This window comes from Phacochoerus africanus, chromosome 10, assembly GCF_016906955.1.
Source record: "Phacochoerus africanus isolate WHEZ1 chromosome 10, ROS_Pafr_v1, whole genome shotgun sequence".
NCBI classification, from domain to species: domain Eukaryota; kingdom Metazoa; phylum Chordata; class Mammalia; order Artiodactyla; family Suidae; genus Phacochoerus; species Phacochoerus africanus.
In genome coordinates, this window is record NC_062553.1 from 104,849,846 (window position 1) to 105,074,552 (window position 224,707).

General features: G+C 38.9%; 2 protein-coding genes across 2 annotated transcripts; one reads left to right on the forward strand and one right to left on the reverse strand.

Annotated features, from left to right (window-relative positions):
* The first annotated feature begins 4,721 nt into the window (after positions 1-4,721).
* Positions 4,722-126,073, forward strand: SEC24D (SEC24 homolog D, COPII coat complex component). Its single transcript, XM_047799694.1, has 23 exons — positions 4,722-4,959; positions 7,123-7,281; positions 18,607-18,736; positions 24,344-24,492; positions 25,967-26,242; positions 26,521-26,651; positions 43,822-43,933; positions 52,490-52,617; positions 75,923-76,061; positions 80,110-80,225; positions 88,230-88,354; positions 95,102-95,293; positions 96,120-96,213; positions 104,162-104,278; positions 105,084-105,254; positions 106,253-106,349; positions 106,470-106,615; positions 107,878-108,016; positions 108,966-109,084; positions 114,834-115,013; positions 117,426-117,617; positions 120,030-120,119; positions 125,240-126,073. Exons 2-23 carry the CDS (start codon positions 7,164-7,166, stop codon positions 125,378-125,380), a joined length of 3,102 nt encoding a protein of 1,033 aa, XP_047655650.1. The 5' UTR covers positions 4,722-4,959; positions 7,123-7,163; the 3' UTR covers positions 125,381-126,073.
* Positions 126,074-140,658: 14,585 nt separating this feature from the next.
* On the reverse strand, positions 140,659-174,631 carry METTL14 (methyltransferase 14, N6-adenosine-methyltransferase subunit). The gene is made up of 11 exons (XM_047798749.1): positions 174,406-174,631; positions 170,345-170,433; positions 169,347-169,434; positions 168,185-168,265; positions 167,704-167,791; positions 162,146-162,236; positions 160,253-160,394; positions 155,489-155,581; positions 152,800-152,916; positions 150,448-150,658; positions 140,659-142,112 (listed from the first exon to the last, which is right to left on the reverse strand). The coding sequence occupies exons 1-11, from the start codon at positions 174,469-174,471 to the stop codon at positions 141,808-141,810; spliced, it is 1,371 nt and encodes a 456-aa protein (XP_047654705.1). The 5' UTR covers positions 174,472-174,631; the 3' UTR covers positions 140,659-141,807.
* Positions 174,632-224,707: the final 50,076 nt, after the last annotated feature.

Here is a 224,707-nt window from a genome sequence, read left to right on the forward strand (position 1 = left end):
TCCAGGGAGAAGGAGGAAGGGAAACCTCCCTCCCAGGTCCAAAAAGGCACCTTAGCTATTGGCCAATAAACAATATATATTTTGATTAACAATAGAAACATCAGCTCCCTTCACATGAAAACGCCACCCTTATCCAGCAGGGCATGGTTTTATTGCTAGACACCATTAAAACAATAGAATCAGTGAATTGCCCACACATTTTCTCATATGTGGTTAATACAGTCTTATTCATAGTCCCCTTGTTGTTCTAGTATATATGCTGATCTATTTGTTTATGGTAGGTTTACTTCGACTAGTACAATTTACAAGTCTTAATTTTTTGAATATACTAATTAAAAAAATATGATCATTAAAAGAGGCCCCTCTTCTACCCAAAATCGGTGGCTCAAACTAGAGTTTATTTTTCTCTCGTATAACAGCTCAGAAGTTCATGGAGATATCCAGGACAAGAGCTCCTTTCATTTCATCTCTTGTCATCAACCCTAGAGTACTGCCCTCCTCTAGATGGTTAATTTGACTTGATCACTACCATGTCTACATCTCAGCTGGAAGAAGGAGAGAGAATCAGGATGAAGATTCTCAAGATGAGCCAGAGAAGCTGCACACATAATTTTGACTCTGGTCAGTGAGTCACAAAATGACAACCAGTTGTAAGGAAGGTTGGGCCTGCAGTCTCTGGCCAGGCAATCACACACCAGCAGAAACACAGAAGAATGGATAGCATGCTGGAAAAATTAGAAGAGTGTGTCACAAATATCGTATTCCAAAATCTAAATTTCTGATATTTTTATTTATAATTAACAATGAGGAACTGCATTATTTTTCTAGGTAATCAAGTAAGTGGATTTGAGGAGGGGATCAAAGAAAATCATTTCTTTTTTTAATGAGCATATATTCAAGCTCTAATTAGGTTCTTAGTACCATTTCTACTTCTTCCCAACTAGTTTAGCAAATTGTCAGGTGCTTTCTATTTCTTGATTCACTCTTAATAGCAAAAAATTGGGTTTCAGTCACCTCTTTCATTCACCTATTCTCCTGCTTTCTTTACTTAGATCAAGAAAATCAGTGCAATTAAAAACAGTTATATCTCCTTCGCTTCATCAGTTAGAAAATCTTTCAAATCACCAGGAGTGTGGTATGGGTAAGGGATGAACTATGAATATAGAAGTATGGCCATGAAGCTGTCACAATTATACTTTCTTCCTACTTGTATAACAGGTTGTAAAGCCACATTTAGTGTTCCTCCTGGTACCTTTACCACCACCAAGAAAACTTACAGGAAACCAAATGATTGAAAGATACATCTCTGGTGCCTAAAATTTCATTGAGACTTCATAAAATAAATGTTTTCTGAACACCAAATTCTTTATGAAGAGATGCTATCTCCCACACAAGTCAAAAATTATTGGAAAGCAAGTTAGGTCATGTCCATGCCTCAGTTCAAATCCTGAAATGGCCCCCTTTTTAAAAATTGGAATAAAAACAAAGCCCTTTTAAAAGGGCCTGAAGGACCCTTTACCAGCTGCCTTGTTCTTTACCTCTTGGTCTTCCTCTCCTACAGTTTTCCCCTCATTCCCTCTGCTCCAGCTTGGAGGGGCCTCCTCCCCCCCTGGAGTGTGCCAGGTACCCTCCTTCTTACCACGGGGACTTTGGGCTGCTGTCCCTTCTGCCTGGAATTCTCTGCCCCCAGGTGATCTGCATGGCTGCTTCCATGACCTCCTTCGAGGCTTTGTTCAGATCACACCTGGAAAGCAAACACCGATGTGGAATTCGACGTACAAGAGAGTTATGGGGGGAAACATATGTGAAGAATAGAAGAGAGGGAACAGGAGCTGGAGAGGAAGGCTTCAGGTGCTCCACAGATCAACACCTGCAGAGGTGGAGGAAATGGGAGGATTGGGTAGGTTACACCTCAGATTGCAGGGCAGCTTTGAGGAAGTCTTGGCCAGGGCATTGGGACCCCGAGAAGAAAGATCTCTTCCTAGGGGCATCCCATGTTGGGCAGAAATTCTGGGACTTTTGCCCTCTGCTATACTCAGCCGTTGGCTTGGAACTGCTGAAGGCTGTCAGCCCCTTACATTCCTTGGAGCAGTTTATCTTGAAGGGAGATCTGAAAGCCTACCTCAAGGGCTCCACGAGACCTAACTACCCCATGTAATACTATAATCGCTTAATTACCCCATTTAATACTACCAATGACAATTCAGCATTCCTAGTCCTCCTTATCCTGCTCTATCTTAGTTGATTCCATAGCACTTCGTTTATTTTACATCCTTCAATGTCCTCTAATGCGTTTTGGCCACAGAGTAGGCAGAGTGACATTGGCACTGCCAAACCAGTTGACTCAAGTTTGAATCTGACACTATCATTCACTACTAACTATGTGAGTTTTCTTTACGTAACAAGTATTAAGTACATAGGTTTTTTAATTTGCCCATCCCTAAACTATTCATGAACTTTTAACAACCAGAGCAGTATTGCATCTGACTTTGTATCCACAGCATTTAGAACAGTACCCAGCTTCTAGTGGGTATTTAAATACTTGGGAAGAAAGTCCTTCTCTTTCTATGTAGTCTTTTGCGGACCTGACTCTCTTCTTTCTTTTCCCATTAAAGTTAGAATTAAAAAAACCACACAGAACATGGAACCCCAGCACATGGACATTCCTTGTGACTTCATCTTCCAGTTAGAATATGGTTACCAGGGTGACCAAGGTAATTACATATGGAACATTAGAGGCTACCTCAGATGGAAATAGTTCAGGTCAGACCCAGGAAGCCTGGGAATCCAGGCTGACCCTCTAGTGAAGGTCAGTGACCCAACCACAGGAATAAGGTAAGAAGTTAGTCATTTAAGGGAGCCAAGAGAAGGGGAGCAGGACTGAAATCAGAAGTCCATATCATTAAGAAAAAGAGATTTGTGATTAGTAATTCCAATCACTGGTGGAATTGTGTGGTTAATTAATGTTCTAGTTATTTGAAAGCTTGACCATAAAGCAGTAACAGAATAAAAAGGCAGAACCCATTAATAGTCAATAACAAATCAGAGTAATATCAAAAAGAAAAAAAAATTTGAGGTGAAAAGAACTTTGAAATTAGAATCAGAAAAGACATGACCTCCAGCTGACTCTAAGACTAATCAGTCATTTTTATTTCCTGAACTCAGTTTATTAATCTATAGTATAATATATATTATAATATAGTATAATATGTATTAATATATAATATAATTCTAGGGGCTGAATTCAGTCCTCATGGAATATTGAGTTGAATATCCATCTCTCTAAAATCCCTTCCAGCTTTAAACATTTAGGAACTCAAAAGTGTCTTAGAAGTGGAACCAAAATGTGTTTGTCCTCATGCCCCTGAGCAAGGGGAGAGAACAAATGTACAAATTCAAACTTAGTGGTTTTACAGGGGCCACAAACCAACCAAGTCTCATGGTTTTCCTATTTCCAAATGACTGTACTCTCCCCTGCCTTGTGACACACTTGGGATAAGAAAACTTTTGTTAGTCCTCTTACAAGTTGTACTGCTTCAACTTGGCCAAAATATTTCCATCATATTGAGAATAGAGAAACAAATTTAGGACAAAATTTTCATTGTGGTTTTTCAAACTTGATCGTTGTTGAAGCTGGATGTAGGCAGGGCACCACACTTTAACATCTTACAAAAGAAAAATGGGGAAAGGGACCATTAGTCTTCACAACACTGGAGCAAAATAAAATGTCTGCTAAACTCCCAGGGCATTTCAGCAGAAACATTATCCCCTGTTAAGTTTTCACCTAGGCATTTCATCAGTAAAGGAATTTGTCAAATGGTTTTACTTCCTTGTAGCCCAGAAGAAAGTATATTTTGAAAACAAAACACTAGTCTGACTTTGCTTTTCTAAGTGAGCAAAGCGGTAGCTGTACTAAACCTCGGACTGGCTGAAGGCCTTTAATTCAGCAATGGGTGGGGTGGGTTGTGAGAAACTAGCCAGGTGATCCTGATGTTTAAGCCTAGATAGAAAAGTCAAGTTTCAGGTCTCACGTGGGTTGCCTTTCTTTCTCAGCTGTTTCTCACAGTACAGTGAGCTAAACGTTGGGTGCTTATACATGTAATGATCCCTATTTTGGAGTGGGATCAGCCATCCTACTTCATATACAGCAAATATATAGGCATTCATGGAAGGAATACACAGAAGTCTAGCAATCCCAGCTACAATGAAGACATCTCTTCCTATACTTTTCAGTCGGGACATCTTTTCCGCCCTTTTTGCGCCACGTTGATGGCTGCCTTAGGCGTTCCTTCCTCTGTAGTGCATCAAACAAGTACGTCATCAAGTTGTCTTTGTACACATGCCAGATTCTCCTTTAGCCTGTAATCTCTTTGAAATTCGGAAGCGTGCACCTTCCCGAATCCGCAGTGCAGGACCGGAAATATCCTAGTTACTCAAGGAATATGTAATGAATGAATAGCTGAACCTGCAACCTGTTGAATGAATATATCCTCAGTACGAACTCCCTCCTTCCTACTGGGCCCGACGATGAAAATATTGCTCTGATTCAGCAACAGCGTTAAAATCTTTGACCTGTTGCAGGGGAAACAAACAAAACAGACAGGAAAGGGCGAATAGAGAGAAAAGGAAGGACGGGCGGCCAATAAGCGTAGGGCGCTTGGCTGCTGGCTCCGCCGAAGGCCCCGCCCCGCTGTGTCAGCGTCTGTGCGCCTGCGCTGGCGGGAGCGCGGCCGCTGGTCCCAGTCCCCGCGCCAGGGGCGCGCTGCCGGGAGAGTGTTTGACGTGGCAGTTCCCAGCCCAGCTGCAACTCGGTGAGCTAGACCAGCCTGTGGGGACACCGGCCCTGGGCAAGGCGCGGCGGGAGCAGTGGCCGCAGCGGGAGCTGGGTTACCAGGGGCAACGGCACTGGGAGCAGAGCGCAGGCTCTCGGAAGTCCGGCGGCGTGCGGGAGCCGAGCAGGTAATATCTCCAGCCTAGCTGCGCTCAAACGGGACCCCCCTTCCCAGGCACAGCTGGAGTGGGGTGCTCTGCCGGGCCTGGGTAGGGAGTGGCCAGAGGCTGGATGCTCACCTGTGGCAGGGCAGCAGAGGAGACCTACTGTGCTCCTTTAGCCCGTTCGTGCAGTTTAATAGTGGGGGTAAGGTGGGGGGTGGGCGTGGGCATTTTTTACCCGCGCCCGCCCCCATCTTTGCGTTTGGGGATGCTGGAACTCCCCGGTTAGGGTCCCCATAGCCACAGTAGTCCAGTGTCACTGCCACCGGTTTTCTTGTCTCCGGATCAACTTAATTTCGTCCTCCTTGGAGGAGAGGAGTATTGGAAATACTGGTGGCAATAATGGCAGTTGTATCTCAAGCTTCAGGACGGCCTGATAGTGAAACTGATTTATCCAAATGCAGACTTGGTCCAGGGTGAGAGGTGCACCTTGGCTAATTGACAGTGGACTGGGGGTTGTCCTGAGATTGAAGCTCCCCAGCTTTTGATCCTAGGCCTGCCTGCTCGTGCCAAGTGGCTTTCTGCCATGTTGCTGCTTGAAGCTGAGTCAGGTTTCTGTAACTTGGTGCTGGATGTGAGGAAGTTTGACGTGGCAAACTGGGTGGTTTCGTGAGGAAGCAGATTCCTGCCGGGACCAGTTAAGAGGGACCCGACTGCTTCCTGCTCTGTGGAATGAACATCCCTGCCTTTCCTTTCTGTCACTCAGCAACAGGCTGCTACGTAGGTGTGTGTTCCTGCTGACTTCCTAAATGTGCTTGGTTGGATGAGCTTGACCAAAGCTCAGGCTGCCACGTCTCTCTCCACTATGTGGGAGGAGGGAAAATGTGTTGTCAGTAAGAAAGTGGACCAGTAGGCCTATCTTCCCTCTCTTTCGATCTCCCCTTCCAAGGAGAAGAAAGTGATCTTATAATATTTTTACTTTGTTGCTTTTATTTGGAAGCTCATAGTTTAATATGAAAATGAAACCAAATGAAGATTGCAATTTCCTGAATATAGATCTGTATCAAATCTTAGCAGGTCTCACTGAACTTTTACCTTAAAAAGTAGCATCATAAAGAAACAAAAGGAGGAGTATTCCTATGCAGGTTGAGGAAACTGGAGAGAAATTGTAGAATCGTTGTTTTATATCTGAAAAGGCTTTTTAGAGGCTTCATTTTATAAGAGGGAACTGAGGCCCAGAGAGGTTCTTCACCTTATTCTGTGTCACACAGCTAAATATTGTTAGATTTGTAGTGAAAAACCCATTTGTCTAGGTAGGATTCAGATCTCTTTATGTTAGAAAAAAAATTTTAAGAATAATTCTATGAAATGTCTTTTTTATGAAACGTGGGAAAAAGGAAAATTTAAAACAAGTTGATATTTAGGTTCTGAGAAGGATCAAGAGGATCTCTGGTGTTAGCGAATTTTGTGTGTGTGTGTTAAAACACATGAAATTGCACTTTTCCCCCTTAGTTCCTTAAATATATGTGCATATGTTCTTAGTGCTATGATATTTAAATCAGAAAGTCTGTCATCTTTGATGAGAAACCACTGACAACCCTCAAATAGTTGTAGGCTGCCACCTGGCTTTGTCAATATATGACTCATAAAATCAGTCCGTTATCAACTTCTGCTGTGTTTGTCGGACTTGTGCTTTCTCTTTATCCTAACTGCTTGTTTAAAATTACTAATTAAGATAGCACTAAAATGACACAAGTCAAAACATCTGATTGCAGACTACTGGCAGTTCTGCTGGTCAGTGAATTGAATGAGACATGATTTATTGTCAGTGACATTCTCTGTGCTGACAAAGAGTCATGGAAGCCAAAGGCACCAAAATAGTAGATACACTTATGAGAGACTCTCTGTGAAACAGTTTAGTCTTACAATGAAAAAATGATTGGCAGTGGTTATTCAGGATTTCATATAACCTAGGACTATGGAAGTGAGTTACAGAGTTTCACAGAGCTGTAGTTAGAGCCTTTTTAGGGGATAATGATAAGATACATTATATGATATGAAGCCAGTCTCACGCACCTATAATTGTACCTTTCCTCAAACCATCAAAAACATTTATTAGCAGTGCTAGTATTTTTAATAACATTGAGGGACTCACACCTCCTTGTTGATATTTGTTTTCTTCTGTTGCAGGGTTCTTTTTTAGAAGTATTCCTTGGAATGATAATTTCATTATGAGTCAACAAGGTTACGTGGCTACACCTTCCTATTCTCAGTCCCAGCCTGGAATAGGCCTTTCTCCACCACATTATGGCCACTATGGGGACCCATCTCACGCAGGTTCTCCACCAGGTAAAGTGCACTGTTTTGACCTGTATGTGATTATTGAATCTCAAGGTCAGAGACATAAACATAAATGTTCTGAAAGAGCCACTTTGGGAGAGTCGAATGGTCATTATAAATGATGCAGTGGCTTGAGACTAGGATTATTTGGAAAAGACTACCTCATCAGTTTGGTTAGTGCATGGGATATGAGTTTATTTTTTAAATATAGATTAAAAGAAAGGCACTTTCTGAGTGTTTTAACTATTAACCTGCTCTTGCTATTAATCAGCAGTGTGAAGTTGTGAACACTCAATAAAAATATAAATTATGTGTACGTATATACATTGCATACTAAATATGTATATATACATACACTAAAGTGGTTTCGGCAATCATATAAAGTCAAGTTTGATATTGGAAAAATGCCATTAGATTTGTACACCAAAGACTACTCAGTGATAATAATAACAAGAAAAACATGGCCTTTCCTTAAAATCATTATTGAATAATATTCATTGTTTTAAAGTATGGTACCTAGCAGGGAATTTTGGCTTTGGGGGCAGAGGTAGGAAAAAAAAATGAGTAATGAAGTGGGACCACTATTGCTCTGATGGCAGTTGACAAGGTCACCCCTCATTATTAAGGAGGTGCTCTGGGGGATCAAGTTTCAGGGTCAGAGGTGAGGCTAGTAATAGCTTGCTTCAATTCTGATGATCCCAAATTCCAGAGAAGTGTTTGTGTGAGACAATTCTTGAGACCTCAGAGGGAATGCTGAGGAATTCAGTGCAAATCCTTGGTGGAATGGGCTGTGCCTCAGTCAGTCTCCTCGGGGTTCCCTGGGGCCAACTCAGGTATGTAGGGTTTAAGTGTGCTGGGTCGCATGTATGGAGTGCAGGGTCAGCGAGGGGTGACGAGGGCCCTCGAGCAAGGTATGGTGGTAGCAGCCGCACACGGTTTGCTGCAGAGGAGGCTGCGAGACTGTGAATTTCCTGTGGGAAGTCACTCATATGACTTCATCTGTCCATAATTTAACAAAGCCTCAGGATGAGGCATCCTTCTCTTGTCCAGGACCAATCCTCCCCCTAACATTTATAGATAACAATGCTGTAGGAACCATGTAACCCATCTTGCTCCAGTTTCTTTGTGTCTGGTGGTTCATTTCCCATCTGTATCTGTTTGTTTGTTTGTTTTTAGCTTTTTAGGGCCACAGATGCAGCATATGGAAGTTCCCAGGCTAGGGGTCGAATCAGAGGTGCAGCTGCCAGCCTGTGCCACAGCAACACCAAGTGTCTGTGACCTACACCGCAGCTCAAGGCAATGCTGGATCCTTGACCCACCACCGAGTCCAGGGATTAAATTTACTTCCTCATGGATACTAGTTGGGTTCTTTTCCGCTGAGCCACAATGGGAACTCCTTGCATTTTTATATAAGGATAATTATAAATGACTTTTTTTTGAGTGCTTGCCATGTATCAAATACTGCTCCGAAAAGAGTTACATGTGTTATCTTTAATCCTTATGCAGTGCTATGCAGTAGATTATTAGCCCTAGTATGCAGCTAAGAAAACTGAATTTCTGGTATACCATGAATTATCCAAGGTCACAGAGCTGGTGGGGTAGCCAGGAGTCATACCTCTGTCCCTCAAGAAAACAAACAACAAACTCCATTACACGCCTAATTAATTATAACAGTGTTATTTGTCTTTCCTTCTTCCCTTCCTAGCCATCTTCTTAAACAAGTACTCACCTCTCTCACCCACTCTCCATCCTTCCTTCTCAGTCCCTCCATGGCTTAGCGCAGTCTCCACTCCACAGCTTGGGCCCCACCCACCCCTCCTCTTCTCCCACTGGGGTCACTGGTGGTCTTCTATTACCAAACACAGGAGACACTGTCCTGTCCTCTTTGGAATTTGACAGCTTACTGCTCTTGTTTGTACAAAACTGTCTTGTCCTTTGGTCTCAATGACACTATCCTTTTGTTATTTTTCTTCATGGTTTTCTAGACATCTCCATCTGAGGAGTACCCCCCCACAAATGACTTTTAATTGGTGCTATTTCTCCTTTTTTTCTGTCTTCACCCCTCTTTTCTTCTCACTCTATAGATTTTCCCCTTAACTGTATCATTCTATATGAAATGCTAGTCTCTCAGATCTATTTCATTGGCCCAGACAGCTCTAAACTCCAGATCTGTATTTTCAATTGCTTACCTGTTTACTAGGTACATTAAACTCATCATGTCCAAAATAATTGTTTTTTTTTTTATTCTGGCATTCCATATCTTACCCAGCAGATATCATTCATTCAGCTACCCAAATAAGAAATTTCACTGTTTAAAAAATATCTCTGAGTTCCCATTGTGGCTCAGTGGTAACAAACCCAACTAGTATCCATGAGGATGTGGGTTCAATCCCTGGCCATGCTCAGTGGGTTAAGGATCCGGTGTTGCCGTGAGCCGCTGTGTAGGTCGCAGACATGGCTTGGATCTGGCATTGCTATGGTGTGGTCTAGACCCTGCAGCTGTAGCTCCAGTTCAGCCCCTAGCCTGGGAACCTCCACATGCTATGGGCGCAGCCCTAGAAAGATAGAAACAAACAAACAAACAAACAAACAAAAAACCTCTTCCTTTTACCTTCTCCAATCCAGATTCTTTTGGGGATGATCGTAAATGTCTTTCCTGTCTGCTGCTTCCTTTCTATCCTGTTGTCACTCTCCTTGTTCAGCCGTCCACCTCTCACCTGGATCTCTTAACCATTATCCCTCTCTCCAGTACCGCCTTTCTCCAAACCATCCAGTCCTTGCAAATCTAAATCTAATCTGATTTGCATAATCACAGCCTGCAAATCTAAATCTAATCTGATTTGCTTTTGCTTCAAATCTTTCTGGCACCACCGGAAAGCCAGTCTGTGCCTCCGAAGTGGTCCTCCCAGCAGGGCATCTCCTCGCGCCCCTTGTTCAGCCCCAGTTCCTGTGTGGTGCTTGTGGGCATTTCTTACCACCCTTCTTCCTCTAGCTTATTTATAAATCCTCTTCTTCTCTGTACTCTAACACCTGTGCACCTCTCTACCATTTACCACACTGTAGGTAATAGATGTGCTTGAGCAGAGAAGGCCCTTGTTCGATGTCCTGTGGATGACTAGAGATGCCGCATTTATCAGCATATCCCTCAGGTGTTTACCAGTAGTAAAACAAACAGACGGACAAAACTATCTTTGTTGGACTAAATCCTTCATGCTTTAATTTAAATCGCTTTCTCTTTATTCAGTTCTCGGATGGACACCAGGCTATCACAGGCTGTACGTATATCTTTCTGTAAATTGTGGCATTTTTGTTGAATTATTTAAGGCCATCACTAAATTACCCTGGCCTCCATGTCCTCTGTGCTGAATGACCTTAGATCTCTTAGTCTTCAGTCATCATGTGCCTCCTTTTCTAGTCTGTTGGTAATCCTCTTGTTGGTTTTTTTTTTTTTTTTCTGGTGACAAACACAGGCCACTTAGTTGTGGTTCCTTGAAGTAGCCACACTGCCATAGGTCTGGCCAGGGCCAAGTCTCCATTTGAATTTCTTATACACTGTATTGTTATTTGTTCCTGTTGTATAATGCCAGGGCTATGCAGTAACAAACTGAACAGATTAATGGAGTGAGCAAAATACTTGTGGTGACCCACCAATGAATAAGATGAACCTAATGTCTGTCCTTATGGTCCATACTAGTCTAGTGGGAGATGCATTAAGGAAATTGACAATGGGAGGGAAGCACAATCTTAAGGAGGCAGAGGATGGTTAGGGAAGCTCACAGAGGGGTACCTAACCCCTGGAATCTTGGTGAAGGGAATCTCTCTCCCTGGAAGGAAGGATCTGAAAGATGAGTGAGAGTTGGTGAGGTAGGGAGGCAGCCTGCTTGGGTTGGGGAGGGGGCACTTTTGAGGATACGCAAGACGTTCAGCATGGCTGCTGTCAGGTGTGAGCAGTGAGAAGTGCCTGGACTGGAAAGTGGGGCCATCGTAAGCCTTTATTTAGGCTTTGTTTCTTTTTTTTTTTCTATTTATTTATTTATTTTTATTTATTTATTTATTTATTTATTTTCCCACTGTACAGCAAGGGGGTCAGGTTATCCTTACATGTATACATTACAATTACATTTTTCCCCCAGCCTTTCTTCTGTTGCAACATGAGTATCTAGACAAAGTTCTCAATGCTATTCAGCAGGATCTCCTTGTAAATCTAGTCTAAGTTGTGTCTGATAAGCCCAAGCTCCCGATCCCTCCCACTCCCTCCCCCTCCCCCTCCCATCAGGCAGCCACAAGTCTCTTCTCCAAGTCCATGATTTTCTTTTCTAAGGAGATGTTCATTTGTGCTGGATATTAGATTCCAGTTATGAGTGATATCATATGGTATTTGTCTTTGTCTTTCTGGCTCATTTCACTCAGGATGAGATTCTCTAGCTCCATCCATGTTGCTGCAAATGGCATTATGTCATTCTTTTTTATGGCTGAGTAGTATTCCATTGTGTATATATACCACGTGGTCCAAATCCAATCATCTGTCAATGGACATTTGGGTTGTTTCCATGTCTTGGCTATTGTGAATAGTGCTGCAATGAACATGCGGGTGCATGTGTCTCTTTGAAGTAGAGTTTTGTCCGGATAGATGCCCAAGAGTGGGATTGTGGGGTCATATGGAAGTTCTATGTATAGATTTCTAAGGTATCTCCAAACTGTTCTCCATAGTGGCTGTACCAGTTGACATTCCCACCAACAGTGCAGGAGGGTTCCCTTTTCTCCACAGCCCCTCCAGCACTTGTTATTTGTGGATTTATTAATGATGGCCATTCTGACTGGTGTGAGGTGATATCTCATGGTAGTTTTGATTTGCATTTCTCTTATAACCAGCGATGTTGAGCATTTTTTCATGTGTTTGTTGGCCATCTGTATATCTTCTTTGGAGAAATGTCTATTCAGGTCTTTTGCCCATTTTTCCATTGATTGATTGGCTTTTTTGCTGTTGGGTTGTATAAGTTGTTTATATATTCTAGAGATTAAGCCCTTGTCAGTTGCATCATTTGAAACTATTTTCTCCCAATCTGTAAGTTGTCTTTTTGTTTTCTTTTGGGTTTCCTTTGCTGTGCAAAAGCTTTTCAGTTTGATGAGGTCCCATGGGTTTATTTTTGCTCTAATTTCGATTGCTTTGGGAGACTGACCTGAGAAAATATTCATGATGTTGATGTCAGAGAGTGTTCTGCCTATGTTTTCTTCTAGGAGTTTGATGGTGTCCTGTCGTATATTTAAGTCTTTCAGCCATTTGGAGTGTATTTTTGTGCATGGTGTGAGGGTGTGTTCTAGTTTCATTGCTTTGCATGCAGCCGTCCAGGTTTCCCAGCAATGCTTGCTGAATAGACTTTCTTTTTCCCATTTGATGTTCTTGCCTCCCTTGTCAAAGATTAATTGACCATAGGTGTCAGGGTTTATTTCCGGATTCTCTATTCTGTTCCATTGGTCTGTCTGTCTGTTTTGATACCAGTACCACACTGTTTTGATGACTGTGGCTTTGTAGTATTTCTTGAAGTCTGGGAGAGTGATGCCTCCTGCTTGGTTTTTGTTTCTCAGGATTGCTTTGGCGATTCTGGGTCTTCTGTGGTTCCATATAAATGTTTGGATTGTTTGTTTTAGTTCTGTGAAAAATGTCATGGGTAATTGGATAGGGATTGCATTGAATCTGTAGATTGCTCTGGGTAGTACAGCCATTTTTACAATATTGATTTTCCCAATCCAGGAACATGGAATATCTTTCCATTTCTTTACATCTTCTTTGATTTCTTTGATTAAAGTTTTATAGTTCTCGGCATATAGGTCCTTTACCTCCTTGGTCAGGTGTATTCCGAGGTATTTGATTTTGTGAGGTGCAATTTTAAAAGGTATCATATTTTTGTATTCCTTTTCTAATATTTCATTGCTGGTATACAGAAATGCAACTGACTTCTGAATGTTAATCTTATATCCTGCTACTTTGCTGAATTTATTAATCAGTTCAAGTAGTTTTGGGGTTGAGTCCTTAGTGTTTTCTATGTATAGTATCATGTCATCTGCATACAGTGACAGTTTGATCTCTTCTCTTCTTATATGGATGCCTTTTATTTCTTTTGTTTGTCTAATTGCTGTGGCTAGGACTTCCAAAACGATGTTGAAGAGCAGTGGTAAGAGTGGGCATCCCTGTCTTGTTCCAGATTTGAGTGAGAAGGCTTTCAGTTTTTCCCCATTGAGGATTATATTTGCTGTGGGTTTATCATAAATGGCTTTGATTATATTCAGGAATGTTCCCTCTATACCCACTTTGGCAAGGGTCTTGATCATGAATGGATGTTGGACTTTGTCAAATGCTTTTTCTGCGTCTATTGAGATGATCTAGGCTTTGTTTCTAAGGGCAGTAGGGTGCCCCTGAAGTACCATAAAAGCTGGGAAGGGTCATGAGCCCATGTCTATTTTTCAGGTATATTCCACATTAGAAAGTATGTGGGGAGGAGTTCCCTGGTGGTCTAGAGGTTAAGGATCTGGCATTGTCATCACAGTGGCTTGGGTCACTGCTGTAGCTCAGGTTTGATCCCTGGCCTAGGAACTCCCACATGCTGCAGGCATGGCCAAAACAATAAACTAAAATATGGAGAAAGAATCAGAGTGAGCACACTGCTTTCTGGAGCAGGGTTTCTTGTCCTCAGCACTGTTGACATTTGGAGCCAGCTAATTCTTTTATTTATTTATTTATTTATTTTGCCATTTCTAGGGCCGCTCTTGCGGCATATGGAGGTTCCCAGGCTGGGGGTCTAATCAGAGCTGTAGCCGCCAGCCTACGCCAGAGCCACAGCGATGCAGGATCCAAACCTTGGCTGCAATCTACACTACAGCTCATGGCAACGCCAGATCCCTAACCCACTGAGCAAGGCCAGGGATTGAACCCGCAACCTCATGGTTCCTAGTCGGATTCGTTAACCACTGAGCCATGACAGGAACTCCAGAGCCAGCTAATTGTTTATTGTGGGAGGCTGAGCTGTGACTTGTAGGGCATTTAGCAGCATCCTTGGCTTCTACCAATTACATACCAGTGCTCCCTCCTGCCCCCAAGCCATGGGAAGCACAAGTCCTGGACATTGCCAGATGTCCCTTAGGGGCAACATCACTCTGGGTTGAGGACCACTGGTCTGGAAGCTGAGAGGCAGAAACTGTTGATGTCCTGGAACTGGGGGCAGGGGCTTTGGGGCAGTGAGGCTTCAAATAAATAGTGAACTTATGCAGGTACAGTCCCAGGCACAGTGCCTCAGGAACAGTAACCCTCGAGGCTCTGCCCATGTAATGGGAGTTTGTTTATATTAGATAAACTGTTTTTTTTTTTTTTTTTTCACATGTGGTTTTAAATTTTGGTTTTAATTTGTCAGATTCAGGGCTGAATCTAACGTATGCTTTTCTGAGATGTTTGCCCAGGGTTCTTTTGCAGATAACAGAAACACAGGGCTGTCCCCTCAGAGCTGGTGCCTTTCTACCCCAGAACTATCATCTCTGCCTTCTGGTCAGCACCTTCCAAAGATGTGTGGCTTTGCTAAATTTAGAGCACATGGCAGCCCAGCTTGTCAGGAAGTCTAGGAAATGGAGATTGCATCTTTCCAGCTCAGGACCATACAGAGAGGCAAGCCAGAAAGCACTTGGAATTGGTCTTGAGCAAGTAGTCTATAAAATCTGCCACTGTATTAAAACTAGTCTTTGATTTTTGATATTTTTGTTTTGGCATAAGCACAGTTAGGTCTTTCTCATGGTGTGATTTTCCTTTCCTATTAAAATTCCCATACTGCTCTGTCAAGAACCTGATTGCTCTTTATCTCTGATCACTTTTGAAAATGCCAGTTATGTGCCCAGGTGAAGACTATGACCTTGCAGATAGCACTGATAGTAATGTCCCTTTGCCCTGAGGGTAGAATCCAAATGGCACCCACCCAGGACTTTGCTGTCTGACCCCAACCAACCTGGACACCCTCTGCTCTGGCCATTGTCCCCACCATCTGTTGACACCAAACCATTTGCACCATGTTCTCTCAGGTCTTTGCTTGGGCTTTGCCTTCTGCCTGGAATCCCCTGTCCTGTCTCTGTACTAAGACAACTCCTTCCTATCCTTCAAGATTCAGCTCCAGCAGACCTTCCTCTTTGACCTTTTTTTGAGTCCCTTATTATAACACTCGGTTACAGGGCACTGCAACTCTTTATATGGTTGTCTCTTCCGTAAAATCTCTTAGTGCCTCAAAGGCACATTGAAAGTATAATGAATAAGAATGAGTTTGAATCATTGCTATAGAGCTGATTTCCAAAAATGGAAGGGAAAGAACATTTTAGTAAGACTGGTGTATGACAGTTCTGCTTGAATATATAAGAACTGGTTGTTTTGTTTTTAGAAACAGGTTTATTTAATAGGTGCATTTCGCAAACACATGAAAATACCAGGACACGAGTACCCCAAGGACTGTTTTTGATTCTCTAGACATATATGTGAGGGTTGCTGATGAAATTGCTGTTTGCCTACATAAGAAATGAGAATATCTTTGGTTTCTTGTAGTGTATGGAATTATTTACTACTTTAGCACCAATGTGTCGGTTTTCTACTTTTGTCCAAAATAATGTTTTAAAAATGAAAATACAAACGTGCTTGTAATTATGGTGTATAGATCTTGTTAGAATATAAATCCTTGAAAGAAGGATTTGGCAAGGCATATGGCCAGGGAAAGCAAACAGATTTCTTAAGAGATTACCTTCATATATCAGGGATTGTTCTGAATGCTTTTATACCCATTGCCTCATTTAATTCTCCAAATAGTCCTCAGAGACAGGGATGACATTGCCATGGTACAGACTTAAAAGTCTAGGTTTTGAAAGATAACAGTATCTGTCAGGATCACAGGTACTAAACAGTAGGGGGGAGTTCCTGCCGTGCAGTGGTTAACGAATCCGACTAGGAACCATGAGGTTGCGGGTTCGGTCCCTGCCCTTGCTCAGTGGGTTAACGATCTGGCATTGCCGTGAGCTGTGGTGTAGGTTGCAGACGTGGCTTGGATCCCACGTTGCTGTGGCTCTGACGTAGGCCGGTGGCTATAGCTCCCATTCGACCCCTAGCCTGGGAACCTCCATATGCCGCGGGAGCGGCCCAAGAAATAGCAAAAAGCCAAAAAAAAAAAACCAAAAAACAAAAAACCCGAAAAACAGTAGGGGGGAATTTAAACTCCAGTCTGTGTGACTATGAGTCTCATGTTTTTCATGTTTCATCTGTCAGTGGACATTTAGGTTGTTTCTGTGTCTTGGTTATTGTCAATATTGCTGCTCAGAACATAGGCTTTATGTATCTTTTTAAATTACAATTCTGTCCATATGTATGCCCAGGAGTGGGATTTCTGGGTCACATGACAGCTCTATTTTTAGTTTTCTGTGGAACCTCCATACTGTTTTCCATATATGCTGCAGCATCTTACATTCCTACCAATAGTGTAGGAGGATTTGAGGAACCTTGTTTTAAGAATAGAAACCTTGGAGTTCCCGTCATGGCTCGGTGGTTGACAAACCCAACTAGTATCCATGAGGATGATGGTTTGATCCCTGGCCTCGCTCAGTGGGTTAAGGATCCAGCGTTGCTGTGAGCTGTTGTGTAGGCAAGAAGCTACAGTTCTGATTCGACCCCTAGCCTGGGAACCTCCATATGCCACGGGTGCAGCCCTAAAAAGACAAAAAAGACCAAAACAAAAAAAGAGAGTAGAAATCTCTGTAAAAGTTTCAATCATTTTATTCATGAATATTGCCACTTCACTGGTTGTATTTCATTCTAGATTACCCAAGCATCTGAAAGCGTGCTCTCCAAAGTATTATGATGGCAACATAAGGAAACTCTTGCTGGGCAATTGCAAGGTCATCCAGTCAGTTCCCTTGCTGGCTGAGGAAATAAACTTTCTAGAGGAAGATAACAGAAGAAAGGCGATACTGAAATGCCATCATGAGGTCAAATGGAAGAGTGCAGTAAGGCAGCCAGGAGGTCACTGATGATGGTGCCAGAGAGGAGGATAGGGTCTAAAGTGTAGCCGAGTGGCCTGGAGCAAAACCAAGCAGGATGGCAGTGGAGAGCACATAGAAGAAATGTACTTTCTCTCTCTCCCTCTTTTTTTTTTCTTTTTTTCTTTTTAGGGCTGCACCTGCAGCATATGGAAGTTCCCTGGCTAGGGGTCAAATCGGAGCTATAGCTGCTGGCCTCCACCACAGCTACCGCAATGCTAGATCTGAGCTGCATCTGTGGTGCTGCAGCTTGTGGCATCCTTAACCACTGAGTGAGGCCAGGGATCGAACCTGCATTCTGCTGGATACTAGTAGGGTTCTTAACCCACAGAGCCACAAATGGAAACTCCTAAAAGGCTGAAAAGGGTGTCACAAGTAATCTCGTCTAAGCCTTTCCTTTTGCAGAGGGAGAAACTGAGGTCCACAAAGATAAACTTCTTGCTTGGTGCAATACATTGAGCTGCTCTGACCCAAGCTCAGTGATTTTTCTCCTATATCACAATTTCTCTAGACAAAGAGATAAAAAATGTCTGAGAACAGCTGTAAAGAGAAACCTTTAACGATCTCTGTTGCAGAAGAGCTTCTTATAAGTGAAAACGCACTCACTGCCAGGAGCATCTCTTAATCACATGTGATCCTGTATTTTGTATGAGTGATCCTGTCAACTTGAGCCGTCCCTCAACTCTTTATCACCCCTCTTTGGATCTGGAAAAATTACTAACCCCGAAGGCTGTGCCCCGGATGTGTTGGGCAGATACTACTCCCCATTTGCTTTCCTCGTGCTGTAACTCAAAGACATTTTCAGAGATCTTTTTTTTTCCCCCTCATAGTTAGAGTTAAGATGCTTTATGATGCTTCATACTATTTCTTCCCAGATTTATGCTCTGATATCCAACTGGCATTTTTCAGTGTGTAGTCTAGCATTCTTCATGTGATAGTGTGTTCCATCAAGGTGCCTCTAACCAAACGCCAAGATGTATTTCTTCTGCTGTGGTTTCTGTTTAGTGTTAAAACGATTTCTTTCTTTTCTGCTCTCCTACCTCTGTGATGGTCAAATGATGATGCCAGAGCCTGGCATTGGCTCTGCTGTAACCATTCTGTGACGCTGTTACCATTCTTGCTTTTACCATTCTATGACGGTTACTGCAGGTGTGAAGGAGAACTTGTTCTAGCCCGTGTTTCCCTCTCCTCCCTCTCCTCCTTTGCATTTTTAATCTAATGGCTTTGTGTCCTCTCTCTCTCTGCACTTTCATACTCTTCTAAACCCATGCCCTTGTCTTGCAGGTATGATGAAGTCAGCAGGGCCTTTGGGGGCTGCTGCCCCTGGGGGGATGTTGCCGCAGGGCCATCCACCTCCTGCACCCCATCAATTTGGCCAGAATGGAGCTCATGCCCAAGGTCATCCTCCTCAAAGGTGAGCTAAATATAGATTCCAGTCTTCATTTGTTTATTCTACTAAAGTTTTCTCACAAGTCTCTTCTAAACGTGCACATTTGTTAATTGAAACTTTCACCTCTTGACATGGTCTATGTCCTCAAAAGTACCTACTGGAAAACAAAATATTTAGAAGAGTTAGCAGGGAAAAAAATAATACTAGTACATGTTTTGAAAATTACTTGTGCTGTTGCCACACATTTTAGCTTTGGGTTATATTCATCTTTTTTTTTTTTTTTGCTTTTTCTAGGGCTGCACTCATGGCATATGGAAGTTCCCAGGCTGGGGGTCTAATTGGAGCTACAGCTGCCAGCCTATGCCACAGCTGCAGCAACGTGGGATCCAAGCCGCGTCTGCGACCTACACCACAGCTCACGGCAACGCCAGATCCTTAACCCACTGAGCAAAGCCAGGGATTGAACCCACATCCTCATGGATACTAGTCAGATTCATTTCTGCTAAGCCACAGTGGGAACTCCCAATTCATCTTATTTTAGAGTTTTGTATTAATCTCTAATTCCTTCAGATGTCTGGTTTGTATTCCCCAATGAAATTTTAAATCACGTATTCTTGAATCCTTTACAGAACTGAGCTCAGTGCCAGTAGGTGCTGAATAAATATTTTAAAAATTAAATCAGATGGTGGCTAGTGGTAAAGACTGTGGATTTGATGTGGAAGAGACACAGATGCCAGTGAGGGCCTCTTGAAAGGCAGGGCGATGATAAAAACAACACAGGAAATACATCTTCTGTTTGTGTTTATGAATTAAGGAGGGGAAAGAGGTGGAGGCAGGCCTGGAGAAGCCAAGGCATGGGATATGGGAGACGCCAGGAGCCCTGCAGCCCCTCGGGACTGTCTCCTGCATAGGGAGCTGGCACCACACCTTCCCTGCTGGAAATCCCACTGGTGCTTGTCCTGTGAGGTATTGCTGGGAGAATCCCCCTGCCAAGCTGCAGTCGGTGTTTACGTTGGAATTTCCCCAGGGATTGCCCAGACGCTTCGTTTCCCAGGTCCCTTTCCCAGGTGGTCCAGCTGCAAGGTTGGAGTGGGGAGGACTAGCTCCTCTGGGGGACTCTGGTGAGGTGATGGTGAGTCCATTTAGTTACCCTCTCAAGGAGCTTGTAGTCCCTGCTAATGAGAAGACTCCCTCTGGAAGGTTTTAAATCATCAAGTTCATTCACTTCCTTTGTGAGGTTGACATTTCCTGGCTCTTCTTTGTCGTGGTAACATTTGTCATTGAAATGGTAGCTCTGAGAGGCAGAGTGAAGGTTAATGCAGGGAACAGTGGATGGGTGAGACTAAGTAATTTGGTTTACAGGGGACTGTGGTTTGAACAAGGAGCCGAAGTCCAAGGGCCTGCCTTGGGCCCTACCCCTCCTGCCCCTGGGGGGAGAGCGGGAAGACCGAACCAAGATGCTGCCTCTGGTTCAAGCAGCTCACTGGCAGTGTGATGCTGGTGATGTTCCTGGGCCTCTAGACCTCATTTTCCTCGCCTGTAAAATGAGGAAGTAGAATTCTCAGTCCCGAGTAGAGGCAAGAAGATCTGGAGAAGGACATCTTGGAAGTTGGTCTGGGAAAGATCTTAGAGAAGTCAAATAGACCATATATATATATATATATATATATATATATATGTATATATATATTTTATTTTAAGAAATACGAAAATCAGGAGTTCCTGTCGTGGCTCAGTGGTTAACGAATGCAACTAGGAATCATGAGGTTGCGGGTTCGATCCCTGGCCTTGCTCAGTGGCCTAAGGATCCAGCATTGCTGTGAGCTGTGATGTAGGTTGCAGATGCGGCTCGTATCCTGAGTTGCTGTGGCTCTGGCGTAGGCCAGCGGCTACAGCTCCGATTCGACCCCTAACCTGGAAACATCCATATGCCGTGGAAACGGCTCAAGAAATGGCAAAAAGACAAAAAAAAAAACCCCAAAAAACAAAAAACAAAAATTGAACACCTGTTTTGAAGTTAAAGGATTGGGTCACCGGTATTGGATCGATCTTTTTGGTTATTTCCATTTGTTTCCCTTGAATTAGGTTGCTTAGGGTTAAGTAAATCAAGGACTTTGCTGACAGACAGAGCTTAGTTGTGTGGTTGTGCGCTCAGGACAGCATCTGGCACAGTGACAAGTAGAGGCCCAGGGTCAGGTGATGTTTGATACTCTAGAGTCAGGCAGTTGTGGCTGGACTTATTCCTTTGTCTCTATGTGCCTTAGTTTCCGCATCACATTTGTCATGATAATCATGTCGTTGTGAAGATTTTGGTCCTTAACACGTGCAGAGAGCCTTCAATGCACAGGCCCATGAAAGACTCAGTGCATGTTATCAACACCATTTCCAGTGGATACGAAAAGTCTGCCTGTGGCTTGCCCTTCCTACTAGCTCATTTGGCTACTCGTGGCCACTTAATTTAGGAATCTGCTCTTATTGTGATTCTCAAGGAAGCACTAACAGATTTTGCCCCATATCTTCCTTCTCCATTATCCTCTTGCCTCAATTTCAGCTGTGAATTAAAGGTTGGAAATTTGGTTTAAAAATGGAAAGGTCTAGTCTTCAGGCTAAGCCTCCATGGTGAGCATGCTACCTAACCTCACAGGACATATTTCTGTGTATATAGTTTAGTGCAAGGGCAAAGGGCTCAGTGACTCTGCAGGTGAATCACACAGGTCTGGTGACAGGTTGTCAGAGATGACAGATCGAGTCTGACCTTTCTGTGATGATTGCAGCACGTCATTGGAGTTGTTTGTGCTTAGAGGATCCATCATAGAAATCTTTTCTTTTTCACTATATCTAAACTGTCGAATAAAAACATGATTAATTCAGAGGCATTTTGTTGATTTAAACTTTAAAATGTATGCTTTTTATTTTTAAAAGTTCTTCTTTCAAAGGTAATGTTTCATAAAACTTAAAAACCATACCTAGTCATTTGTCTTTTTGATCTTGGCTGAGGCGGAATAAATGTCTTAAGCTCGTAAGTGGTATCAAAGTTATCTACAGTGTTACTACTGGGTAGAATTCATCTCCTAAATAAAACCTATAACCTAGAGTTCAATTTTATAATTACAGGGTGAAAAGTCCATTAGCCAGGTGTTCTGTTTTGACTAAGAAATGGCAAATTGAGGGGGAGGGAAGGTGGGAAGGAGACTCGTCTTCCCAAATTGAAACTGTTATAAGGGCGAATCTTTTGACTAAGAAATTGGTTGCAATGATAAAGGAGAAACAAGAAAAATAAGAGAAATACCTAGTTGTTTCCTCTTTCATTCGTGTGTGTGTATATGTGTAAGGCAGTGACATGATCTGGCAGAGCTTTTGCTTTTTCTTTTCTGTGGGCTGAGTGTTAAAAATCTAGATTTTGTATCAATCAAATCTTGAAAAATTTGGCACCTTTATCTCCACATTCTAACAAGCTTCAGCATGGAAACTCACTTCTTGAACAAATGTGTAAACTTGAAAATGAAAGGTGTTTGAGGTTGAGTAGACCGTGGACAACCGAGTCAACGCTCCAGAGGTTTAGGGTTAAACTGAGGCTACCTTTTCGTGTTTTATTAATTCTCTGCTTATAATTCTTTATGGTTCTTTTTGATGGTGAATCTGTTCTCTTCTGACATTCAATGAGACAATAATTAAAATATGTACTTTTTGAATGTTTCTCAGCCTGGAGACCTGAATGAAGTAATCAATGAGAAATATTAAATCTGTAGGATTTTTAATTCTAACCACATAATATTTACGTCAGGGAAAGGGCTCGTTCCATTCCATATGCTCATCTTTATGAACTGAAAGCTGAGAGCTACAGGGAATTAAGTGGCTTGTTCATCGCATCCCAGTCTCCAGGCGAGGGGTCAGCCACCTGAATTCCTTACATGCTGACACCCTCATGCTGTGTGGCCTTGGATAAACTAATTTAGTAAAGTAATGGAATTGAAAAATATTAAGCCACTTTGTTTAATGTTTTGTTAATCTCTTTTTTTTATATGTATGTTAAGATTTTTTGTTTAAAAGTTATTTAATAGGAGTTCCCATTATGGCTCAGTGGTAACGAACCCAACTAGTATCCATGAGGATGCAGATTCGATCCCTGGCCTCACTCAGTGGGTTAAAGATCCAGTGTTAAGCTGTGGTGAGCTGTGGTGTAGGTGAGCTGACATAGCTCGGTTCCTGCATTGCTATGGCTGTGGCATAAGTGGGCAGCTGCAGCTCCAATATGACCCCTAGCCTGGGAACTTTCATGTGCTGCAGGTGTGGCCCTAAAAAGCAAAAATAAATAAATAAATAAAATTATTTAATAAAAATTACCCTATTAATACTGTTATTTTTATTTTTAAGTTGATAGTACTGCTTTTAAAATCCAAATCTGTTTAAAACTTAGGTTGATCAGAAAAAAAAAAATTGTGAATTTCTAATGTCTAACTCCCAGGATATACATTAAGCAATGAATGGTAAGTTGGCTTTTATAGTTCAAAAAGTTGTAATGGTTGTACATTCTCTCACTCTACGTTTTGTTAAGTTAAAAAAATACTTGGGTGGAGTTCCCGTCGTGGCGCAGTGGTTAACGAATCCGACTAGGAACCATGAGGTTGTGGGTTCAATCCTGCCCTTGCTCAGTGGGTTAACGATCTGGCGTTGCCGTGAGCTGTGGTGTAGGTTGCAGACGTGGCTCGGATCCCGTGTTGCTGTGGCTCTGGCGTAGGCCAGTGGCTACAACTCCGATTCAACCCCTAGCCTGGGAACCTCCATATGCCACGGGAGCGGCCCATGAAATAGCAACAACAACAACAAAAAAGACAAAAGACAACAACAACAACAACAACAACAAAATACTTGGGTGATTTTCATAACTTCTGTTTGAAACATATTTCATCCTACCTGTACTATCTTCATAAAAATTGATTAATAGAATTTTGTATTTTAAAAATATTGGTTACGTTCGTGAAATACCTCTAAACATATTTTGGGGAATTTTTTTCTCAAATGATTGAGTAACGATAGCCACAGCCTCTTCCTATTAACTAGTGGTTAGCCCAAACCCTGTAACCATACCTACCATTGCATCCACTAAAATATTCCTGTAGAGTATGTATATTCTGCCTGAGTGCAATTGTTTCACACACACACACACACACACACACACACACACACACACACACATATTAAGAAATTAACAAGTGTTGTTTCTTGGGGGAAAAAAAAGACTTCTTTTTATGAAATGATGAATTTACAAAACATCTTTAAGACAGTTCTTGAAATCACTTCAAAGAGATCAGAAAGATACAGCCACAAAGCATTTTTGTTTTGATTTCTGTTCTATTGATCATTAGCCCTAGGATAGGTAAGTCTGTGATGGACTCAGCTCCCCAAACTGATTTCCAAAGGTTGTTTTGTGTTTACATTAGATTTTTTTCAGGGGAGGGGATTAGATATCTTGACATGTTTAGCATGTGAGCATAGGTATTTAGCATATAATATCAGACATTTTCCTGGTGCCCTCTAGAAGGGCTGATTTAATTTTAGAAGTGACTGTCATTTGTTGTCTGTCATTTGCAGATGAGACTGTATGATATTAACATCCCTTTTCTCTCTCAGGTTTCCTGCCCCCCCACCTGTCAACAGTGCAGCCCCCTCCTATGCACCATACTCGCCCTCGACACAGTCGCCTTATCCAAGTCCGGTGTCCACGTCATCCGTCGCCCAGCTGGGCAGTCAGCTCAATGCTATGCACATCAATAGCTATGGTAACAGTTTCATTATTTGTGCTCATTGACTGCCATGTCTCATGAGTATTTTTAATAAGAAAGGTTTTCTGCACTTGCAAAATAGACATTCCTCTGGCAGACCATGTTGAAGTAGGTTTTTGGACATTTTTATATAAATCATTGTATTATGTATGACAATTTAAAAAAAAATCATGCTGCCATGTATGTAAAGATAATTGAAGGACCCTCAGATTACCTTATGCTCAATACTAGAACAATAAAAAAATGCTGATAAATAAATATTAGAATAGTGAAATAATTTTAGGAAATATGAAGGTAGTTTTAACCCTGGTTTATTATGAAGTCCCACATCAAAACATATAATAATTAATCATTGTTTCACAGTACATTTTAATTCTGCATTTAGATCATGGGAAGGATGGAAGTTGTATTGTGAGGCGGAAAAGGGGATAATAGGAGAGAAAACAGTTACAGTGCTGAGATTTACATTAATAGAAACGCTGTATATTTTAGGAGCCATAGAAATTTTTACTGTAATAGCAGCATAGTTAGCCATTTATCTTACTGAAGGATGTTTCCATGGCTTAAGATTAGTTTCTTAAAAATATCAGTAAAAAAAACCCTCAGAATATTTCTTTTATTGATTTCAAAATGGATAAGTCTCCAAAGCAGCAACTCAGTTCCACATAACCAGAGAAAGGCAAAAATAGTCTGGTTTTATAATGATTTACAGTATGATTGCATAGAATTTTAGTACTCTTGTTTTTTTTTTCTTTTTTCCTTTTTTTCTTTTTTTAATCTTTTTAGGCCCGTACACGTGGCATATGGAGGTTCCCAAGCTAGGGATTAAATCAGAGCTGCAGCTGCTGGCCTACACCACAGCCACATCAGTGCCAGATCTGAGTCATGTCTGTGACCTACACTGCAGCACATGGCAATGCTGGGTCCTTAACCCACTGAGCGAGGCCAGGGATCAAACCTGAGTCCGCATGAATGCTAGTGGGGTTTGTTACTGCTGAGCCACAATGGGAATGCCTCTTTGGTTATTTCTACATACTTCCAAAAGCCATTTGATCAAATCAATCACAGGATGCCAATAATTTATTGAATGTATATGTGACCTGAATGAATAATGCTTGTTGTGCAAAAAGTTTTTTCCTTCTGTACAGATTTTGTATATTTTGTACCAGATACAGTTCCTTAATGCCATGTTATCATGAATAGTGAATTCAACTGAGTTAAAATTTATCCTACTAATTTTCTCACTATAATTATAAATGTTGCTTTTACTCTTTTTTAAATTCTCCACTTGTATAAAATATTCCAAACATTAGTGTCACTTTCTGAGTGATGATTTCATCTTGTGGGGAAGAAAAAGTGATTTGTCAAGGCCTTGCTTTACTCAGGAAACAAGTATCCCTGTTGTCTATGTGGTAGAAGGTAAAGATTTGAGAATACGGTGTTTACATGGTCTGGTTTTTTTCTTGCCTAGGTTCGGGCATGGCTCCCCCCAGCCAGGGACCCCCTGGGCCTCCATCAGCACCATCGTTCCAGGGTCCTCCACGACCCCCACAGCCATCCATCTTGCAGCCTGGATCGCAGGTTCTCCCACCACCCCCCACGGCACTAAATGGCCCCGGGGCGTCACCCTTGCCTCCATCCACACACAGACAAGATGGGCTCCCTGGGCCAGCTCCTCCGAACGCACAGTACCAGCCCCCACCCCTTCCAGGACAGACTCTGGGCCCTGGATATCCTCCACAGCAGGGTAAGCTGGGCAGGGCTCAGAGAAAGGCCCAGGGCTACCTGGGGTACCCTGAACTGGGAATCAGATTCGTTCCTATGTTACTAAGCATCTATCATTGACTATTTCTTAATAGTGTGGCAAATGCAAAGCAAAGGGGAATCCTACGATTTCGCATTTAACTCCTTGCCTTATTTAAGATGAAAAATGCAACATGCTTGACTGAACAGCCTAATATTGTCAGTGAGCCCTCCATCTGCGATTGGGGGTTGTAGTCATTTCTCCTTTTAATTTTTTCCAAGCCGGCAACTTTGGTCCCCAGATGGCAGGTGGGCAGCTCTCCTATCCAGGAGGCTTTCCTGGAGGTCCTGCACAGATGGCTGGTCCACCACAGCCTCAGAAGAAGCTGGATCCCGACTCGATCCCCAGCCCAGTAAGTGCACTTCTCCTTTTCACAGTCTCCCTTACAAAGACCATTCTTCACCCATTGTTGTCAGAAACTCTTCAGTTTGGTAGCATTTATCCAGTCCCTTATTGTCACGCACAATACTCATCCCATAGATAAGGCTTGCTTCTTCCTTCTGTGTATGTATGGGGGTGGGGAAGGTGGGCTATGGAATACCAGAGGTCTCCACAAGAGCAACAGCCTTTGTAGTTTTTTTTTTTTTTTTTTTTGGTATCGTATAAACTTGACAGTATCTATTGATGTTTATATTCACATATATTGACAGTATTTATTGATATTTAAGGAGTGTTTAGTAGTAAGAGTATATCCTACATAAAAATGCTATTTCAAAAAACTAAAGGGGAATTCTGTGGTAGTCTAGTGGTTGATTTGGTGCTTTCACCTCTGCAGCCCAGGTGTAATCCCTGGTCTGGGAACTGAGATACCAAATCAAGCTGCTGCATGCCGTGGCCAAAAACCAAAAACAAATAAAAACTAAAGGACCCTTCTCAGGATACCCAAAGTATTTTACATATTTAAAAAATTGTTTTAAATAAAATTAGTACTGTTACTTAATTCTCCTCAACCTAGGTGTCCTTCCGTCCTTCCTTCCTTCCTTTGCTTTTTAGGGTTGCACCTGCGGCATATGGAGGTTCCAAGGTGAGGGGTCAAATCGAAGCTGTAGCTGCCATCCTACAGCCACAGCAGTGCAGGTTCTGAGCCATGTCTGCGACCTACACCACAGCTCACGGCAACACCAGTTCCTTAACCCACTGAGCAAGGCCAGGGATTGAACCTGCGTCCTCATGGATGCTTGTCAGATTTGTTAACCTCTGAGCCACAATGGGAACTCCCCAAGTGATTTTCTTTGGTGGATTACTCTTTAGTAACTGGTATTAGTCAGTTTTTATTAGGTTAGTCTGCATAACGTATAATTCCAACTCTGCTTACAACCACAGAGATTTATTTATCACTTAGGTTACATGTAGGCTGTAGTAGCTGCTGTTTGGTTTTGGGTAGTGCTCCATATGCCCTTATCACTCCAGAATCCAAGGTAAAGGGCACCCCTCCCCCTTATTGGGAACATGTATTGCCTTGAAAAAAGAAGAAAAAGAGAAAATTTTTGCCAAAAGGTGCAATAGCTCTTAAAGCTTCCAGTCAGATGTGGCACATGTCACAACCCTGCACATGCCCTTGGCCAAGGCAAGTTATATAACAGAGTCCAATGTCAGGCTTTGGGGCAGGCATGTAAACTCTTCTCTCAGGAGAAACTGCAGGTCTTAGGGCATTGACCAGGGATGCAGAGTGCTTTGGGATAAGAATGAAATTGTCTACAGCTAACTTAACATCTTTGAAGTGGTTCTATAAACATGAGTAGAAAAAGTTAGGAGGAGACTAAGGAGCATTAAGAGCTATTATAGAATATACATAGTATTTTATATATTTACGTATTACCTAACTTTTGCATATAACAAACCACCCCCAAACTTAGTAGCTTATAACCACTAGTTATTCATGCTCATGAGTCAGTGGCTCCTCTGGGAAGTTCTGTTAACCTGGCCCAGACTTGACTGATTTTGGCTGGGCTGCTTTGTGTGTCTGGGGTCAGCTAGAGACTTGGCTGGAGCCTGATGGTCTAGGATGGTGTATGAGTTTTCTGTACTCATTGCTATAACCACGTACCACAAACTGGGTGGTTTAAAGCAACAGAAGTTCATTCTTTTATAGCTCTGGATGGCAGAAGTCTAAGATCAAAGTGTTGGCAGGGCTGCCCTGCCTCCAGGGGCTCTGTGAGAGAATCCACTCCTTGTCTCTTCCAGCATCTGGCAGCTCCAGGCATTCCTTGGCTTGTGGCCACATCATTCCAATCTCTGCCTCTGTTGTCATATCACTTCCTCCTCTTCTCTGTGTCTCTTGTTTTGAGTGTTGATTTCAAAACTCCCTGTGCCTCTCTCATAAGATTTCATGTGATTGCATTTAGGGCCCATCCAGATAATCTAGGATAAGCTCCACTTCTCAAGTCCCTTAATTTAATAACTTCTTTTGCCACATGCGGTGTTAGTCATAGGTTTCAGGGATTAGGACGTGGACATATCTCTTGAGAGGCTATATATTCAGCCACTATAGATGGTGTCATTCATGCCTCTGAAATTTGATAATCATCTGTTATCTGGGGTTGAATGAGTCCTGCCACCAAGGAGTGTAGCCTGGACTGGGCAGTGCCAGAGATCCAAGAAGGAAAGTAGGAAGTTGCCAGGCCTTTCAAAGCCCCAGGTTGAAACTGGCAAATTTCCACATCTGCAACACTCTCAGCCAAAGCAGGTCACACAACCACCCAGAGTCAAGGGGTAGAAAAATAGACCCTGCCTCTTGATGGAGGGGCTGCAAAGTCCTTAAAAAGGGCACAGGTACAGGGAAGGGTGGAGGATTTTTGCCTATTTTTATAATTACCACTTATTCTGTATTTTTTTAAATGTGAAGATTTGTGATAAAGTGTGTGCTGCTATGTTAGAAATTAAATTTTCATAACTCTTAGTGTCCTTATCGATGGTCCTATTACCAGCCATTACTTTTCTAGTTTAATATTATTTGGTTATTCCAGTTGAAAAAGTATCATATATTTACATAATTTACATTGTTTCTCTGCTTGTCTATAACATCCACAGACTCTTTGGATCATTCTCCTTCATTCTATGAAGTTTTTACCTCTTGGTTCATTGTTAATCTCTCTAGTACTATTTCTGTCATAATTATTGGCAATTTTACTATCCATCTGTAGAACCTTCCATTCCCCTGACCTCTCCGTTCTGGATCTTCTTTTACTCCAGTATTCTTTCTTTGAGCCCACTCCAGTTTTCCAGAGTCCTACCCTAAATCCTGTCTTACCAATTACTTTTCACCTTCAAAGCCTCAGTTGAAAGCATCCCATCCTCCAGCTACTGCCTCCCATCTTTTCAGCTCATTCCCTTTAGAATTTAAATCCAATAATAATTCACCCACCAGGATTTGTAGCCTACCACTTTTTCAGGATTCACATCACTTTGATCTTCTCACTTCTCTTATGCAGCTTAGATTATGCAATCCATGATTATAAATCCATCTCTTGCATCTTCTGTCCTCAACTCCTTTGCCTCCTCTCCCTCCACTGAATTCACCTAGAAAATCCCCACCTGTTGAACCACCTCTCCACCTCCATGCTTGTACCCCAGATGCTGCAGGAAACTTGAGAAAGATGCACACCATGCTTACCAGTCTCACCTTCAATTTATAACCACTAAACTAAAGCAAACCTTTAGTTGTGTGTTTCTAAAACCTGGCTGCACAAAGGAATACCTGATGGAGCATTTAAAATTACTGGTGCCTTGCTCCCAGCTCCCCAAGTTATGATTTAATTTGACTGGGCATTGGAATTTTTCAGAGTTCCTCTGTTATTTCTAATGTGTAGCAAGTTTGCAGACCAGCACCCAACTCAACTGACCCTCCCATTTTCCTGGATGGCTGTCTTTTCTTCTCTCTTGGAACTCCTAACACTACCTTTCTCTTTTATGACTCTATGATAACCTTGCTTCTTATTTCCCTGGGAAAGTAGATGTAATCCAACAAGAACTTCTTCATGCTTCGTTTCCACATCTCCCTGCTTCTGGGCCCATCTATGTCCTTTCCTCCTGTTACTGTGGATAAACTTGTCCAGACTCCTAACCAAGTCCTACTTCTAACCTCTACTTGTGCCATGGATCCCATCCTTTGTGGCCTCTCAAGAACAGCCCCTCAGAAAATACCCCTTGTGTTAGTCAGAGTTCTCCAGAAAACCAGAACCAATAGGATATATGTCTGTATGTGGAAGGAAATTTATTTTAAAGACTTGGATTTCCCAATTGTTGGAGACTCACAAGGCCAGAAGTGGCCAGGCTGGTCAGCATCCTGGAGACACAGGGAAGAGCTGATGTCAAAGCCCGAGTTTGAAGGCAGCTGGAAGCAGAATTCCCTCTTCTCAGGGGACCTCGGTCCGTTTCTCAAGGCCTTCAGCAGGTTGGATGAGGCCCATCTGCACTGTGGAGGGTACTCTGCTTTCCTCAAAGTCTGCTGACTAGATGTTGATCATGTTTTAACAAATGCCTTCACAGCCAGATCTAGACTCGGATTCGTAATTGGGTACCATGGATTAGCTGAGATGACACATCATCTTAACCGCTACATCCCCACTCTCCTGCATCATCTTTATCTTTCTGAAGATAAAGTTCAGTTTTTCTCTGTCTTGAGCATTTTCATCAGAATACAAGTATTGTGCAGTACTTCTCATCATTAATAAAAGAAGCCTCCTTTGTCCCTTCCCCGTACCTATCCAGTTTCCTGCCCATTTTGTGGCTCTCTTTGTACAGCAAGAAATCTCCAGAAGAGCTGCCTTTACCCACTGCCTTTGGTTTAGCTCCTCCTATTCCCTCCTGAACCTGTTCTAGTTTCGATCTCATCCTTACAACCCCACCAGTACTGTGCTTGTCCAGGTCCCCAGTGACCTCCCATTTCCAAATCTTGTGGTCAGCTCTCAGTTCTCCTCAGTCTTGATCTGTTAGCAGCAGATTTGATACGTCTGTTCATTCCATCCTCCTTGAAAATACCTTTTCAGTGGAGTTACTGTGTCCCCAAAATAGGAACAGCTCCTGGTACGTAGTGTGCACTCATGTATTTGTTGAATGAATGAATGTTAAGAACAAAAGTAATAAGCAGTATACTGTGTCATTCATCCAAGACCCTTAAACTGCACACAAGAATCAGTCCACTGTTACTTTATCTTAAGAGTAATAGCAACACAACTCACTTGTTTACCTCTCTCCTTACTTCACCAGTGGCTCTTTCTTGTCTCCTTTGATGGTGTTTCCTCACTTCTCTGACCCCTTAGTGTTAAGCGTCCCAAAGTCTTTGCACCTGTCCCCTTCTCCACCGACATTTACTCTCTAGTCAACTCTGTTCAAAGTGTTCTCCCATCAGTGTTGGCTGTAGCAATGAAAATGCCCATCAGAGAGAAATGGATAAAGAAGATGTGGTACTGTATATACAGTGGAATACTACTCAGCCATAAAAAGAATGAAATAATGCCATTTGTAGAAACGTGGATGGACCTAGAGATTATCATACTGAGTAAAGTAAGTCATAAAGAGAAAGACTAATACCAGATGATATCACTTATGTGCGGAATCTAAAACAATGAACTTATCTACAAAATAGAAATAGACTCACAGACGTAGAAAACAAATTTATGATTACCAAAGGGAAAAATCAGTGGTTACAAAGAGAAAAGGAGTTTGGGATTCACAGATACAAACTACTATATATAAAACAGAGAAACAACAAGGTCCTACTATAGAAGCATGAGGAACTATATTCAGTATTTTGTAATAAACTATAGTGGGAAAGAATATAAAAAAGAGTATATGTATATATGTATATATTTATATATAAAACGGAATCACTTTACACCAGAAACTAATACAACATTGCAAATCAATTATACTTCAATAAAAGATTAAAATGAAACAGAAAAATGCTGGCTGTGAGCTTAATAGAAATGCATATTCTCATTCCCGTCAGACCTGAATCAGAATCTCTAGGAGTGGGATACTGGAATCCATGGATCAGCAAGCTCTTCAGATGATTCTTAGGCACACTAAAGTTTGAGAAGTACGACTCTAGGTGACGCATTCTCATGGCTTTTTGAGAGTGCAGATATTCCTAGTCAAGACCTTTTCCCTGGAGCCAGATTCTCACCCCATTCTTAAAGTTCATCTGGCCAAACAGCCTGGAGTCATCTTTGGTTCGCTCTTTCTCTCACATCCCATGTTTTCCCTTTATCCACCTCTCTTATTCTACCTTTTGTGCTCATCCTGGTCCAAGCCTCTACAATCTGTCCACTTGGATTATCATAAAAGCCTCCTAACTGGTCTCCCTGCTCTTCTAGTCTGCACAGCAGCCAGGTGATCCATTCAGATTCTAAGTCAGGTCGTGTCATGGCTCATAACAAACCCTCCCACACTCCTCTAGTTACACACCAAAGTCCTGGAGTTCCCTGGTGGCTCAGCAGGTTAAGGCTCCAGCATAGTCACCGCTATGGAGTTGGTCCAGTCCCTGGTCTGGGAACCAGCGCATGCTGCAGGCATGGCCAAAAAACAGAAACCAAAACATCCAAAGACCAAAGTTCTTACAGTGGCTTGCAAGATCGTCTTATTTGCCATCACTGACACCTCCCATACCTCCTCCCCCGACACACACATGCATCTGCTCCTCTGTCCTGGTCTCTTGTCACCCTTCTTCATCAATTTGCGTCAGTTACACCAGCTTCCTTTATATTCCTCAGGCACACCAAGCGTTCTCCTGCCTCAAGACTTTTGCACTTGCTGTTTCCTCTGCCTAGATTTTCTTCTCCTATGTATATGGAGGGCATGGTTCATCCTGCATTTCCTTCACATCCTCATTGCTTATCCAATCTCACTGCACCCCATCCATACCGTTCATGTCGATAATACTTATTACTTGACGTAGGATATATCTAATTTTTGCATTTATTGCCTGCCTTCCATGCTGGAATGTCAGTTCCAGGAAGTCAAAGATGTGGTTTTGTTCACTACTGTGTCCCTGACGCATAGATCAGGGCCTGGTACATAGTATGCACTGACGTATTTGTTGAATGAATGAATGAATGTTAACAAAAAAATCAATACGCAGTATATGGTGTGATTTCTTCAAGACCCCTAAAATACACTCATACAAATCAGTCCAATATTATTTTTATCTTAAAAGTAATAATAGCAGTGCCAGATGGAGCCCGTTTATGTTCCTATTACCAAAATAGGATGCGTTTACTGACTAAATTAGTTCTTCCTTCTGGAAAGAAAGATGTAAAATCATGTTGACTGAACTCTTGTTGGCATGCCAGTCCTGAGCTAAATGCCCACTGCAGCCCTTTTGGATGGTGGTCCTGTACACATTTTGAAAGTGAGGACACTGGTATCACCATCAGACTCTTCCTCACTCTCTGTATCAGCAGGAGGGTTATTCAAAAGCTGAGCTCTGGAGTTCCCATCACGGCTCAGTGGTAACGAACCCGACTAGCATCCATGAGGTTGCAGGTTCGATCCCTGGCCTCACTCAGCGGTTTAAGGATCTGGCGTTGCCGTGAGCTGTGGTGTAGGTCGAAGACATGGCTCGGATCCAGAGTTGCTGTGGCTGTGGTGTAGGCCACCGGCTGCAGCTCTGATTGGACCCCTAGCCTGGGAACCTCCATGTGCCGCAGGTGCGGCCCTTAAAGGACAAAAGACAAAAAAGAAAAGAAAAGAAAAAAAGCTGATCTCTTCCTAATCCCCTCTTCCTCTCACCACACCAAAGTACAAATAATTCTGCTTGCAGCCTGCCTTAGCTGTGCACACGCATCTTATTATCTTGTTTCCCCCTTATCCTTCTTGTTCTCTTATCTCTGGGGAATCACTTTCTTTTCCTCTCTTTCCTGATTCTATTTTATGAAACCAGAAAATTCTATTCATGCCGGAGAAGTACAAAAGTAATTCTAGTGGCACATCTTCTGAAGGAAAAAGAAATCTATACTGGAGTTCCCTGGTGGCCTAGTGGTTAAGGATTTGGTGTTGTCACTGCTGTGACCTGAGTTTGATCCCTGGCCCGGGAACTTCTGTAGGCCATGGGCGCAGTCCCCCCGCCCCCCAAAAAAGAAAGAAGAAAAAAAGAAATCTATACATTTTGCAGTAGCTTTGGCATTATCAAGAGTCACTGTCATCAAGTCGACATGTGCACTGGATTTATACTATATATCTTATCTCAGACACCACCTCTTACTTGATATTTAAAGATAAATTATTAATTGTGCGACTCTGAGGGAGAATATATTGAAACACTGCCCCCCAAGGTTTAAATTCTTTGTTATACTAAATACAAATTATTAAGCTGTTAAAAATTTCCCAGTGACAGCTATCAAGATTACACATTGTTTACTTCTGTTGTGTATATTTGAAATAAAAGTATTATTTTAAATCTTTTTTTAAAAAAGAGTTACTCTCATCAAATTGAAACCCTTTAAGAACTGAGACAGTCAAAATCTCTATTGAAATTTCTGTGAATTATTTTATATCTGTTTTCTGAAAACAGGTATTTGATGTTAAAAAAAAAAGCTATATTTTTAGAAATTGCCAGAACTGTTATATTTCTTACTCTCTTTGTAGTATTCTAGCTGATACGGGGGTTAATTTAGAAATGTAATTACCACTGAAGATGTTGTATCTCTGAAGGCAAAGCTTTGTAAGTTGCAACTGACTAATTTAAACTTTCTGGAAGTAGAGTCTATTTGAAAACTGAGAACTATCTATGTTTAATATATAGATTATTCTGACTTTACTTTCATATTTGACACTTCATTTGTTGAAATGATGACAATAAATGTTAATAAATAGAAAAACAACTCCAGTTTTGAATGAACCAGATTAGCCTTGTGGTTGAAATGCAGAATGTAGTTACAGCGTTTGGATTTTTTTGTTTGCTTCTTGTCTCTGCCCTTGGAAGCTTATAGTCTCATTTGTATCTTACAGTAGCTGTGTTTAGTGCATGTTCTATATCCTTAATTTAATAAGAATTCAAATCCTAGGAAATTAGAAAGAAATGCGTAGATTTAAAAGCAGGCTAAGTCTGTCTCTGATATGCTGTAAAACCAATATCATGCTAGCTAGGGCCTGGATTGGATGAAATGGGAGGGGAAAATGGAGCAGATAACATTTTGGGGGAAGACAGTTTTCATATTATTAGTAGTTTATTTTTTAAAAAATTGAAATATAGTTGATTTACAATATTGTGTTTCAGATATACAGTAAAGTGATTTAGTTGTACATATATATTTTTTCAGATTCTTTTCCTACATAGGTTATTACAAGATATTGAATATAGTTCACTGTGCTATACAGTAGGTCTTTGTTGTTTGTTTATTTTATATGTAGTGGTTTGTATCTGCCAATCCCAAATTCCTTTTCCCTTTGTAACCATTGGTTTTTCCCTCTGGTAACCGTAAGTTTGTTTTCCGTATCTATAAGTCTGTGGTTTTTTTTTTGTAAATAATTTGTATTTTTTTATTTCATATGTAATTAATATCATGTTTGTATTTATCTGTCTTACTTCACTCAGTATGATATCTGTAGGTTCATCCATGTTGCTGCAAATAGCAATATTTTATTCTTTTTATGACTAATACTCTGTTGTCTGTATATGTGTATCACATCTTTGTCCATTAATCTCTCAGTGGACGCTTAGGTTGCATTCACGTCTTGACTGTTGTAAATACTGCTGCTGTGAACATTGGAGTGGATTTATCTTTTCAAATGAGTTTTCACCTTTTCTAGATATATGCCCAGGAGTGGGATCACTGAATCATTTGGTAATTCTATTTTTAGTTTTTTAAGGAACCGTGATACTGTTCTCCATAGTGGCTGCACCAATTTATGTTTCTGCCAACAGTGTAGGAGGGTTTCTTTTTCTCCACACCCTCTCCAGCATTTATTGTTGATAGACTTTTTGATAATGGCCATTCTGACTGGTATGAGCTGATACCTCATTCTAATATTGATTTGAATTTCTCTAATAAAGAGCAATATTGAGCTTCTTTGCATGTGCCTATTGGCCATCTGTATGTCTTCTTTGGAGAAATATCTATTTAAATCATCTTCCAGTTTTTTGATTGGGTTGTCTTTTTCAATATTGAGTTCTATGTATATTTTGGAAGTTAATCCCTTGGAATTTCCCTTGGAAATTATCAGTCACATTGTTTAGAAATATTTTTTCCCATTCTGTATGTTATCTTTTAATTTTGTTTATGGTTTCCTTTGTTGTGCAGAACCTTTTAAGTTTGATTAGGTCCTGTTTATTTTTGCTTTTATTTCTTTTGCCTTGGGGGAGTAATCTAAGAAAATATTGCTATGAATTACATCTGAGAATGTTTTACCTATGTTCTCTTCTGAGTTTTATAGTGTTGTGTCTTATATTTCCATCTTTAAACCATTTTGAATTTGTTTTTGTGTATGGTGTAAGGGAATGTTCTAACTTCATTGTTTTACGTGCAGCTGTCCAGTTTTCTCAACACCATGTGCTAAAGAGACTGTCTATTCTCCATTGTATGTTCTTGCCTCTTTTGTTGAAGATTAATTGACCATAGGTGTGTGGGTTTATTTCTGGATCTTTCTGTTCTGTTTGCTTGATCCCTATGTATGTTTTTGTGCCAAAAAATGGTTTTATGGTTCCATATAAATTTTAGGGTTATTTGTTCTAGTTCTGTGAAAAATTTCCTGGGTAATCTGAGATCACATTAAATCTGTAGATTGCTTTGAGTGATATGGCCATTTTAACAGTATTAATTCTTCCAGTCCAAGAGCAGAGGATAACTTTCCATTTTACTTTATCTTTCTGATATTTCATTGTCAGTATAAAGAAATACAACACATTTCTGCATATTAATCTTACATCCTGCTACCTTCCTGAGTTCATTTTTTTAGTTCTACTAGTTTTGGTATGGAGTGTTTATGGTTTTCTATGTAGAGTATCATGTTATTTGCATGTAATGATAGTTTACCTCTTCCCTGACAACATGGATACATTTTATTTCATTTTCTTCTCTAATTGCTGTGGCTAGGGATTCTATTCCAATTGACTAGAAGTGGTGAGAATGATCATCCTTGTCTTGTTCTAGAATTTAGTGGGAAAGCTTTCAGATTTCTCACCTTGGAATATTATAATGGGTGTGGTTTTGTCATAAATGACATTTATTATGTTAAGATATGTCCCCTCTATACCCTGCTTTTGTGAGAATATGTTGTTGTTGTTGCCTTTTTTTAGGGCCGCACATGCAGCATATGGAAGTTCCCAAGCCAAGAGTTGAATTGAAGCTATAACTGCTGGTCTATGCCACAGCCACAGCAATGAGGAATCTGAACCACATCTGCAACTTATACCACAGCTCATGGCAATCCCAGATTCCCCAACCCACTGAGCAAGGCCATGGATTGAAACTGTATCCTCACGTATACTAGTTGGATTCATTTCTGCTGTGCCAAGTGGGAACTCCTGGTGAGAGTTTTTGTTGTAAATTTATGCTGCATTTTATCAAATGCTTTTTCTGCATCTCTTGAGATGATCATGTGGTTTTTGTCTTTTCTTTTGTGGATATGGTGTGTCACATCGATTGATTGGTGTATGTTGAATCATCCTTGCTATCTGGAATGAATCCAACTTGATCATGGTGTGTAATCCTTTTTATGTGTTGTTAGATTCAGTTTGATAATTTTTTTTGAGGATTTTTGCATCTATATTCATCAAAGATATTGACCTTTTTCTTTTTTTGTGGTATCCTTGTCTGGTTTTGGTGTCAGAGTGATGGTGGCTTCATGGAATGACTTTGCGACTTATTCTTTCCTCTTCGGTCTTTTGGAGGAGTTTGAGAAGAACAGGTATAAGTTCTTGGTGTGTGTGGTAGAATTCCCTAGTGAAGCCATCCAGTCCTAGAGTTTTGTTTACAGGGAATTTTTAAAAAATTATACATTCTGTTTCACTTCTGGTGATTGGTCTGTTCAAATTATCAATTTTTTCTTGACTCAGGTTGGCAGGTAGTAAGTATTTAGAAACTTTGTTTCTTCTGGGTTGTCCAATTTGTTGACATATAACTTTTCATAGTATTTTCTTGTGATTTTTGTATTTCTGCAGTGTTGGTTGTTACTTCTCCTTTTTTCTTTCTTTCTTTCTTTTTTAAATTTGGGTGTTCTCCTTGGTGAGCTTGGCTAGAACTTTGTCAATTTTATTTATCCTTTCAAAAAATCATGTCTTGGTTTTATTTAATTTTTTTCTATTTTTGTTAGGTCTGTATTTTATATATTTCCTCTCTGATCTTTATTATTTCCTTCCTTATGCTAACTTTGAGTTTTGTTTGCTATTTTTCTAATTCTTTTAGATGGTAGTAGGTTTTAATTTGAGATTTTTTTCCGTATTGCTACGAACTTTCCTCTTAGAACTACTTTTGCTGCATCTCATAGTTTTGTAAGGTTATGTTTTCAATGTTTTTTATCTCTAGGTGTTTTCTGATTTCCTCTTTGATTTTGTCATTGACCTGTTGGTTAGTAGCATATTGTTTATTCCCTGTGTAATCTTTTTTTTTTTCCTTCTCATTTTTCTTTCTGTGGTTGATTTCTAGTTTCATACCATGGTGGTCAGAAAAGATTCTTGAAATAATTTCTATCCTCTTAAATTTGCTGAGGCTTATTTTGTGTCCTAATATGTAGTCTATCCTAGAGAATGTTCCATGCAAACTTGAAAAGAACATATATTGTTTTTTGATTTTCTTTCCTTTTTTTTTTTTGCCATCCTATAGCTATCAGTTAAGTTCAGCTATTCTTTTGTGTCATTTAGGACCTCTGTTGCCCTTTGGATTTTCTTTCTGGAAGATCTGTCAATGTTAGTGAGGTATTAAGTTCTCCTACTATTACTATATTCATGTTAATGTTTCTCTTATGTCTATTAGTGTTTATGTATTTAGATGCTCCTTTATTGGGTGCATATATGTTAACTGGTATAATAATCCCTCTTCTCTTATTGATCATCTTATCATTATATCATGTCCTGCTTTGTATTTTTATGTGGCCTTTGTTTTAAAGTCTATTTTGTCAAATATAAGCATTGGTACCACTCCTTTCTTGTCATTTCTGTTTGCATGAAATATCTCTTTTATTTTATTTTTTTCCCGCTGTACAACATGGGGATCAAGTTACTCTTACATATATACATTTTTTTCCCACCCTTTGTTCTGTTGCAATATGAGTATCTAGACATAGTTCTCAATGCCACTCAGCAGAATCTCCTTGTAAATCTATTCTAAGTTGCATCTGATAACCCCAAGCTCCCGATCCCTCCCACTCCCTCCCTCTCCCGTTGGGCAGCCACAAGTCTCTTCTCCAAGTCCATGATTTTCTTTTCTGAGGAGATGTTCATTTGTGCTGTATATTAGATTCTGGTTATAAGTGATATCATATGGTATTTGTCTTTGTCTTTCTGACATTTCACTCAGTATGAGAGTCTCTAGTTCCATCCATGTTGCTGCAAATGGCATTATGTCATTCTTTTTTATGAAATATCTTTTTACATCCTCTCACTTTTGATCTTTGTGTGTCTTTTGCCCTAAAGTGGGTATCTTGTAGCCAGCATATTGCTTATAGGTTCTTATTTTTGTATTCATTCTACCACTTTTTTCTTTTGATCAGAGTATTTAATCCATTGACATTTAAAATAATTATCAATAATTATATATTTATTGCCATTTTAAACCTTGTTTTCCACTTGATTTTGTAGTTCTTTGTTCCTTTCTTCTTTTTGGTTTTCCTTTTGTGTTTTGATGGCTTTCCTTTGTATTTTTTTGGAGTTCCTTCTTTTTTGTTTCTTCTGAATCCATTGTATGTGTTTGATTTGTGCTTAGCCTGGTTTTTAAGTATGTTAACCTATAACTATATCTACTTCCTTTAGATTGATAGTCATATACCTTCACACACATTCTAAAAATCTACATTTTTTTTTACTCCCCTCTCACACATTCTATGATTTGGTGTCCTATTTTACATCTTCAGATTTTTTTTTTTTTTGCTGTTTCATGATAGTTATAATTGTGTTTACAATTTTTTAAATTTTTTTAAAAATTCATATACTAGTTTAAGAGATCTTCAGTCCTTTTATATATCTGCCTTTCTTATTGTGTTTCTTCCTTTCCTATAGGTACTTGATTGTTTTCTATTTAGAGAAGACCTTTCAATATTTATTTTAGATTAGGTTTGATATTGCTGTATTCTTTTAGTTTTTGCTTGTCTGATAAGTTCATAGTTTCTCCTATTCTAAAGGATAATCTCACTGGGTTGAGTATCCTAGGTTGCAGATTTTTTCCTTTCAGGACTTTGAATATATCATGCCATTCCCTTCTGGCCTGCAAAGTTTCTGCAGAGAAATTTAACTGATAGCTTTATGGGTATTCCCTTGTAGCTGAGTCTTTTCTTTTTTTTTTTTTTTTTGTTCAATCTCTTATTGCCTTTAGAATCCTTTCTTTATTGTTGATTTTTACCATTTTAATTATGTTATATCTTGGTATGGGTGTGTTGGATGCACCTTGTTTGGGACCCTCTGTGATTCCTATATCTGAATATCTGTTTTCTTCTTTAGTTTTGGGAAGGTTTCAGTTATAAATTCTTCAAACACTTTTTTGATCCTCTTTTCTCTCTCTGAAACCCCTTTTGTGTGTATGTTGGTATGCTTTATATTATTCCATAGATATTGTTCATTCCTTTCATATTTTTCATTTGTCTGTCTGTCTGCTGTTCTGATTGGGTGATTTCTATGATTTTGTTTTTCAGAGTACTTACTCATTCTCTTGAATTATTTAGTCTGATATTCGTCACCTTTAGCTTGGTTTTTTATCTCAGCAATTGTCTAATTTTGATTAGTTCTTCTTTATAGTGTCTAGTTCCTTTTTACAGTGATCTACATTTCTATCAATGATTTTTCTTAATTCCTTTAGTATTTTTATTGCCTCCTTTTTGGACTTGGTGTCTGGTAAACTGGAGAGCTCTGTTTCATTGTTAATTCTTTCAGGGGACTTCTCTTGTTTTAACTAGGAGAAGTTCCTTTGCTTTTCTGCTTTTCTTAAATTTCTCTGACTCTATGAATTCAGGAGAAATAATTATCTACTGTGGTCTTAAAGGATTTTTTTTATGTGGGAGCATCCCTGTGTAGACTGTGTGAGTCTGATATTTTTGGTGTAAGGGCTAGTTTTGGTGTGGATGCCTGCCGTGTCTTTCCTCAGAGTGCGCTGGCCATTATCTTCTTGATAGGGGTATGTGTTCAGTATTGTGGTGACCAGAGCCTGCACTGGATGTTAGGTAAGACCTCCTCTTTTTTCTGTGGCTGTCACATCCCTGTCGGGGACAAGGTACTACTCCTTGGTTATTGGAGTAGAACCCCCCAGATCTGGTTCTAAACTTCAATGTGAAGTAGGCAGGACTGGAGCACTCTCACTGGGAAAGGAACCATTGCATATTCCTCCTCAGGGGCTTTCTTTTCGGGAGGTGTGATTCTGTGACACTATGAAGTTCACTGATGCTGATTCCACCCCCCTGGAAGTGTCCCCACTGTGGGACATTTGGGTGGGATATCAGCCCCACCTCTGGTGTGTGCATGCTCCCAAAGCCCACTGCCACCAGAGCCGTGCCCTGCCATGAGCATGCTAACATTAGGATTCATATGGTGGACCCCTGCCCCATCCTTCAAGCACTGACATTAAAGCTCCTGTGGTGGACTTGTGCTCTGTCCTGTGCACACTAACAATGGCAACCCACATCATACTCCTGTCCCCTTGGCTGTCCCACACAGCCAAATTGAGTCCCCTCCCTAGGTCTGTCTCCTGAAGCCAGAGTTTCAGCACCTAGCCACTGTGCACACTAGCAGGCATGCATCTCAGGCTGGGAAGTGGAGCAGTGTGGCAGCCCTCAGATATGGTGCTTCTCTCCCCTGCCTGCCAGCAAGCCAGCACCTCTCTGTCTGTCCTGGTAGACTTCTCAGCAGGCAAAGGAGGTTCCTAGGGCAAGGGAACCTTTGCTCTTTCATAGCTTTCTCCCAGGTGCACAAGTCCTGTCCCGATTCCTCCTTCCCTTTTTCTTCCTTTCATACTACCTGGATATGTGGGAATCTTTCTTGCAGCTTTGGTTAAGAGATCTTCTGCCAGCTTTCAGTTGTTTTTCTGTGAGAGTTGTTCCACATGTAGATTTATTATTATTATTATTATTATTGGTCTGTGCCCACAGCATGCAGAAGTTCCCAGGCCAGGAATCAAACCCACATCACAGCAGCGGCTATGCTGGATCCTTAACCTGCTGTGCCACCAGGGAACTCCATGTAAATGTATCTTTGATGTGTTTGGGGGAAGAGGTGAGCTCCACGTCCTTCTACTCTGCCATCTTGATCTCCCCTCACATGAATAGTTTCTTTAGGATAATAAAAAACTGCATATTCTTGGAGTTCCCACTGTGGCACGGTGGCATATGGGTCCCATGTTGTCTCTGTGATGGCGTGGGTTTGATCTTCAGCCCAGTGCAGTGAGTTAAGGCTCCAGTGTTGCTGCAGCTGTGGCATAGGTCACAGCTGCAGCTTGAATTTGATCCCTAGCCTAGGAATTTCCATATGCCGCAGATATGGAACCAACCAAACAAAAGAGAAGAGGAAAAAGAAAACCCCCCACCCCCACATATTCTCTAAAGCTGTGTATTCCCATCTGGGCACTCATCTCATTTCTCTCCCCTTTTCTATTTACTTACCTCACTTTTTTTTTTTTTTTTACTCCCTTGCGTCTTTTTGCTTTTATCCTATGAGAAAAGAAGTGAGGGCAGGGAGAAGATGAAGAGAAAGAGGAAGATCCTTTTATTATTAGAATTCCTTCTTAAATCCATGCAACTAGATTTTGCTCATTATTTTCATCCATAGATAGTTAAAACAGAAAGACAGTATTTTGTCTCCATATTCTTTGTGTTTTAGTAGAGAAATATGTTTCCAAATTAAAGGACAAAACTTAGGGACTTTTGTTTCTTCTGATTTCTATACAGCAGGCACAACCCGTATGGCAACACCTGATATTGTTTGCTTCTTATGTCTCAAGGAGCAGGGGTGCAGTGGGGGAAACTTGAAAGGCAAATTGAAGATCAAGATGGATTTGAAGAGAAAAGTTAAGGCTTCTTTAGGTTACATATTATAAATAATTTTTTCTGAATTTATATTTAGTTTTTTAGAGTTTTCAATGTATTTTGTAATAAATATTTTTAAAAGTCATTTTCTTTTCCAAGAAACAAATTGAATGAAAATGAAGTTCTCTGAAATATCAGGGTCAAAGCTCAGCGGATTACAGACTAGAATATGGAAGCTACTGGTTAAAATTGTGAAAGTAAACAAGAGTGAAACCAAAGAGACGGTCAGTTCTCAGTGAGAATTTGATCTGAAATGAGCTGAAAGGATTTAGAAAATGTCTGTGTGTGTGTGTGTGTAATGAGAGGGGAATATTGGGAGGTCTTAACTGACTTTAACTTGCTCTTGATCTCTTATTTATCAGATCCAGGTGATCGAGAATGACAGAGCCACCAGAGGGGGACAAGTTTATGCCACCAACACTAGAGGCCAGATTCCTCCCCTGGTCACTACAGATTGTGTGATACAAGACCAAGGTATTTATTTTTAGTTATGTTTTTGATTGAGGTCCTAGTATTTTTCACCATTTTTTAAAGCAAATGCATTGACACTCTTCAATAATGCTGTCACTGATGGGCATCCCCTTAATTGCTGGTGACAGGAACTAATTTTGCTGTCAATCAATCAAGTATGAAGAAGGTACTGCCCACTGAGTTCTATTTTCTGCGTGCAAAAGTCTGGACAGTTTCTGGTGAGATATAGTGCAGTGTATCAGTTTAAGAAAATTTTAAGTTTTTAATTTATGGGGTTAAATTTGTTGATGCTCTCCGATTGTTTAACTTTTTTGCTTCAGTGGCATTCTGGCAGGATGGCATGAGCAGAGCAGTAGAATGAATCCACGCGTCAGCAGACCTGGTTATAGCCCCAGCGGCATTTTTTCAGTAGGTCCTTTAACATTTTGGGTTCTTGCTTCCCACTTTTAAACTGGGATAAGGAGAGCCTGAGCTCTGTCTCTACTGACTCTGTCCCATGTCTGTTACCATTTTCATGTTATCTAGCAAGGCTCATGCAGATTTGATCTTTCTGGCAAACCTGTTGTTTATGGCGAGGTAAAATACAGCCTGATAAGGCACAGTGTCTCAGATTCTGAATATACCATTTTAATGGGTCATATACTCAGTCCTGGAAATACACCATTGGTATACCGGCAAGCATGTTGTCTCACCTCAGTCTTGTCAAGTCTGCCGGTTTCCAGGCAGGGCTCCCTCTCTTTAGTCCATCCTCTGTGCTGCCTTCAGCTCTGGCTTTAGGGAGCAGGCAGTGCAGCGCAGCAGAAACAGCTCTGACTGGGAGCCTCACACATCTGCCCAGGAATCCAGGCTCCCCTCCTTACTGTCCTGGGCTTTGCTCATTTCATTTCCCTGAACCTTGGTGTCTCCCTCTGTAAGATGTGAGGACTAAGACCTGCCCTGCAGGGCCAATGTAAGGATCAGAGGTGACCGTGTGTGTGTGCATGTGCTTATATGTCTGTCGGGGGCTTGACATGTAAGAAGGGGTTGACCTAAATCACAGATGATGCTATGAGTATAGATATTAAGACACAGTTCAGGAGTTCCCGTCGTGGCGCAGTGGTTAACGAATCTGACTAGGAACCATGAGGTTGCGGGTTTGGTCCCTGCCCTTGCTCAGTGGGTTAACGATCCGGCGTTGCCGTGAGCTGTGGTGTAGGTTGCAGACGCGGCTCGGATCCCGCGTTGCTGTGGCTCTGGTGTAGGCCAGAGGCTACAGCTCGGATTCGACCCCTAGCCTGGGAACCTCCATATGCCGTGGGAGCGGCCCAAAGAAATAGCAAAAAGACAAAAAAAAAAAAAAAAAAAAGACACAGTTCAGGTTACTTCATTTCCTATTCTAGAAATAATTTGTTCCTGACTATTTAGACAATCATCCAGACTTGTTAGATGAACTCACATTCATCTGGTATGTAAGAGCTTGAGCTATATGAAATGGCAGATTTTCTTCTGTTATTATCGACCTACAAAAGTGGCCATTTCATTTCAACCTAGTAGTGTCACCTTCATGTTTTTAATATTTATTTGCTTAAAATTTTAGTTGCAGGATCTTTATAGACCTAAAGGATATTCCTGACCAGCTTCACCTTTCCCCTGTTTCCTGCTCTGCTTCTGCCTCAGCCATAGCAAGTCCGTCCCCTTCCCCTCATGTCCCTGAGTCTCACTTGGTGCTATTTTCTCTGTAACAGACTGGGATCTTTTTTTGTTCACCATGGTACCCCTGGAAATGCACCTGATATCTAGAATATAATGATTGCCCAATAAACATTTATCGAACAAATCTACTTGGTATATATATAATGCCTGCCTTTTTAATTGGGAAGTTCTTTCCTCTTCCATACTCAATTTAATTTTCTCTTTGAAATCTTCTCTAATTTCTTCCCCTTCAGTGCTTCATTTACACTTCTATCATAGCCCTTGTTCCATTAATTTTTACTATGGTTTGAGTCTGTCTTTCCCACAAGACTCACATAAGAGAAGGATTATACTTGTTCATTCATTCATTCGCTTACTCAGCAAATATTTATTCAGTACCTATTAGCAGTGTGGTTAATATTTATTAAGTGCTTGCTAACCGTCTAGTCTTCTGAACACTTTATGTGGGTTTATTCATTTAGTCCCTCCTGTAACTTAATGAGCTAGGCATTAAGATCATCCTTATTTTACAGAGTGTGAGAATGAGGCACAGAATGCCAAGGTAACATATCCAAGATACGTAGCTAAAGGGAAGCAAAACTAGAATTTGAACCCTAGCATTCTGATGCGAGAGTCTGTGCTTCTCACCACTCACTTGCTGCCTCTACTCACAAAGAGAAGATAGGGTTCTGTTCTCGGATAAATGCATATCTGGCAGGAAAAAGAGGTAACTAAATATTAATATTAGAACATTACAATATATAGTTTATGATATATAATAGAAGTTATACTAGAAGGATAAAAGGCACATTGCCAGAGTTCTCGTTGTGGCTCAGCGATAACGAACTTGGCTAGTATCCATGAGGATGTGGGTTCGATCCCTGGCCTCACTCGGCGGGTTAAGGATCTGATATTGTCCTGAGCTGCAGTGTAGGTCACAGACATGGCTTGGATCTGGCATTGCTGTGGTTGTGGCACAGGCTGGCAGCTACAGTTACGATTCTATTCCACTCCTAGCCTGGGAACTTCCATATGCCTCAGCTGCAGCCCTAAAAAGACCAAAAAAAAAAAAAAAAAGATTTCCATGGAACCTAAACGTGAGGTAACTAACCCAGCCTGTCTTGCTAGATGTGGGGACAGCTAAGCTGAGTCATGAGTGAGCAGGTATAAACTAGAGCAAAAATGGGGGTGCTTGGAGAGGAAAATGTTGCCAGGCAATGAAGGTGTATAATAAAGTTTGCCATGTCAGTCATTTTCGAGTATACAATCCAGTGGAATTGATTACATTCCCAGTGTTCTATGACCCTCTTGATTATCCATTTCCAGAACTTTCTCATCACCCTACACCGAAACTCTGTCCCCATTGAACAGTGGCTCCTCACCCTGCACTCCAGCAGCCCCTGGTATTTCCTGTTTTACTTTCTGTCTCTATGAATTTATCTACTGTGGATGTCTCATATGAGTGGATTCATGCAATATTTGTCCTTTCGTGTCTGGCTTATTTCATTTAGCATAGTATTTTCCAAGTTCATCCATCTTGTAGTATGTGTCAGAATTGCATTGCTTTTTAGGGCTGAATGATGCTCAGTTTTACGTATATGCCACATTTTGTTTATCCACTCACCTGCTGGAGGACATCTGGGTCTCTTACATCTTTTGACTTTATGAATGACCACAGCTGTGAACACTGGTGTGCAAGTATCTGTTTGAGTCCCTGCTTTCACTTCTTCTGGGTGTGCACCTAGGAGCGGAACTGCTGGGCTGTATGGTACATGTAGGGAAAGAGCATGAGGGAGGAGTGGGAAGAGGAGGAAGGTCTAGGAGGTGGCAGGGTCCAGATCATCATCATCTCTGTGTATCCTGCAGCCCAGCCCCTGGCAGGAAAAGAGAGCTGCTCGTGTGGAGAGAGCCGTGCAGTTGGCGTTGTTACACCCCTTTGCTGTGAAGCCCCATCATCTGGCTCTACTTACTTGCCAATGCTTTCTAGGTTTTTTAGGATGTGGTCCAAGGATGTCAGACATGTAAAGAAATTCACAGACATAAACAGAGTATAGGAGTTCCCATTGTGGCTCAGGTAAAGAACCTGACTAGTATCTATGAGGATGCAAGTTTGATCCTTGGCCTTGCTCAGTGGGTTAAGGATCTGGCATTGCCATAAGCTGAGGTGAAGGTTGCAGATGTGGCTTGAATCTGGCATTGCTATTACTGTGGCATAGGCCAGCAACTGCAGCTCCAATTCGACCCCTAGCCTGGGAACTTCCATATGCTATGGGTGCAGCCCTAAGAACTAAAAAAAAACAAAAAACAAAAAACAGCAGAATATAGAGCCAGAAGGAAGCTTGGACTTCTTTTGCTCTGCTCTCTCACTTTCCAGATGTGAGGGCAGAGAGGCCCAAGGAGATTAAGTGACTTGGCCAAGGCCACACAGCTGGTTAATGGCAGAACCAATAAAGGAAAGTTTTACTTCAAGAATATCACTCTCCACAATCACTCATGATGGAGCATAATATGTGAGAAAAAAGAATGTATACATGTATGCGTAACTGGGTCACCATGCTGTAAAGTAGAAAATTGGCAAGAACACTGTAAACCAGCTATAAGGGAAAAAAAATAAAAATAATTATAAAAAAAGAAAGAAAGGAAGAAAAAGCATTCCTAGCTCCTGGCAGTTAGGAGATTAAAGGCAATAAGTGATATTAAAAAAAAAAAAAAAAAGAGTATCACTCTCTTGCCTTCGGCTGCGGGATCTAATTTAAGACTCAACTTGCCTGTTGGTTCTATGCTTCTGTTCATCCTACAAGACCTTCTTCAAGCAACGCATTCTTTTTGTGGTCACCTCCTTTCCATGTGACACTCATTGCCTCCCTTCAGCCACTTTTTAGTGGATCTGTCCTCCTGTGATACTCACCAGCCATGTTGCCATTATCTGTTTTATTATCATTCTCTCCCACCAGACCTTGGAGTCAGAGGCTTCATTCTCTTCCATCTCTAAGCCCCTAGCATGAGGCTTAGCTTCATAAATATTTGTTGAATAAGTAATTTATTGAGTGTTTTTCAGTCAGATTATCCCATAAAATTCTTTATTAAGCATATCAAGGAGTTTTGAATCACAAGTACCAAAATTACTGTATTATCTAAATCATACCTCTCATGCCCCACTCTTATATACCTGCTTAAAAACAAATTCTCCATTGCTTTTTAAAAATTTTATTTTTTCTGTGTGTTATCTGCTTGAAACAAGTTTGTTTAGTCATTCATTTGAGTTCTTCATGAGCTCATTTATATGCATATTTCAGTGTAAAAAATAAGTTCTTTAAAGATAGCAAGTGCTCAATTTCAATATGTTACTGGAAATGTTGACTAGTGAAAATTGAGTTCAATGAAAAATTAAGATACACTTTAAAATATTCAGAAATTCTTATTTCCAAGTCTTTATAACATTGCTTGATAACGATAATGAGGAAGATTTTGTCTGTTATATGAAATAGATGTTAATAAGGGCTCAAGCATATTTACATTTATTACCTAATATTTCTTTTTCTTCTATTTCTGTTGCCCAAGCTCTTGTTTGACCCTGTGTTAGTATTCACCTGACCTTGTACAGCAATGGAACCATCTACCTGTGTCTGATTTCTTTTACTGTTCCAAGAGGTTATCTAGTACATTCTGAACAGATTAATTTTCTTCAGCTATTTACTTGATCATATTGCTAAAAAAAAAAAAAAAAAGTGCCATTATTGCCCATGGGTGAACAGGATTAGTCTTAATACCTCATCTAAAATTCAAGGCCTTCATGACCTGGCCCCATCTTATCTGGGATATTGTAGAGAATTGTGGTAGCTTCTAATACCACCTTTGTCATTGACAAACCCTTTGACTTGGAGAGAACACTTAGCCTGCCAGTGTCTCAGTTTTGTCCTTTGTAAAGTGGGGTCCCAGGGTCTCAGTCTCATAGATGATTATGAGATTAGAATGAATTTACATATAACGATCTGAGAGCAATGCCTAACCCACTGGCAGTTACTGTTATTATGAACCCTGTTGTCAGTACCCCATTCTCCCTTTGCTCAGACCCTCTGCGGAAGAGCCCCAGAGTGGGTTCAGCCTATAGTCATGTTAGTTTGTCATACAGAATAATTTGTTTTTTTTCTATTTAAATTAGTTATATAAAAATCAGAATATTTTATGTAAAAACCCAGATTCCTGACTGATCCGTAAAATTGTAAAACCTGGTAATGATAGATTGAGGATGAAAAGAAACTCATTTCTTCGGTCCCGCCTTCCCCTCATTCTGGGCCCACCTGTGCAGAGAATCATGGCCAGAGAAAGGCTCACAGCCACACCGCAGGGTCAGTTTAAACCAGGACCATGACCTTCCCAGCGCACCATACTTCCCAATTCCGTTCACTTTTCCACTCTCCTTATAACAGTTTCCCTTCTGAAACCTGTAACCTCCTATCCTTTCTTTCTGCGAAGGCTGCACAATCAGAGGAGAACTTCCACAGATTCTCACCATCACATCAACCCCTTTTGTAATGGCTGCTCGTGCTCTGCCTTCCTGCTTTTGGCCATAAATGTGCTCCCCTTGGAAGCCAGCTGCTCCTGCTGCATGCAGCTCAAGTACACTGCTATCCTAAGACTCCTCTCTTTCTCTTATATCATCCATACTTCTCTTGACACAATTATTCCCATCTTTTAAAAAACCTTCTCCTGTCTTAAAAAATGGAGATGTTTTCTTGATCCACTTCCTTTACCAGCTACATCTCTTTTCTAACACCCTTTCACAACAAAACTCGAAAGGGTTATTGCCAATTCCTTGCCTGAGTTCTCTCTTAAATGCAGTCTAAGCAGACTCCCCCCACCACCTCCACCCCTGCCCTCCCCCCCCCGCCCATTCCACCCAAATTCTCCCTTCTGGGTCCTGCACCCTCCATGGTGATAAATCCATTGGCCATGTCAATCTGGCAGCACCACCTGTCACAGATGGTCCTGCCTTTTTCTTGATGTACTTTCTTTACTTCGCTCCAGTACACCAGACTCTCGTTTTTTTCCTTCTCAGTCCTTTAGCTGGTTTTTCCTCTTCCTCTGACCACCTCATGTTCAAAGACCTAGGGCTCAGTTCTCAATCATCTTTGCTTCTTGGCCACCATGATTCCCTGGTTGGTTTTAGTCTAGTTTCCTGGCTTCAGATATCATCTATGTGCTAAGAACTCCAAATACGTATCTCCAGTTCCACTTTCAGCCCAGTGCCAAGACTCATGTCTATAATTGTTTACAGAGCTTCACTGTTGGATTGCTGAACTTCCCAAAAGGACATGTCCAAAGCCAGATTCTGGATCTCCACCCAAACACCCATTAAAAATCCCTTCCCTTCCTGCAGCCTTTCTCTTTTCATTTGGTAGCAACTTCATGCTTCTGATTCCTCAGGCCAGAAACCTTAGAGTCATCCCTGACCCTGTTCTTCTTGCATACCTTCCGTCTTCACACCTCATCCATCATGCCCATCAACAAGTAAGCCACTCTACCTTCAAACTATGTCCAGAATCTGGCCACTTGTCGACACCTCTGTTGTTATCAGGCTGGTCCCTGCCACCACCATTTCTCACCTGGTTCCCGCACAGCCTCCAAACTGGCCTTCTGGTTCTTACCCCCTATAACAGTCCATCCTTGAAACCATAGGTAGAGTCAGCCTGTCAGATTACAACACTTTTCTGCTCAAGGCTTGTCAGTGTCTCCCCATTTCACTGGGAATAAAAGCCAGAGGGTTTCAAATGGTCTCAAGCATCTAGCTGATCTGGACTGTTAGGGCTCTGAACTACTTACCAGCTGGCAGGCCCCGCGTGCCCCCTCATCCACACAGGCCTCCTCCTCATGTTTCTCTGCCAGGCCAGGTACACCCTGCTCCCATCCCCAGCCCCCAAGATACCTGCCAGGTAAAGACCTTATCACCTTGGAGTCTTTGCTCAAATGTTGCCTTTTGAATAAGACCGACTCACTATAGCACCCATTAACCAGAGGTGCTTTAGTCATGGCATATAACATCTTCTAAGATCCAATATAATTTACTCACTTATTAGGTTTAATATTTACCGTCTGTGTCCTCTGCAAGAACATAAGCTCTCCAAGAAAGCACCTAGGACAGTGTCTAAAACTTAGTAGACATTCAATAAATATTTGATAGTTATTTTCTTTTGCCAAAATATATTTTAGGTAGTTATTCTAGTGATTTAAACACGTTCTTCATTCCATGGATGTGGTTTTAATACTTGTGTATGCCTTGAAAAAAGTAATTGGTCGGGAAACCTAATGTATTTTTTTTTTAAAAAATAGATTAGGGTGTTTTAAAAAATATTTCTATTACAATTTTCATTTCTAAATTGAATTTCAAGTTTGGGGAAAAAACATAGTCGAATGGAATCATATTTGAAAAAGTGTAACTTGCTGATATGAAATGGTATACAAATGCTTTTACCTTTCCCAGAGCAGATGTATTGATAGAAGAGGATGAAGAAGAAATTTTATTCTTATGTTTTTTTGCCTTTGCTTTTATTTCTCTCATTGAACATAAATACCTCTTGAGTCTATGAGTAGCTGTATTAATACACTGCTTATGGAAAATAATGATAATAATTTTTAAAATCTCCTGTATATTTTTGTAGTAGATTTCAGAGTGTTTTATTTTACAGGAAACTATAGCATGCTTAGAATATAGATTGTAAAATTATACGAGACTAGCTTTTTTAAAATTTATTTTTTTAATTTTTAGATATTTTGAATTTTTACACATAAGGCAATGCAGTATCTAGAAGTACCTCTATAAATATTTAAATATTATATAGTGGATCTTTTTGTAAGAAGATTTTCAGTGTATATCTTTGCACCCTGCAGGAAACGCCAGTCCTCGATACATCCGTTGCACAACGTACTGTTTTCCATGCACTTCAGATATGGCCAAGCAGGCCCAGATTCCATTAGCTGCCATCATCAAACCCTTTGCCACGATTCCTTCAAATGAGGTAAGAATGATGAAAAAATTGCAATGCAGTATGATATCAATCCTCAAATCCTTCTTTCATCATTTCCCTGTGCATTATTTTATATTGTAAACAGAAAGTGGAGTATATCTAATACGAAAAATATGTAGTTATCCAATTCATTTAAGTAAACTATGTATTTTGGCATCCTGTATGCCAAACACTGATGGGCTGGGTCACTTTTTGGCCTGTTGTAATAATGCACATATGCAGGAAATAGGGAATGTCACATAATAGCAAATACCCAAGACCTCTTGTGAGGCCCTGATGGCCTAGTTCAGGGCCCCAGCATCAAGGTGCTCTGGTAAAGGAGGATAGTAGAGCCTACAGCCCTTGGTCTTAACTACATCTGCTTTAATAATCACTAGGCCAGGATGCTCATAAACTCCTCTTTAAAGTCAGCATGAAGTAGATAACTCTGTATCTTTCAAATGGGAAAGATGTACCTAATTTAGAGTTAAGTGGGGAAAAAAGATAAGTAGTGTTTATTTAAGATTCCTGATATTAGGATGCTGTTAGTGGTTACTGTGATCAGGATACCCACTCTCTGCAGATGCCATTCCTCCTTTTGATGCCCGCGACTGGTGGATACCCACGTGCACACAGAGGCAGGCACAAGGTGCCACAGCAGAGCTGGTCAGAGGGGAGGTGAAGAAAAGCCTTACTTTTGGCTGGAGCTTTGTAACTGCCTAGCAGTGGTCCAGTGAGTTAGGCTGACCCTAGATTCCTTTGGCTCACAGAAGCTGAAGCCCAAATTCTCTGCCTACTTTAAACCTGACCTTGGCTCAGAGGAGCCTGAGAGGTCACTGATCTGATGTGCACCTAGTAGCCCCTGAACAAGAGGCAAGCATATTTAAGAAAGAAAATATTTGTACCCTTCCTTGGGTCCACCACACCTGCTGGGGTCGGGAGTAGAGTGGCCTGTGATGGAGAGGGGGCCTGCTTTACATCCTCCCAGGGAGAGAGGAAAGAGGAGACAGACGGTGTCCCTGTGGGCAGCGGCTTTCATTCCCTTTGAAATGTTCATTCACTTTTTATGAGTGGTAGCAGAATGCTGCCATGCCTTCTCTTTTGGAGGACAGGAAACTGGTCATAGAAGAGGCACTGGGCTATTCCTAGAAGCCAGTCTTACATGTAGTTTGGTCTCATATTTGTATACTCAGGGGAGTTCATGTTGTGGCTCAGTGGGTTAAGAACCTGACTGGTATCCATGAGGATGCAGGTTTGATCCTTGGCCTTGCTCAGTGGGTTAAGGATCCGGCATTGCATGAGCTGTGGTGTAGGTCACAGAGATGGTTCGGATCCTGTGTTGCTGTGGCTGTGGTGTAGGCCGGCAGCTGTAACTCCAATTCGACCCCTAGCCTGGGGACTTCCATATGCTGTGGGTTCTCCCCTAAAAAGGCAAAAAAGAAGAAACCCCAAAAACAAACAAAAAAACCACAGTCAGTACTTACTTTTCTATTTTAAGCGTGGTAGGATGTTCCCAGAAATTTAATATACTGCTCATAAACTTCTCTTTAAAATGTCTATACTTATAAGTAGACCCAAATGTAATGACAAAGAGAGCCATGCTGTATATGATGTATGTGTGTTAAACAGTTAACTACAAGTCTATTCTCCAAGTCCATGATTTTCTTTTCTGTGGAAAGGTTCATTTGTGCTGTATATTAGATACCAGATATGAGTGATATCATATAGTATTTGTCTTTCTCTTTCTGATTAACAATGAGATCCTGCTCTGTAGCACTGAGAACTGTGTCTAAAAAGAAAAAAAAAAAGAAAAAAAGGTTAACTAGCTGTTTTAACTAGCTACTTTTCAAAATTTTATTATGAAACTTTTCAAACATACAGAAAATCTGAAAGAATTTTCTATATACATGACACCTAGATTCTGCCACTAACATTTAACTGTACTTGTTTTATCATGTGTTGATCCGTCTAGCCATCAATCCATCTTCTTTATGCATTTCAAAGTAATTGCAGGTATCAGTACACTTCCCCCTGAATGCTCCATCATGCATATTAGCCAGAGTTCAGTATTTGATTATAGATTATTTTTCTGTCTGAGGCAAAATTCATTTACATATCTATATTAAACATTTTTCTGAATTTTGACAAGTGCATACACCTGTGTAACCCAACCCCCATCAAGATATGCAACATCACAGCCAACCTAGGAAGTCATCTCACGCTCCTTCCCCAGTCAACCTCCTACCTCTTTGCACAACCTACCTCTTCTGACAACCATTGTTGTGATTTTTTTTCACCATTGGTTTGTTTTGCCTATTTTAGGTCTTCATAAAAATAAACTTCTAAAGTGAGAATTCTTTTGTGTAGGTTTCTCTCACTCAGCATAATGTTTCAGAGAGTCATTGCATTGCTGCACATGTCACAGTGGTTTGTTCCCTTTGCATTATGTGGATATGCTAGTTGTTGATCTGCCCTTTTACTGATAGACCTCTGGGCTGTTTCTACATTTTGGCTTTTGGTGAAGAAAGCATCTTCTTCTTTCTCTAAATACTATAAATACTCTAGTACAAGTCTTTCTAGGGACATGTATTCATTTCTCTTAGATTAATACCTGTGAGTGGATTGCTGGCTAATAGGGTACAGGCTTATTTAGTGTTATAAGAAACTTCCAGACCATTTTCCGAAGTGGTTGTATGGTTTTACAGTCATTCAGCATCGTGTCAGAGTTCCAGCTGTTTTACATCCTCTCTAACCTTTGGTATTGTCGTCTTTTTAATTTTAGCAGTTCTGATGGCTGTGTAGTAGTATTCACGAGATATCTTTTTTATTTCAATTATTGACCCTTGGAACAAAATTTAAATTAAATAGTGGATAATGTCACACCCATATACAGACTACCATCATTGACAAATATTAATATTTTGTCATATTGGCTTAAGATCATTTTCTGAGAATTAAAACTTTATAGCTGCATAGGAAGTCTCCTCTAATCAAGCCATTCTTCTCTCTCCTGGCCCCCAACTCCAGGCACAAATACTAATCAATTTGATGTGCATCCTCCTATATGTGATTTTACATATTGACTTCACATGCATGTATCCATAACAATATGTAGCATTATTTTTTGCTTTTTAATGAATCAATTACTTTTTTTTGTCTTTTTGCCATTTCTTGGGCCACTCCCGTGGCATATGGAGGTTCCTGGGCTAGGGGTCGAATTGGAGCTGTAGCTGCCAGCCTACACCACAGCTCACAGCAATGCTGGATCCTTAACCCATTGAGCAAGGCCAGGGATCAAACCCGCAACCTCATGGTTCCTAGTCAGATTCGTTAACCACTGAGCCACAACGGGAGCTCTGAATCAATTACTTTTAAATAAGTAAAATATAAACTTTCAAATGATGAAAAGGATACACAATGAAAAATATCCCTTCCTACCCCTCCATCCTTACTTATAGTTTTTACCTGTTCTTTGTGATGCCTTCTGGAAATAAATATGTATATACCAGCAAATAAATATCCATCCGTAAAAAAAAAATCTAAATGATAGGATAACATACACATTATTCGGCACTTTGTTTTTTTCAGTTAATATGTCTGGCACTCCATTCATGTTGCTACCTAAGCGCTGCCTCATTCTTTGTAACAGCTGTGTAGCATGGTATATTAATAAGACAAACGTTGTTGTTAACTGTCTGTGACAATTTTAAGTTGCACACAGATTTTGGAAATGTGAAAATTTAAAAACATGAATCTGAAATTGAAGGGAAGTAATAGTAACATAAATGTGCCTGGAAGAAGGCCTTCCCCCAGGGGCATGGTATTGCTGCAGCTCTACCTCATTCTACCTCACTGGTTCCCATGCTGTGTGAATCTTTCTACAGTAATCTTTTCATAACCAGAAGATGGCGGTTCCACCTTTAAAGAAATCTAGGCAGTAACTTTCTTGTGTATCAGTATATGGGGTGTATGTTCCTGGGCAGGGTTATCTTGAGTCCATCTTGTTCATGGCAATGAATTTGCAATTGTCAGCTACATGCTAGCAAAAACCTTTCCCTCCTGCCCCTCCCCATGAGATGCGAGATCTGGGTCAAGCATGCATGGAACAGAACAAAACTCAACAGTTCTTCAGATCCCAAACCAGAGTGTATAATCATCTTGTTATCACCATTTCGTATTAACAATGAAATTATTTAGTAATGTGCAAATCCTGATACTTAGTTTTTTGGTTGAAAGAAGGTGTCAAATGTTAGTCCAGGCCTCCCCAAATGTGTATACACATTTCATACACAACACTGAATGTGTATGCTTTCTATCTTCCAAGGTTGTTTGATCTAACTAAATACTACCTCCTCACCAGCACAAGGTTTTCCTTCAAGTGAAACTTATGCTACATTTTAGGTTTTATGCTTTCCAAAGTAATAAGCAGATGAGTTTAGAGTGATGGCTTATTTTTAGAATCTGTTTTAGGGTGAAGCTCTACTCGAGAAAATAACATGCTCTAGTCTTTCAGTGTTGCTTATAGACTCTGCATGCTGACCAGCTAAATCTATTTTCTCTATTTAGGCTCTCCTTACCCAAGCCCTTCCTTTCTTCTTAGACCTTCAAGAATAGGATTATTCAATTATTTTTACATATTTATATTTTAAAATATATATAATTGAGGTATAATTGATGAATGAAATTGCAAGATATTTAATGGATACATTGTATTTAAGGATTACTGTCACTTATATAGCAGTGTCTCCTGGGTTGAATGAAGACATTCTCTATTTTAAAAAATACTTTACTTTTCCTTATTGAAATAGACATAGAGATGAAAAAAATGTAAAGGGATACTAAAACATCAGGAAGAAGTTCCTAAAAGTTGTGCCCTCAAAAAAGTTGCCTTCTGGGAGTTCCCATGCCTGCTCAGTGGTAACAAACCTGACTAGTATCCATGAGGACACAGGTTCAATCCCTGGCCTCACTCAGTGGATTAAGGATCTGGCATTGCCGTGAGCTGTGGTGTAGGTCACAGATGTGGCTCGGATCTGGCCTTGCTGTGGCTGTGGTGTAGGCCAGCAGCTGTAGCTCTGATTCGACCCCTAGCCTGGGAACTTACATATGCCACAGATGTGGCCTTAAAAAGCAAAAAAATAAAAATAAAAACAAACAGACAAACAAAAAGTTGCCTTCCTCTTTGGTCATTTAACTGAGCCTGACCTGGAGAGTCACCAGCATTAGGGAACCATCACTGCCCACCTCACCGGCTGGATGGGCAGACTCTTCTATTGTGGTTTCCTTGACACCCTCTTGATATTATTTCCTACCTCACAGACATGGAGCATTTCAATTCCCTTTGTTGTCTTCCTGACTTATAATCTTGGGGTTCATTAAGGCTTGGACTTAAGGTCTCATCTTTTTCTTCCATCTCCTGTCCCCTCAAGACTAAGTGTCATCCGTAACAGCTACTAGAGTTACCGTCAGTAATTCTCATCAAGAATAATAATAGTCAACACTTAGAGAACACTCAGTGAGCGCATTCCCAAGTTTTTAAATGTATATTCATTTATTTAATCCTCACACCAACCTCTTTATTATTCTGTTTTAGATATAAGGAAACTGAGGCAGAATTAGCTAACTGGTGAAGGCCAAAGGCTACTAAGTAGCAGAGCTAGGATTCCGAGCCAGGCAGTCAGAACTGGAGTCCTTCACCATAAATCACTATCCTGGTGCTCCCTCATTCATTCAGCCCAAGTTCACCTATTCAAATTCTTTTCTGAACCTTCTCCTTGGGTACCTCATAGAAACCTCACACTTAACGTATTCAAAACTGAATTTCTGATCTCTGCTCCCAAAACCTGTTCATCCTTCATATGCATGAATGGCACTGTCAGGTTCATCTGCTCTGCACTCTCTCTCTCTGCCCTTGCTTACACACAACAAGGATTTGGAGTGCCGGCTGAGAAGTAGCACTGGGATAGAGCCAGTGGGCTTTGTCACACAAGGATGGAGGCAGGGAATCTCTCCAGGCAGGAGCAATCAGTTCAGGATGGGAGCAGTTCTGGGTCGAAGGGAATTTCCCCTCAAACTGATGCCTTAGTATAACAGCTCTTTTAATGAGCCATTCTGGTCTCTTGCCCCAGTGAAAAATGCTCCTGCCAGTTGCACTGGAGAGTCAGGTGGCAATTTACAGCAAGTTTTATTTATGCCCTCAGAGAGAGCAGGCCACCCGGGGTAGGGACTGGAGCTGGCTGCACCTGGGTCCTTCCTTATATTCCTATATCTCGGACCTGTTTGGGGACCCCTATTCTCTAATTTCCTATCCCAACCCCCCCTGCATGCGTGAGTGCGGTAAGGTGGCATGTTTGGATCCTCTGATTGGTTTCAGGCAAGGATGCCTTATTTGCATGGGAAAAGTTTCCAGGGAGATGCTCCAAAGAGCATTCCTCTGGTATCTGCGTTTGTCTTCATTGTTTGATCTCAAGCCTCCTGTTTTTGGTAAAGATAAATGGCCTGTTTTGAATCACCCCAGGTCAGAGTACTTATCCTATCCTACCTAATAGCACTATCATTTATTTAACTGCTCAAGCCAGAAGCCCCAAGCTAAGCAATTATAACTAATCATAAGAAATAAGGGACACACTGATTTTTTGATATTTGTAACCTATAATCAAGGAAATAAGTTTTAAAGAATGTTCCTTGAAGGTAAATGGATTACACAAGTACTGTTATTCTCCCCATGAATAGCGTTTTAATTTATTTTCCTCTACAATAAATGACATGCTTATTTTTAGATATAGTAAAACTTTAGCATTTTATTCCTTAACATTGCCACCATTACTGCGATCTTAAAAACCATATCCTTCAAGATATCCTGATTTGGCATATATCGAAAGGATTTATTTAGTACAGTTTTTTTTTTTTTAAGTCGTTCTATTGTTTGACAGAACCTTTAAAGCATGTCATTGTGTTAGCAACGGACTATAAAAATAAACCTAACCCAAGCAGTTATGATCCCAGAATGTTCCCTGTGAGCATTTGCTTTGGAGATGTATGTGCTTTCCAAGGGCATATCGATGTCGTCTTTGTTTAATAGTTCATGTTCCTTACCATAAATTTTAACTTTTTTGGTATGTACTTTAGGTAAAACCCATTGCCATATTTAATATAATTAACTATGAGATATTTATTCTGCAAAAGTAATCGGTTGGTTATCTTGTCAGCTCTTCTGCTTAGTAACCTGTGATTTTATTTTTGATGCTGTATTTTCAGACTGAGGTAGGTATATTATAAATTTCCAGGGCAAAGGATTACTGATTATCCTTAATTTTGCGTTTCCTTTAAAATAGCAAATCTTTACATTTCGGACAAGCATGTACATCATCCAATCATCCATGAAATTAAGTTAACTTTACCTCTAAACCAGATGGCAGAAGCTTTTACTCCATTTGTGAATAGATTCAAGAATATTTGGGGGGTTTTTTAGATATTAAAGGATGTAATAGTCAAAATAATTTCCTTTCTTAGTGAATTTGTTTAGTCAGATAAACTTTGATCCAAGACTTTAAACTTCACCTGCTTTATAATCCCCTACTAGGTCTGTAGAAACTGAGCTGGACTTTAGGGACACGCCAAAACCAAGAGCAGTTATTCTTGTCTGGAACTTGTAGAAAATCTGCTAGTGCACAGGTGATTTTTGTACAACGTGAAAAAGGCTCTGATGGGAATAACGTCATTCTTTGGAGTTTAGGTTCAGGCAGATTTTGCCTTATTTATGAGTTAATGAATGGAGAAGTTTCTGTTGTTATTAAATATTGTTTAAATTATTTTTTCTTGATGATTGTTCATGATAGATTTGGTGGATATGGAGAAGATGCCACTGGAAAGAAAAAGGGATGGGATGTCAGTGAACTGACAGATGGGGTTAACAAAAAAGGAAAAGACTGGCAGAATAACCCAACACCAACACATTACGTCCACATCCATCACTTGCAGCAGGGATTGCTTGGTCATGCATTTGACTCAAGCCAGTCAGTCGATTGGCGTGAGTTGGGAATGTTTCCGCTGCTGTTTAATCCATCAAAGGAAGAAAATTCTGCCTCACTGTAGTATTTTGTCTGTGTGTCAACTTTTTTTTAAAGAAGATAGTAGCTTGTGAAATAGGTGTTATCCAAGTTTTATAGACGTAGAAGTTCTAAAGTCATACTAGCTAATAAGCAATGCTGCTGGAACTCGAGATTCCAGAGTCTAAATTCTTTCAGCAACATTTGGCTGTAAACGAGCTTGTTGAGGTTTTATTTGGTTAAATACATAAAATAGCATTCCTTTTTTCCTGTTGGCAATAGTGTTAGGAATGGTGCTTTTACTTCTGCAAACTTTTGAGTTATCTTAACATGTCCACCTTAGACCTCTTTTAAGTCTTTTGACTTAGTACTTGAAGGCAAAGACCATCCAAAATCTGCCAGTGGGCTGAGCGTATAGTAGAGATCTTGGTTGAATAAATGCACTTTCCTGAGGGATTTATAGACAGAAGACAAAGACAAAACTATGGAACAGTGGTTGATTTCTAGGTATTTTAGGCTTCTAACAAACTCTGTGGATAAAGAAAAAAAAATTTGAGAGATAGTACCTATACTCTATCATGTGTTAATTAATGAATAAACATATCAGTCTATTCTGTCACATTAATGAGAGGTTGTATTCTGTTATAAAGAGCAGAACAACAAAACAATTAGGAAGAATTTTTGATCACATAAAGATCTTTTAGAAACCAGTAAAAATTGACTACTTTCTCCAAAGCACAATAGATGGTAGCCAATAGATGGAACACTGGGTCAGGAGCCAAGAAATGACTTTAGGTCTCCACTGTGTTTTGCATTGTGACCTTGGACTTCCATTCCCAAGAGTGAGAATTCTGGCTCTGATGTTCTATAAATCTAGAAGCCTACCAATATCTACTTTACTTTTCCACTCTTTATTGGGCTTTCAGCATGGATTACCATGTATTTGTCACTTATCTTCTACGTTATTAGAAATTCAGTGAACTGAGAGTTCCCTTGTGGGACAGTGGGTTGAGAATCTGGTGTTGTCACTGCAACAGCTTGGGTCACTCCTGTGGTATGAGTTTGATTCCTGGCCAGGAACTTCCATAGGCCACAGCACAGCCAAAAAAATAAAAGAAAAAAAAAATTCATGTGAACATATTGCCCAACCCAACCCAAAGTGGTTTCATTTATATTATGCTTTTAGTATAAGAATATGTAGTATATCATTCACTTAAAAAGCAAGTGAAGATTGTGAGATGATGCATTTTTAAGTATAGCCCTAATTTAGCTAGCTTTAGTAATAAATATGCTCTGAAATGAAAGCGATTACTGCATAATATTATGTCTTTTAAAGAACTTAAAGAATACACAAATTATTTTAAATGAAAGCTTCAAAAGCCTGGATCTATTTTTTAATATATGCATTATAATCCTAAATTGTTTGCTTTAATGCAATATTTTTAATGTATTAACATAAAAACTTGGAAAAGTAAAATGCATGTACTCACGAAGAAATAGAATTATGAACATCACATTTAAAATACTTCATGTATGAAGTTACTTTAGAAACTAAATCTTATCCCTTAAGGATTTTGGCCACTGTTTATGTAGTGCTGTGAAAAAAGAACCATGAAAACGTTTGGCAGCTGAGGAACAGAATGTTTTCCCCTTTTAGAATGGTGTTAGAGCAGACTACAGGGAGAGTCACATTTGTCAGGGCAAAGGTTGCTGGAATTCTATTTTAAGTTACAGTTTAAAAGTCAAATGCACCATGCTTATTTTTCGATCACAAAATTATTCATGGAAATCTTTCTTTTTATATTAAATGAGGATAACTTCAGGAGAAACAAGAATGAGAAAGAAAACATTCTTTCTTGGTTTTAATCTTCATTGAATCAAAGTGTGGGTTTTATGCCCCTCAGTGCCTGGCACGTCCACATAACACAGGTGCCGGAAGACCAGGCTCCCTGGACAGAGAACGCTGGGCATCTGTGAGGGGCCGCCTTGGGAGAGGAAGTATTTTAGAGCCTCTGCCTATCATTTTCATCAATTCTAAGGCTCATATTGTAACATCTCCAAAATAGGGCTATATCTTACTAGCAGTGATTTCTTGGCATTGAATTGGAAACTTTGCTGGGATTTTAGAATCAGTAAAATATGCAGTCTATACTCTGCCTCATGATTCCTAATGTCAGATTTTGTGGGTATTTAGATAATACAGGGACTTAAAAGTTATGCAGTCATGTGTCCCCTCATTGATCAAGTATGAGGGTCAAAATAGTAAAGATTTTTCTTTGAAAGTTTCCTAAGCAACAAGTTCTCACTGAATGAAAAGCTAAGAGAATGTAATAAAGTCCTGTTTTTAAGGAAGGAAGAGAAAGCTCTATGCAGACCTGTAATTTGGAATTTTTTCATGGAATGTTTGAAAATGGCACTCGAGTTTGTCTGGTATATGCGTGTTTTGGGGAGCAATTCTTTGTCAGGAGGTGGACATCCTTAGGGGTAAGGTGGGACGGCAGGAACGAGCGTCCAGTGAGGTTGGGAGCACAAACGGACTCTACCGCTTCTAGCGACGGGACCTTGCTTAACATTTTTGAATCTCCTTTCTCTCATGAAATTATAACACCACTTCACTCTGTTGGGGAGATGGCTCGGATGGTCAGTGTTGGAAAGTGAGACACATGAACACGGGGAGATCTCGACAGGGCTCTTCTGCAGAAGGGCGGGGGTACTTAAAAAGCACACGCAGAGAAGAAAAGACCCTTCCTATTTATCCCTAACGTGAGTGATGTACATGTCCCCTTCCCATTGGTCAGGTCGGGGCATATGTTCTTCTCGGTTGGCTAATTTGAAACAAATTGTTACTGGGAGAAGAGGGGGAGGGGGTCGCAGGAAGGCGTTTCAGCTGAAACCAGAGTAAAATGGAGTAACTAAGATTTCCTTTGATAGAAAAGACATTATGTTACTTTCCACAACCCTTAGTTGTTTAAAAATAAAATAAGCCGGGCTAAGAAATGATGTCTGTATCATTAACGTTATGTTTATTTGCTGTACAACATTAAATTCCTCTATGGAAAAATTTAATCCAACAGTCATTGATTTGGGGTGTCTCCAATATACGAAAAAGAGAAGGATGAAAATGACAGTAGCTTAAATTTACCTGAAGTATATACAGCTAAGAGGGATATTACTATCTAGCTACATATCCTACATAAGAAGGAGCCAACTGGGAGTTCCCACTGTGGCACAACAGTAATGAATCTGACTAGTATCCACGAGGATGTGGGTTCAGTCCCTTGCCTCACTCAGTGGGTTAAGGATCCTGCGGTGGGTGAGCTGTGGTGTCGTTCGTAGACGCAGCTTGGATCCCATGTGGCTCTGGCTGTGGCTGTGGCTGTGGCTGGCAGCTGTAGCTCTGATTCGACCCCTAGCCTGAGAACTTCCATATGCCAAGGGTGCGACCCTAAAAAGTAGAGAGAGGAAAAAAAAGGAAGAAGGAGGAAACTGAGTGGAGGCCACAATTTATATTCATGTGAAAGGGAAAGAGTTAGCTGCTCATTTACATTTTTAAAAAAGAAATGTTGTATGATCCTTGTCATTTGATATTATATCACTACTTTCTGTTGTTTTTTTTTTTAAATGATAAACACCTACCATTATGTAAACATTTTTATAGCTTTTGTGTTTTCATAAGATGCCTCATCGGCATTTCCTAGAATAATTTTCCCTCATCCCCTACATGTTGTTCTGGCCTTTTTGCCTAGTTAATTCCCATACACCTTTTAGATTTCAGTTCGGAGTCACCTCCTCAGAAGAGCTTTCTAGAATACTCCACATTATACTCCCTGGAGTTCTCCTTATACCATGGCTCATAGTTTGCAATTTTGTATTTGTGTATTGGATTGCTGTCTTTCTCCCCCTAGGTTCCATGAGGGCAGCAACTACCTGTAATTTTTCCTCACTACTTCATTCCCAAGACCTAAAACAGTTTTTGGAACATTTCTGGGCTAAATAAATGTTTATTATGATATTTTCATTCTACATTATGATTTATATATGAAGTAAATTAGAATTTGGAAGCCAAGTAATTTGATAAGATTTTCACATAGGAATCTATGCTCAAACACTTACCAAGCATGTACTTTATGTAGAAATGGCTGCATTTGACACCGAGCAATGTTCCAAGGTGATTTTAAAAGGAGCTGATAGTCGAGGAGCTAAACTAGAGTTAGGACTGCATTTTGGAGTCATCTCCACCCAGGCATCTGATATTTACTTGAATTTCTGTGTTTCTGTATCAAAGAAAATGCTTTGTTTCACATAGGTATGTTCTTGAAATAGCCATTTTGGGGTTCACTGCAAATGACCCTTGCTTTTAGTGTTGCTGGCAGACAGAAACAGTTGTGCTGACAAAAATAACAGTTGCTTAAAGAATTTCCTGGACAGTAAAATTGTTCATAAGTTTAGCTTAGGTTTCACTTTATTCTCCTCTCCAGTTTTTTTTTTTCTTTCAATATCATCTCACTATAAAGTGAAGATATAGAGTGTATGCGTTTGTATTTATGAGAGGGGAGAGGATATATGAGACTTTTTTTTTTTTTTTAAAGGATTTGAAATTCCTGCTGTGATGCAGTGGGTTAAGAATCCAACTGCAGTGGCTCCAGTCACTGTGGGGGTAAGGGTTCGATCCCTGGCCTGGCACAGTGGGTTAAAGATTCCGGTGTTACCGCAGCTGTGGCTTGGATTCAGTCCTTGGCTGGGTAACTTATTTATGCCATGGGTGTGACCATTTAAAAAAAAAAAAAGAATTAAAAATTTTTATATGTTGTTGTTTGGGAAAATAAGAGCATCTTTGACTTGCTTGAATAATATTTCTGCAAAATACAGGTAAAATAGAAGAGCCATAATGATCACTCTTCCTGACCCAGAACTGAAGGACTGAGGCACGTTGACATGTATCATAGCCTTGAACATGGGAATGACATTTAAGTTTCTTTTTGTTTTCTACATTCCGTGCTCTCTTGTCCTCCACAGTTTAAAAAGTTTTGAAAAACTCTTTTCTCTAAATACTTCACACATGCAATCTTGTCTACGTTTCTCCTTTCCTATAGAAAAAGGATAGAAAATTCATTAGCTCATAGTTAGCAATTTTTGCTATTTATTTGATAAATTAAGTCATCTTCCTTCTCCTTCCAGTTCATTATTAATACATGTAATAAATATAAAAATACATTTATTTCTCCAGATGCTTTCAAATTGGTCACATATTTTTTAAAGATTTTCTTCTCAGTTTTTTATTTTATTTTATTATTATTATCTTTTTTGCTTTTTAGGGCCACACCCGCAGCATATGGAGGTTCCCAGGCCAGGGGTCAAATCGGAGTTATAGCTGCTGGCCTATACCACAGCCACAGCAACTCGGGATCCAAGCCACATCTGTGACCCACATCACAGCTCTCAGCAATGCCAGATCCTAACCCACTGAGCAAGGGCAGGGATCGAACCCGCAACCTCATGGTTCCTAGTCGGATTCGTTTCCACTGTGCCACAACAGGAACTCCCTTCTCAGCTTTTTTTTTTTATTTTCAGGTCTTACCTCCAAATGGCTTTTGGCAACTTGCCTCAGTTAAATTAACACACTAAAGGTGACTTGCTACATGACTTGGAAATGACCTGGCTAGCGCTTGGGGCTACCCACCAGGAATGGTGACGTTGACATTGACATTGTATTTTTTCCCCACCCTGAAAGCAGTTCATGTAAGAAGACGTGCTTGGGTAAATGTAGAGTTTCTGTAGGTGTCAACTCTGAAGAGGGAAATAGTAATTTGGCTTTTCCATTATCCTTCTTTATAGAATCAGTTTTATAATTGGATAATCACACCTAGGTTTTAGGAAATTTTCAATTGCTTGGTACAACATAATCTGGGCAACATAACATTGTTATGCGGTATGATAAGCAATGTCCATTTTCCTGAAGAATCATTACTGTATGCTGCTTTATTTCAGCAAGGATGTAATTCAACACATATTTATTGTTTACTCAGTATGTGCTGTACTCTTCTTGGTCCTGAGATATGTCAGTGAACAAAACAGACAAGATCTCTGTTCTCACAGAGCTCACATTTTAACAGAAAGAGGCAAGACAATGAACCTGATGATAAGAAAATTATTGAATGAATGGAGGAAGGAACAAGCAGAGCTGTTGGAAGGCTGAGGGCTGCTTGGAGGAGGGGATAGAGTGTAGGTTTCAGATTGCAGAGGGTAGACAGGTAGGCCTGACCGAGAAGCTTCGATACTTGGCTCATACAGAGAAGGAAATATTTTGAAGGTATTTTCATGGCCATAAAGAAGTGAGATAGGAGTTCTCTGGGACCTGGTGGGTCAAGGGTCCGGCTTTGTCACTGCTGTGGCACAGGTTCAGTCTCTGGCCTGGGAATTTCTGCCCTAGTGGGTGGGGGAAGTGACATAAATGAAGGAAAGACTTGGGCTAACGTGTAATTCTGTTGGAGAGACAAAGGAAGTTTGCCTCTAGGCTTATTATTTTTAACACTTTCATCTTTAAAGTAGACTATTTTACAGCTTTCCTTCGAGGAACAGAAAACTGCCAGTTATTTTGTTATGGAAGAAACAAACTTGATTCATAGGGTTTTTTAAGTCCAAAATATATTTTGATCGTCCATGGAACATTGTGTGTTCTGATAGCAATGAACTGTGGCTTCTGTAAGTGGCCTATAATTAGACAGCAAAATATAATTCTTCCTTAGGGAATGACAGATAAACTATAATAGGTCAAGGTTTAAAAGAAATGTGGGAAAATGCCTCTCAGCTATAGAGTTCTTTGCTGTCATAGCTCCTCGAGGGGAGGATGTCTTACTCAAGTTTCCAACATCTGTTCCAGCAGAAAAATGATGCTGATCTTTGCAAACATACTCATAACTTGAAAGACTTCATCAGCCTAACCCAATCCAAACAGACCATTTTTTGCTTAAGAATCATTACTCACAGTTTATAATTTAGTCATGAACTATGACTTCCATTCAGGAAAACTGATGCTATGGTGCCCTCTTAGCTGCACTGACATCTTATTTTCTCTTTTGAGACTCTGGGTGCCCTGTCCCCAGGAGCAGCCCTTTCACAGACTTCAGCATATGGTCTGATTTGACCTTCCCACTAAAAAGCCCTCCTGGCATTAGAGGGCCTGGGGAGAAGGTCACAGCTGTGTTTGCTTTAAGATGCTCTTGCCCATCGCAAGAGAAGCGTCTCCCAGTGTAGTTATTTGTGCATATATATTGGAATGAACTTAATGTAACCTGAGGTTTACCTAGGCTGTTAGGAGTAAAAAAAAATTTCTTTTCTTTTTGGCTGCACCCATGGCATGTGGAAATTCCCAGGCCAGGGACTGAACCCGAGCCGCAGTTGCAACCTGTGCCACAGCTGCAGCAAGGCCAGATCTTTAAAAATCTGCTGTGCCACAAAGGAACTTCCAAGGAGTAAATTTCCTATTTAGGAATGTACCTTAAAAATTAGAACTAATATTCAAACATTTTGTGAGTTTATTTTTAAAAGACTAAAAATTGAATAAAGTACAGGAGATGGTGAAACAAGCAGAAATTCTAAAAATCCCTCATCAGTCCCTCATGGTAATTGTAAAACACGTACCTATCACAATAGGATAGAATTTACTAATTGATACACAGGTTTTCAAAACCTATACCAACCATTCTTCCAAAGACATCGTTTTAGTTTTGTGAATGATGAAACCTCTTAACTGTCTTCTGTCAGAGTTGTTACCATCCAGTAACAACTAATTTGAGGTGTGTGTGTGTGAGAGAGAGAGGGGGGAGAGACAGACAGACAGATACTTGGCCAGTCAGGACCTACTACCTGACTTTGAAAACTTCTTAAAATCATTTCATCCTTCCTCTTTATCTTCCTTCTTCTCAGCTGGACTGGGCTCCTTGCCTACTGGCCACCAACATACCCTGAGCTCCAGCTTTTCTTCCCAAGTTGTGCTGTTCTCATCAGTGTTCTCAGTCAGTGGAAATGTAACTCCTTGTAAACTACCCACCTCTCTCTTGAAAGAAACCCTTATTGACCATTCTCTGCCTGCCCCCCAACAAGTGATTTCTTCTTTTCTTTGGTACCTTCACTCAGTACCTAGTATGACTTTCCCTGGGCTTAATGATAGTATATTTGTGGGTACCTAGTAGATATTTTGTTTGTACATTCAAAAACTATTGACTGCACACTCTCTCAGGTATTGTGCTAACAGGAGATATGATTAAAAACAAAAACAACCTTAGACTAGTGGGTCTGAGAACTTAGTAGTGATACTGGAAAGGAAAGCTCTTTGAGCTGCACAGCCTAAGCCAGTCCTGAGGGGCCAGTTCGAGACTTGGTCCCAGTTTAGACAAGGTCTCTGAGAACAAGTCAGGAGGAGAGAGGGATATGTCTTGTATTGTAACAGGAAGGAGAAAGGAAGACATTAGGTAGGTGCTGGTGAATTTTTAGGGGAAAGTCTAGGGGGTTCCTCTCTGAGGTTTTCCTGTATATCTTTGTGAGCAAGGAGGCAGAGGTATTTATTGAGGGAGGTGGGGGGGGGAGCTTATTTGAAGGATGAAATGGAGTTGCAAAGATATAAAACAGCTCCTATAGAGAAAGAGAGACACACTTCATGGGTACCAGCAATCATCAAGGGCTCAGTTCAGGTCACAGACCGTGGGTGATTGGCACCTTTCACTGAAGCAGTGCTTCTGTGGAAGCAATCTAAGAGTGGTTTCCAAAAGTATAGCACAGAGAATGAATGGAAATTCAGGCTACAGCTCTGCAGTTGATTGGACAAGTCACTTCCTCTCACTGACTTCCATGCCCTTCTAAACATCATGGTTGATAATCCCACTCACAGGGTTGTTAGCATCTCATCATCACGTTGAGGTTTTATATACATAAAGGCATTTAAACGACAAACCATGCAGATAGTAGTTACGATTTTATAAGTTTGAATCAGTAACATATGCCAGGATTTTTCCAACCTCCTCCTCTCCAAACCAAAACAAACTAATTTCCAAGTTAAAGATACCTTTGAATCCAATATAAGCTCTAGATATAACAAAAATAAATAGACTCAATAGCCATGTTGAAGAGAAGAAAATGAAAATAATCTCTGAAGTACCACAAATAAACTAGCAAGAAGGTAACTTTCTGGAAATATGAAAACACAAAGTTTTAGGTTAAGGGCCAACTAAAAACATTCTTAAATTAGGGTATGGCGCTAAAAAGCAAATTTCTGATGCATACAGAAGTTCCCAGGCTAGGGGTCGAATTGGAGCTACAGCTGCTAGCCTGCGTCACAGCCACAATAACATTGGATCTGAGCCATGTCTGCGACCTACACCGCAGCTCACGGCAACATCGGGTCCCCAACCCACTGAGCAAGGCCGGGGATTGAACCCGTGTCCTCATGGATACTAGTTGGGTTTGTTACCACTGAGCTGCAAGGGGAACTCCCAATATGATACATTTTGAGTGTTTTGTTATCAGGCTCAGCCTCTTTTTAGAAAATGTATAACATCATTTTTTAAAGGCATTCAAAAATTATTCTTTCATGCCTTACTTGGTATTTTTAAAAGGTCAGCAAAATGGTACTGCTGTTGAGAAAACGTGTACAGTAAGTAGCCTATTGCTCTGTACCTTGCTGTCCGTGGAGGCTGACTGAATGTCCTGTACGGTGAAGTCAAAAATAGAAAACACACACAAGCTGCTTCTCATTTCTCTTTCCTATGGAAATATCTTTAATAAGTTCAGTGGATACAGACTCTCTTTTCATTTTAGCTGCTGGCATAATCCTCTGGGAATCTGCCTCTGCTCGTCTTCCAGCAAGCCTAATAGTCTGAATGTTTAACATATTTAAAGTGTAATTGTTCATCACAGGTTCTGGATTATCTTTTCACATACCGTCTTTATGCTTCTACTTATGTCCCCCAATTAATCCAAATTACCAACTGACCTCTCTTGAGGTAGACCCAAAAAGAAAGCAACACTCCAGCCTCAAAGAAGTAGTGATGTGTCAAAGTCACATTTGACCACATAAAGCCATTGCTGCTGGAGATACGTATTTACACTGATTTACTGGGGACTACCTGATGTTGAATATGATCCTTTATCAAGCTGGAGGACCATGTCTCATGGTGGCAGGTCGTCTTGCTATAAACCTTCTGATCTGATTTAGGAACCGCTGTAGGCAAAAATGTCTCTCCCATTACCAGTCACTATTTAGCTATTTCCTTCAAGCACTTAGTAAAATATTGGTCATATGGGGACAACTGTACAGTCCCCAGACACTGATCATTTTCCTGGAGACTTTTCTTGCAGGAAATAAAAAGAGAGAAAAAGAGAAGAGACTATACATTGAAAATGAGACATATGTATTTTTTCAAAATCAGTACACAGTATTAGAAGATGAGGGAAAGGCAGTTAGAGAGTGAGCTTGCCTTTGTGCGTGTGTTAGAATTTAGGTGAACTCTGGTCCAGAAAAGCAAGGAGGTGGGCAGTGAGGCAATGGAAGAAGAAAAGTGGAGACGGAGACGCTTTTCACTCAGGAATATCTTCGAGATAGGCAGGAATAACCTTCCCAAGTCAGAGTGGTCCTGAAATCTCCGATTTGGCCACTCTGTCTTGTCTCTCCCCTCCTCTGCACCTTCGGAGTTCGATGTTTCAGCAAAAAGTTAGGAGTTTGCTTTAGAAATCACTTCTCCATCGCATTCCCCTGCTGAGTGTCTTCACGCAAGGCTCCCTGGCTTTTTGCTTCGTTATGTTTCATCTCCATTGAGAATGTGGAGAGCAGGGTGGGTGCTCAGCTGCTCACCCCCACCCCCATCAGCTTCCTTTTTGTGCTTGGGGGCTGCCTATCCCAACAATGCCACCATTTCCCTGCAAAAAGTCAAGGAAATGTTGGGAGAGAATTAGAAATTTTACAGTGTTTTCTTGGCTGTTATCTTCTGTAAATTTTCCACCTTCTGTAATTTCTATGTAACTTATGCCTAAAATGCCTAAAACATGATTTCATGTTTAATCACATTTTGTTTCACCCAGAATATTTTTGAACCATAACCAAAGGATTTTTTTCAAGAAAAGTATAGGTTTCTTAATTTTGTGATGGTAATAACAGACATAAATTCAGTTAAATGTTATTATAGTTACACAAAATGTATGAAGCATAATTATCTTGAGTATTTTATTAACTACTGATATGGTTTTAATTTTTAGTTGTACAGTGCCACCTACTGGATCTGTGCTGTAAGAACACCTCCATATTTTCTTAGCTTTCAAGATTTAGTATAATCAGCTTGTAATATTAAACTGCCCTCACTTTTGCTAGAACAGAGACTATATTGCAAGACTTGCACATTCAGACTTTTATTAAGGATATGTCAAAATAGAAACACATAGGCTATAAACTTTGTCAAAATTCTCCATGTCGGATCTGTCTAGGATGTGCTTCATTTTCTCTGATCATCTATTTTTGTTTTTGATTACAATTTGTAATAGTTTAATGTTGCTTTTATTAATGGTCATTTCCTAAATATTCTTTCTGCTCCACTTTGCTCTTTTAATTGCACATGTGCATGCTTGTTTCATGTCTTTCTACCCCACTGGACTGTATGCCCCACCAAGGCACACAACATACCCAGCACCGACTGTACAAATGTTAAAGAGAATGGCAGGAATACTTGGAAAACTGATACTATATAAACATAGGAAAACTTTAAAAATTGTATTAGTAGTGCCAAGGAAGTTACTAATTGATGTGTTTTGTTGTTTACTTCTTCCATATGGAATAATTACCAGAAGTTTTAACACTCAACCTGGTTTTTCAATGAATTATATTCTTGTTCGTGGTCCAAAATCAACCATGGGGTTAATATATGCACAGAAAAGAGATACATTTTATTCAATAGAAGCATCTTAATTAAAATTAGTACCAGCGAAGTATTTGACTTAACCCTGGGAGTCCAAAAATACAAACAAAATTTTCAGATATTATTTTCCTCCCTTTTCTTTCCCCAGCATCCTCATCACGTTCATGTTATACAAACTCATGTCGCACAGGATCAGAACCAAGAATAGCCAGGTGAGGGTTTTAGAGCTAGTCTCTCCATCCTTTTCCTTTTTCCATTTGAGAGAAGAACAGAAAGGAAGACAGGCAGGAATATACTAGAGGCCAAATGATTAAAACACACTTATAAACAAAATGATAAAATGTGAAAATATTTTCTGAGCTAAGTGTGACATAATATAAAAAATTAGGGAATTTTTGGAAAGTAATTCGATTTTTTTTTAAAGCCGTATGCAGTAATGTTGAACTCAGAAGAATAGTGAGATTAGCTATTTATGAGCTCATGCACACCACTGTAGGCCAGATAAGCAGCCATCTGGAGAAAGCAGAGAAAAATCTCTGATGGTTTTTCAACCTAGACCAAGAGATGAAACAAGACAGCATAATTTAGAAACCCTAGTCTTTGTTGCCGAAAAAGAAAATGTAAACAGTTAAAAAGCTTTTAACATTCTTTGCTGTCACCTCAATTGTCTGAAGACCTTCTTTACCTATCTGTCATCCAGTTTGTAAGAGTGAAAATAGAAAAAATGCAAGTGTATTTAATAGCCTCGGTACAGTCATTACTCGACTCCAGTTTGTTACTAGACATGCATTTTCAGTTCTGCAAGTTTGAATCTGCCAGGACTGGAATGCTTTAGGTGTTAGCTGCCGACAATTTCACAGTGATTTTCAGCTGGGCCTGCCTTTGCATAAATCTTGGTAAAAATAAGGTTAATTTTCCTCTGCTTTGCCTAGCAAAAAATTGAGCCAGGTTTTGTTTCTAAAGTGTCTCGGGGAATTGGTTGTAGCCTTTGAACGCTTCAAAGATAAAAGGACGAGGGAAGTAAATTTGGCTGGAGTCTATGGAAATTGCGGGCTTTAACCCTAGTTTAACTCTCTTGAAAACATCTTCTGATCTCAGAGGTTGATGCCATAGGACAGAGCAGCAACCCAAAATCCAAAGATGATTGGATTTTTGATGCAGAAAAAGCTGCCTTTTCATGACGTTTTTGTTGGCTTTCACTTCTTATTCAGATTCTCCATTCATTGTCCTAAGAATCTCTTGTTGGTTCCTGCATCTTTTTGTTTGCCTCCCTTTTGTCCCCTCAGATTATTTCTTACTATTAGCAGTTGAAGAGGACACACATTCATCACTTTATGCCTTTCAAACAAAAATATTATATAAAAAGTGTTGTATATGTCAATATTTAAAAGTATATGTGTATTTAAATCAAACTCCTGTAATGGTTTTAAAGTCTCCTGTGCCTCTCAACCTTTTTAACCATCAGATTGTCTCGAAAGCCCCCAAAAGTCCCTATCTTCTCAATAATTTTTTACAATAAGTTAGCTAATTGAAATATTTATATAGATACAATTTAAATTTTATATAAATATTTCTATAAAATAGCTAATTTAAATAGATATATTACATATATAAATATTTATATAAAATGGCTAATTTAAATGTATATATAAATTTATATATAAAATATTTCTATATATAAGCATATCTCAAACCTATCAAACTGTAACTCTCCTATTAAATATACGCTGTCTCCTGAGCTGAGTGGTTTTGAGAGAGGAAAGGTTGTTCTGTTCAGATATGATGATGACACTTAGTTATCTCAGATGTAATAATTTTGTGCCAGGCATAGTGGTCTCTACTGGACATAGATTTCTCATTTAATCCTTGTCATAGTCCTACCAACGGGACACCAGAGCTATGTTATAGATCAGAAGAGACCAGAAACAAGACAATCCATCTTCGGGTTCCTTGAGACAAGAGGAGGGTAGAGGGCAGTGCAAAGGGAGTGATTCTGAATGTATTTTATTTTTATCCTTCACTGATTCTTTTATGTTTTATACTACTTTTTTTTTTTTTCTTTTCCTGCTCTGAGACCTCACAACTCATTCTGAAACCTTAGCAGTAGATTAGTTTTTACATTGAATATCTCAGCAGGGACATACAGTAAATCTCTCTCACTTTCTTTCATTTTTTTTTCCCCTAAGAAAATGGCCCTTATGACCCCTTCTTATCACCACCTTCCTCCCACTCTTCAAGTCTTAATGAAAAAGCAGTTGGGAAGTTTCCATTGTGGTGCAGCAGAAACGAACCCGACTAGTAACCAGGAGGACACAGATTCAATCCCTGGCCTCACTTATTGGGTTAAGGATCTGGCGTTGCCGTGAGCTGTGGTGTAGGTCGCAGAAATGGCTTGCATCTGGCGTTGCTGTGGCTCTGGTGTAGGCCTGCAGCTATAGCTCCGATTCGACCTCTAGCCTGGGAATTTCCATGTGCTGTGGGTGTAGTCCCCCTCCAAAAAAAGCAGTCTGCCTTATTTACATCTTGAAAGAAAAACTTAGTTGATGTGCCAAACCCTCTAATTGTCAAGCTTTTCTAAAAATGTTATTTTGAAGGAGATTTATAAAAACAAGAAGAAGCTTTGTGGTTTTATTCTGAAAGCCAGAAAGGTTGGGAAACAAGGCAGACTTCTAATGCTGAGCCTTTTCACTTTCAAGTTGTAAAAGATGTGTAATGGTTTCTATGTATGTTTATGAGGAAGAAGCAGTTGAAATACTTATTTTTTTGTTTTGGCAACACATAACCAGCCACGTTGAGAGTACTTCCTGAGACATGTTATCATGGGACAATGAAACAGAAAAGGCAGAATCAGCTTCTTTGCCTAAATAAGTGAACATTGTTGCATATTTCTTCAGAGAGTTGCCATTTTGAAGAAATATTTTGTGTCCTGTAATGAAACTATCTAAACAGCGCACCACTGTGCAAACTAGAGCTTTTACAATCAGACCCAATTCCCTTCTTTCTTTATACTTAACAAACTTCCCAAAATATGTGCTACAAAGTGTTTAGGACATTTCAACATAGGCTTCATTAATTATGTATTACCATCACAATATGTTTCTCTTTCCATCTTTGCACATGTAGGTAAATATACGTACACACATATACATAAATCGACATATGTGCTTATAAATTAGATGTACATTTAAGTTAATTTTTGTTTGGGAATTACCTTTCAGTATCAAGATAGGCATCCTTACTCCCCGGTGAACACTAATAGTTGAGTTCCTTAGAGCCCAGGGTTTTCAAATGACAACGAATACGTAGGATCTCTAAAATAACCTAGAAATCCTCTACCCACGTGTCTCTTACTGTGCTTGCTTCCTGTAGACACCCCTCTACTTGGTCAATCATGGGGAGACTGGACCAGTCAGATGCAACAGGTGCAAAGCCTACATGTGCCCGTTCATGCAGTTCATTGAGGGAGGAAGGAGGTACCAGTGTGGATTTTGCAGCTGTGTGAATGATGGTAAGTGGCAGCAACCCATGCTCTCAGGGGCAGCTCTGTAGTAAACAGAATACAAGCTACACTTCTTGGCCTGGGAAAAAATATATGTATCTGGAGTTCCCATCGTGGCTCAGTGGTTAGCGAATCTGACTAGAATCCATGAGGTTGCAGGTTCGATCCCTGTCCTTGCTCAGTGGGTTGAGGATCTGGCGTTGCCGTTAGCTGTGGTGTAGGTCGCAGACGCGGCTTGGATCTGGCGTTGCTGTGGCTCTGGCGTAGGCTGGCAGCTGCAGCTCCGATTAGACCCCTAGCCAGGGAACCTCCATATGCCCCAGGAGTGGCCCAGGAATGGTGAAAAGACCAAAAAAAAAAAAAAAAAAAGTATGTATGTATGTATGTATCTGTTACAGTTCTCAGACCCTAGCTTTTCCTCAACACATTCAAGAGTAGCTCAAAGGAATGACACGACAGGGAACAATCTCTCAGTCTTGTCTTCTGCAGACATAAGAGGTAACATTTCATTTTGCCTTCAGCTGAGGCTTTATGGAAAGGAATTGTGAAATGAAGTGACTTCTCTACTTTTGAGTTTTATAGGAAATATAACAACTTCCCTGTGGGACTCAGGCATTTATATGAGGCTAAGAGGGGCTCAGATGTCCTAAACTGAGTATATTCTGGTTGGTTTCCTTTCAAGGAAATGATAAAGAAGAACTTTCTTTTATCTCTGTTTATCTATGTTGACAGAAGATAAACTTGAGAGACTGCCCCCTCTTTCACCATTCCTCTGAACTGTTCTTCAATATAAGTTCATTGGTATTTAGGAAAAGCTCATGTATAATTGAGAGCTTTAACGTGTATATAATTTTTTCCCTCCAAGATGAATGTCCAATTGTTTAAGAAAGAAGAAAACATTTTTACGAAGGGCTGTCCCAGATTTGCTGTATTTTCAGCTTCATTCCAGTATGAATTTGCAGATGTTGGAAAAAATGGCCAGCTTGCCAAAAGTGCTTACATTTATCGTATTTATAACATGTCTCTATTTTTAGTTCTTTGGTGTCAAATAAAGCAGATTCTGAGGCTGAGAACATTCCCACATTCGTTTACACTTGCAGAGTTCTTCCAGAGCCAGGGGATGATTATGAGAGCATGAGGCGTTTGTGTGTTACCCTGTTTCTTATCTTCATAACCACCCTCCCCTGCAGGGCACTAGGAAAGCATAGCACTCTGCCTGGGAGCCAGGTCTCCCGTGGGTGCTGGATGCTCCCTAATGACAAGGGAGCCCAGACCCAGTTTCTGCCCGTGTCATCCCGTTCATGGCCTCTGAGCCCCAAGAGTCTTCTCTGGTGGGAGACTGGTCTCCTTGTTTGCCCGCCCCCTTACACAGTCCACGGCTTTGCCCGACTCCTAGTGCTGGCGAGGCACTGGGTAAAGCTTTCTCATGAGGACCTTTGGTCACTTCTTAAAAATACCTTGCTGTGGAATAGATTCTTTGGTTTCCAGCATCATCTCAAAGACTGGGTTATGGTCCTCTTGGAAGTTCTCTCTGCTTGCTCTGACTGTGGCATCTACTCAATACCAACAGGATATACTCATGAGACTGGATTCTGTTGGTTCTCCCTGTCACCACCACCCCTTGCCCAGGACTTCTCTTTCTAAGGAAGATCTTATTCCATCTCTCAGCCTGGATGAAACCTGCAACCAAATCCTGGGCTATCACACAATCTCAGGACCTGGATTTCAGGAACCCTATGACCACACACCTCCCTGTGTTTTGGTTTTGGAGGAAAAAAGTCTTGAGACAGCAGAGGCCTCTCCTGAAGCATTTTGATGAATGTCTCCACCAAGGTCACCAGATCCTCAAGGTCTTCACTCAGGCCCTCAACTTTCTTAGCAGGGTGATCAAAAATTTATCCAGGATCTGTCCACTGAGATCATCTGAGATCTTCAGTTTAGCATGACTCTCTGGCCTCACACTTGAAGTGCCATCTCCAAGCCTTAAAAGGCCCTGACACTTCCTGGTAGGGGAAAAAAAAAAAACACTCAGAGTTCTTCTACACAAAATTCCCCTCTCTTGGGAGGCACTCCTAGGAAGCTGCCATGTTCATTTTCTAATAGGGTTATTCATATTAGACTACAATATTTACTCCCACAAGGAGGCCAGGCTCCCTTAGGTTTCCACTGACACCTACATTCTTCATTTGGGTTTAAAAAAGGCACACATTTGGAGTTAGAAAGAACCCAGCAGGCTTGGTTACATGACTCCTCTCTGTTTCCCTTCAAGGTATCCAGACATTGCACAGTGGGAAGCATATGAGGCCAAAAGACACACTGGAAGATGGGTATCATGTGGCAGTGCATAATTTATGGGGAGCATGAATTCTGGTTTATAAAACATGGCAGATAAATGCTAACAGACATAAAATTAATTTTAAGGGGAAATTTTTTTTCGCATATTATAGGCAGGTGTGTGAATGAAAATACATTGTAGAAGCTGTGTAGAAGCCACCACCCCGATGCATCCTAGAACACCAATGCATCGTCCATCTCATCTAAACATAACATGATAGCAGTTTAAGGCCCTCATAGCCTTCTGTTCTCCTTTCTTTTTTTTTAAGGGCCGCACTCATGGCATATGGATGTTCCCAGGTTAGAGGTCCAATCAGAGCTGCAGTTGCTGGCCTATGCCACAGCCACAGCAAGTCCAGAACCGAGCTGCGCCTGCGACCTACGCCACAGCTCACTGCAACACCGGATCCTCAACCCGCTGAGTGAGGCCAGGGATCAAACCTTCATCTGCATGGATACTAGTCGGGTTCGTAACCTGCTGAGCTGCAGCAGGAACTCCCCCTTATGGCTTTCTTAGCTCAGCTGAGGCCATCAGTTTCTCACTTCCATAACCTTTTCAAGACCTTGAATTTTCCAGATTCAGAGATCCGTATGTACTTATGAGTCTTGTTTAAAAAGAAGTGGCTCTGGCGTAGGCCAGTGGCTACAGCTCCGATTCGACCCCTAGCCTGGGAACCTCCATATGCCGTGGGAGCAGCCCAAAGAAACAGCAAAAAGACTAAATAAATAAATAAATAAATAATAAAAAATAAAAAGAAGTGGCTATGTGATGATAAGAAAGTGGGAAAAAATTCAAGCCTTAGTGATATTTTCAGTCCAAACTAAGAAAAAAATCCTGTTGTAATTTGTGTGTTAGTTCACAGCTAAAAATAAAGAATACTGAGTTGTTGGTTTTAAAACAAAAGTCATTACTTCTGTTATTTTGCAAATGAAGTTGTTGTTCATTATGAAATGCTTGAAACCAGAGCATTCCTGTTTATTCAGATACTTCTATTGTCAGTGGTTTAATGGCCAGCCCTATTAATCTCAGGGCAATGGGAGTTCGTTTTCACAGAGATACCAGGCCATATTTGTCCAAGTGTTCAGTGTGTGACTCATAAGTGTTTCTGTGCTATTGGATGACTTCCAGGTCTTTGCCAGAACTAACCTTCTTAGACATTTGAATCAAATTAAGAGTTCCTCGGCCGAGAGCTTAGTGGTGTAGTCTTTCCCTAATACAGTAATCCTCTCTGCTCTGAAGCCCAAACATTAAAGATTACCATGCAAACTCCCCATGGCTGAAGACATTTCTTAATTAAAGGATAATAAATATTATAGCTCATAGTATAGTCCAAGTAACCAATGTATATTTGCTGGCACAATGAAAATTTAAATAGAAAAGCCAGAATTCTTTTTAAAAGAGGTAATTAAACAGGGACACTTGTTTCGATTGTGACAATTTAAAAACACTGGTATTTTTATCCCCTATTTCTCTATAGTGATCTAAATCATTAATGTTCTTTGTCATCAATAACTGTGGAAGGGTTAAGAGGATATTTTAGAAAACCCTCATTCTTTCTAAGACATGCTTTTTAATATGGATATTTAGAATATACTGCATTCCAGCTTTACAATATTTTTTTCTCATACTAACTCCTTTCTTCCCATAATAAATTTTGAAAACTGACTAAATCGTCTGTGTTATAAAAACAAAATATTTCCTTTCCTATTTTGTTTTTGTTAGTTCCGCCATTCTATTTCCAACATCTGGACCACATTGGAAGAAGACTGGACCACTACGAGAAGCCAGAGCTATCTCTAGGATCTTATGAATATGTTGCTACTTTGGATTACTGCAGAGTAAGTGTTCCCAGGACTTGTGTGTTTATATACAGATGTCAAATACAAGTGCCTAATTTTCACTTGTAATGAACTGACTCTTAATTCACAAACAAAGCATGTTGTGGTGCCATGAGGATGAAGAAATGCCTAAGACACAGATCAAGGCTTCTAGGCTGTGAACATGATTAAACAACCAGGCCATCCGCTGCAATGATCTTTTTAAAAACTAAGAAGGGGTGGCAGAAGTATAAAATAATTTATGTCCCTAGCAGATAGAATATGCTAGGTTCTTAATGCAGCAGTTCCATATCGTACCTCTGACTTGTTTTGTCAGTCATCTCAGAAAAACTTCCCTTCTAAGACAAAAACTCAGCCACTATGGTCAGTAAGACTCTGGGCATGTTTCTGTAGCTCCTCTCTCTACTCCATTTGTCACCTCGGTGATGTAAGGCTCTCAGAATCTCCCTTAGATTGTTTCAGCAGACTGGGATCCTGGGCTCTGGTTTCCTTGCTTTAACATGTAACCATGAGACTATAATGAAACACGATGAATGATTTTAGAGGAGTACAGGGTGGGTAGGAAGGATATAGATATGGAAGATCAAGCAAGATCTCAGGATTTGCCAGCTCTGTAGGATTGAGTAGATACTTATGGGTTTTATTCCAGAGGGTTTGGACACTGTCTCACAGGTAACAGAGGACCAAAGTGTTATCTAAGCAGAGTGGTTATCTTTTAAGGAGAAAACTCATGAGATATGGAGGGCAGGGAATAGGGGCAGGGGAAAGAGAGACGAGATCAGCAAGCAGTGACAAAAGGATCAGTCAGGAGGCTGTTCACTGAATTAACTTTGAAGAGAAATCTAAAAATTACATTTATGCTTTGGCCTCTGCTGCAGGAGAAAACATTTGCTCAGAGCAATAAAAATGAGCTTTCAGGTTTAATAAAATAAAATGTAACCTGAAAAGAAAAAGAAGAAGAAAAAAATGTTACTATGAGACTCTTTCTTCTACCTTAATCTAAAAAATTAAATTCAAAAACTTAACTGGCCTCATAAGACCGTTAACTGTTGGACCCCAGGCTACCACCTCAGCTGTATCTTCAGTTGTGTGGAACTCTTTCCCCCCTACTCTGAATTCATCACTCTCCATACAACTCCATACTTTAAGATACTCTTCTGACCCAACTACCTTTCCATCCTCCCATGTATCCCACCCAGAAAACCCCTACTTATTCTCTAATCTCTGGCTGAAAGTTTATCGTGTGCGTGTGTGTGCGCGTGTGTGCATGCATGCATGCTCGCATACACAAAAGTTTCTCTGACTTCATCGTTGTCATTTACTAAATTTTCAGATTTTTTTTCCCCATAGAATTGGTCCATATACCTGTTTTAGCCATGATCCCCATAGAATTTGAAGCTTCTTCTATTTTCCCTCTTCATAGATTCTGATATCCTTAGGGACAAGAATCTTGCCCTAGCTACCTTCATGGCATCTACCATCGTGTCTGCCACAGTGTAGGCAGCTGATCAGTGCATGTGGAGGAATGAATGAGCCAATCAGTTTGCAGGTGTGTCGCTCTTCCCAGGCTTGGCCATGTCCCTTCTTCAATATCATAATGATTGTAACATCATTATAGGTACCTTGCAGGGCTTTAAAATTCTTTAGAGATTTGAAATTACCTTCTTGGGTATCAGTTCAGATTTCAGCTTGTATCTGAAGTACCATGTGTTAGACTTGAAGAAACTGAGTCCTTTTAACTTAATTCTCCTTCTAAAAATGAATGCTTCCCAATCAATGCCCAGTTCTCAGAAAACAACCTCTGCCCCAAGGATTTCTTTCCTAGATATTTGCTAGGGGACCAGTCCATGTTATATTGAATAACATTGCAAAGAATGTTTTTTTTCCTAAGTAGAAGTTTTTTCAACTGAGTGGATTTTTGTTGTTGTTTGTTTGTTTTGTTTTGGCTTTTTAGGGCCACACCTGTGGCATATGGAAGTTCTCAGGCTAGGGGTCAAATCAGAGCTACAGCTGCTGGCCTGTGCCACAGCCACAGCAACGCCAGATCCGAGCCACATCTGTGACATATACTAACAGCTCACAGCCATGCTAGATCCTTAAACCATTGAATGAGGCCAGGGATTGAACCCGCATCCTCATGGATCCTAGTCGGGTTTGTTAACTACTGAGCCACGAAGGGAACTCCTCAACTGAGTGGATTTTTAAATGTTTTTCAGTGAACGTAATTTTTAACATTTATTTTAGTGCTTTATATGATTTTTTCACTATATTACCTAGAACTATTTATTAAAGAAAGGTGATTACTTTGTTAATTTTAAATGTAATATTTGAACATATTTTGGGAAACATAACATTTTTTGGTACAAATGCTTTATTTCAGGCAAAAAACTTGTCCTAAAGTACTAGTTACTTTTTGACAGCTTGCTTATTCTTTATTGCTGTTGACAAGGAGAATGATTAGGCAGAACATAAATATTTGAAGTTCTAATTAAATGTAATAAAGCCTTTGTAACTAATGATGGAAAATTTTTTTACCGATCTTTGCAATAGTACTGTAAATCTAACTAAGCCCTGAGTTTCCAGTTCTTTGCCAAAAAGGCTATATTATCTTGATTTTATGCTTTTTTAGTAGAAACTTAGGCAGGGAGTCAAATCTATTTCTGGGAACAAAAGTCTCAGTATCTTCAAACTCTGTTATCTGGAAATGTTCCAGATTCCTAATTGGTGGGAAATCTTATACAGCAGGCAACGAACCAAGTAAAAACTGTACGTTTTGAAAAGTTTTGTGTAAGCTTCACCTTCCTTTTATTGTTCCAAGTAGGGTTCATAATAAAAAAAAAGATACCGTGTTTTCAAATTTAATTATAACTTATAAATGAAGTATGACAATGAATTGCCTTAGAGATTTGGATGATGAAAAAGAGCTTATATAATTTGTATGCGTATTTTTTAAAAATCACACAAACTTTAAAAAGAATTACAAAAATCACACGTGTCCTATTCATTTTAGTTTATCTTAATACCAATTTTAGATGATAAAATTAACATTCACCATGTGATGCTCTATGCTAAGTGCTTTCTATGTATTGTATTATTTAATTCTCACAGTGAATTCATGGGGTGAGTACCACCTTTTTGTGGGGAAACTGAGAGAGTTTAAGTACCAACCTCAGAACTTGAATCCTGCATTGCTGTGGTGGCCTAGGCCAGCAGCTCCAGCTCCAATTTGACCCCTAGCCTGGGAACTTCCATATGCTGTGGATGCAGCCCTAAAAAAAACAGCCCAAAAAAGCCTTTTCTCCACTTAATTTTAATTCACTTTGTCATGGGTTATATAACTAGCATGTCCAAGGCACTTTGGCTCATGTGTGTGAGTGATACCAGTATTAGCAAGATTATGAATCTGATCTCAAAGTCCTGACCATGCATAGACCTGATAAGAAAAATATATAACTATGAATTAAAATAAATACTGTAAGAGGAGAATGATCAGAGTGCCATAAGAAAACACATGAGCAATAATTTCTGATTTGGAGACTGGGGAAGTCTTCAAAGCACGGGGGACATTTGAGCTGGTTAAAACATGAACAGAGCATGGACGTGTGGAGGTGGAAGGAGAAACTAAATGATGAACTGAAGCAGTTTCTCAGAGGTATTTGCAACTTACTCCGATTTCTTCAGGGGCCGGTGGGCTTTGTAGATGCGTGACAGGGACTCGGGTAGGAACTGGGATAATTGGAAAGTATATTCTCGCTTCCCCCAAAACCCATTCAAATTCAAATATTTTTTAAAACTGTGCCAAACAAAATTCTTTTCTGGCCAGATTCTTGGCCCAGGCTTACTAGATTGTGACTTCTGGATAGGAAATGTTTTGAAAATGGCAAACACTTAAATCAGTCAGAGGAATGTGTATTGGGAGATAATAGGAAGTAAAGCTGGGAAATTGTTTTGAGACACACAGATAACCCTTTAATTTTCCACTGGGTTTGGCATCATAACTTTATCTCTTGGATTTTTATACACGTTTGCTAAATGAGCATTATGGGGAGTCTCAAATGCCAGGCCATTAAAGAATTTATGTTAATTCAGTCGGCCATGAGGACAATCAAAGGCAAAGAGGGAGTTGTTTCTATTAATCTACCCTTCCCTCTCCACATTAACTCACTAGGCCAACAGTGCTGAGCACTGCGTTGAGTCAAGCTCTGTGCTTGGCTCTGGGGACGCTGGAAACCTTCTGTCCTCAGAGGCGGTAGCACTGGGGCCTTTATTGGGCCTTGGACAGTTTATTCTGACAGCAGTCTATGTAATGAGAGGAGGGAGATTGGCGGTAGGGAGGTATTAGAAGTTAATATGGTAGTCCACACCTGAGGGAAATATAGCACATCCTCAGAAAGATGACAATTACTAAATGATCCAGTAATTACTAAATGTAATTACTGAATTACTAAATGATCCAGTAATTCTGGATATATACCCAAAACAATTAAAAAGACTCAGATGTTTGCACACCCATGTTGATAAAACATCAGTCGCAATAGCCAAAAGGTGGAAGCAATCCAAGTATCCACAGATAAACAAAATGTGCTACAGACATACCATGCAATATTTTTCAGCCAAAAAAGAGAAGGGAACTGACCTATACTACTACAACGTGGATGAACATTCACTTATGCTAAGTGAAATTAGCCGGTCCCATAAATGACAAATGCTGTATGATTTTACTGATATGCAGTACCCAGAGTAGTCCCCTTCATAGAGACAGAAAGCAGAAATGTGGAAGGGGGGTTGCCAGGGGCTGGAGAGAGGGGGGAATGGTAAATGATTGTTTAATGGGTAGAGAGTCTCAGTTTCCCATAATAGAAGGAGTTCTAGACATAGATGGTGGTGATGATGGCACAGTGGTGTGAAATGTACTCAGTACCGCTGAACTGTACACTTAAAAGTGGTTAAGATGGTGAATTATGTTCTGTATATTTTACCACAATTAAAAATAATTTTAGGGAGTTCCTGTTGTCGTGGCTCAGTGGTAACAAACCCAGCTAGTATCCATGAGGATGTGGGTTTGATCCCTGGCCTCGCTCAGTGGATTAAGGACCTGGTGTTGCTGCAAGCTGGGATGTAGGTCACAGATGTGGCTTGGATCTGGTGTTGCTGTGGCTGTGGTGTAGGCCGGCAGCTGCAGCTCTGATTTGACTCCTAGCCCAGGAACTTCCATATAAGGCAGGTGCGGCCAGAAAAAAAAAAGAAGTAAAAGTAATTTTTAAAAAGAAAATATGGATCTACGTTTTGGTTCTGGAACTAGAAGGAGCTGCAGGGCTTCACAGTTAACTGGGTGTGCATAGTAAGGGAGGTGGACAATTCCACAGAGAAAATGAGATGTCAGGCCCAGGTTATCTTAAAGGATCGTGTTTTCTGTAAGTGTCTTGCCGAAAAGACCAGCATAGTGGGAGAAATGTGTTAACTTATGAGAGTTGGAGTGTGAGGTGCTGGCCCTTTCTGAGGAGGTGTGCTGTGTTTGACCAGATGCCCATCAGGAGCTCAGGTAAGAAACCACGAGGAGAGAATCTGAGGAGTCGCCTGTGCAGAGGTGCTGGTTAAAACTGAGCAAATAAGGTTCTGGGATGGTGCTTGCGGTAAGGAAAGAGAAGAAGGTATCCTTTGGAGAAAGATAAGAAAATGAAAAAACAGAAGAAGTGGGGAGAGGAAATGACCTCATGGTGCCTCAGCCGCTGAAAAAGTGAAAGTGGTCCTACATGCGGAAAATTGTAGAGATAAAGGAGACTGAGGATGAGCGCCGGATTTTATTTCAAATCCTGCAACCAGGAGATCTGCGGCCTTCAGGAGAGCCGTTTTTGTAAGATGTCACCGTAAACCAGGATTTTAATGAGTTCCTACATGTTCAGCTTGGCCAGACAAAGCAAGCTGGCTTGGATGGGTAGAGTAATCTGTTAAGGCAGCCAGTGGTGTAGCCGTTACAACTGTCTAGGCACAGGATGACAAGCTTCCTGGTGGTTAAGAGTAGGAATGAGAGGCATTCCCGTTGTGGCACAGTGGAAATGAATCCGACTGGTACCCATGAGGACTCGGGTTTGATCTCTGGCCATTCTCAGTGTTTGGGGGATCCACTGTTGCTGTGAGCTGTGGCTAGGTTGCAGACACAGCTCGGATCCCTCGGTGGCTATGGCTGTGGCCGGCATCTGCAGCTCCAGTTCAACTTCTAGCCTGGGAACTGCTATATGCCATATGCCCTGGGTGTGGCCCTAAAAAGCAAAAAAAAAAAAAAAAAAGAGTAGGAATGGGGTAAGACGTGAAAGAGGCATTTTGAAAGAATAAGCCAATGGGACTTGGCAATTGAAGAAAAAGGAATAGTCAAACCTTTTTTCATGTTTTCAAGACTTTAAGTTGACCTATGATGATATTATTGGTACAAACAGAGATATTGGAAGAGAATGTCATTTAGAGGAGGAATGAATTAGTTTTGCATACATAGAAAAAAGTTACAGTGAAGCATTCTGTAGAAACGTAGTTTGGAGATATGGTGATGCTGAGTTTAGGAGAGAATGAATGCAAGAATGGTAAGGCATAGTTGGCTTGATCACAAAGACGTTTTGATTTAATTAATGCAAACAGTTGTTATCTTCAGTCTGTGTTATGAATTGGATTACATGGGAATCAGGAATGATTTGCAGTAAAATCATTGCTCAGATAGCAGTATTATTATCTTCACTGGTCTGATTTTGGATGTGGCAAAGCAGTGAAGTTTTCAGGTGGATAATTTTCAAGTCATGCAATATTTTTTTCTTTTTTCAAATGAACTTCTATTAGAAAAATGTTAGGAGTTCCCATGCGGCTCAATGGTAACAAACCCATCTAGTATCCATGAGGGTGCAGGTTTGATCCCTGGCCTTGCTCAATGGGTTAAGGATCCGGCGTGGCTGTGAGCTGCAGTGTTAGTTGCAGAGACAACTCAGATCCCGAGTTGCTGTGGCTGTGGTATAGGCTGGCAGCTGAAGGTCTGATTCCATCCCTAGCCTGGGAACTTCCATATGCTGTGGGTGCAGCCCTAAAAAGACAAAAAAAAGAAGGAAGGAAGGAGAGAAGGAAGGTATGCAAGAAGGAAGGAAGAATGTTACATCTAGTTGGATATAGATGAATTAGTAAGATAATTTGAAAATACTGTAAACTAATTTTATAATTAGTAAAAAGTACAATTTTAGGACATTTTTGTCATGAAGTTAAAAGTTAAATCAGCCTTAATTCCTTATTCTCCAGAGTGAGTCACTCAAGTTGTTTGCCTGGGATTCTATTTTCTAAATATTTTTAAGATCCAACTGAGGAATTGCTTCCTAAGAGCTGTTTGAACACCAGCCAGTAAAGAGACCGACAGCTACAAAACATTCATGTAGCAGCTGCCTTATGTTATAGTGATTGTTTCAACAGATAGGCCCAGTATTCAATTTTTTAACCATAAAAATGTAAGAAATAGGTAAGTAATAATATAGTATAATTTTTAAAGTATACAATTATATTTTCATATCTTTAAAGAGCTTATAGAGGAAGAGAGTTGAAAATGACAACATCAACTTAATGAAGTTTTACTGTAGTTTAAGAAACAACTGCTAACCATAGTTTTGTATTCTTTGGGAGTACAGTTTGCCAGGGTTCCATACACATTTCTTCCTCTAAGGCAGAGTGTTACAAGAAGGGCCACCATAGACCGTACTTACCTTTACAGCTGTGATAAGAAGGTTTTTCAAGCACTGCAAAATTACTTCTTCACTATCTGTCATAATCCTATCTAATTCAATAGTGGGACCCAGGTCATATCCTGGGAAATAGCTTTTATCTGTTTTATAGCATCAGAGATTTTTCCAGAAAAAGATTTAATTCCGCAGATGTATCATAAAATACTCTGATGACCTTCGAGAGTTTCTGGTTGTTCTAATTTGATTATGAAATGTATATAGTTAATTATATGTATGTGGTTTGTTTGCTTTCCTGTAGAAGAATAAACCTCCCAACCCACCAGCCTTTATCTTCATGATCGATGTCTCGTATAGTAACATTAAGAATGGACTTGTGAAGCTCATATGTGAGGAACTGAAGACCGTGCTGGAAAGACTTCCAAAGTAAGGGAACTGCCATTCTTTCTGTAACTTACTCAATGTTGCTGAATTAATATACTGGCCAGAAAACGAGTGCTGAATGGCCCTTGATATTTTTTGCTAATAGGGACATTGGATAATTATTTATAAACTAAACAGCATCAAACAGTCCTTAAAAAGTCAGAGTGATCTTTTGTACAAAGTAAGAGAAACAAATGATAAGAAATAATGAATACTATGGTAAACAACATTCAAAATACATTTTAAATTATGAGGAGGATCCCAAGGAGTAAAGAGACTTGGTGGCAGGGAAGAAAGCCTTCCTGTGTAAGAGGAAGACATGCTTAAGAAAATAAAAGAGGCCCAGAGTTCCTGTTGTGGCTTAGTGAGTTAAGAACCTGACTACTATCCATGAGAATACAGATTGGATACCTGGCCTCTCTCAGTGGGTTAAAGGATCTGGCGTTGCCATGAGCTGCAGTGTAGATGGCAGACACAGCTCAGATCTGGCTCTGATTTGACCCCTAGTCTGGAAACTTCCATAACTGTAAAAAGAAAAAAAAAAAAGAAGAAGAAGGAGGAAAGAAAAGATGCTGGGAAAGACCGTCTGAAACTTAGTGTCTGTACCAGTCTTAACATCTTCTACCTCCCTGCCTCCTGAACAGAAGCAGCCTCTGTTCTAGAAAGGGATGCTTTGAGGGGTGTGTTGGCTGCAGCCCCTGGGTGCCCCCCAGTCCACAGATGCCCCCCAGTCCATAGCTGCCCACTGCTCTGTGATTGTTCCACACGTGGCTGGTGCTTTGGCCCACATGAGGCTCCGCTGAGCAAACTCTGGACCTCCCAGGAATGGTTTTGTTTGTATTCATGAAGCTGAAATCATAATATTCACCAGGATGGTTTGGAAAAGCAGTGGGGAAGTTTAAAAAACTTTGAGGTGATTTCAAACTGAATTCTACAATGAAGAATGAACTGGGAGCAGATTGAAGATAGGGCATAGGAAAAGCCTCTGATGCCTGCCAATGGCTGTGACTATAGTTTCTGTTACCTCATCCTCAGGGACACTTGATAAGTGTGGACTTTCTGTGGAAAATGGCATATTTGATCACAGACCTCTCACAGGGCGACTTTAATTCGGCATCTGAATTTCAAACTTGAGTATTAGATAAGAAAAAGAGACCATCTGGAAATGGTCTCTTTTTCTTATCTCTCAAACTGGTTCAAAAAATTTTTTATTGGGAGTTCCTGTCATGGCACAGCAGAAACGAATCTGACTAGTATCCATGGGGATGCGGGTTCAATCCCTGGGCTCACTCAGTGGGTTAAGGATCCCAGCATTGCTGTGAGCTGTGGTATAGTCTGCAGACATGGCTTGGATCTGGTGTGGCTGTAGTGTAGGCTGGCAGCTGTAGCTCCAATCTGACCCCTAGCCTGGGAACTTTCATATGCTGTGGGTGTGGTCCTAAAGAGAAAAAAAAAATGTTTTGAAGTATCATTGATTAACAGTATTATGTTAGTTTTAGACATATAGTACAATGATTCAGATATACACAGATTTAAGATTTTCCCTTATAGGTTATTATAAGATACTGAGCAGAGTTCCTACTATACAGTAGGTCCCTGTTGGTTATCTATTTTATATATAGCAGTGTGTATGTTTTTTGTTTTATTTTTATTAAAGTATGGTTGATTTACAATGTTGTGCCACTTTCTGCTGTACAGCAACGTGACTCAGACACACACACACACACACACACACACACATTCTTTTTTTTTTAATGTTATTTTCTATCATGGTCTATCCCAGGAGATTGGATATAGTTCCCTGTGCTATACATTAGGAATTAGGACCATGTTGCTTATCCATTCTAAATGTAACAGTTTGCATCTACTAACCCCAAAATTTCTGTTCATCCCACTCCCTCCCCACTCTCCCTTGGCAACCACAAGTCTGCTCTGTCTGTCTGTGAGTCTGTTTCTGTTTTGTAGATATGTTCATTTGTGACCCCCTTTTTTCTCTTTTTTTTTGGCTGCCCATCAGCATATTGAGTTCCCAGGCCAGGGATCAAATCTGAGCCAGAGCTGCGACCTGTGCCACAGCTGTGGTAATGCCACATCCTTAGCCCACTGTGCTGGGCTGGGGAATCAGACCTGCGTCTGTCCATGAATCCTGTTGCACCACAGTGGAAATTCTTGTGCCATAGTTTAGTTTCCACATATAAGTGATATCATATGGTACTTGGCTTTTTCTCGCTTCACTTAGAATGACAATCTATAGGTCCATCCATGTTGCTACAGATGGCATTATTTCATTCTTTTTTATGGTCGAGTAGTATTCCTTGGTGTTTATGTATGACATATTAATCCATTCATCTTTCGATGGACATTTAGGTTGTTTCCATGTCTTGGCTATTGGTAATAGTGCTGCTATGAAGATGGAGGTGCATGTATCTTTTTCAGTTATGGATTTATCCAGATATATGCCCAGGAGTGAGATTGTAGGATTATATGTTAGCTCTGTTTTTAGTTTTTTAAGGAGCCTCCATACTGTTCTCCATAGTGGGTGTACCAATTTACATTCCCAGAAATAATGTAGTAGGGTTCCTTTTTCTCCACATCCTCTCCTTCATTTATTATTTGTAGACTTTTTTTTTTTTTTTTTTAGCCACAGCCATGGCAGTGTGGAAGTTCTTAGGCCAGGGATCAAACCCGCACCACAGCAGTGACCCACGCCTCTACAGTGGTAACTCTGGATCCTTAACCTGTTGTACCACAAGAGAACTTCATTATTATTTGTAGACTTTTTGATGATGGCCATTCTGACTGCCGTGAGGTGATATTTCATTGCAGTTTTGATTTGCACTTCTCTAATTAGTGAAGTTGAACATCTTTTCATGTGCTACTTGGCCATCTGTATGTCTTTGGAGAAATGTCTATTTAGATCCTCTGGCCATTTTTTGATTGGATTGCTTGTGTTTTTTTTTTTTTGATATTAAGCTATATGAGTTTATATATATATATAAATGAGATTAATCCCTTGTCAGGTGCATCATTTGCAAATATTTCTTCCCATTCCATAGATTGCATTTTGTTTTCTGGTTTCCTTTGCTGTGCAAAAGCTTTTAAGTTTAATTAGAGGTCGCATTTTTTTGCTTTTGTTTTTATTTCCATTACTGTAGGAAATGGATCCAAAAAGATACTGCTTGATTTATGTCAAAAAGTGTCCTACCCATGTTTTCCTTTAGGAGTTTTATAGTATCTGGTTTTACATTTATGTCTTTAATCCATTTTGAGTTTATTTTTGTATATGGTGTTAGAGAGTTTTCTGATTTCATTCTTTTACATGCAACTGTCCATCAAACTGTTTCAAATTTCTTTTCATCATCTGCTTTCATAGTCACTTCACCAACCCAGTCAGGGTTTCTTTTCAAACTCACTGGTGATATGAAGCTTATAACCCAATGATGTAAGCTATGAAATCACACTGTTAGGTTTCATCATAACTTTTATATCCCATTGGAGAGATGTGTGACTCTGACAAAGGATAGGAGGAAAAAATAAAAGAATACTGCTATTCCCTTCCACTTCTCAAATATCTCTCTGGAAAGTTTTTATTTAAGCCAAAATATCTTCGTTTTCTTTATCTTCTGAAGCAATTGTTTTTTTTTTTTCTCCCCTAAATTTTATTTTGGGCCGTGTGTATGTAGAAATTTATATTTTTGATAACGATTGCCAGCAATTTGATTTACTTTGAACTGAAACAGGTAATATGCCAAAGAGCCTTTATAAAGCACAGTATAGGTCTGATTAATGGCTAAGGTATGTTCACCTCTTAGCTCATCTTTTGAAAAGGAAAAGCTTATGCCTTATTATTCAACTTTGAATTTGCATCTTTAAGATTGCCTGGTTGCCAGACTTTTCTGTCTGACATCTGTAACAAAAAAAAGATTTGAAGTGTTTCGTTTGTTATTCAGATCAAACTTTAGGGCTGCACCTGAGGCACATGGAGGTTCCCAGGCTAAGGGTCAAACTGGAGCTGAAGCTGATAGCCTACACCACAGCCATAGCAACGTGGGATTGGAGCCACCTCTGTGACCTACACCACAGCCCATGGCAATGCCAGATTCCCAGCCCACTGAGCCAAACCAGGGATCGAACTGGCATCCTCATGAATGCTAGTTGGGTTCGTTAACTGCTGAGCCAGGATAGGAACTCCCTAGTTGTTTGGTTTTAATGCTGCTGTAGCTAAAATGTTCAAAATGCTTGATTTTGGAATGTTCTGGTTCTAGTTAGTATTATCTTCAGTGTTGCTCTATCAGATTCATTCCATTACAGTAACAGGGGCAAGTGTTGAGGGATGGGTTCACTGAAAAATGAAACAAAACATATTGTTCTTTGTTAATATCCCGTATATAACTTTACAAAATTTGCATAGCAATATTAAGGAGAGACTGAGATTTCATTTTTTTCTGGATATAACAAGGCAGTTATACTGTTGAAAAAGAAAATTTTAGGATAGTTCTTTGTTTCTCAAATGAAAAAAAAATTGTTCCCATAGAAACATTACTAATATTTTGTAATAATATGAGTTGACCTTATTAGATGTCTTTAAAAATGTTAATTAGATTTTAAGTGAACCCTGTGAATCCCAGGATACTCCTTTCCCATCACTGAAAATGTTCAAATCCAATGGGAAATAGCAATCCAGATTCTTCTCTGTAATTTTTCTTTTGTGTCTTTTGAATAGTTGACTCCACATTAACTATTAAAAGAGCAAATGCCCTTCATGATTTGCTGGACATTTTTCACTTTATGTAATAAAAGATTTACTGGGAAATAGCAACTTAACCAGTGGTGTTCTGGAAAACTGGCTCTCAAAGCCTTGATTTGCAGTGTTCGCTCATTCCTGTGGTGTAAATACTTCCAGCTGGGCTGATTTTAAACTCTCGAGGCAACATCACTCATCTGGAGTTGGGAAGAGATGCAGACACTCAGTTTATCAATTTGGGCTCTAACGTGCCATCCCAAACACAGTGTTTCACCATCATAATAATCATCCTCAATAAGACAGAGCTCTGATTCCCCACATTATACTGGACCCTTTGGGAAAAGAGCATAAGCCTTGAGCCCCGCCCTTTATTGGTTTATACCCAAGGATACATGAATTGTTAAGTAAATGGCACTATATACCCAGGGCCAAATGAGAATGGGTTGTAGGAGTTTAGAAGGAAGAAATAACTCCTGGTTGCTAGCATCAGGGGAGGTTTCACAGAAGAAGGATTTATGCTTGGTCTTGAAGAGCAAAATCCTAATAAATAGGGAGGGGAAAGCAGAACATGGATACAGTGTATATAGTTGTTGGCTGCATGAAGTCCTGCAGGTTAGGGTGTGGAAGGGACGTGTGTTTGTGTGTGTGTAAGTCTGTGTATGTGTATTTACAAAAGGTAAGGATTTCTCTTTCTAAAAATTTTGCAAGAGTCCAAAATATAAACATCTACGCATTGTTCTTGGAAGGGATTATGAGGATCTATTTAAACCGCCCACCAGTTTATCACCACCACAAGGAAGGGTAGATACCCTCAGTTAGCAAAGTAAGTGGAAAAGAAATAAGGCAGAGTTTAAAGTCTGTAGTTTGTTAGCCTGTACTCTGATGAAACATCAAAAAAATTGGTAAGTATGTGGTGGGATCAGCAATTTGAACTTCAGGTGCATCCATTTTTCCTTCTCTTGTACTCAAATAACTCTTCAGGTTATGTGCAAAATTTAGAAACTGAGCAAACGACGTTCTTTTTCAAAAAAAATTATTCCCTAAGCAAAGTAAATTTTCCCCATATCTAAGGGTCAAAGCAAATGACATCTGTCTTTAGCAGCTGAAAATTAGTAAGAGCATCAGTAGTGTCTAGGTGTATTATTTTAGGAGGCGGTGTGAAAGAAGGGGCAGAGAGAGAGAAAAAACTAGAGTCTAGACCACTCAACTCTGAATTGATGTAGTGTGGACTTAAATACAAATATTCATGCCTTCATATGCTTTTTCAGGAAGATTAAGGTCTTGTCCTAGAATTCCTCAAAAAACTTTCACTTTTTCATTACAGTTTTGGAACTTTTATTGCTTTTGTCGTCTAGCTGTGACTATCACAAATGGTTACCTAATAAGAATTACATTGTCAGTTTATATATATGATTTATTTTATGTATTTGTACTGTATATTTATGTGGTGCATAACTTTCAAAATCTAGCCCACTTTCTATTGAGAGTCTCTAGAATGTGTAAGAAAAGAATCACACAGGAGGAGCAAATCCTTTCTTGATAAAAATAGCTGTCCTGTTTGTTATCTGAATGTGCCTTTCTCTTCAGATATGCCATTTGTTACTCTGACCTTCTGGTGACTTCCGAGACAGCTTTGTTTATAAAGAATGTAATAATCCTGGCTTGTTTATGAAAAAAAAAAAGAAAGAAAGAAAGGAAAAACAACCTTGTAATTGCTATGGCTCAAGAATAAATACATAAGAGAAATATGAGCAAATATCTTCATAGTATCTATTTATTTGGCTTTTTATCTAGATTTTTAAAGAATTTTTTTTCTACTTATTTAATTTTGAAATATATTCATCCCCCTACCACTATGACTCAGTATTATTTACATCTGGTAAATGATAATTAAGACCAAAACTTTAAATATGTCTTCCATATATTGTATGGAATTTCTTATAGAAACCCCTCTAATAAATTTATGAAAGGATCTCACATGCTTTTTTTTTTTTCCTTTCTTACAGGGAAGATCAAGAAGAGACTTCTGCAATTCGAGTTGGTTTTATCACATACAACAAAGTTCTCCATTTCTTTAATGTAAAGAGTAATCTGGCCCAGCCTCAGATGATGGTGGTGACTGATGTTGGCGAGGTCTTTGTTCCTTTGCTGGATGGGTTCCTTGTCAACTATCAAGAATCTCAATCTGTGATTCACAAGTAAATATCAAGTACTTTATAATTTAGAAATTATAACAGAAATTTACAAATCTGTTGTCTGTTTTTTAATGTTTTGATTCAATTACAATAGATTGTTTTGTCATTAACAAGGGGGGGGGTCTAACACATAATAGAAGTCTATTATTTATGTTAGTTCTGTCTGTTTTTTAATGTAAACAAGTATCTAAAAGGAATATTGGACGTTCCCACTGTGGTGCAGTGGGTTAAGAATCTGACTGCAGCTAGTTGCTGTGGAAGTGCAGGTTTGATCCCCAGCCTGGCTCAGTGGGTTAAAGGATCTGGCATTGCACAGCTGCAGCTCAGGTTGTAGTTGCAGCTCGGATTCACTCCCTGGCCAGGGAATTTCCATATGCCTTGGGTGTGGCCATAAAAAATAAAAAAATTAATTGATAGATTGATTTTAAAAAGGAGGAATTTTTTTAATACTCATATTCAACCCTACCAGGCCCTTCTCTTTGCTAGAAAGGCAATGCAAAGGAGTTATTTCCTGCATGTGGATGAGAGTATCCAGTGATGATATAGCCATTATTCCAAGAATTGATAGTCTGAAAGATCAGGAATGTAGTAAATAGAAAAACAAATGTAAACAGTGTGATTTTTTAAATGTTCCACCAAATCATGGATTATGGTGCCAAACCGTGCCAGGATATCATTTCCTGAGGAATGACCTGTGAAATTTGCCCACAGGTGTTCCATGTAAAATAAATACCTATGTATTTAGCCCTGTAGTGTTTGTAATTTATTTCTTGATATTTATTACAAATATGTAAAATATCTAAAACCTTTGCTCATTCATTTCTTGTAGTCTGTTGGACCAGATTCCAGAGATGTTTGCAGACTCTAATGAAAATGAGACTGTCTTTGCTCCTATCATCCAGGCTGGCATGGAAGCCCTAAAGGTGAGAGGAAGCCAATTTTAATTGCTGGTAAATAAATTTTAGACACACACACACACACACAAAGTTTCATCCATGAGAGAGAATACAGCCTTCATTAAAACATGCAGGTTGTTAGAGGCTGTTCAGTACTTCCCTGCAAATCTCAGGAGGAAATGGCCCAAACCACAGATTGCTCCCAGCGTTTACATTCCAGTACCATTAGCATCCAAGCAACTGATGCTGTCAGGGTTTCCAGTTTAGCTCCTCCCTTTGTCTTTTACATGAACTTTATATCATCTATCTTAAAATTATTTCAACAATATCTGAACTACCAGATATGACGAGAAAAATCCCCATCTCTCTTCTTCCTCGGGTTTTATAAACATGTGAGGGCAAGGTGGTGACAGTCAGCGACAGAAGCCAATGCCCTCCGGGAGCCTTGCAGAGTGCCAGAAGCAGACCTGTCTTTGGTTGGGAAGCTGAGCCCAAACACCTCTGGTCATTTTCTTTTCTTTTCTTTCTTTTTAAATTTTATGGCAGCATTCGTGGTTTATGGAAGTTCCCAGCTAGGGACTGAATCCAAGCCACAGCTTCAACTTCCTCCACAGCTGCAGCAATGCTGGATCCTTTAACCCACTGTGCTGGGCAAGGGATTGAATCCACCCTTCTGCAGTGACCAGAGCCTCTGCAGTTGGATTCTTAACCCACTGTGCTGCAGCAGGGACTCCAACTCTGATCATTTCATAGTAATAAAGACAGCAATCTGAGGAAGGCAAAAATGGTTAAAAAGTTCTTACTCTTAATTGTTATTACCTTAGCACAAGAGTCAGTCTTTGGCCTAGACAGCTAGTTCCTAAAATTTATTTTTAAATTTTATTATTAAGGTTACATTTAAACTAATTTTTAAAATAAAATGCCTAGCAATAATAACAGACAGCAATAACAGCACTTCAGAATTGAGTTTATGAAGTGCCACATAAATTTTGTGTCCACACGCTATAGTCTGATTCCATACAGTGATTCTTGCCTGAGTTTTTTGACCTTCAGAGTGTTCATTCATAGGATCAGAGACTTGTAGATGTCCTTTGAAAAGCCTCAAAGTATATTAATTCAATGTAAAATTAAAGACAAATTTTACATCGGAAAGCAATTTGGAAATGTTCAGTTTTATCCCGTGAAAGCCATCAGTGACATTGTTTGGGGTACAGAAAGTCTTGGGAATTCCTATTTTATTTCACATTGTTTAGAGCCAATATTGTCTGTTTCAATTTGAAAGAGTTTTGCCATTGTTCTCTTTTCCAATAAGGTGTCTAGAAATCCATATGTAAAATTTCCTGATATGCGATGTGTTATCCATGACGCTACAAGTCTTTCTACTCTGAGAAGTTAATCCTGGGAGTAAAATTACATTCACATACTGATGCCTGAGAGGAAAGATGAGTGGATATTCCTAAGCCAATCAATCAGCAGACAGTAAAGTGGGAAGGAGAGCATGGGTATGGCTTCAAGTGGATCTGAGTCCAGAATCCCAGCCCAGCCCCATATATCGTGTCTTAATAAGTACTGTCTTATTACAATAGGCTCCACACTGGCAGTTCAGGGAAGATCTAGAGGCTGCTTAGCAGCCTTGGAAAAAATAACATATAAAGCAAATTCGTGTACATGCATTCCTCCTGTCTAAAGTGTGTGTTACATATGACACATGACTGAAACACCGCTGTGTTCTCAGTAATGTTCTCCAAGGTTGCTCAGCACCAGGATGACTGTGGCTGTCAGTCCTCTCAGCTGCTGGTGATCTGCTGGAGGCCAATTATTTCGGCCAATCTGCTTTCATGTCTTTTCATGTTATTTTCTGTTAAGCTTGCAATTTCAGTGTTAGAGTAACATAGACTTTTAGGCTGATGTTTAAAGATGAGAACGGGCGTTCCCATTGTGCCTCAGCAGTAATGAACCCAACTAGTATCCATTAGGATGTGGGTTTGATCCCTGGCCTTGCTCAGTGGGTTAAGGATCTGGCATTGCCGGGAGCTACGGCGTAGGTCGCAGATATGGCTTGACTCCTAGTCTGTGAACTTCCATATGCCACAAGTGTAGCCCTAAAAAGCAAAAAAAAAAAAAAAAAGAGAGAGAGAGAGAGAAAAGAAACCAGTATGTAAATATAATCAGAATAACTTTACAAATGTCAAAGTTAATAAGTAGCATTGTTCTTACAGAGTGGAATTAACTCCCTTTAGAGAGGGTAAAAACCGTCTTTATCTAAAGATAAGGAGCTGCCTTTACGAAATGCCGCTGTTGGACATGATGTCAGTGGATTCCTCTCCTGGGCCTGCAGGCAGCCTGTTCTCCCAGAGCCAGACTTCATTCAGACCCCACTGCTGCAGAAGGGTGGGAAGGGCAGTCACTCCCCCACTAACGAGTCATGTGTCATATGGTAAAGCGTGCTGCTTTTTAAAAAATGCAGATTTCTGGCCCCACTTCCAGAGATCCTGATTCGTCAGCTTCCTAATTTGTTCTGCAGATTATCAGAATTACCAGAATATTATGGTATTTGGGAACCCCAGCCTAAAAAAATTTTTATTCATTATGCAATCTCTAAGAACAGCCTCACCTTAAGTTAAAAGAAAATTGCACACCTGATCAGTACAACTTCCCATGTTACACCTGCACTAAGAATGCTTTCATGTAACCATGGTTTAACATCTTAGCCTAAGCTTTTAATTAATGGTTACATTAAAAAAATGACACTGTGAAGAAAGTTTCTTTCTTGGGAGTTCCCATGCTTCGCAGGTGTGAAGTATCCATCAGGATATGGATTTGATCCCTGGCCCCACTCAATGGGTTAAGGATCCCGCCACTGCCGTGAGCTGCAGTGTGGGTCGCAGGGGCAGCTCAGATCCTCCATTGTTGTGGCTGTGACGTAGGTGGCAGCTGTAGCTCCAATTCTACCTCTAACCCCCAAGCCTGGGAACTTAACATGTGTCCACAGGTGAGGCCCTAAAAAGAAAAAAAAAATCTGCAGAAGCAAAAAAAATTTTTTTTCTTTCTTGTTTAGAACATTAAGTGGAGACATTGTTGCATGATTCAGTCTCTTACAAGCAGAAAGATTCACTAGCTGGTTTCCTAGAGTCAGTTGCTATACACAATCTAACTCATGTTTCTTTTAGCCTTAACTACCAAGAAAGATACTAATACTATTTAGGGTAGCTTTTCTAACAGAGTTGTTTCTTTTCCTTGACCTTTTTTTTTTTTTTCCTTCTCCATGAATTTTTATTACATTTATAGTTGTACAATGATCATCACAACCCAATTTTATAGCATTTCCATCCCAAACCCCTGGCCCATCCCCCTACCCCCCAACCTGTCTCCCTTGGAAACTAAGTTTTTCAAAAGTATGTCTTTTCCTTGATCTTCCAACTGATTTCTAGTTCTTTACATTTGCCTTAGTGATTCTATTGTATATGTGCCTTTAATCATCTGTTTCCTCAAAACTTTTTAATAAATAGATTGTTGTAAATAACACATTAAAAAAAAGTGTCTCCTGAATTTTCCAGGAAGATTCTGGATGATTATAATTTATTGTGTAAGAGCACAAACTGCAGCAGTGCAGTTGTCACTTGCTTGTAGTTTACACTTTCTGCTTTATAGCAGCTTCATCAGGTTTGGGTGAAGGAAAAAAAAATTCCAAATAGGATAAAAGTATGTGTGTGAGTAAATGCCTGAGGTGTATATGATAGCATACCTGCCTCCGACACATATTATCTCATCATCTTTTCAGGTCCCATGTTGGTAAAAATCAGACTAAAATTTGTGTAACTTATAGACAAGGGTATTAAAATTCTTAAGTCATTATTAGGCTAGGAGGTAAAATTTTTGAAAATTATCAGGGTCCTATCTAAATATTGATCCATTCATTCTCTTGTTCTTTCAGTCAGCAAAGCTTGATGCAATGCCAGTGTTTGGTAAGGCAGTGTAAGCACTGCTGTCCCTGCTTTAAGTTGCTTACAGCATTTAAAGATGTATCTGTAACACAAGATGTGTTTATTGCTTCTATTCCCAAAAAAGTGGGGGAGGAGAACAAAGAGTAACTTTGGAAATTCCAGAACTGCAGCAGCTTAGTTGAATAGCCCAGGGTATTCTGCACCAGAGGCCAGGGGTGAGAGCCTCACCCTCTGTGGACAGGGAGGAGAAACTGAAAGAACATCAAAGTGCAGTGTTTCCAATTTGTGTCCAAGTGGAGACTGTTTTAGGGCTGGACTCTCCCATTTGAATTATAGCTTTATTTTCTATCAGATAGATGCCAAGTAAAATCTATATATCATTGGTTGTAATAAACTTTTTGAAGCAGAGAGTAGACCCAAACTAACACAAAACATGTGCTAATTTGTCACAAAGATAAAGAGGGACTGTCTGGAAAGTTCTAATGCATACTTTCTCCAAAGTCCTTGAGCTTTCCAACTAAAGTCTTCGATTGAGTATTTTCTGTTGTGCCTGCTTCCATGTCCAGAGCATCTTGTACCCTAAATGTCCTTTTTTCACATAGCCTTTCAAAATCCGACACTCATAACTTAACTATATGCAAATTTCCGGCATTGTTTTTTAACTTGGCCTCAAAACAGTTTTCTGAGTGGGCCCTTACTCGCCGCCTCCCCACCTCTGTATAAAACTAGTTAAAGAGAGTTTGGCAAAATGTTGGAGGGAAATAGCCTTTAGTGGTTATGCTTCAAATATATCATTAGGTGGGGGCAATTTATCTTTCACTTTAAATGCTTAAATTTGGTTTCAAGGTGATGCATCACGACATTCTTTCCACAAAATTTATGGACCAGCTACAGACTGAAAGGCACTAGACTGAGTGGAGCTTGGAGACACACACTGTAGAAAAATCAAGGTCTGTCTTTTTCATGGAGCCTCTGATCCATGGAAGACAGTAGGTATAACACCTTGATGAAGACATCAAGGTGTAACAGTGTCATTAATTCTGGAATAGTCTGAGCTACAGAGCAGAGTGGGGACATAGGGGTAGAGGCGAGCAGCTCTACTGAGGGTGACAACAACGTGTCTCTGAGGAAAGGACGTTGGAGCTGAATTTTCAACAGTGGATTTTCCAGGCCAGCCTTTTGCAACCTGTTTTCCCTCATAAGAATGACGTGTCATTCATCGAAACCCATGTGGCGCACTCATGTGGGCACAATCAGATTTCAGGAAAAACATAACAAATATCGTAGGGAAATAAAACATATAATACCATAGGAGCTCTTTGTATTATTGCTACTTATAACAGATTTTATAAGGATGTGATTAATGAAATTAAAAATCTGAAATTAATAGCCATTATATAAGGCTATCTTACATTAATAGCCTCTTTATTTTTTTTTATCTGGTGCTTTTTTTTTCCTTCAGCATTTTATTCCATAGATAATATAACTAGACAATTATGTGGGTTTCGTTATGATGAACACCATGCCCTAGGTCATTGAATTCCCTCAGTAATACTTTATGTAGTTACTCTTTTTCCTACATCATATAACTGGGTAACTGAGGCTTGGGTGAAATAATCTGCCCAGAGTTACTCATCTAATACAATAGCTGGGATTTTAACCCATGCAGATGGGAATTAGGACCTGTGCTCTTAACTACTGTAGTATAAAATTACAATACTTCTGGAGTTCCCTCATGGTTGAATGGATTAAAGATCTGGTGGTGTTGCTGCTGTGGCTCTGGTTACAGCTGTGGTGCAGGTTCATTCCCTGGCCCCAGGGAACCTCCACATACTGTGAGCATGTCCAAAAAACGAAAAAAAAAAGTACAATATTTCTATGAGTAGGGAATATCTAATCAGAAGAATTTTTGACAGTGTATTAGGGGAATTGGATAGGCTAGGTAAGAAAAGTCAAGGAGAAGACAGGCTTTTTAAAAAAGTTGTATACCTTTTTTGCTACTTGAGTTAAACAAGTACTTTGGTGATAGTAAAAATGATAGAAATGAAAAAACTCAGTTATAGAGTTTCAAAAAATTTAACGTGTTATTATCAGTATTATAGGAAATTTTACTTGGGTTTGGTCTTTGGAACTTCTGTCTTGATTGAGAGCCTCTTACTTCTGTGCAGTGTGTATACACATGGAGAGCCACTGCCCATGCTCTTCATTCAGCCCTGCTTTCCTTCTGATTAATGCCGTATCTGTCAGTACTTTGCAGTAGACGACTCGGGCAGTAGTAAAACCGCTGCACACAACTGGCCACACGGCAAAGAGGAGACATGGCATGGGTAACATACCCTTCCCAGGGTGTCAGCTGTGACCCCCACCTCTGGGACCCACTCTACAAAAGCATATTGAAATGTCACTCTGCGAGACACATGAGGACAGGGCTCACCTTGAACTCCCTTCATTTGCTTTTTAAGGAAGTTATAAACCCAGGTACCTTATTATTAGTAGCAAACGACTTCACAGCATATCTTACAGGTCATCCAGGCACACCAGTGTGTGCCACTAAACCTAGTCTTTGCAAACGACAGCTCCAGGCCAAGGAATATGAGAGATGGAGTCTAGGCAGAGGGAACAGAACGTGCAAAGATACAGAGGCATGTAAAGCATGTGGTGCAGTCCAGAAAAGCAAGAAGCTCATGTGGCTGAAACTTGAGGTTCAGGGGATGGCAGGGGTGAGAAAATGTTGGAGGTTAGACTGGGCAGACAGATTGAGACTGAACTCCAAAAGCTTGACACTGTTGTTTATAGGCTAGGTGACCTGGGGCAAATTGGATGAGCCTTGGTTTTCCTATCCTTAACATGCAATTATTCACCATGTTGTGAGTACTAAAAAGAAAGGTGTGCAAAAGGCCTGGTGTTGACCTGCACACAGTGTATGTGGGTAGCCTTCCCACTCCCACCCAGATAAAGAAGTGTGGACCTTGCACTCTAACTTATAGTGGAAAGCCTTCAGGAGTCTTAAGGAGAAAAGTCCCATATGTGTTCAGTGGCCTTTATTTCAAAGACAGCATTTCTGGCAGCAGTGTGCCTAGGTGGTTTGGAGAAAGGCAAGATTTTGGAGGGGGCAATATATTGGCTTATTTAATTCCAGTAGATTTTGATTGGTAGGTTACTTCTCAATTTTAATTGGTAGTAATAGATCCTTAAATAAAATTAAAAAAAATTTTTTTATGGCTGCACATGTGGCATATGGAAGTTTCCAGGCAGAGGATTGGGAATTCAAGCCCACACCATAGCTGCAGCAACTCTGGATCCTTTAACTCAACATGCCAGGTCGTAGATCAAACCCACGCCTTCACAGCGACTGGAGCCACTGTTGTCAGCTTCTTAACCCACGGCACCACAGTGAGGACTCCAGATTTTAAATATTTTTAATACTGAATGAGCTTTCATGGAACCTACTAGGTCTTTTTGTTGTCTCCCAGGGCTATAGGTACATGATCATAGTATAATCTGGATCCCATATTTTTTTCTTTTTGTCATCCTGCATGAGAGCTGGTTCCTTGTGTCTACCGTTGCCACAACACCACTGCATTCCTGTGCACTCTTCCTTGAAATACGACTTCAGGTTCAATGTGTGTTTACTAAGGCTTCTACTGCATCATGAGCCTGGAGTCCTATCGTTTACTTTTGCATCAAGGGATTCATCTGGTCCTGAAAGACTACTATTGGATAAATGAGAAAGTATTTTCCCTTTGACACATCATACTAATAGGTTTTAAAGCATCATACTACATCGAAATATTGGCTCTTGCATTTACAACTTGTGTGACTTTAGGCAAATCAGTTACCCTCTCTGAGCCTCAGTTTCCTAATCTATATAAGGCACAAGGTTATTATAAGGATTAAATGAAATGTATACAGTGCTTGGCTCCTCGAAAGTACTTTTATTTTTCTGAGTCCTTAAAAATTAAGCTTTCCTACCCAAGACTTTTATTTATTTACTTATTTACAAGTTTTATTTTATTTTGTTTTGTTTTTAGGCGGCTGACTGTCCCGGGAAGCTCTTCATCTTCCATTCCTCCCTGCCAACTGCGGAAGCGCCAGGGAAGCTCAAAAACAGAGATGACAAAAAATTGATTAATACAGACAAAGAGAAGGTATTTGTAAACAGCTGCCCTTTGAAGTGTTCATGTGTCAGTACTTAAAAGGGAGTAAAGAAAGAGGGAATGTGTGCTTTGGGTAGGAAAAATGGGGAAGCTGCATGTAATGTATAAATTCAGAGCACTGTTTTGTAGGGAGATTTTAAATTACAAATAATTTAGGAAATTGTATATTCCTAGAGAAACTGATGTCTGAAAAATACCTATATCAAGATATGGTCTCAGACTTTTTTCCTATATAATCTGTGTAAAAGATTGAGTGATAAGACTACTACAGAAATGGAAGAAATGGGAAATGCAGAAGAAAGATCAAGAGAGAGAAAGGAGTGGACTGCGTGGTAGGACAGTAGTCCTGAGCCATGAAGTAGCGGTGCTTGGGGCTCAAAATACCCTTTGCTCAAACCTCTGGCAGTGTAGCCACCTGGACACGTCAGGGGGAAGGATGGATCCTGAGGAGGGCATCCAGCCGCGGCCCCTGTGACACCAGACGAGTGGCCACATCTTGGTCTGTGAAGGGAGCAGCATCGGGTTCATTAGATACAGTTGTCAGAAGATCCAATAAAATGCGTGCATGCCTGTACCTCACTGGGCACCTGCCTGGCACCCACCGGGTGCTCCTCAGTGGCTGCCGCAACGGTGGTTACCATGGTTTGCTGCTTCAACCCAGTGCACTTAACTGGGAAAAAAAAAAAAAAAAAAAGTTCTCATTTTAAAAATTCAGTACGAATTCAACAGAAATGAAAATCAGAAACCAGAAACATTATGTGATTTTCTTATTCCCTTTGTGCCCCTTTGTCTTCAGATACTTTTCCAGCCTCAGACAAATGTCTATGACTCACTGGCCAAGGACTGTGTGGCTCACGGCTGCTGTGTGACACTCTTCCTCTTCCCCAGTCAGTACGTGGACGTGGCCTCTTTGGGTCTCGTGCCGCAGCTCACGGGAGGAACCCTCTACAAATACAACAATTTCCAGGTAAAGGCCCGCAATTGGGTCGCCTTGGGTTTGCCAGGGCCAGATTCCTTGCGGTGTTTAGGTCGTTGGTTGAGAAAGCTGCGCCCCCTTGTGGGCGACTGACAAATGTACATTCTAGAGCCGATGGAAAAGGGTAAGCAATTGCTTTCCTGCTGTTGGCAAGGGATTGAGCTCGTACAGCCTCAGAGCTGAATGTGTCAGCATCCACGTTGGGGAGGGAGTATATTTTATATAAAAATTTTATATTTTATATTAACTATATTTTAGAGATTGTTTTTTAAAATGACCATATTTGTTTTATAAATTGTTATGGTTTGGGGGTTCAATTCATTATATGCCCTCTCGTCCAAGCCTGAACCGAGAGTCAAGAGATGATCAGAATGTCAGCACTAGAATGGACCTGGGTCTGTGGAGAAGTGGACTTGCTAGTGCTTTTCTCCTCAATGAGACAGACCTATACACCTAGGTACAGGGTGTGTATGGAGACAAGCTTCTCATGTGGACCCTTAAAAGCTACCAAGTGGAAGCCCAGGAAATGGGTGCCTCCTACAGGCAGGCTACCTTCCCACAAAGAGGATGCAGAAGAGACTGAGCTATGCCCATTCAGTTCCTTTTCCCAAACTTAAGATCAATTAAATCATCTGCCCTCACCTGAGGAAACGGGAAGGGGAGTTCCCTCTCATTGTTTGTATCTCCCCATGGGAACATGGAGTGGGAACCAGTGTTCCCCCAACATAAATGACAAATGTTTATCATCATCTGTTTTTGTTTTAATAAATAACAATTTTTTAATCACTTAGCTATATATTTACATTGCAAACTAGCTAAGGGGTTTGATAAGACCAAAGACTACACATGAAATGACCTTGAAAAGACTTTAAGAACCCTTTCTAAGATTTCTGGATAAAGTAAGATTTAATCACAATTAGAAAAAAAAAAAAAAGAATTGTTAGTGTTTTACTGCCACCTAGTGGGTATGATCATACTTTATTTTTTAGGTGCACTTGGACAGCCAACAATTTCTGAACGACCTCAGAAATGACATTGAGAAAAAAATAGGATTTGATGCTATTATGAGGGTTCGTACCAGCACAGGTACTGTTCATTTATACTATTTTTCAGGTCTCTGTTGTAAAATTGTTTCCTTTTCAAAATAATAAAGAAAATATCAGTAAAATAAAGAGTAGCAAAATTCCCCTTTTTCTTTACCCTTAGGTTTCAGAGCCACTGACTTCTTTGGTGGCATTTTTATGAACAACACCACCGATGTAGAGATGGCAGCCATTGATTGTGACAAGGCAGTGACTGTAGAGTTCAAGCATGATGACAAACTCAGTGAAGACAGTGGAGCCTTAATCCAGGTGATTTGAAATTTAGCCCCATCTTTGCCTTTGTAGTGATCCGTGGGTAGACTCAGATACCTTCAATCAGGTTGGTCTAAATAAAGAAATTCAAGTCTGAGAGTTCCCATCGTGGCTCGGTGGTTAACAAACCTGACTGGTATCCATGAGGACACGGGTTTGATCCCTGGCCTTGCTCAGTGGGTTAAGAATCTGGCATTGCCGTGAGCTGTGGTGTAGGTCACAGACCTGGCTCGGATCCTGCGTTGCCGTGACTGTGGTCTAAGCCGGCAGCTACAGCTCCCACAGGACCCCTAGCCTGGGAACTTCCAAATGCCATGGATGAGGCCCTAGTAAAGACAAACAAGCAAACAAAAAAATTCAAGTCTATTTCTCCAAAGGCAGAAGTCACTAGATTAGAGCCCTCGGTGGTGTATCCTCCATTCTCAACTCCTATGTGCTATTTATATGAAGTAACCATTATATGTCTTTGCCTGAGAGCCCTGCAGGCTTGAGGCCTGAAGGTCAGGCAGGCATCAGTGCCCATTCACACACTGGTTTGCTGCACTCCTGCCCTGCGCTACACCCCATACTGAGCACAGGTTGTCATGTTAGAAGCAGGTGTCCATAGGATTTGGCTTTGTAGTAAAATAAAATTAACTAGAAGCCATGGAGACTTCAGATTAAAACAGGAGACCATTCTTTCTAATGGTCATGGTCTTGAAACAGGAGCATCACTCTCCAAGCAGGGAGCAAGCTCGGCCTCAGGTTGAGGAAGAACTCTTAACCAATGGTTATTTTTTTTAAATCACAGCTATTTGGGGGAATGGTTACTTGTTTGCATTCTTAAAATGTATGCATGTATCATTAGTATAAAACTTAAGTACATTAGCAAAGCTAGTTGTTTTTACCCAAAGTGAGCCTTGAGCAGGACTATGAGAACCTGAAGGTATTATTTCTGGATCTGAATCCCTGGTAATAAAATCTGAGAAAATGTAGGTTAGTTGTCGAAATGCAAACAGATGTTTGCATGTGAATAGCCCCTCTAAAATGGAAGTTTAAACCAGTGAAATGCTGCATGGAAACCCAGTGTATGTTTCCATGAGTGTTATTCCTCCCTTACGTGTTGTTGTTCAGTCTTCAGCAAGAATGGAAAAAACCCTGTGGGAAAGTTTTGAGGTCTTTTAGCCGTACACAATGTTCTGTAAATATCAGTAAGATCAGGCTAGCTTGGGTGACTATGTTAACCAGAAAAACGTGTGCCCTTGGCGTTGCCTCTGCAGTGTGCCGTGCTGTACACAACCGTGAGTGGTCAGAGGAGACTTCGGATTCACAATCTGGGCTTGAACTGCAGCTCCCAGTTAGCCGATCTCTATAAGAGCTGCGAGACAGACGCCCTTATCAACTTCTTCGCCAAATCAGGTAACACTTTGCTAGTCCTGGGGTGCAATATACCTTGAGGTCAGAAGGTCAGTACTTCGGATAAGCCTGTTGGTTAACCAGGTTAGTAGCTGACAGATCCTGTGGTGGCACAGCCTTTTGGTGGGCAAATTCCGAATTTATAAAAACAAAGCGTGGTTTGGCATTGGCTAATTTTACTCCACTATTTTGTTATGTATAGGTAGGGAAGTCATGGGGATGATAAATTCAATCTGAGTAAAGTTTAAAACCCTCTCTTTTGTGGCAAAGGGCCTTTAGCTTAAGATGACCAAAGTACTGTCATTATATATTTGCTGTAAAGAGAATTAATTATAAGAGTTTCTATTTTTCTGATATTAAAAGTTACTTAATAAAGATTTGTTTCTATTAAAAAAAAAAAAAAGCACAGGGTGAAGGAGAATAGGCCGCATGCTTAACTCTAGACTGATAAGGAGAGCACTGATTTAGGCCGTGCTATTCAATTTTGTTTGAAGTTTCTGTCCTGGGGGGACCGGGCTGAAACTGAGGAAGGCGACAGAGTCATTATGGTGGGTGGGCGCCCTCTGGCTTGTGGGGATAATGGAAGAAGATGGTCCCTCATGTGACACTGAGCTTGCTTATCCATACCAAGGTAATTAGGAAATGGTGGGGAGCCCCAGGTGGAGTTTTCTGGCTCCTGTTCTCTGTGAGTGGAGATCTGTTTCTAATATTCTGAGGAAAAATCTGGACCAGTTACCTGCCTTTGTTAAAGGGAGGTTATTGACCTCCATTGGCTAGACCAACATACTTGGTCAAGAAGAGAGCATTAGCAGATGACTTGAGCATTTTGAAATGCTCTTATTCCTTGCTGAGTGGTCTGCAGATAATAGCAATTTGTTCTTTTTTATTATTATTTGACGAGATCTATTTCTGAGCTAACTTTGATGCCCTTTTTATTGTTTTGTACAAATAGCTTTCAAAGCTGTTCTACACCAGCCCCTGAAGGTCATCCGGGAAATTCTAGTTAATCAGACCGCCCACATGTTGGCCTGTTACCGGAAGAATTGTGCCAGTCCATCCGCAGCCAGCCAGGTAAGCCATCTGCTGTGCTCAGGTGCTAAGGTGTTGTTCATTCACCATTCTGCTAGGAAAGGCTTATGATGTTCCTACCAGGCACTTAGATGTTGTAGAGTATACCATACAAATAAGAAGACTGAGAATCCCATTTCTGGGGACTGTGGTGTTTTTAGAGCCAACATTTAAAAACTTAGTGGCTTTGGAGTTCCCATCATGGCTCAGTGGTTAATGAACCCGACTAGTATCCATGAGGACGAGGGTTCAATCCCTGGCCTTGCTCAGTGGGTTAGGATCTGGCGTTGCAGTGAGCTGTGGTGTGGGTCACAGACACGGCTCAGATCCTGTGTGGCTGTGGCGTAGGCCAGCAGCTGCAACTCCAATTCGACTCCTCACCTGGAATATGCCACCTTTTTTAGGTGCAGCCCTAAAAAAAGACAAAAACAAAATAAAATCTTTGTGGCTTTACAAGACGCATGAAGCCCAAAATGTGTGTGTGTACATACTGAGCTGACAGTCATTACATTATATTTAAATAAAAGGATGTTGTACATAAGAAATGTCAGTATACAAGGGGTTCTCTTTTGCATATGAAGATGGATATTGCATTATGAAATGAAGGTGTTCAAATGTTTTTTAGACAAACAATTCAAGTTGACGTGAGCTAATGGCAGTAATGACTTCTTTATATTTTATAAACAAACACAATTTATAACTTTTGGAGTTCTTTATATTTAAAAGTTAATAAGTATGAAGAGTTTTGAAAGAATTTTCTCTGGCTACCATCTAGTCATTTGAAATTTTAGAAGATCCTTTAAATAAAACTGACCCTTGTAAAAACAAAAGACAAAACAAAAGGTAAACCTCACGTCCACATTTATTCTTGCATTTTTTCTCCTTTTCATATTTTTCCCTGTGTCAGTTGAAGCCAGATGCCGTTTTTCATCGTTGTGTATGGAATATTTGAGTATAGAATGTGGATTAAAAAGGAGACCATGAGCAACAGATGGGTAGAACTTTCTGGTTAATTCCCTGTCTCAGTGACTGCTGAGGGGACATCTGAAACCTCACCCCTCAGCAGTGACGACAGTGCAGATAACGTCTGGGGGCCCAATTCATAATCTGGTAAAGAGGGAAATTAGAAAAGACATAGTTATTAGCTTGGACTTTTTAAAAAAGTTCCTTTCTGTGCTGTCCAGAGTGATTAAAGCAGCCATCCTTCCTTTCATCTCCTGTTGATAATCATGAAAGCAACTCTTGAATCTGTAAAAGTCGTGCTCTTGATCATTCAGAGGATTTGCCACTTTCGTAAGTTCCAGTGCCAGCCCCACTTCAGAGCATGTGAGTTTCAGACAGAGCCCCAGGTGCACCTGGATGTCGTCCAGCCATGACCACTTCACACCCCAGGTTTACTATTTATTTTAGAGCTCGGGGAACACTACTCTGTCTCTGGAGTATCTTGTACTTCACAAGGATTTGTTGAAGAAGAACAGGTACTGTTAGTGCCCTTTCAGGAAGTTTACTTGCTAACATTAAAACAATTGGATTCAAAGACCTTAAGTTAAAAGCAAATCTGTTGCCTATTTAGGGGAAGAAATAAAACTTGTTGGTTCCTTCTGGCATAAAGGTAAAAGCTTTGCCTCTCCTGCCAAATCATCTGCTTACACCATGTAGTTTTTTTAGAGTAACATCATGCCACTAATTTTTTTTCCTGAAAGGCTGATAAAGATTATTCCTGTTCTTATGGAGACTTTTCTTTCTCCGTTTGCACATTTCAAGGGTTCCTTTAACCTAGGATTATCCATCATGGAGTGGGGAAAATGTAGAGATTAGAAAACTGTTGCTAACAATCATATATTAGGATATACCATTATTTAAAAACAGAGAGGCTGGACTTGGGGTTCTCCTCAGAGAATGTAACTTCAGATTTGATGGCCTTCCATAGTTCATTTCCAAGCAATCCTATCCATGGAGAAATTCTTAAAAGAATTCCACTGTTTTACTATGGAGCCCAAAGTTCCCTTGACCCAAGCAAGACAGTTAATGTGCTGCATACTTGGTTTATAGACACCGGACCTTAGGAGATCTGCTTTTACTGAATTGTCGGGGCAAGAGGAAGCACCGCTCCAGGGGTCATGGGATAGAGGTTGTGTTAAGACATATAACTAAAAACAACATGAAGACACCGTTTTAAGCGTTCATAAGCAACATCGATTTTTTAATTAATAACTCACTGTTCTGAACTTCAGTACATCATATGGGAGTACATTGACTTCAAAAGGCAAGTCACATGACCTTAACTGCAAAGTAGTACATTTTTTTTTTTTTCAATCACATCTGTTCCTTCAAAACCCAAAGGAGAGAAGAATTCTCCAAATTTAGTCAGAGTAGATTCATATGAATTTCCATTCTCTCCTAACTGGCACCTTTTCTCCTCAGGAATAATTTCATTATTCACGGAGAGGCACAGGGAGGTGGGGAAGTTTTAAGTTGTGATCTGTCGCCGTGTTTTCTTCCCCACCTCAAAAGCATTGACCTAGACCGTCTCCCTGTTTTCTTTCACTCTTCACTCCATTTATCTTCCTTATCCAATCTTTCCTTCTTACTTGCCTCCTCTGTTTTCCCCCACTGCCCTCTGTAATCCAGGCTCCTCTAATCAGACATCTTGGTCCGGATAGTGTCATCACGGCCAGGCTCGACTCTTTGTGGTATTTAGGACAATGGATTTCTAAGCTGTCTTAATAGGACCTGATTTAGTGAGAAGCAGCCAGTGAGAATTGCAAGATAATATTAAAACACTGTACACATGTGCTTCTCTGTGGAAATCTAAGAACATCTTAATCCACTACATGTAAGATGCCTCACTGGTAATTAGCCCAGGAGTAGCACTGAGGCTCCATGGCCCTGAGATATGACCATGATCTGTGTCCTACATCTTTGGATTGTGATTTTCCGTGGCTGAAAACATAATCCAACCCCAAATGTTATCAAATAAAAGTATTTTATGCTACGTAAGTGACATAAGTGAAAGACAAATACCCTGTGTTCTCACTTATATGTGGAATCTTAAGAAACAAAACACACAAACAAGCTTATGGATACTGAGAACAGATTGGTGGTTGCCAGAGGCATAGAGGGTGAGTGAAATGGGTGAAGGGGCTCAAGAGGTACAAACTTCCGCTTATAAATATGTCATGGAGATATAATGAGCAGCATGGCAGTTTTAGTTAATAATACTCTAGTGCATATTTGAAAGTTGTTAAGAGAGTAAATATTAAAAGTTCCTATTGGAGTTCCTGTCGTGGCTCAGCAGAAATGAATCTGACTGGTATCCGCAAGGACACAGGTTCGATCCCTGGCCTCACTCAGTGGGTTAAGGATCCGATATTGCCATGAGCTGTGGTGTACGTTGCAGATGAGGTTCAGATCGGCTGTGGCGTAGGCCAGAAGCTACAGCTCTGATTGGACCCCTAACCTGGGAACCTCCATATGCCATGGGTGCAGCCCTAAAAAGACAAAAAAAAAAAAAAGTTGTTATCGCAAGAAAAAAATCTGTAACTGTGTGGTGAAGGATGTTAACTAGATTTACTGCAATCATTTCACAATATATACAAATATTGAGTTATTATGTCATATACCATACCTGAAACTAATATAATGTTGAACATCACTTATACCTCAGTTTAAAGATAAAGAAAAATTCTATTCTAGGGAAAAGATTACAAGAAGTGTGTCCTACTCCTGTGAGGAAACATGCATTTATTTAACTGTCTTTGGTTCTTTGAGAGGGAAAATAAACTACAAAGCAGAAGTGTTCTGAAATATTTTTATCTGAACCAGTTAGAAAGTTCTATCTTACACCTTCCTGACTTAGTAGATCATGAGAAGAGACCTATGGTAAAGGGATTTATGTTGAGGAATAAATCCTAACAGAGCCCTGAGGGAAATTTTCTTTTCAGTGCAGATTCTGGTAAGTGTATATTCTTTTTCATCAAGACAGAAAGCTAAAAAGAATCACAAATTTAGAGATCAGGTATTTTGTTTGCAAATTATCATTATCTCCTCTATATGCTTTTCTTTTGGCTATTTCCTTGTCTGTTGATTTATAGTTAAACGGAGGGAATTAACATGGATCAGTTGATCTTGATTCTTAGCCATATTTATAAAATTGAGTTGGGAAGAAGCTTAAACATACAGGAAAATTATCTGTAATTCTACAAATGGCAAATTATTTGTAATTTTTTTTTAACCTCTCAAGTTGTGTTTCTAAAATTGCTGCATTATGTTATTTGTAGTGTCACCTTATAGTATGTACTTTGAGGCAGGTAGAATCAAGTCAGAATGAGGTCAGGTGAGCCAAAGTGAGGATGGAGAGAAGAGTATGGGTGGATTATAAAGGCAAAATAGAAAGAACTCATATACTAATTGAAGGTAAAGAAAAAAATGAAGTTAGGTAGTTCTAGTATCTAAAATAGGAAACATAAGGGGAAGAACATGTTTGTAGAATTGTAGGATTTTGATTTTTCCTGTTACCATTCAGTAGTGAAACACCTAATTCATGACGCATTTCCTGTTTAATTTCTTTCTTTTTGGGGTGCAGGTACAGCATATGGAAGTTCCCAGGCTAGGGGCTGAACTGGAGCTGTAGCTGCCAGCTTACACCACAGCCACAGCAATGCCAGATCTGAGCTGAGTCTGTGACCTACATCATATCTTGTGGCAACACGGGATCCTTAACCCACTGAGCGAGGCCAGGGATCAAACACATGTCCTCATGGATGCTACTTGGGTTTGTTTCCACTGAGCCACAACAGAACTCCTTCTATTTAATTTCTATCTATAGTATTGCAATTTCCTTATTATGGTTTATCTATATGACTATCACACAGTGTGGACTCTGCCTCATTCCTCTGTAGATCTTTGATGCTTTGCATAGAACCTGTGACAGGCTGGCACTCATTCAATGCTTGATAAGTCTGTGACCAACTGTGAGTTTAAGATGCATGAAGAGCATAGAGGAAGAACTATCTCATAGGCAGTTGGAAATGCTGTTCTTGAACTCAAAAGGTAGAAGTTGGTAATACAGATTAGGAAATAATGAACTTAAGTTATTTAATAAACATGTATAAGATACTTATGTGCTAGGCACTATTATAAGTGCTTTACAAAGTAGAAATCATTTAATCCTTATAACAACCCCATGATCATGAAGTAGAGGTGCTATTATTCCTTTTTTTAGAAGAGAAAACCAGGAGTTCTGGCAGAAACAAATGAGACTAGTATCCATGAGGATGCGGGTTCGATCCCCGGCCTCACTAGGTGTGGGTCAGGGATCTGGCATTGCTGCGGCTGTGGCACAGGTTGGCAGCTATAGCTCCAATCTGACCCCTTCTAGACTGGGAACTTTCATATACCACAGGTGTGGCCCTAAGAAGCAAAACAAACAAACCTGAGGCTAAGAAAGAGTAAGGAATTTGCACAGGGCCACACACCTGGTAAGAGGCAGAGCTGGGACCACATCCTGGGCTGGGTTGTGTTGATAACCACTGTGCCAAGCTGCTGGAGCACTGGATGAAATAAAACCATGTGCTGCTCCCTGAGTACCTACTCTGTGCCAGATTCTGTGCTCTAGGGGTTTTATGTGGCTTACCATTTAATCGTCTCCACAACCTCAAAAGCAAAATGTTTTTATTTTACAGGTAAAGTGCAGCGAGTCTTAAAGCTCAGTAAAGCTGACGCATCTGAAACCAATGTCTTTCTCTTCCAGCTTATTTTACCAGATTCCATGAAAGTCCTGCCAGTGTACATGAACTGTTTGTTAAAAAACTGTGTGCTGCTCAGCAGACCAGAGATCTCGACAGACGAGCGGGCGTTCCAGAGACAGCTGGTCATGACCATGGGTGTGGCTGACTCTCAGCTTTTCTTCTACCCGCAGCTTCTGCCAATAGTAAGCACACTGTACTGGTTCATTTCCCGGAGTCTGGAAAGGAATCATATTTTCCATATGTTCTATGGGAAACATTTTGTTCTTAACAAGAAACTTCGTCACAAGCCTTTACCACGTGTGGTGAGAGCGTGAGCGCCCCGGCGTGGAGCGAGTTGCGCATGCGCGTCAACCTGCCTGTGGGCAGGGGTGCTGATGGCGGTGGACGGGCTTGAGCAGTTCTTCGCGGAATTGGTCGGGTGACCGCCTTCCTTTCCCTCATTCCTAAATTGTAATCTTCTTTGGAATAGGCAGGTTGAAAGGTCAGTAGGAGGTGAAGCAAGCAAGTTTCAGTTGTTGAAGAAACCTACCTCTGGCATGAAAGGCAGCTGATACCTGTGTATGGGATTTCATGTGCACACATGTTTATCTGTTTTTAGATAATGTATGAATGTCTAAGAGGTACCACATTTAATCCAAATGTCTGATTGGTCTTGAGCAAATGCTATCAGGGGTTTGCAAATCAGCATTTATTTGCGGTTACCTACACTGCCCTTGCCCTCAGAGAATGTACTTGGTGGTGTGTTCTGCTTATTTGAAGGCAATCCTTCATGTTGTGACAGCCTCTGCTCTGACTAGGCTCCTCTCCCCTGAAACCAGCAAGTTATAACTGAGGGGTAAGAGAGGAGACGGCTGATGGCTTATTTCTGACTGGAATAATACCACTGCAGTTAGAAGGTGTTAAATTAGGGGAGTTCCCGTTGTGGCTCAGGGGGTTAAGAACCCAACTAGTACCCATGAAGATGCGTGTTCCATCCCTGGCCTCACTCAGTGGGTTAAGGATCCAGCGTTGCTGTGGCTGTGGCTAGGCCGGCAAGCTGTAGCTCCGGATTAGACCCCTACCCCTGGGGATTGCCATATGTCGTGGGTGTGGCCCTAAAAAGGAAAAAAGCTGTTGATTCTTTAAATTGATATGAATGTTCGATGTAAATTGTTACAGTTGATTTTCAGATAAAATTGGTATGTCAACAAACTTGTGTCTATAGGACAAGAGCATGATCACTCTGCTGAAATTGCCTTGCCAAGGTCACAAGGGGCCAATATGTCACTAAATCCCATGGGTAGTTCTCAGTCCTTTTCTTTTGGACCTGTCCACAGCATCTGAGAGTTGATTTCTCCCTCTAGAAACCCCCTCCTCACTTGGCTTCTCTGGGTTTCTCTCCTGCTGCCCTGTTCTCTCTGACTGCTGCCTTTGCTAGTTTACTCCGTTGTTTTCCGGGTTCAAGTCCCCCGGGCTCAGTCCTGGGGAAGCTTCTCGTGTCTACACTCAACCAACCCCTTGGGAGTCTTACCTGTGCCAAGGTTCTCAGCACTTCTGTACTGATGACTCCCAAGTTCCCATCTCTGCCCTGAGCTCTGGATGTGTCTGTCCCTGTGACCTCCTGAACACCTGTCCCCGGGGCACGTAACAGCATCTTAAACCAAGGCCTGAAGGCACGCCCTACCTCTGCTTCTCTGTGGTCTTCCCCAACTTCATTTATCACCCCCCCCCACCTCCTTCTAGATCTTCAGGATCAAAGTCCTCCAGTCACCCTTAACTACTTTCTTCCTCCTCCACCACATCTCATCCATCAGCACACATGCCAGCCATCCTTTCCAGAGGCTGACTACTTTTCACCCCCAACTGTCACCACCCAGACTGGAGCGTAATCTCCTCGCCTGTGGACCACTGCAGTGCCCTCCCGGCTTGTACCTTTGACCCTTCAGTCTGTTTTTGGAATGGAAGTTAGAGTGGTTCTATTAAAATGATTGTCAGTTTATGTCCCTCCACCACTCAGAACACAGCAGGACTTCCCATTTCAGTAAATGCCAAGGTTCTTACTGCCCTGCTCAGTGCTGTCTGTACTGCCTCATCCTCCTGTCTGACGCACCTATTGCTCTCCTTTTCCTCACTCTACTCCAGCCACGCTGGTCTGTTTGCTGATCCTTGAGCACCCCAGATAGGCTCTTGCCTCAAGACCTTTGCACCAGCTGTTCCATCTAGAATGCTCTTCTCCAGAAATCCCCATGGCTCTCTGCTCATCTTCTCAGGTCTTTACTCAAAAGTTACCTTCTCAACAATCTTCCTGGACTCCCCCATTTAAAACTGTAACACTGCCACCACTGGCATGCCCTATCCTACATTCCTGCTTCTTTTCTTCATAGCATTTAACACCATCGAAAATTCTATATATATTTTACTTATTCGTTGTCTCTTCTTCCCTCTAAAAACTGGTTGGCTATACAAGGCAGGGTTTATTGTCTAGTGACTAGATTAACACCTGGCGCATAGTAGGAACTCATTAAGTACTGGAAGGGAGGGAGGGAGGGAGGAGGAAGGAAAAGAGAAGGGAAGGAAGGAGGGAGTTTCTGACTCTCTTGTCTCTGCCTGCACAGCACACCCTAGATGTCAAGAGTACAACGTTACCTGCTGCTATTCGTTGCTCTGAGGCCCGTCTCTCAGAGGAAGGAATATTCTTACTGGCTAATGGCCTAAATATGTTCTTATGGTTGGGAGTAAGTAGCCCACCAGAACTGATTCAAGGAATATTTAACGTGCCATCTTTTGCACATGTCAACACAGAGATGGTAAGTGTATTTTTTGTTTTGTGGTAACAAATTCTGAAATGTTTTTTGTTCACATGCAACCATGTAGTCTAAAGAAAACACTGAGGCATGTAGTTCTATATAAGAATGAGAGAATTTCCTGTTTTGCTAGTATAAAGCTGTTTGTATAAAGTATTACCCACCAACCAAAACATATGACTTTAATAGGGATTGCCAGCACTTCCAGATCATTTTGATGTGTCAATCACTAGGTTCGAAATACTTTTAAACACACCATTTTAATTCTTATAACAAATCAGTGAGACAGATGTTGTTAACAACATTTTATCAAATGAGGCATGGAGACGAGTTCTTTCAGGTAGTAACTGGCAGAGGGGGGAAGTGAATTTGGCTCTTATGCTCTGGGCTCATCCCTGGTGCTGAACTGCATGTTCAAGAAGATGTCGAAATCTTTGACACATGTTTAGCTATAGACTACAGTAACCCCACAGAAAAGAGTATGTACCCCTCTGTTTCACTGATGCTAAAAGACTGTAGGTTTGATGTAGAATGAATACAAATGACTACTTTTAAAGTATATTAGGAAAGCCAGTGATGATGATGTGTTTGCAGGTCATCACTGATCACATGCTTTATTTGCAGACCATTTGTGGTGTGGGCACTGTTGCTATGACGGTTACTGTCTTCCTCTGCTCGACAGTGGATTCTTTATGAACTGAAAAAATAGGACGCAGCAGACAGTTTGTTCCAGAGTCGTCACTTATGTTATGGGAAGATGTCTAAAGGCTAGTTAATGCCCTGACATCTCGTATGAAGGTGGATACATCACATTTTGGAGGAGGGGGGAGGATTAAAATTTCAGGTTCAATACATAGGTGGTCATTTTAGAGAGCTGCATATCCATTATGAATGTCAAAAATATATTTTTAAAAGGAATTAAAGATGCCCACATACCTACCATTAAGACTCTAGTTTTGGAGTTCCCATTGTGGCTCAGCAGAAGCGAATTTGACTAGGATCCATGGAGACGCAGGTTCGATCCCTGGCCTTGCTCAGTGGGTTAAGGATCTGGCGTTGCTGTGAGCTGTAGGTCACAGACGTGGCTTGGATCTGGTGTGGCTGTGGCGTAGGCCAGCAGCTGCAGCTCTGATTCCAGCCTAGCCGAGGAGCTTCCATATGATGCAGGTGCGGCCCGAAAAAAAGACAAAAATAAATAAGAGACTCTAGTTTTAAGATGAAGATTTAGAACTAGTAAGATGTCTGCATGTGGTTGAAATTAAGGAATGATTAGAAATGCAATTTTTAAAAAGTAAATAATTAAAATTCTTTGGGCAAAGAACTATGACTCTGAAGATATTTGTATAAAATTTTAAGGAAGCCTGCTCTTATTTCACAATGTATTATTAAAGTAAATGTTAAATGCATATAAATGAATATACATATGGAATAGCCACAGTTCTCCACCTCAGAGCAGCATATTGCTAGGTTTGCGCTTGTGTCAATATACCTCTTCTCAACCTTCTTCAAAAAATAAAAGAAAAAAAAAAGCAAATGTTGGCTTCTTTTTAGGAGCGGCTGGCACTTTGAAACATATATGAAGTATAATCTTAATACTCTTAATAACAAAGAATACACAAAGGGAGTGGAATATGAATATAAAAATGAATTTCTGGCTTTTTTTTTTTTCTTTAACAAGTCCTGTGAAAAATACTGGCCATGATCTTTTCCTGAGACTTGTGACTTTGTGGTAAAATGTTCTCATTCACTTTTCAATGGCTAACCCACAGACGGTACATTAGCTCTCGGTATCTTCTGGCTTAGAAATAAGCATTCACATTTCACGGTTTTAATGAGAGGAATCTAAGCCCAGATCTTTCATTTCCCCCAGAGGCCACCTGCAGCTGAGTAATGATCTTTTGTACACCATTAACCAGATTTCAGGGAAATCTAAAAGGCCATTCCTTTTGAGAAATCAACATTTGGTGGTTTGTTTTAATGTTGAACAGTGGTACTTGGAGGGCATCTTCCAAATGTGGTAATGCCTCAGGGCCCCACAGCTGGTCTGCTGAAGGAATAAAGTGTATCCTTTTCTTGAAATAGCCATCTTGCAAAGGGATTAAAATCACTGTAAATGGGCCAGAGACATCCTTTGCAAAAAATACGTTCTCTGTGTCATTTTAGTGTCAAAGTCCAGGGAAGGATTTTTATTTTCAAAAGATAGTTCACTGGTGGAAATGCATGCTAAGTATGGGTATGGGTAATTTTTAGTGCATTTTTTCACATTTTTGGTTTTTAGGTAAATGAACTAAGCCAGTAGTTGAGAATATGATTTGGAAGGATGCTTTTTAATTTTATTTAACATTCTAATAATCTCATTCTGCTTGTATCTAAATGTTATAAATTGTACTGAAACTTAAATTTTCTTAAATTTAGACACTACTGCCTGAAGTGGGAAACCCATACTCTCAAACACTCAGGATGATAATGGGTATTATCCAACAAAAGCGGCCATATTCAATGAAGGTAAGGACGAGATTTAGTTTTTTCTCTTTCTTTTTGTCTTTTGTCTTCTTAGGGCCGCACCCACGGCATATGGAGGTTCCCAGGCTAGGGCTCAAATTAGAGCTGTAGCCACTGGCCTACGCCAGAGCCACAGCAACGCCAGATCCAAGCTGTGTCTGTGACCTACATACACCACAGCTCATGGCAACACCAGATCCTTAACCCACTGAGCAAGGCCAGGGATCGAACCTGCAAACTCATGGCTCTTAGATTCGCTTCCACTGTGCCAAGATGGGAACTCCCATGGTTTTTTTCTTTCTTCAAGTGTTTTTTTAAGTTTCCTTACAGACTTTTAAAATTCATGTCCTATATTTTTATAACATGATTTTTGATAGAAAACTTACATTAACCTCTATGTATATGTACCTACTTGTCAGTCACAAACATACAAAAATAGCTCTCACCATGGATTAACCATGGAATATCTTACTAAGTATTAACTTAGAAACAGCTGATATTATTAACAGTCTTTGAAATGACTTTTCCTTCAGTGCTTAAAATTACTTAATTATAGAAGTATCAGAACATTTGTTAAATTTGATTTTTACAGTTTTTTATTTAAAATCTCTGAAAAGTTTTGCTTCCCTAGTCCTTAAAGGCCTTTTTTGCATGAGTAAAAGAGTTTAAAATGTCTATAATCAGGAATGTATTATGCCTTGTTGCTAAATCCCAAGTGCTCACCTCAGTCTTCCTTCTCCAGTTCACTATTAGAATCTCCAGAAATTTGTAACATTGGTGATGATGGTGGTCTATTACTGTGCAGAGGTATAACCTGGGGTCCACAAAAGCCCAGTTATTATGGTGCTATTTTCCCCTGAAACTTAAATGTAGGGATCAGATTATATCAACCTTCTTTACCATGATAGACACTCATGCACGCAAACATCAACTTTAAGTAGAACATAGGAAACTGAACTAATAAAGAGCTTTACATTCTCTAAGACATCTGGGTGAACATAAAACCTTTCAAGGTTTTTACACCACTGCTTGGGTTCAGTTTTAGGGCAGGACCTAGAGGTGGCGGTGATGGCTCAAACGTTCTTCACACAGCACTCTCTGAGCACTCTGGAGACATGTAATGAAGTCTTAGGGTCTTATGAAACACAAAGCAAAGTCAGAATACACAGCAAGGGAGAGGCCCCTTTGTCCCAGCTACAGCAGCTGTATCTCCACGATTGGCCCCCTTTGCAGAGGAGAGGCCAGACTAAGCATGGAGATCATCAGCCTTGTGCTCAGTAGCCCTTCCTTCCAGGAAAAAAAAAAAAACTTTCTTCGACTCTGCTTTCTCCTCCCTGCACCAGTAGCCCCATCAAGGTCATATCATCTGGGGTAAGGTCCAAATATGATATGTAAATAAGGTAGAAGCAGTTGTTTAATAATTTTAGCTTGAATACTTAAAGGATCAGATTTTCTTATGTGCCACTTGCACATTTTTCTGTTGTTTGCAAAGATCCTTTTGACATTTTTCAGGGTATCATCTATATAAAAAATTTGAAAATCTAAAATCTAGAGATGTGAGAGCTGAAAGGAGTCTAGGAGAAACCTGGTCCACCCCTAGCCTTTCAGCTCCCTCGTCCTCCAGCTTCATTCAGCAGATATGAAAGTGAGGCTAAAAAGAGTTCACTCCCTTTGTCAGGGATGCATAGCTGGACCACAGCAGACACAGGCCTAGCACTGGCTGGTCAGTCCAGTGAACTTGGTGTCACATCTTTTCCTCCAACATCTGAAAATGAAAACACATTTAAAGAGTCTTAAAATCTGCTTTAAAGAGTCAAGATTGACTAGGAGGAAAAGCTGAAATAGAAGGGTCAAGGAGAGCAAAATCAAACCCAGAAGGCACTGCTGCCTTCTAGGTTATGCTAATGAGTTTTTCAGAGAATCAGCCCTCTTAGATCTCATTGTTGCACACTCTTACATCTCTGGGCGAACATAAAAAGACTTCTATCACAGTGCATTCCCGAATTACCTAAATCAAAGGCCTTACTGATAAATTCTAGTCCTGTAGTCCTGCCCTGCTCATGTTTCTCCATGATCCAAAGGTGTGCCATGATCTCTTCTTCCTCCTGTATTTTCTAGATTACTCCCTCCCCACTGGCTCCTTTCCAGTTTGCAAGCTGTTCATATCTACCTTCTTTGAAGCTGCTGCTTCTCCAAGAATCTGCTTCCTTTTCCTTTAGTTTTATTCCACAAATTTATACTGAACACTAGCAACATAGCAGGCATTTACCACCGTGCTTCCTGAAAAAGTCATCTATGTAAACTGCTTATATTTCCTCATTGCCATCCCTCCAGTTCCCTGTAAACTGCCAGAATGCTAAAGACAGTTTGTTCTCAATTCTTTTACAGAATTTACAAGATTGAATACTACTTCTTGCCTCATTTTTTCTTTTCTGTCAGCCTTTAAAACATGTTACTGTCTCCTGATCCTCCTCCTTTCTTACTTTTTTCCCTTGGCTTCTCTTCATTCATCTGCCCCTGAAAAAGAGCTGCTGCTTTCCTAAATGGTATCTATGGCTCTTCTCTTTTCATTCAACACACTCTTTCTGGGCCATCCTCATCACTGCTGTCATTTATCTGCTCCCTCTGAAACAGGCAATGAGAGATGAAAATGGCTTTTGAAGTGCAGGAATTCTGTAAGACCACTGGTAATGTGGCCTGGAGAATATCTCATTTAGACAACTTGAATTAGCCAGTCCTTCCATGGAGAAGGGTGCACAGGAAGCTGGGGGAGACCAGTGGAGATTGTTTTACTGTTCTTCCTCCACTCTGCAAGGCTATGTCCCTTCCTATAGACATGTTAAGGAAGAGAATAAAATATGGATTCCTAGTCCATCCCCCCATTTTCTCCTCTGGTTTGTGTGGTGTACCCCTTGAGGAAAGACCACCAGCATGTCAAGACGGCATGTCCACCACTTCCATAAATACAATCCCTTGAGACCTGTTACCATCCTGGAACAAGTGCTCAGTGGGCCAACTTTGTCCATAGAGACTTGAATGGTGAAGCAGAATATTAACTACTTGACCTTAACGCTGAGTTCCTCCCAAAGTTGAAATTCATTCCCTGTTCTGCTTCCCACTTCAGATAACAGTCAGATAGATTCATCAGAAGTTTTACAGTGAGCACCACATGAAAAGCAAAAAACAAAACAAAAAATCCCCAAACCTAAATGAATGGCAGCAATAGAACATACCCTACAGATGAGCAATATAAACTTCCATCCGTTTCCACAGAGAAATTAAATTCTAAGGAAATAGGGCCTCAAATCCTTCCCTCCACAATGATTTATTCTGTCCAGTCTCAGCTGAGTTGTGTCACTGAGGCCAGACCCACATTTCTGTTGCCTGTAATGGACAACAGCAGGGTCCTGCTGGCATGAGGGGAAAGGTGGAGAAAACACAAGTTAAAAGGAAACTGCCTTGACTTTAGGCTCCACCAGGATGCACATCTTAAACTCCTTTGGAGAAGTTTCCATGAAGGAGTGAGTTTTGTTTCCCCATGTCAGAGTGGAAGATGCCCATCCATACAGCTGTTCCAGCGTCAGCTCCCAGGACCTGGCACTGACATCTGACAGCCAAGACATCATACATGTCCACATCCACGTGGAATTAGCCAACTTGTAATGGCAGCAGCAGCAGGTCTTATTATTAGTAGTACAGGAGTGGTTCAAAGCTTATCAGCCTAGGGCCCAGGCCAAAATAACATAAAAAAGAGCAAGCTGTGTTGACAAAATTATTCTACTAGATAAAAAAACACATAAAGCAACAGTAGGGAGGGTTGGACCCTCCCCTCCCAGTCAGTATGAATACACTTTCCCCACTATAGCTAGTGAAGCTGGTAACCGTAGATCCTTTGGGTGGTTTCACCACGTGAAAGAAAGTGAGACGATGCCCTGGCTTTTCTTAATCATACAGGAGGCAGGTGGAGACTTTGTTTTGCACTTGTGGCTCCAGTAACCGCACTCCCGGCTCAATAAATATCAAATTCTGATCTGGTCATCTACTTTGACTTCCTGAAACAGGAGCGAGTAAGGGAATCAGTAGAAGGGCTCAGGGTATTCATGACGAGACTGCCTTCTTCTGAGCTTCTTCCTCATGCATCTCTCCTTCTAGAGCACCTGCTGTCCACTAATGCAACCTGCAGGTGTAATTCCAGACTTTGTAGTGGCCACATTTAAGATGTAAAAAATCTGTTTCGAAAATAGACTATATCCAAAATATCATTTCTACATGTAATCAGTATAACTATTTTGAATATTTTAAGAATTTTATTAATTTTAGTGGTTTGAGAACTTTGCATTTTCTTTTCAAACTAGGTCTTAAAAATCCATTGTGTGCTTTACATCGACAGTATATGCCAATGGGGACTAGCCATGTTTCAAGAGTTCAGTAATCACACGTGGCTGGTGGCTGGCTAGTGCTGGACAGCACAGCCCTAGAGAAGGGATGATGAGCACCCTTGTGAGGTCCACCTTTCTCGTGTCTCTCAAATCTACTTCCTTTGCACGTACACTGCCATAATTCAGATCCTGATGTCTCCCACCTAGATGCTTCCAGCTGCCCCCTATCTAGTGTCCCTCATCTCTCTAATGCCTTCTGTGTACTATAACCAGTTGTTCTTAGGCACCTTCACTGCATCACATGTCCTACAACAACCCAAACTCAATATTGTGGTAATTTTCCCCTAACCTCCCACTGACTTAGTAGTGTGTGCCAATCACCATGCCAGCCACGACTCTGTCTTTGCCACACAGCACGTGGTTCCCCCTGTGGAATGCTCTCTGACCCCACCCCACATCCTTAAGGAACTCCTACTCCGTCCTTTAAGGTTCATGATGGTCGCTACCATTGTGAAGCCTTTCCCACAGCACTCGGCTTATGTTTCCTTGTTGGCACTTATAATTAATTGTATGCCTTGGTTTTTGTGATTTTGGAATCAGTGCCTCTCTTTACTCTGGATAATGGGTACTTTCTCATCATTTTCCAAAGCCACACACACAGTGTAATTTTGGTGAAATTAAAGCATACTAACTTGAACCACATTCAGAAAATGTTTATAACTGGCTACCTTGTTTTTTTCCTAGCTCACAATAGTAAAGCAGAAAGAACAGCCAGAAATGGTTTTCCGACAGTTCCTGGTCGAAGACAAAGGACTTTATGGAGGATCATCTTATGTGGATTTCCTTTGTTGTGTCCACAAGGAGATCTGTCAGCTGCTTAATTAACTGAACTCTCTATTATTGATACTGCATTTCTAAGGAGATGATCTCCTTCTTGGTGCCTAATTCTCCAAATGATAACAGACTAGTTTTTGATTTCTTGCTCATTTTCAGGATAGCTTTCCAAGATGGCATTTAGAACTTCAGCTTTGGTGCTCAGGTATAAAGCCAGTGAAGGTACAGTTGTATCTTAAAGGGAATAGTCTATTTCTCATTGCACAATTTTTAACTGTTAAAATGGATGCAGTTTGCATTTCATGAAGGTATAGTTTACAGAACTGTAAACATTCTCAGTTTTCTTTGCGCTAGACATATAAATTATTTTTCAAAATGTATAGATCTGGGGTAAAAAGTTGTCTTGGTTCCTCTCCCATTTGCAGTGAGGGAAAAAAAAATCCTTAATTTTACATTATACTTTTTTTTTTTTAAATCCATGTAACCCCATTGAAAACATTTTTCAACTTAAGGTTTGCATAGCAAACTTTTAAATAACCTTGGAATCTATTTGGTAGAACAATTTGTGTTTTTTTTTTTTTCATAATTATATGTCGTGTATGTTAAAACTATTTTCCAGTTGTTCTCTTGTCTGTAAAAGTGTCTTTATCAATATTCTTAATGGTTCCCTGTATCATTTTGACAGTTTCTACCTGTATATAGTGGATCTTAACCAGTATCAATAAATCACTTCATATGCTCTTACTCAGCAGGTAGAATTCATTGTTTTGGGTATTTTAAGAGTTTAAAAAGAAGTAAGGGTAATACCTAAAAAGTCTTGGAAAAGGTTGTTTAGATGGAGCACTAAAAAGTTTTCTGAGTTGGGGAGAATTAGGTGAATAAATCTAAGCAATATCAGAATCAATCAGTATACACAAGAAAGGCAATTTAAAAATTCTCCAGGATGTCCTTTTGAGCAAAATAAATAAAAACAGGACCATTATTAATGATTATACATAAACCTAGGAGAGTGCTTTTGATTGGTGTCATACAGGTATCTGTTCTCTCCCCTGTTCAACTTTGATATCAAAGACATGAACAAATAATAAGGGCTAAAGTGCAGTGAATACATATAATAGCCCAAGAACTGTACTACGTGTTCTGTGACCATTTCCACATTTATTCCTCACAGTAACCCTACCCTTATCAAACTCATTCACAGAAGAAGAAACAGGCTTGAAGTGGCTAAGTACTTTGTCTGTGATTACAAGGCTAATAAGGTATGCTTTCAGATTTTCAGATATCTTGAAATTTAGAATAACAACACATATACTAACAGAATTAAGATCTTCACAGAATCAGCCGACTGGCATGATGTTTCAGATCAATTTAGATGAGGTTTGACAAGAAGAAATATAAGATCCTGAACTTGTGTCCAAAAAAAACCCCCCAAAAGTAGATGAAACTGCTTCTTGGAAATAATAGGCATTTAAAAAAGAACTTAAGGGGTTTGTCAGTATGAACCTATAGTGGGATGAAAGCATATAGGATCTCAAGCTACTTTTTTTTTTTTTTTTTAACAAGGACAGCCTGTCAAGTGACCACCACTATGGTCCCACTCTGCTCTGGGGTGAGGCCACACCTAAGTGAATGTTCAGTTCTAGGCACCACCCTCTCCGTGAAAGAGAAGCCCTTAATTCACTTGAAGATAGTCTAATGAATCAGTTCGGCCCAGATGGAAGGGAGAAAGACCCTTAGCTCACCTCCTACCACAGGCACAACAAAATCACAATTCAGAGAACAGCCATCAATGAAAAAGACCAGAACCTACCATAAGCGATCTATAAAGACAGAAGGAACCACAAGATGGGTGGGAGGGGTGGAGTCACAATAAAGTCAAGTCTCATCGTACCCATGGCTGGGCAACCCACAAATGGAGAATAATTACAACTGCAGAGTTTCTCGCAAAGAAGAGATCTGAACCCGACACTGTGCTCCCCAGCCCTGGGTTCCTGCACCTGAAGATGAGCCCCCAGAGCATTTGGCTTTGAAGGGCAGCAGGGCTGGGGGAACTAGAAACCCTTAAGAGTGCACACAAAATCTCACAGGCTCCAGGACCCGGGGCGGAAGCAGTAATTTGATAGGAGCCTGGGTCAGACTTACCTGATGACCCTGAAGAGCCTGCCACAGAGGCAGGAGGCATCTGCAGCGCACCTGCACCCTGGGGACAAAGACACTGATGTCAGCCACTTGGGGGAGCTTGTTCTACCAGGTGGACACTGGTGCTGGCAAGCTCCATTATGTAATCCTCCCTTTAGTAGCCTCAGGACCCAGCCCTGCCTCCACCCCACAGTCTGTAGGCAGCCACACTGGGATGCCTCATACCAAGCAATTAACTGCTTGGGAATACAACTCTGCTCAGAGGAGACAGGCAGTTTTAAGACCCCCTGAGCACAGCCTTGCCTACCAGAGGGCCCAGTGCCCAGAACCCGGCTCCACACAACAGAGCACAGGCAACAGACCTGAGAACCCCAGGGCTCTTCAGCCAGAGATCTCAGGACCCAGCTCTACCCACCAGGGGGCAGACACCAGCCAAAAGAAAACTGCAGCCCCACAGCCTGCATACCTGGCCCACCCTCTCGCAGGCCAGACCCTGCTCTGGAACCTGCTGAGCCCTGATCCTGCCCCACTAGCAGGCCAACACAAGCTTCAGAACACCCCAGATCCCATACCCAGCTGTTTCAGGAACCAGCCCTAACCACCAGCTCTGGGACCCTGGGCCACATAAGCCAGACTCCAGGATCCAGCTCTGCCTGCCAATAGGCCAGCACTAACCTTGGGACCAGCTTTACCCACTAGTGGGTGGGCAACAGCCTGGGGTTTCCTAGACCCCAATTCCACCCACCATGAGCCAACACTAGTCACAGGGTCCCCTGGATCCTGCAGTCAGTTACCTTATGGCCCAGTCCTGTCAACCAGAGGCTGGGAACCTCGGCACAAAGCATGGTCTGGCAAGCAACTGGACCAGGGGCCAACCAAGCCTACCAGAACGCCCACGTAAGTCAGCCCAACACAAAAGGACCCACATTGCCCTTACATGGAAAAAACTGCTGGAGCATACAGCTTGCATGGTAAGAAGGGAGTGTGCTGCTGGGATACACAGGACATCTTCTACAAAAGGCCACTTCTCCAGGGATGGGAAGTGTAAACAACCTACCAGATAGATAAAAATAAAAACAGCAACTTAGGCAAAATGAAGTGACAGAGGAACATGCTCCAAATGAAGGAACAGGATAAAACCCCAGAAGGAGAACTAAGTTAAGTAAGAGATTGGTAATCTAACCAAGAAAGAGTTCAAGGTAGTGACTGTAAAGATAAAAAAATTTGAGAAAAGAATGGATGCATTGAGCAAAAAGTTAGAAGTTTTTAACAAAGAATTAGAAAATATAAAGAACCAGAGATGAAGAATACAGTAACTGAAATGAAAAATACACTATAGGAACAGAATAGAAAGCCCAGAAATAAACCCACACACTTATGGTCAATTAGTGTAGGACAAAGAGGCAAGAATACATAATGGAGCAAAAAAGTCTCTTCAGCAAGTGGTGCTGGGAAAACTGGACAGCTACATGTAAAAGAATGGAATTAGAACATTCTCTAACATCATATAGAAAAATAAACTCAAAATGGATTAAAAACCTAAATGTAAGACCAGAAACCATAAATCTGCTAGAAGAAAACAGAACATTGTTCAAGATAAATTCTAACAGTAATTTTTTGTATCTGTCTCCTAAAGCAAAGTAAATGAAAACAAAAATAAACAAATGGGACGTAATTAATCTTAAAAGCTTTTGCACAGAAAGGAAACCAAGGACAAAATGAAAAGAGGGCCTACTCAACAGGAGAAATATTGGCAAATGATATGATCAATAAGGGGTTAATGTAGAAAACATATGAACAGCCCATGTAACAACAAAAAAAACTCCCAATAAATAGTCAAGACATGGAAGCAACCTAAATGTCCATCAGCAGAGGAATGGATAATGAAGATGTGGTATATATATACAATGGACTATTACTCAGCCATAAAAAAGAATGAAATAATGCCATTTACAGCAACATGAATGGACCTAGAAACTACCATACTAAGTGAAGTTAGACAATGAAAGACAAACATCATATGATAACACCTATATGTGGAATCTTAAAAAAAAAAAAAAAAAGAATAGAAATGAACTTATTTGCAGATTAGAAACTGACTCACAGACTTTGAAAAACTTACAGTTACCAAAGGGGACAAGTCAGCAGGGGTGGGAGGGATGGACTGGGGGTTTAGGACTGGCATATGCTGAGGTATATGGAACAACTGGCCAAAGGGAACCTGCTGAATAGCACAGAGAACCCTACCCAATATTCTGTGATAATTTATGTGGGAAAAGATCAGAGAGAATGAATATGTGTATGTATATGACTAGGTCACTTTGCTGTACAGGAGAAATTATCACAGCCTTGGCAATTAACTATACTTCAATGAAACTTAAAAAAAAAAAAAGAAAAAAAAAAGACAGTGAAAAAACAAAACAACCAGGGTGTTCTCATTGTGGCTTTGTGGTAATGAACCCGACTAGTATCCGTGAGGATTCAGGTTCACTCCCTAGCCTCATTCAGTAAGTTAAGGATCCTGCGTTGCTGTGGCTGTGGTGTTGGCTGGCAGCTGCAGCTCCAATTCAACTCCTAACCTGGGAACTTCCATATGCTGCAGGTGCAGCCCTAAAAAAAACAAAAACACAGTAACTCAATAAAAAAATTGGTAGAAGACCTGAATAGGCATTTTCCCAAAGACATACAGATGGCCAACAGGCACATGAAAAGATGCTCATCATCATTAATCATCAGAGCAATGTAAATCAAGACCACACCTGTCAGAATGGCTAGCAACGAAAGGAACACAAACAAATGTTGGCGAGGATGTGGAGAAAAGAGAATGCTTGTACACTGCTGTGGATAAAACCTTCATATACTGCTGTGGAAATAGTGTTTTTTTTCAGGTTCTTCAAAAAACTGAAAATAGAACTATCTGGGTAGTTCCATATATCTGAAAAAATAAAAACAAAAACACCAATTTAAAAATATAATGCACCCCAATGTACATTATGTACAATAGCCAAAATAAGGAAGCAACCTAAATGTCCAACAACAGATGAATGGATAAAGATGTGGACTATATATACAATGGACTACTACTCAGCAATAAAAAAAAAAATACAACATGAATGGACAACATGCAACAACATGCAACATGCAACAACATGAATGGATTTGGAGGGTATTACACTTAGTGAAATAAGTCAGACAGAAAGACAAATACTGTATGTTACTTATATGTGGAATATGAAAAATAAAATAAGCTAGTGAATATAACAAAAAAAGAAACAGGCTCACAGATACAGAGAACAAACTAGTGGCTACCAATGGGAAAAAGAAAGGAGCGGGTCAAGACAGGCCATGAAATTGTATGTAACTACTACTATACGTAAAATAAATAAACTACAAGGGTACACTGTACAACACGGGGAACATAGCCAATATTTCATATTAACTATACATGAGGTATATATAACCTTTAAAAAAAAAAAGTCTAATGATAGTTCTGTGTGTTTCCAAGGGTACAGAAGTAGAACAAATAAACAGAAGTGACAAGGGGCTGCTCAACTGAAAGAAACTTCTAAGTAATTAGGTGCTTAAAGAACGTCTGTTCTAAGAGGTAGAATGTTCTCACTTAACAAATATTTATTTCACACCTGCTATGTACCAGGCACTACGTTCCCTACTCTGGAGACAAACAACAATAAGCAGCACAAACCAAATACCTGCCATCTCTACCACTACAGGGAAGTTTCATAAATGCCATGACATGCTATATATATTATATGTGTGTATGTTCTCCTGATATCTAATCCAGTCTAGCTATGGGACAGGGTGTAGACAATAAAGATTTCACAGTGGTTATATTGAAGCTGGTACCTAAACAGTTTAGTAGACATTAGCCAGGTAATTGGGAGTATTGGTTAATACTCCAGAAGAGGGAAAACTATGCATGAAGGCCCAGAGTGAGAGTGAAAGAGAGCATTTATTACCCTTTTACTATCTTAGAGGAGTTTAAAGGCGACTGGAACTTTGGGTGGAGTAACAAAGTGGCCAAAGATAAAACTGGAGGGGTGGGTAGAGTGAGTCCTGGTCGAGGAGGAGTTTGGACTTAAGCTTAGAGGCAAACTGCAGGCATTCAACGTGACTTCAGCAAGAGTGACAAGACTCCTCTCTAGGAAGATCACTTTGGGGTTGTAAGTGGCAGAACTAGAAGCAGAGAGACCACTCAGGTGGCTCTCAGAGCACTCCATTCGAGGTTATGTATGGTGGCCTGAACTACAATAACGGTATTTGACAGAGGGGAACAGGGAGGAACTGGAGTTAGTGAGGAAGAAGGAAGTGTCCGCAAATGATTTCTGCTTTGGGCAGCTGGGTAGATAGTGGGATCATTCCCAAAGAAAGGAAACACAGGAGCTGAAGCGGACTGTGTGTATGTGTCTCTCTGCGTCTAAGGGGTTAGTAGCTAACATTTTACAAGTTGAAGTACCTTGTACGCTATGCAAGTGAGAATAAACTATAGCACCTACAAATAAGGGTCTGAGGTTCAGGAGAGAGCTCTGGGCCGGAAATTGCAAGCCATTTATATACAGAGAAAAAAAGGAAGCCACAAAAAAGGATGAAGGAAACATAGGGCAATCCTACAATGACAGCACAGCAAATCCTGGACAGACAGTAAAATAGAAACCTGGAGAGACTGGGGAGAAGGGCCAGAGAAGACAGAAGGAAAACCTGGCAAGAGAATGTCACAAAGCCAAGGGGGTAGCCAAGTCATGGGCTTCTCAAAGGCAAGTTAAAGACCAAAACGTATGTTGGAATAAGTAAAAAGTTCATGGGAAACTTGGTGAGAGCAATTTTATTGGGTCAATGAGCTTGAATGCTGGATTGGAATAGGCTGAGGAATGGAAGGCAGAATGGATGCAACTCAAGACAGGGATGAGGGAGATCACAGAGAGAAGGGGGGATTTTGTTAAGACAGGCAGGGATATGACATTTAAATGCTGTTAAAGATTGAAAACAAACAACAAAAACCCTTAAAAGAGCAAGACTCTGGGAAAACAGAAGGCAATATTGCACAAAAAGAGATTAGATTTCAATGGCAGAAGAACCCAATATATAATGGAAGTGCTCCAGTGAATCCTGAATGACCACTTGCCAAAAATGGTATGAGTGCTGTCCCTTGGTGTTCTTAGTGTTCCCATCCCCCAAACCTTGAGAGGCAAGAGAGAATAACGGCTAAGAGCATGGTCTTTGGAACCAACCACACGGATATCTGTACTAGCTCTACCACCTTTCTGTGCCTGGGCTTCCTACTCAGTTGCTCCAGTTACATTAGTAAGGATAAAAGGCTTAGGACAGTGCCTGGCACACAGTGCCACCCAATCATCACAGTTCATTGCTGTTATTGCTTTATTAGGTTTTTGAATTAAACTTGCTAACGATCAAGAAAGCTAGGCCTAACCAAACTCCTATACACCGTAAGTATCTTAAGTGATAGCCTCAAAACCAAGCATCTTTAAATGCTTATAAAGGTGTCTAAATAAAAGATGGTTTCTGGAAGCTCCTGTCATGGCTCAGCGGAAACAAGTCTGACTAGTATCCGTGAGAACACAGGTTCGATCCCTGACCTCGCTCAGTCGGATAAGGATCTGGCGTTGCCTTGAGCTATGGTGTAGGTGGCAGACGGGCTTGGATCTGGCATTGCTGTGGCTGTGGCATAGGTCAGCAGCTACAGCTCTGATTCTACCCCTAGCCTGGGAACCTCCATATGCCTGAGTGTGGCCCTAAAAAGACCAAAAGAAAAAAAAAAAAAAAAAAGATGGTTTCTGGTTTCCAAGGAGTTGCGGCACAGCAGGTTAAGGGCCTGCTGTAGTCACTGCAGCAGCTTGGGTAGCTTCTGTGGCACAGGTTTGATCCCTGGCCTGGGAACTTACACATGCCACAGGCGCAGCCCAAAAGAAAAAGAAAAGATAGTTTCAGAGATTAAAATGAACTCTTCAATATGAGAAACATGTAGCCTAAGCTGCTTTAAGTATTAAACCAAAACTTCAGTAATATATAAATCAAGAATTCATATTTGGAATGTTGAACCATTATGAAAAAATAAGGGTCACTCATTGAAGAAGGCACATTTTTAGGGATGTTACTAAAATGGTACTATCTTCACTTCCTAGAAATCTAATCTAATGACACTGGATTGAGAATAATTAGGAATAGTATATTAGTCTTTTTAAAAATGTTGTCACATGGAAACATGTTTCTCTATTAATAACACACTGAAGAGTAAGGATCAAAATTTAGATAATGTTCAAAGATAATCTAAAATTGAACTTCAGCTCCACTAGGAGGCATTATACACTAAAGTGTCTGAAATCCTCCAGAAAGGTTAGTCAGTATTCTTCCAGAGAAGATAATTCTTTATGAAGAATTAACTATGTAAATTATAACTGCTAAATTATGACATACGATGCAATACTGAATAATGTAATTCTGAACATTGGACAAAAAGGGAAAAAAAAACTTAGTTGAAAGAGACACTAGAAATCCCCTAGTCATCATTTCTAAATGGATGTTTCCTGGCCTCTGCTGGAGAAGTAGTGGTGAGAACTTTACTCCTTCCCAAGCAGGCACTTATGAACAGTTCCACTTGTTAGAAAGTTATATTTAGCAGACTGTTTTCCTGAAACTTCTCCCTTTTATGAAACTCAGTATCTTTTGAGGCCAAAGGTGAATACCTCTTCCACTTGATGGCAGTTTTCAGATAGTTCATGTCCCTTGTCCAGGACAGACTCCCAATTCCCAAAGTACGTCCTCACAGATATAATTTTCAGAGCCATTGTCATCCAAACTTAATACATGAAAATCCAGCTTTAAGTCACATAAAGAATAAATTTAATCTGGAGAAGTGAAATGACTATAGTGTCCAGTTAAGGAAAACTATCATTACAATAGTGACAGTAGATACAGTCTCAAGGGTATGAGTTGTGCAAGGATTTTTAGGGTGCACTTTTTATTTTCATGACATTAAAAAAAAATTGTTACCAGTTATAAACACAAAGCTCTTTTATGATAAGAATTTTCAAATTTAAGACATTTTACAGAATAAGACTTTTTTTTTGTCTTTTTAGGGCTGCACCCATGGCATATGGAGGTTCCCAGGCCAAGGGTTGAATTAGAGCTGTAGCCAGTGACCTACACCACAGCTCACAGCAATGCCAGATCCTTAACCCACTGAGTGAGGTCAAGGATCAAACCTATGTCCTCATGGGTCCTAGTCAGGGTCATTTCTGCTGAGCCATGATGGGAACCCCCCCAGAATAAGACTTTAAGTTAGCATTTTTCAAACTGAGGTATATCCCTTGAGTCCATGAAGAATTGTTTCTTTAAAAAGATATTAATGTTTGAAAAATGCAATTTTAAGACACCCCATGAGGTTTAGATTAGTGTTACCCAATAAATGTTTTAGGGACTTAATATGCCTATTTGGCAAAATGGCTGTTACATTTACAAATTAGGGGGAATCAGATTTGGCATATTGATATGAATTCACAACTGTAAACTCTGGTATACAAAGAGAGAGTCATATTTTAAAAATCAACCTAACTGAATCTGAATCTATTTCACATGACTAGCAGGGAAGCTTTCCTCACTTTGGCCCATACTGATGACTACTGTCCAAGTCTCCTGAAGTCTACGGCTCTTGCACTTCCACATGGAGCTTGGGGGAAAGGAATGTGCAGTCTAGGGACCAACACCTTCCTAGGTGCAGCACTCAGCTGTTTCCCAGGGAGGTCGTCTCTCCCTGACTCAATGTCATCCACCGCAGCAGTTTGCTAAGATTTCCGGGAGCCGCCCTGTCCCTGCTCTCCACCACTGTGACCTGTCCTAGCCTCAGGCAATCAACTCCCCCTCAGGTCCACCATTAGAAATAGGAGGAATGCCGTCTAACTTTTCACTTAATCAATTGTGAACAAGGTGATGCCAAAGTGGTTAAATAATTGGCCTTACTTTAATAGGCTGTATTTGGCACAAGGATATAAAACACATATGGAAAGAGTCAGATGCCTTTAAAGTAGGAACTAAGGAAACTGATTCTCTAAGGCGATAGATAAGCAGTAAGCCAGTAGAAATTATTTCATTTCCTCAACCTCAAAGATGATTTTCTCTTATTTTCAAGAAAAAAAAATCCTTACTAGAAAAACACAGTCCTCTTGTACAGCAAGAAAGTAACAGCAGGAAAAAGAAGTGCAAACAGAAGGATATTAAAAATCCTCTGGGAATTACTTCCAATTATTACTAAAGCAAAGAGTAAAGGACTATTTATTGAGTATTTACCATGTGCCACATGTTAGAAACTGAGAAAGCATACCTTGCCTTTATAAAGTCAATGACAAAGACTAATTCCTAATAGCATGAGCAGAAGGGTTAGAAGCTCAGAACTAAATGACTAGGCAAAGATTGATAGCAAATAGAATGGCAATCCTTCACCTGAGAAAACAGTCAGAACTGGGGATGTCCTCCAAAGAGGTTCTGATGTCATTCTGATCTAATATCACGTCACCATCATTTCAAGGAGGTGGTAGGATTTAAAATTCAGGGAGTCAGTTGGCTGACAAGCCTACATTTATCTTTATATATTCTTAAATTTTGCTCTGGAATTATTTTTATAAATATTCCTTTTTTTTTTTTTTTGGTCTTTTTAGGGCCACACCCATGGCATATGGAACCTCTTAGGCTAGGGGTTGATTCAGAGCTGCAGCTGCCAGCCTATGCCACAGCCACAGCAATGTGGGATCCTTAACCCACTGAGTGGGGCCAGGGATGGAACCTGCATCTTCATGGATACTAGCTGGGTTCATTGCTACCAAGCCATGACAGGAACTTAATACAATATTCTTAATCATGCCTTAATATTTTTATTTTAATAAGACAGAACAGTAGAAAAGTAAGCTAAAATCCTGAACTCCTATTTATGATGCATATAAGCCTTGCTTTTTGGGCAAGGCCAAATAATCCCTCTATGTGTGTACCTTTTCTGAATCACGGTCAACTTTATTACAATAAAAACCTCGTCTTCGCCTAGCATGAAATTATGCGCCTACCCAGAAGCTGTCTCAAAAAGCTTAAGCCTATAAAATTACAGCAAATTCCAAAGACATTTAAGCAATTACCTTGGTAATTTAACCAGCATACACGGCTAAACTGGCTATCTCTAAACAAAATTGTGTTTTTGACTTTTTGTCCTCTGCTTTAAAATGACGAAGAAAACAAACCAACCAGCCAAAAACATGCAAAAAAGGCAGAATAATAATGACATAGTTATTCTTTTACAATATTACCTGTAATTTTTTTTTTTTGTCTTTTTGTTGTTGTTGTTGTTGTTACTGTTGTTGTTGTTGTTGCTATTTCTTGGGCCGCTCCCGCAGCATATGGAGGTTCCCAGGCTAGGGGTTGAATCGGAGCTGTAGCCACCGGCCTACGCCAGAGCCACAGCAATGTGGGATCCGAGCCGCATCTGCAACCTACACCACAGCTCTAGGCAACGCCGGATCGTTAACCCACTGAGCAAGGGCAGGGACCGAACCCGCAACCTCACGGTTCCTAGTCGGATTCGTTAACCACTGTGCCACGACGGGAACTCCATTACCTGTAATTTTAAACTAAAAACTTGTGCAGGTGTGGGATTCTATAAAATGTGTGTTACCTGAAACACAGACCTATGCCTCTACATTTCTTCACTAGACAGACGAATGGCTCACAATCACATCACTGTACCCAACTTTAACATGTTTTCAAAGGTGATGGTTTCCTGCCCCAATCAAGTAAGTTTTTTTCCTTCTTCTTTAAGTAAATTTGGTCACAAAGTATTCAGAAGCCAGAATTTTAAAAATGCATCCAGTATTTAGCCAGCCAAATTCATTTTAAAAAACTTTAGTTCCTTGAAAGAAAAATGTAAACAAAACACACACACTATTTCAACTGCCACCATTTAGAGATCTTACACAAAATTTTAGACTTACCGCCTTCCTTTTGTGGTAACAATTAGCTGGAGATTAGCAGTAATGTCCACCTTACCCAGGGCATGAGATCTGTCCCCACCTCTCTCCACAGCGCTAACATCAAGTCAGTGGCTATTAAGGTGTTCTGTACTGCTCCACTTTTCTTAGGGAGGAGCTGAGAAAACCCATCAATGTGGGAAAAGAGCACAGACAAGATAAATGGGAGAAAGTAAATGAGTGAAAGTAAGTATTTCCACATTTAATATGCAATTAAAATGTATCTTAAAAACTGTTATGGACTTCCCGTTGTGGCTCAGTAGTTAATGAACCCGACTAGCATTCAGGAGGATGTAGGTTCCATCCCTGGCCTTACTCAGTGGGCTAAGGATCTGGCATTGCTGTGAGCTGTGGTGTAGGTTGCAGGCGCAGCTCAGATTCCGCATTGCTGTGACTGTGGAGTAGGCTGGCAGCTATAGCTCCGAATTCAACCCTAGCCTGGGAACCTCCATATGCCATGGATATGGCCCTAAAGACAAAACAAAACAAAGTAATACTACACTATACAACAAACTCATGGCTTGCTTTGCTGATTTACATTAAATGCTTAGTTCCTATAAGCATTTTACATCACTATTTCAATTTTTGTATTTTTGGAAAAACCTACCTTATCAATTTCACTATTTCTTAGCACCTCCAGTTACAGAGGCAAGAACTATAATACATACTCAAACTGATCATTTTAACACTTGTCCAAATCTAGAAAAAGGGTTTACTGCCAAAGAACATCTAGATTAAATGAGGTATTATTTTCTCTGTGGATTGTAGGTAGTAATGTTTGTATCTGAGTAAATGACTGGGGCCTTGAGAACAGAAGCAACATGGCTTTTCCAGAAATGGACTTTTCAATGTGTTCAATTTGCTAGATAAATGTTCTAGCCTTCCGGGAAGTCCTAGATTTATAGCTTCAAAATTGACGGCATATACTTGAGACCCAAGCTGCATCATTGGAGCCCTGTCACCAAACATCAATAGAAGAAAGGATAATGCTAAAAGTTCTACATGGACCCCAATATTGCAGGAATTATTCTAAGAAAGGCCTTCTTTATAAGCGAAAGCTTATGTTTTTAAACAGCTCACAAAATTATGAGACAATTTTAGATCAAAGACTACTATTTAGAATGAATATCATTGGGCCATTTTTTCAAGATCAATAAAAATTATATTAAATCATTAAAATCTGGAACTTTACCTCAAAGGCAAAATCTTATATTCTTAAACCCAGGGTGAAAACGGGAGGGGTTTTAAAATAAGATGCTGTAGGAATTCCGTTGCGGCTCAGCAGGTTAAGAACCTGACTAGTGTCCATGAGGATATGGGTTTGATCCCTAGCCTTGCTCAGTGGGTTAAGGATCCGGCATTGCCGTGAGCTGTTGTGTAGGTCAAAGATGTGGCTCAGATCTGGCATTGCTGTGGCTGTGGCATAGGCTGGCAGTTGCAGCTCCAACTGGACCCCTAGCCTGGGAACTTCCATGTGTTGCAGGTACAGCCCTAAAAAGATAAATAAATAAATATAAAATAAGCTGCAGTAACTAATCAGAATGTTGTAAGTTAGCAATTAAGATGAGTAGGAAGTATTTTAAAAGACATGCTGTTGATAGCACACTTACGCCCAGGCGTCCTATCATTATCACCCCATCAATTTAAAAAGAAACTATGGAATAATATTTTCTTGCTTTTCAAAGAAGAGAGACCTGTAGTTTAAGTTTCCACATTTATGACCTAAGGACTCATAAGTGGTTCTTCTACTTACCAAAGCACCTGCTGGCGCAGTCCTAATCCAGTCCAACTCTGGATATGCAACCAGGCCAGACTCCACACTTGATTTCCCCCTCTTCCCAGCTTGACACCTCTCACACCTCTGCACAACTCGGTCTAATCTGGTTCAGGAGTAACTGGGTATGGTATTCCCACCACAAAATCTACTCCAGTTCACATCAACCTCCTCCCCTTTTTTCTACACAGTGAAGAAAAGACAAAAAGAACAGTAGTACTTTGGGCCTCCCAATCTCCATCCTCTGAAAGGAGCTAGGTAACAGGAAGAACTGCTGCCACTGAAAATAAACATCAACATATGGCCTAGAGTACCTAGAACTATAATTATATATGATACTAGGTACACTGATCTTAAAAATTTTAAACTGAAAAAGTACTGGGGTATTACAGTTATTAGCTTCTATCACCAATAAGGAATCAGGAAGTAAACCAACTGAAAATTTATTTCTGGTGATCCCTAGATAATTTTGTGAAAATATGGGACATGTAAATATATAGATAATCAAAAGTTAGAAGAGGTCAGAGTAATGGCTTTTCACTGGAAACCTTTCCTCAATGAATATTCTATTGTGAAAACTGATACCCCAACCTTTACTGAAAGTAAGGGTAGCAAAACTAAAGTCAATTCCATCCTGTTATAAAAATGCCCATTACATCATCAAAGGGAAATTCTAGGCCTTGTATTTTTTCTACTGCTGAGTCTTTTGTTTTCTCTATTCTAAACACGGTGGACTATGGCTCCCTTTAACTTTCAATCTACAAGAAAGCCATTCCTAATTCTCTGTAAGATGACACTATGAGACAAATCTCAGAAGACCAGGCCAGGTAAGCACAAGAAATGCTGCGCTCGCTTAGCTAGGCCCAGGGCATGGACCAGACCAGAGAATCCCATTTATGGGACAGTCACTCCCTACCTAGTATTTCTAAGAACCCACACTGGGCAACTGGAACATCTCTGTCTTCATTCCCAGGTCAACTCTGACAAATACAGTTCTATCTCTAGATAACTTTTAATTACTACAGCTGAAAATATACCATTATTTCAGTAAAAACTCTAACCAACAGTTCTATATCATATTTATATCAAGAAAGGGGTGAGTCAAAGGCTGGTTGTACTAGAAAGCACTAACAGCTTAAGCAAGTTAAAATTCATCAGGCTTTTAAGGATCTCAACCCTATTTCTATAATTTAGTCCTTATGTTCAAACTAAGTCTTTGGTAGATACAACATAACTTCATTTTATGAGCCAGTGAAAAACACAGAATGGCTACTCAAAGATACCTTTTTCATTTGTAACAATTCCAACAGAAAAGAGACTCCCAAATTTCAAAGGTTTTAAAGTTTCATTAGAAAAAAACATACACAAAATAAAAATACATTTATCAATAATGGTATTATTTCATACAGCAAATTCATTTAAAACAGGGGTTACAGTACAGAAAGTGAAATGACAGCCTAAAATCTTACAAAACTAACTTATCTGCAAAACCAGTCCCTTAAAAGGCAATTGCAGTTCCATTTCCAAGCTGTCTTCCTAAGTGGAGGGTTTTCCATAATTGCTTTTACATTGCTTTCTTCATAACAAGTTTAAAGATGTATGTCATTTCCCCATTACCGAGTACTTCATTCTCCAAAATGTTCAAACCAAGTACCTGATAACCAGGTGTCTCTGTTGCTCCCAATTCTTTTATTTTGCTAAGGAATATGAAACTGCTTTCAAAGTCAATCCAAGTTCAACTCCAGACCAAAGGTTAGCACTTGGATATTTGTCTTCATTTGCTTCTTAGGAAGTATGACCAAGAGTCATCTACAGTCATCTGAGTTTATAAGGAGCATTTTTTTTGCTTTTTAAAGTCTGCCCTTTAGCTCCTACCTCTTCCCTGCCCACCCCTGGGAGCTTCACCTCCTTGATCAGACTGAGATTTTGGAGGAGGTGATTTTATCCCAAATCTCTCAATTTCTTCTGTAGTCAAATAATATGAATTTAAATTTTTTTATAAAGAAAGAAAAAAGAAGCCTCTTTTTATTGTGTCATCAAGAATATTTTAAAACCCTAACAGAAGTTTACCATCTGTCCCAGCTCCTTCCATCAAGGCTCCCAAATAGCTTCCCATTTGCTGTGATAGCAGTGGCAGGATGCCCATTATTAACTACTGTCAGCACTCGTATGATCCTCCAGATTGGGTCTTTTTCACCGCTCACTGCATTTCTGAAAAGCAAAAGCTTCGGTAATTAGCTGAAATCTATCAGAATAAACTCAGCCTCTGAAAGTGAAGGTATCTGTGTTGTTGCATTCTGTTCGGTTATGGGAACACGACAAAAGACAGGACAGGATGACTCGTTTATCCTGGACAAAACTAGACAGTGACAAATGCAAAGGAGATTAGCTAGGATATTCCTGCAGCTTTGAGAAACTAAGGCAATGTGCAAGCTGGAAAAGAGTTCTAAACAGTGTCTCCCACATGAAATACAAACTATAATAAAGAAGGTACGGGGCATAAATAGGATCATTATCCTAAAAAACTATCGAGGTGGAAAGCCACCTCTGTGTGCGCCTCCACGGCCTCCTCTGAAACCACCTCTCTCTCCTCTGAAGTTAGATCGATTTCTTTCTCGCCCACGGCCAGCAGAAGTTCCACCTCTTCCTCCTCCTCTGGGAGCTCCACCTCCCCGATCAGATTTAGATTTGGGAGGAGGTGATTTTGGTCGTAGTCTCTCAATTTCTTCTGTACATCCAGTTAAGTAGGAATTTGGGGCACTAAAGTAGGATGCGTATGTTTCTGCATTATAGTTGCTATTTGTAAGAGTTGGTCCAACTGTCAGCCAGCCTGCAAATGGAAGGGGAAAAAAAAGATTTTTTTTCACTTCTCTGTTATTGCTCCTTTATGAGATATTTCAAATCTCTAGTGCAGTCTTAAAGATGTCCCTATCATTCACCCAATATAGGTCTTTTTCTATAGAACACATGGCATTTAATTATGGTCATAAAAGATTTCATATATATATATATATACACACACACACACATACACACACATATCTTGTTTCTCCTTCTAGACTGTAACTTTTGTAATATAACCTTCCTCCTTATTGACATCCATATTTCACACTCTGTGAGAATAGTACTTAGGAAAAAAATACATCATACACCATATTAAGTTTGGGCTTAATGAAAATTTAATAAATTTTATATCACCTTCCTACTTGTGGAAATGGTACCATAGCTTTCTGATTATCATCCTGGAACTAACTTCTGCCTCTACTCTTTCCAATCACAACATTAACCCAGCTGATAGTTCTTAGAAATTCAACCACTACCATGTTGCTCCTATTCATTCCCATCTTGTCATTTCTATGCCATCCTTAAATCTGTCTTTATTTTTCCACTAGGCTAGTTCCCTACACATGTAACAGACATACATATATACTTTAATGCTCTCTCAACATCTCCTCAAAAGTGGAATGCCTTTTAAAGCAAAGCTTAAACTATGTCACTTCTCTGCTTCTCACAAAGCCCAAATTTATAAATATGGAATCTAAAGTCTTTTACAATGAGGCTTGAACTAGCTTTCCAATCATATAGCTCATTAATGCTTTTCGTGACACCTTCATTTGAGTAAAAGCAATGAACCACCATAGTAACTGTTTCCATACTCATCTCCACCTCTGTGTCTGTTATTTTTCTATCCTGTTAAACTCTTGAAAATTCCATCCTTCAACATCCACTTCAAATATACATCTTCTATGAAACAAAAATCATCTCTCCCAGAATTTTCATCGTAATTGTATTTCTATGGGTTAAAAGGTATTTATGTCAACTAAACTGCTAGACAACTTTGCTTATAATAAGGATGATTTCTGTTCAACTGAATTGTATCTGGCATGGGGGGAACTACAAATTAGCTATAAATGCCTGATAGAGACATCATGCTTCAGGGTTCTCTGGGTGTGGTGATTCTTGCTCAGTACGGCAGGTTGACTAATGTCTAAGAAGTAGGTTCTTCATCTGAAAGATGAGCATGTTCACAATATTTCTACCATGTCACTGTCAAGGATATTTCTTAGAACATTAGGTCCATTATATATAAAAAGCAAAATATTTTACTAGGACCACATTCTAGAATGTACTAGCAATTTTTGCACAAAATTTTGCTCATCTAAAAAAATCCTCAGTATCTAACAGTGCACAGAATAATAAGATTTATGTTTGAAGAAAAGAAGTAACAAGTAAATCATACTGTGCGTCTTATGTCTCATCTAGTAGATACCCTGCTAAGCAGAGAAGCACCCAATCAGATGAAAGAGCACCCCACACACCTGTGTTGTCTCACTGACAACTGAAACTATGATACTTTTACTTGTTCCCTTCTGGTTTGCTTTTTGGCACATACGTGGTATTTCGGAATACAGCACATAAGGAGTAAAAAAGGAGAAAATTGGAAGATGTAATAAAAATAGTTAATACTGTCTCTTTCATGCTATACTGTCCCTTACATAAATAAGACATGCAAATCTTTACAGAGAAACCTACAAAGGACCTAGCCTCCAACCCATGAATGCTTCACTGCAACATGTTACTACAATTTTTAAGAGTATTAGCAAGAACCAAGTAAGTTTAAATTAGCCTGGCTTCAGAGTATTTGACAGTATAGCAGTTTTTAAACCTTTTAAAGCAATGGTAAATAGTATTCCTACAGTATATGTGATACATTCTAGAGTACCTTCTCAAGGAAGAAGTATGAGGATTCAACCCAAATAAATTAAGGCCTCTTGAGTAGACTTCTCTCAGTTGCTCCTACTACTATTTACTTGATTAACCTCTAACTACCTATAATTTCCCCTAGCAGATATTCCTTCCTAATTTTGTCTTACTATAGTTAATACTATTTTTTTTGCAAGAATGGACAAGGATAAAGATGGTAGTTTACAAAACAAAAAATAAAATCTGTACCTCTGAGGTACACTGGCATAGCTATAGATAGAAGGATATCCTATAATCCAAAGTGGGTAAAGTGGCCACAGCTAAATGGTGGGAGAAAACCCCCACTATATTATAAATAATAAACTGGCATCGAGCAAAATGTCTGTTTTAGTTGCTGTTTATGCTTATACATATAACTACACTTAACAATATCTACTCTACTTCTTAGGTTCTTCCACTCAGGTTTTTAAAAACAAAAAACTTTAATTAAAATAATACTATATGGAGTTCCCATTGAGGCTCAGCAGAAAAGAAACCAACTAATATCCACAAGGATGTGGGTCTGATCCTTGGCCCCACTCAGTGCATTAAGGATCTGGCATTGCCTTGAGCTGTGGTGTAGGCTGCAGATGCAATTTGGATCCCACGTTGCTGCTGGCAGCTATAGCTCCAGTTCAACCCCTAGCCTGGGAACTTTCATATGCTGCACCTGTAGCAATACAAAAATAAAAATAAATAAAATAATGCTACAAAGCCAATAAATGATCATAATTATTTAAAATGTAGAAAAACACTTGACATAATACTGAGAAAATTACATGATGACTATAGTTATCTAAATATCTGTATATACAGGACAACTGGAAAGTATTATGTAACAAATGAAACTAATTCTTGGAAATTGACTGAATTTTTTTTCCTCTTCAAAACTTTCTTTAATGTTGTTACACTGACTTTTCAATTATTAAAACATTACCATTTGTTTGATGTTTGCTTTTACTCTTCAAATGGTTTTGCTTTTTCTTTAAAGTTTTCTACTTCCTTTATTGATTGATTGATTGCTTTTTAGGGCCACACCTGAGGCATATGGAAGTTCCCAGGCTAGGGTCTGAATCAAGCTGCAGCGGCCTATGCCACAGCCACAGCAACTTGGCATCTGAGCTGTGTCTTTGACCTATACCACAGCTCATGGCAATGCCAGATCCCCAACCCACTGAGTAAGGCCAGGAATCGAACCTGCACCCTTGTGGATACTAGTTGGATTCATTTCCGCTGCACCACAATGGAAACTCCCCATTTATTTTTTATATGATTTTTATTTTTTCCATTATAGTTGATATACAGTATATAGTTCATATATATACACATGTTATATGTATTTTTTCTTCATCCTCCATCATGTTCCATCATAAGTGACTAGACATAGTTCCCTGTGCTGTACAGCAGGATCTCATTGCTCATCCACTCCAAATATAAGAGTTTGCACCTACTAACCCCAAACTCCCAGTCCATCCCATTCCTGCCCCCACCCCCAGCAACCACAAATCTGTTCTCTATGTCCATGAGTTTGTTTCTGTTTTGTAGATAACACAGGGCTGCATGTATCTTTCTGAATGAAAGTTTTGCCTGGATATATGCCCAGAAGTGGGACTGCTGGATCATAATGTAGTTCTACATTTAGTTTTCTGAGGTACCTCCATACTGTTTTCCATAGTGGCTGTACCAATTTACATTCCTACCAACAGTGTAGGAGGGTTCCCTTTACTCCACACCCTCACCAGCATTTGCTATTTGTAGACTTATTAATGATGGCCATTCTGACCAATGTGAGGTGATACCTCATTGTAGTTTTGAGTTGCACTTCTCTAATAATTAGTGATGTTGAGCATTTTTTCATGTGCCTGTGGCCATCCATATGTCTTTAGAGAAATGTCTATTCAGGTCTTTTGCCCATTTTTCAACTGAGTTGGTTTTTTTTTTTTTTTTGCTGTTGAGTTGTGTAAGTTGCTTGTATATCTTGGAGATTAAGCTCTTGTCGGTTGCATTGTTTGCAACTATTTTCTCCCATTCTGGAGGTTGTCTTTTCGGGGTTTTTTGTTTTGTTTTTGTTTTGTTTTTGTTTGTTTGTTTTTTTAGTGGTTTCCTCTGTTGCGCAAAAGCTTGTAAGTTTGATTCGGTCCCATTGGTTTACTTATTTATATTTTTTATTTCTGTTGCCTTGGATGACTGACCTAAGGAAACATTTGTACGGCTGATGTCAGAGAATGTTTTGCCAATGTCCTCTTCTAGGAGTTTTATGGTGTCTCGTCTTATGTTTAAGTCTTTATGCCGTCTTGAGTTTATTTTTGTCATGGTGTCAGGGTGTGTTCTAGTTTCATTCATTTACATGCAACTGTCCAGTTTTGCCAGCACTACCTGCTGAAGATAATGTCTTTTCCCCATTTTATATTCTTGCCTCCTTTGTTAATTGACCATAGGTGTCTGGGTTTATTTCTGGGTTCCCCATTATGTTCCATTGGTCTGTATGTCTGTTTTGGTGCCAGTACCATACTGGCTTAATGACTGTAGTTTTGTAGTACTGTCTGAAGTCTGGGAGAGTGATGCCTCCTGCCTGGTTTTTGTTCCTCATGATTGCTTTGGCAATTCTGGGTCTGTTATGGTCCATATAAATATTTGGATTGTTTGTTCTAGTTCTGTGAGAAATGACATGGGTAATTTGACAGGGATCACATTAAATCTGTAGATTGCTTTGGGCATTATGGCTTTTTTTTTTTTTTTCTTTTTAGAGCCACACCTGTGGCATGTGGAGGTTCCCAAGTTAGGGGTCTAATCAGAGCTACAGCTGCTGGCCACAGCCATAGCCACAGTCACACAGGATCTGAGCCGTGTCTTCGACCTACACCACAGCTCACAGCAACACCAGATCCCTGACCCACTGAGCGAGGCCAGGGATTGAACCTGAAACATCACGGTTCCTAGTTGGATTCGTTCCCGCTGAGCCACAGTGGGACTCCTAGTATGGCCATTTTAACAATATTAATACTTCCAACCCAGGAGCCCATACCTTTCCATTTCTTTGACTCCTCTTTAATTTTCCTTGATGAGTGTTTTACAGGTCTCAGCATATAAGTCTTTCACCTCCTTGGTCAGGTTTATTCTTAGGGGTTTAATTTTGGGGGGTGCAATTTTAAAAGGTATTGTATTTTTATATTCCTTTTCTTATATTTCATTTTTAGTATCAAGAAATACAACCAATTTCTGAATGTTATTGATGTTACTTTCTTTTAAGCCAGTGAAAAGAAAACATTTGCTTGTCACAAGCTCTGCTGCCAAAATATTTTACTTTGATAAGAGAATAAAATCATCCACAAAACTTCTAAACAAGGTGTTCATTATGCACAGTGGAAGTCTAAACAACTCAAAGCTCATTCTATAGCTTTGTATATAATAACTTATGCAAGAATTGAACGTTGAGCAAAACTTGCCAAAAAGATTAAGGAAACTATGAAGTTTAAACCATAGCATTGCCACCCTTTAAAAATCAACATACTATTTTAATTTAGAATTTCATAATTCAAGGATGAACGCTGCAATTTCCAAGATAATCACTGGGGGAACAGTAGAAGAACATGTAATTAACAAGCTAATAAAAAAGAAAAAAAATGAGTAATATAAGAATACCTGAATCAAGCCAAAGAAATGAGAGAAAAAGGAATATAAAACAGGTGGTAACAACATAAAGCAAACAGTAAGATGGTAATTATGACCAAATATAGCAGGAATTACATTAAATACAGACTGATTAAACAATTCAATTAAAAGAAAAAGACAAGGAATTCTCATTGGCACAGCAGGATCTGGTGGTGTCACTGCAGTAGCCTGGGCCACTGCTGTAACATGAGTTCAATCCCTGGTGTGGGAACTTCTATATGCCATGGAAGAAAACACACAAACAAAAAAAGATAACAATAACTGGATGAAAACCAACTATATGTTGTTCACAAGAGATACACCTTAAAGGTAAGGCTATAGAAGACTGAAAATAAGATGGAAATAATATGCGATGCAAACACAAACCAAAAGAAAGCTGGGATAGCTATGATAATGTCAGATGAAGCAAGATTTAGACTAAGAAACAATGGATAAAGAAGGACACTTCATAATATTAAGATGGTCAAGCTACTAGGAAGGCATAAAAATTCTACATTATATACATCTAACAGCAGAATAGCAAATATAAATAAAAAACTGACAACTAAACAAAATCACAACCCATAAATTTCATATTTAATATAGCTTTCTCACAGAATAAGCAGTTAAAAAAATCAGTAGTCATGGCAGAAATCAACAATAAATAAATACTACAGTAATAAATAAATAAATAAATCAGCAATAAATAAATACTACAACCAACAACAAAAATAATACATGTTCCTATCAACTGGACTTGGAATATTTATCTAAATTGGATCAAACGCAAATCTCAACAAACTACAAATGAGTGAAATCTTAAGGTGTGTGTTATATGACCACAATATTATGCCAAAAAGCAGTAACAAAATGATAATTCAAGCAACTCAATCCTGAATAACAAACCGCCAGGAGAGAAAACATTTACTTTTAAATATAGGAAACATTTTCTCTAAAGCCAAAATCCACAATAAACCTCCCTCTTTTTTTTTTTTTTTTTTTTTTTGCTTTTTAGGGCCACACCTGCGGCACACGGAAGTTCCCAGGCTAGGAGTCAAATTGCAGGTGTAGGTGCCGACCTATGTATGACACAGCCACAGCAACACTAGATCAAAGCCGTGTCTGCAATCTACATCGCAGCTCACAGCAACGCCAGATCCTTAACCCACTGAGCGAGGCCAGGGATCAAACCCACATGCTTATGGATCCTAGTCAGGTTCATTACTGCTGAGCCACAATGGGAACTCCCAGAATAAACATTTCACATGCAAAATATTTATTCATAAAAAGAATGTAGTTTTATTTTTCTATCATTTTACACAACTTTATGAAATTCTAGACCATCAGTTCATCAAAGCAATTCACAAAGAAATAGCTGATTAGGCTGGAGAGGTAGGGAGAGGAGGGATAGATTATATTACACATATATACATAGATTATGTATAAAAGGCAGCTTTTAAGGATCACTTTTTTTCAGAATGAACATCAGAGTTTCTTCTAAATTCTAAGGTATTTCTAAGGACAATTATTCTACTGTAACTTTTTCAACTTTTACGTTTTATAAAATGTAGATTTAAAACAAGTAAGATTCTGGCTCCTTTCATCTTTAAACAGAATTTCTTTTTTTTTTTTTTTTTTGGTCTTTTTGCCTTTTCTAGGGCTGCTCCCGCAGCATATAGAGGTTCCCAGGCTACGGGTCCAATCGGAGCTGTAGCCACCGGCCTACACCACAGCCACAGCAACGCGGGATCCGAGCCGCATCTGCAACCTACACCACAGCTAACGGCAACGCTAGATCTTTAACCCGCTGAGCAAGGCCAGGGACTGAACCCACAACCTCACGGTTCCTAGGGTTCCTAGTCGGATTCGTTAACCACTGCGCCAAAACAGGAACTCCTAAACAGAATTTCTAGCTGATTGAGCTAGAGCAAATGAGAAAATGTGGTTCATGCCAAATGGTTTTGGACAGGGCCAAATATCAAGAACCTTTTGGCACTGACCTTATGGACCAAACATCTTATGGATGTTTTAAACAAGACTAAATATCAAGGACATTTTGGTGTGGACCAAATGTCCACTTGACTCAACACAGTATTTACTGAATAACCTGAATGGCAGGTAGAAAGAAGAGAATAAGACAACCTTTGCTTTCCATGAGACTGCATGCTAAAGAGAAAGAGTAAACATATGCTCAAATGAATCTACAATTCAGTTAACAGTAAGTGCTTTATGAAGAAAAAGAAAAGAGATCAAAGGGAGAGAGAGTGGTGAGAGGAGGGAGTGAAGTGGGAAGTTGGCTAATTGAGACAGGGTTGTGACAAAGGTCTGTCAGGTGTCTGCATGATAGCAGAGAGGACCATGGAAGAGTAGTGAGACAAGAACGAGCTTGGCATGTTCTAAGTGCATCAAGAAGAGGAATTGAACATATCCTAACAATTTTATTTTACAAAGCACTGGGTGCTACTTCTTTTTGTCTTTTTAGGGCCACACTTGCAGCATATGGAGGTTCCCAGGCTAAGGGCTGAACTGGAGCTGTAGCCACTGGCCACAACCACAGCAACACGGGATCCAAGCCACATCTGCAACCTACACCAAAACCCATGGCAACGCCGGATCCTTAACCCACTGAGTGAGGCCAGGGACTGAACCTGTGTCCTCATGGATGCTAGTCAGATTCGTTTCCACTGAGCCACAACAGGAACTCCTGTGTGCTACTTCTTAACATCTATGTTCCAAGGAACTATAAAAGTTTTTTTCCTCTGACATCTTACCTGGTCGAATTGTACTATCTCGTCCAAATAGATGAAGGCGTCTTCTACCAAGACAAAAATGTTCAATTATATGAAAAATTTCTACAGGCTTTTCTATATTGCCAATTTCAGGTTCTTCTGTGATAATCAAGTCAATGTCAACATTAGCATGAATGAAGTCCCCGTCTGTGCTACGCTTAACAGTTCCTTTGATTCCCATAAGGCAGTGTTCCTAAATAATAGTAAGAGTACAACGATTAATCCCTTTTCATCAACAGTCATATGTTACAACATTTTACATTTCTGATGCACCCAATTCCAAAACAATCCTCATTTCTCTGAATATCTGAGATAGTTCTATGGGCAAAACCCTGGATTTCTGTGTGTGGGAAGAATATCAAGGAAGCTAGACCTGATAGTATTGAACCTGGGGCCATCACATTTTAGAACTGAGTCAACAACCATGGGATCTTTTATTTGCAACACTTGGTAATAACTTGTTTTCAGCAGTTATGGGAACATGGCATTTGACTGTGGAATCTTAAAATGATGTTCACATGATCCAGGATCAAAAGTATATACAAGGTGTAAGCTTTTTCAAATGGAGATGGGATTTTTAAGCATGGATACAGACTTCTAAATACTCAACATAAGTAAATGTGAAAATCAAACAATTCTTCTTTGTTCTTGGAGCTTTATTTAATCTGGATAATGGAAGTATGGTTTAAGTAAATTTAACCTCACTTGATTCCATGAACTAAAAGTAAGGATGGCCTAAATTTCCTTCAAAAGAATTTCTAGTCCAAGAAAGACTTAAGAAAGATCCTCCACCGCTTGCTCTCTAAAGAGGGAAAGACTACAGGACAAACCTAAAAGCCTCAAAACTAGCTAGGGAGTCCTATAAAGCAGAGGTTCTTGTCTACATTCTTATGTAGGAAAAAGAAGAAGGGAAGGGGAGAGAAATATTAATCTCAGCTGGGCAGCTATGAGTTTTTTTGCTGCCATTTCTTTTTTCTGGGCCTAGAGAGAGGAAAAAAATCTAGGGGTCAAAAGTACCAAAAGCCCAACATCACTCATTAATACAGAAATGCAAATCAAAACCACTATGATGTACCACCTTACACCAGCCAGAATGGCTATCATCAAAAAGTCTACAAACAATACATGCTGGAGAGGGTGTGGAGAAAAAGGAACCCTATTACATTGTTAGCGGGATTGTAAATTGGTGCAACCACTGTAGAAAACAGTATGGAGATTCCTCAGAAAACTAAAAATAGAACTACCATTTGATCCAACAATCCCGCTCCTAGGCATCTATACAGAGAAAACCATGACTCGAAAAGACACATGTGGAGTTCCCGTCGTGGCTCAGTGGTTAAGGAATCCCACTAGGAACCATGAGGTTGCGGGTTTGATCCCTGGCCTTGCTCAGTGGGTTAAGGATCCAGCAATGCCATGAGCTGTGGTGTAGGTTGCAGACACGGCTTGGATCCTGCGTTGCTGTGGCTCTGGTGTAGGCCAGTGGCTACAGCTCCGACTGGACCAGTAGCCTGGGAACCTCCATATGCCGCAGAAGCGGCCCAAGAGATGGCGAAAAGCAAAACAAAAACAAAAACAAAACAAAATAAACAAACAAAAAGACACATGTATCCAATGTCCACTGCAGCACTATTTGCAATAGCCAAGACATGAAAACAACCTAAATGTCCATTGACAGAGAAGTGGATAAAGAAGATGTGGTACATATACACAATAGGATATTACTCGGCCATTAAAAGGAACAAAATAATGGCATTTTTAGCAACGTGGATGGACTTAGAAATTATCATGCTAAGTGAAGTCAGTCAGTGAGACACCAACATGAAATGCTATCACTGACATGTGGAATCTGAAAAAAGGACACAATGAGTTTCTTTGCAGAACATATACTGACTCACAGACTTTGAAAAACTTAGGGTTTCCAAAGGAGACATTTTGGGGAGTGAGGGGATGCACTGGGGCTGTGGGATAGAAATCCTATAAAATTGCATTGTGATGATCATTGTACAACTATAAATGTAATAAATTCATTGAGTAATTAAAAAAAAATAAAAATAATTAAAAAAAAAAAAGTACCCAAAGCCCATATCTGACTTAGAATAAAAGCAGTTTAGGACATGCAGGAATACATATTATCTCCTCCAGCACAGTTTAGTTTGATCTGAGTAAATAAAATATTTTAAAATTAACTTGGATGTATTACTTTAATGCTCAATGCCATTTATACAAGTCTTAAGGACTTTTCCAGCAAAATTAATTAAACAGTATGCAGTCATTTGGAAATGCTTGGGAGAAAAAATGAAAATAAAGAAAACAAAATAGTAAAGGCAATACCTTTGTTCTCTGGAAGACAGCCTTTGGATCTAAAGTCTTAGTCTTCCCAGGATTGTTTTTATTGGTCTTAATCCAACAAATATCTTCACATCTTCTGTAACCCCACTTGCGTAAACACTAGAAATGAAAGAAAAAAAATCCTTAGCCAAAAGAAATAAACAATACTTAAAATAACCAACCAGCATTAAAAACTTCCTAGAGGTTTGAGATGCTAAATTCCAAGGTGTACCAGTAATTTTGTTTCAGAACAGAAGTAGAAAAAAAGAAATGCTAGTCTTTAAATATACCTTTTAGATATTAATAAAATATAGTTAATATCAAAACAGAGAACTACATGATACTCCAATTCCTTAATACTAACCTCACTGTCATCAACAGAAAGTGGATTTTAAATGATAAGCAAACACTGAGCTCCTCTTTAATCAAAAAATAATTCAGAGACTTTTACATGATGGCAGAGTAGAAGGACTCCAAACCACCTCCTCTCATGAAAACAGCAAAATGACAACTAACTGCTGAACAATCATCAACAAAATAGACTGGAAGCTACCAAAATATAATTCAAAAGATAACTTCATTCCTGCCACCTCAATTGTGTGTCCACTGACAAAGCCAAAAACTGTTCTAAGAAACAACTTCTTTCCATATGAATCTTATAAAAGGTTATTTTATATATTTAATACTCTTAGCTCAAAAATTCAAAGACTTAAAATTATTATATATATATAATTTTTTTTTTTTCCCCTTTACTGGGTAAAATTTTACTTTCATCTTTATATAACCTAGACAATAGAGAGATATGAACCTTAGTGTCCTAAAATCTGTTACATATGAACACACAAAAAATACCAGTCGGGGAGTTCCCCTTGAGGTTCAGTGGGTTAAGAACTTGGCACAGTGTCTGTGAGGATGCAAGTTTGATCCCTGGCCTCACTCAGTGGATTACGGATCCAGTGTTGCTGCAAGCTGTGGCGTAGGTTGCAGATGTGGCTCGGATCCCACACTGCTGTGGTTGTGGTGTAGGCCTCAGCTGTGGCTGCAATTTGACTCTTGGCCAGGGAACTTCCATATGCCGCAGGTTCGGCTCTAAAAAGAAAAAGAAAAAGAAAACCAGCTAATTCATCACCCAGAGTGGTGTTTTGAGGCCTACCATATGTAAGTGATGGCTAGCTGCTGGGAATAATAACACAAATGAGATACAGACCTACCCCAAGCTGATTTAAGAGCAAAAGTAGGGTGACATAAGTAAATGGCGTAGTACAAGATTGTTGGTACTATGATCAAATAAAAACAAAGTGCAGTGTAGCATAAAATATACGCACTCTTCAAGAATGCTCAAGATACACCTCAAAATAAAACTTAGATATTTACTTTAAAATCACAAAAATCAAGATCAGTATCTGTCCTGTTCCCCAATATGTGTTTTGCACTGGACGTTCACTAAATATCACAATGGCCTCTGTCCAACATGCCCTAATCAACTTACCAAAAGCTCATGAGTATTTTCAAACTGAATTATTCTTGTAATTGTTTTTGGCCAAAATCTACTTATACCAATATGATAAACTGCGTAAAAACAAATAAGATAAAATCTCCTAATCAATTTCAGCTTAATCTAGTGAGCGGAAGGAAAGCCCAAAGACAGACATTAGAGCTAAAAAAGCTAAGTACCAATTTATCTATAAAAACATATAGTGTGTTTCTATTTTCTTAGCTTTTCTATAGCATCTTAGAGGAGTGCCAGCAATGAAATAGATATCCAACTGGAATAGAGTTATAGTTTTACCATGGAGTTAACAAATGGCAGAAGCAATAATGTTTTCCAACAGTCTCAAACTTGCTATTCATACAGAGAATATAAAGCAATTGTAGAATTTCAGGATTTGAAACCAAGTTTATCTCAATAGAATCCTACTTAAATTCTTCACCTGTCAAATGGACACCTAAAATTATGAGAATTAAATGAGGTCATCTGCTGTATATCAAGTAATATGTCCTACAAATGGACATTATTATCCAATAACAAGTGAGGAAACTGAAAACCACAAGAGTAAGTATCTCTTGACCTCAAGTTTCACTGTTGGACAACAGAATTGAGACCAAAACTGAAGACTCCTAATACCTAGCCACAATGCTTCCCTTATTCTTGGATAAAAAAGCTTATGTTATTTTGTTTCCATTTAGAAATCCAAAATAATCCAATCAAAAAACAAAAAAGTTTTGAAATACAAGATAAGGTACTTAAGTTGAGATGTTACAACTTCTTTCTCACTCTCATTCCTTTGATCAAACTCTGTTTTCCAGATGCTGTGGTATTTTTTCAATTTGATTTGACTTCCATTTGGAATTCAGTTAATGTTATTCAGAAGAATACTTTTTAGCTACTAACATTGAGGAGTAAATGACACTAAGCTGCTTGTTTTTGAGCTCTCATTTCAAACCTCTCAACTATTCTCTTCATGAAGCTGTAATAAATCATATTTTGATTTATTCATCCCTAGTGCTAGTTAATTGACTAAGGGGTACTGCCTTTTGCATATGCTTTTCTAAGCTTTATTTTCTGAATATTTTAGTACTATTCAAGAAATGAAGGACAAAATAAAATTAATCTCTGAACTTCTTATGCAACATATTGTATTATATTTTTTCTTCTGAATTAAAAAATCCACTTTAAAAAACACCATCTTACCACTCTCCCAAGGTCCAATCCCTCCCCAGAACCACACCAGAGAAAAATAAATGATCGAGGAGCTGCAATCTCATCAATCTCTAACTTCATGATCTGTAAGAAACCAAAACAATATGCATAAAAGTATTCTGTTTCTCGTTTACCTGAAATCCAAAAGAATAACCACTGAGATTTATCGGGACCACAATAAACATGTTCTTTAAATGTACTAATTTTCACTAGAAAATACAATGAAAAATAAATTTTATCCTATGTTCTACTCTTGTTTTCTCATTTGGTATTAAGACAACACATATGATATACATACACACACACAAACACAGTTGACTTTATATGTACAGAAGCTATATGAAACCATACTTAGAGAATTATGGAGTTTTTAAGATATAGCTTGAGAACAACCTGTTACCATTTACAGAAAAAGAAATTGAAATGAAAAGGGATTAAATTACTCCAAAGTTAGGGGAAAAATTCAAATAAAAGCTAACAACAAATGTTTGGGGAGGCCTTGCTTTCCAGTAGAGCAGTTCTAAATAAAATAAATCAATACACCCATTTCATTATATTGACTACTTTAAGTCTGAAATGTCAAAAAAATACATATTTTGTTTGCTTTGTATGTCTTCAATGTGTCACATTTCAAAAAGTTCTTCAATAATTAAATCTCTAAATTTTGTGAATACTATATACTTATATAAATGACTATAAAAGCAACCATTTTATATGGTATTCTTTTTCTTTTGTTGTTGTTGTTGTTGTTGTTGCTATTTCTTGGGCCGCTCCCGCGGCATATGGAGGTTCCCAGGCTAGGGGTTGAATCGGAGCAGTAGCCACCGGCCTACGCCAGAGCCACAGCAACGCGGGATCCGAGCCGCGTCTGCAACCTACACCACAGCTCACGGCAACGCCGGATCGTTAACCCACTGAGCAAGGGCAGGGACCGAACCCGCAACCTCATGGTTCCTAGTCGGATTCATTAACCACTGCGCCACGACGGGAACTCCTGTATTCTTTTTCTTTCAGCTTTCTGTCACAGGAAGTTCCAGAGAGCATGGCTCAGCCAAACATTTATTAGTTTCATTTATTAAGAATATCTTAAATTCTGAGGAAAAGACCATAACCATCTTTTACTTACCTAGGCAGAAAAACATTATTCAACAGTAATAATGGAACTTACAATAGGCATAAACCTATTCAATTTTATAAGTCTTGATAAATCTCCTTCTCTAATAGTCCCATAGGAACATGAATAAATATGTAACACACGCTGACACACATATTCTTGTGCACATTTATACATGGTATGGCTAAAGAGAAGTGATGACACAATCAGTGAAGAATATTAAGCAAATTACTCTCTTGACTTTGCAATCATAAATGCTAAATGCTGGTATTTTAACCAACACACACTAACCACTTCTGACACTCTAATGTGAAAAAGAATACTTGTGAAACCCAAATACTTTTCTTATTTATATTTTATTTGTATTAGCTACTGGCACTTTCTTTAGAATATCATCACATAAAAGGTTAAGAGCTCAGGGCTCTGGGGCCAGACAAAACTTCAATATGCATATAAAATGGAATTCCTTTAAAAAAATCTATTAGTTCGTCATACATAATTTAAGCTCTTGTGTCTTCACTGACCAAACCTTAGAGATTGTCAAAGTTTAACCTAACTACTATTTGAAGACATAATAAGATTAGTTTTTTCAATTTTCTTTTCTTTTTGACTAAATTGATAAAGAATTGCTTTTATATTATTAATCAGTTTTAATGAAGATATGATGAAATAGATTTTTTTTTTTTGGCTTTTTAGGGCCATACCTGCAGCATATGGAGGTTCCCAGGCGAGGGATCTAATCGGAGCTACAGCTGCCAGCCTACGCCACAGCAACAGCAAGCCTAGATCTGAACTGAGTCTGTGACCTACACCACAGCTCAGAGCAACGCTGGATCTTTAACCCACTGAGCGAGGCCAGGGATTTAACCTGCAACCTCATGGTTCCTAGTCGGATTCGTTTCTGCTGCACCACAACGGGAACTCACGAAACAGGTATTTTTTATATACTACTGGTAGGCAGGTAAATTTGTGCAACTTAACTGGAAAACCTCTCAGGATAAATATCAAGAGCATTACTTCTTTAACCTTAAGTTTTGGGGATACTACATACTCTATACCTCTCTAAATTTCAACAATAAACACAGATTACACTTATCAGAGGAGAGTAAAAACTTATGAAGTAAAATGAAAATAAAATGTAAATAAAAGTGTCAGAGGTACTGAAGCTGATAGGAAAAGCTTCAAGAAGAAAAAAACTGAAGGTGTATCTTGAAGAATAAGTAATATTAACAACCGTAGCTACCATTAACTCAGAAGAGGATGTACAAGGATTCAAAGCAATTTTCTAAGGGAGTTCCATGATAGCGCAGTGGGTTAAGGATTTGGCATTGTCATTGCTGTGGCACGAGTTTGTTCCCTGACCCAGGAATTTCTACATGCTGTGGGTAAGGCTACCACCAAAACTCCCACCCCCAACCCACTGCAAAAAAAAAAAAAAAAAAAGGCAGTTTCCTAGAAACACAGTCTCTTTTTCTTCCCTCTCTTCTGTGTTTAATGCTCCTGATCACACTCTCCTTGAAACTTCCTATTCCCCTACCTTCCATGACATTCGTATTCTCTTGGTTCTCCTCATTCACCTCTGACCCATTCTTTTCACATCTCTTTTACATGTGCCTCTTACATGTAGAAGTTTCCTGAGGCTTTACTGTCAATCCATACTATCTTAACTGAGACACTGTCTCAGGACAAATGAATTTATTATCATAGGTTTAATGTGCTAACCCTCTAAAATCTGTATTCTGAGATGACCAGATCTGCCTGTCCTTAAATACTATTATAACCTTCATGTGAATATCTCTCACACCTCAAAATCAACATTCAGTATTATCTAATCCCTCAAATCCTGCTCCTCTTCTTAAATCGACTCCCTCAGCTAGTGATAACTCAACCCACTTATCCCAAGACTCAAACCTTTGAATCATCCGTAACTCTTCCCCAATCGTAACCATAGGATCTCACCAGAAGTATCTACTAAACATTACTGAATTTACCACCTCCTTTCTATTCTTACAACCATCACCCTAAATCAGGGTCCCTTCATCTCCAAACTAAGCCTCTGCTACAGCCTTCTAACTGCTCTCCCCTCCCCAGACTTTACTTCTTTAGTTCATCCCCTTCCACACACTAATCTGATCATTTTTCTAAACTGGTTAAAGCCTTTCAAAGACTCCTTAATGCTTTCACATCAAAATCCAAGCTTCTAAGAAGATAGCATCTCAAGACGGTCCTGATCTGTGTTCCAACAATACCAATCTACACAGAGCTCCCCAGTTCATCTCTGTGCCTCCACCCCTTTTGCTCTTGCTGTTCCTTCTGCTTGGGACCCCTATCCCACCCTTTTCTTCATTGGGCCAAATCCGGCTAATCTATTTATATTATTCATGTGTCACCTCCTCTCTGTTTATGGCCCCATATTCCCAGGCTTGGTCAGTTTTTCTCAGATCACCTTATGCAGTCCTCTATGAATGAACTAACAAAATAATGCAATTTAGGTCAATGTTTCTCCCAATAAACTGCATGCTCCTTAGGCCAAATACTAAGTCTTACTTATCTTTGAATATCTCGTAACTAGTTGCCTAGTACAGAGCAGTTCTCAATAAACATTTGTTATATTTTTAAATGATCAGTAAAAACAGCTAACTTTATGTAATTAACTGAAGTTATCAGTTTCTTTCATTTTATTTAGGAAAATATAACTTTATCACAATTATATTATACTGAAATTATATATCCTTTTTAACTATTACACTGTAAGTTCCTTAGAGTAGAAATTGTGTTATATATACTCTGATAACTACTAAAACTAACCAAGTATAGAAAATTATCAACTATTCAGTCTGTTTCTAGACTTATTTCTAGCTATACATCCAAGGACTCTAAGACTAGAACTGTGAATCTTCTACAGACTATTTATTCAATACCTGCTCAACTTTAGCCTCAAAAAGATAAATCGGGAGTTCCTGTCATGGCTCAGTGGTTAACAAATCCGACTAGGAACTATAATGTTGCAGGTTCGATCCCTGGCCTCTCTCAGTGGGTTAAGGACCTGGTGTTGCCGTGAGCTGTGTTGTAGGTCGAAGACGAGACTCAGATCTGGCATTTCTATGGTTCTGGCGTAGGCCAGTGGCTACAGCTCTGAAAAGACCCCCCCCCCCCCAAAAAAAAAAAAAAGACTAAAGATAATGTAAAATTTGTTAATGTACCTTGGACCTTCAGCAGTAATATATACTATAACTCTTGATATGAGTCCCAAAAAAGGAGGGATATTTACAATCTTATTTTCTTTTTTGTCTTTTTTTTTTGTTGTTGTTGTTGTTGCTATTTCTTGGGCCGCTCCCGAGGCATATGGAGGTTCCCAGGCTAGGGGTTGAATCGGAGCTGTAGCCACTGGCCTACGCCAGAGCCACAGCAACGCGGGATCCCAGCCGCGTCTGCAACCTACACCACAGCTAACGGCAACGCCGGGTCGCTAACCCACTGAACAAGGGCAGGGACCGAACCCGCAACCTCATGGTTCCTAGTCGGATTCGTTAACCACTGCGCCACGACGGAAACTCCAACAATCTTATTTTCTGATCAAATAAACATATATTCATTTGAAAATTAAATAACTGATTACAACGTAGAAAGTTTCATCATACGTCATCCCAAGTCCAGCATTTTTCATTAGCAGTGATGCCAGTCTCTCTGTAATATTCTTCTAAAGGGGGTTCCAGAAGAATCACATCAAATTTGGGTGTTAGTTCTCTGATGTCAAAGGCTTCTATATCTGCTTGTAAGTACCTGTTTGATTAAAGCATAAAAAGAGTATTTCAAATACTTTACAGATGGTAATAAAAGAAATTTATTATTTCCTAAAAACTACTTACAAAGTCACTAAATACCTTTTCATGGAGTGGCATCTTTCATCAGCACAGACAGTATAAACCATCTACCAAGGCTCTTCCCTAGGTCACGGACATAGTCACACTACAGAGTAAAAGCATAATCTCCCACAAACACCCAGAATCTATACTTCTCTCATTTTTACGTTGAAAATCCAGACACAGATGTAAGGCTCAGAGCCCCTTTTCATTATCAACTGAATATTCCAAGGTCTATCACATTACTTTTTCCTCAACTGTTTTGTCAAGTCAGAAAAACTGTCCGTAAGTTTTAAATTCCTCTCTCTAAAAAAAAGAGTTCCTGAAGATGGACATAATTTTTTTTGCTTGTTTGATAATGTTTATAGTCCTTTCCAGCTACTTAGTATAAATTAATACTAGCCTTTACTTAAAGGTTATTTCCACATAACCTTTAGAATAAAAGTATTTTAATAAAAATATAAAAGTATTTTAAATATAAATATAAAATACTTTAAATGTTAAGTATTTTTAAATAGTATGACTATTATTCTGCTACTATTTTTTCCAAAAACTCAGACTTCTTTGTATTTCTTCTAATCATTAACAGTATACATTTTGGCAAATTGTTAAATGTACAAAGAAGTTCAAAGTAAGCTAAATGTGAAATAAACAGTTTCTCCAATTTCAAAGACCTTCTGCACATTTTTTTTGAGGGAAATGTTATTCTGTTTGGCAAAGGTTAAAACGATTTTTTTTTTTTGTCTTTCTAGGGCCGCACCCATGGCATATGGAAGTTCCCAGGCTAGGGGTTGAATAGGGGCTGTAGCTTCGAGCCTGCAACACAGTCACAGCATCACAGGATCCAAGCGGCATCTGTGACCTTCCCCACAGCGCACAGCAATGCTGGAGCCCCAATCCACTTAGCAAGGCCAGAGATCGAACCCACGTCCTTATGGATACTAGTTGGGTTCATTACTGCTGAGCCACAATGGGAACTCCTAAGATGAATTTCTGAATCCCCAAATGTTAAGAATAGTATCCCTGGATGCTGAATTATAATTAATTTTCATCTTCTTTTCCCTAAGTTTTCTAAATTTTTTTTCAATAAATAATTTTTGAGAAGAAAAGTCATTTACAAACATTTTAAGATAGTCAAGAATACAAATATTTTCTAAGAGATAAACATTTAAAGACACTGTAAGTAAATTATCTATTTAGACACCTGGCAAAAAAATTAAATGAGAACCCATTGTATACTCAGCACTGGAGTTTTAAATAATACATTTTGCAATACAGAAAAAAGACAGTATGTTAACCCTACAGAGGTGCTGAATTTTTTTCAAACAGAAGGGTTACAGGATAAGAAGACTGATATTTTTGGGGAGTTTCCTGTCATGGCTCAGTGGTTAACGAACTCGACTAGTATCCATGACGACATGGGTTCAATTCCTGGCCTCGCTCAGTAGGTTAAGGATCCGGCCTTGCCGTGAGCCGTCATGTAGGTCATGTAGGTCACAGATCCTGCGCTGCTGTGGCTGTGGTGTCGGCCGGCAGCCATAGCTCTGATTAGACCCCTAGCCTGGGAAACTCCACATGCTGTGGGTGTAGCCCTAAAAAGCAAGCAAGAAACAAACAAACAAAGGACTGATATTTTAAGCCTAAGATTGGAATTTTAAAAAACCCACTCACATAGGAGGAGTGTTAGACTTAGCTATTAACTCATCCTTCAGCCTGATGAGCTCCCTCAGTTTAGGGTATTCTTCAAATCTGTCGGCCAAACCTGAGGAGGAAAAACAGTAAATTCTAAATTTCAAGACAACTGAGTATCAGCGAATTCAAAGGTGATGAACCCTCTCAGGAAAACAAAACAATACACAGCTACCTCATCATTCTTATATCCTTTAAAAAAAAAGTTAACTTTGAGTATTTTTCAACATTTCATACCTAATGACACTAAAGCCACATGCAGGCAAACACTCAGGTTTCTAAAGACTAGATCAAGTCAACAAACCATTTAATTCCTCATGTTTATTAAATTAAACAATCTGCTTAGAGCATCAAGTTTAGCCATTCTGTTCTCAGGAAAAGAATAAACAAATTTTTTCTATCATGCTTTTTTCCTTTTCTTTTTACTAAATAAAAATTCTTTCTCTTAATGAATCTCCTAGTGATTGTTAAGATTTTTACTTAGTTTCTTAGTTATGCAAAGAAAATGAGGATTTCTTTTCTTTACTACTGATGATCTTAAGTTAACTGGCTGTGCTTTATGGACACAATTCCAGAACAAATCTTATTAAGAAGATGATGAGTCTGTAACAGCAGAAAATGAGTCTGATTACTTATCTCAGTTGTACTACCAATTCCAAGACAATCTGTTTTCTCTAAGAATATTTCCTACATCAATATTTATAGTTTTAAAGCTCTCACATCTCCTTGTTACTATAAACCAAATCCTCAAATAAATTTTCAAGCTTGGGACCTTAAAAAACATCTATAACTCCCATAAGTTAGAAAGAGGAAACTCATTGTTCCCATGTCCTCAAAAATAGTTAAATCTTTGAGCCTCATAAGAAATTTTAGGTAAAACAGCATAATGCCTACATAAACAATTGTAACGGTAAGTAGGACTTTGACTATCAAAGATTCCTAAAAGCTCTTATTTGCTTTTTTCTTTCTCCCCTGCAAGAAGTATATTCATAGCAATATAATTTGTTTTTTTAAGGACCACACCTGTGGCCTATGGAAGTTCCCAGGCCAGTGGTCAAATCAGAGCTGCAGCTGCCAGAGCCACATCTATGACCAATATGGCAACATGGGATCCTTAACCCACTTAGTGAGGCCAGGGATCAAACCCATGTTCTCATGGACACTAGTCAGGTTCTTAACCCACTGAGCCACAATGGGAACTCCCATAACAATATGTATTATATAAACATCTTAAATTAAAAACCTAAAGTACATTTTAATAACTTTAATATCAAAGAGTAGAAAAGTGAAAGGTTTTATAAAGCCTCCTCAATCAATGGTTACAGATCAAATTTCAAATGAAATAAGTTTGAAGATGTGATTACAGTCAAGTTTTGGTCACAGCAGAGACAGCTCTCAATCATATACAAAAAAGAAGGTACAAATTTTTCTCAATCCATAATAGTTTCCTAAGTACATTTTCTTTGCCTTGGAGAAATAAGTGCCTTAAAAACAGAAAGGCTGATATGAAATTTGGTTATACAACTCATCATAACAAAAAAAAAGCTTTATTGAAGTATAATTGATAAACAAAAAACTTCTTTATTGAAGGATCATTTTTTTTTTTTCAATGGCTGCACCCACAGCATATGGAAGCTCTTGGGCTAGGAACTGAATCCAAGCCACAGCTGCAATCTATGCCACAGGTGTGGCAATGCCCGGTCCTTAAACCACTGTGCTGGACTGGAGACCGAACCCACGCTACCACAGAGACAACACTGGATCTTTAACCTGCTGTGCCATAGCAGGAACTCCTATTGAAGTATAACTGATAAACAAAAAACTTACATATTTAACTCATATTTAATGTATACAATTTAATGAGTTTGGAAATATGCATATACCAGTGAAACTATCACCACAATCAAAGTAAGACATATTAATAACCTCCAAAAGTTTCTTTGGTTTCATCTGGTTTGTATGCGTGTGTAGTAAGAACACTAAATAAGAAATCTACCCTCTTAAATTTTTTTTTTGTCTTTTGTGTTTTTAGGGCTGTACCCATGACATATGAAGGCTCCCAGGCTAGGGGCTGAATTGGAGCTGTAGTCACTGGCCTACGCCACAGCCACAGCAATGCAGGATCTGAGCCATGTCTCTAACCTACACCACAGCTCACGGCAATGCTGGATCCTTAACCCACTTAGCAAGGCCAAGGATCAAACCCGCAACCTCATGGTTACTGGTTGGGTTCGTTAACCACAGAGCCAGAATGGGAACTCCAACCCTCTTAAATTTTTTTAAGTGTTGTCGACTATAGTCAACAGTACTGCTGACCACAGGCTATTTGCTATACAGAAGATCTGTAGAATGAATTCATCTTACATAACTCAAACTTTATACCAAGTGAATGAACAACTCCAAATTTTTCTCTCCTCCAGCCCCTGAAAACCACTGCTCTATTCTCTACTTCCATGAGATTGACTATTTTAAGTTCCTCATAAAACTATATATATTTACACACATGTCCTACATAAGTGCATGTATACTTGTCACTCTGTGACAGACATTTTCACTTACCACTATCACAACCTTTTATGCCACATCTAAATTTTGCCCATGAAAATAGTTTCTACATGTTGTTTACAAGCAACAAAAGAAAAAAATAAAGTGGATAACACTGGAATTTTTAAAAAGTTTTCTGATTTTTATGGCTGCACCTATGGTGTACGGAAGTTCCCAGGCTAGGGGTTGAATTGGAGCTGCAGCTGCCAGCCTAGGCCACAGTCACAGCAACACAGGATCCAAGCTTCAACCTCAACCACATCTTGCAGCAAAACCCGATCCTTAACCCACTGAGCAAGGCCAAGGATCAAACCCACATCCTCAGGGACACTTTGTCAGGTTCTTAACCCACTGAACCATATCAGGAACAACAAAATTAAAATTTCTGTGTTGCAAATGATACCATCAAGGAAGTGAAAAGACAACCCACAGAACAGAAGAAAATATTTATAAATCATACACCTGATGAGGGATTTCTACTAAGAATATATTAAAAACTCTTACAATGTAATAATAAAAAGACAAATAACCATTTAAAAAATAAGCAGAGTTTAGAGACTTTCTCCAAAGTAGGTATTTAAGTGGGAAAATAAGCATATGAAAAGGTTTTTAATATTAGTCACTAAGGAAATGCAAATCAAAGCCACAATGAAATACTAATTCATAGTGGATGGCTAGAATTAAAAAGACAGATAGTAGAAAGTGTCAAGGATGGGAAGAAACTGGAACCCTCACATATTGTTGGTAGGAATGTAAATGGTCCAGTGCCCTGAAAAACAGTTCAGCAGCTCCTCAAAAAGTAGGAACACAGAATTACCACATGATCCAGCAATTTCACTCCCAAGCACATACCCAAGAGAAATGAAAGCATACAACCACAAAAAACCTTTACATGAATATTCATAACAGTAGAGTTTATAACAGTCGAAAAGTGGAAACAACCAAATGAATAGATTAAAAAATGCGGTATGAACATACAGCAGAGTATTATTCGGCAAAAAAAAGAAATAAAGTACTGATACATGTGCAACATCAATGGCACTTGAAAATATTGTTAAGTGAAAAAAGCCTAGTCACAAAATATCACATACTGTATGAGTCCAATTACATGGTGTGTCTAGAATAGGCAAACCAATAGAGACAAGAGCCAATTAATGGTTACTTAAGGCTGGGGAGCAACTGTGGGAGAAGGAATGGGAACTGACTGCTAGTAACTACTGAGATTCTTTAGGGGAGGTGAAAATATTCTAAGGGTGTGGAGAAAAGGGAACCCTTGTATCCACTGGTGGTAGGACATAAATTGGTAGTCTCTGTGGAAGACAGTATGGAGGGTTCTCAAAAAACTAAAAATAGAGCTACCATATGATCAGCAATTGCACTCAAAGCGTCCATCAACACATAAATGAATAAAGAAGATATGATGTGTGTCTGTGTATATACACAATGGAGTACTACTCAGCCATAAAACAGAATGACATTTTGCCATTTGAGACAATATAGATGGACTTGGAGGGTATTACGCTTAGTGAATTAAGTCAAAGATAAATACTGTATATTATCACTTATATGTGGAATCTAAAAAGTAAAACAAACTAGTGAATATAACAAAAAAGAACGACTCACAGAGAGAATAAAGTAGTGGTTACCATAGGGGAGAAGAAAGTAGGAGGGCCGTATGGGATAGGGGATTAAGAGGTATAAACTTCTACACATATACTACGCAACAAAAATATATTGTATAGCAGAGGGAATACAGCCAATATTTTATAATAACTATAATAGAGTATAATCTTTGTACCACTATTGGTACACCTAAAACTTATTTAATACTGTAAATCAACTATACCTCAATTTTTTAAAAAAAATTCTAAGATTTTGGTAACAATTGTATAAACCTGTGGATATATACTTTTTAAAAACTGAATTATATTCTTTAAGTGGGTTGTATGGTACATGAATTATCTCAAACTGTTTTTAAAAATGCAGTCTATTGGCAGACTGGATACAGCTGAGGAAAGAATATGAGCTTGATGATATTTCAATAGAAACCTCAAAAAGTGAAAAGTAAAAAAAAAAAAAATTGGGGAAAAAAAAGGCCAGAATATCCAAGGAATATGGGACAACTACAAAAGGTGTAATATGTAATGAAAATATCCAGAAGGAGGAAAAACAGAAAGAGGAACAGAAGAAATATCTGAAACAATAATGACTGAGAATTTCCCCAAATTAATGTCAGACATCAAACCCCAGATTCAAGAAGCTCAGAAAGTACCACAGGATAAATGCCCCCAAACCAAACAAACAAAATCCAACTATACATATACATATATGTATATGTAAATACACACACACATATATACATATGTATATGCACACATACATATTTTTCAAACTACAGAAAATCAAAGACAAAGGAAAAATCCTGAAAGAAACCAGAAAGAAAAAAAAACTACCTACTGAGAACAAAGCTAAGAATTATATCCAAATTCCCAGAAACAAGCAAGCAAGAAGTGAAATAAAATATATAAAGTGTTGAAAGAAATAAAACACCAATCTAGAATTCTGTATTTTATGAAATTAGTCTTTCAAAAGTAAAGGAGAAATAAAGACTTTCTCAAACAAAAATTGAGCGAACTTGCTGCCAACAGACCTGCCTTACAAGAAATGTTAAAGACAATTCTTTTGATAAAAGGAAAATAATACAGGTCAGAAAATCAGATCTACATAAAGAAAGAAAGAGCATCAAAGTAGTAAGTGAAGGTAAAATAAAAATAAGGGATAGTCACAGAACCAAAATGAAGGAAAGAAGGAAAAAGGAAAGAAGGAAAAAAGTAACACAGCTTGATAGAAAAAGAGCGTGTACCAGAAGTATTAAGAGTGGAAAGGGGAAGCCAAGCCAGGAAAAATCATTTTGTTAGAAATTAACCACAAAATGGATAATTACATGCATGTAATCATGAGCTAGCAACAGCATATTCCCAACGAATCTGACATACCTACATCCCTGATGAAATTCTGAGGTCTATGTCCAGTGTCTACAAAATGTTGGCAGTAATCATTATGGGGATTTAAACTCTGTGTTCCCTAAAGAAAAAGTCAAAATAATTAATGGTAGGTATGCTAACTCTGAACTTTATTTTTTATTATAAGGCCGAACAAAATATAAGTGATAGATTAAAAAAAAAGAAAACATCACCACTAAAATGGTAGTACTACTCTTATCTACAGACACTACTAAAGACAGTACTCTACTTTTAAAGCAAATAATAAAACACAATTTAGCAGTAGTTGCAATAGCCAAAAAAAGCCGCTAACATAGTGTTTATAGTGTGGTAAGCCCTATGTTAAAATGCTTTGCATCCATCAACTCATGTACTGTACCTTATTTATCCCATGCTGTAATAAATACCTACTTGGTTTTATTCAAGCCAAGTCTGCATATAATGATTACAGGTACCAATACTAAACTTTACTTACCTTAAGAAAAGTACTAGAATCTTTGTAAATTTCTTCTTCATATGGCAAATTCTCTTCCTCTTGTTGCATTTCTAATTCATCCTTGGAAAAGGAAGACAAAGTAGACATTTTATATATAAGAGGAAGAGTTTATGTATTATGATATCTTGAATATTAAGACTCCTAAGTATTTTATTTCCCTGAGATATAATAAATTTTTCAAATTACTGTTAAAGTCAAACAGTGAAGGCTTTGATTTATCAACATCAGCTCTAACTAGTTATGTTTATAATAAAATAAAAATTTCCTTTTCATTCTCATCAATAATAAATGTCTTTAACTACTAATTTTGTTTACCTCAGATATAATACCTTAAACATTAGAATTTAGCTCAAATCAGAAAAGATATGACCACTAATGAGGCAATTTTATTTCTATTAGATCAAACTATACAAAACTGCTATTTTTATATTTTAACAAAAATGTTAAAATGTTAGGAACTGTATATCATTTGACCTAATCATAAATATTTAAGTTCTATGTTAGTATATATAAAAATGCAACCACTACACAAGATAGTACTTATTAAATTAGGTGTTATACCTAGAGATTTACTGAAACTATTCTCTTCTCTATTGAATACAACTGTACAACAATTAATTTGAAAAAATGGAGGTAGGTTTTTTGTCCTTAGCTTTCTTTTCAACTAAATATTGCAATTACAAATTTAGAAGCTGGGGTTTTTCTTTGGGCCTCTGTCAGAAGTGGTTCTACAATGCCGTCTAACCCATGAGGTCTCAAAATATTTTAGTTGTACTATCCTTTATCATTAGCATGGAATAATGCAACTTGAAAAAGCACTGTAGCATCTCGAAATGTGATTCAATTCTGCAAAGTTTCTGATACATCTCCCTTCTTATTTTTATTTTTACTTAAGAATGTTATTGCCTAGTGCTTATCAGGCATTATGCTAAGTGCTTTATATACATTGCCGAATTTAACCCACAACCTCTTGTGTTAAAAATAAGAAAACTGATATAAATGTCTGAATTTACTAATTACATATATTCAGTATTCTGTCAAAATTCAGCTTTTGACAAATTTGTTTCCCTGGGTTAAGAATATATGGATTTCAAAGATTTATTTTTATCTTGACCATAAAATTGTTCCATTTTATACTTGCCTTGTATTCTTCTATTTTGTCTTCATCTGTCTCTCCTTCATCTTGATACTTACGTTTTGCATTTGGAGTAGAGGTATCATAAGAAGCCCTGAAAATTAAAACCTAAGTATCACACACAAATATATACAAGATGTATAAATATATCTACAATAATATTAAGTAACAGGTTACAAAAACAGACAGGGCAAATTTTTCCTAACTAAACAGTATCTATTCACCCCCTTTATAAATCTTAAAAAGTATCCAACCTGATTAATAATTCTATATTTTTATGAGAAAGCAATCAAATGAGAAAATAAGCTTTTATAACATGTATAGCAAAAAGAAACTTCTACATTATATATCATTCTAATCTGTCTTGAGCAAAATTGATGTTCAAGTTGATAAACTACAATACTGAAAAATTATAAATGCTTTCTGAACTACCAAATGAATACTACCTTTAGAGTAAAATGTGTGCTTTTTTATAATGATTTTTTAAAGTAAAATTATTTATGGTATATAAGCTAATTCTTAGTCTAACATTCTATTTTTAAACTACTTGTAAATGAGAACTATGCTTAGAAAATAAGTATTTCAGGAGTTCCTGTTGTGGTGCAGTGGTTAACAAATCCGACTAGGAACCATGAGGTTGCAGGTTCAATCCCTGCCCTTGCTCAGTGGGTTAACCATATGGCGTTGCCGTGAGCTGTGGTGTAGGTCACAGACGCGGCTCGGATCCCGCGTTGCTGTGGCTCCGGTGTAGGCTGGCAGCTACAGCTCCGATTCAACCCCTGGCCTGGGAACCTCCATATGCGGCGGGAGGGGCCCAAGAAATGGCAAAAAGACAAAAAAAAAAAAAGGATTTCATAATTTATGAACAATAAAATACAATATTTTCCAAATCTCCATGTTAATGCTTATCATAACAACATACTTCATACCTGGGATTACTGTTTATTAATATGTTCCTTTCGCAAATATTAATATGTCACTAAAAACAAAAATTATCCACTGACCTGCAAGTTTCTCTTGTTTCAGCAATTTCTCTCTGCTCATCTTTGCTATTTAACACAGCACCAATGCTGTCAGCACTTTCGGCTCCCAACTGGGAAAAGGTAAAAACCAAAAATTAGATCACAATGCACTGAATAGCCTTTCCAGCCATTTGTAGCAGCATTTAATATACCAAGTATTAAAAGAAAATACCTGTAACTACCACAGCAGGCAAATGGACTAATCACCTTGCAGGAAAAACAGAAAATACCTTGGGAAAAAAACCATGTTAATTATGAATGATTTTGACAGCTGAAAAGTATTTTATGCTTTCAGTTACTTTGAAATTAGAACAATTAACTTGAGCCAGTCCTCTACTTTTAAAGCAAATAATAAAACACAATTTAGCAGTAGTTGCAATAGCCAAAAAAAAGTAGCTAACATACAGGGTTTATAGTGTGGTAGGCACAATGCTAAATGCTTTGCATCTATCAGCTCATGTGCTGTACCTTATTTATCCCCATGATATAATAAATACCTATTCAGTTTTACTCAAGCCAATGCTGTATATAATGATTACAGGTGCCAATACTAAACTTTACGAATACCCAAAAAATAGTAATGCAAGTTCTGGTTGGCAGTTGAGGAAATTTTGCAAAATATAACCTTTCTAAACAAATTACTATTGAGATAAGCCTGGCTACATAGTGAGATCAATTCAGGGAAAACTTTAAAAACCAAAGCAAGAAGAGTAGAATGCAATTTACAGATCATGAAGAACCATAATATATATAAGTACAAGAAGGGCATGAGGAAATCATCATTAAATAGCCCCTTAAACTCAAGAAAGATGAGAAGGCATGCTACAATATCAAAGCTGCAAGTCCCCAGCCTTGATCTTAAACAATTACCACTGCCTCTTCGGACTACCCACTTCATGACTCCCCTAAGGATTCTCCAATGATAAATCTCTTCCAAGATATCAACTGTTCCTGCTATTTCAACTTTCCATAAAATATTCCCGACCGCTCTTCTCTTTAGTCAGAAGACACATCTACTTCTCACAGGTAGAATGCTTTCTAACCTTCTTCCCACCACTGACTCCATTCCCTTCAAATCTCAGAAGAGAACAAATTATTTCCTCAGGTGGTTCTTCCCTGAATACTGTATATAGAATAGGCAGCCTCCTTCCACTATTCTTTTCATCTCCTAATTTCCTCATTCAGATCAATGCACTTAATACAAACTTTTGGCTTTACTTTTGTTTATTCTTTATTTATATTGTCTCATAGTCTCTATCACAACTTTCATTTTTTTTTATTGATACACTTCAATTACTTTATCAATTTACTTTTGTTTACTTCTCTCCCAAAGAAATGTTAGCTTACTGAGGAGAACTCTGTCCTATTGAAATCTCTAAGTTCAGCAGCTACTTATAATGTCTGACTTATAGCAGATGCTCAATAAATATGTGAATGAACAAATGAAATTTCCTACCAAGGCCTAAATTAGAATATAATGTTTTACAAGACGAACGCTTTTTTTTTTTTTTTTGTCATTTTGCCTTTTCTAGGGCCGCTCCCTCAGTACATGGAGGTTCCCAGGCTAGGGGTCTAATCAGAGCTGTAGCTGCCAGCCTACGCCAGAGCTACAGCAACGCGGGATCCGAGCCGCGTCTGCAACCTACACCAGAGCTCACGGCAACGCCGGATCCTTAACCCACTGAGCAAGGGCAGGGATCAAACCCGCAACCTCATGGTTCTTGGTCAGACTCGCTAACCACTGAGCCACAATGGGAACTCCAAGATGAATTCTTTAAATCAAATTCCGCTCACATATATAATTGTCTTCTCAAACTCCAAAAATTTTTTTAAAAACTGTAATAGAATAACTTAAATAAATAACAGACTTTCCATTGTGGTAACCCTAAATAAATTATTTGAGCAATTACAACAATTTGGTATCATTTGAAAGCAAGTGCAATTTTCTGAAACAAAGCTACAAGTTCAGTAAAAAGCACATGTAAATTGCTAGTGGCAGCATCATTTGCCACAGTCACGGTCTGGGCCTATACACTGCATCCAATATCTTCATCCAGCAGCCAAAAGCAAATCAGGGAAATTATACACATAGTTGTACTCTAATAGTTATTAATCAACAAAAATTTATTAAAAGCTTACTTTGGACAAGAAACAAAGTTAGGGTGGAAGATGAACACAACAGGAATTAAATGCACACAAACTGTATTGTGTATGATGGTTAGTTACACACAGTAGTGGCTCAACAGTAAGGACAATGGAAGCTGAGAGAGAAAAGAGCCTAAAACAGGGAGATCAGGATAGATTTCATCAAGTTTGGACCTGAGTGTGCCACAGTGGATAGAAAGAAATCAGAAAGGAAGGACAGTTACTAAAAATCAAGTATATATTGCACAAATCACATTCTGGAGAGTAATAAACCAGTCTGTCTTATTCATACAGAGAGAAGTAAGTGAAAGAGAGGCTGAAATTGGTAAAAGTGGAAGTCTGTCATTGACTACATTGAACATCCTTACCTAAGTGGAATGGTTCCTGTCCAACTACACCAGGAGGCAACTAGGTGTATTGCAAAGGGCATGCAAAGGCCTAAAACTGCATCCTGCAAACTTAAAAGCATTGTGGACTGCAGCATGTAACTAAATTCTTTGAGCTTTATTTTCTTCATCTATAAGATGCAGACAGCATCTGACTTGTACGATCAAATATAAGTAAAAACTTGGCAGAGTCTTAACAATACAAGGGATGTAATAAATGGCTGCCATTATTAAATTCTGCACACCATGTAAGCTCTTCAAGGGTAAGACTACTTATTATTCATAGTTGAATTCCCAATGTCTACGAGAGCTTCTCGCATATAGTGAGACACTCAAATAATTGTTTATAAATGTATTTTGAATCAAATAGAGGTTTGAATTCAAAACTAAACAATGGGGGTAATAGAACTACTGATCATTTTTGAAGATAACATGATAAAAAAAAAAACTGGGAAAAGAAAGGCCTGGAAAAGATACCTGATATGTCCAAAATCACAACGCCAAAAGGACAGGGACAGATCTGATTCCAAATACCCACTTTTTAAACACTGTACCATAAATCTTTTAAAGACATCATAAAAGAAAAGGTCTCAGATTTCCACTTACTAAAAACAAGATTTATTACTGAAAAAAAAAAAAAATAAGATGCCCTATTAAAGCCTATGAGCATTTCCCCCATCACTTTTACTGATCTGAATGATAGAATGGAAAACACAGCCTCAGACTTAAGTAGCAGTCTATACTTTAAGTACATGCTAACTTATACACAGGAAGTATGAAGATAAGCTTTGGAGAGACAAACCTGAGTTCAATTTTCTGTCCTAGCGGTGAAAGACCCGGGTCAAAAATGACTTAACCTCTGAAGCTTCTGTTTCATTATCTGTTAAGTGATGATAATACTACCTATTTCAGACGTTTGTGGTGACTGATACAGAGTAAGAATTCAAACATTAGCTGTAGGTGTTGACGAGGTTACCGTACACAGCACAATCGACTGCAACACACAAGATACAGAATCTAAGATTTACACCCAGGCTACTTCCAATGCAATCTTCAGACATCATCCCAGAGAAGATACTGTAAATCTATTTCACAAGGAAGCCACAATCTTAAGAATTAAGCGCTAGTAAAGGCAAACAACTATTTAAGTAGTGAAGAGAAATTTAGGGGAAAACAAGTCACTTTTCATTGCTTGAACTGCGGTAACTTGCACACAAAAACCAAAGCTTTGTATCCCCATCACTGAGCACTGTGCCAGACACTGCGCAGGCCATCAAGTTTGCTGAAGACCACTCAAACGTGGCGTTCGGTTTAGCACCAACACAATGACCTCGCATGGAAAAGATTCGGGGCACCACGTGAGTTGAGAACAAGAGGCAGGCCCAGGAATTAAGGTCATGGGAGCAAAAAGGACTGCACCCGGAAGGTAAGGAGACAGAAAACGGGGGTTACGGGTGGAGGCAAGAGAGCGGCCGCGCACGCGCATTCGCGATCCCTCCCAGGGCCGCGGACCTGCTGCGCGAGAAGCTGTCGCCGTAACTTCTGCCGTTCCCGGATCTCCTGCAAGCGGCTGTCCATGGCCCAACTCTTGTTTTCCACTACGTCGAAAATTTGGCAATGAGGAGATAAATTCCCCCACCAATCTTTCTTCCGAATGTGTGGAACACAAGATTCTCCAGCAGCTTCCAGCGGCGGGTTCCCAATATTCTTTCTTCAATAGGTATTTCCGGTGCGGTCCGAATTTGCTCCTCCAGACCGGAAGTCCCGCCTCTTCCTGAATGCCTGCGATTTGACGGCACCTACGAGGGAACCAATGAGGGTCCTGCAACACCAGCCCAGCAGAGGTTTCGGAAAGCTTTGCAGTTTGGTGGACGCAGCTGTCAAAGATGGAGTGGAACGGTCTCCGGGCCTCTCATTTGAGCTTTCCTCTCTGAGACTTAAGGCTCTCTTTGTGTGTTAACACCGTTTAGGAGTTGTGGGCCGCTTCGTTGATTCCTTTTGCCGTAAATTCCTCAGTTGCTAGTCCTAACGTTTTAAAAATTGCCGGGTAGAAGTTCCCATCGTGGCTCAGCAGAAAGGAATCTCACTAGCATCCATGAAGACGCAGGTTCCATCCCTGGCTCTGCTCAGTGGGTTAAGGGTCCTGCGATGCGTTGAGCTGTGGTGTAGGTTGCAGACTCGGCTAGGATGGCTTAGGCCGGCAGCTGTGGCTCTGATTCCACCCCTAACCTGGGAACCTCCATATGCCCCGGGTTTGGCCCTAAAAAGACAAAAATAAATAAATAAAATAAAAATTACTGGATAGCATTGTCTTGCTGAAAGCACGAATTCGAGTCAAAATTGCGGGGTTTGAACCCTGCACTAGCTGAGTGATTGGCTAGTCAATCAACTTCTTTGAGCCTCTATTTTTCTTATTTCTAAAATGGACGTGAGGAGTGCCTACCTCACAGAGTCGCAAAGATTGAAAGTATAAACAGAGGCAAACACATACTGCTATGGAAGTGTTTATTATTATTAAGATTTTTTTTTTTACACTTACTTTCCCCTTCAGGCAGGGAACAACTACTTCCTCTGCCGGGGCTCTTCTTCACAACTTATTATTAGCCTTTGAGAAGTTTCCTATTTTATTTTTATTTTATAATTTTTTCTTTTTACAGCCGCAGGTGCAGCTGATGGCCCTACACCACAGCTGCGAGCAACGGAGGATCCAAGATGCATCTGTGTTGCAGCTTGAGGCAATGCCAGATCCTTAAACCACTGAGGGAAGCCAGGGAGCCAACCCTCATTCTCAGAAAGATAGTGTGGGCTCCTTAATCTGCAGAGCCACTACCTAAACTCCAAAAAGTTTCCTATTTTACCACGATGAATTTTATGGATTATTTTCGTTAAGGAAGTGGGTGGGTGGTAGTAAAATATGTCTTGGTTCATGTCCTAGAAGTCAGAGGCCAGAAGCCCCCTTTTTGTGTTTGTACCTTTGTTTTAGCTGGAAATAACCCTAAGATATAAAAACAAGTAGCTTACTGAAATTACCTGCTTGTGGAAAGAGGCAGAGGGAAGGGCAGGGCTGGGGAGCTCAGTGATGATTCTCCTCTTTTCACAGGAAGGCAGCAAAGACCCAAGTCTTAAGTTATTACCATTATACACAACATTTATCGTCTTATTTTGAATTCAAAGCAGCAGAAATAAAGACATCATGTTGCCTCAAGTTTAATTGGAAATTGTGGCAAGTATGTACCAACATTAGTAACAAGTCTTTATTCTTTGAGAGAAGATTTAAATTTTGAAAATATTGTTAGAGGAGTTTCTGTTGTGGCGCAGTGGAAACGAATCCGACTAGGAACAATGAGGCTTCAGGTTCGATCCCTGGCCTTGCTCAGTGGGTTGGGGATCTGGTGTTGCTGTGAGCTGTGGTGTGGGTCAAAGACATGGCTCCGATCTGGCGTTGCTGTGGCTCTGGCATAGGCTGGAGGCTACAGCTCTGATTGTACCCCTCACCTGGGAACCTCCATGTGCCACAGGTTCGGCCCTAAAAAAAAAGAAAAGAAAATATTGTTAAATCTTCCAGATCAAAAGCAGGTGGGGGTTTTCCTACTGTGGCTCAGTGATAGAACGCAACCGGTATCTGTGAGGATGAAGGTTGGACCCCTGGCCTTGCTCAGTGGGTTAAGGATCCAACGTTGCCCTGAGCTGCAGTATAGGTCACAGACTTGGCTTGGATTTGGTATTGCTGTGGCTCTGGCTGGCAGCTGCAGCCCCAATTTGACCCCTAGCCTGGGAACCTCCATATGCTGCAGGTGTGGCCCTAAAAAGGAAAAAAAAAAAAAAAAAAAAAAAAAGCAGGTGGGTCAGCTAGGCCAAAAGTGACTGGGACTAGACTCTACTAATTGTCATGTATTTCTCAAGAACTAGCTCTGAAAGGCAATTTTTAAAACAGAAGTAGTCTGCTGAGTAATGGCAGCACTACTGGAAAAAAATGTGCTAACTTCCGAGGGGCCTATACTATAAAAGACAATGCTAATTTGTATGGGTGAATTAAAGTGTGATTTCTTCACAAATCAGCTGCAGCATCTGGCAGTCACATAAGCTGAGTGTTGATCTGAACTATCAGTGTTGTGAATAGGCATTTTGCTCACCCAAATGAAGGGAAATGCCCCTCTTCCAAAGTGGACTCAAACCAGAATGCCCTTTTTTTTTTAATACATGCATGTCCTCCTAATTATAAGTATTTTTAAAGCCTCTTACTCTTCTCTCTTCTTGATAGTTTAAATGCTTTAAAAATATAATAAATATATTTTAAAAAACCTATTGCAATACTATATAGAGTGAGTTAAGAAGAAATTCTGGGAGTTCTTGCTATGGTGCAATGGGTTAAGAACCTGACTGCAGTGGCAAGGGCTGGAACCCTGATTGGTGCAGTGGGTTAAAAGGATCCAGTGCTGCCCCAGCTGGATGGGTTGCAGCTGCAGCTTGGACTCCATCCCTGGCTTGGGAACTTCCATATGCCACCGGTGCAGCCTTTAAAAAGAAAAGAAAAGAAAAAACCCAAACCAAAAAAAACTTGTTTGAAATAACTGTAATAGAATATAGAGTTTTCTCTATGAAAATCACCATACTTACATAAGAAATGAAGTTGTTTATGAAGCAAAATACATTTTGGAGTTTACTCTGTGGTTTGTAAAAGTGTAGGAAGTTTTGTGCTGTAGCTCATTCAAACTGACAGCCTTAATGCTTTATGTTGTTTTTAATTTGCTTGGTTTTACAACTTACTTCTTATTTTGAGTTGAATATTCTCTCCCTCCAGAATGTGAAATATTAAAAAAAAATTGGAAAGAGAAAGTACATCCTGTGATGAATCAAAAATAAAACATACATTCAATGACTGATGATATAGTATCATCATTAAGTGCTGCTGCTTCTGCTTTTTTTTTTTTTTTTGGTCCACGCCCATGGCATATGGAAGTTCAGGAGCCAGGGATCAAACTCGGGGCACAGCATCAACCAGAGTCACTGCAGTGACAATGTCAAATCCTTAATCTGCTATGCCACCTGGGAACTCCTAGTGCTGCTTAATTTTTAATGATGTTTGGGACTTTAAATATTTATATCAGTAGCAGGTCTTTTCTCAGAATTTATAAAGTACTATTACAAAGAAATAATACACTACTCTAGAAATTTGGATCAAAAAAATACTAAAAGTTATTTTTGTAACTTTATACCAAATTACCATAATGATGATTTAATTGTATACAGTCTTTAAAACATATGACATTATTGTAGCTAATACAAATATTGTCGTTTTTACAATATTTAGAATTAAATTTCTAAATTTCAAAGAATTAAGTTTTAAACAAATATGAGAAGACCTTTGTATATATGCTCAAAAATAAAGATATTAAAACCAAATTATGGCTAAAATGCTAAACCTGTTTCAGATTATAAATCAGTGCATCCAAGAGAAATCACTGGAGTCACCCTACATTCTCCATTCCCAGCATCTTCCTCTGGTCATTTAAAGTCAGAGGACTTAGGAATGTGCAGAATTAGTATTCACTGGTTACTCATTGGTTATTCAGAATTCCCTCTGATTTGAATTCTCTCTATTGTTTTTTTTTCCTTCCATTCATTTATATGTCAAATGCACAATAAATAAAAGCATGTTGATCCTGATGAAATTTGGCACAGAAAAACAGCTCTGGCCACAGAAACTTGAAGAGTTTTACTGAAGGGGAAAAAAAAAATACTCTGGATAGGAGCTGGATTCTAACTTAAATTTCCAACTGTCCTAATAGTTTTGTTATTTCTCTAAAGACCAAACCTTGCACATAATAAGGCTTACCTTAAGCCAAAATATGCTATTTCGTATTTTGGAAACTATATTATAAAGAAGCTAATCTCTCATGTCTTTTTTTTTTTTTTTTTTTTTTTGCTTTTTAGGGCCATACCTGAAGCATATGGAAGTTCCCAGGCTAGGAGTCTAATCAGAGCTGTAGCTGCCGGCCTACACCACAGCTCACAGCAACACTGGATCCTTAACCCATTGAGCTAGACCAGGGATTGAACCCACATCCTCATGGATACTAGTTGGGTTTGTTGACCACTAAGCCATGATGGGAACTCTAAAATCTCTCATGACTATACCAAAGTCTAGAGTTCTAGCTACTGAAAACATATTATATTCATACTAGGGTGTGAAAGCACATGATTCTGTATGTATGTGTATATTCACATGCACATATGCATATATGGTAAAAGTATAATTTGGAAAATTTTTGTTGAGGTGTATAGGAAGATTACCTTTATATTTAGAATACTGAACAAGCAGGGCTTGTAGTGTACATTCATAAAGCAAATTATTTTCTTCCATTACCCTTGCTATGAGGCTGGTTCTTCTTCCTGTGTCCCTGGATGAAAACTTAAGCTGTCTTCATGCCTTTCTGGTCATTCGTATTTATTATAAACAGCTATTTGGTTATTCATACTTCAGTCTCATTTTAACAAAGTATGAAATCAAAATTTAATTCTGACTTTCAAGTTAAGGCTTACCCCACTTCCAGGCCAGTGGCAGACATGAAGCTAACAGTTCCAGGGGTAGAGAAAGGAGGACACAGTCTGCTGTTTCTGTTTTTCCTCCTGGGGATGCTCCAGACTTCTCAGCAGGCCTACAGATCCTCCCAAGACTGAAATGTGGGAACCTGGGGGATTTCATGGAAGCAACTTAGAGGAAAAGTTCTTATTAAATTGGTACTGTCTTCACAATCTAGCATTGGCTGTTTCTGGACTTGGCAGGTGTTTAAAATTGATGCTTTTTCTCAAGAACATTTTCATGGGTTCTTCCAAGACTCACTCTACTCTCCCTTTGGGTCTGTATGGCAGAAGCCAATGCATCTCTGTTCCTACTGGTCCTGAGCTTTCTTTATTTACTTGGCTTCCCTCTCCAGCAGACTATTCACCCTTCTTGGGTAAACCTAAGAAAACCCCACCTTGACCTTCTAAGTGAGTGGCCCTCATTTGGTTAATGGAAAAATGATATTGTTTACCCCAACAGACTTTGGGAACAGCATTTCCTGCTGGAATTCAGGAAAAACAGAAATCCTATTACAAAGTAGCCAATGTACCCTTTTTGTCTCTGCCCTCCGAACAACTAGCCAGCCATTCCAAAGGGGAAGTAGACACTCCCATGTCCCCCAGACCTCAAGTTCTCCCAGTGATCTCCTTAAAATCTTTCTTGATTTGGGTCAAGGGGGACTCGCTTCTATTTTTCTCCCTTAAGGGGAAGGGTGGTATCACAACATAACTATTATGAACTTTGCAAATTCTGTCCCCCAATCTCTAATTCTTAATCATTTGAGACCTCTGAAGTGGATAAGGTAGTTTAGAGCCTTACAGCCAATTATCCTCTATTTCTTGTACAAATCCTGCAGGGTGGTTGTGATCCTCACTTTGGAATGTTGTTTTCACCCTTCTGGGGTCCAAGCCAAAACTTCCACAAGTACTGTTGTACATTTAAGTGAAAGATAGATGTAGACAGATACCCTGTAGTTAAATTTTAAAAATCAAAAGTTTAATTTTGAGATAATTATAGATGCTCGTGCAGTTGTAAGAAATAATAGAGATTGCACGTACACCCTACCTATTTCCCCCAGTGGTAATATTTTGCAAAACTATAATACAATATCACAACCAGGCTATTGACATTTGTAGAACATTTCCATCCCCACAAGGGTCCCTCGCATAGCCCTTTTATACCCCACCCACTTCCTTCACACGCCCACCTTCTCTTTTAACCCCTGGAAACTCCTCATGCATTCTCCATTTCTATAATTTTGTCATTTCAAGAATATTATATAAATGGAATAATACAGCTTCTAACCTTTTGGGATTATCAGCATGATTCTCTGGAGATTCAAGCAAATTGTGGCATGTATCAATAGTTTATTCTTTTGTTATTGCTATGGAGCATTGCATGATATGGATAGAACTTAATTTGCTTAACCATTCATGTCCAATAACGTATCTGATGATATGACCAATGAAGGACATATAGCTTTTTTCCAATTTTTGCTATTATGAATAAATTTACCAAAAAACACTCCTATATGGGGGAAGAATCTGAAAAAGAATGGATGTGTGTACATGCATAACTGAATTGCTTTGTTGTACAGCAGAAATTATCACAACATTGTAAATCAACTATACTTCAATAAAACTGAAAAATGGAAAAGAAAACCACACTGTATTGTACACCTTAAACTTACACAGTGATGTATGTCAATCATATCTCAATAAAACTGGGGGGGGGGTGGAAACTATATTCTAGGTTTAAAGACATACAGTGTGGCTTATACAGCAATTTGATGAAAAGAGAGAACATAGTAGACACATTCTTTATTTTGAAATGAAAAAACTTTCTGATGTTACTAAAACCATGTCATTGTGGTTTTCATTTATAATTCTGTAATGAATAATGATGTCAAACATCATTTTTTTGTGTTCATTTGCCATTACATATTTTTTGGTGAAATGTCTGCTGTCCAGGTATTAACTGGATTGTTTGTTTTTTACTGTTAAATTTTGAGAGTTCTTTATATGTCCTAGATATTAGACCTTCATTGGATATGTGGTTTTCAAATATTTTCTCCCAATCTGCAGCTTATTTTTTCGTCCTCTTATAGTGTGTATTTCTTTATCATTTGTGTTAGTACTGTTATTATTGTTGTTGTTATTATTATTATTATTTGCACTTGAATAGCTGAAATTATTTGTTTACTTCATCTGCCCTCACTCAAGGGAGATTTATCAGAGGAGTAGCCTTGCCTGTCATATTCATCACATCTCAAACACCAAGCACATAGGGGTCACTCAGTATTTTTTTTAAGGTTTAGCATTTCCATTTCCTTTTCAAAAAGCAAATTTCCTTTTGAGTATTCAACTACTGGTGGATTCAGTATATCCTTAAAAGAAACTATTTATAATGTTGCTAATCAATTACAGAAACAAAGAAAAGTTCTGGCTTCTGACAAATTCAACTCATGCTACCTCTAAATCATGTCCTTTATTAATGTTGCCTTAAATACAGAAATAACATAGCAAAATATATCTCAAACATATCTTGATTTTAACTGCAAGAGAGGATACTGTTATTGTATTTCACAAGTTCCAGAAAGCATGGAAATTTTTATCCTTTGACTTCACCAGGAGTTCTATGATTTAACTTAGGCAAGTCTGAACAGATCTTTACAGCTTAGTGTTTTCTTGTGTTAAAAGGATATAATACAACTTAGCTCATCAAGATGCTATGTAAAACAGTTTCTATTTATTTCAAGTACCATATGGTTGTTGTGCCTATATTTGTGTGGAACAGTGTATTTATTACACTTTGGCATCAAAAGATTTTGTGCCACAAAGGATGCCACATTCTTAGAGATAGTAGAGGGATTACCTCTGTTAAATTGTGAGGATTGTGTTGCAGTTAAATCTAAATTTGGAATTCAGCTAGACTGAAAAGTTGTCTCAGACCATTCTAAATTGTGTTTTTAGAATAAGACTCTTAGATATCTCAGCATAGCCTTCGAGCTTTAGCAGAGAATGAATTAAATATATCTTATAAACTTGTAAGTTTATAAAGTTTGTGTGTTACATAATTAGGACATTGAAGATGTATTCCTTATTTTGAAATGAAAAAACTTAGATATTATTAGTATCCATTTACTTGAGACCCTGTGGAACTCAACATAATAATTGAACACGAGAATAGAGAAAAAAAGAAAACTCATCCAAGATGTAACTCTGATTCTGAAGGGATTCTCAAAAAAAAAAAAATTGAAATATACTATACAGTTTCATATAACGCATTGTGTAGAGTTTTTTTAAAGGTTATTAAAAATGCCAAAAGAGCCTTATAGTTACCCAAACATAAATGGGAGTAATATTGGAATAGCCAGAATTCAGTAAAATAAATAAAAATTGTGATTTAATTTATAAAATTAGAATTTTTATTTGTAAGTATAAAGTAGGCTTTTAAAATTCTGGAGCCATGAAGGTGAACTAGCTTTATGACTTCAATCAAGTCATCTAACTGTTTTGTATCTCAGGTTCCTCAACTGCAATTCAAAGGTTCTGATTTTTAAATATCTCTATTGCTTTTTTTCTTTCTTATTGATTTTTTTCCCTCATATGTATTATCTCCTCCCTTCTTATTTCTATGTTTATACTATTGTTTCCTTTTCTAGCTCTTTGAGTTTAACGATTGCTTTATTTTTCTCAATCTTTCTTGTTTTCTTTTCTTATACATATTTTTAAAATTTTTATATCCTCCATTATAGTTGATTTACAGTATTCTGTTGATTTCTACTGTATAGCACAGTGACCCGGTCACACACATGTATATATATTCTTTTCTCACATTATCCTCCATCGTGACTAGATATAGTTCCCTGCACTATACAGCAGGATTTCATTGCTTAGCCACTCCAAATGCAATAATTTGCATCTATTAACCCCAAACTCCCAGTCTATCCCACTCCCTCCCTCTCCCCCTTCACAACCACAATTCTGTTCTCCCAAGTTCATGAGTTTCTTTTCTGTGGAAAGCTTCATTTGTGCCATATATTAGATTCCAGATTTAAGTGATATCATATGGTATTGTTTTTCTCTTTATGACTAACTTCACTTAGTATGAGAGTCTCTAGTTCCATCCATGGAAAATAATGCTGCAAATGGCATTATTGAGTTCTTTTTATGGCTGAATAGTATTCCATTGTGTATATATACCACATCTTCTTAATCCATTCATCAGGTGATGGACATTTAGGTTGTTTCTATGTCTTGGCTATTGTGAATAGTGTTGCAATGAACATATGGGTGCATGTATCTTTTTTAAGGAGAGTTTTGTCCAGATATATGCCCAGGAGTAGGATTGTTGGATCATATTTTAGTTCTATATTTAGTTTTCTGAGGTACCTCCATGCTGTTTTCTGTAGAGGTTGTACCAATTTACATTCCTACCAACAGGTGCAGGAGGGTTCCCTTTTCTCCACACCCTCTTCAGCATTTGTTATTTGTTGACTTGTTAATGATGGCCATTCTGACCTGTGTGAGGTGATACCTCACGGTAGTTTTGATTTGCATTTCACTAATAATTAGTGATGTTGAGCATTTTTGCATGTGCTTGTTGGCCATCTGTACATCTTCTTTGGAGAAATTTCTATTCGGATCTTTTCCCCATTTTTTCAATTGGGTTGTTGGCTTTTTTGATGTTGAGTTGTATAAGTCGTTTGTATAATTTAGACATTAAGCCCTTGTCAGTTGCATTGTTTGAAACTATTTTCCCCCATTTTGTAAGTTGTCTTTTTGTGTTTTTTTTTATGGTTTCCTTTGCTGTGCAATAGCTTGTCAGTTTGATTAGGTCCCACTGGTTTAGTTTTGCTTTTATTTCTGTTGCCTTGGAAGACTGACCTGAAAGAACATTTGAAAGGTTGATGTCAGAGAATGTTTGCCTAAGTTGTCTTCTAGGAATTTGATGGTGTCTTGTCTTATGTTTAACTCTTTAAACTATTTTGAGTTTATTTTTGCATATAGCGTTGGGGTTTGTTCCAGTCTTACTGATTTACATGTGGCTGTCTAGTTTTGACAGCATCACCTGCTGAAAGACTGTCTTTTTCCCATTTTATATTCTTGCCTCCTCTGTTGAAGATTAATTGACCATAGGTGTCTGAGTTTATTTCTGTGTTCTCCATTCTGTTCCATTAGTCTGTATGTCTGTTTTGGCACCAGTATCACACTGTCTTGATGACTATAGCTTTGCAATATTATCTGAAGTCTGGGAGAGTTATGCCTCCTGCTTGGTTTTTGTTCCTCAGGATTGCTTTGGAAATTCTGGGTCTTTTATGGTTCCATATAAATATTTGGATTGTTTGTTCTAGTTCTGTGGGAAATGTCATGGGTAATTTGTTAGAGATTGCATTGAATCTGTAGATTGCTTTGGGTAATATGGCCATTTTTAAGATATTAATTCTTCCAACTCAGGAGCATGGAATATCTTTCCATTCCTTTGACTCCTTTTTAATATCCTTGATGAATGTTTTACAGTTCTCAGCATATAAGTCTTTCACCTCCTTGGTCAGGTTTCTTGTTTTCTTTTTTTGTTTTTGTCTTTATTCTTTTTTTTGTGTGTGGCTTTTTTAGGATCACTTATGTGGCATATGGAAGGTCCCAGGCTAGGGGTCGAATCAGAGCTTCAGCTGCCAGCCTACCCCTAGCTACAGCAATGCAGGATCCAAGCCACGATTGCGACCTATACTGTAATTCATGACAATATCGGATACTTAGCCCACTGAACGAGGCCAGGGATCAAACCCACATCCTCATGGGTTTTTACCACTGAGCCACAACAGAAACTCCAATGAAAGAGATTTCTAATCATTCACCAAGACTCCAGTCTAAGTAAAATTTATGGTCAAGTTTCTTAATTTTAGTTAAGCAAATCCTCTCTAGCTAGTGTAGTCTGAAAAGCATTTACTAAGGACTGTATATAAATCACAGAATTTTTGGAAGACTGAACTAATACACAGTGGCTGAGCTTTCAAGAATGATCTCCAACACCCAGCAAAAATGAGTAACCAAAAGAACTGTGGCCAGTATTATGGCTGACCACATTTTACGGCCAGGCATTTGCTACCAGCACTGCTGGCTTTAGTCTAACATCATGGTTTCCATAATCTATACCATAAAAATTTATACCAAAATTACAGTTATAAGATGAGTAGTAAGGATGTAATATACATTATAAACATTATGAACACTATAGTATGTTATATATGAGAATTGTCAAGAGAGTAACTCCTAAGAGTTCTCATCAGAAGGAAAACATTTTTTCAATTTAATTTTCTATCTATATGAGATGATGGATGTTCACTAAACTTATTGTGGTAATTATTTCATGACGTATGTAAGTCAAGTCATTATGCTATGTACCTTAACTTTATACAGTGCTATGTGTCAACTATATCTCAATAAAACCGGAAGGAAAAAAAAAATGAATGCACTGTACCCTGTTTCCACATGACTCAGTCTTGAATCAGAATCTTCCGCAAGTGAATCTTATTGACAGACTTTAAATCGCAGTCAATGTAATGATCATTGTACAACTATAAATGTAATAAATTCATTGAGTAATATTAAAAAAAAAAAGAATCCTAACTGCCAGGGAATCTGAACATGTAGATTTTATTTTCAGTTTCTGCAAAAGGATTACAACAAAATTAAAAAATTAGGAGTTCCTGTTGTAGTTCAGCAGATTAAGAACCCAACTAGTATCCATGAGGGTGTAAGTCTGATCCCTGTCCTCACTCAGTGGGTTAAGGATCCTGCGTTGTGGTGAGCTGTGGTGTAGGTCTCAGATGAGGCTTGGATTCCACTTTGCTATGGTTGTGGTGTAGGCCAGTGGCTGTAGCTCCAATTCTACCCCTAGCCTGGGAACTTCCATATGCTGCAGGTGTGGCCCTAAAAAGGAAATAAATAAGTAAATAAATAATCCACAGGCTTGGATAGTTTTAAGTTTTTCAAAACTTTCAAAGTAAAGATAATTCCAACTGATATAAAGTGTTCCAAGAAAAAATAAGAAAAAGTTGTGCAACTCATTTTAGATCTCAATTCAAGTTAATTAATTTGTTAATTATAATCTTCAGACCAACACTGGATTAGGACTGTATAAGAAAAGAAATCCATTAGCCCAATTCACTTATGAACAAAATGTGAAATCCTAACTAAATGTTAGTTGAGTTCAACAGTGTTTTAATAAAAAAAATGGTGATATAAATTTCATTCCAGGAATGTAAGGAGGCTTATCACCATGAAAGATATCAATACAATTTAGCACATTAATGGCCTAAAGTGGAAAAAATTACCTCAACATATGCAGAAAGAATGTTTGATATAGTTTAATATCTATTTATGATATTTTTAGTGTTAGAAAAATTAGGAATGAAGGATAATTTCTACAACCTGATAAAAGCTTTTTACAAAAACCTATCACTGAAATGAACTCTGTCACTATTTGTAAATTGTTAGATCTTCTACTAGAAGACCTAATTGAATGTATTAGGATTAATAGGATTAATACATTAATAAAAATATATGAGAATTAATAGAGAGTTCAGAAAAATTGTGCAGATGCAAGATCAATAATACACAACAATAGCAAATACTAACACTGTAAAAATATCATTCTCTATAAATGAACTTACAAATTCAATTCAGTTTTGATGAAAATTTTATCTGAATTTTCTGAGGAACTAGATAAATGTGCATGGATGAATAATGAGCTAAAGAAAGGGAATTTGTCTTATTGGATATATTAAAACATCTTGTAAAACCATAGCAACAAAAAGAATATCATACTAGCATAGAAAGATAAAAAATTGATGCAACAGAGTAGAAAACCAATGAAAAAGCACATGTTATATATAAGAATGTGGAATGTAGCATAAATTAGCCTGACAAATTAGAAAGGAAAAGAAGGATTATTTAATGTATAGCTCAATATATAGGAACAAGTAAATTTAGATGCTTACCTCACTCCAAATACAAAAATAAATTTCAAATAAATTAAAACCTATCTATAAAAGGCAATATAAAAAGTTAATAAAATATATGGGAGTTCCCATCATGGCTCAGTGTTTAACGAATCTGACTAGGAACCGTAGGGTTTCGGGTTTGATCCCTGCCCTTGCTCAATGGGTTAAGAATCCGGCGTTGCCGTGAGCTGTGGTGTAGGTCGCAGATGCGGCTCGGATCCCGCGTTGCTGTGGCTCTGGCGTAGGCCGGGGGCTACAGCTCTGATTGGACCCCTAGCCTGGGAACCTCCATATGCCACGGGAGCGGCCCAAGAAATGGCAAAAAGACAAAAAATAAATAGATAAATTTTTAAAAAGTTAATAAAATATATGAAGCTATTGTTATGAACTTGGGATGTTAAACAAGACTAAAATAGTATAAACCTTAAGTGTGGGTGGTGGAAACTGATGGATGAGTTCATATTAAAGTTAAATAGTTATAAATGATAGAATGTCTTCAATTGTAAAACTTAAAAGTGATGATTAACATACAGAATATAAAAGGGACTAGTAAAATCTATGAGAAAACTAAAAATGGACAAGTAGTAAAAATAGACAATTCATAGAAGAGGAGTCCTAAATACCAAACCTGTACATGAAGAGAAATCAGAGAAATTCAAATGAAGTCAACGCAGAATTGGGAAAAATTTAAAAGTCAGCTAATACCAAATGCTAGCTTGAATGAAGAGAAATAAGAAACTCTATGTATTAGTGGTAGGAGAGTAAACTCATAATACTTAATGAAATTAATTATCCATATGTCATAAATGTGCGGCCCTAAAAAGACAGAAAAAGACAAAAAGAAGAAGAAGAAGAGGAAGAGGAAGGAGGAGGAGGAAGAGGAAGGAGGAGGGGGGGGGGGAGGAGGAGGGGGAGGGGGAGGAGAAGAAGAAGTTGTTGCAGGGAGTTCTCATTGTGGTGCAGGAGAAATGAATCTGACTAATATCATGAGGATGTGGGTTTGATCCCTGGCCTCGCTCAGTGGGTTGGGGATCTGGTGTTGCAGTGAGCTGTGGTGTAAGTTGCAGATGCAGCTCAGATCCTGCGTTGCTATGGCTATAGCTGTGGCTTAGGCTTGTGGCTACAGCTTCAATTTGACCCCTAGCCTGGGAACTTCAATATGCCGTAAGTGCAGCCGTAAAAACATTAAAAAAAAAAAAAAAGTAATAGGAAGCCTTGATATCTGTCCCTAGGGAAATGGATCATCAGAATGTATGGTATGTACATACAATGGAATACATTACAGCAATAAGTAGTTAACCATTTTTTAATTTTCTAATATAGCAATATAGATAGATCTTAGAAATACAGAAGAAATTCTATAGGCAAACAATGTAATTCAAAACACACATAAATAGAAAATAATATATTCTGAGAAAAAAGAATGTATATATGTATGTGTGACTGAGTCACCCTGCTGTACAGTAGAAAATGGACAGAAAACTGTAAACCAGCTGTAATATAAAAAAATATCATTAAAATAATGGAAAAAAGTAAAAAACAAAACAAAAACAATGAAACGCTGCATTAGAGGAACTAAAAAAATTTTTTTGGTGATAAAATCAAACTTACAGCCATCTATTTAATTCTGTCATCAATTATAACTCTTTTCCTTTGGTGCAAATTGATATTGGTTAGCAATATAAAAATTAAGACTATACATTGCAACAATGCTACTATATTCTTTTCACTGCTACTCAGAAATAAAATGATAATGTTAAAAAAGAAAAAAAAGAAAATTAAATAATACATTCTTTCTCAGGGTTATATTTTCAGAAGCCTAAGGACATACATTGAATATATTAATGTGACCATCTGATGGGAAGGAAAATATAAATGTTAATGGGTAGGACAAAGGGAAAGAATAATGAAATAAAACGAAAGGAGTATGACATGACTTATAAGAGCACAAAATGAAATTTGTGTATTTGAGAGCCATATGACTCATGGATAATTAGCATGTTTGTCTTGATTTTGCGTAGGAGAAAGTAATGTTCCCAGCAAAAGGCTGCACATGTTTTAAAACAGATTCTGGGAGTAATTGAATGACCTTATGTAGGAGAGAGATGATTAGCATAAATTCTTACTTTAAATATATTCCTCCATCAAAAGTATTAGAAATTAATCTGAAATTTGCCTCTAGCAATCAGAATGGGAAAGGAGTGGAAATGTGAAAATGTGATTATTTTAATATTCGAAGAGAATTGTTCTGTAAATCTCGAAAATACAAAGATACTTTGTCAAAAGTTTGCCTTTTTTTGTTTCATGTAATCTGTGAGGCAGTAGTTTAAAAAGCATCAGTTTGTTTGTTTTGTTCTAATAGTATTATCTCATTGCACATGTTTACTAAGCCTTTTATTCATCAATAAAAGTTTCCCTGTCATTAATTCTTGTGTGAAAAATATTCTACAAATTATAGCTTGTAGATGGTGTTCTCTCATGCTTAACATATTGCGTTATTCAATTGCTTTGATATTCCTGGTATTAATCTTAGACTCTTTAAATAATGTCTTCTGGGTATTATGTCATTTCTGTCCATATTGTACTTAATAAATCATAGCAATGTGAACTATATAATTAAATGAAGGTTAAATTCTATGGCCTATAATATTCAAAGGGCATTACTTTTTGATAGCCTGACCTCATTTAGAAGCTTACAGGGATGTTTTTCTTGGTTAAATAGAAAGTGCTCAATATAACCACTTTTTCCTATGACTATTTCACATTTTAGAAATAACATGACTTTCATTATTAATACTTTAAATAATATTTAATCATAGTTAAATATCTCTACTAAAATGTCTTGGAACTTGTCAACAATGCTCCTAGTACTGTCATATATGTATCATACATAAATATATACACGTACAAGTATATTAAAAATATATATATATTTCTCATTATTTCAGAATTTTGTGATTTCTTATTCAATATCTCATGTTCTTTTCTAACTTAATTGAAAAGTGGGTCAGTATACAAATGTCCTGAGAATATTAATGTTCTTTCCAGTGTTTTTCATGCCCTGGTAACATAAAATAGGGTAATATCTGTAAGGCATCTGGAGAAAACACTGTGAAGCTACCTATAGCCAGAGGCAACTGCCCTACCCTGTACCCTCAGTCTGAAGCTGAAGGGGGAGCTCTTTCTTACACACTTAACAGCTATTTGTGCTCCAGCGACCAGATTGGAAAGCTCTAAATTAATGTTTTGATATTTTTCAAAACAAAGATCTTTTTTTCTAGCCTCTAGAGGCAATATTAGTTCTAGAACATAGTGAGAGCTTCTCCTTTATAAAGAAAGAAGGAATAAAAGATGGTAAGGTTGTATGGCCCTTTACAGAGTAGGGAAGGTGTTCTCTTGTGGTGCAGTGGGTTAGGGATCCAGAGTTGTCACTGCCGTGGCTTGGGTCGCTACTGTGGCGTGGGTTTGATCCCTGGGTCTGGAACTCTCAAAAAGAGAGACAGAGAGAGAGAGAGAGGGAGGGAGGGAGGAAGGGAGGGAGGAAGGGAGGAAGGGAGGAAGGAAGGATAGGGAAGGCTAAGGGAAAAATCTCTGGAAACTATGTCCTAGTAGTAGCAGCAGCAGTAGCAGTAACAGTAGCAACAATTTATATTTGGGATCATGAAATAGATGTCTGTCTAAATGTGACAAGCAAGCAAGAGAGGGCACAAGTAGTGACAGGGTGAAGAATAGGAGATGACACTGCAAGAGAGATGAGGTTATTCATGAACATTGATCCACAAACAGCTCAATCTTTTAATGTCCAAAGATAATTGGATGAGACCCTGACTGGACTGGATTCTACAGGACATTTTTGTGAGATATTCATAAGTGTTTGGAGGGAGAAGAAAGAGGAATCTTTTTATCAAATAAACATGAGTAGTTCTGAAATAACAAAATTACTCTTAATGCTTGATTTCTGAGAGTCTTTAATACGCTGGCATTATTTGTATGTTTCTAGGAGGAAATTGTAATATAAACCCTTTCTCAGTTGAACAAACTATAGTATACATCCTTTCTCAAATGAGGAAACTATAATATACACCTTTTCTCAAACATGTTTGGCCATGTACACTTAAAATTTCTCAGGACATCTTATTACCCTCTTCAGGACACTAGGGCTTTTCCCCCTAAGATATGAGTAGATGTACCTTATTGCCTTAAAGGGTTTCATAAGGAACAATGATACCAACTTTGAGGACTACAAACTGGTGGTAGTAACCTGTCCTTAAGCTGGATCAATAGAAGCATTTTTCTTTTTTACCTTTAATTTGTCTTCTATCTCTGGTCAATATCTTTTAATACCCACTGTTGTAATATCGATCTATGACATGTTTCTCAATTTATATAGCTGATTTCATACATTTTAAACAGTCCAATCAACGTTTCTAGTGGCTGCAATTTTTCCACATTCTGCGAAAATGTTGGTAACGAGTTATACATGGTTTCTATAGCCTTCTAGTGTTAATTTTATGTGCAACATTTAATGTTTTTCTTTTTTTTTTAGGCAAGAAATAGATTTTTATGATAGAATGCTTGTGAGAGATGCAAGCAGGCAAGCAAGGAAGCTCTGCCTAATTTTTTTCTAATAAAAAAATGAATTAGAAATTAGTAAAACTGGAGTTCCCATTGTGGCTCAGCGGTTAACAAACCCAACTGGCAAATGTGAGGATGCAGGTTCAATCCCTCACCTCGCTCAGTGGGTTAAAGATCTGGTGTTGCCGTGAGCTGTGGTCTAGGTCACAGACGTGGCTCAGATCTCTCATTGCTATGGCTGTGGTGTAGGCTGGCAGCTATAGCTCCTATTGGACCCCTAACCTGGGACTCTCCATATGCCTCAGGTGTGGCCCTAAAAAAATAAAAAGACAAAAAAAAAAAAGGAAATTAGTAAAACTGATGAATTTAGTTGGTAAGCTTTTTATAGTTTATAATAAATTTAAGTCATTAACCCAATTGCTTTGTAGTTTTGATGGTTTGTTCTTTATATGCGATATTTTTTCTAAATTTTCTGTAATACATTACTTTCATAGTGAAAAATCAGACTTTGTCATATCTTGCTATGTGATATATAAAATGTAAGGTCCTAAAGAGCTGGAGGAAAATGCGCAACATATAGCCATGATTATCTTGGAATGGTGTGACTTTATGAGATTTTTAGTCTATTTTTCAATTTCTATAATGAACACAGGAAAAATTTTAAGACCGTATCCTAGATAAATGAGCATACATTTTGGCCAATCAGATCTAGCTAGGGGGCAAGGACCTATGGTAGCAGCAGAGTAATTTAAGTGAAAGAAATCACTTAAAAGGATGTTATGAACATGGCAAGCTTGCTGAGATTTGTTTATCCAGTAAACCTAGTAATTGCATTGTGATTTTAAAAATACCACTAAACCAAATGATATATGAATGTACTAAAATGATTATCCCCTGTGTTAGGATTATGGATTATTTAAATTTTCTTTTTTTATGCTTTTCTACATTTACAAAGTTTTCTATGATAAGCAGGTTTTGCTTTTATTATGAAAACAATTTTTCAGAATTTCCAAACTCTCCATAGACTCTGAAAAAGCACAAACAGAAAAGAAATAAGTGAAATGGCACATATGAAGTTGATATAAATGACAAGGTCTAAGTACACATAATGACCACAAACTCAACATAAGTTAAGCAATAAACATACTAACAACACTGTGTAACTGTGGATCACATTTCAAAATATGGCAAAATTATCAAGTCAGCCTGCTATTACACTTGGCACAAATTGTTAGTAGCATCATATTTCTTTTCTGAATTTCTAGTACAGGTAAATGTACCATAAAGAGGCTTTAAAATGACTTTAAATATTAGACTAAGGAAATAAGAATTATCTCTTCTGATAAAGAAAATGATGGAAAATGGCTTAAAACATGTTCTGAGAACAGGGATAAACTTGGCAAACACTGAACTTCCCAGTGATTCTGTCTTGGTACCAGGTTGAGTGGTAAAGGAATCAAGAAGTAACCAGGCACTGTTTCTAAAGATGTTCCCAGACAGACTCTGGCTGCAGGTTAGGGTTATTGAAAACCTCCACCTGATAGTTTTTTTTTTTTTTTGCCTTTTTGCCTTTTTGCCTTTTCTAGGGCCACTCCCACGGCATATGGAGGTTCCCAGGCTAGGGGTTGAATCGGAGCTGTAGCTGCCGGCCTACACCAGAGCCACAGCAATGTGGGATCTGAGCCAAGTCTGCAATCTACACCACAGCTCATGGCAACGCCGGATCCTTAACCCACTGAGCAAGGCCAGGGAACGAACCCGCAACCTCACGGTTCCTAGTCGGATTTGTTAACCACTGTGCCACAACAGGAACTCCCTCCACCTGATAGTTTTGAGCCACTCCAAACAAATATACCCCACTAGCTGGTGAGGCTTGGATTTTGATGACTGATCCAGTACTTGACAGGCCAGGAATATGTGCCTGAACATGGAAAACTGGTTTTCTGCCTCAATTTCCCTGTACCCCTTTCCTAACTATAATCAGAGTTCTACTCAGAACCTCAACCTGTCACAGATTGGCTGGATGACCTACCACATGCCCACATGAATCCTAGAACATTGACTCAACCACGTCCAGGACAGCTGACACACACCATGGAGGGTGGGGTTTCCAGAAGCACCATGCTTTTCTTTGATACGGCTATAATTTTTTTTCATTATGAAAGTCATGTAATTATGTGACAGAACCTTAGACAATTTAGAAAATAAGGACATATTTTATACGCAATGACACTAACTCAACTCCATCTTTTTAAGTTTGGTGTAATTATTTCTATAAAGTTTTGTACATGCAACTGCTTTAGAAGCACGTAGAGTGTAGTCCTCAGCTTCAGCACAAAATGCTTACAGCTTACCTCAGATCCATCTGGCTACATCCCTAGGTCCTGCTGAGATCTGCCAGGAGAGAGAATCGGGATGTGGGACCCTCGGGTGGGATTCCCTCCAGCTCCACTGACCTACATATGAGTTCTAGGGAGAGGGGACAGCAAACATCAAAAATCCTTCTCATCAACCACCCAACAAGCAAATGGAAACCTGATCTTGTTACTGTTTAAGACCTGGGTGAGAAAAGAGTGATGCTCACAACTTCAGCATTTGAAAGCAGAAGGACTTCTACCTTAAAGGCTTGGAGACAGCTTCCTAGGACATGAATACAGGGAGGAAGGAATAGCAGAGGGCCAGAGCTGATCAATGAGGTGACAGAGTTCTTCAGCACACGAGATGACCTCCAGGAATGTATAGAGATGGGGCTTTTCAATTGAAGACAGAGAAATGTTGCTATGAACTTGTCATTCTATCTCCAGGCTGGAATGGCATGAAGGAACCCAGACCCATTTTGGAGGCTTGCGGAGGAACATAATATCCTAGTGCACTGTCTATATGCTCCAAAGACTACTTCCTCTCCTTGAATTAATTGATAAATTTGAGACAATGGTGGGGATGTGGTTAGAAGTCTGCATTACAAGCTTCTAGAAGGCTGGGGCTGTGCCTGCTTCTTTTTCTATCCCCACGCTTGGCATAGTGCTGCCCACAGGATATGTTCGGTAAACATGCTCTAGATGCATATGCTGAATGAGGCCTGATGCTTGGGGTTGTGTGTGCAACATTCAGAAGTTATCACTGATTTGCAGAAACTAGTGAACTCTCCGTGACAAGACTAAAACTATAGAGATCCAGGGGATTGCTTCCAGCTCTTTGGAGAATGAGAACTAACCAAAAGCCTGCAAGTCACTTGAACCTTAGTGCTGATAACTGCACACTGTGATGGAATAGTGTGGGTAGAATGGTGGTTTTGCTCTGACAATATTAAAAGAAGGCTCTTTGGGACACCTTACAGCCAGAAACAGGTCAGGAATTGGGTATGCAGTCATGAAGTTATATGGTCAGGGATGTAAATTCCAACTCAAAATTTTAGTAGCTTAACAAAAATATTAATTTTTAGGGAGTGCAAATTCATACATGCTGTCTTGAGAGTAATTTGGTAACATGCTAATGACCAACCATGAGCCACACTTTAAATGAATGTACTCATTTGCTTCTCTCAGTAATCTTGTGTTAGGTACTATTATTAACTCTGTCACCAGATGGCTTTAAATGCAGGCAGCAAAGCTTTGAAAGACAAATCTTCAATCCCTACATTGATCTGTTTCTTTGTGTAATAAGAGGTGAGGGCCTTCTGAATCCTATTTCTGCATTTAGGGAACTTTTTATACCACCCGGACACAACGCTGAATGATTGTAAGCATCTAAAGTGAGGCAGCATGGAATTCCCGTCATGGCACAGCAATAACGAACCTGACTAGTATCCATGAGGACATGGGACTGATCCCTGGCCTTGCTCAGAGGGTTAAGGATCTGTCATTGCCATAAGCTGTGGTGTAGTCACAGATATGGCTTGGATCCCACAGTGATCCTGTGGCTGTGGTGTGGGCTGGCAGCTGCAGCTCTGATTGAACCCCTAGCCTAGGAACTTCCATAGGCCACTGGTGCAGCCCTAAAAGAGCATAAATAAATAAATAAATAAATAAATAAATAAATAAATAAATAAATAAATACAGTGAGGCAACAAATCCTAGCTATCAAGCCTCCATAGGTCCTATAGTCAAAAGATTCTTCACCTACCATGGGACCGTCAGCAAGTCACTAACCTGTTCCAAATCCCTTCTGTAAAATTGGAGCAGTAATGTACCTACCCCACAAGAAATTAATATAGGAAAATACTGCTTTCTGGGTGGCTAAGCTGAAGCTGTGACTACCTGCATTAAAACTAAAGTTCTTTGGAAAATCTCCAAATATTATGATAAAATAATTATACAAGTAAAGCAGTATTTTGTTCCCAACACAATCAGTTCAGTCTTCAGTGAATTAAGATTTAAGGCTCAGTTTGAGGAACCTTGAGGGAAACTGTAAAGAGTGGCGCAGAGAGAGCACAGACTTGTGCTTGCCAAGTGGGAGAAGGAGGGAGTGGGAGGGACTGAGAGTTTGGGGTTAGCAGATGCAAACTATTGGAATGGATAAGCCATGACACCCTGTTACACAGCACATGGAACTACAGCCAGTCTCTTGGGATAGACCATGATGGAAGGGAATATAAGAAAGGGAATTTGTATGTATGTATGACTTGGTTACTTTACTGTACATCAGAAATTGACGCGACATTTTAAATCAACTCTATTTTAATTAAAAAAAAGAAATTGTAAAGAGTGGAAATTCTAAAATAATCTACAGCAGCTCTGATGAGACAACGGGATATCCAACCTCCTTCTTTCTAAAGGCTATCTGCATTTTACTTCGATCAAGATCAACATTCTATGAAGGTGGGGGTCCTACTGCCTGTGTCCACTGAGGCAAGGCCTATTATTGCTCAATTCTAGTTCAAAGATGCAAGGTTACTTTTTTGGTTTTGATTCTAGAAATTATCCTATCTGGTTCTACATATTTTTTTTTTTTTTTGGCTATGCCCACAGCATGCAGAATTTCCTGGGCCAGGGACTGAACCTGAGCCACAGCAGTGGCAACACCAGATCCTTAACCCACTGAACCACCAGGGAACTCCTGGTTCTGCGTCATTTTGACTTTGATGTAATTGTTGATGTTCTACCACAAGAGGTGTAAAATGAAAGACACCACCTTGAGGCAGCAATATTTTAGATCAAAGGTGGCTTTGAACCCCACTTTTCTCACACTGGTCACCAACTGAAATATTTAGTTCTTTGTGTCTGGTGGAATAGAATGAAGGACACTGCTTTGAAACATTTATCTTTTCTGTAACTAATTTTTACTATTGTATTGCCTCTCTTTTCAATTTAGAAAAATAATAAGAGAAAGAATTACAGGGGAAACTATACTTATGTTTCAATGTTTTGAACAAAGCCATCTATTGAGTCTTTGGCATTTTTTAGAAACCACCCACATCATTACAAAAAAAAAGTTTGCTACTTCTTAAGGCTCATTTAAAGAAATTTCAGAATACAAGGAAATGTGTGACAATTATCCTATGAGTCCTGCAATTCAGTGGGGCTCATTTAACTTTAGAGTGCCAGTAAAAATGTTTGCTACCCAACAGAAACACAGAGCCTAGATCAGATGGTCCTGACTACCTGCAACATTGACAGTAGCCTGTAGGAACAGGCAATGGATTCTGGGACCTACAGCTCCTGCTTTGAAGTTTTGGACAACAATTAAGTGAGGCTTCTTACTCTATAATCTACTTTCTGAGATAGAATCAAACTCCTTTTTGATTCCAGTCCAGATTTCACCACTGGCCAAACCTAAGGCATATGGAAGTTTCAGAGCCAGGAATCGAATTGGAGCTGCAGCTGCTGGCCTATGCCACAGCTGCAGCAACACAGGATCCAAGCTATATCTGCAACCTATGTTATAGCTTGTGGCAACACTGGATTCTTAACCCACTGAGTGAGGCAAGAGCTCAAACCTGCATCCTTTCAGTGGCAATGTCAGATGTTTAACCTTCTGAGTCACAGTGGGAACTCCCTCAGGCATTCTTTTTTTTTTTGGCATCTGCTTTTTAAATTTAAAAATTTTTATTTTTAATTTTTTCTTTAAGTTTTACGAAGTATAGTTGATTTACAAGGTTATGATCCTTTCTGTTGTAAAACAAAGTGATTCAGTTATGCATATACACACACATTCTTTAAAATATATTTGGAATTCCCATTGTGGCTCAGTGGTATCCAAGTGGATGCAGGTTCGATCCCTGGCCTTGTTCAGTGGGTTAAGGGTCTGGCGTTACAGTGAGCTGTGGTGTAGGTTACAGATGTGGCTTGGATCCCACATTGCTGTGGCTATGGTGTAGGCCAGAAGTTCAACTCCAATTCAACCCCTAGCCTGGGAACTTCCATATGCTGCAGGTATGGCCCTAAAAAAAAAGAAAAAAAAAACAAAAAACAAAATATGTTTAACACAGTTATTCTAAAACCCTTTCCTTATTTATTTTTCCTGTTATACAACTCATACTGAGAAATGCCTTTAAAAATCAGCAATGCAGGAGTTCCCATTGTGGCTTAGAGGTAACAAACTGCACTAGCATCCATGAGGACATGGGTTTAATCCCTGGCCTTGCTTAGTGAGTTAAGGATCCGGCATTGCCATGAGCTGTGGTGTAGGTTGCGGACACAGCTTGCATCTGGTGTTGCTATGGCTGTGGTGTAGGCTGGCAGCTACAGCTCGATTTGACCCCTAGGCTGGAACTTCCATATACTGCAGGTGCAACCCTAAAAAGACTAAACAAAAACAAAAAACCAAAACAATAAAATACAATTATATGTTTTAAAAAAATCAATCCCAGGAGTTCCCACCCTGGCGCAACAGAAAAGAATCTGACTAGGAACCATGAGGTTTTTGGGTTGTAGGCCAGCATCTATAGCTCCGATTCGACCCCTAGCCTAGGAACCTCCATATGCTGTGAATGCAGACCCAAAAAGCAAAAAAAAAAAAAAAAAAAAAAAAAAAGGAACAACAACAAAAAAGTCAATCCCGGCAACCTCTAAAGATTTCATGGCCCTTAGTCCCCTCAGTGTTACCTTTGTTTTCTCTCTGTTTTCCTCTTACTGAACATGGTTTTCTACAGAATCATCCTTCAAGAAAAAGAACCTGATTCTCTTATACAGATTTTCCACTTTACTCAGTACTATAATTGGAGACTATTATTTTCTACAATTTCAATAAATTGTATTTCAGCTAAAAAATAAGCTTGGGCATATATCCTTATAGTTAATGCTGTTTCAGGGATCCAAATGCATATGTACAAATGAGCTTTAAAAATACAATTTGCTTATAAATAAATAAAAGACTTTCAGTATCTCAAAAAGTAAACAATGTTTAGTTAACCTCATTTCATAATTCATATATTACCAAATAACATTGTCCATAGATATATAATTCATCTTCAGGTCAAACATAAAAAACTGTCTTTTCTAAGATATGTGTGTGTGTGTGTGTGTGTGTGTGTGTATGTGCATTAAATATTAGATATGGTTGATTCTTTGAAGGACATGGGCATTAGAATTATTAGCATGAGCCTTAAATTATGTTGATCTCCAGAAAGAGGCTGTGAAATGTATCAATGAAGATCCTGAAAAAGCTATATACAATACCATAGTCACCTCTGCTGTTATTATCTCCTTGTTATGCTGTATTTTCTCTTTATAGCATTTATCACCTGATTTATAATAAATTTATATTTTTTATTTTTATTTATTTATTTAGGGGGCTGCACTCGTGACATGCGGAAGTTACCAGGCCAGGGATCAAACTTGTGCTACAGTAGTGAGCTGAGCCACTGCAATGACAATGCCAGATTCTCAACCTGCTGAGTCACAAGGGAACTCCTGTTTTATATTTTTTTAATGCCATCCTTTACTAGATTGTAAGCACCACAAGAGTAGGACAGTTCTTTTATTCTCTGCTTTATTCACTGGCTAATATATAGCAGGTGCTCAATAAATGCCTTATTTGAATGTCTATTGCATGAATAAACGGCGAAGATTCTTTGTTTTCAGATTTGATGCAACAGAAACAATGTATAAAAAAATTGAAGATTTTGTAAAGTCCAATTTAAAACTTGCAAGTGTCATGTGTTTATTATCCTTTAACATATTTAATGTGTCAAATCTTGAGTTAAATCTCAAAAGAAATATGAATCTCAAAGCCTACATTAAAAAATGTATTTTTTTTCTTTCCAAGTAAATTAAAGAGTTTTATCTTAAAAATTATGAAAGAGGTGTAACTCTTTAAACCAAGCAGCATTGATAATGACTTTAGAATGTGGTTGTTCTGACCCTCATGGAAAGAAATAAATATGTTTTTCATTTAACACAGACTTCATTAATTTTATTTGAATAAGTAAGTTAAACCTCCCATGCCATAAAATTCTCCCTTGGACAATGAATTATATGTAATTCAAATGATCCAAAAGTAAGATTCTCAACAATTCAAAGACAAACTGTTTAGTCTTTTTTTATTTGGAGGGGCAAGGCTACAAAGAAATAATAAAATGACCAGAGTCAAACCTAGTCTGGCTGTTTTTCCCCAACCACTCTTAGGCATTTGTCACAGTGTTTAACAGAAGTTCCCAGACAAAGTTAAATTGAATGGAATTAGAATAGATTTTAAACAAATGTTTATTAAGACCAACAACTGTATTCATTTTTGGTAACTGGACCTCCAAAGCAGACTGATGAATTAAAATACACAATAACAGGAATGACTCTTCTAAAATTTATAAAAGGAACTACAGTTTAGGTTGGAAACCATAGAGAAGGGGAGTTCCCCTGGTGGCTCAGTGGTAACGAATCAGACTAGTATCCATGAGGACACAGGTTCGATCCCGGACCTCACTCAGTGGGTTAAGGATCCCGTGTTGCTGTGAGCTGTGGTGTAGGTCACAGAAACAGCTCAGATCCTGTGTGGCTGTGGCTGTGGTATAGGCCAGCAGTTACATCTCCAATATGACCCCTAGCCTAGAAACTTCCGTATGGCGCAGATGCAGCCCTAAAGAGACAAAAAATAAAAAATAAAAAAAAAAGAAACGGTAGAGAAAGAATCACTAACAGCAATCAGTCTTACAACTGAAATCTTTGTTTCATGCATCCTTGAGACGTGAGCTAGTCAAAGCACCAATGGCCTAATCATCTCCATTATTTCTCTTTTCTATCATCCCCCCCCACATCCCTCCCTTTCCATATCCCTTCCATCTCTCCCACACAGCTATATCACACCTGCATGCACACGTACGAGTCTGTCTTTGGTGTGACGCTGCTGTCTTAAGTTTATGGTTGGCAAGTTATCTTTGCTAATGGACCTAGTTACAATTATTTCATTAGAACAACAACAACAACAATAGCTGCTTATTGGACAGAAAGGCATATGAATAAAAAAAGGAATTCATTTTCCTGTTATAAATGGATACGTTGTAATGAAAGCAATTGCTTTTACCCTTTTTCCTGTGGTTATACACTCATATAACTTGAAGTAATCAGAGCTTTTCTGTTTAGTTTGGCCTCTGGAATCATAATAAAAGGTATTTGTATCAAAGATCAGAAAACCATCAAGAAATTTTACTCAATAATCTCAATGCTATCAAATTTATCCTAGGAAAATATTCCAAAATACGGAAAATTATGAATGCAAGTATTGCTGCAAACAACAAAATGAACTCTGCCTAAAGTAAGCAAACAGGAAGAATTCTTTGGAAAGATGAATCACAAATTTAATGGTACATTTGTAAGACAACTTCAATAGATAGGAGCAAAGAAACAACTTTAGGGTGGGTCCAAGCTCTAGGAATTCCTAGAATCTCTTGTCACTGTGCTACTGCTGAAATTAGTCAGCTTGAACTCTTTTTCTTTTTTGATTTCCATATGTTAAGATTCAAAAAGGAAAAAAGAGGATTGAATTAAATAAAATGAGAAATGCAAGAGGAGATATTACAACTGCTATCACACAAATGCAAGGGCCATAAGAGACTACAATGAACAATCATATGCCAACAAACTGGACAACCTAGAAGGAATGGAAAAATTCCTAGAAACATATAACCTACCAAGACTGAATCATGGTGAAACAGAAAATCTGAACAGGCTGATTAGCCAGTAAGAAGATTAAATCAGTAATCAAAAGCTTCCCAAAAAACAAAAGTCAAACATTTCACTTGTGAATTCTACCAAACATTCAAAGAAGAATTAATAGCAATACTTTATTTTTATTTTTGGTCTTTTTATCTTTTCTAGGGCCGCACCCACAGCATATGGAAGTTCCTGGGCTAGGAGTCTAATCGGAGCTGTAGCTGCCAGCCTACACCAGAGCCACAGCAACGCAGGATCATAGCCACATCTGTGACCTATAGCGCAACTCACGGCAACGCCATATCCTTAACCCACTGAGCAAGGCCAGGGATCAAACCCGCAAACTCATGGTTCCTAGTTGGATTTATTAACCACTGAGCCATGACAGGAACTCCCATTTTTTTCTTTTTGCAATATATATATTTTTTACAAATTCTTCCAAAAACAAAAGAGGAGAGGACTCTTCAAAATTCATTTTATGAGGCCAGAGTTACCCTGATACCAATACCAGACAGGACACAGCAAGAAAAGAAAATTTTGGGCCAATGTCATTGATGAACATAGATTAAAAATCCTTAACAAAATATTAGCAAACCAAATTCAACAATACATTAAAAAGATCATACACCGTGATCAAAAGGGATTTTTTCCAGGGATGCAAGAATCATTCAATATCTGCAGTGCAGTTCAAAGTGATACACCACATTAACAAAATGAAGGATAAAAATCATATGATCACCTCAAATGCATTTGACAAAATTCAACACCAATGTATGACAAAAAACTCTCAACAAAGTGGGAATGTACCTCAACATGATAAGGCCATACATGAGTTCCTGCTGTGGCATAATGGGTTAAGGATTTGACTGCAGTAGCTTGGGTTGCTGTGGAGGCACAGGTTCAATCCCTAGCCTAGGAACTTCCATAAGCTGCTAGTGAGGCCATAAAAATAAATAAATAAATAAAGGCTGTACATGACAAAACCACAGCTAACATCATAATCAGTAGTGAAAAGCTAAAAGTCTTTCCTCTAAAATCAGAAACAAGATAAAAATGCCCACTGTCACCAATTCTTTTAACATGATATTGGAAGTCCTACCCGGAGCAATTAGGTGAGAAAAAGAAATAAAATACATTCAAATTGGAAAGGAAGAACTTAAACCTGTTGTTATTTGCAGGTGACATAACATTACAAGAAAGAAAAATCCTAAATACCATAAAAATCCTCCATCAAAAAATTAGTAGAGTTCATAAACAAATTCAGTGAAGTTGCATGATACAAAATCAATACGCAAAAATTTGCTGTTTCTGTGTACTAATAACAAACTAACAAGAGAGAAATAAACAATCCTATCTAAAATTACATCAAAAAGAATAAAATTCCCAGGAACAAATTTAACCAAGAAGGTGAAAAGCTTATATATTGAAAACTATAAGACATTAATGGAAGAAACTGCAGAGGACACAAATAAATGGAAAGATACCCCACACTCATAGCTCAAAAAAATCAATATTATTAAAACGTCCATGCTACCCAAAGCAATCTACAAATTCAATCCAGCTCCTGCCAAAATTCCAATAACATGTTTTAGAGAAATAGAAGAAACAATCCTAAAACTTGTACGGAACCACAAAAACAAAAAAACAAAAACAAAAACACCAAACCCTGAATTTCTAAAGTAGTCTTGAAAAAAGAAGAACAATGCTAAAGACATCACACTTCCTGATTTCAAACTATATTACAAAGCTAGAGTATCAACGGTATGGTACTGGGGGGGAAATGAGATATATAGCTTAATGGGACAAAATAGAGATCCCAGAAATAGACCCAGGAATATATAGGCCATTGATTTATGATAAAAGAACCAAGCACATACAATGGGGAAAGGACAGTCTCTTCAATATATGTTGTGGGGAAAACTGGACAGTCCCATGCAAAAGAATAAAGCTGGACCATTATCTTACACTATACACAAAAATTAACTCAAAATGGTTAAAAACTTGCATGTAAAACCTGAACTATAAAATTCCTAGAAGAGAATATAGGTACTAAATACTAAGCTCCTGGACACAGCCCTTGGTGATGCTTTTTTAAAAAAAAATCTGATACTGAAAGCCACAAAAGCAAAAGTCAATAAGTGGAATTACATCATACTAACAAGGTTGTACACAGCAAAGGAAACCATTAACAAAATGAATATGCAACCTATTGACTTGGAGAAAATATTTGCAAATCGCCTGATTTGCAAGCTAAAATTCAGAAGATATAAAGACTCATACAACTCAATAGCAAAACTAACAGATAACAACATAATCTGATTAAAATATGCAGAATATCTACATAGACATTTTTCCAAAGAGCACACTAAATGCCTATGAAAAGATACTCAACATCATTAATCACCAGGGAAATGAAAATCAAAACCACAGGGAGCTGTTTCCTCGTATCTGTTAGAAAGGGTGTTATCAAAAAAAGACAAGAAATAACAAATGTTGGTTGGCAAGGATGTGGAGAAAAGGTAACCCTTGTACTCTGTTGGGATAAATGTAAATTGGTGCAGCCATTTTGAAAAACAGTAGGGAGGTTCCTCACAAAATTAAAAATAGAACTGCCGTATAGTTCAGCAATTTTACCTCTGGGTATTTACCCAAATAAAATGAAAACACTAATTCAAAAAGCTATACACCTCCATGTTCATTGCAGCATTATTTGCAACAGCCAAGATATGGAAACAACTTAACTGTCTGTTGGTGGATGAATGGATAAAGAAGTCCTGGTGTGTGTATATACATGTTACTTAGCTATAAACAAATAAATATAATAACTATTATTTAGCTACAAAAAATTTAAAAATAAGAAATGAAATCTTGCCATTTACAACATTATAGATGGATCTTGAGGGCATTATGCTAAGTGAAGTCAGAAAGAGACAAATACCATATGATGTGGAATCTAAAAAATAAACAAAACAGCACTTAGATACAGAGAACAGGCTGATGGTTGACAGAGGTAGCGGAAGGGGGTCAAAAGGTAAAAAGAAATTAAAAAAGAATTACTTGTGAAACAGCCAATAGACTCTTACTGTTCTGCTCTTAAATTTTCCATATTTTTATCAAGAGAAGCATCACTAATTCAGACTTCCTGAGGCATTTAGATGTACAGGAAAAACTAATTTATAAATTAATTCTCTAAAACATAATTTTATAATTTTATAAAGTTCACACGGTAACTAGAATCAATCTAGTAGAGGATCACAGAAGACATATTGCTTTGTTAATGGATTAAGCCAATTTGTGACTACAATTTAAAATCTTCATACTTTCAACAAATGATTATTGAGTCTGGCCAGTTTTAGAGGCAACTGCCAGAATATAATTGTCTGTATAGGACTGACTGTAAAGGTAAATATTTTACAATGCCCTTTGAAGTCAGATTTATATGTTTAATTTCTAAAGTATTCTTTAAAAAAATGGATAATACCAATGTAAATTGAATTTCAGTCTATGAATTATGATGGTTATGCAGTCAGATTAGTAAAAGCTCACTGTCTTCTCAAAAGTGATAATGGGGTTATTCTTGGTGCACACATACCTCGTTTAACTGCCTGTTGCTTGATTGTGTTTCAAAGACACCTTGGCAGCCCTGCATCCAGCAAATCTATTGGCAATGGCATTTGCTCATTTTGTGTCTCTGTCACATTTTGGTAATTCTCACATTTCAAATTTTTTTCCTAATTTTCATACTTGTTATGATAATCTCTTATCAGTGATCTTTGATGTTACTAACCTGTAATTGTTTGGGGGCACCACAAACAGCACTCATATAAGATGGCAAATAATAAACGTTGTGTATATTCTGACTATTCCACTGACCGGCTGCTCCCTTGTCTCTCTCTCCTCAGGCTTCCTTATTTCCTGAGGCACAACAACATTGAAACTAGGCTAATTAATAATGCTTCAATGGGGTTTAAGTGTTCAAGTGAAAAGAAGAGTTCATATCACTCACTTTAAATCAAAAGCTCGAAATGATTAAGCTTAGTGAGGAAATCACATAGAAAGCCAAGACAAGCCAAAAGCTAGGTCTCTTGCATAGAACAGTTTTAGCCAAGTTATATATGTTAAGGAAAAGGCTATATTTTTGGCCACTTTTTAAAAACTTGATTTTATTAATGAAATTATAGTTGATCTACAATGTTGTGCCAATTTCTTCTGTACAGCAAAGTGACTCAGTCATACATATATACACATTCCTTTTTAAAAATATTACTTTCCATCATGGTCTATCCCAGGAGATCAGATATAGTTCCCTGTGCTATACAGTAGGATCTTATTGTCCATCTACTCTAAATGTAATTGTTTGCATCTATTAACTTAAAGCCCCTATTCTACCCCACTTCCTCCCAGCTCCCCTCAGCAATTGCAAGTCTGTTCTCTATGTCTGAGTCTGTTTTGTAGATAGGTTCATTGTGCCATATTTTAGATTCCACATGTAAGTGATATCATACGATATCTGTCTCTTTCTGACCTACTTCATTTAGTATGAGAATCTCTAGTTCCATCCATGTTGCTGCACATGGCATTATTTAGTTCTTTTTTTATGGCTGAGTCAAATTCCATTGTGTATATAACATATCTTCTTAATCCACTCATCTGTTGATGGACATTTAGGTTATTTTGATGTCTTGGCTATTGTGAAAAGTGCTTCTATGAACATAGAAGTTCATGTATCGTTTTGAATTATCGTTTTGTCTGGATATATGCCCAAGAGTGAGATTAATGGATCATGTGGTAGTTCTATATTTAGTTTTAGTTTGCACGACCTCCATATTGTTTTCCATAGTGGTTGTACAATTTACATTCCAACCAACAGTGTAGGAAGGTTCTCTTTTCTCCACACCCTCTCCAGCATTTGCTATTTGTGGACTTATTAATGATGGCTATTCTGACTGGTGTGAGGTGGAAACTCATTGTAGTTTTGATTTGCATTTCTCTAACAATTAGTGATGTTGAGCATCTTTTCAATATGTGCTCTTTGGATAAATGTCTATTTAGGTCTTCTGCCTATTTTTCAATGGGGTTATTCATTTTCTTGTTGAGTTGTATGAATTTGTATGTTTTTGAAATGAAGCCCTTGTCAGTTTCATCATTTGCAAATATCTTCCCCATTCTATAGGTTGTCTTTTTTTTTATGGTTTCCTTTTTTGTGCAAAAGCTTGTAAGTTTGATTAGGCCCCATTTGTTTATTTTTGTTTTTTATTTCTATTGCCTTGGGAAAATGACATAAGAAAAGATTTATGTAGTTTATGCCAGAGAATGTTTTGCCTATGTTCTCATCTAAGAGTTTTATGGTATCATGTCTATATTTAAATCTTTAAGCCATTTTGAGTTTATTTTTGTGCATGGTGTGATGGTTTCACTGATTTACAAGCAACTGTCCAGGTTTCCCAGCACTGCTTACTGAAGAGACTGTCTTTTCCCCATTTTATATTCTTGCCTAAAGGAAGAGTTCTTGAGGGAAATTAAAAGTACTATTTCTGTGAACACACAAATAATAGGAAAGCAAAACAACCTTTTTGCTGATATGGAAAAATTGTAGTAATCTGGGTAGAAGATCAAACCAACCACAACATTCCCTTATGCTAAAGCCTAAACCAAAGCAAGTTCCTAACTCTTTTCAAATCTTTGAAGGTGGATAGAGGTGATGAAGCTGCAGAAGAAAAGTCTGAAGCTGGCAGAATTTATCAGTTCATGAGGTTTAAGGAAAAAAAAAATCTCCCTAACATCAAAGTGCAGGGTAAAAGAGCAAGTGCTGATGTAGAGGCTGCAGCAAGTTATCCAGAAGATGTAAAAGATAATTCATAGATGGCTACATTCAACTGATTTTCAATTAGATAAAACAGACTTATGTTGGAAGAAGATGCTATCTAGAACTTTCACATCTAAAGAGAAGTCATTGCCTGGCTTCAAACTTCAAAGGACAGGCTGACTCTCCTCTTAGGGGCTAATGCAGCTGGTGACTTTAGGTTGAAACCAATGCTCATTTACCATTCTGAAAATCATAGGGCCTTTAAGAATGATAAACCTACTCTGTCTGTGCTCTATAAATGGAACAACAAAGCCTGGGTGACAGCACATCTGTTTACAACATGGTTTCTCGAATACGTTAAGCCCACTGCTGAGAACTACTGAACAGAAAAAAAAACAATTTTCAAAATATTACTGCTCTTTGCAATGTACCTGGTCACTCAGAACTCCGATGGATGTATACACTGAGATTGAAGTTGTTTTCTTGCCTGCTAACACATCTATTCTGCAGCCTTGGATCAAGGTGAAATTTTTACTTCCAAGTCTTATTATTTCAAAGGAATATAGCAACCATCAGTAGTGATTCCTCTGTTGGTTCTGGGCAAAGTCAGTTGAAAACCTTCTGGCAAGCATTCATCATCAGTCTGTGTTTGTGTTTCCAGGAATGCATCCATTTCATCTAGGTTATCCAATTTGCTGGCTATTCTGTTGTTCACAACACTCTCATCATCCCTTTTATCTCTACAGAATCGAGATCCCATTTGTCTTTATTTTAGTAATATGAGTTTTCTCTCTCTTTTTGCCTTGTCAATCCAGCTTAAGGTTTGTCAATTTTGTTCTTTTCAAAGATATAACTTTCAGTTTTTCTTTATTGCTTTTCTAGTCTCTGTTTTATTTCTTTGTGCACTAATTGTCATTATTTTCCTTCTTTCACTGTTTCTTGGTGGGGCCAACCTTATCTCCAATTTAAACCCCTTGCACCGTTTTTTTTTTTTTTTTTTTTTTGGCTAGGGATGCTTTTCACCAGGTATTTTCTGACCAACCCTTCTTTTGTTTAGGACTCAGTTCCTCTGGAAACCTTTATTGACCACTCAATCTAAAGTAGGATGTAACATTTCTCTACTACATCATTGTTTATTCTTCATAGCCCTTATCACTCTGTGATATTTTCTTTCCTTTTGTTTGTTTGCCCCACCACCACCACACATGCACACACACATGCATATGTAAGTACACATGCATGCACACACCTTAGAATACTAGCTCCCCAAGAACACTCTCTTTGTCTCATTTAACCACTGCATCCCCACTGCCTAAGACAGTCTCTGGCCCAACAATTAAAGGTGCTTAATAAATATTATTGACTCCTCTAAGATGTTTCGAAGGCTCTATTTTGAAAATTAGTGACTGAAAAAAATTGTTTTTCAGCAAAAAATCTTGCTCCTAGAAAATTACTGAAGAGAAATTTATAAAGTAGTTTTAAATTTTAAGACGGCCATAACCAAAATCACTGCTGTCTAATATGCTTTATTAACATACTGGGGTTGACTAGGTAAATAATTATGTTTTATATGCTATCTCTATAATAAATCAGTATCTAGTTATTTATTTATTCTTCCATTTTTGTTTTGAGGATAATGGATTTTTGGAGTATAAATATATACTACTCATATCAGGGAGTCAGTATGTGGCACTACAATGTGGATCAAGCTGGGAGTCTGGTATCTTGGTTTCTAGCCCCATCCTTACCACCATATAATTGTATAGCTTTGAAAAGAGTCACTTCACTTTTTTGTACCTCAGTTATTTCATTTGTAAAATAAGATAAATTGACAAAGGCTTTTCCACAGGTCAAATCTAAAATTGCATAATTCAGAGCCAGGTTTTACTGGTTTAACATTTTTAGATATTTATAATACATTTTTGGGGGGCCATGCCCAAGGCATGCAGAAATTCCTGGGTCAGGGATCAAATCTAAGCCATAGCAATGACAACACCAGATCCTTAACCTGCTGAGCCACCAGAGAACTTCACCATAAATCACATTTAAAATTTACTTTTTAAAATACTAACTTTAATAGAAGTTAAATTATAAAATTTTAACCCCCAATTTGAGCATGCAGACTCTTTATGGTTTTCTATTTTATAATGGAGTTTCTAGAACTGAACTACATGAAATTTTCCCTACTCTAGGCAAGATGAATAATTAACTCATTAAATTTTGTTGGATTTTTATGTTGAGTTGGCTAAGGGAAAAGGACAGATAATATAACAATGATCAATTCTTAAGAAAAAAATAAGTAAAGCTGGATATAGCAAAGGAAATAATTTCGAAAGGTAAATAATTAGGTCAACTTAAAACTCCTATAATTTAAATAATTAGGAGTCAAACCAAGTGTCTAAAATATACAAATCACTTCACTGTTTATGTTGAATTTTGTCAATGATGCTGATTCTCATAGTTTGGATATAACTAATTATACTCTAAAAGTGTATAACACTTTAAATCAAGGAATCTCATTTAAAAATAAAATTATGGGAGTTTTCTTGTGGTGCAGAAGATTAAGGATTGGGTGTTGTCATTGCAGTGGCTCAGGTTGTTGTTGCAGCATGAGTTTGATCCCTGGCTTGGGAATTTGTGCCACAGGTGCAGCCAAAAAAGGTAAAAATAATATAACTAAAATTATAAATTAAAATATGTAATAGTTTAATGAGAAAATGAAATATTTTCAGATACTATGGTATCTATAAAATAAATTTTATCTAAATTGGCAATTGCATTTAAACACAAAAGACATGAATCTTGATATAAAAAAAGAACATCAAAGGGACAATGTTGATTTCTTCTCATAAACTTTGGGATCTTAAATATAAACAACTGTCAGAGTAAATAGAAGTTAAGGTAACTCTATTTTTCCAACTTCCTGATCCATCACCTCTACACACACACGCACACATAACACACAAATATTTTGAATACATTTAAAGCAAAAATTTTAGAAAATGTAGTAGGAAATTGTTACTGGGCTAAAATAAACTAACTGGAAAATTAGATAAGGGTTACACGCAATGTTATAATGCACATTTCATGTCTTCAGAGATTTGAAGTGGGAGAACTAGCTGTAAAGATCCAATAGGCAGACTTGCTCATTAAGAAAAAGAGTCTCGATGCTGTGAGGTAAAAAGCTTTGATTTATTTCACTGAAGTTGCCATTTAGGGACACTTGCATGATTATAAAATGCCTTCTGTGGATGCAGTTAGTCATTTGATTTGTTAGCATTTCCCTATGGGAATAAGGATAACATAAAGGGAGTCTCTCAAGAGGTATTAGAGACTTCAGTAATGGCCAACCAGTGAGCATCTTTCTAATTATCTTTTTCTCTCCTCTGTATTTAGACCATTTAATTCATTTAGAGTCCCCATTGAAACTTCAGCATCCTCTACTGTGAATTATTTGTGGAAAGACTCCCTCTATGCAACCCATTTTGTATGATATAATGAAAGGGCTGAGCAGAAGGGATTTGTTAGGTATAATTTACATCTATTGCATAGTGAAGCCTTAATTATTTGGTGGCTGATTGTCCTTCTAAGGGATTATACAAGCATTTCGTTTCTACTCTCTCAGTGTTGCTAACTGTTTAGCCATTTCACTAATCATCAGCATGTCCATTAAGAGTGGTTTGGGGGTAAAGCAGAGGATCACATTGTGAGCCATCATTTTGTTATTTCTTAGAAGACTTAGTAAAATCATTAATGACTGAGAAGAATTGAAGCTTGTGTGTAAATCAGGGAATTTCAATGTTTTCTTTTTACTTTTTTTTTTTTTTTTTTGCTTTTTAGGGCCACACCTGTGGCATATGCAGATTCCCAGGCTAGGGAGGCCAGGGATCAAACCCTCATCCTCATGGATACTAGTTGTCTTTGTTGCTGCTGCGCCACAACAGGAACTCCCCAATGTTGTCTTTACCCATATCATTCTCTGTCTCCTAAGGACAAGTAAAAGTTCTCTCTATATGTTTCTGAAACCTTAAGAACAAGATCATGTATCTTAGTTTCTTCAGGCTATTATAACAAAATATCACAGACTGGGTGGCTTATAAATGGCAGAAATTTATTGCTCACAGTTCTGGAGGCTGGAAGTCTAAGATCAGGGTGACAGCTCTCTCTGGACAGCAGACTTCTTATTGTATCCTCATGTGACAGAAGGGACTAGGGAGTTTGGTGGGATCTCTTTTATAAAAGTGCCAATTACATTCTGAGAGATTCACCTTCACATCAACCTCAAAAGAACCCTACTAATACCACCATAGCTGTATCCCACACACTTGGATAAGTAAATTCACTTCATTCAACCCTATATATCAACTTCCATTGTATCTTCTTTAGCCCATAAATTACTTAGATATGTGTTTTGACATTCCAAACAAGTTTTCCCCTTTGTTTTTCATTATTTTTTAGATTTCATATTTTGAAATAATTGGAATTATTGGAAAGTTACCTAAAAGTTTCAGAAATTTACACAAAGCTCTATATACCTACAGTTTTTGAGCACTTCCTTACTGTCTGGCATATCAAAATATTTCAGGCTTGTATTTCCCTAATCTCAGCTAGAAATAGGTACTATTCTGATCCCTTTTATAAGGTAATGGAATTTAAAAACAAGATCTAGAAACTATGTGTTTTCTTTCATGTGTTTTTAAATGAGTATCATCAGGCAGCATGTGATGGAGATGAGCGCATGAATTTTTTGTCCAAGTACAAGTTCCAATTTTGTTGCCAGATGTGTAACTTAGGGACATTATCCTCTCTGATATTTGGTTTCCTCATCTTAAAAAAAAAAAAAATAGGCAAACTACAGATTCAATCCGATCCCTATCAAATTACCAATGGCATTTCTTTTTCTTTCTTTTTTTCTTTTTAGCACCACACCCTGTGGCATATAAAAGTTCCCAGGCCAGGGGTTGAATTGGAGCAGCAGCTGCTGGCCTACACCACAGCCACAGCAATATGGGATCCGAGATGTGTCTGTGACCTACACCATGGCTCACAGCAATGATGGATCCTTAACCCACCAAGCAAGGTAAGGGATCACACTTCGTCCTCATGGATACTAGTCAGGTTCTTTGCCACTGAGCCACAATGGGAACTCCACCAACAGCCCTTCTGATAAAACTAGAACAAAACATTTTAAAATTTGTATGGAAACATAAAAGATCCTGAATATCCAGAGCAATCTTAAGAAAGAAAAATGGAACTGGAGGAATCAGGCTCCCTGATTCAGACTACACTACAAAGCTACAATCATCAAAACAGTAAGGTGCTGGCACAAAAACAGAAGTATAGATCAATGGAACAGAATAGAAAGCCTAGAAATAAACCCACACACCTATAATCAATTAATCTACAATAAAGGATGCAAGAACACATAATGGAGAAAAGAGTTTCTTCAGTAAGTGGTGCTTGGAAAACTGAAAACTGGACAGCTACATGTAAAAGAATGAAATCAGAACAATCTTTAACATCATTTATAAAAAGAAACTCAAAATGGATTAAAGACCGAAATGTAAGACTGGATACTATAAAACTCCTAGAGGAAAACATAAGCAGAACATTCTTTTTTTTTTTTTTTGGTCTTTTTAAGGCCACACCCATGGCATATGGATGTTCCCACGGTAATGTTTGAATTGGAGCTACAGCTACCAGCCTATGCTACAGCTACAGCAATGCCAGATCGGAGCCGCATCTGCAAACTACACCACAGCTCATGGCAATGCTGGATCCTTAACCCACTGAGAGAGGCCAGGGATCTAACCCACATTCTCATGGATATTAGTCAGATTTGTTAACCACTGAGCCACAACAGGAACTCCTAGGCAGAATACTCTGACATAAATCGCAGCAATATCTTGTTGGACCCATCTCCTAGAGTAATGGGAATAAAAACAAAACAAACAAACAAACAAACAAATGGGACCTAATTAAACTTAAAAACTTTTGCTTATCAAAGGGAACCATAAACAAAATGAAAAGACAACCCATATACTGGGAGAAAATATTTGCAAATTATGCTACCAACTAGGGATTAACTTCCAAAATATACATGCAGCTTATACAGTTTAACATCAAAATAACAAAAAACTCAATCAAAAAAATGGGCAGAAGATCTAAACAGACATTTCTCCAAAGAAGACACACAGATGACCAACAGGTTCATGAAAAGATGATCAGCATTTCTAATTATTAGAGAAATGCAAATCAAAACTACAATGAGGTTCCACCTCACACCAGTCAGAGCAGCCATGATCAAAAAGCCCACAAACAATAAATGCTGGAGAGGGTGTGGAGAAAAAGGAACCCTCCTACACTGTTGGTGGGAATGACCACTATGGAGAACAGGATTGAAGTTCCTCAAAAAACTGAAAATAGAACTACTATATGATCCAGCAATCCCACTTCTGGGCATATACCCAAGAAAACTATAATTTGAAAAGATACATGCACCCCAATGTTCACAGCAGCACTATTTACAATAGTCAAGACATGAAAACAACCTAAATGTCTGTCAAGAGACAAATGGATAAAGAAGATGTGGTACATATATACAATGGAATATTATTCAACCACAAAAAGAATGAAATAACACCATTTGCAGCAACATGGATGGACCTAGAAATGATCAGACTAAGTGAAGTAAGCCAAAAACAAACATTATATGATATCACTTACATGTGGAATCAAAACAAAAAATGACATAAATGAACTTATTTTCAAAACAGAAATAGGCCCATAGATATAGAAAACAAACCTGTGGTTACCAGATGGGAAAGAAGGAGAGGGATAAATTAGTCGTTTAGGATAATATATATACACTACTTTATAGAAAGCCAACAAGGACCTACTGTATACCACAGGGAATTATACTCAATACTTTGTAATAATGCATAACAGAACAGAATCGGAAAAAGAATGGATATATAAATGAATCACTGTGCTGTACACCTGAAAATAACACAACATTGTAATAAACTATACTTCAGTAAAAGGTAAAGTAACAATAAAAACAATAATGATAACAAAGAAGAGAAGGATAACAATATATGGTTATTGTAATCTGATAGGTAATGTTCCAAGGTTTTTACTTATATTAATACACTTAATTTTCACAATATTGTTATTTTATCTATTTTACAGATGAGATAAATGAGGATCGTAATAAAATATTTATTTCATGATGTTATGAGAATCAAACAAAATGAAGTATGTGACAGTCCTGTGTTAAAAGAACTATACATGTATACAATATGTATGGATGTGTATATTTATATGGTTGACCCTTGAACACATGGATTTGAACTGTTTGGGTCCACTTATATGTGGATTTTTTTCAGCAGTAATTACTAGAGTACTACATGATCTGAGGTTGGTTGAATCTAGACGTTGCAAATTTGATGCAGAGAACAGCACATCTGGAGGGCCAACTATAAAGTATCTACAAATTTTGGACTTAGCTCCCACATCTGTATATGTCTACATAATAATCAAATATTTGCTGATTTAATCAATAGGTATCTATTGAGTCTCCTAAGTATTATATGCTATGTTTATGCTAAGCATAAAACAATGCATATGTGTCGTTTACCATTATATATACATATATGTTTATAACCCCATAGAACATTTCTTTTAAAGTGCTGTACAACAGAAATATAATTTTTGTCGCATAAATATTTGTAAATTTCCTAGTAATCTTAGTAAAATGGCTTTACTAAAGGTGAAATTAGTTTTGATTAAATTGATTCAATTTAAGTATATATTTTATTTTACCCAATATATCAAAAATAGTATCATTCTTACATGTAAATGTAAAGCAATTATTAATGATATATTTACACTGTTTTACATTAAATATTCAAATCCATTTTGTATTTTATACTTAGCCTATCTCAATTAGAACAAACCACATCTTAAGTTCACAATAGCCATATATAGCTAGTGGCATCCACTGAATATCTCAGATCTAGAATAATACACAGAAAACTGGTTGGGAGATAGGAAAGGGAGAGCGATTTATCTTTTACTATGTACCCTTTCTTGCTTTTGATTTTTGCATTCTGTGTACTTGGTGCCTATTCAAAGAAACTTGAAAAAATAAATTAATAATTTAAAAGCATCATATTTTTATCTGTGCATGTGTGTGCATTCTTCTATGTTAATGCTTTTCAACTGGGGGGGTGATCTCCCCCCACCAAGGGGACATTTGGCAATGTCTGGAGTTATTTTGGGTAGGTGGGTGAGGACTACTGTTGTTTAGTGAGTAGATGTCAGGAATGCTGTTATAGATCCTACAGTGTATGGCACAACTCCCTGCCCCCATAATTAAGAATTATATGACCCAAAATGTCAGTAGTGCTTAGGCTGAGAAATTGTGTTCTATGTATGTGTTTTAAAAAGCAAAAATTTAAGTGTCTACTTGTTACTAGCTAGGCATCATCAAGGCTTTGGAAATACAAAGAGGGCTCACATAGGGTGCCTGCATCTCCAGCCTGCTGACAGTCTAATGAGGGAGAGAGGGGAGGCAAATAACTGCAGGAATGTGATAAATTCGAGAATAAAGTAGAAACAGGGCACTAAGCAGGAATTAAAGTATCTGTAAACATATTCATTAACTGGAAAGCCACTTGTTTGAAACATCAATTTGAATTGAATGGTAAAAATCGAAACATCAATTTCAGAAGTTATTTTCTACCAAATCCTCTAGGCTGAGAATGTAGCACTTATTCAAAGGCTTTAACGTGCCTCTGTACCAATCTACTGTCCATAAAAAATGTCTGAGAAGAGCCCTTGATTTGGTTATAACATCTGTTACTCTATTTCTGTGCTGAGTAACACATTTTGGAACTTTAAAAGGACTCTACTATATTTTTAAAAGAATGTGTCAGTCATGACTAATGTTGTTGCTGTCTGAGAGAGATGACTATATTTTATAAGAACAACAGTCCGAAGGATTATCATATTCTGCATATTTTCTCCCACAAATGTCTCAGTTTATCTGCGAGCCTCACAAGTTCAACCATATTTCATCACCAATCAAAGAAACCAGACAAAGCTCAGGCTCTGAAATCCATTGGCTCTGTTTAGGTTTTTTTTTTTTAAACTATAGTGCTCTCATATTTTTGCTTTGGTTTAGTTTTTCACTGGTGAGCTCACGAAGTACTGTACACATCTGTTTGAAGGTCAAAAGAAATTTTTGTGTCCTTCTCACTGCCTGCAAGCTGCCTACACACAGAGTGAAGCGACACAGGGCAGTGGGGCAATGGTGAAGGTCAAGGGCTTTGGCATCTGGTGAGACCTAGGTTTGAATCCTGGTTTCATGTCTTTAGGTGCAGCACACTGCTTAACCTCGCCAAATCTTGGTATCCTTATGTCTATTGTGCAAGGGTTGTTGGATTGATTAAATGAGATGTATTAAATTCATTTATCATTGCTGGGAATGAATTAATAAAGTGACAGGAACTGTTATTATCCAAATGGCACAAAACAAAAAGCAGAGTTTCAAGTCACAAGTCAAAATAGAGCTCATATAATTTCTCCACTAGAGTTTATTTATTTATGTATTTGCAATCATTATTTTTCTAAAGAAGTAAGTGATTCTCATAGACTAAACAACAAGGTCCTACTGTATAGCTCAGGGAAATATATTCAATATCCTGTGATATACCATAATGGAAAAGAATAGGAAAAGGAATGTATATATACACACACACACACACACACACACACACACACACACACACACACATAACTGAATCACTTTGCTATACAGCAAAAATTAACACAAAATTGTAAATCAACTGTACTTCAATAAATTTTTTTAATAGAAAAATAAAAAAATATGGATCTAGGAGTTCCTGCTGTAGTACAGTGGGTTAGGGATATGGCATTACCACAGCTGTGGCTCAGATTTGATCCCTGGCCCAGGAAATTCCATATGCTGCAGGTGTGTGGCCGAAAAAGAAAAAAAAATATGAAATTTATTTTTACTTTAATTAAACTAGGCAAAGCATTAAAAAAAGGGATTCCTTATTTTTTTTTATTTGACACCTTAGATGGAGAAATTTGAGTACTGTTTTGGCACTCTGAGTTGAATTAGTTCACATGTATATTCATTATTCATTTCCTACTACCTTTTACCACTGTGCTGTTAAAACATAGTACCAGTTCTTGTCTTTTGATGTCTATGCCTCTTCCCACCTACATTCACATTGTCTATTTTAAAATCCAACTGTTTTTGAAAATTTCCCTTGTGCCCTCATGATCACACTAACAAAACCTCACTAAACAGTAACCTAAATCTCTTGAGCAACAAGTCTGGCCTCAAAGGCTTGAAGAAATACACTGCCCTTCTACAGAGTTTATTTATAGACAGAGACAAAAGACTTCTTGATTGTCATTTCAACAGACCAAGTGATTACAATGTTACTGTGGTTAAAAAAAAAAAAAATGCAGCTGCATTTTTTTCATGCTTGCTAGAAAAGTTAAGATTAAAAAAATCTTACAATCACATCCCACATATTGTATAATTTAAATCTCAAAGTGGTTTTGCTTGACTCTAGAAGCTGCAGTTATAAATTTCATCTTATTTGTGTGAAAAGCTATATTGTGATCAGTTATTTTCATAGAAAAGCTTACATTTCTACTATGTTAAAATATCTGCTGTTGTGTTTAACTAAAAGTTGCAACAGTTTTCTTAATCTTTCAATATGTTGATATTTTACACTACACTATTTTAATGATAGCAAAAAATTAATAACTAGATTAGAGATTAGAGAAAGTTAAATAACAAAGAATATGGGTAATTTCATTGTTTTTCTTTTTTATTTTTTTATTTTTCTTTTTAGGGCCACACCTGTGGCACATGGAGTTTCCCAGGCTAGGGGTCCAATCGGAGCTACAGCTGCCGGGCTATACCACAGCCACAGCAATGCCAGATCATTAATCCACTAAGCGAGGCCAGGGGTTGAAAGGGTAACTTCATGGTTCCTAGTCAGATTTGTTTCTGCTGCGCCACGATGGGAACTCATTGTTTTTCTTTATTATGCTCAATATTAATTGGGTAGAGCATAGATAAAAGGTACCAATTTTTAAATAATGTCTAATATCTTGAGACAGATAATTGAGGCTTCGATCCATCAAGGGAGATAAGGAACCCTCCAAGGTTAGCAGGGTTTTTTTGCAGTGAGGGAGGGCCTGCTTTCTGTCTTTCCCTTTGCCTCACAAAGGAAGATGAGAAACAGATCCAGGCTCCTTTCATCTTTTGTACTTCTGTTTTTCCCTTTATTCCATTCCTGAGGGGAAAATTTCAGAACCGGTATGGCCATTATACACATAACAGATTTCAAAGGAGGGATTTTTTTTAAATGATAGAGCATGTATAGGAACGAGGAAAACACGAACAGGGCAGGGAGAGAACAATTTCAGGCTGAGTAAGCCGTGTAGAAAAAGTATAGTCAAAATGGGCGTGGGAAGAGACAAAGAGAGCATTCAGGGGGAAAATGACTGAAAAAATGAGGGGAGAACAACTGGGAATGCAGATGTTTGGAAATCATTCTAGAAAATCTAAAGCATCAAGGGGATCATTTTGTTTTTTCCCCAAAGAATGTGCTCCAGTTGATTCTTCATCCAGTTCTGGAAAGCTAGGTATGTTGGCCACATACCCAGAAGAATTTGAACTGCCCGACAAGCTACTCCTCAAAAGCATCTGTCTCAACCTGTTTGTTACTGCCTTTGCCTCTTTCCTGGTCTAGAATTTTCACCTCTCCTCTCATTCCTTTGGGTGACACACCAAAGTGGATGGTTATCTTAAAAAGCTACAATTAAGACTGCTGGAGGTAGAGAAGAGGCCCTGAGGGTTCTCTTAGTCTAGCACAGAGGAATTTATCAAATCAACCCCTCACAAACTCTATGAGCCTGATATTGTCCATAAGACAGTGTTTGGAATAAGAGGTGAGCTTGCAGCCGGAAGGTTGTACTCCTGAAACCACTTTTGGGTCTGGATAACACCAGATCTAAGAAAGGGGATCCAATTCAGGAGGCTTCCTCCTCCAGGGGGCAAAGGGTGCCCAAAGTGAGGAATGTGGAAAAGCAAGAAGTACAGAGTTTATTTATTGCTTTTTAACTTATCTATTTTACATAGGGCTTACCTTGGTTTCTGCACGTCGGTTACAGCCAAGACTGGGCTGGGCCAGGGTGGGGGTCCTCACGGTCTTGAGCAGGCTGGTATGAAAATCCGGGATTATACTGCATTTCTTCTTAAAATATATTGTCTGAAATAGGCTGGTGGCACTCTTGAAACTGAGCCAGACTTGCAGGGTTCCTTGTTTGTAGGGAATAGACTTCAACCTCCATGACCTTCCCTGAGTTCTGAAGGGTAGGTTCAAACTGTTGGTAACCAGGGAAGGAAGGGGATTCGTAGACAAGGGAGGATCAGTCAAGAAAAAAATAGTGCAGCCTTGGGCCAGGCAGGGCCCAGGTTCCACCTCAAGGGATACACAGAACAACACTTTGAGCTCTTCTGCAAAACTAAAACTCCCAGCAAATGGAAGATGTAAGCACTTGATGAAGCGTTCTTCATTCCAGAGAGAAAGTTACAGTTTGATAACCTCAAGAACCCCGGAAGCACATCAGGAGACCACCTGAGACCAAATTAAAGGAACCACAGAAGCTTAATCAGGAGACCTCCTGAGGCCAGGTTAAAGGAATGCAGGCCTTGATCCTTATCAGCAGCTTCACCCTGGAACCATCACTATAAAACTCCTCGCAAAATTCTTCTGTATGGGACACACAGTTTTTAAAGGCATGCTGTGTCCTCCTTTACCTGGCAAAGCAATAAAGCTGTTCTTTTCTCCTTCACCCAAACCTGTCTTGGAAATTCAGGTCAGCATTGGTGCACAGAGGCCAGGTGTTAGCAACATTCTTGAGAATCTTGAGCTAAGTTTTGGGACTAATGCTTTCAGGAGTTACTACATACTCACTGAATAGTTTCTCAGAGCTGCCTGGGATCAAATTTGATTAATTCCAACCTAAATCAAGGGCAATCATTGGGGTGGACTGACTAGCCATTGGAACTTAGGGCGAATGGTGAGGGATTCTAAGATGGGCGAGTGCTTTGAAAAACAAGGACTATTATTTTGATCAGCATTGTGGACCAGAGTCCTCTAGAAGGCTATTTCTAGTGGGAAAAAAAAATGGACCTTGATAATTGGTAAGATTTAGATAGGTAGAGAAAGGATGAAGCCAGTCATTGATTCATTCATTTACTCCTTCAAGAAATTATTTGTGATGTCTCTATGGGCACTGTGCCAAACACCAGGGGTTTTCGTGGAGAGCAAAAGTGGCAAGATCCCTGCCCTAATGGACCTTACCTCCCAGAGCGTGGGGTCAGACGATACACTACCTCCCAGAGTGTGGAGTCAGATAATAAATGTAGCAAAGGAAAAAGATCATTTCAGATAGTAGTAGGTGCCATGAAGGAATGAGAAAAGTTTAATGAGATGGAGAGTGACTTGGAGGGAGGTTTGACTGTGAATGTTTTAGGCCAGGAGTGGAGAGACTTATCTGGGGAGGTGGTATTTGAGATCTAAGAGCTGAAGAGCTGGCCCTGCAAAGGCCCCTAGGAGGGCCATCCTTGAAGAGGGAGTAACTAGTACAAGGGGCCTGAAATAGCAATGAACTTGATAATTTGGAGGACAAAATGAACAACAACAATAAAAACACAGTGTGGCCAGAGAAAGAAAATGAAGGACAAAAAGTTGAAGACAAAGTCAGCAGGATAGGCCACATGGAAACAGTTTCTTTTAATTGCAAAGAGAATTTAAAAGGAAGATTAAAGTAGAGGAAAGTTTTGATCCAGAGAAGGTTCAGAAAAAGAGGAAAAGTCAGAATCCTTTAAACCAGCATTGTTCTAGGAGGATATAGAAAAAAGAGGGCTACCCTGGTTATAGGGCCCCTGTAGTAGTAAAGAGCTAAAAACTGGGTGACACTCAAAATGTCAGCAATCTTTGGTTTAGAAATCTGTGCTCCAGAGGAAAAGGCAAAACCCTCAGGGCTGCTGTCGGCAGTAGCTAGGAACCCCAGCGATCATTGGAGACTCAGTGTCTTGGTTGTCATGGTTGGTATTTGAAATCCAGGGGAAAACGGAGGTCATTACCACTGATATCGTCATTAAACAACAACAAACACTCCATAGATAAAATTTAATGTCCTAAGTGTTTTATATTCCTGTGTGAGAACCCAATAAAGTATCAGTGTGCGATTTAGTCCTTAGAGGAAGTATTCATTTGTTTTATGTTTCAGAGCCTTAACGACACTTTAATTTGATCTGAATTCCTTTGTCTACCAATTTAAAAGGCAAAGAAAGTTCACTTCTTTCCCAAAGAAGCTGAGCTTTTAAGTAAATACACATTATTTACTGGATTTCAGGGCCCCAAATACACACTGGGGGAGGTTTTTCTGTTTTTTTTGTTTTTTTTTTTTAAGTTTAGCATGTTCTCAAGGATCTCTAACAACTTTTCCTGAACAGTCTACTTCAGTCTGAATTGTGAAAGTGCATCTTGACTCAACATGCTTTGGTAGGAAAATACCGTTAGCCTTTCAGTGATATTGAACAAATACTAAGCTTAGACAGAGGGGGAAAAAAGAAAAGAAACAGAAAACATACCATCTGTTGAGTGGACATGAAACAGCCAACACAGCATTTTTCACACCCCTGCACAATGTCACTTTGAGGTGGCACTGTCACCCCCAGATGCAACTCAGAGAGAAACTAGCCAAGGTCTGAGCTGTTAAGTGGCTGAGGAGAATTTGATATAATGTACATTGGTTGACAATCTATGTGCTGTCCACTGGACAATAGAGTGCCCCCTTGTTTAGAGGTAATAGTGACAATACAAAGAATTTATTTGCTAATGTTAAGGAAAAAATTAGGAAATCTATTTTGAATGGTCACCTTGACTGTCACATCCCCTTTGCCAAGGGAAAAGTTACCTATCAGAAATTTGCCAAGGATATAGGGACCTTTCAAAGAGTGTTTGTGCTGGAGGAGGTGTGGGAGAAGGAAGAAGAGTAAAATGGACCACAGCCTACGTGGAGAGGCCTTGGATCCTTTAGTTATCTGAGGCTGAGGAAAGGGAATTTCTTTCAATTCCTTTGACCTGTTATTGGGGAATTCATGCAGAAGCAAAAGGTGAGCACCTTAGAATTTTCAGAAACTAGCAATCTGTTTTTCCTTTCTAAACAACAGAATAAATACCGAAGGGTAGGCGTCCTTTCAGGCAACATTTATGTTTATGGATCAGTATTTTTGCTTGGCAGAAGATTGCTATGCTTGCTCTTAAGCAACCACCACTTGAGACCAGAGAGGCTAATGTTTACCTGGCTCCTGGGCAGGCTGAGTCTAGCTGTTATTGAACTTGTGGCTTCACTAGACCATGTCCAGACTTCCTCTCCCACTCCTTTCTCAGAAGACAGTCTAGTGGCCTCTAGTCTGGGGCCAAATCCAACTGAGAGTGGTAGAGAAAAGCCAACATTCTTTTCATCTCCTTTCTCTTGAACTTTAGATGTTCTATTTTGTACTTTTTTTTTGAGGGGGAGGTATACCTGTGGCATATGGAAGTTCCCAGGCTAGGGGTCGAATTGGAGTTACAGCTGCCAGCCACAGCCACAGCAACGTGGGATCCAAGCCATGTCTGCGAACTACACCACAGCTCATGGCAACGCTAGATCTTTAACCCATTGAGTGAGGCCAGGGATCAAACCCACAACCTTATGGATACCAGTCCAGTTCATTTCCACTGAGCCACAATAGGAACTCCCATACTAATTTTTTATTAATAATAATTTTAACAATAATATTAATAGCTATAATTTATCCATAACTTACTGTACACCAAGTATTATGCTGTTATTGCATTATTTTATTTAATCATCAAACAATGATTGCCCCTGAGCCAAGTATTAGAGTTATCCTCATTTTGCAGATGAGTAAACTGAGCTAAAAGAAGTAAGCAACTTGCCTTAAGTGATAATAAGTCTGGTCTCTTGAGACCAGAGAGCCATAATATTTATATAATTTCTTTGAAAGATATTTCTGATAATGAAGAGCAGTTTTCAAATAACTTTTTATTATTTTTAATAAGAACAGTTTATGAACTAAATACTTCTTACTTTTTCTTTAATGAATACTCTTTTAATCCTTCTCAGTCTCTCTCTCAAATAAAAGATCCAGACCAAAATAAGTACTTTACAGAAATTATCCCACTTAATTCTCATAGCAGTTTTAGAAAGCTTATAGAAGTTATGTAACTTGCCCAGATAAACAACAAGGTCCTACCATATAGCACAGGGAACCATATTCAATATCCTATAATAAACCATAATGGAAAAAAAATGTTTAATGCATATATATATGTATAACTAAATCACTTTGCTGTACTGCAGAAATTAACACAACATTGTAAATCAAGTACACTTCAATTAAGAAAGAAGTTATGTAATTTACCCAAGTGGTAAAATTGATATAGTCTACTGAGACTGATTTGAATCCAAGATATCCGAGCCCAGAGCTTGCATGGGTAACAGCCAAATTATGCCATTAGTACGAGACTTTGAGGAGTTCCTGTCATGGCTCAGCAGAAACAAATCTGACTAGCATCCATGAGGATGTTAGTTCCATCCCTGACCTTGCTCAGTGGGCGAAGGATCAGGCATTGCTGTGGCTG

What these genes read in the sequence shown, in the direction of transcription:
- SEC24D (XM_047799694.1), top strand. Translation starts at nt 7,164, where the DNA reads ATGAGTCAACAAGGTTACGTGGCTACACCTTCCTATTCTCAGTCCCAG. An exon ending in CCACGATTCCTTCAAATGAG is followed by an intron (nt 52,618 to 75,922) that starts GTAAGAATGATG and finishes TGCTTCCTGTAG; the next exon opens with ACACCCCTCTACTTGGTCAA. An exon ending in CACATGTCAACACAGAGATG is followed by an intron (nt 117,618 to 120,029) that starts GTAAGTGTATTT and finishes TCTTAAATTTAG; the next exon opens with ACACTACTGCCTGAAGTGGG.
- METTL14 (XM_047798749.1), bottom strand. Translation starts at nt 174,471, where the DNA reads ATGGACAGCCGCTTGCAGGAGATCCGGGAACGGCAGAAGTTACGGCGA. An exon ending in AAGTCTAACACTCCTCCTAT is followed by an intron (nt 160,395 to 162,145) that starts GTGAGTGGGTTT and finishes TTAATCAAACAG; the next exon opens with GTACTTACAAGCAGATATAG. An exon ending in AATGCTGGACTTGGGATGAC is followed by an intron (nt 155,582 to 160,252) that starts GTATGATGAAAC and finishes GGTTTCTTACAG; the next exon opens with ATCATGAAGTTAGAGATTGA.